A 288,358-nucleotide genomic window follows, 5' to 3' on the forward strand; every position below is an offset into this window, starting at 1 on the left:
AGATAGGACCTTTAGGAAATAAGGTTAAATGAAGCCATAAGGGTAGGGTCCCAATCCAATACGATGGGTGGCCTTATAAAAGAAGAGAGTTCTCTCTCTCTCTCTCTCTCTCTCTCTCTCTCTCTCCCCAAGCACACATACTAAAATTTCACCAGAACCCAACCATGCTAGAACCCTAATCTCTTCCAGGCACTAGAACTGTGAGAAAATTAAATTTCTCTTGTTTGAGCCACCCAATCTATGATATTTTATTATGGCAGCAAGAGTAGACAGAGACAAGTACTCCCATGCACTTGGGTGGCTTTTAAAAGTATGCTTTATTTAAACTATGTAGTTTGAGGCCTGTAGTGAGGGACATGTAAAGAAGTAGAGAGGGGACGCCCGGCCGGGCGTGGCTCAGCAGTTGAGCGTCGACCTAGGATCCAGGCGATCAGGGTTCGATTCCCGGTCAGGGCACATGCCCGGGTTGCGGGCTCCATCCCCAATGACTCTCTCATCATTGGTGTTTCTATCTCTCTCTCCCTCTGCTGCCCTCTCTCTGAAATCAATAAAGATATATAAAAAATTAAAAAAAAAAAAAAAGTAGAGAGGGGAAAGAAGGGAACAAGTTGGGAATCGAAACAGAAATCACTCTGCATAGAAGCTTTAAATAAGGGGAAAAGATAAAAGATCTTTGCTAGGGGCCTTGGAAGCACATCATGAATTAGGCATCTGCAGAGGCTAACCCGTAGTCCCACTTCCTTCATCATTCTGCTCCTGCTTGCAGAGGGGTTAGCTTCATGGCCTTGAGTTCACTGCCCAGACCCAATAGAATTCTGATTCACTTCCATCTTGACTGCAAAGCACAAAGAAACTGGAGAATTTAGGAATATTTCTCTTGGCCTTTGACTGATGGCCATAGTGTTCCAACAGCTGTTGCAAAATAGTAGTATAAAGAATAAAGAAAATACTGAAAACGAAAAAATAATTTTTTAAGTGGCTTTGTTAGGGTAATAAAAATACAACAGCTTAAAAATCCAATTTCTTGGAAAGAGGAATATGTATAGGTACATTAATGACAAATTTCATATAGCCAGATTAATTATGAAACATCATGAAAGACTGGGAAGGGAAAAAATGGATAAAGGAAGCACAATTAATAAACAAGAGCTCCTGTTGCTATTTTGATTAAAAAGCAAATAGTTATGAATATATCTTAATAATGATGAGATAACCACCAACAGGATTAAATACAGGAAATCTGCTTTCTAAAACTGTTGAGAAGATAAAAGTAAACAACATAGCCTGTGGAACAGAGGTCAAATGCAAACAACCAGAAAACAGACAACAAAATTATCTGTCAGACCACCAAAATTAATGAATATAGTTAAAATTCCCCTATTGTAAAAGAGAATAAAAACAGTCCTGTGATTTTAAGAGAGATCTAAATATTTTGAGATCTAAACAACAATGCAAATAATTACAGCAGAGGTGGCATACTCATACAAATGGAACCAAACAAAGCTGTCATATATTGAAAAAATCACACACAGTAAGAGGAAATGATACCTACAGCCAAACTGCTTAAAACACATAAAACAAAATTATTAAAAACCTAGGAAATTACAGTTTAAACACACAACTCTGTCTATGTATCCATCTATCTAATCACCTATTCTGGTAAACATCGAAATACTCTGATAGATGAATGGAGAGATATAACAAATATCTCTATTTTTATATCAATGTCTATATTGATCTGACAAAAACAATTCTAAGGAATTCGGTAGAATTGAGATATATATATATATATATATATATATATATATACACACACACACACACACAGGGTGGGGAAAAAGTAGGTTTACAGTTTGTATGGAAAAATAATACATAATTAATACATAATGATAAAAGGATACTGTGTCTCGCATACTCACAAATGTGTATATATATGTGTGTGTACATCTGTATATATACATTCATCCTCTACTCCCCTGATGTCTACTCCCCTGATGGAAGGTCATTCTCCATGGGTGTCTTGCATATCTGCACTTCGTACGAGCAGAAGAATTAAATTCCTCTGTTGCAGACCATCTTTCCAAGGATATATTTTATAGAAAACAACCTTGGAAGAGAGATAATCTCCATCAGAAGCAAAGAACTACCTTGCTTGGAGTCTTGGAAGATAGTGACAGTCTTCTTCTGGAACAAAGGACAGGCATGCTTGTTGCCTTAAAAAAAAAAAGTTTCCCAAGCTCAGGATTCCTCTCCTGTCAATATGCACTGTGATTATAGGCGTCACCCAGTCCTCTTCACCTCATCTTGTAGAAATTGCAGCCTGGGGAACTGATACGAAAATGATGATACTTTAGCCATTGCTATTGCTGTGAGTAATAAAATATTCTCTCTCTGACCCTTGAATTGCCTGTCTTCTCCCAACATTCACACAACAATGGAAGCTAACTTGTTAGGTATCAAGCAGAGCAAAATCCCATCTTTTCACAGTTATTGGCATTACTGGTAACTTTCTTTATGTAAAATATTCAAAAAACATAGAAAAAAAATTGATACCATACCCAAAGCAAAGTAAGTAATCTCAAGAAATTGAAAGCATTCACCATAATAACCTTTAACAATAGAACAAAAAATATAAATATTTCTGTTACTAAAAACAAAGGTTCATCCCCATAGATTTGAAAACACCTTTTTAAATAACTATTGAGCCAAAGAAGAAATTAAAAAGTAATATAGAAAAATGTTAAATCAAAACTTGTGTACAAAGGTGAATTCATAAGTATAAATATTTTTCTATGTATTATGAAGGATGCAAACAAACGTAAATTTACAATAAAGGAAGAATTAAGTAACAAAATTAAATAATAGAAAATTAAAAATAGAGAAATATATTCAAGTATTTTAAAAATAGAATAAAGCAAATGTCTAATAAAGTTATTAGCAAATATCAAATAAAATTATAAGTGATAAACATATCTCACAGTAAATATAATTTATAAAATCACAAATAAATCTTAGAAATAGAACTTGATGCCACATTTAAAAAATCATCACGTAGGATTTTTTCAGAAATGCAAAAAGTCAGTATTACATAATTTATTATAATACATTCAATTATTAGATCAATTAAGAAAATCATAATTACCATAATTTTTGAGCAAGGCATAGAAAAATTCAAGAATTACAATTACTGAAAACATGTTGAGCAAAGAATATGCCATAGACATGATTAAGAAATAGTCACTATCATGCTTTTCTAATGTTTAAACCCAAGGGAGACTGGGTTTAAATGTGGGGGTGTGGAGGAGGTGAACAATGATGTCTAACATCCTTATCAGAAGGCTTTGGGCAATGTTAGAAGACATGACGCAGAGCTAAGAGATATCAGTACAAGACATAAAGAACAGTGATTCACTTTTTAAAAATCCAAAATGGCATCCCATGGAAAATGTATACAATTATTTTACTATAAGAGAAAATACAAAAACAATAGCATGCTCTTATGTAGGAAAGAGCAAATGTGGAAATAAAAGTATATAAAGAAATTTTACTCATTGTTGCAACAAAAATATAAAATTCCAAGGTTCTATTTTAATAAACACACATTTAACATATGAAGAACATTACAATATTTTTGAGAGATATAAAGGACTTATATGGGAAGGCTAAGTATTTTACAGATTATTCATTATGATCAAATTAATTGTTGGTTAATGCTCTTCAAATAAAAATCAAATGTGATTTGGAATAATTTAACAAAATAATACTAAACTTTTCCTGGAAAAATAATCAGGTGATAATAACAAAGAATTTTTTTTTTTTAAACAGAACATTAAGAGGAAGAGGTAAGTCTTCTGATATAGTAAATGTATTACAAAGTTGTAACAATTAAAGTAGGGTGGATCTGCTGCAAACACAGAAAGACCCTGATTGATGACAAAAGAAAAGATATCCCAAATGAATCAGTAAATATCCTTAAGACATTAGGCTAGTAATTAATGGTGGGGTTGGAGGCAGAATTTAATCTTCGCACTCTTCATCACTAAAAATCTCTGGTAGACATGTAGCCTGTATGAGAATTAAACCTTTGCTAACTTAAGCCACTGAGTTTTAGGGAGTGTTTGTTAGCCCAGCATAATTTAACCTATCCAAACGAATAGTCATGCTCCAAGATATAAATTTTCCAGTAAAGTTTAATGTTGACTCATACTATAAGCATAAATATGAAATTACTTATTTTAGGTACCAAGGGGCTTCAGTGTCTTATGGAACTAGGGTGCAAAGTCCTATGCTGCCAGTAGGTGTCATGATCTACATAATGCAGTGAAGGCTAAAATGCCTGGGTTTAAGATTGAGTTGGGTGCCACAGATATAAAAGTAAGGTAAGTGTTCCTATTGGCCAGGAGGTAACTCCAAGTAATTATATATATATATATTTTTTTTAATTAGGTCTTTTTTTCATCAATTTTAAAATATGTACAATTTTAAAATTTTGTGCATTGGTTCCTTCAATGCAGAAATTTTAAAAAAATAATATTTAGTGTCAATGTTTGATTGTCACACTGAACTTGATAATTGATACAAGATTATTGAAGCCATTGTTAAATCAGTTAAGTAATTCATGCAAGGTATTTTAAAACTTTTGTACTTGTACAATACCCCCTTCACAATAGTTTCTATTACAAATACCAGCCAGAAATTCGTTACTCTCCTTCAAACAGTGCCTCAGAGGAAAACCTTGGAAACCTACCAAAGATTTCTGGTGGCCTTACTTGTCCTTTAGTCTTCTTTGTTCCATGTATGTTCATATTTGTGCCAAACACTTGTCAAGTAGCCAGTTTCAGTCTGCTACAACAAATAAAAAACAATAATGGTGGAAACAAAATGAATAGTTAACATTCTGAATGGTGTCCATAATAAACAGCTGTGAAACTGAATTATGAAAGTAGACTGTACCCTGGAGGCATATTCTGGATGCGAATATACCCTTCTATTTTACAAAATTAGATGCAGTCCTTGGGAAAACTTCCTAAAGACCACTGCTTTACACCAATTATCATCAGCTATCTCTCTCAGAAGGCACAGTAGCTGAGTTGTTCCTTCTCAAATACATGTTTTCCTTTTAACCCAATGTGTTTGTCTGCAGGCCTGTTGGTGTTATGTGGTGATAGATGCCACAGAAACATTTGTTTTTTGGACTAATTGGATGGCTTCAGTTTTCAGAGATGTCAGCTTGACAATTTTTACAAGTTTTAAGTTCAAGTGAAATAAAATTTCTGGAATTAAAGTTCTACACCAGAAAAACTAGACAATAATTAGCTTTAAAGTTTTGAAGAGTTGATACTAAATTATGAGCACAGCTTAGTGGCACCTCTTAAAAAGCAGGGCCACCCACACCACACCCCTTTCAGGATCAGACATTTAAATAAAGACAGAAAAAGTCAAAATGCGGATAACTCAGTATCTTTTTGTTCTTTTTTCCCCACCTACTTCCTCACTACTTTTTTTTCTTGATTGCTTGTCTTTAGGACACTGTAAACTGACTCAATAAATACAGGCTTTTTAGCATCAGTCACAGAGAGTTAACAAATTATATTACCTACGAGATTTGAATCAAAGTTGAAGAAATGTTTAGTGATGAAGACTGGTTAGAAGCAAATATTTTTAAACAAAAATAGAAGCTGGGAAAATGGTAACTGAAGGTACAAAATACTTTTATGTTCAAAATTTTGCATAAAGATTTAAGAATTTGATTTCTGGAAAAAAAATGTTCATTATGATATTGGTTGTTTAACATAAATGCACTGTTTTGGAAGATCACACTTGTTTTTTACTCTTTGAGAGTGAAGATTTATTTATTTATTTATTTATTTATTTATTTATTTATTTATTTATTTATTATTTAAATATGTCTTTAATGACTTCAGAGAGAGGAAGGGAGAAGGAGAGAGAGATATAAAAACATTAGTGATGAAAGAGTCATTGGTTGGCTGCCTCCTGCATGCCCCCAACTGGGGAGCGAGCCCACAATCCGGGCACATGCCAGGACTGGGAATCGAACCACGATCTTCTGGATCCTAGGTCGATGCTCAACCGCTGAGCCAGGCCCGGCCGGGCAAGAGTGAATATTTTTTTAAATGCAAAACCTTTTTAAAACAATAATTTTGAAAAACTAAAAATAGAAAACACATTTTTTACTTTAATTTTGATGATAATCTGATTTTGCTATATTGATTATAAGAGGTATTATCCATAACCTGACCTGCATGATTTGCAGAGGAAAGCAAAGGAATTTCTTAAAGGCATACAGCATGCAAACAACAGAATTGATTCTTAAAAACAAAAAATGAAGAAAAAGAGGTACCTCGTGGGTTGCTGATTATCCAGGGGAACGGCTAACACTGTGTGTGTGTGTGTGTGTGTGTGTGTGTGTGTGTGTGTGTGTGTGTTGGGGCGAGGGGGGGAGTTGATTTCTAGAGCTAGGATTTAAAACTAAATTTAATCAAAGTCATGTCTTTAAGATTTTAGCCAGTGTCTCGGGTTAACTTTTCTAGGCCCTGCTGAGCAAACTGAAGAAAGTCCTGCTTATTCAGATCCCAGGCACCTGCATTCCTTCAGGCAGGAACTACATGAACTCATCATCTATTCATTGCTAGCTTGTGCCAGGCTCACGGAGTACGAACGTCTCACTGGAGCCTTCAAGTGCCCGTGCTCCTGCTCACCATGGTTCTCCCTCCTGCCAGCCTTTCAGTTGTCCCATTCTTTCTTTTCCATAAACTCTCCAGCCTGTGCAGAGCTGCTCTCCAGTCTGCCTGTCCTCTGGAGAGCTAAGGGTAAAAGAACAAGATTTGCAGCATTGGTCTTGTACTTTGTTCTCACTCTCAAGTTCTCCAATTTGGACATAATCTTTTCAAAATTCACCACTTTTTTTTTTTAAGTATTTCCTTTATAATGAAAAAGAGGTGTTATCCTCCCATATGTTAATAAATTTGTTGTTGATTAAGTGGTAACCTACCTAATTGTACTGAAAGGTAAACTAGATATTCTAAGCAGGAATGGTACATTCCTGGAACTGATTATCTGGAAATAAAACTACTGGTGAAATGGTAAATGACTGTGTGCATCTGCTAAATGGGTGTTAATATCCCTTTCAACTACACGCTTGAAAATCTTCTTGTATAAAATCTTATAAATTCTTATAAGGTAAGGTGATGGCATATTGTTGGATAACAAGATGAAACCAAAGGTCCTTATGACTTTGATTAAATTTAGTTTTAAATCCTAGCTCTAGAGTATCACTCTGTCTATAGTATGTTCATATATACCACTCAGAGACCTAGCTGTTCCCCAGGATAATCAGCAGCCCCTGAAACAGCAGAAGACTCTAGTCTGAACCTGACTAATGGTCACACAGTTCAGATCTCTGACAGGCTGAAGATAACATCTTGACCTAAATTATGTTTCAGTTCCTGAGCCCTAAGTTGAAACAACGGCCCAGCTACTTTCCAATGAGATCCATACCAGTGGACACTGGAAAAGACCTCAGGACTGTCCTCGAAGCCTGAAGAAATGATTTATCACCCTTTCCTCACCTCTGACCAATCAGGTCTCAGCACAACCCAACCCCATAACCCATGATGCTTTGTGATTGTTGTCCTGTATAATCTGTAACCTACACTCCATGAAGGAGTAGAGTCTTCAGAGCATTATTAGCTCCCTGAATCTATATTGGCCAATTCAATATTAAACTATTTTTTTTTCTATACTGAAAAGTCCTGCTCCTGCATGTCTTTGGGCCAGTGCCTGTAGGCTGTGACCCAAAGAAAAACATTAGGGTTCCAGTAGCAATTTTTGGTGCCCAACATGGGGTGGTCTCTGCCTGTGGGTTTGCTAGCTGCTAGCCCAGGTGGGCTCTCTAGGCCCTCTCCTAGCAGCTGCTGGGACCCATCTGGTCTGGAGGTGGGAACTGAAACAAGCTTCTTGTGTGCAGTAGGAGAAACCCAAAAGTTCCTCTTTGGTTTTGTTTTGGAGATGTCTACCGGAGAGTAACCTTTTGGATGATGATCCCAAAGACACCCCCATATTACTTTTGTTGGGTGCTTGAGGTACTAATTTAACTTGGTTTAGGGCTCCCCCTATTGGTTGTATTAGGGAGGTTACAATTAGCAACTAAGATTGACTAGTAAAACTGTTATTTGTGGAGTCTCTGTTTAGTCTCCTGGGAAGGGGCGGGGGCCATTACAACTGCATTTCAGCAGACTTTGAAGGAAGTTTAACCGCACCTAAGTCAAGGCACCGGTCTGCCTCATCTCCACCATATTAAGTGGACCTGGTGTTCGCTCCCCCTCTCCCCTCGCCCCCAGGGGATACTACTCAAAGTCAGAGCCTAGTGGGAAGTTTGGGCCACCCAGCCCTCCCACTTCTTATCTGTAGTATCTGACTTGTCGAGTTGTCATGGACAGACTTTACAATATAAGGCTTGAGAAATACATTTTTTGAAAGAATCGAGGACAGTAGTTTTCTCTTAAATAGGTTGGTAGACTCTGAACGAATAGTTAGGCATGAAACTAAGAGAGACTAAGGAAGTGGTAGAAGGTCTGTGGAAAATCATTATGAGAAAAGGTATTGTCTTGGGGAACCTTATGTCTAACTTGACCCCACAATGCAGCCCCGCTGGGATGCAACTTGCAAAACTGGGCCAAGTTCAACTGTGAACCAATGAAAAGAAAGAGAATGCTCGTCCTTTGCCAGGTGGCATGGCCACAATGTAATTTAAGATCAGGTGAACACTGACCAGAAAATGGGTCCTTAAATTATACTACCATCATGCAAGATGAGTTATTTTGTAAAAGAGAGGAAAAATGGGATGAAATCCCCTATGCAGAAGCATTTACATTTTTATATCAGAATAAGTGTGTTCAAAGGAAATGTAAAATTATAAAAACAGGTAGGCTGGGCAGGTCAATTCTGCGCGAGATCCTGAGAATGAAGACTCATTCTTACTGCAGCTTAAGGACCTACAGTTGCCACTGCTCCACCGCATTATGGTGGGAATGCAGCCACAGCTCCTCTCAGAACCTCCGCAGTAAAGGGGGTTCTACTGGACCTGGGAATGGTCTCCCCCCCACACCCAAAGGTGAACTAAATTTGGTCAGGAGGTTCCTCTAATCCAGCCAGGGCAATTCCCATTGAGACAAGCACCAAGAAGAGGACTTGATGCCCTTGATCATAGGCAGGAATGATCTGGATGAACACTCCCTTTATGACTTGAGACCTTTTTACTTGGAGAATAATATGCCTGGATTCCTAGTGCTTACTTTCAGGATGGAACTTTTAAACTAAACTGAATGCCAAAATAACCTTTGTCCTTGACCATATGGACACTAAGGTGCCACCAGATAAAGTTTGTGCCTTGCAGGCAGCTTTACTGACCTCAGTCTAGGGAGAAATTCCAGGTAGGGATCCCTATCGAGATCCTAAAAGAAAAGTAACTCCAGAGGCCAGGGCATAGAGCAAAGACTGCCCCCCAATCTAAGGACAATTGTGGGCAGGGGCAACTGTCCCCCACCTAAAATTCTAAAAGAACAAGCTAAGAGGGGAATCCAAACATTGGTGGCAGCATTCTTAGAATCCCAGTTTATTCAGCCTTGTCATTTACTATATAACACACTCATCTTACTGGTGCAGAAATTAGGCATTAATGAATACCTGTTTGTCCAGGACTAGTGAAATTGAGGGTCCTTATGACTTTGATTAAATTTAGTTTTAACTCTTAGCTCTAGAAATCATATCACTTTCTCTATATTCACACCCTCAGAGACCTAGCCTTTCTGCGGATAACCAGCCACCCCTGAGGCAGCAGAAGACAGAAGCCTGGACCTGACTAATGGTGAAACGAAATAGACCACCGACGAGCTAAAGGTAACATTTCGACCTGTTACCTTTCAGTTCCTGAGCCCTAAGGTAGAACAAGCTCCTGGCTACTTTCCAATGAGACCAGACAGAAGGATGCCTGAAAAGTCCTGAAGACCTAAAGAAATGAGTTTTCACCCTTTCCTCACAAACAACCCATCAGCTCTCAGCAAGGCCCAGAACCCCCTAACCCACCATATTTTGTGAAGTTGCCCTATATAATCTGTAACCTATATGCAACTGGGGAGTCGTGTCTTTAGAACGTTAGCTCCCAGTCTCTGTATTGACCAATTCAATATTAAACTTTTTTCCCCCTATATTGCAAACTGCTGCTTATGCATTTCTTTGGGCCAGGAGGAGCAGGCAGGTGGACCCAGAAAAACAACACTGGAGTACTGATAATGAAGATGACAAAATTCAACCTCATAAGTCTTCAAATAAATAATAGAAGGCTCATACTAAGTGAAAGCGAAGAGCAATTAAATATTCAATCTCAACAGCAGGAGTGTTAGTCAGTAAGGTATTTATGACCTTCCCCACCAGGAACTTGTCATAATATTTAGAGCAAGTTTTAGACTTATTGATTCACATACATTTATAAGGTACACTCCTCCAATGAAAGACAGGGGTTTTTTTTTAGGACATTTTAGCACACACATACAGTATTTTAACCCACCCCAACATTGTTTTAACATTATTTCTGTGAATGACTTATAAATTCACATGTAGCTGTGGATAAACAGGATTGCTTAATGGATTCTAGGAACTAACCTCAAAGAAAGCATTTTGGCTCTGGAGACTTGCTTCCCTTTGACGGTAAAACAGGGATGACAGCAATCAGATGGTCATTTGACTGTCTTTGAGAAGGTGATCAGAGCAGACTATCCTGACTGGCACATAGCACCCTCATCAGAGAGCCCATAACTCCTTCCTTCCCTCTCTCCAGTTTCCTTTGTTATGCCTTTCCCTTCCTTGCTCATAAAAAAACCCTGCCTGCACTGAAATGTTAAGGTGGTCTTTGCAACGTTAGTCCATCATCTTCTCAGGCTTCCAGCTCTTGAGTAAACTGACTTTCCTCGTACCAGCTCTTGCCTCTGGATCATTGGCTTTTCAGTCGGCAGGGTTTGATATCAGAATAACATCATCATAAAAAAAACACAAAACGTTGAAGATAATTATATATATATATATATATATATATATAAATATATCTTTATTGATTTTAGAGAGAGGGAAGGAGAGGGAGAGAGAGAGCTAGAAACATCAAAGATGAGAGAGTCATTGATCGGCTGCAGCCCGCAACCCGGGCATGTGCCCTGACCGGGAATCGAACCCTGATCACCTGGATCCTAGGTCGACGCTCAACCGCTGAGCCACGCCCGGCTGGGCGAAGATAATTATATTAAATGTGTTAGTTACTGAGGTATTTCTACCTCATCTATGCCAAATTTCAGGTTTGGATTACCCATGTTGTAAATTGATATTTCATTATTGTCTATTGGAAATGAATCTATCCATATTATACCAATAAGTACTTCATCCTGGAACTGTTTTAGCTTGTGTGAATGCAAGTGAACACATTAAGGTGAATACCTGTTTGTCCAGGACTAGTGAAACTGAGGGTCCTTATGACTTTGATTAAACTTAGTTTTGGTTTGTTTCAATATAATGTGACTAAAGCCTTCAAAATGGGTTTAATAACTGCTATTATATTATGTTGAGAATAGAGCATTTAAAAAAATTTTTAAAAATAGCTAAAAACTATAGGGGTGAAGAATAAGATATGGGTCTAGGTAGTTTGGGAAGGGGATACTCTGTCTGATAGAAGGTGAATAATGGGTGGGTGTCCTCATTAGCTTCATGAAGGGCTGGGTTACAAAGGGAGCTCCAAGGTGCTGCTGCGAGCATAGTCCTCGGTTGAGACTGATGCGTATCTCATCCTTGGCAAGGGAAGGATGACCAACTCCGATGGAGATGAAGTAGCAGCAGTCAACAAAACAGAGGCAAAAACCGGAGTTCCAGAAAATGAGGAAAAAATAAAGAAGTCTACATATACCTTCTTCAGCTAAAGCTTAGACTCTGTCATTAACATACGGATAGTGCCTATTTTTTACTTACTATGAACTAGAAAGAGCCATTTTACATCATTTTCACCTTCACAAAAATAATTTAAGAGGGGAAATTTTGAAGTATAAATAGGTTTTTAATATTTGTTGAGGAAACAGTTTGACAGCTGAGAATAGCAGCACACATGCCCACCAGCAAGCATCTCAGAGTGAAGCTTTCTCACTGTCAATGACTTGCTCTTCTCACAAGATGTGTAACTATCTGGGAGAGGACAGACTGAGCTGCCCTCGATGGACCCTTACTTATCAGTTGCCCTGTTGTGTGGACCTTCCTATCTGTCCTGGATGCTGAAAGGCTGTCATCCCCACGCTCTCGTCCAAATTCCATGTCATGTTTGTTTATTTTTTTTCTGGCATGACTCACTCCTGATACTGAGCGAATATTTATTGAGCAATTGCTAGGATTATGACCTTGCCCATATTGCGTAGTTTGGCCATAGCACACTTTCTATCTACATCATGAGCCCCTTCTCTCTTTAGAGAGCACAAATCTCAGATGGGTTAGTCCTTCCCTTCTCTGATGTCTAGTGGTGTTCATTTGTCCCTACCTCTGCTTGTCCCTTCCCTTGTTGTCCTAATAACCAGATCCTTAAAGTTCTCTTTCCTCAATCGGAAACATCCTGTGTCCTAGTGAGCCTTAGAGAGCTTGAAATTTCATATGGCTTGGATAAATTAGTTTTAGAATGCAAATGCATGTTTATTATTGGCTGTCATAACAACTTTAGAAGTGAGATTATCATCTCCTCCAAACCTTTCTCAAGGATGACTCAAAATAATAGACTTCCTCAAAAGATAATGCTTATTTGTGATTATCACTCAGCTTTTTTGAGTTATGTAAAGAATGAATCACAGTGACATACATTATAAATTCTGTAATAAATGAGTCTAACCTTGATTTTTTTTTTACATTCACTGTCAAAAGGAAAACTAGAACTATATCATTCCAGATAGTACTGCAATGTAAGGACTCATCTATGAATTACATATGAATAAGTATGGTGCTTACAGTGATTATTTAACTGCATATAATTCTCTCAAATATCTATGCATAAACATGGAAAGATAAATGTGTTACTTTAAAATTTTGTGGATAGGCTTCGGCTGGGTAACTCAGCTGGTTAGAGCATTGTCCTGACGTGCCAAGGTTAAGAGTTCAATCCCTGATCAGGGCACATACAAGAAGCAACGATGAATGTATCAATAAGTGAAAAAACAAATCGATGTTTCTCTCTGTCTCTCTCCCTCTCTCTCTCTAGAATTGATAAAATATTTTTTAAAAGACTACTTGTCTCATTTATTTAAAAAATCTGTGGATAAGTGGAAAAAAAAGAGAAAAAGATTTAATAAGCACATAGTGGCTTTTTTGGTTGTGCCACATCATTAAAGTGTGACTTAACTTTGGGAGCCAAATAATTATTCCTCTTGTGATAGCTGAATCCATAGCCTTAAAGAATTCCATGTTTTTATCTAGAATTTCTCTCTAAAGAACTAAAGAGGCTTTACGGACATTATTTTCTTAGTCATCTTAGCATTTCTGTGAGGAAAGTGGAATTATTTCTGTTCTGTTGTGAGAAAACGTGTAAAGAAATTAAGCGGTGTGTTTAAGATTATTCAGCCAGCCATAGACCTGGGAAGAGAACACTGGTATCCTGAGCCTAAGAAATACTTTATCAACTGCCTTGATTTTCACTGGAGGGAAAGGCACAGACAGGCAGCATCAGTTCAGACACTAGTCATGTTTTACTATCCTCCAAATACTGACAGCTGTATTTCAGAACTATCCAGAAGGCAGATCTTTGCTTTTAAAAGGACATGAGGACAAAAGTTTGGCACAACCAAAGGTTAACAAAGTCTTCAGTATTTGTTTTATCTCCTGAAGAGGCATTTATCTTGAGAAATAGGCCTTCTGACTTTTAAGTAATCCCAAGTGATGCTCTTACCCCGTAAATACCCATTCCCCTGCTGCAGAAGGTAGGTTTCTTGAATATCATGAAAATCTTATTTTCTCTGATACAGCTGATCTTGGAGCAGGAGTCAGGAAATCACTATGAAAACTTGACTCTGGGAACCCATACTTAGAAGTGGTTTGAGAAATGGTTCACAAGAGAAAGATTCCAAGTAAAATGAGCGTTAGTCATGTCATGCTATTATTAATGTATGAGATAACTCCAAAAATGAATTAGCTTTCTTATATATGAACTCAGTACATTAAAACTGAATATCTTGTTTCCAATTAATACTTTCATATTCTCAGGTTTGTTTTTATGCATCTTATAAAGCCACCAGATTTTTATTACTTGTGTCAGTCTGTAGATTATTTACTCAGCCATTATTATCTACATTAGTTATGTTGTGTTGTTCTGCAAAATTTGAGCCTCCCAAGTAAAACTCTGATTAAAAGCTCTGAGTTTTTTATTTTGTGTGGGGGAGTGTTTTTTGTTTTGTTTTGTTTTGTTTTTTTAATTGCAGACAGAACTGGAAAGGGTGAGAGGAGCAGTTACTGAGATTCTTGAGTACTCTGCTCTAAATCCTCAATGGAAATTAGCATATTTAATACACATATAAATAAAGTGCTAAGTCCCTACTGTAGTCCACTATGTCTATCAGGCTTTCTTAAGAAATACTGGCATATTTTCCACATTTTGAAGACAAGAAAAAAGACCATTAGAATTGTTCAGAAACTCACCCTTGATTCACACTTAACCGTATGTACTTCAGGTTAATCACTTGGTTATATTTTCCATGAAAATGTTGAGTTTGATTTTTCAAACACTAAAAGAAAATGAAAGAAAACAGGTAAATAACATCTCCAAACAAGAGTAGATTTTAAAAAGAAGGCCAGGTTTTTCTTGTATTGGAACTGACCACGATTTCTCTGGTTGAGTACCAGTTGAATGCCTGGCTGTGTTTAACAGCCAGGTTGTACCAAAGATATGGATCTTGAAATGACCTTATCACACTAAATATGGCGAGATGATCACACTGAGAAAGGGACATAAGAACTGAGACCAGCAGAAAGAAAAGTTAGTTCTCCAATCTCACATGCGCAGTAGCCCTTATCTGCTGTTCCGCTTTCTGAAGTTTTAGTCACCCATGGTCAACCTTGGTCTGATAATATTAAACGGAAAATTCCAGAAATAAACGATTCACCAGTTTTAAATTGTGACCTGCTCTGAGTAGTGTAAAAAAATCTTAAGCTTCCCTGCTCTGTCCTGCCAGAGAAGTGACTCATGCACATATCCAGGCTGCATAGGCTCTCTGCCCATTAGTCAATTAGTAGCCAGATTGTTTATCAGACTGGTTATCAGAGAGATAGACAGAGACAGGCCACATTCCTAGAACTTTTATTATAATATACTGTTATAATTGTTCTCTTATTATTAGTGATTGTTAATCTCTTATTGTACCTAATTTATAAACTGAACTTTACCACAGGTATGTGTGTATAGGAAAAAATATAGCATATACAGGGTTTCAGACTAAGTTTTCAGGCATCTACTGAGGGTTTTGAAATGCTTCCCCAACAGATAAGGGAGGACAATGTACTTTGAAGAACAAAACATTTGAGAGAAATAGTGGACAGATCCTCAATATCATTAAATTTTCTTTTTCTTTCTCTTAAATCTCCCTCTTATTCCATATACATTTGACCCTTGAACAACTTGGGGTTCAAGGGCATGACTCCTGCACAGTCAAAAATCCACGTATAACTTTGGGTTCTACAGTTGGCCATTTGGATCCTCAGATTCAACCAACCACAGATCCAAACAGTATTTTCCATCCAGTAGGGGATCCACAGTTGGGAAAATGTGGTTTGGAATGCAAAAATATTGTTTCCAATCTTCCGTTGGTTGCATTCACAGATGTGAAAACCCGCATATAGGAAGGACCGACTGTATTTATTGAAAAAAGTTAATGTATAAGTACACCTCTGCAGTTTAAACTTGTGTTGTTCAAGAGTCAGCTGTAGTTGAATTATCTAAAGTTAAAAGGGACTCCCTAGATTCACATAAAGAGCTTAGGTAAAGAGCCTAGGTAGAGAGCCTGTGTCTTATTGAGGGCCCAACTTGCCAGCTAGTAGCCTTGTGTACCTCTTTAAGCTCAGTGTTCCTGTAAAATGATGGGGTTGCATGGGCCATCTTTAAGTTTCATTTAGAAAATTTCATAACTCTGTGAAAGGTATATTACCCAGGGACCCTCAGCTTTAATACACTAAAGCTAATTGGGGGCAAATCTTGCAATGTGAGGGATACTTCTCAAGGGAGAATGGACAATCTTAGCTTGTCCTGGAGCAGAAGAAGGTCTTCATTCAATATACGGGAAGGACACTTAGCTAAGTGTCAGAAATAAGGACAAGTGTGGTCCCTGTCTTGGAGCTGTGTGTTGGGGTCGTGGGGGGCATGGTTCTGCTGCGGATAGACTACTGCTGGTTGGCATTTGTTTCCAAAGTGAGGACCCTTTTATGCAAACACTCATATAATGTATTTGTACACTTAGAATCTCCTGTTTGAGAAAATTCACCAGAATAAAAAGTTAGTATGATCTTACTTTGAAATGAATGTGTAAAAATGAATCCTCATGGCATTATATACATATGAAAACTGGCTATATGTGCAGTAGATATCATTTATTCAGGCTGCCCACAATGCTTGGTGCACATATTTATTTGTAGTGAATCAGCAGCAGTCCATAGGTCAGAAATCAAGGGATTAGACTGACTTTCAGTGTATGAGTCCAGCCTTAGTTTTGATTTTTCTTGTCTTACCCCGCTCCCTCCACCACCTGGCTGTTTCAATCACTGCCAAGCCCCTTGAAGCCCTGGAGCTCTGAAGGCTGATGGAAAGTTAGTCTTCAGACTGGTGATGCTTTGAGCAGAGGTAGAAAATCCGAGTTTGCTCACCGTTTGCCCAGAGAAATGAATGGCCTCATTAGATTACCTTAAGTATGCTGCAATGGAGGTAAAGCTGTGTTGGGTGCCAAGGTCAACACCAAATCTACTTTATTAACATCAAATGAATGCACTATGTCTCCAGTAACATGATTTTAGACTAGGCTATTCCTTCTTCTGATAAAAGGCTGATTAGCAAACTTTGGTTGACCATGTGATCAGGATCAGGTTAAACTCAGGCAAGATTCCAAAGAAATTCACAACCATTGAAGAGTGAAAAGCATGCAATTGGACCAAAAAAAAAAAAAAAGCAAGTGCTTACTTATCTGTGTGTTAAAAAAAACTATTGGAATTAGAGAATTAGTTGACTAGTTGACTGACAGGCATTGCAAAGCAGATTTTGAAGTTATAAGAGTTTAATTTGCCCAGGCAGGTATAGGTCAGTGGTTGAGCATCCACCCATGAACCAAGAGGTCAGGGTTCCATTCCCTGTCAGGGGTCAGGGAACCTGCTGGGCTGTGGGCTCCATCCCCAGTAGGGGGCGTGCAGAAGGCAGCTGATCAGTGATTCTCATTATTGATGTTTCTATCTCTCCGTTTCCCTTCTTCTCTCTGAGATCAATTAAAAAATATTTGAAAAAAGAGTTTAAGTTATTATGGGCATGATGTTCAAAGTTTTAAGCCTAATGCTAACAAGTAATAGTTATTCATGCTGGAAGCTAGCTGTTCTACCTTTAAATTAATCAGAATGGCAATAAATATCAATGGCTACTGCTGGGAGTGGTGAGAATGTTAAGGCCTCAGGTCCAGGATCACAGCTGAACTCTTAGGCATGGAGATGGGATCTATAAATTCTATTTTGTAGTATAATAAACATTATCCCCATGTTGCAACTGGATGTTTTACTATTATGCATGACTCCTTGAAAATGGAACTTATAAATATCTTACTGCAAGGAGAACTTTTATGAAGATTAGTAATTGTGTGACAATAATATCTAGCAAAGAAGGGCGAAAAAGAGAAAGAACAAGCCAAGCCCTTGGTCTTTAAATTTAATTAACATAACCTTCCTTATTCTTCTGAGAAGAAAAGCCAGGGAAATTTTTTTGTGTTTCATTAAGAAATGGCCTATAATATTGTTTTAATTAAAATTGAATGTTTCCCCATGAATATTAAAATTTTAAAAGCCTACCCAGTAATAGTATATTATTAAAAGCTGCATCACCTACGTCAAAGAAATTAGTACTTGATTCTTAGAGACTCATCAAGTTCTTAAATGATCAGTATCCTGAAACTCAAATTCAAATAATAATATTTCGGTTATAGAAAGCCAAAGAGTCGTTTATAAACTGCAACGAATTTCGACGACCTCCAAAGTATTAAAACGCTTAGATAAAACCGGTATTTTTATTTACCTGTAAAACTTGGGGAAAAATTTATTATCTCTCAAAAAGCAATTGCTCTGTCACCCTCCCCTGCATTCCCCAAAAGTCTGTGACCTAAACTTGTAAAGTCTCTCACTTTTTGTGTTCCACTCCAAGTTCTCGCCTTAAAGGAAGAAGTAAAAATCCTTTACTTGGTGCGAACTCTGCATCAGTCGTCTTGTCTTTCAGATAATCCAATTTTCACGCCAAGCTCTGGCTTTTAGGTTCTTTCTTTCTTTTTCTTTTTTTCCCCCCCATTTGTTGTTGGGGTTGATGTAGGAAGGTCGTCAAAATCGCTGGAACTGTTTGCTAAAAAATACGAACTGTACCACTAAAGAGTAGAAATATAAAACGGGAGATTTCCAATAAAATAACACTCTCAAACTCTCAGGGGGAACAGAAGAAAAAACAAGAACACTAGAACTTTGTTCCCGCAAAGCCTCCAAGGTGGGAGAGGTGCGGGCCTCCGCCCTGTCCGCCGCAGGTGGCTCGTGGCAAGGGTCTCAGACAATGGCCAGAATGTGCTCTGCCTGCTTTGCTAGTTTGTGGTGTCTGCCCCGGCGCAGAAAAATAACCTCAGCCCCGGCCCAGAAAAATAATGTATCTCGAAAGAACGACAAAACAGAAAGCGAAGCGTGCGTTCGGCTGCCAAGGAGGCATCCGTCTCCGCTTCGTGCGCCCCCCTCTCTGCCTATTCTCTAACTGATTCCCCTTTGCGGCCCAAAGAGGAACCTGTCACCAATTAAGTTCCTGTGCAAGTTATTTCCCGAAACCCCTCCACCTGCTGGGGACGTGCTCCGCGCACCCCAGGCTTCCCTCCCGCGATCCCCCTTGGGCTGCAGCAAAAACGGGGCGCTCCGAGGGCGAGGGCGGGGGACAGCAGCGATCCGGAAGGCTACCGTCGCAGCTCGGTGGCCTCCGATTGGCCAGGCGGCGGGCGGGGAGGCCCGGCGGAGGAGGGAGGCGGGGGCGAGGGCGGGCGGCCGCGGCTGGGGGGGATCGGCGCGGGGAGCGCGCGGCGCAGCCGGGGAGCGCGTGCTGCGAGAGCCGGGAGAGCGGCGGCGGCGGCGGCAGGGGCTCCCTGGTCCCGTTCGCGGAGGCCGAGCGGAGTGCGCGGGCGGCGGCGGCACGGGGTGGGGCGGCGCGCGGTGAGCGGCGCGGGGCGAGGACTGGCCGGCGGGTGCAGGCGGCAGGTTCGGCCGCGGCGCAGCTTCGCGGGATCGAGCCGGGCGGCAGTGGCAACACCAGCCCCCGGCTTCACCTCCGCGCGGGGAACGAACAGTCTCCAACTCGCCGGGGGCCGGAAAGGGGAGCCGGGAAGCGGCTCTTGCCCCCACGCAGCGGAGGCGCGGGGCGGCGGGACTGCTGCCCTTTGTGGGCGCAGCGCGCAAGACGCGGATCGCCCTCCCTGCGGCGCTCTCCCCGGCGTCTTTGTCGTAGCGAGCGGCCCTGGAGAGGGAACCCGGAGGGGGGGAAAAAACACTCGAGCCTGAAACCTCGCGTTGCGGAGCTTCTGCTCCACTTCCACCTCCGCATCCTACAACGGCCGAGGTGCCCGCCGCTGCTGCCTGCATCCCTCCCGGCTTCCACTGCGCCTTGGGCCACAGCAGAACCGTCTGCGCTGCCACCGCAGCCGCCTACTCACACACACACGCACTCACACACACACACGCCCTCGCTCGCGCTCCCGCCTTCTCCTCCGCCCCCTCCCCAGCCCCTTGATCTCTTGGTCTGTTTTATTACTCCTGGTGCGAGTCCCGCGGACTCCGCGGCCCGCTATTTGTCATCTGCTCGCTCTCCATTGGCGGGGAGAGGAGAGCAGCGGAGAAGGGGGTGGGGTGGGGAGGAGAAGGGAAGGGGGTGGAAACTGCCTGGAGCCGTCTCTCCGCGCCGCTGTTGGTGCTGCCGCTGCCGCCGCCGCCTCCGGCTCCTTGCTCTGCCCCTCTCCGCCTCCATGTGCCGGATAGTGGGAGCGCCGCGGACCCTGCTGCCGCTGCTGGTGGCCCTGCTTCAGGTACGCGACGGTCCTGCGGGCGGGCCGCCGGTGGGGTGGGGCGGGCGGCACCGGGTCCCTTTGTTCCCCGCGCCGCTGCGGGGCCGGGCTGCGCACCCGGGAAGGGAGGTGCAGCACCGCGCGGCCGGGAGCTGCGCAGACCGGAGGCTCAGGCGGGGTGCAGGGTCAGGGCTGCTGGGGCCAGCTGGTCTCTCGCGCCTCTCCTGGCGGGTCCCGAAGAGGCGATCGCGGGCCCCCCTCTGGTTCTCCTTCGGGGTTGGGCGAGCTCGTGGGGGTCTGTCCCTAGGCAGCACAAGGGCGAGGTAAGATAACACTCCGTTTTTGCAGTTTTCTTGCCCCTCTAATTCCACTTTGTCCCGTTTTTTTGTTTGTTTATTTCTGCAGGGATGGGTCTCGAGTTTGCAGTAGCAATGCTCACTCTGGTGTCTTAGTTACCGGACTTGCCTCCACCCCACCGCACCCTGGCACCCGCGCCTTCGAGTGCCCGAGGGCTCCACTGTCCTATTGTCTTTACCCCAGCCCAGAGTTGCCTCCTATTCTTGTTCTCTTTCCCTCACAGTTTGCTGTGTTGGTCCCACCCGGGGGGGAAAAAAAAGCCTCGCCCTTTTGCCTGTGGGAGTCTACGCGGGTCAGCGCCTCCGAACCTAGCCCCTGGCCCGCACACCCCTTATCCCGCCTAGAGGGGAGAAGTTCCGTTACTCGGCTATTATCCCTCCGTCCGTCACGCTGCCTCATCCCTGCGTGCGCCCTGGGGGCGCTTTCGCCAGGAGCCTCGCACTTTTCACGCTTTCGGAAAAGTGCCAGCTAGCCTTTCTTGGAATCGGTACTAGGGGGGTTCTCCGCGGCAGGAAGCACCTGCTCTGGATTCCCAGCCCGGCCGATCGCCCAACTTTACCGCGGCGTCCTCCCGGAGGATGTCCCGAGGCCGCTCCCGGCTAGCCAGGCAGGTCCCGGGCGGAGACACCGCGCGCCTCCGCCGCGACCCCCGTGTTTGGTGGGGACCGGGCGGGGGTCCTGAGTCTGTCCCCGCATGCGGTGGGGTCCCGGATCGGCTGTAGGGGAGGGGCGTGTCGGCCTCACTGCGGGCTAGTGTCTCCGGGGAAATCCGCCGGAGGGCCTCTTGAGCACCGTCCGGCTGCTGGGGGTGGCCAGCCGGTGGCTGCTCCAAAAAGTGCAGGCAGGCGCGGCTCGGAAGTGTTGCTGCGCCGGGGGTGGCCAGCGCAGGGACAGATGGTGTGGATCACCTTCCCCCCCTTGGTTTTTACGCGTCAAGGCCTGGCACGCTCCGGCCTGGGGAAAGGGGGTTGCGGGCACCAGCGGCAGGACGGGGCCGACACCCGCGGTCTCTCGCGCTTTCTGCCTCCGCCCCTCGAGGGGTGTGGGCCGCGGAGAGGAGCCCTGTCCATGGTGCGCGTGCCGCGGCGCTCCGGGCCCTGCAGGGCCCCGGCGTTCCCTTCCCTCCAGTCTTTCTCTCCCACTTTCCGGCTCTTTTCCTCCCACTGTCTCTGGCCGCCTGGGTCCGGTCTTTCTTTTCTCCTCGGGTTTCTGCTTTTGTTCCTTGGTGTCCTGCTGGTCTTTCTCTTTCCCCTTCCCCCACTGGCCAGTCCGCCCCCCCAGCCTCTCTCTGGACTCTGGGGTTTCAGAACTGTTAGACTAGACATTTTTGGCCTCTGCCGTTTTGGGGAGTGGATGGAATTTCTTTTAACTTGGGGGAGGAGACCTGCCAATCACTTGCTAACAAAAGTACCTCCTGTTATAAAACCACCCTTTATTCTTGGAGCATACACTCTTCATTCTTTCACCTCCTGTCACTTCATTTATTGTTGTTTTTTTTTCTCTTTTAAAATGGGGGTTTATTAAAGAGGTTAGGTTGAAGGGGAAAGAGGGGAAAAGTGCTACTTCAAGTGTTTGAAGTTAAGGGGAAGGCAAGATAAACTTATGAATCCTGGGCACATCAGATATTTGCTCTCTCTTTAAACAGAGGAGATGTCATAGATTAAAAATAAATTCTTATTTCTAGAAGTATTATTTTTGAACATAATATATCCTCAGAGTGTGAGTCCAGCAGTAGATGGTATATGTTCACTAACTTTTTGATCTGAAAGTAAGTTTTAATTGAATACAGTACAGTGAAGTTAGGACTGGAGGAGGCATTTGATGGTCCTTAATACCATGAGACTTAGCCTGTTACCACTGGAGCAATTTCATTTCCTCTTTTAGTCATTTACCTTGAAGTCAGGTGTGAATTTTGGAGGTCATTTACCTTTTTCCATGAGTTTTTTTTTTTAAATGCCACTTATAAATGCCAAATATTATGCTTATCTTTTCCATTGTAAGATCTTTTCAGTTTCTTCTGGGCGATGCTATATTGACCTTTATAAACCTGCAGGAAAGGGGAAATTATAACTTTGTCATCAAGTTGTTTGGCGGTCCTATAATTCATGGGTGCAATTCAAGCAATAACATTGAATGATTTGCAAGGTCATTAGGAGTGGAAGCAGAACAGTTTATGCAACATGAGTTTTAGGGTTATGTGCACCATGTGGATTGTACAACTGAGATTAGAAATGACTTTGTGCTAATGGTCTGCTTTATACACCAGAATAACAAAGATCTATCTGCAAGGTGAAAATGGCCCCTCTGCAGTCATCTGCTATTAAAAGTCTAGTTTTTTTTCCCAGGCCAGACTAAGGAGCCAAGAGTTTTAGAAAAGTGAATGAGTAGGTCATTAGTGTAGATACAGAACAACCTTATTTTTTCAGAGCAGCTAAATAAGAATAATTGAATATTCAAAAGAACTTTATGTCTTTAATGGTTAACTGAAGTGTACCTTGTACTTTGAACACTGTTTTACTTTGAGAGAGTCTTTATTAATTTTGTTATTCTATTTCCCAGATTTACATATTAAAATTTTCTCTGTTCTTTCTTATTGTAACTTAAGGTACTAGTAATGTCCTTTACATTTAAAAAAAGTAGAATGTGAACATTAAACTTTACTTGCCAAAGGATATCATAAAGGTATGACAAGCTTTCCTTCCAAAGTGACTTTCAAATTCATGAGTAGATTTATCATCGGGGAAAAAAATCAATTTTACTTTTACTACCTACCAAGTAATTAATAGATTAGAAATCTGTTTTGTTTTTCTAGTTCACATTTTAGTTGCATATGTTGTTCTAATTTAAATAACTTGTATGTGTTACGATGCATCAAGGGCATCACCTTAATGCTCATAGATATTCTGGATTCATAATCTATCACGTAGGTCTGGCATTCAAGCCTGGATGAGGGCATATGAAAAGAGATGCATTAACCGTGTGTGATTTTCATCTACTTAGGTACAGACTTTGAAGAGATCAATATTCAACACATGAAATGTGTATAAAAAGAAGCCTTTTTTTTTTTTTTTTTTTTTTTTAGGATGTGGAAAATGTAGAATGCAGTAATCATTTTAAGTATAAAATATGTATGTCTTCATGTTTATTTGATTTTCACGTGTCTTTGTTACAAGTTCTTGTGAAAGTAAGGAGAATTAACATAGTTGGCGTTCACAGTTTATTCTACTTATTGGACATAGTCATGCATATCTTTGCCCTTTTCTTATCTTGTGGCATGTGGTCATTGCTAATAGACGGTGCATTGCAAACACACTAGGTATGATTTGAAAAATAATAATTTGTGTATCTTAAAATATTTTTATAAGCGTATTTTAAAAACATGGCATATAGTTATATATATAATTGTTTAGGCCTCAATTGCAAATTCAGATTTTATTTACAGAGTATACTTTTTGGCTTCCATTCCTTTATTAAAGTCTGCTTTGACCTTCTTAGAAATGTTTGGACTGAGACTTTAAGAAGAAATTCTTTTTAGATAGTTCATACTTTTTTGCATGTAGAGACTAAAGTCTTCTTAGAACAGATTACTTTGGTGACAGTGTAATGCACCAAACTGTCCTTAATATCCTTTTTCATTAAAAATCTTCAATTCTTAAATCTGTTGTGCCTCATTAAGCTTTAGGGTTATTAATAGAGAGATGTCAAGATTAAAGCAACAGTTAATCTTGCTTTAAAATGCCTTTAAAAAAATTCTAAGTAACTCGTATCCACATCCTGTTTTCCAAGGGATAGTATTAAGGTAGAAGAGTGATTTAAAAAAAAAAAAAAATCAGAGAGTTGTTATTTAAGAAATGTAGTGTCTGTGTGTAAACTCTCCTTTTGTCCAAGTTAACATTTTTCAAATTTGTTCTGTTGGCTCAAATACAAAAAGTAGCCAAGTTTAAGCACTGCACAGACTTTTGAATTTTATCAACCATTTAAAAAATGTAATAGGTTTGGATTTGTAATTCGAGTATTTCATATCTGCCATTAGTATACCTTCCAGAACCTAAATATTTTCATGTTGAGTTAAGAATTGTAATTGAAACATAATTTGTACCAACAAATCATTATGCCTCATATTTCTGGTTTTTCCTACTAAAACTTATTTTTGTCTTAATTTTTCAGCAAATTATGTCAGTTAATATGAGTAGATACTAGTCTTTGTGTGTTTAACTGTAGATAAATTTTAATTAAACAACCCTATTCATGTCTGGCAGATAAATGTTTTATTAAGAGCTATATCTTCTGCATATATAAAGTGATGGGTTTAAAGTAGGTGGAAGAAGGTGAATTTAGGAGCTAAGTGGGAATTTGGAAAGATTTGGATATAAAGATTACAATTTATGTTGTAATACGATTTTTAAAAGAAAATTTAGGTTACATGTAAGTACTACTCAGTTTTTATTTCTTGTTACTGTTTTCAATACTCAGTGCACTTTCTTGTCTGAGCTTCCAGCGGTACTTACTGCACCCAGCCCATTTTCTTGAGTTGCACATACATGCATACAACATACACCTTGAGGACTGCTATCTACACATGTGTCTCTTCCAACATTTATCTCAGTTTGTCATGAAGTGTCAGTTGATAGTTAATTGATAATTAATTTGTGTGTGTCATCCAAAGTGGTTTGGGCACCAAGAGTATAATAACTTTGTTCTGTGCAAATAATCTGCCCTTACATAGGGTCAAGGGCAAGAGCTAGTAGTGTCGAGGGCAAGAGCTAGTGTCACGGGCAGGAAGCCTGGGGTTCTAATCTAGTCCAGATGTGGTTTACTCTAAACTCTCATGACATCTTTTTCCTTAGTAGTAAAATCTTGGACCTGGTTGGATTAGTTGATCTCTAAGAGACTTTTCAGTTCTGTGACTCTTGCAGCTGCTTAAAAACATCCCCAAAATGCTTCCTTTTCAAAGACTTTGGAATGATTTTAATTTTTAACATGAAGTGCAAAGATTTTCATGTACTCACAGAGGTAGAATGTGATTTTAGGGTTATTAACAATAGTTTATTATATACGATAGGTTAGAAATCCTCTGTATTTTTTATATGCTTGTCTTTTCAACATACTTTTTTTCATTGGTTGTACTGCTTTTACCACTAAAGACAAACTTTTTGTTGAGAGGGGACAGTTAGGATTAAAGGAAGGGAAATGTAATATTAAGAATAAAAATTCTTCATTTTGTTATTTTTGTATTTTAATGTTTCTTTGAGTTGATAGCTTTCAGGAGGATCACCGAATTCAGTGATATGGGTCAGAATTAACAATATAGCCCTTTGACCTAGCAAGTCCTCTGCTAGCTATTTTTCTACAGATTTGTCTATATTCATGATGTACACCTATTGTGTACAGATATATAAGGATATGCACTGAAGCATTTATAAATAATTACAAAAAATTGGATTAGTTGATCTCTCAAAACCCATCACTAGGAACTGATTTAATAAATTATGGTAACATGCAGTTAGATTTTAGGACTCTTCCTGTGTGGAATAAAACATTTTAGTTCTAGTTCCAGGTCAAGAAAATGATTGTTAAACCACCCAATGTTTTTGGCATAGTCATGGACCTAGAGAAGCTACAAGGAACAACAGTCAAAATAACCAGTGGGATTTCAGGGCTTTGAATGAAGAGAAACTGCACGAAGACCACAGATAGCAGCTATAACTGAACTGACAAACAGAAAATGAAGCAGAGCAGAAATGAGATGGAGATGACCTAAACTAACCCTAGAACATTTTCAGGTTGGGTTGAGAACAGCCTATAGCAAGCTGAGCTATAAGTAGGTCCAAAGGAAGATTGGTTAAATTAATGGATAGTTAAATAATAGATAAGTTTCCATGTTGTATCATGGAATGACCACACTGTGCTGAGTTATCTGTTCCTGAGAGATTATACTAGTTGGTTAAACCATTGTGATACTTCTTACATTCTCTTGGGCTGATTGAATATTTAAATTTTTATCTGTTCTGATAGTGAGAGTGTAGTCTAAAGTCTTAGTATCTAGAACTTGAGATACAGAAGAACATTAGTATAGTATGTTCTGGTCTACTGCTGCCTAGATGAAAAGCTATCTAACTTTTTAAGTTGTTTTTTTCCCAGGAAGCATTGGGGGGATTAGTAGCGTAATGCTTTTAAAACAGCTTGAGCTACTTAAGTGGAGGTGCTATTATAAATACAGTACAGCATTCGTAATAGAGTAACTTGGAGAGGTGCTTGATCCATGATCAGTCCTTAGTTTTTCTTTTACACAGTATACCTACCTATAACAAAAATAAATAAATACTGGAGTATTAGTTTACTTATGTAGTTCTGTATATTGTAATTTTAACATTTGTTTTTAATGTTAATTTAAAAAATTTACTTGATCATAGTGTACTTGTATACAACTATATACTGTAGTTTTAATACTGGTTTCTGTGTTAATTTTTAAGTTGTTTCACTATCATAATTTAAAACATTTAAACTGAGATTCCCTGTCCTCAGTTCTGATATACTATTTAATGTTTTAGTGAATTAAGGAAGTAGTAATAAAAGTAGTTAACTAAAGGGGCATGATTTAGAATCTTTAGTATTCCACAAATTATTGGAACTAGAAATGTGAAATCACTTATTTTCTTCATTATTAAAATAAATTTTGAAGGTTGTTTTTTTTTTTTTTTTGACACATACGCAGTTCTAAGACATTTCACAATTGATTTTATTATTAGTAATTGTCATTAGTTCGTAACTCCAAAGTGCACATATGCCAGGGCAAACCATGGAAACTTTAGATATTTGCTGCTACATCTTCGAATCTTTTTTTTTTTTTTTTTAAACAAAAACAATGTCTGGTAGTATTAAACCTTAAGATGAAATATTTTTAATTTCAAGGAGGGAAACTAATATGGTATCTCAGTCAATTATTTCTGTAACTCTGGGAAATAGCTGGTTTTATATCCATTTTAGAAGTGATGAAACTGGAGTTCAGACCTTTTGAATATTAGGAGAGTCCGTAGGAAAAGCCTGTTTATCATGGTAGAGGTGAACCTTACAGCACAGCATATGGTTTGCTTCCTCTCCCAGGCTTGGACCCTATTAATATACTCAGGGAATGAACATCGCATAACTGAAATTACTCTCTACTGAACTGATAAAATTTTTTAAAGTAGTTAACTTTTGAGTTACATTCTCTACTTAATCTTGACCTTAACCTTTAAAAGACGGCATTTAAAAGACAGCATCGTACAAACTCCATATATTTTCCAGGATCAACTGTACAAATAATGGTTTCTTTCCTTTTGCCTGTAAAAAAGAACGTATATGCTTAGGTTTCTGAGTAAACATTTTTATTTATTTTGGAATCTGAAGCCAAAATTTAATGGTTGCTTAGGATTTTCACTTATTTTTTAAATATGTTCTCTTAGAGAAAGAAGAAGAAAATCTTAGGGAAATAACTCATAGTCAATTTTATAATGTTCTTTAAATTATCTTGATCATCAAATAATAGACTGATAAGTACTCAAAGAGTACTTTTTTTGTGTGAATCCTGGAACTTAAGGTACTTCCCAAGAACCTATAGAAACTCTCAAGGCTGTGCATGTTTTTCAAAAACCAGTTTTTTCCATGTTCTTTTGTATGAAAAGAAATTCAAAAGATTCTATCACTATGCTTTGAAATGTTTTAATGTTTAATGGCACCTTTTCCATTAATAGTTTGAACCCCTTTTCTCCCACAAAAGAAATTATATTTGGCATCTTTTAAAATTTATGTCCATACCTCAAAAGGACCTACTACATACAGGTTCCTGTGAATGTTTTGTGGAGTGACTCAGTACAGATTCTGATTTATTTGTTTGCTGTTGAGAAAACCTAGAACTATTTTGTTTGTAACTTGACCAGTTGTTGGTGGGTGGAAACACTTGGCCAGGCTATAATCTCCAGCAATATGTCTGTAGTTGATTGGGGAGCTATTCAGTGAATTCTGAAATAAATGACTAAAAACATTAATTTTATTAAGTTTAGAAGAGGTCTAATCCACTCCTTCTTGCTTAACATAAATCTTTAAGAAACTGGAGACTGTAACCACTTTAATTTTTTTTCTTTTGTTTTAATTGGTTAACACAATGATTCAGAGTTTGAAGTTCATTCTTTATGGCTTTCTGGTACAGTAAATAATGAAAAATGTGCTTTGTGCAGCCAAAATATTAGCCTTTTGTAGCTCCTTTGGCACCCACCCCCAACAGAACCTATCTGGTGCCAACATCTCCAAAATTGGGTTCTAATGTCCTGCTTCCTGTGTTATAGTTTAGGGAATTCAAAATTTAAATTTTATACACATGTCACTCACACACAGTTGATAGAGGTTTCAGTTGCATGCAGGAAAGTGCACATAGAGTGGATAGCCTGCTGAATGCTCCCAAATTGAACATACTATTGAATTAGCAGCCAATCAGTCACAGCATTACTAGCACTCAGGAGTTACCCTTTTCCAATTTTAATCATTCCCCAATGGTAATTATTTACTTGATTTCTAATAGCATAGATCCCTTGCTTATTTTTGGTATATACTTCATGAAGTCATACACTACACTCTATTCCCTTTTGTGTCTGGCAACTTCCACTCAATTTGTAAAATCGTTCATACAATGGTGTCATATTTTTTATTAGTCACAAAATTAGGAGAGACTCATTGACACTATAGAAATATCTGGGAAGTTAAGGAAGCTGACAATTTTTTTTTTAAAAAGAACAAAAAAAGAATAGACCGATTGTTTCATTGTAGCCGAAGGTCACTTGTATGTTTATGATGTAGAGCCACGAAATACCTTTTATGGGTTTTCCTACTCAGGTAGTTCTGGTAATTTGGGAATACTGCTCCAGTCAAAAGCCAAACATATTTGGAATTCAATAAATTATAGCCTCTCTTTATGAGAAGGAGGTTGGAGGCAAAGAACTAAATGTCTTTTTGACTTGAGGTCTTCAAGCAGAAGGTTTGATTTTTAATAGATTTTAATCTAAGTGATGCTTCTTAATATCTTCTCTGAGCTTAATAGTGACCCACTTCTTAATGAAGCCTTACCCAGATTTATTTTTAATTTAAAAAAGGTTAAATTGAGGGGTTATAATTCCATAAACTGCCAGTTTGCCTGGCTGTTCAGTGCATCTTTGGGTACATTTGACCTTCTTTTGTGTTTGTGTAGATTTTTTAAAGACCTGAGAGGTTGCCACGCATACTTGTCCCAAGATCTTTCTTTCTAGAGGCCTTTTCTCTCCATTTATAATGGTTGCTGAGTAGATCTAGATTCTAGGTGGAGGATTCTTTGCATAATGACAAAGACTAAGGAATCAAATTCCAGAAGTAATGGCCCACCAAGGATTTGTTTGCTGCAAGGCAGCTCTAATTTATTTATGTTCTTACACATGTGGACTTTGTTTTACATTATTTAAAAAGGTTGTACACATTGTGTGGCCTTAGCTTATTGATATATAATTTGTATTTACTTGTGTTTCATCCTTACATGTAGTTTTTCTATCATAAAAGTAATTTATATACAGTGTTTGGGTTTTCAGCATGAAATTTTATTTACAGTTCTGTCTTTTCTGTTTGACAGATTATTAAGAACATTTGGGGAGAATATCATAACCATTGATTTAATTTACAAATTACCTTAATTACAAGGTAATTAAGTACCTTGTAAATAAACCTGAGCTAGTCCATGATTTGGGTTATGGTCTTACCTTTATTTGAGGTAGTCTCAATGGAGCTATGTTTAAAAGGGGGATAGTGGTATATTTAAATGTGGTTAAAAATGGATTACCTGCAGATCACTTACAGCATTTTATGGCCTAAAATAAAAACATTTTGGAAAACAATGGGGTTACTTTTTTAGTATTTTGCATAAATAATGGATATTGTCAAGATTCTGAATCTTTATTTTCCTGAACGTTGGTTCTTCATAATTACGATAAACATATATGTGTGTGTATATATATACATGTGTGTATATATATATGTAAAATGTGTTTCTGGAATACTGTTCTTTGATAGGTGAGCCAAGATGTAAACTGAAACCATTTACCTCCAAACACAATCTTCTCAAACCTCATGCTATATCACATTGTATTTATCACATTATATATTTCACATTTAGATATTTTACTTTCTGAAATTTATTTTTGTATGTGGTATGGTATGATGTAATGGGTCTGCTTTATCTCCCTCCCTCCCAGATTTTATATACATAACACATATGCACAATAATACATGGGGGACTATCATTTCTCAAATAAAATTTCTATTTTTCTGAACTAAAATGCTTCTTTTATTAAGTATAACATTTCCGTAGATTTTTAGATTTTTTTCTCTCTCCAGTGTTACTGATTCAGCTGCTTAGAGAGGCAGTATAGCACAATAGTTAAGAATGGGGACTTGGAGGTAGGTGACCTGTATTTGTGTCCTGGTCTGATGGTTGTTGTGGAATTTGGACAAAATATTTGACGTTTCTGTCCCTCAGTGTGCCCATTTGTAAAGTGGGGGTAATAAATAGTATCAATCATAAAGTTGTTATGAAGAGTGAATGAGTTAATATGTATGTGTATATGTATACACACACAAACATATATGAATCACATAGAAAAGTGCTTTCATATAAATAAGCAAGAGTTAAGATCTTTAAAGATTTTGGAGCGTAGTCATTACCATTGTTTTACAAATTGATTGTACAAATACAATCAAGGATAATTTAGTTATTTAAATAAGTTTGAGCACTTGATATGAGCAAGGCTTTGCTCAGTGTCATGGCCGGATGACTGGTAGCTGCATATGAACTACCACCAATGTTCCTTAGACCACATTTGGAAGCCACAATTCAAGGGCACATGTTTTAACATTTTCCCTTAAAGTCTGACATTTAATTTGGGAATTACGGGTAATCAAACAGGAGCTATTCTGGTATCTTTTAGGTCTGTGTCTTTTCTATGATTTAATTTTAATGTCCTGGTCTGGAAGCAAGCGTGCGCACGTGTGTGTGTGTGTGTGTGTGTGTGTGTGTATGTGTGTGTGCGTGTTGTGTTTTGATACTGTCCAGGGACCACAGTAAGTTAGCTTGTTTCTGAATACTTTAAAAAAAAATAATTTTATTGATTTTAGACGGGGGAGCAGAGAGAGAGAAAAACATCAGTGATGAGAGAGTCATTGATCGGCTGCCTCCTGCATGCCCCTGTTGGGGATCGAGCTGGAAACCTGGGCATGTGCCCTCCAGGAATGGAACCTTGATCTCCGAGATTATAGGTCGGTGCTCAACCGCTGAGCCACACCGGCCGGGCTCTGAATACTTTTAATATGATGATGAGGACTCAAAAGAGGAGAGACTTGAGGGCAATGCTATCATATTGCTTGTTCCCAGCACAGAATATGCAAAAACAGTGAAGTTAGATTCATTGTTCTTGTAGGTACTAATGACTTAATGACAGATAGATGCAGTAAATGTTGCTTTTAACTTAGTTTCATCCTATTCTAATCATAGCACATCTTTTTTGAGTAATATATGTGCCAGGCATTGTTTTAAGTACTTTGCATGGATTAACTAATTTAATTTGCAAAAATATACATATATATATATATATATATTCATTTTACATATGAGGACACCAAAGCACAGATAGGTTAAACTAAGTTGCCCAAAGCAGCCTGATGTCAGAGTTTGTTTTCCTAGGTGTGACATTTATTTATTTATTTATTTATTTATTTATTTATTTATTTAAATGCAGGTAAAAAAAGAGGCAGGATTGCCCTCCAGTTCTGTCGTGCATATGTATAATGTTCAGCCTTTAAAAAAACTCTTTTTTTAAAAAATTTATCTTTATTGTGGAAAATATACAAAACTTTTTCTATTGTAAAATATTATACATATAGAGGAGTATATAAAGCATATGTTTTTACAGTTTAAGCCATAATTAAAATATACAAAATATGTCAGTATAAATACCAGCCTGGTTTAGAAATAGAATAGTTCCAGTGCCTTAGAAGTCTCCAGAGTACTGTTCCCATTCCCCTCCTTTTCCTAGAGGTGATCACTATTTTTGTTTTTCTAATAATTATTCTGTTTTTTTAATAGTTTTACCATCTAGATATATATTCCTTTTATATATATGTATATACAGTATATCATGCATATTTGTATAAATGTACAATGCATATGTGTGTATATAATGTATTTTTTTATTTGTTTCTGGTCACCGTTATGTCTATAAGATTCATTCAGTTGAATTGTACAGCTATAATGTGTTCATTTTCACTGCTCTAGGGCATCGCATGCTCTGACTATGGTACAACTTACTTATTGAATTTGTTGTTGATGGGCTTGTGTGTGTGGTCAGAATTTTGCTTCTGTGAACATTTCTGTATATGCCACCTGGGCATAAGTGCCAGGAATACTTTAGGACTGCATTTCCCAAACTTTAACTTGCATAAGACTCACCTGAAGCCTTGCTAAACAGATTCCTGGCCCCACCCCCACCCCCAAGCTTCTGATTCAGTAAATCTGTGGTGGATCCCAAGAATTTGTACGTGTAGCATGCTCCTAGGTGATGGAATGCTGGTCTGTTCTGAATTACACACCAAGGAGTAGAACTGTAGAATTGCTGGGTTGCAAGCTATGTGCATGGTCATTTTTACTAGGTAATAATGCGAGCAGGTTTTCCAAACTGTACATATTTTTGTTTTTGCATAATTTTAGTATACATGTTATAGTCAAACTTTAACATTTTTAACAGTCTGGTGGACTGCACTTTGCTATCTCTCTGTTTAGTTTCAATTTGCATTCTCCTGGTTACTGATGAGGTGGAGATTGTTTTTGGGTGTGTTTTGGCCCTTTCTTTTTCCTTGTGCTCTCTGTATGAACCCTAGCCTATCTGATGACGTTTGTAACTTCTCTGTGTCTTGGCCTGGCTGCTGGTTCTCAGTCCCTTTTTGTAACATTTTTCAGTCATGTCTTTTATGGTGTGTTTCCAAGGACTGTGAGACTTTTGGAAAATGACTCGTTTGATTAAATCTGATGTTTGCCCAGTGCTTACTACTTGTGAGGCCAAGCACTTTACATGCATTGTCTCACGTAATCCTCACATCAGCCCCTGAGATAGGTGTTTTATTATCATCTGGTGTAAACCAATCACCCAAAGGCACACCACCAGGAGGTGGCGAACTGTGTGGGAAGCAGTGGTAACAAGATAAGTCTGTCTATACAAGATTTTGAAGGATTGCAGTCTGGAGGAGGACTTGGACTTTAGAATGAGGATTTAAAGGACCTCAGTTTCAGGGAGCAAACTTTGGCCTCATGAGTGGGAAAATTTAATAGACTAAGCCAAAAGTAGGATAGGCTACCATGGAAGGAAGCAGTTTCTGTCATTGGCCACACTGCTCCTGGGTGGTGATTTTAGGAGAAGTGACTGATGAGTAGTTGATGGTTCTGTGCATTTTTTCCTGATCTCAACTTGGCCCAGAACTGTAGTCAGCCAGTAATCCAGAGATACATGTGACTTTCTGTTCCCAGCCCATCGACTCCCCGAGCAACTGAAGAATCTTGGTTGTTGCTCTCAGACCTTTAGTGTCCAGCCATCCTAGTGGCCTTGCGGCCCTGCTGGCAGTATAAGAATTCATTTCGCCTGGCTTCTTTTTGATCTTGTAGCTTCAGCCTTTAAGTACTCAATAATATTGAGTCCTTGTAAGGTAATTTTGGTGTCTTTGAAGGGATCTGATAAATAGTGCTTCTTATCCATCTAAGTTCTGAACAAATAAGACAAAAGAGTAAGCAGGTAGAGATCTCAAATACAATCTTTATTACTATTAAAGACAAGATTGGAGAATGTTACTTAAATGTATCAGGCCTTGGAATTAATTCCCCCCACCTAGCAATGCTGGATGAGGGCCGGCCTCCCACCTGGAGGTCCTGCCACTGCCAGTTCTCCTACAGCATAATGATATTTGCACTGCGTGGGCAGGCTGGCCCCCAACAGAAAAGAGGTGATCGAGGGACTAGACTCTGTAGGCCCAGGTATTTCATCCTAACTTCGGGGAGAGGTCGACAGAGGTCAGGAGTGGTATTGCTAGTGTAGCACCCTCTGCCTGGAAGGAGGGAAAATAAGGCTTCCACTGGACCTTCCCCAGATTTTAGATTAAACATTGAGTTTAACCGTCAAGAGTGTGTGCTCCTCCACAAGCACGGTGATCACCCTCAGGCGGGGAGATGGTCTTCTGTCAGGACAGTCTCGCTCTCAACCTCATGAAGTCTTAGAAGATCTACAGCTTTACTTTGTACAGACTGCTCAAACCTTATGGGGCATGCAAGATGAACACAGCAGTAGCCACACAACCTACAGCGTTAGAACACAAACCAATCCCAATCTGGGAAGAGTTATCCCAGGCAAAAGTATGACCCCAGAGCCTGTAATGTCCCAAAGACCGAAGTAGAGAACCAGTAATATCTGAGGGAGGGACTCACAGTGGGCAGAAAAGCCTTCCCTGGTTTAACCCTTCCCGAAAGCTAATCAGGCTAAGCCTCTTGTGCTAATCCATGACCTTTGAACTAAACACAATGTTCAAAGGGAAAATGATAACTTAAAGATATTGAATATGCTGGATGAGAAAGACAAGCACGTCAAAATAGATAGGGATTGCCACCATCGGACATTTCTGAACCTTGCACCTAAGTGGCAGTATCTCAAATGCCAGCTTTCTGAGAGAAAACCCAGAATGCTAGGGTGGCCCCCTCTTCCCCAGGTACGTGCAGAGGGCTAAGTTTAACCTCCCATTGACAGCCTCTCCCTGTTGAGTTTCGGTTTGTACCCAGCACATCCAAAGCTCCTACTTTACCGTTCCCTGTGAGTCCCTTGAGACTGACAGCCTGGTGGTGTCAACATGTGGGCTCTGGTGGGTGGGTGACTGGGGGACACTGTCATGGGAGCAGGTATTTTCAGTCTCTCGCCACATTGGCCCTTTCCATGCCACTTGCTCTGGGGACGCTTTGGCTAAAAAAGGCCATCAGCAAGGGAAGGTTTGTCCTTCATTTGTTAAGACTAGTCCAGACCACTTGGTGGAGGCCCACCCTTGAGCCTGTGGTCAAGCTCTGAGAATTCAACATGTGCCCCCTTCTCTTCTCTGAATACAGAGCAGAATTTGAGGCAGCCAGTCCGGTGCTGCTTTCATAGGCCTGTCATTAATGGTTTAAAGTGAGAACCCTGATAGGGGTCTTGAACTCACTGTCATTTAAAAATAGCAAATCCTCGGTTTTCCAACGTCTCGGTTGGTGAACATTTCGGGTTACGAATGCCATAACCCGGAAGGAAATGCTTCGGTTTCCGAACCCGCCTCGGAAGTCCAGCATGCCCCGCGGCTTCCACCGAGGGCAAGGTCCTGAGGCCCAGCTGTGGGCTGTGGATTCCTCGGTTTCCCAGCGTTTCGGAACTCCAGCGGCCTTCCGGAGCGGATCACATTAGAAAACCGAAGGACCACTGTATTCTGCTCACCGGTCTCCAGGCAGTAAGTGTTAAAATCATCCTCTTTTCCTGCGCCTCAGCTGTCTCTGCTTATTTGGGTCTGGGGCCCACCTCCAGAAGTGCTGGCTGCCTCGGACCTTTGCCAAGGCCAACCTGCAACAGCCCTCATCAAACTTTTGGCTAAGGTCACTGTGCATCCTGCCTCTTTCCTGAGATCCGTGGCCTATAGCCTTTCCTGGGGTCCATTGTCTTTGCTCTAGGCCCTGCCTCTGTAAACAGCCACTTTCCTCGAGAATAGCTACCATAAGTTGCGGTCACACCTAGAGAGCAAAATACCCTGTGGCTTAGGAATGAAAGCCTCTTGATGCTAAAAGCCACCTGCCAACTATAAAAACCAGCGACATTGAACATTCAAGACTGCAAACCGCCAAGTTACAGAACATTTAGGACTTAAGTAAAGGACCCTTTCTCCCCTGCCCAAAGCGCCAGTGCCTCCTTGAGTATTTTCTTCCTCATCGATGGACTCCTTTTTTATTTCTCATGGTCCCTAGAGAGTATACCAAAATGCTAACGTCTCTGAAGGGACCCAGTAAATAGCACCTCTCCTTCCTGCGCCAAGTTCTGAACCGAGTGAAATATAAGCCAGAAGAGTCAACAGTTAGAAAAGGAAAATATGCTCAAGGTTTGGATAAAGGCTGGGCTGGAGGGCCTGACTTTTATCTGTGGGCATGTCTACAGCTAATACGGAACCCCAGAATCCCACGGACATGCTCACTCCGTTGCAGACAGTGATGGACCACCCTCTCAAATGCTACAGGGGATCTGCGAACTCCCAGCATGGAGAATGAGATCACCACGCTTGTTTTCCAAGGGCCTGTGACTCGACTCCCAGGTGGGAGGAGTAGGGGACAGGGCTGGGCACCAGCTGCCCAGATTTTTCTTTGAAAGTCAGCCTTGAGATAAGTTCAGTCTGTGTCTCTTCTTTCTGGGGCTGCAATTCACAACTTTTTGGTGTAAGGACCTTTTTACACTCTTAAAAATTATTGAGTACCCCTATGAGCTTTTATAATGTGGGTAATATTTATCAGTGTTTAGCATGTTAGACATTAAGCTGAGAAAATTATATAATATTTATTTAATTCACTTAAAAATATTAAACCAATTATATATGTAACACAAATACCAGTGTTTATGAACAATAACTGTATTTTCCAAAACAGGAAAATGAAATTAGTGGGAAGAGTAGCATTGTGCTTTTATATTTTTGCAAATCTCCTTAATGTCTGGCTTAATAGAAGACAGTTGGCTCCCCAGATCTGCTGCTGTATTTACTGTGTTAAGGTATCGCACATCATATAGCCTCTGGAAAATGCCACTTTACACTTGTGAGAGAATGAGAGTGAAAAGGCAAGTAATATTATATTATGAAAATAGTTTTGCCTTTCAGATTCTCTTGAAGGATCAGACCGCACTTTGAGAACTGCCATTCAGGGTATGACTGATTGATTGATAGAGTGGAAAGAGGTAGGAATGTTGGAGTTAGCAGAGTTCCTTGCACTTGGAAGGAGCTTCAGAAGGGGAGAAGCATTCCCCCTCTACAGGTTGCACCGTGGAACTGTCCAAATGCCTGGCTTAAATCATGGGTGGGGGAAAAATGCGAGTTTTCACCCCTGAGTTGAAACTGGAACTGACAATATTAGCTCTCACCTCTGAGTTAGCATGCAGGGCCTGTGCGTCTGCTTCTTTGTTGCTTAACCTATTAGAACTCCACCGGACAGGGTGCTGCTTCCGGAACAAGCTCAGGAATGGCTTTGAACTGTGATGTTATTGACAGTGCTCTCTTTTCACTGTAGCACATTTCTGGAGGCTGTACTGTGAATGTTGTTTTATCACAAGAACAATAGTATAATTGGGTTGAGTTTATTTTATCAAGCTCTCAAAATTAGATGAATCATCACCGTGGCCAGCTATTTGAATTAAATCAGAGTTATGGGGACTATAAAGGTCTGTAACCATTTTTAAAAAGCGAAACCATGCTCTAGGTTTTATGAAACAGACCTAATTGTACATAAATACAAGGCAGTCTGGATGAGAGCAAATTAATGCAGCCTGTCACAGACTGTAATTGTTCCCTCATCAATATCACCTACTGAAAATTAATATACTCCATGTCTACTTTAGTTTGGGGATGGGGGCTTTAAAAACAAGATGTTCATGAAAGTTTAACTTGATGTATTTTTCTCTCAATTTTTTTCCATAGTGAACAGAAACATTGAAATTATTTCATTGACATATTTATTATATATCATATGTGAAAAGTATGTTTTAGAAAAAAATTCACAGTGGCAGTGGGTAAATTTGTCACTGGTCTTAATTTACATAAGACAGTTTCTAGCCTTTAGCCTGTTAGATATATGTTGGTGTATTTGGATGCTTCTAGATCGTTTTTATTGGTGACTGGGCAGTGGTGAAGGGTGGTCCCCAAAGACATTCAGTGCTGGTTTAAATATCATCCCTAAGTTGACTAGCTACAGCTACATGACCTAGGGCCATTGCATTTCCCTTTTCTTCCTTGCTGCAAAATAGCACTAATATTAATACCTCATTGGGCTGCTGTGAGGTTTGTTCAGATATAAAGCATGGAAAGCATTGTACCACACAGTTCCTGGCACATGGAAAGCACTCAGCAAATATTAGCAATCACTGATATTCAGGTATTTAGTTAAATGAATTCCCAAGTTGGTTATAAATACAGTCTGATGTTAAGTACTGTAAAATTTTATATTTTGAATGTTGCAATCTCTGGTGAGTGTAATGAGTTGATCGGACAAAATCAGTCTAAACCAGGATTGTCCATCTCTACTGGAATCGCCTTAGACACTTTCTGGAACTAATAGTGCAGTTTAATCACGTATCTGCCTGAGCCACTATCTCATGGTAGTGTTATACTTTTACAAGCCAAGTCAGTCTGTAGGTGTGGAGGTGCTCTTCATGACATCAAGCATCCAGGACACTTATAGGTAAACTGTCTGTGCTCTGGGACTTCACTCTAGGAGGTCTTGGTGTGTAGGAAGCTGAGGGTGTAGGGGATTGAATGGATCTCTGTGGATTCCATGTGATGTTTGTTTGTATGTGGTCCTAAGCATTGATAGGTTCAAATCCTGGAAGGTGATGCTCTAAACCGCATTTTGTATGTGTAACTCAGATTTTTGTCTATCAAGCTCTGTTATATTGTGGTGCTGTCTTCTAACTCAGAGTTCATTTCAGCAGAGTTGTCAGGTTCCTGGGCCAGTATTGATGCTATTATTTGACAATTCTCTTTGTCATTATTTGGTTAAAAGAAAAAAAAATAACTGTACTGATACTAGAAATAGTCAAGGGCCCACACGAATAATACAACTGAAGTGAAGATGGAAATCTCTAGGTGGGTTACAGGGGACAGACAGTGTGTGCCTTCATCAGGTATTCTTTGCACTTAAGCTGGTCTAGGTTGTATCATGAAGGCAAGAAAGCATTAAAGTACCTGTTTGAAATGCTGTGCTGTCCCTCTAGAACAGTATGTGACAAGAAATAAATAAATAAATAAATAATAATAAATAAATATCCAGGGTTAAACTTCTGCACATTTTAAGCATGTTTCCAAGGATATGAAATTCAAAGTGTCATCAATGGCATGACTGACACAGAGAATAATCTTTAAAGAGGGCGGCAGTAGCTCTTGAATAATCTCCTTAACATAGCCTCCAACATCATGGATAGAATCCTGTGAAATGTAGAGGATCTGGCAAATGTAACTGAATGGTTATAAATTGGATTAAAAAACAAAAATATTAGTCATGCAGAACTGGTCTTGAACAGTTTTATTATTTTATTACCATGTACCCCACTAACCGCTTTAAACATGTCTTCATTAATTGTTTATATACGCTTATATCTTTTGGAAGATGTAACCACATAGTAAAAGTATTACCATAGTTGTCCCCACTTCCTCTACCACCACTACCCACTCCTACCCCACAAATCTCATATGATGAAGGGAATTCCACTTGTTTTCCTTTGTACATGTTTGTGAATGAATTTTTATTGGTTTCTTTTCAGTATTTCCCCTTCACAAAATTCTTTTTAAAAAATTTATCAGGCCTGGTTGCTGTGGCTCAGGAGTTGAGTATTGACCCATGAACCAGGAGGTCGCAGTTCAATTCCCGGTTGTGGGCTTGATTTCCAGTAGGGGGAGGGCAGGAGGCAGCCCATCAATGATTCTCTCTTATCATTGATGTTTCTCTATCTCTCTCCCTCTCCCTTCCTCTCTCTGAAGCCAATAAAAATATTTTTAAAATATTTATCAGGTACTCATTTAGCAAAGAGATAAAAAGTCTCCACAACAAAAACAACAATATTGTAATAATAGCTAACCATTGCATTGTGGTGAATCAGGTGTTATTTTTAAGCCTTTCATATGCTTCACAGCAAGTCCTATAAGGCTGATACTCTATTAATTATTATTATTATTATTGAAGAAGAAGCTGAGGCACTGATAAGCTATAAGTTACATAGCTTATCAAGGTCACACAGGTAGTGGGGATTGTAGACAGGATTTAAACCTAATCAGGTTTGCTCCAGAGCCACTACAACACATTAGTACCTTTATATCCATAAAGAATGAGGGGAATAAACATAAGAAGATTTTCAGCTTTGTTGACTGTATTTGGTAACGTACTTCACAGTACTCTAATTTTTACTATATTCTGACCACAGAATACCTGGAAGGAAAAAAGGAAGAAATCAATACTTGGGGGAAAAACACCCAATTGATTAAATTAAAGAGTTTATGGTAACCAGCAGAGCCTAGGTTTTAGTTAGGCAATCTTCAGAGCCAGAAAGAAAAGATTATATTAGGTTTGGGCTGCTTTCAGATGTGCAATTTTTAGCCAATAGTCATAAATGATACTGATCAGGAAGAAGACAGAGAGATGCAGAGATTGAAGAGACCATTGAGGCTTCAATGGAATATTTAAGAGCTTGGATTTAGGAGTGACTTGGGGGAAATTGGAAAGCAGAGCCAGTGATCAAGGATGATTGTAAAAAAAGGATCATGATAATGGAAACCTAAAAAAGTAGTGGACTCGGGGCTCTAAAGCTCACAGTATTGAGACTATGGAAAAATTTTAATGAGAACCAAAAGCGATGTTGCTTTGAGTTCAGAACTGGAACAGATAGACTAATACTAACAGTCAAGCAGAACTCCTCAACTCCTATTACACTTCCGTCCTTCTTAGACAAGAAGGTCGATCTTAAGCCCGGGAAGAGTAGAGCAAATACTTGTAAGAGGAAATTGAAACTCAAGATAGGTGAGCTGATTGTGTGAGAGCGCGGAGCGGCACTAAATGAGTTCAGATCCTCTGGCCAGCATGAATTTCTTCCTGATGGGCCGAGAGCACTTGCTGGCTGCTTGTAATCTTTGCAGAATTGTGGAGAAGAGGAGAATTACTAAAGGACTGGGGATGAGATATGTTCCAATTAAAAACAAACAAAAAAATCAAAGAGGAGTGGTTTTCAAATAAAAAAATACCCCCATGCTGATGTGGGGCAAAATTCTCCTACTAGTAATTATGGAAGGATGGCTTGTGGTTTCAACTTTCAGGTGTACACAGTAACTAGGAGACAGCATGAACTCGTTGAGAGCAGAAAGAATAATTGCTTTGTTACTCCTTTTTGTTGTTGCTAAGTTATTAGGCCTGAAGACTAGGATGAAAGATAGATATGCCAAATTCAGAATTCAGAAAGCTTTCGGAGATGGAGATACAGGGTGGATGTGTGGCCACTTGATAAATATACTGATTTATTCGCATGCCTTGAGATTCTATTTTAGTGAACCTTGAGTTGGAATCTAGGAATCTGTATTTTAGACAAATATCCTAGATTTCTTGCTATACTGAGCAAGTTTGGAAGCTAAATGGGCTGTAGGACAGATGTACTACGAGTTAGATTCATGTTACAAAGAAATTAATACTACTATTGCTCATGGCTAATACATTGAATAAGCATGAGCCAGACACTATTCTAAGTGCTTTACACATGTGCTCTCATTTACTCCCCATACCTGCCCTATAGATAGTTGCTATCCTTATATATTTTGTGCAGATGGGGAAACTGTGACTTCTCTTGTGGTCTCACGGATAGTAAGTGATTGGGTGGGAGGCAAACTCATGTGGTCTCACATGTTGAAATTCTGTACTTCCACAGCTGTCCTTCCAGATCCTGGCTTTTGGTTCCAGAGTCCCTGTGGAGGGTGATGTCTGGGTATGTGTCATGCCCTGTCTTTAGTATCTTAGTAGCATCTTTATGAAGACATTGGGGTGCCTCATTAGACTTTCTTGATACAGAAAGTCAGGAGGAATGACTAAATCTAGATGGAATTATTAGTTTATTGAGATCAAACCTTGCAGGTTTGATGTAAATGTAAATTGTTCCCTGGGGCCCCAAATCAGCAGCAAAGATACTGGAAGCTATGACTTAGCAGTTGCCTGGAATAAAAGATCAGGGTTGTTTGGGTTGACTATAAGCTCAAGCTCAACCTAAATCAACAGGGCCTTTGTCCGTGCTGCACCTCTCGCCTGAAATGAATGCCCTTTTCTACTTCCTCTCCTTTCTCCTGGCAAATTTTTCATCATCTTTAAGGACAGAGCCCAAATGCCACTTCAGCTATGGAGTCTTTGGTTTCTGCAGGCAAATTTACCATCCCATTCTTTCTGCTTCTTTAGCATTTTGTTCCTGATGTAATAATTTTGCGATTATCTTTCTTATTTTGTGCCACCCATGTCCACAGTCACTCAGCTGGAAACGTGGGAGGGCATCATTTCCTCCCTCCCTCCTTCGGCTGTGAGTCCCTGTCCTCACTGAGCCCTATCATTTTTAACTGTCTGCATGTTGATACAATCTGCCCCTTTTTCATTCCTGTAGCCCCTGCCTGATTCAAGTGTCTGTGTCCTAACTTGTCTTCCAGCTGTCACTTGTCCCCCCTCAACCCCCCCCCCACGTTTCCCACCGAGCATCAGAGAATTCTCTATCAAACACAGTCTGCCTCTGCTTAAAATCTGTGCCTGCCCCCACCCCAAGCCAACAGGGTAACCCCGGGCCCCCAACCATCTATGATCTAAACGGGTCTAACTCTCCAGCCTCAACTTTTGACTTTCTGCCTTGCTGCTTGGACTCCAGTGACACTGAACTCATTGTAATTCCCCAGGCGGTATGCTGTTTCTCGCTGCCTTGTTCTAGCTCAGTCAGTGGCTGCCTGGGACGGCTTCTCGCCACCCCCCGCTGCCTGGCTATGCCTGGGCTTTGCTTGCGAGGCCCCCAGACCCCTGTCCTGGGCTCTCCTATGCCCTCTGCATATCTTTACTTCCCAGTCAACACTTTCCGTTGCAATCAGTAACTTCTTTATTTTGCTCCCACATTAAGCCTTGAACTTCTTAAGGGCAGGGCTGGTGTCTTCTGTTTCCAGTGGCAAATGGACACTCAGTAAATGTTTCTTGAAAGAACTGTAATTATTTGTTGTACTTGGAAAGACTGTAGGGTTAGAATCTTGCCTCCTCCTCCGGGATGTGAGGGCTTGGGTATTTATCACGAAGTGAGAACCTCTTTGCTCCCTTGTAAAACGGGGATAATTTCCCTGCTCAGGGGGCGATTGTGAGAACTAAGGGAGATAGCAGTATTTTATAAAACTTAACACACTCTTTCAGGGATCTGAACACTATAGCTCTGGTGCTTGTTTTTGTATGGCCAAGTGTTTTTCACATTTTTAAATGCTCTTAAAAATAATTGAGAGAAGAACAATGTGTTTTGACACTCAGAATTAGATGAAATTTAGATTTGGGTGTCCAAAAATAGAGTTTTATTAGAATGAACAGCGCCATGTTCATTTATTTCCAATTGTCTATGACTGCTTTTGACTACATCAGCAGAGTTGAATAGTTTCAACAGAAATCCGATGGCCTGCAAAACCTCAAATATTTACTGTTTGGCCCTTTTACAGAAAACATTTGCTGACCCCTGTGTTATTCAGATATCAAGAAAGTGCATGTGATTCACAACCTCAGGCTTACACGGCAGGGAGCTTGTTGAGGGGATGGTTCTCTCTCATTCTAATTTTCAGGGTCTTGTCTTAGGCCTGGCAGAGTTGTCAGTTAATGTTGGGGGAAGCCTCATGTGCTAGGTTTGGCTTTCTGAAAGGAGGGTGTTCTAATAAGAGTCTAGGGGGCTATTTGAAGAGGGAGTGAGCTTCCCACCACTGGAGGTGTCAAAGCGTAGGAGGACACCCCTTTTTCATGACCCTATTGACATTTGGGTCTTGATAATTCTCTCTGGTGGGCCATCTTGTGCAGTGTGTGATGGTTGGGAGCTTTCCTGACCTCTAGCCACTAGAAGCCAATAGCACCCCTCCCTCCCAGTCTTCAGCAACCAAAAATGTGTCCAAACATTGCCAGGTATCCCCTGAGGGGCATCTCCACATTGGGCTGAGAACCACTGTTGGAAAACATTCAAGCATTAGCTGTAGGTTAGACTAGAGAGATCTCAGTGTCCAAAAAGCTGCTGGCACCAGAGACTTTACAAATGGACTCAGTCTCCTTGGGCGGATCATGTCACTGGCTCTGTGGTCTCCCACAGCCTCAGGCCTAGTGCCTGCCGGGAGCATTAAGTGAGGTTCGATGCACCAGCACAATGCTAGGCACAAAGGGAGCCTGCAGTGTCTCCAGTTTTGAGATTGTATTCATTTCGGTCTTCTTTTTTTTCTTTTTTGAACATGTTAATTTTGTTATGTTTGGATTGAATGTTAAGAGGGAAAATTAATACTTAATAGGGAGAAGTATATGTTTTAATAATTTTATAGAGCCACTTTTTAAGGAAATCTATTTTAGATTAAGAACAGCATGTTATTCCTGTGGATCCATTTCGTTGTGGGGAAGAAGAATTTAGGAAAGGTTCCGCTGTTCAGAACAAATACAGAAATCTCATAAAGTGTAACACGAGACTCCCGTGGGTGTTTCTTGCTGGCGGAGGGCACGTGTTAGAGATGTGCTTTACACACGTGGTTTCAGGAATTCTCACAGCCACTGTATGCAGATAGGTGCCCATTCCTGGGGGAGGACAGTGAGCAGAGAGCTCGAGTAAAGAGTAGCATTAAATTTAAGGACAGAAGTTCCCTTTTCTGAAATAAGGGGGAGACAGATACTCAGAAGTGAACATTTACAGTATTGCTGATGGACTCGATGTGGCCTTGAAATCCTGTCCCTGTGGGTTTGGATGAGGAACTGCTTGTTCCCCTCCCTTAGGGCAGCTCCACTGGAAAACAAGATAGTAGCAGTGCATTTAAAGATCACTGTGTACTGTGACGATGTTAACTAGACCTCCTATGGTGATTATTTCCCAATATACACAAATATCAAATCATTAAATTGTACACCTGAAACTAATATAATGTTATATGGCAGTGATATCTCAACTTTTAAAAAGTGATGTATATAGCTCAATTTAATAAATTATTTTAAAATATGAGGAAAAAAGAGCCATGGCTGGTGGTATGGCTCCTTTGGCTGAGCGTGGTCCCATACACCGAAAGGTCGTGGGTTCGATTCACTGTCAGGGCACATACCCAGGTTGCAGGTTTGATCCCCGGTCTGCGTGCGTAAGGAAGGCAACTGATCGGTATTTCTCTCTCTCACATTGATGTTTCTTTCTCTCTCCCTATCCCTTCCTCTCTCTCTAAAATCAATAAAAACATATCCGCAGGTGAGGATTACAAAAGAAAAAAAAAAAGTAAAAATGAGGAAAGATTACAGTTTTCCTCTAGTCTTTGGACTTCATTGATCGCTGGGTGCTGATCTAACCCAAATGCCCAAGTTGGACTGTGACTCCTGCTTACTCTGTGTTTTCCATTGTTTGCCTTTGGCCTGTTGCCCCTGCCAAGCTTTGTTCCCATCTGCCCCCCTGGGTTGGAACCCTGCCACTGCTTCCCTCTGTAAAAGCCTGGACTGGAGGTGAAGAGGCAGACCCCTACCCATTAATGGACACAGAGTTACAACACATTGGTCCATTTTATAAGGAGAACTGGTGAGCTCCCTTTATCTGTTTCCATTTGCTAAGAGCAAAAGCTTTCACTGTCTGTGTGCTTGCTCTGTGCCAGGCCCAGGATAAGTGTCTAGATATTTAGGGCTGCTAAGTATCAAAATATCACCTAGTGCACCAAACTGAGAGGTGCTGGAAGCCCAACTTCTTCCTTCTCAGTCCCTAATATGTTATCTTATTATGAAATATGTACAACATACAGAATACATAGAGATTAATATAATTTGCACCCATGTGCTTACGTACATCTTTACATTTTACCCTGTTTGCTTTAGATTTTTTTTGAAAGAAATGAATTATTACAAATAAAATCAAAGTCACCTGTATGATCCTTCCCGGTGCCTTTCCTTTCTTGCCTCCTCTGGGGTGTCCACTATCTTAAATTTAGTGTTTGTCACTACCTTGTACATTTTTATATTCTTACTATATATGTGTCAATACATTATGTTATCTTTGTATTTAAACATTATATATAAAAATGGAGTCATCAGTCATGCTTCTTTTTGTTTTGGCAAGATTAATATGACAGTATGCTTTGTCTCCAGTTAGAATTTGGAATGTTGCATAAATAGATTTCTGAACTTACTAAAAGTAATAGTCATCCCAAGGTTGATTTATAATTAAATTTCTCTTTCAGTCTTCCATGGAAGTTAAAGAAACTGACTTTTTGTCTGTTTTGAGATATAACCTTGTGGATAAGTATAGTTCTGAGTCTTCCATTTTGGTGCTTTTGAGGAGCATTCCTTCTTTTGGCTATTTGAAAATTTATAAATTTGAGAATTTATTCCCCTCCTGCTGGGTGTTTTGGTAGTCTGGAACACCCATGGGAGAGTTCCCCTAGGAATATATCTACCATGTAGGTTATGTCCACATTCACCTTTACTAGAATTCCCCAAATCACACTCTAGTGTGACTGTACCAATTTCAACTAACACCAGTGTAAAGGGGTTGGTTGTTTTGTATCACTGACTTGCTCAAAATCCTTTCTTTCACGTAATAGATTTAAACCTTTCTGCTAATTTGGTGGGTCTGAACTGTTATCTTGCTGTTACTCCTAATGCTTTTTTGAGATTAAATACTGTGTGATATATTTAACAGAGTTCAGATGTACTTTTTTATTTTCTTATATCTGAAAAGAGCAGAATATTGAATGAGAATTCAGTTAGAATATTAGATTAGTCTGGATTTTTGCCACTTTAATATTTGCAAAAGTTCACATGCATAACCCAGGTAGTCCTTTAATTGTGAAGCTGCACTGTGTTACTTCACTGAGACAACGGCTTTGAGGTCTCTCTGTTTCTGGGCCTCCCTTTCTCCTTCCTCCCAGTGTCCAAGTCTCCCCAGTGCCGACGCTAGTGCTGGCCCGGCCGCTACTGCTACCGAGATCCCCCCTCCTGGGGCCTCTATCCGCTCTCCTCCTCCTGGATTCGGGGCCTCCTCAGTGCAGGGTAAAGGCCCCATCACTAGTGCAGATGCTGCACGACTTCTGAGGCCTGGTTGTCCTGTGATGACGTCTGGGGGGCAGGAAGAAGTGCTGAAACTAAGCTGTATTGCTAGGGGAAAGCACTTGGTATGATGGAGTTTAAGCACACCGGGTAGTTAACTGCGTGTGTGATAACAGAGAGGAAGATGGCAAGAGGAGGTCACTTTGTAGTTTTAAGTCTAAAAAAGAAACATACTTGTATTACTCTTTATTTATATTTTTAATGTATCCCAGCCCTTCAAACACACACACACAATTGGGATTTTTTTAATTTGGTATAAAATACTCTATATCCTGCAGTAAATATTTTGCAATTTTATTTTTTGATTATCACAGTAAATAGTGAAACAAACTTCATAGTCAGAGAATTAGATGAGAATATAGAAGTCTGTGTACTTGGATGTATACATTTTTCTTGAAAAGTTCAGTTAGTCATGCTGACTTTGGCTGTCCCCGCCCGCAGGTCCACTTGCTAGTTCTTTGGTCACAGTGACTGTTTTAATGGGAATAATTGAGTTCTTAAAAGAACCTGGAATGTGTATTATTTATATTTTACTGGACAAGATGAGCGGTATTTGTTTCTTCTACTCCAGTTATCAAAAAGATTAACCCTTTGCCCTCTGCATTTTAATTGTAACCATTCAGAAACAAAGGGGTTGTTTGTACATGAGGCGTTAGGCCACGTGGAATGTTGAAGGAGGTAGCAATCATTGGACACATTTTTTTCTTGTGTTGCAGGCATCTGTAGAGGCTTCTGGTGAGATCGAGTTATGCAAGACTGGATTTCCTGAAGATGTTTACAGTGCAGTCTTACCCCAGGATGTGCATGAAGGACAGCCTCTTCTCAATGGTACTGTCTCCAAATATATATTTGTACATATAGTGTCTATACTCTTGAAATAAATTAGCCACGAAAAAGTCTCTAAACCAACTCTATTGTATAACAAGTATGAATTTTTCACAATCACTATAATGAGACTGTAGGGACCTCATTTTAAGATTACAGAAGAGCTCATGAATCTTTCATGTACAGTATTGGAAGACTCCTGATCTCTTGAAAACTTCATGTTTCTTCAATTTTTAAATTATGGTGGAAACCATTACATCACTAAACTTTACTTTTGTGCATATATTTTACTTATTTCACAGAATAATATTTACCAAACATCTGATTCTAATGGTCTTAAAAATTATTTACAGCAAAAATCCGCTTAGTATTTTGAATTAAAGAAATTACTATAATATTATCTTTGGCAAAATGTGAAACTTTACTGTATTTAGCTAAATTATAATGAACAGATTTAGCAGGTAAAGTCTTGAGGCAGGAGCATGAAATGCGTATTTTTGTTATGACATTGTTTATAGAAGTTACTAGATAGCTAATTTGGTTGTAGCATATGTGAATTTCAAATATAGACTCATTTCCTATTTAAATATGGATCAAGTTCATTATAGTTATCATAGGAAAACTCTTGCAGTGAAGTCTAGATAAAACCTGAAATAAAACTTGAGTGTGAGAAGCAAAATTGAACCCCTCCCCCCCGGTTTATCTCTAATTGAAATCAAATAAAAGTTTGGTCAGTTGAATTTTCATGGACTTATTTATCATCATACAAAATGCCATTGAAATGTGAAAGCAAGAAGAATTGATTAGTAAGTTGTATTTAAATTCTAATTCCCCACAAATCATGCATATCTCTGAGGTTGTTTTAGAGAGCTGCTTTTAGAAAATCTGTGCAACCTCAACTAATTAATTTACACAGGGCTCTACCACACAACCTTAATTGAAGTGTCTCTGCAGCCCTGACAAACCTTAGTGGTACAGTACTTAAGAATACCATAGACAGAGGACTTTTAAATGCAAATGGCCTCTTAACTGCTGAGGTTCCTTGGTGCAAGTTATCATTTTATTTTCATTTCTATTCTAATCGTGATTTGCTCACACCTCTGTGATCTTTGTGAAGTTGATTTTTTTTTAAAGACATCTTCCTGTCCCTGCCTCATTACATGGTATTTTAATGAGTAAATATTAAATCAGTCTGTCTCAGTACTGAATTGCTATCTCATCTAGTGGGTAATGGTTGACAAGGTAGAGGCTTAATTCAAACCAGAGTGTATAGATTTAGTTTGGCTTAATGTGAGTCTGGAGTTCTTTTGCTCCTGTCATTTTCTTGAAATCTGTAAATTATTTTGTGGCATCCTGGGAACTGTGTGACCTGTAAATATTATTTGAATGCTGAAAAAAAAAAATATTGATTCGATGTTGTAGGGATAATTCAGGCGGATACAAAAATGTCAGTGGAATTTGTTGCATTTTTGCAATTTACTTTTTAGAGTCATGTTTAAATGGCTAATTCCTTCTAATCTCTTTTCCTAAGAGCTTGAATGTATTGGTTGCAAATAAACATATGGTCTGTCACTAGAAACCATTGATTTAAGATTAAATGCATTGGCATGTTAAACAGCTTCAGAAATGAAAGCCTGTTTTCTAATTATTAGATAATGCTGGTGACAGTAGAAATTGGGCATAGCTGCTTGCCAGCATCTTTTTAGTATAATCTGTACACTTGGAATTTTTCTTGAGTTCTAAATGTGAAAGATTGAAAATACTTTTGACTCTGTGCTCCAGCCATCACCGAGAGAAGTGTGTATGAGAGTCTCTGGTAGAATTTCTATGGTTTGGGTGTGCCCAGTGTTTACCACTTCTGTTTTTAAAGCCTTTTAAAAAAACGATTTCTCTCATGACACATTTATTACTCTTTTTCCTTTTTCACTCATAGAATATGTTAAAGGACACTAGTATCTTAAAGCTTAAAACATAAACTTCAAAATACTGACTCATAGAAAAAAAAGTTTTTTAGAAGAAAGAAAACCTTCCTTAGGCTTTTGCGACACATTGACATTCCTTTTTACGAGTGTTCTCACTGGTTAGATTTCTTTTGGAGAATCATTACTTAAAAAATTCTAGGTTTTTGACTTTTTTATCTTATGGTAGTTTTTAGTGGGAAGATAATCCGAAGGTGCATCTATACACTGTCGTAATTGTGTTCATGTATATTATGGGCAGCAGCAAGTCCATTTACCTTATATACTCTAAAGCTGAAAGGGATCTACTGCTCGGCCAGCCAGAGTGATCACTTTTGCCATGGTTTTGTGACTTATATTGCTTAAGGAAAGAGATAATTGCACCTAAGAAATATGCAACCGTTTCCAGGGCATTAGCCTCATGGTAAGTCCTCCCATTTTAAGGTTGACTTTAGAGTCAAGAGTTCTGTTGAAGTTATATTAACTCTTGATGCTTCCTTTAATTTCCCATTGGCGGTTGGGGAGTGGAGGACAGTGGTCCAACGATACTATGCTGTGGCTTCATAGGATACATCCCTGGTGCACTAGACCGTGTACGGAAGTTTAACATTTTGGTTTATAGATGCCACGAATGCTGATCGTTTTTCAGAAAATTCAGTAACGATCTTTGTGAAGGTGCTTGAAAAATATTCAGCATTAGATGGAGATTAAGGGGTATTAGTTGTGTTAGAAAAGGTGTGTAGAAGACATGTAAAAGCAGGACTGTAGTTCAGAAAACATTCCTTTCTCCCCACCCCCTTCTTATTTTTTTTGCCGTTGTAATGACTTTTATAGAAAGAATGGACCCAGGGAACCAGCTCTATCCTTCTACTTTCTCTTCTGGTTTTCATCAGTATGGTTTTTGTAAAATCCAGAGGACGGCAAGTGTATTTTGTGGTGAACCTTTACGTTTCTCGTTATATCATGTTGAATATTTCCACTCTTTTGAAAATCGTTCAGTATGTAAAAAATGGCTGTGGAGGCCTTCGTTCCATTTTGTTAGAAAAACCAGATTTTGCTTAACTGTGCCTCTATTTTTGTACTTACAGGTTGTTTCCAGTTTTTCTCTCTTACATATAATGCTGCTATGGAGATTATTTTATAGAAGACTTTGATTTTTCTTTAGGGATATTTTCTTCAGGGATTTGTGTTCAAAAGTAGGATTACTAGGCCAAAAGGAATGCAGAGTATGTCAGTATTTTTCTTCGCATTTTTGTGGGACTCTTCTTTACAGGGCTAAAGTGTGTTAGCTCTTTTCTACATCCTCACTACCATTTAATTTTATAATGTTTTCCATTTTCCTGTTTCCCCTCAGGTGAAAAACATGCCTTTTTTTATCCTGTGGTATTTTTCTGTGCTTACCTTTATAAGTTAGGATCAATTTTAAGCATTTATTGCCAACCCTTTGATTTTATACATAAGTAAATCGTAGCTCAGAGAGATTATAGGCTTTTCCCATGATTATACAGCTCTTTAGATTGTTAGCTACAGACCGGGAATTAGAACCCAGGTTTCCTGATTTCTAATTATTTCCGATGATGGTGGTGATAAAAACCCATTAATGGTATAAGGCTGGGGAGAGTGGGGGCTAATGGACGCTAGCCTGACAGGTGTCTTGTGACAAGTTTATCTTGGAGCTGGTCTTCCTTATTCCCCACTTTACACCATGACTTGTGTGTTACTAGACATATTTGAGAATTGGTGGCTATAAGGTACAGCCCCCCCAATGAAAAATAACTTTCAGTCATGGTCACCATTAGTATTTTGTGCATACCTGTTTACAAGCAGAAAAATTTAGGGCTGTGGAAAAGAATATTTAGCTCTTGATATTTAACTTAACACTCCACTGAACTAGAAAAATCTCTTGTGGTAGCACATTACTTGAAAATAAAATAACTGCAATCATAAATTTTCATTCTGTCACCAGCCATGTATCTGACACTATGAAACAACTGCCACACTGTGACAGTGCAGAGAGGATCTAGGCTGCTTTTAGTGCGGACGTCAAGAGTGATTTTCCCGTGTGTTTTGCCTTGGTGGTCTGCATGCTTAGACATCTTACCAACTAAACTCCTCCGATTCTGGTGCACGTAAATAGCAACCTGCAATTACCGCGAATATTTTCTGTAACTCATTCATACTTGCCAGCTCTGGGCAGCACATGATGATTATTTTCAACTAGATGGAATTTGATTTAGATTAGCTTACTTACTGAGTCTTGTCGGCATTAACATGCTCAGAGGAAGTTGTAGTATGGTATCTTTAGATAACAGTCCTGAAATATTTTTTATTAGTTCAGTAGGACTCTACAACTACACTGCCTTTTTTTCTTCTTTTTTTTTTAACACTGAATATTTTCATATGACATGGGTTACTGAATTGGGAAGCCATATATATCTTAGGCAGGTCTGCTATATTTGAGGCTGGTATTAATTTGTTATGAAACCTGGGGTTTTGTTTTAACTTATTCTTTATTTTGATCAATATTTTTTGATAATTGAATTTGTAAGTGTTTTAAAATGTTTGAAAGATAGGTTTATAAACATCTTGTTTATAATGTTAGCCCTTGCACTTGACTGATTTCCTATCAGGAAAAAGGCACTGAGTACTGAGATCATTCTCTTGGATGTTGTTGATCAGTTCTCAGGATTTACAAATGAAATGCAGCCCTGTGGATTCTCAGGGGAGAACTCTTTTAATACCTGTGGCAGTTTTGTTTTTTTAAAGAACAATTAAGTATATAATATGATCAATATAAGAACTAAGAAATTTCATTCCTGTTTTTACTGTAGTTATTTAGACTTTATTTAATACTTAGAATTTTTTAATGTATCTTTTGATATATTTAATGTCCAGATTTCTTAATGTAATGCTGCAAACTAAGATAAGCCAGTTTGGGTGGTCAATTTTTTTTTTTTTAATCTTTGGCAGTTATACATAGCCTTTAGTAATTTGAAGTAGCTGAGGTCTGTTCTATCACAAACTAGCTGCCAGATCTGTGTAAAAAAAAAAAGTCACAATTCACATATGAAAACATGTTAGCAAGCAGGTACCTGAATGGTTTAAAATCTGTCTTTCTAAGATCAGAGAGCTCCTTTCTCTCTTTCCTGATAAGTTGTCTATTAAGCATCTAATGAGGAGTAGATAATAAACACAATAAATAAGTAAAATTTACTGTATATTAGATGGTATAAATGCTATGGAGAAAAATAAAGCAGAGAAGGGAAATAAGGAGGTTATATGTTCTGCAGTTTATACGGGATGGTAAGGGAAGACATCATTGTGTAGGAGACATTTGAGTAAACTGATGTTGGAGGTGGTTCAAGAGCTGTCGATAACTGGGAGAGGAACATTTAAAATAGAGCAAACAACAAGAGCAAGGGCCCTGAGGCAGGAGTGTGTCTGGATTGTTGAAGGAGCAGCAAGGAGCCTGGTGTGACTGGAGTGGAGAGAGGAAGGGGCAGAGTTGTTGGGACTGAGGTTACATGAGGTTGCAGCAGTTCACAGGCCACATTGAATTGGCGCCTTGTAGGACTCTGGCATTGACTATAAAGAGGTAAAAAGCTATTGGAAGGCTTTCAGCAGAGGAAATACATGATTTGACTGATAAAATTATATCATCCTGGCTGTTGTGTTGAGGAAAAAACCAAAGGGGTTAGGAAGGGAAGAGGAGACCAGTTTGGGATAGTGATAATCTAGGTGAGAGAAGATAGTGTCTTGGACTAAGATGGTAGCAGTAGAGATAAGTGAAGGGGTTGGATTCTAAATATTAAAAAAAAACCTATTTATTGCAGTGCAATTCACATAACATAAAATTAACCATTTTAAAATGAACCATTAAATTGAATTTAGTACATAATAATATTTTGCAACCACCGTCTCTATCTAGTTTCAAATCATTTTCATCACTTCAGCGTAAAACCACTTATCCATTTAGCGTTTTCTCCCAAATCTTCCCCTTGCTCCCCCCAAACCCTTTTGTTTTTGAGTATTCCACCATATGTGTATAGCTTACAATTTGCAAACTACTTGATTACCCATTCACTAGTTGATGCGCATTTGGGGTGTTTTCACCTTTTGGCTGTTGTGAAGAGTATGGGTATGAGCATGTGTATACATGTACTTTTTGAGTACCTGTTTTCAGTTTTTTTGGGTAGATACCTGAGAGTAGAATTGAGGGGTCATAGAGTAATTCTAAGTTTAACTTTTTGAAGAACTCTCAACTGTTTACGACAGCATGTGAACCATTTTATATTCCAACTAGCAATATATAAGGGTTCTAGTTTTCTCCACATCCTCACTAAAACTTGTTAGTTTTCATTTATTTTGATTGTAAACATAGTGGTGTGAAGTGGCATGTCCTTGTGGTTTTGATTTGCATTTACCTATTGACTGATGACACTGAGTATCCTGTCGTATGTATCATTTGTACGTCTTCTTCGGAGAATTGTCTATTCAAGTCCTTTGCCCGTTTTTAAATATGCTTGTTTTTTGGTGTGTTTTTGAGTTGTAAGAGTTCTTTCTATATTCTAGATAGTAGACTCTTATCAGATATATGATTTGCAAATATTTTCTTCCATTCTCTAGATTCTTTTCACTTCCTTGATGCCCTTTTATGCACAGTTTTTAACTTTGATGAAATCTGATTTATCTATTTTTTCTCTTATTGCTTTTTCTTTTGGTGTTATATCTAAGAGTCCACGTGATATGAGCTAGAAGTCCAACTTTATTCTCTGTGTTTTGAAAATAGTGACAGCATTTGATGGACTGGATAGGTGGTGTGAAGAAAGAGGCGTTAGGGATGACTCCATGATATTTTGTCTGAACACTGGGAAGGCTGTTAGTCACTGTGATAGGGAATATTGGGAACTTGGTTTGAATCCGCAGAGCTGTATATCAGAGATGTCAAGGAGACATTTAAATATGGGTTTGGGGTTCGGTGGAGTGGCCTGGGCTGCACAGTGGGCAGTACTAGGTGTATAAATAGTACAGTCATGACGCAGGGTGAAATCACTAAGCAGCCAAGCTTGAGGAGAAAACCGAAGAAGAAAAATGATTTCATATCGAGACTTTGAGCACTGTAGTGTTAGGAAATCAGGATCAAGAGGCAGATCGAAGAATGACAGAGTGACTAGGGAGGTGGCAGAGAAATCAGTAGGGTGTGGTGTCTTCGAAGGCAAGCGGAAGAGTGTGTCAAAAGGAGGGAGTGGTCACCTATGCCAAATGCTACTGAAGGATCAGCTCACATGGGGACTGAGAATTCACCCTAGATTTTGCAACATGGAGGTTACTGGTGTCTTTGATTTGGGTGAATTCAGCAGTCAGATGGATACAGACTGAATTTTTCTTTAAAAGGAAGAAGAGAAGTTGGGTGGTAGGTGGCGAGGGAAGTGGGGTCACCTGAGAGTATTTTTTAAAGATGGAAGTAACATGTTTGCATGATGATGGCAAAGAATCCAGTAGGCAGGGAAAAAGTGATGGTGCAGAGGAGGACAGGTAATTGCTAAGACAATGGCATGGAGTGGACTAGAGAAATGAGTTCAAGTGGGACTCAGACATCTGTTTTTATGACAAGCTCTACAGATGTTTTTACATACCTGCATTTGGAAACCACTCTTTACACATTTTGTTGAGTCACTCCTAAAATGGTTTAAAATCCTTCATTTCAGCTCCGTGATTTTATGTCAGCAGAAGGTTTGTTGGGTAGAAATGGCAGCTAGGATAAAAATGAAAACCGGGTGGTGTTCGATGATGTAAACAGTGTTTTCATTGCTGTAGCATCCTTGACAGATGGTTATCCAGTCACTGCCACTCTCTCCCCCCAAATGAGGAGGATATCACTCCCTTACAAAGTCTGCTCCATCTTTGGAGAGCTCTAACTGTTAAAAAGTGGTTTCTTAAAAAGTTTAACTGAAGCATATGTTCTTAAAATTTTTACCCACTGGTGCCCATTTCATCATTTGGCACCACAGAGAGGAAGTATATTCTTTTATGTTCTGAGGTCATTTATTTTATCATTTTTCATTCAACAAGTCTTTCTGAGCATCTGTCATGTGCCAGGTGTTTTCAGGGAATGGGGCCAATGGTGGTCAACAAGACGAGCAAAATGCCTGTATTTGCAACTTATATTTAAGAGATCTCCAAATACCTAAACATAATCACTTCGGCTCCTTAAATCTTTTCTGCCGCAGGCTGTACGTCAAACAGTTTCTTTAGTGGTGTTTGAGCATCCTGGTTTAGTTTTGCCTTTCAAAGAGAGGAAACTGAGGTTTCCTCTACACTTGAGCCCTTGCTGCCCATGTCCTGTGTGTGTTTTGCCTTTGATGTGGATGCAGCACTTCTGGTGCAGCCCAGAGTGGATGGGAATGTGTACTTTGGCCTCATTGTGTTGGCTCCTGTTTAAGATTGTGGATAACTAAAACTCCTGGGTGTTTTTCAGATGAACTATTAACAGTCTTGCACTTGTAAAATTGATTTTTGCACTCATATGTTAGACCTGTAAGTTGTTTTCCCCCCCTCCAAAGGCCATAGCTTCAATACCACTAGGAGACCCCACTGGCAACCCCAACACATAGTAGCCCCAGGAATCAATGTCAGTACTTATTTTAAATTCTCATTTGAACAAAGGGGTATATGGTAACATCTAAAAGTTTGACATAGCTGTCAAATTGATGGAGTAAACTGTTACAGATATGTGAAGGTATAAATAACAGGGGATTTAGGTCATCCTCATCCTGGTTAATAGTTTCAGAATGCTGCTGAAAAATGAATTTCATTTCACAAAAAATAAAAATTATCTGTTTTCAAGAATGCACGTATCTTATTAAAGCACATCTATAGCTGTTTCAAAGTATCCATTTCATCTTGAGAACTTTTATGTCAATAGATGGTTGTCCCCTAAACTGACAGAACATAGGACAAAGAGGAATCCTTTATGGTATGCGGAGATCTGAGCACTGTTTTGATTTTTCTTGCCTTTCAGTAACTGTTTTGAACTGTGTCTCTGCAGGAGTCTAAAGTTTGCTTCTTTAATTGTTCCTTGCTGAATCTTGTATAGATCACTCTGGTTGGGATTTGCTCCTTTGTAAGGGGAAAGCGACTGACACCTTGATCTATTATTTTTCCTCTTCAATGCGGACTAAGTTCCTCTTATGGATGCTTTACTTTGCTGTTCTTTTGAAGAAAATGTCCTTTATGCTTTTTTTAATGGAATTGTCTTTGACGTTAATATTCATATTCTTGTGTTGTATCATGAATGTAATTGAGCATGCCAACCATTTTTGAAGTTGTGTGTCTTTATATGAGGACATGCCTCCTCTGTGCATCACTCCAGGAGCCTGTCATTCTGAGCATCATTTCTCCTAGTATGAGGAAGTATCCCTTTAATATATGAATTCATCAGGTTTTAATTGCAATACCTTTTAAATTGACTTACATATCCTACATTATTTATATGCTTATATTCTTTCCAATTTACATTTTGTTTGTAGTGTCTGGATTTAAAAGTACTGGAAATAACTGTTCTAAAGTTATCTAGTTTTAATTTTCTTTAAAAAAAAACCCCAGTATCATTGTTTTTCAGATTTTAGGGTGTTTGAGATGAGCTTGTTAAAATGCAGATTCCTGGAACCCACCCCAGATTTTAAGGGCTGGATCCTAAGAATGTGTATTTTTGCAAGTGAGCTTCAGGTGATTCTAATAAAGGTGGTCTCCCACCAGACTTACCTAGTTGGCCTTAGTATGTATTTTCATGACAGAAACAAAAGTCAAGTTCAGTTATGTTTCTTCTACGTTTAGATAGCAAAGTCTTATTAGTTCAGATGGATTTTTGAAAGTGCTATACTTTGGAGGTACTATATCACCTCTTCTTTCTTGTCTTTTTATGTGGAGGCCTACCTCTGTCTTCATTTGGATAGATATTACAGCATCCAACATAGGTATTAACGAGTATTATGTTAATGATTGATCAGAACATACACCTGTATACACTATTATGTTTATTTTGAAACATCTGACTATTTCACCAGATGCTCAAATAAGGAGACTAGTAAGTTCTCATATAAGTGCTGATAAATAGAGATTAAGATTCTTTACTTGCCTGGTAGAAAAAAAATTATAGCAGAGAAAACAGCTTATAAATTCCAGTTTCAGTTTATTCTGGGACCGGAAGCTCCTTCTTCCTGACCCCTTCCTTTCCTTGCTGATGGAGTGGCCGCCTCACCAAGGGCATTTCTGTCAGAGGGGAAGCACCTGATATACTGCATTTGATTTTCCTCTGACATCAGCTGGCCTTCCTGATGTTCTCCTTTCATATTGACACTTCACTTTAGTTAGCGGTTTCTTGAATTACATCTTTAAGCCCTACAAATAAGGGCCAGTTCATTATTACTTTGTCCTTCATTTCAGAAATTCACTTTAAGTATTCTCAGATTAGCAGGTATTCGGAATTTAAGAATGTGTGGATATGGAAATTCTCAGAGCCTGAGGAGTATTTGTATTCTGCACCTTCATTCAACAAATACTCATTTTCTGTTGTGTGTAAAGAAGTCACTATGCATTCGTTGCCTTGGAAAACGCCAGTGCCCAGCTGACACCGATTAGCTGTGGTAGTGGGGAAAGGGGTCATCATTCGTGGTAATCATTTAAATTATAAATATTTCTTTGTAGAATTTCTGTGTGGTTTTGAAGGTCACAAATAATGGGCCACCTTAATGAACTGATCAGAGGAAAGTCTCGACCGAGCTGAATATTTGTTCTCCTAATTCCCTTGTGAAATTAAAACTTGCAGATTTTTACATTATGCATATATGTAATTATTCCTTCAGTTCATCTTTTGTTGACTTGTTGTCTATTCTGTGGACGCAGAGACATTTATTAAAGCATCTTGTTGCATCTCTGTTGTAGAAAAATGGTCCTTTATGAGGTAATCTCATACTAACTGTTCAGATTGATAAAGCCACAGTGTGGTATTGCCACTCCACTAATGATTAACAAATTAGTAGATAGCATGAATTCTTCATCTGTATTAGTTCCTCATTCTCAGAGGGTTAGTAGTTTAACCCATCTCAAATAATAATGATAATTTCTTATTTTTCAGGCAGCCATTTAAATAAACTAGGCAATTAAGAACAGATTCATCCTTTGTTTTGCCGATTACTGATATGTCTGGTGCTCACATTGTGTGCATTTCAGCAATGCTACATGGGAATGGGTAAGAAATGTCTTCCCTTCAGCATTCAGGTCGGTTACTTATAGATGTATTATATTTGCATAGCATTTTATACTTCTTGAGCAGTTTCATATGTTTTATTTTAGCTGCTCCAAACTCTGTGAGTCAGGTAGAATGGTGGGGCCTTTCTGTTTTCACATTATGAAACTGAGTTCACAGAGGTAGAGTGACTCACTTTGAGTCAGAAGATTAATAAGTGGCTGAACATGGTCTGGATACTGTCTTCTGATTTCTATCCATTGTATGGAGTCCTTGCCCTCTAGCCCATGAGTCAATGCCTCATAAAGGCCACTTCTGATGGAGGATCTTGTGCACCTTTCACTTTCTCACCCACCCACCCTCTCTTGCCCACATAGTAGGACTCATTGTTTCTCTGGGATTTTAAAATCCATATTGCCAGTCAAGGTACATGGTTATTTTCCCATTTTACCCCTGAAGAATGATCATAAACTTTGCTCTGTTTCCTTGAGATGTTAGTGAGTACACCCAGAATCCTTCTCAGCTCTTTGGTCCTGTTGTTCTACCTTTTTGAACTATGATAGGTTCTCAAAAACTCAGTTCTGTTCTTGTTACGTCTTGGGGGACCAGGTACTTTGTATCATCACCATCTACCCAGCATACTTTAAGCCATGAATGTTTTCTACTTCAGAAATGTAAATTAATTTCTATAGAAGATGAAAGAAGACAAACGTAGCCCTCATGAAGCAGCATCTTGGTTTTCCCAGACACAGTGGCCAGCAGTTAATTGGGCACAGGTATAGATGGGTCCTCTTGTTTTCCCAGAATACTAGTTGATCAGGGAAGAACTAGCACATAAGAGCACCAGAGAGCAACAGGAGATGGCATACATATAAGAGATTTCATGGATCGATAATAATAGTAGATTTTTTAATTTATCAGTGACTTGTATGTGCCATGTTCTTAATAGAAATTATCTTTAATCTTTAAAATAGCCCAGCAAAGTGCTTATCCTGTGTTACAGAAAAGAAATTCAAATGTGAATAGTTTTCAAGTGATATTTTCAAACCATACAATTAACAAGTGGTGGCATGAGGAGTTGACCCAGGTCTGCGGGACTTCCCCTCCTATACTCTTCCTTATATACTGTGACGTCTCTATAAGATGTACCTGAATATTCAGGTAAATGAGGGAATAGACCCAGCAGTCATCAGTTATTGGAGAAGACACTTTGGAGAATGGCAGGTTGGATAGAAAAGGAGGAGCTGATAAACCCTATTAGTTGTATAAGGCAGTATAAGGCGAGTGTTCTGGTACATGCACTGAGTTGCATCCTAACTGGTGGTGGGTCTTACTGAAGGTCTCAGTGAGGATGGGAACACAGGCTTTATAACTTTGGGGGAATAAGAATCTGCTTTATGTGATTATGGCCAGAAAGGGGAAGTATCAAGGCAGAGAGATGAAAGGTGTTGCTTTGGTCAGGGGTCTGTGCTTTTCTGCTGTGGTCCCAAGGTGGTCATCAGCTCTCCAAGGTAGGGACTGTGCCATTTGTTTACCCAGTGCCCCCAGTGCCTAGCACAATGCCTGGAAGAACCTGACCTTAACACTAGTTGATAGATTAAGTGAATGAATGCTTATGAACAAAAGTTTGGAGAGTTACTGGGAAATGAGGTCAAGAAGAGTATCGTCTATTGCCGGGAATAGTATGGAAATTAAAAAAAAAAAAGTAGTAGTAATTGAGAAAGATGGAAATGGGATACTGGCTTATGAAATTGGTAGAAAATATTTGGGTAAAAAGAAAATTTAAGCTGTAGGGTCACACTATTTCAGGCCACAGAAAAACTGCTTTGGGAACAATTTCTTCTCTAGTTTGTCCTTAATTTTTTTCCTTCTCTTTAGGTGGATCGTTTTTTCCTAAATGCATTCCAGAATATTTTGATATTCTTACAAGATTATATTGTAAAATAGAGAGTAGAGGAATAAAAATTAAGGGCTTTTTCTAGGTCAGATCTTAATAGAAAATTGCCATGGCAGTGATTGATGTGCTGCGTGACGCTTCTATTAAAGTGTTCCTGCGACTTGCCTAGATGTGAAGCAAGGCGGTGTCGTTCACAGCCCACAGTGTGTTTGCATAGGGACTTCACTAGAAGGATCTTTACTTCTGTGGCCTCTTTTCTTGCAAAATAGGGATGCAAAAGTTATTCAGAGTGTTAGATTTCTAAAAATTGACAGAACATTTACTATCTGGGAAATTTTTTTTCTTTAGTGCTGTCTTAGTCCATTTGAGCTGCTATAGCAGAATATCATAGACTGGATTACATATAAACAACAAGAATGTATGTCTCACTGTTCTGGAGGTTGGGAAGTCCAAGATCAAGACCCTCGCTGATTTGGTGAGGGCCCCCTTCCTGGCTCATAGACAGTGGTCTCCCATTGTGTCCTCACAGGGTAGAAGGGGCAAGGGAGCTCACTTTCTGTTGTTGTTGTTTTAAAATCAGGATTCTGATTCCATTATCGCGGCTTCACTCTCATAATCATGTACCTCCTAAAGGTCTTACCTCCAAATACAATCATATGAGAGAATAGGTTTCAACATATGAATTTTGCTGAGCCACAAATATTGCCCATAGCAATTCCTAGCAGAAAACAAATTTTAGTATTTTTGGAAAAAGATTATGATATATATTATAATTTTAGATTTGTGAATAGGGCAAAAGAAAATGATCATTTTCAAATACTGTAGAACTTAGGATATCTTATTTGAGTTTTTGTGTGCAGATCATTCTATAACAAATTGTGTAGTATTTATTGATTCAAAGTGACATTTGCTTTCTCAGATTTTTGGAACTACATTTTTGGTTATATATCTGATTAGCTGAGGAAATGGTATAAAGAGCTGCTTTAAATAAATAAAGATTGCATTAAATGGATGAGTGTGTGTGCTCAGAAATGCGCCTGATTCTAAATTTTTAACTAACTCTTAAAGGGAGCTCATCAAAATTTGAGATCACAGAAATCTCAGCCTCCCATGGAAATTGAATTTGTTCACTGTTCTAGACCGCATTAAAAGAGGGATTACTGCTCTCACAGTCGACATCCACTTTGGAAAGTCTTGGCAGCACTACAGCTCTTTGCGCCCCAAAGGAGGTAACACAATTTTAGATTTCAGTCATTGCGGACAGAGCCCAAATCCACTCCTCCGGGGCTCCCTGGAAGAGGCCTGCTCAGATGCTCTGCTCACATCTTGACCCCCTCTGTTTTCTCATGGCTTGTGGCAATTAATTCTGCCTTGTAGACTCCAGGTAGCTTGTGTGATTACTGCACAGATGTCTTGTTTGGGATGGTGTATACCCATGTCTTTGAGAGCTGTAGTGTTCCAATTGTTAAGACTGGGGAACATTGTCAGAAATACATTTTACATCATGGTCCTCTATTCTCATATATATTTGTGATATACATATTTCACAAGACAATACACTTACTCTTGACAGTGATGTACTCCATTCTCCATTTTATTTTATACTAATAATCTGTTGTTATCTGCACTTTGAAAAGCAGTGCATTGTTTTCTGGGTAGAGTGAGTACTCAGCCCCAGTGTTTCCAGAAGTGTTTCTGTCTGTTCTCCAGTAGAAATGGACTCTGGTGACCGGCTATGACTTACCCACACCCATGGCCACTTTGATAGTGTTAATGCAATTAGAAAATGATCATATAGCTTCTAATATTTCTTTATTGACCATTCTGTACTAGATATGAAAGTAGCCTTTTTTTTTTCTCTCTCTCCGTGAATTAGCACTTGTATGCCTCACTGTCTCCTGTTAGGTGTGAGCACTCTGATTATATATCCAGTTTATAAATGAAAGAAGAGGTTCATTATTCTGCCAAGGAAGTAGCAGAGCAAGGACACTGCTTAATGCTGCATTATTCCAGAAATTCTGCTTTTCGACCTAATGACTCTTTTCTTTTTTTTCAATCTGCATCTGAAGATACATTTTCCATTAATTTAGAGAGAGTGGAAGGGAGAGAGGAGGGGGAGAGAGAGAGAAATATGGATGTGAGAGAGACACAGGGCCGGGAATTGAACCTGCAACCCTTAGGTTTGGTAGGCTGATGGCTCTGATCACTGAGCCATACTGGCCAGGGTGTAATAACTCTTTTCTTATGCAATTCTAGATGTCCTAAAAATGAGTAATAAGAAAGGTATATAAATTGTGATTACTGACATATAAAGTAGAGTCATAACTTACTTTTTATTAGTTAATAATTTGTATTTTTCAAGTTGTAGGCAGGACTAGGGGATAATAGAGATTCATTCATCTGTTTTGCAAGTCATAAGCAGGACTTTCATTAAGAAAAATAAAGTTTTGCCCGGCTGGGCGTGGCTCAGCGGTTGAGCATTGACCTAGGATCCAGGCGATCGGGGTTCGATTCCCAGTCAGGGCACATGCCCAGATTGCAGGCTCAATCAATGACTCTCTCACCATTGATGTTTCTCTCTCTCTCTCCCTCTCCTTTCTGCTCTCTGAAATCAATAAAGATATATTAAAAAAAAAAAAAAGGAGGAACAATTAAAAAAAAAAAAAAGAAAAAGAAAGTTTTGATATTTTATCTTTGGTTTATGTTAACCAAACACATCAAGGCTGACTTCTTTCAAACATTTATTGATAATTACCACAATTCAAACATACTTGCTTTAGTTGTAGATATATTTTTATATGAAGGTAGTTATGTTTTTTATAAGCTTATAGTTTTCATAGCTGTGATTTAAAAATATCAAACTAATGGAAGTAAATTAATTTTTTTCAGAGAAAAATAACTTAGCATTAGAAATATGTCAACTTTGGACTCAATGATGTTTTGAAAGGCAAATTATAATTTTCAGTGGAGTAGCTATTAACTAGATCACACAATGGCAATTCTGAGGGACAGATATCACATTATATATGGTGCCTAATTGTTTTGAGTGAATTAGGATACATCTGAAACCAATATATAAAGGTCTCATGTCATTAGAGATTGTGGGTGTCACCTGTCCATTGTTGGTTGCATCAGAAAGTAGTGTATGAATTTACCTTCAGATATAAGCAAAACAGTAATTTACGTAGGCTTTGGTTTCTACCACTGGTGGTTCTGCCAAAACCCAGTAAATAGTGTGTATTGAATGTTGCCAAGGCTCATTCGATTTATTATGCTTTTCATCCTTCTGTGGGAGTTAGCCTCATTAATAATGGGGTTAATGCTACACCCAGCACTTACTTAGCTACTTAATTCTTGAATGCCACTGAAGCATATTAAGGGAAAACTTTGAATATTACAGTTTAGCAGTCAAACGTCTTTGGAGCAAAGTCAAATATATGAGAAATAAATACACATACATCAGATATTTTAGGTACACACTTATAGTATGTTATTGTACGCAGAGAGTTCTTGATGTATGATCTGTGAAATCACATAGATGATAAGATTATGAAACTTCATTGTAATTTAAAAAGGTTTTCAGAACCTAATTACATATACTGGTATGGTCTAATAATTCGCTTTAATTTTACATTTGATCACAGAAAAAAATTAAAAACCAACAAATAATTTTATGACAGACTTTTTAAAGCATATCAAGAGTATGATAGTGGATTGCCATCAACTCCATTTACTTGTTAGTGGCATCGCTGAGCATCATTTTTCACTGTTTCCTTTAGTCATGTGTCCTGGGAATGTTGGAGGTACCTCAGGATAGCAGCCAACTGGCCATGGGTCATTTCTTTATCCTTTTATTCAATATCTGAAATCTTTGTCACTGAGCATTCTTTTAGGATTGGATGGTAATAGGTAATCATTTAACATTACAAAATATTTGACCACCCTCATCCTTGGCCAGCATCACCTATGCATTTTTTTTTTTTTTAAATATATCTTTATTGATTTCAGAGAGAGGAAAGGAGAGGGAGAAAGAGAGAAACATCAGTGATGAGAGAGTCATTGCTCGGCTGCCTCCTGCACACCCCAACTGGGGATCGGGCCCACAACCCGGGCATGTGCCCTGACTGGGAATCGAACCCCAATCGCCTGGATCCTAGGTCGATGCTCAACCGCTGAGCCACGCCGGCCGGGCTCACCTATGCACTTCAATACCGAAGCACAGAGAGCTTTGCAATATGTTAACCTTACAATTAGCTGAGCTCACATGTGTATATAAAATGAAAGAGGACCTGTCACACATTTTTTATCTTTTATGAAGGAATTTTCTAATTGTACTTGTACTGAAATAGCCTTAGGGCACCATTAGGACAACTCTACCTCCAACTAGAATAAACTCCACTTTTTTGTGACCTAATTGTGTGTATCAGGTTTTTTTTGGCATGGCTTAAATTGCTGTATTGTAATCAGCCTTTGGTACTCTGTGAATAAATTATTTTCCTTATTAAAAAGTGGAATGATTATTATTTTAACAATGCTAAATAAAATCTTAACTGTATTTGGAATAGGTAAATTGGTTTGACCATTGCTCACTATGAAGAAAGTATTTTCTCTGTGCCTCAGGGCCTTGTAATGATGGCTGCTTCCCAAATTTCCGATAGAACTAGAATAACCTGTCACTATGGCTACCAGGATTTAAATTTACTGTTATTAGGGGGAAGCTTATAAATTCCCAAGCCACTTGGAAGTTGAATCCATCAACTAAATCCATAACTGCTCCCGTAGGAGCTGGGGGAGAAGCCCTGTAGATTTTAGTATTATTTCTCCCACATCAGGTTAGTGGATTGGATAACTTGACAGTCATTTTTTTTCTCTTTAAAAAAGAAGATGATTTAATAAGTAAAGCAATACTGATCTTTTTTTTCTTTATAATACAATTTCTCTCTGAACTATTTTCTATACTGCTGCTGGGATTCTTTATATAAGGCAGATTTGTATCTTTTCTGCATAAGAACTCACCATAGGCATATATGGGCCTACAAGTGCCTTAAGGAGGAAGTCTAGCTCCTTAACCTAGCCTACGAGGTCTCAGATCTGGTCCTGGGTGTGCCTCTGCAGTTTCTTTGCCCCATAGCCCTGGTGGGCATCCTGGGCCCTCATCATATGGAGCTATTATTGATGGATGCTGGCTGCATTATGCTGATTTGTCTCTCCAGAACCTACTGATTCCCTCTGTCTACCTTTCAATTCTAGGAAGTTGTTTTTCTATACTAGTTGGGCAATTCTGCCAGGATGGCCTGTATCTGTCTCTTGTGTCAAGCACAGCACAATCAATAATGTTGAGATTTTTTTCTAAGGTAAATTTATTTGTAGATGAGAGTTAGAAACCTTTGACTGTATTTATATTTATATAAGTGTACCAGATTTGCTTGAGTTCCAGATACTAGGTTAGGAGCTGTAGATGTGTTAATTAGCTTAGTTATCATAACCAGTAGGAGATTTTATATATATTTTACAGGAATTGAGTAAACAGATTCAGAAATGTTAGGGAATTTGCACAAGCTCCCAGCTAGGAAATAGAAAATTCCATACTTTTTTACAGGCTATGTGCTATCTTTCTAAGATAGGATTATACACTGTACTATATTTTGAAGAAATGATTCGTTTGGATTTTTTAAAGGTTTTATTATATAGTCATATTACCTCCCCTAATTGTTCTGTTTAAGTGTTGTTTATGTTTAATAGAGGACAATTGAGCAATAATGGATATCTAAGTCCATTTTTCTCAGGATGATGTGTCTTTAAAATATTTGTACAGTTTTTATAGCATGCATCCATAAATTTCCTTAGACTAGCAATATGTGACCTTTTTATTAAATCTCATATTCATTAAATGTTTTCCTGCATTTCTTTAAATGTGAATCATTGCCCTCTCAGCCTGAGCAGTTCAGAGTGTTTGACAATGCTGTTGACCATAGGCTCTAGCTCTTTACCTGTAAAAATATTGTACTTCAGGTAAGTTTTCGTGTTTTTCAGTTCACAATTAAGGAAAATGATGAAGTCATCTTGCATTATTTTCTACATGCCCAAGTATTTCTTAAATGTAAATGTGTATATTTTGGAATCAGGAGCTGTGAGCTGTGGGTCATAAACCATACCCGAGATTTAACCCCTTCAGTTTCCTTCAGATTCTGAAGATAATAATCGCCCGTCTTACATGCTTTTAGGATGAGTAAATGAGTCACTATTTATAAAGTGCTTAGAATAAAACCCAGCACACAATAAATATTAAATAAATGCTTCTTACGATGATTTAGGATGTTTTTCTTTATGACTTTGTTTTCAACATGAAGTACTTTCAGAAATCAAGTTAATTTACATTTAATAAATTAATACATTAAGATAGATAAGACCATTTTTAGAAAACAAGTTCTAGGTGTAGCATCTAATTCCTCCTCCTCCCTAATATATTTTTACTTAATCTTGTCCCCCTTTATAAGCAGAAAAATTAATGAATAAAATATGTTCTTTGAGTTTTACTCTTTCCCACCCATCTTCCTTGGATTCACTGCTGGCAGATACTAGTTTTTGTATTCAGTGTATTAATTGAATGGTGGCAGCTCCTTTATTTTAGGTACTTTGTAAATATTGGATACATGAATCAATGGCTGTACAGTAATGTGCTGAGTTTTTTGCTGCTTTTGACCTTCAGAAGAAGAAACTTGAAGAGTCTTCCAGAACTTCATATACTGAAACATAAATATTAAAGTAGAAGTCTCTCTCTCCTCCCTCCCCAAATAAAAAGTCCTTAATATCTGTGTCATAGCTATGGCATTTGCCTGATAAAGTAGACATAAAGATACTAGAATTTAAATACCAGGCAATTTTTAAAATAATTCATATTTGTATATAATACTCCTTTCAAATAATTATCTTAAAATTTCAGAGCCAACGCAGTGAACAGGCGGTGTGTGCTCCATAATACTAACACTGAAAAGCATAGCAAGGTGCCTGAGACACTGCACTGCCCAACCCTTCAGTGGCCAAAGCAACACTTGGACAGCATTCAAGTATGAATTCAGAACCTGGGCTGGATTTCACCCGCCACCCCCAAACTACAACCAATTACTTTATATCTTTAAACAAGTCAGACTTTAATCATTATTAGTCAGTAGAGTTGAAAAGGCAAGAAATATTGGAGAGATTAATGCAGTGATTTAGTGCTGAATCATCGCCATCCTCTCTATTAATACTGAGATACTGCAGTAGTAACGGTAGAGTAATATTGAGTAAATATGCTAGTACATCAGAGGACTTAACCCTTTCTATTTGGAATAGAAGGTGGAAAGGCTTTTTGGAAGTACGCCCTTGGCTGATGTTTAGAAAAACACTAGTTTTTTCTTTCATTTGTTTTAAAATTGAGAACTCTGTAAGTATAAATATGGACATGAACAAAATTTGGTAATACAATCTCTTTCTGAGATTAAAGCCTGCTGTAAATTTTGGCAGCAGTATTTTATTGTAATAGGATCAGTTCACAGCATATTTAAGCTTATTTTGAATGAAAATTGAGTTTGACTAAAGAAAATCATGTCCTTCCAAATGAAAATGAGCAGATGTGCAAATGAACCTTAAAATTAACCTTGGGTTTACCCCTCCCTGCATGCATCATTTCACAGTGATATTTAAAGTGAAAAGGTGGGGGAGGGGCTGTTGTATATTCAGAGTTAAAAAAAATCACTACAGACATATTTTGGGGGTTTTAGGGGAATACCTATTAAGTAGATGAAATTGCTTTTCTGCTTAGAAATATGCAAAGAATATATTCCTCTTTTAAAAATTATTGTACCTTTAACATTACTACATCACTTTTAAAACTGTGAATTCTTTGCATTCAACACAAGGTTTATCTCGCAGCCTGTTCTCTAACTGAATACTGTCTATTATTTTAATCATGTTAATCTACTACTTAGTGTAAAACGCTGCTCTGTGGCTGCCAGAGAACAAAAGTGCTTTCTGTTCTTCGTTCTCTAGTGAACTGGCCTTCACATCATGCAAACAGTTAGGGGTTTAATCCAAGCTGATCAATACATTCAGAACCCTTTATTTACTGAAATCAATACAGTGTAATGAAGTCTGTGTTCCAATTCCCTTCCAAGCATCTCTGCCGGGCTAGGAAGGTGTCTGTTTTCTGTTCAAAAGCTCAATCAAAATTATGTTTGAGGTTTTTTCTTATTACTCAGGATGCAGCGATGCTTTTGAGCTCCATCCAGACAAGCTCCGCAAAACTCACTCCCTAGTACGTTCCTGAGATGTGGCCTCTGTAATAATGGAGTAAAGAGAAACCATGTGAGCTAAGAAAGAAAAATTGAACATCAGCAAAATACTGCTTCAGTTCATATCTTTACTTAATCGCGAGATGATTGATGCTAAATGGATTTGAATAAAATCCTTCGTTCTGTGAAAATATGTCCACAGGTTAGTAGCACGTTCGTGAAAAGTGTATAGGCCAGCACAGCATTGGAGAGGTGATCTCTCAACTGTCAGTTTTATAGATTCATTTATATGCAGCATGAATAAAACAATTTGGAATCTATTGTACTTTCCTTCTGAGTTATGCTTTGTTCAGGATTTGCTCTTAGTGACACTTAAAACTGTTTTCATCCTAACTTAAAAAATATTTATATATTTGGAGTAGTGTTTTAGCGTATTTGGGATATCAGTTTTCTAACACTTGCATCAAGATGGACAGACCTGAGGCCTGAAAATTGATCTATTATATAAAGTGCTAAAACTCAGTTTGTTACCATGTTGGCTACTATATTTTAATATATTTTTTACAGACTTTCATCATAACCTAACAATGTGTTAAGATTGTTTTTGCTGGAAAAGCCTATCTCAATAAAAGTTGTCCTGTTTACTAGAAATTACTTAGTTTTAATATATGACAGTTAATTAATTGAGGCCCATTGGAAAATTTCTGTTTTCTAGTTTATATTTTATTAAGCTTCGTAAGACAATGCTTATACTCTTAGGAAAGACTGAAAGAGTTGTACTGAGAAAGTTTGGAGAAGTCATATTATAAGGTGTTGATTTAAAACAGTTTATTTCTCAGTGTTGTATAATTAGAAATCTTAATACTAACAGTTTTTAAGTAACCATATTTTATAAGATCGATGGCTAGAATTTTAGACTTGGAAGGAGTTTTGCAGATGGCCTAGGTCCACATTCTTCCATGGAACCCATTAATTAAGAAAAAAAGCTTAGCTAGCTTAATTTATGTTGATTTTGTTAATAGAGTAAAATGAGATAGTTAAAATACTCTCAATAATAAGAGTCAGTGTAAAGATGAGTAGGAAATAAAAAACCTACTTAGAGAAAAGCCAGCACTTTTGAGCACCTGGTATGTACAAATATTGCAATGCAAATGTGAACTGAAATAGTTTTGCTTTCTGTCACTGTATCGTCAACTAAAGTTGTTGAGGGCAGATATAGATAGTGGAAGTATTAGGGGATCCTCGAAGGAGTGATTTTCTCTGTCTGTGGGGAGGTTCAAAAAGTCTTCTGGAAGACATGGCGTGAGCTTGGTGTTAAAACATAAGCAGGAAGTAGATGGAAGCAGCTGGGATTTTCTGCTGGGCATTTTTTGGGTATAGAATCCCAGGAATAGCAGGGAGACCAAGGTTTTCAATATGTAAGTGTAAGCAACTAGAAGATTGCTGGTGCCGTTAACTGAAATAAAGCACCACGACTGAATTTCCAGAGTGAGAGCGAAGACATCCTCCTTATCTAAAACCTTTAGTTCTTGCTTTGCCGAGTGAAGTAGGTACAGGTCCTGCACACCCTTAGCTGTACACCTTTGCATATGTCACTCTGACCCTTCCACCTCCTCCTTCCCAGCCTGCCAGGTATCGTCTCTGCTTGTGATTTTTCTGTTTTACAAAACCCGGTCAAGTATCATGGCTTTGTGCACAGCCACTGGGATGCGTGGCTTTATTTTGTGGCACTACAGTGACCTTGTTTCTCTTGGTCACTCTAATCCTGGCACACAGTTAGTACTCAGTAGATTTCTGTTGGATTAATGAAAGTGGCTAGAGAATGCCGACTGTTGTCAAGATAACTACGGGGAGGACATCCGCCAGCTGCGGCTCGGGCCTAGATTTGGGGAAAAGGTTTGGGAAACTCTAATGCATTAGAGTTGGTGCTTTGAAGCCAGAATCTAGAGAAGAGAAAAAACACTGAGGACCGAATTGTGGGATCCAAATGTGGAGCTGAAGGAGGTTAGGGGAGAAATCAGTACATTAGCTAAGGACAAAGAAAATCTCCAGAGTTCAGCAATGACCAAGGAGTTAAAATGCTGTATGGAGGCCAAGAAAAATGAGACATAATGAAAAGGTTGCATTCAGTGAGTGGGCAGTCTTTGAGGCCCTTGAGAGTAGTTTAAAATAAAGTGGTTAAGATGAAAACGTGTGTTTCTTTAAGAAAACATTCACATGTTTTCACATGTCATTTGTAATGATGTGCTGGACAATTTAGTTTATTTAGGTGTTTTCTATTGACCTTTCAACCCTTAGTAACCAGAAGGCTAAGGATTTCTTGTGGTCTTTTTTAGTTGATTTAAAGCTGGTTATTGGGTAAAACACATTCTAAGTACTGGATACTTACGGAAAACTGCACAGAATAACATTAGTGTTTCACCATGGTTTCATGGCTTTCTCTGTTTGTCCTTGACTCATAATGAGCCTAATAGCTGTAAGCTGTCACAGTGCCTGTGGGTACAGTCAGATTCCTTAAACAAAAGTTAACACCTGTGGCCAGAGGAGCTTTCTTTTGAGAAGAGCTGAAACCCTTCCCAAGCAATTTAATTTTCTAATCAGGAAATTGGTATCAAAGGAAATAAAAATGACGACACCTTTTTATTTTATTTTTCCATCACCATTTATCACCTCTCTGACCTCTTTCACCCCGCCCCCCAGTCGCTGCACTGTTGGACAAGGCAAATTCTTGATAGCCTGAGTGATAGCTTTCTAGGACGTCCTGCATATGTTGTGCCTGAGTATTTCTTCACTACTATTCTTTCATTCTTAGGCCTACAGTTTAGGATAGGATAGATGGGGTCGATGAAATGCCATAGGTTTTCTGTCTGAGTTGGGTATAAATCATGCCTTTTATATCTCTCTCCTTTATGTTACTGCTCATCTTTCTTATTTATTATGGTCATATTTGTTTTCTAAATACACACAGGCTGTCTAGCCATGTACTGTTGGGTGAAATATCAATTTTGGTCATAAACAGGCATATACTTGTTTTATATCTGTAACTATGGAACAGCAAAACTTTGGAGAAAACTGATCTATGCAATTTACGTATCACAATCTATATCTTTTCTGTTATTGAACGTCTGTAATTTCTTTGCTCGAGTTCTCAACTAGTCATATTTAAAGGATCCAGTCCAGACAAATGCATAAGGGAGAGAGAGTTTAAGAAATATGTTGGACTTAACCTCATGATATGCCATTGCAAAATGATTGGGACCTGTACACATGCATACTACAGACGTGTGCGTCTGTGTCTGTTGTTCTAATTGTGCATGTGAGAGAGTGGTGTAAGTTAGCCAGAGTACTTAGGGATAATGAAAAAGCTTGGTTTTTGTTCGCTTGGTCTATGAATTAGGTAATATCCAAATGTGGTGGCGTGAAGCAGGAACTAGAAATAACAAAATTTAAGAGAGAAGTTTATTACTCTTCAGAGGTAAGCCATTTAGAAGCCGGCATCCAGGGGAAGCAGGGTAGCTTTGCTCCATGAAGTCATTCAGAGGTTTAGGCTCCTTCTTGGTTATTGCTTTGCTTTCCTAGAAGGTTGTCTTCATTTGCAGTCTAAGATGGCTAACAGTCAAGTCCACAGTCTAAGCAGCTGAAAGGCAGAGAATGCACTTTCTTTTTAAAGGCATGGCCTCAAAGTTGCATCTATCACTGAACTGTGACATCCCCTTGGCCAGAGGTTTCTTATGAGGCACAACAACCTGAAGGAAAGCAAGGAAATGAATTCGTTATATTGAGCTGCACTGGGCCCACCTAAAAGTTCTGTTACTTTGGAAGAAGGTGAGAATGAATATTGGGTTATAGTTTCTGTCTTAGGGCACAGTAGGTGTATCTAAATAGCAGAAATGTCATTTTCTTATTTGCATTATTATAGATCATTTATTACTCAATATTATGGCATTATTGAATGCTTTATAAATCATGCATAAGATATCTCCTTCAATTGGCAAACTTGATGATTTCTAATTCCAGAACTTTAATCTCTGAGGAATTTGGTGTGTAGTAGATGGCAATTACTGATGGAAATCCATTTGTTTCTTAGCAGGTTAGGGGTGGTCAGTGTCTGATTACTTCTTCAATATTGTTCTATTTATTCATTTCAATTCTTTATTAAGCTTTCTTAAGTAGAGGTCCTGTTCCAGGCACTGCATGAAATATGAAGTGAATTGGACACAGACTGTAGCATTAGCATTTTTTACAGTTGTGTGTATATCCCTGTGAAAAGCTGGTCTTGATGATGAGTGGCTATACCTGGTTAATATCACCAGAGAAATTGCCCAAAAGTCTCTTCCTCTCATTTACTCAGAGTCTGCTTTGCATTGTGTCCCCTGGTTGCTAATGTGAGGAAATTTTTTGAAGGTTCCAATTCTTCATTTTTATTGGATTATGTTTTTGGTTTTGAATTTTCTAATGGGTTAGGAAGTTGCCCCCACTGTAGTCAATTGGTCATGTCAGGGAACAAGGAAAATAACTATGTCTATTTAATTCGTGATTTTTCAAGATCTGGAAAGCTATTTTTTGACATAAAATATACTTTTGGCTAGTAATTTAGCTAGGTAGTAACTTTTAACTAGTAATTGAAGAAATAATCCTCTCTTAAGAAATTCAGATTTAAAATTTTCCATTTAATCAGACTATAACTTCTAGAGTTTTTAGAATGGTCTTAAGAAATAAAAGGCCAATTTTAATACAAAGTAACGGAGTACATCAATAACCATTAAGGTATACAGGCTAAGCCTCCCTTAGGTGCACTGTTTGGGTTTTATTCTTAAAATCCCGGACACAGCAAAACGTGGTATGACCTTCATATTGCTCACAACCTGAAGTCAGCACGTGTGTGCTTATGTACACACACACACACACACACACACACACACACACACAACACTCATCAAACCTTAAAGAACACTGGCTCACCTAGTTTTTTCTTTGTTTTTGAATTCTCTTTAATGAGAGCTTTGGAACTTGTTCTTTTTTACAGTCTTCTTTTGAGATAGGCTGATTATTTTTTATTTGTTTACACTGAAAGAGTGAGGACCGATATTGATGTTACTAAATGTCAGATATAATAGAAGATGGAGCACTTTGCTTGGCTGTAAACATGCCTCAGTACATTTGTGGCACAATCAGCAATTGTTCCTAACTTGTTTTTTTCCTATTGTACATCTGGCCTTACATTTCTTACTCTTCTTTCAACCTCGGTTTGCTCTCTGTCCTTTACATAGAGACATGTGAATATTGATTATCATATATACACCTCTTGAAAGATTCCATTTTATGGCATAGACAGAATTGTATCATTGGGGGGGGACCTCAGTGCGGGGAAACTGAAAAGAAAGAAGTCTATGTTTCCCTACACTTGGCAGGAGGACAGATAAGATTTAAATAAAGATGGAGATATAACAGTATTCTTTGCTCGTTTTTTTTTTAACAAATTAAGTCAAAGCACTTAGGCTGGGATAGACGAAGGCTCCTAAAATTTTCCCCAGGATTGTGCTCATTATTTAGGTGACAGGCAGCCTAACCTACTAGGAAGAACAAGCGTCAGGAAAGTTGGGTTTCAGGGTCAGCTCATCTGCTAACTTCAGTGTAAGCTCACCGTGGCGTGTATTATCACTGAGTGACCGTTTGCCCCTTTGTAAAATGCAGGGCTTGCTCTATGTGATTTCTGAGATTTCTCTCAGGTCTGTGATTATCACTTTATGGGGAACTTTCACCTTAAAAATAGCACAAAATGCCAAGCCGGGCATGGCTCCGTGGGGGAGTGTCGACGTAGGATCCAGGAGATCATGGTTCGTTTCCTGGTCAGAGAACATACCTGATTGCGGGCTTGATCCCCAGTCGGGGGCGTGCAGGAGGCAGCTGATCAATGACGACTCTCTCATCATTGATGTTTCTGCTTCTCTCCCCCCCTCTTCCTTCCTCTCTCTCTGAAATCAATTAAGATATATTAAAAAAAAAAGTATTTTTTAAAGCCGTGTTCTGCAAAAGCAGGATTTGTGCACACATCTGTGTAATTCATCATACCTTAAGGCTTTCTTGATACGTACTTTTCTTGATAGTTTAAACTCTTAATGAATAAATTTTAGGATATAGTGATGTTAAGCTCTAGTCCTTGGGTTATGTAGCACGAAGTCTATTTCTTTTGTATTCTACGAGCGCTTGCATAAAGTTTCCTTGAACCAGCTCACAGATGAAGTTGTCGGTGTGAGCTTGGTGTGGGCAGCCCTGCAGGTTGTGTATTTTCTGCAGGTGAGGGGCTAGGTGGCCAGCCTGGGTGGGATATCTCTGACCTGCTGGTTGTGGACATTTGTCCCAGTTGTATATTTTTTTTCCTTAGCCATATTCTCCTTGGATCACATGTCTGGCAATATGAATTTAGTTTACTTAATTTGAGGTTGGTATTTCCAGTCTCACTTGATGACCTTATTTAGAACATTTTGGTCATTATAAGTAGGTGAATGGATTTCTCTCGGAGTGTTATTGCTTCTCTTTTGATAGTAGCCATCAATTTTAATTTGAAGGGGATATTAAATATCAGTATGACAAAAATGAGTAAGATATACAAGCCACTTTTCAAACTTTGAAAATTAGGAGATTTATTTCAAATACCTTGTAATTTGTAAGGTAGGGAGAGTACAAAAACTAGATGTGGGCACAGTTGTGGGAAATGAAGCTGCTTAATGAACCCTACCTTGCCTATCAAATTTGAGTAATCTAGTTTTTAAAAAGATGAAAAACTGATTCTTCCCTCTTCATTCCTAATACGGGTACTTATTACATAAAACAAGCAGCTTTTTCTTTAGACTATGTGGTATTAACTCTTTCCGGTAACTCAGTCACCTTTAGTAAGGTATGGTTCAGTTCATGAAGTCAGGAGATCATACTTTGAGGCATTCAGATGTTGAGTGCCTATTGTGTCACATTGATTCTGAGCTCAGGATCAAATACAAACAGGGAAATAGTGTAAAAACTATTAATAAATAGAAGGGTAGTTTGGAAAAGTGTGAAGCATATAATCTTTGTCATTGATTGTTTTTATATGAAAACCTTCAAGGTCAGTGACCTTTGGTATCATCTCCTTTAATCCTCTGGCCTGTTGGGAATTCTTTCTAAAATAGGCACATGCATGGTCATTCACTCTCCACTTAAAATCTTACAGTGATAAGGAAGTTACTTCCTACTGAAATAGGTATTTCCTTGAGAAACTTAACTTTGTACTAAGTTAAATTCACGGAGTGAGACCCAAAATGGTTCATAAAAGGGCATTCAAAATAACACAGAGTTTGATTAGAAAATAAGTCAAAGCAGTTAGTAACATTTAAAACATTATGCAAATATATCATTAATATCATCTTCATCCTTATAGATGCTCAGGCTTCACAGTTATCTAGTAAAAAATTTTTATTTTAAAATTTATCATTATTAATCAATGGTCACTTCCTAACAAATCATCCTTCTCAGCCCAGCAATTCTAGGTCATTTGGATTAAAAACAAAGTAAAATTTCAAAGAATTTGCTTAGTGAAGACTTTAGCTTGGATTCTCAACCTCGGAATTATTGACATTTGGACCAGATAATCTTTTGATATGTGTGGCTATCCTGGGCATTGAATGGTGTTTAGCAACATCCCTCTGCCCATTAGATGCCCAGTTGTGACAACCAGAAATCTCTCCAGTTGAGAACCACTGTATTAAAGAAACAATTATTATCACCATTTAACACCACAAGTGTAGGAACAAAGGACAAGCCTTCTCGAGGAAGGATATAGTGTGGAAAACAAGCTGACCTAACAAAAATTCAGTACTCACGTTTTATGAGATTGATTGAGTTTACTTGTTTTCTTGATATGTGTTTGACAAATCTAGACCGAATCATAGAAGGCTAACTGAAGTTCAGATATTCTGCTTGTTATGTCACTTAAAGTTGTGAAAATTCTAATTCACACTAAGCATGTTTGTGTAAATGCGAGTAATAATTTTAACATCAGTTATTTGACTTTGGAATATTCTGAGCAAACTGGAAAAGCTCACCAATAAATTGGTTGTGATGGTTCTGGTATAGTTCTAATGGAGCTTACAGGTTGATCATCAAGATTTTGTAGCCAGGGGCCCTGATATGAAATTTCCTGAGAAAGATACCAAGAGATCAATGGGATGCTTTGTCACCAGCCAGCAGGAAACCTTGGCCTGTGTTTGAGAATCCTGAGAGGTTGACTAATTTGATTTCGTCTTCCCCATCACTGATGGGTGCTAAAGCATAAGCCCCAGAAGAGCATGGCGATTCATGCTGGAGACATTCCTGCATCTGCTAGTTTGGAGGGTCTGAAGAATAGGGCGGGAGTGATGGCTTGTGCTCCCTTCCTACAGGCATTTCTTGTGGACATGATCATGGTGGCATCTGTGGGTGGGGGAACTTGATCAGGAATGTTGTTAATAAAATCTTTCAACCATAACTCTTAACATAACCCCAGTTCTTTCCAGGATATTATGTTGGTTTCCAAGGTTCAAGTAAAGACTGAAAACTCCTGGCACTCCAAGGGTATTGACTCAGTGAATTTTAATAGACAAGTTACATTCTCCAGTGTGAGAGTGTGGACGTGACACATCCCCTTTTGACATCACCATTTAGGGGCCTTATGATTTGTAGGGTTTGTCATATCCCTCAGGTAGGTTGGGCAGGAAAATAGATGAGAACCACTGGAGGCCTAAACATTTTTTAAAAAACAGAAACTAAACCATAATACTGTTCATTGTAAGATATTTTTCAAATATTTGTTTTCCATTATAAAAGAAGTCTGCAATATAGATGTGGAGTGTTACATTTATTTTTTTAGAAGATGGGCAAATTGAGCTAAAGATTGCAACGTGCCTAAGGTCACAGAATATTAATAACAGATTCAGGACCTCAAAATTTAGAGGCCCCATCACTAAAGCCTCTCATGACATAGTAACCTCAGTATTTTTCTGACACCAAATCTAGATAATGTCAGCGTTGAACTACAGCTTGATATGTGAGTCATTATTCAAAACCATGTTTGACAGCTACATGCCATTGAAGTTAAAGGAGAACACAGTTTAAATGAAACTAAAGCCTGTTTTATTGCTCATCACTTGTCAGTTAGATTGAGAAATAAATTCAAGTGAAAACTGAAGTAATCCAGATATGAATTATGTAATCAGTTATTGTTTTCTTATTAAGCATATGTTTCTGTACTAATTGTATGTTGGAGAATCAGTGGAAAAAATAATTAGTAGTGTGTGCATATAGGCCTGGAGTAAATTGGAAATATTTTAGGTTCCGGTTCCCTTGTTCTACCTAACATCTATATTGTTGGAACAGGGGATGACACTACTAAATACTATGAAATATGATTTCTTTCCAAATTACTGCTCTTATTTTACATAGTCTTTTTCCTTTTAAAGATGCTTCCTTTAGTTTTTTAAAAAGGAAAATGCATATCTTCATTATGCCTTCATGAGGATTGTATAAATTACTGTCTTTAGTGGGGGTAACTTTATGTATACTAGGAATCATTATTAAAAACTTGAAGGAATATATAGCAGTAGTATTTCATAGTCCCTGTCCCTTTTCAAAGCTAATTTTATAGTATTTTTAAAAATCATGCTGGAAGAGAAACAAGATGGCAGCGTAGGTAACAGCTGCACCCCCGCCTCCCGAAACCACATCAAAATTACAACTAAAATACAAAACCACCATCACTCAGAGCCTCCTGAAATCTGGCTGAACAGAAGCCCTACAACCAGGGAAATGAAGAAGCACCAAGAGTGATAGGAGGGGCAGAGACGCGGGCAGATCGGGGCTGAATCGCAGAGAGGCAACCGCACGCAGAGACGTGTCCATGGGCCCATACCTGGTGCCGCGGTTTAAACCCAGGAGGGAATCCTGGCAGTGGAGGTTTCCCGGAGGAGTGAGGGGTCCCAGTCCCACATCAGGCCCCCCAGCCTAGGGCTCCAGGGCCAGGAAGAGATGTCCCCACAACTCCGGGCTGTGAAACCAGCGGAGACTGTCCCTGAGGGTCCCTGAGGCTGTGGGAGTCCCAGGCTCTCCTCTTAAAGGGCCAGCGCACAGACTCACTCAGACGCGCTCCCTCTGAGCCTCAGCACTGGGCAGCAGCTTGAAAGGAACCTGGGACACTTGGGGGGAACTAACCTGCCTGAAATTGGGGCGAGTTGGAGGGGCAGCTTTCTCCCAGGCAGAAAGGGTGGCAGAGGCCATTGCTCCTTTGGTGAGTCCTCCCCACACACAGCCGGCAAGCAGGCACCATATTTGAATCGCCAGCACCTGACTCACACCTTTGGCCCCACCCCGTGATTCCCGGAGCCCACCCCCCCACTTGCAAGCTCATCCAGACCATTTCCAGTGACTTTTCTATGCAAGTGGCCTCTCAAGCCTTATGCTTAGGACTTTCCTAAAATCTCTCAAATAAGCAGCAGCATGCCCTGTATGGCTTGATAAGCGGCCCCAGGCCTGGCACTAGCAGCAGCCTGCATTGGTTCGTAGCTTGGCCTCTCCTGGACACCTCCAAGCCCAGCACAAGTAGCAGCCAACTATGGTTTGCTGTGTAGCTCATGCTGGGTGGTCCTGGGCAAGGAACTGGCAGAGGCTGACTTTGCACTTCCCGGGAGGCCCCACAGACAGTGCACCTGGTGGTGAGACTCAACCATGCTGGACTACAACCCTACCACATCCATGAGTGACACACTCAAAGGGCGCACTTGGTGAACACCAAAGCTCCACTGAAGTAAATCCTGCTCCATAAGGGTGTCCCCAGCACAGCAGCTCTTTGCAGCTGGTTCTCACATCCAATTGGCTTGGGGGTTAATTCCTTCCAGTGACGCCAACGGCAACCAAGGCTCAACTACAACAGGACAGAGCACACAGCCCATACAGGGGAGCACCTAGAAGACCCAGCTCAGGTGACTGGGGAGGCTGAGCCACTGGACCCTACAGGACACCTACTACACAAAGCCACTCTACAAATTCCAGGAGACATAGCAGGTTTACCTAAATACATAGAAACAAACATCTGGAAGCAGCCAAAATGTGGAGGCAAAGAAACATGTCACAAAGGAAAGAACAGAAGAAATCTCCAGAAAATGAATGAAATTAAATAGAACCAAGCAAGCTACTAGATACAGGGTTCAGAATTATGGTTATAAGGATGCTCAAGGATATTAGTAAGACTATTAAGAAAATAAGTGAGACCATTGATGACATCATAAAGTACCAATTTGAAATGAAGACTACACGAACTGAAATGAAGAATAATTTACAAGGAATCAAAAGTAGAGTAGAGGACGCTGAGAATCAAATCAGCAATTTGGAACATGAGGAAACAAAAAACACCCAACCAGAAGAGCAAAAATTAAAAAGAATCCAGAAATATGAAGATAGTATAAGGAGTCTCTAGGACAACTTCAAGCGGCCGAATATTCATATTATTGGCTAACTAGAAGGAGAAGAAAGAGCAAGAAATTGAAAACCTATTTGAAAAAATAATTGAAGAAAACTTTCCCTACCTCTGGAGACATAAATAGACTTACAAGTCCAGGAAGCACAGAGTCCCAAACAAGAGGAACCCAAAGAGGCCCGCACCAAGACACATCATAATTAAAATGCCAAAGGTTAAAGACAGAGAAAATCTTAAAAGCAGCAAGAGAAAAGCAGGTAGTTACCTACAAGGGAGCACCCATACGACTATCAGCTGACTTCTCAACAGAAACTTTGCAGGCCATAAGGGAGTGGCAAGAAATATTCAAAGTGATGAAAAACAAGAACCTACAACCAAGATTGCTCTACCCAGCAATCTGAAGGTCAGATAAAGAGCTTCACAGATAAGAAAAAGCTAAAGGAGTTCATCACCACCGGACCAGCACTACATGAAATGTTGAAGGGTCTTCTTTAAGAAGAAGCTAATGAACAAAAGAATCTGACAAACTAAATAGATCCAGAGACATTGATGCATGCAACAGACGATCATATTTCAGAGGAAAGAAGGAAGGGGGGGTGGATGGTGGGAAGAGATTAACCAAAGAAGTTATATGCATATATGCATAACTCATGGACACAGACAATAATGGGGTGAAGACCTTAGGAGGGGGTGGGAGCGAGTGGAGGGGGGTAGTGGGGGGGGGGCGGAATAGGACACCTGTAATACTTTCAACAATAAAGATAAATTTAAAAAAAATCATGCTCATTTTATTCAGCATTCTGAGTTAGAGTACTGTATAAATGCCTATAGAAGTGTTTCAGTCCCAATAGCTATGAGTTCTTTATAATGTCTAAATATAAATCATTCACGTTATTTATGCTTAATATCTCTGTTTCTCACCTTCCTATCTCAGGCAGCAGAGAATATTTGTGCCACATCTTTGGCAAACGTGCCTTTTAAATCTTTTCCCCCTTCTCTTGGCTTGTTACAGTATTTTGCATATATTTAAATGTTCTGTTCAGTATGGTAGCCAGTAGTCACATGTGGCTATCAAGCATTTGCAATGTGGCTGCTCTGGATTTTGAAGACTTGAGTACAAAAAAGAATGTAAAAAACTTCTTTTAAAATATTGATTACATATTAAGATGATAATATTTTGGATATGTTGGGTTACATAAATTTTACTATTAAAATTAATTACATCTGTTTCTCTTTTACCCCTTTTTTAAAAAAAACAAAAACCGACTACCAGAAACTTTAAAATTACACATGCAGCTCACATACTATTTCCTTTGGCAGCGCTGCTATATAATCTATATAGTTTATTTGCACCCTAGCACTTAGATTCTGTATTTTACTCACGGCGAGATAAATACAGATTGTGTTGAAATAATATTTACTGTCTTTATATTTTATGAATATTTCCCTGTTCTTTTATCCAACCCTCTAGTATTTTTAAATTTTAGCAGTTAATGATGAATGTATTTTTAAAAAAATGTTTTATTCTGCAGATTTGGCCTCCTTGATTTCCTTACCTGTTGTCTCTGTGCTTTGACTTTTCATCCTTAAGAGAGCATGTGGGCACTATCTTAATGGTTCTTCCTTGTTTGCTTGCCAGCCTGCTTTGATCTGCGTGTTTGAGTTCCTTTTTTTTGATCTGCTTATTTGATCTTGTAAATTGGCTACTTTTTGAACGTGTGCAGGGATCCTCAGGAAGTTTTTTCTCCGTTTAAAATAAATCTTGAGTTACCAATTAGAGGACATTGTAAGAGGTCACGTACTTTACGTTAGGGAAGTAAAGGTTACTGGATATTAAAAGACGACAAAACGAACACTACGATGTAATCTTAAGAAACTTATTTTTTTCCAAATCAACCTGTTACTTTCTTTTATGAGTATTTGAAGCTTCAGTGAAATTTTATGTGAACTTCACAGCCTTTTGCTGAATCCCTCACCTCTGTGCCTCCTTCAAAGGAATTTGAATCTGGCCTTTTCATTGGCCATTTGGTGTCCTCTCTGGGGAGGGCAGCATAGAAAGCCGTTCTGCTCATTAAGACCAGGGTGTGGAATTCTGCAGGCCCAGACATCACTAACCCATTTAAGGACAGTGAGTGCAGAAAGTCAGAAGGTTTTATTTTAGTTCGTTGAATGTGTCTGTGACTGGGGAGCTGAAATATGAAATAAACCAGCCCTGGAGACATAGCGTCTTGCATTCACAGTGGAAGAGATTAGACGAGTGGTCGGGTAGTGACACAGACATGATTCATGCTCTATCTACTGATGACGAAACTTTCCAAATACTTTCAGTGTACTGATAGTACATTTCTTAAATGCTAAATATATCTGACTCTTAAGAGCTAATTGTCAGGCTCATTGTCTGTTACCCTTAAATGCTAAGGTCAACCTGTCCTTCTAGGTTTGTAGATATAAAAATATGTATGTGTGGCAGAGGCTAGGAAATAAAAATATATAAAATGAAGTGTACACTTGTAAGACTTGGTGCTTAAGTTTTTAAAGTGACCGGTTAAAACCATTTAAGCTATTTACACTTTATTCTTGTTATTTACTTTTGGAAAAGAGTCATAGGAGTTTAGATCTGGAAAAAAACACAACTTTAGAGGTCATCTGTCTCCAGCTTTTTATCTTTCCATGTTGCAGATTAGTAAACTGAGTTTAAAGAAGGCCAACACCCTTTTTAAGTCTCCATGGTAATGGATAGAATAGGATTAGGAAGTTAAACCAAAATTTGAATCTCTGACATTTAAATTCGGTGTTCTGTCTGCCTGCGTTTGACGTTTCTCACTCAGAAAGTTTCAGGCAGATCAAGATATCTGAGAATTCGGTGCTTTTAACTTCAAAGATACACCACCTGCCTCTCTGACCTGACTTACTTCATTTATAAAATGATAGGTCTGCCGTACATGATTCCTGAGATTCTTTGGCTCACACAAATTATAGCACAGAGTTATTTCTTCTTTTAATGTGCATAGTGTTGTTCATTCAAATACATACTTTTCCAACCTTCTAAAAAGCCACTTCTATTTCAAGTTTACATTAAGTAACATTCAAAATCCAGATGAGACCAAGGAGAAAGGAAGGATTATGAGATTTCATTGCTGGGGTGGGGGTGAGGGACACACGCACACCTGCTGGTGCGACTCACCAGCCCTGATGTGTCTCCATCTAGGTCAGCAGGCGGACTCCAGGAGGGAGGGTGAGGCTGAGGCCAAGCTGAGAGGCTTTGAGATTTGATAATAGAAGTCCTGCTCTATTGTTTCCTTCCCTGGCAGTATTTGTCTTGCTTGTTTCCAAGGCCTGTAAGTAGGCCAGGGGAGCCACTGAAGGTCAGCCTTGGGAGTTGATAGGAAAGTTGATAAGAACTCTCTTCCCCTTACAGCAGTAAGCAAGAAGGTCTACCTTCCCTGACTGTGCAGTCAGATCAGCGCGTGCTTTCTTTACCATTCTCTTTCATTTCTCTGCCATAATAAACCAGTTCATCTTGATATGGAGGGCCAACTGTACGTGCTGTAGAGGAGCTAAAGGTAGACTGAGGTTGCCTTTCTGCTATCCAAAGAAGGACAGTGATGCGCATGACGTAAATGCATGGCATAAGTGCCAAAGTGAATCTGTTCTTTACTGCAGCAGAGTTCAAAGTGGAAGGAGGCCCATTCTTATGTAATGGACCATGGCGACTGGGTTGTTGAAGGGAAGACACAATTCAGAGAACAATGATTTGGGTTCTATGGCCAGTCTTGTCTGTGGATACTCTTGGCCAAGTCTGGCCACCTCTCTCTGGCCCTAGTTTCACCCGTTAGCTCCTCGAAAGCATGTACAGTTAGCTCTCTCTGTATCTGTGCGTTTCACATCCGTGGAATAAACTAACCACAGATGGAAAATATTTTTTTAAATGTTATCTTACCGCTGATGTGTGTGCTATGTATAGGCCTAGGACATTTGTCTGTACTGAACATGTGCAGCCTTTTTTCCTTGTCATTATTTCATAAATAATACAGTATAACAACTATTTCCATAACACTTTGTATTAGGTTTTATAAGTAACATAGATATTATTTAAAGTATGCAGGAAGATGGGAGTAGATTATGTGCAAATACTACACCATTTTATATAAAGGACTTGAGCATCCTTAATTTTGGTATCTACAGGGGTCTAGGAATCAATGCCCCGTGGATACCATGGGACGGCTGTATATTCCTTATTCTCCTTCTGATAACTCCTGCTTATTGCTTAGGTGGGTCAGCCCACTGACTTGCAGAGCAGATTCATTATTTTAGGACCAGGGAACAAAGGCAAAGGTTTATTTTCAAGAACTAATTGACATAGTGAAAGAATGTGGCTGATAGAGGGTCTCATATAGGGAAACACTGTTTGTTAAAACTAAAACAAAGTGGAATTAACCAGAGGACAGTGCTGCACAGTGAAGATAGAAGCAGATTTCCTTGTGTGTAATTAGCACAGTGTGAGCGTGTTTCTCATTTCATATGTTAACATGGGCAACTCCAAGTTCACAATCCAAAAAAGAAATAAACAACTAAGTATGTCAGGTTCATTGCCTTTCACCTCTTGTCTCAAGAAAGGACACCACTTGGCCTTATATTTGTGTACTCTTGCCATGACAATTCCTCCTGTCAAAAATGATTTTCTCCAGAAGTATGGTACGTAAATTCTTGGCCCATCATTCAAAAAGGAAGGAAATAGCATTTGTTAACCAGGATTTTTGAAGATGCTGTTTTGGCATATGAAAGAGGAATTAATTACCCCTGATAATAAGGATACATAATTTTATAAACCTTAGAAAAGCTTTCTTCCTGATCTGATTATCTTGACATGAAAGATTATTTTTCAGAGTTTGATATTCCAAAGTAGTGGGGAAAAGTGACAGAGATTTTGACACCAGTTATTCGTGAAATCACCTGGAAGTTGATTTGTTTGTCTTGGGTGATACCAGAATTTGCGATAAATCCTTTCCCAGTTTTTGAGAATAACAATCCAAAGTGTCTTATTTATGTGATCTTCCCATATGTTGCCCCTCATGTTGTTTTGTTTGTTATTACAATACTTAGAAGGAGACATGGCCAAAGAGTTCCACTTTGTTTTCATTATGCTCAGTGAAGCTTTCTCCTTAAATCCTTCGTGACCCCTGTAAGGAGGAAAGCATTGTTCTTCTAAATATGTAGGGATCTAGGATCTCCTCGCTTAAAATTAGATGGTGTTCCATTTATTTATTTGTCAGTTCTTTGTAAATTATTAAAACTTTTTTTCTATCCCCAACAGTGTTAAAAATTTTAAAAAAGGAAAAAGGCTATGAGCGTCACAGGACAATCTACGCAAAATGTATTTATTTGGTTGCATAGGAATCTTGTTTCTGTGTATAATTTTCTTAATTTGTATTGGCATTTCAAGAATGAACTTTCTCTTTTGCTTCCTTTTAGCTCCAAAAATAGGGGTTCGTAGATATAGTATTTATACCATTAACAGTCTAACTAATTCTCCCATTGCATTTGGCCATGGTTCAGATGCTGGTTTAATAAGATTAATCATACTTTTAGCGCCAGAGAAAGTGCTGTCATATTGTCAAAGTATTATTTAATGTTCAGCACAAACAAAGCCTGTTGAGATGTGACTGGATGTGGGTTGCATTATTTTGCATTTCTTGACTGGTCAGGTAAATGGAATTCTACAGGCACCAGAAAAAAGACGGAAACTTTTTTATTTGTTTAGACATTACTCCTGCTTCTAGTTAAAGTTAAGAATTTGGGAAAAGCTATTCTCTTCTCATCGTGACCTTGTTTTATTAGAAGTGCCTCTAATATTTTTGCAAAGCGGAGTTCACATCAATAGAAAATGGCTAGTAAAAAACCTGATAATTCATCCACCTAATGCAAAATATTATCATACAATAAACTAGAGTTTGTAATTTTGTAATTGAAGTTTGTATATACCCGGCATGCACACATGCATCATGAGGACTTAGAATGAACTTGATTTTCTAAAAGTCCTCATTGGATGGTGTTTGACTGTTAAAGGGACACAGTGTGTCTTTGAGCAGCTGCTTGATTAAAAGCGTACTCTGTCAGGGTGAGTTAGAATTGGCCAGGACTCAAGTGTATGTGATTGCATTTCATCTATTTGCTATCTCAGCAGGTGGATCTATTTCTTTGAATATTTGCAGTTTGTCCTTCAGTGACGACTAGATGTACCAAGGACTGTAGATTCCATTGACCAGAAAGAGTTAATGATGCTTTTAACGAGCTAGTTATATTTCCCATAGTAGTTTTAAAATTTATGGATCAAATAAGTAAGTGAGAATTTTCAGCACTTTTTCAGATTTTGGAAGTTGCCTCAAAACGCTGGTCCAAGGAAAATGAAGCCATTTATCTTCTCAGGGGTTTCCATGCCCTCTCAACACCTATGTGTTAATGGGATAAGTAAGAGTGGTTTTTAGTCTTGAAACCTGTAGGCTGTCAAACGGAGGGGGAAAGAAACAGGCAGGTTACTGCGCCTCTGTCTACCAGGTTTTATTATGGAAACTGTTCGCCAGATAATTGGGTTTAATTTGTAGCAGAGAGGAAGATGTGTACTGTAAACAAGAAAGTTCTTTGATGATAAATGGAGCAGTCTCTGCAGTTGCAAGGATGCTAGAGGAAGCCTTGTTTTTTTTTTATGGCCTGGAGTGGGATGGTGTTTTTTTCTTTTTTTTTTCTTGTCCCCCTTTTTCTTCCCTTTTGCTAGACTACAAAGTGTTAGTGAGGCTGGAAGGTGATAATTAGTAGTCGTCACCTGATCTTTTTTTTTTTTGCTGCTAGCTAATTAAGATGCATAAAAACTTTCATGTTTCCCCCCACAGAGAAGCATCCTTCTTTTGACAGCTGCCTTTCTGACCTTCTGTAGTCTTTCCTGTCTCTCTCTTTGTTTTATTGACTGCTTTATTCAGTTCTTCTAGTGTTTTGCAGTAGGTTTTCCCTTACCTAATGCTGTGTCATATTAAGTCCTTACATCTTAGTGTTCCTACAGTCTTCTGTGTTGCAGTATGCCACCGAGTCACTGGCTTCTGTGTTGATATGCATATCATCTCTCATTCCAGACTTTACTATCACACTGACCATCAACTAACTTTTCAACCTTTTAAACACAATATCGGTAGGTATTTCAACATGGGGTATTGCACTTTAGGTTCATTTTCTTAGGTGTCTTGCTCTACATAATATACTGTTATTGATGAACTTTGACTTTATAGTCTATAATGGTGCTAGATTTAATGAGGCATTACTACAATAAATGTATTAAGTAGTACATTATACTTTTGCCTGCTTTTAACTGTCAAATTGTGGGGGTTTCACTTTTACTGTTTTGAGGGTTTTTATGATCTAAGAAAATGTCTTGGGATTGGTGATGAATACTTAGGGGTGTGTGTGTGTGTGTGTGTGTGTGTGTGTGTGTGTGTGTGTTTTCTAATCAATGCTGTATTGGGTTGCCTCATTGTGCATAATTTTGATTTTTGTGCTTATATCCAAAGTAATTTTAACTAAACACTTGTGTAACTAGATATACTGTAAAAAATAATCTCATGTTACCCATGATGATTTAATTGATACAATAAGAGATGCTAAATCAAAATTATAAATTATTTTAAGGATTTGGATTTGATTTTTAAAAATATTGATATATCCAATACCATGAATATAGGGAAATAGTTTAAAAATAGCTTGATTAAGCAAGAAACAAGAATCTGTGAAATGGGACAGATGCTCTGAATCTCAGAAATATGAGTAGCGCATCTTATGGACTGCCTCACTATGAAGTAGTTATATGTATATGATTTTTTAAAAATCATATCTATAAATTTATACCTTTCTCAGATAAAAAATAAGTTAAAGCCACCTGTCTGGGAAGAAAGAAAACCTGGGAAGTTGATGCCCATAATATGCATATAATGCTTTCCTATCCACATATGCTATATCCACATATGCTAATGGTAACTGACTACTGGCAGGAAATAAGATTTTCAAGAATCTCACATGCAAAATCTCAGAACAGAGAATGTGTGACTAAGCCCTTGTAAAATAGTATGAGGATACTATTAAAAAATGTATTCTATTCATTTTTCATCTATTACAACTTCTAGTTAATGCTTTTACAATAAATCCTCAATGAACTAGTCCACATAGTGGAGTGTGTTGGGTTTTGTCTTTTTTTCTGCTTAATTAAGTCATTAAGGGTTAACTAGGAATCCATTTATATTCAAGCTTTATTTTTAAAAATCTTTATAAAAAGTATTAGGATTCTTTTGCTACTATAATACCATTAATGAATGCGATTATATTTTTAAGGACTGTACAAATACTTTTCTAAATTTGAATTTTTGTGGCCACGCCCCTGAAGTTAGAGGAGAGTAGAAAAAGTTTATTGAATAAGTGATATAAATTTCTTTTGTTGTCAGGTTGAACTTTTCTTCTAAGATTGGAGAAAAAAATAATTTTAAACTTTAAATATATCTAATTGATGGGTTCTGTTTAATTAAGACTTCACTGTATTTTTTCTTGTGAAAAGCCTATTTTGAAAGGGAGAGAAGGAATTTGAAAGTATTCCAGAACTCCCTAAAACTCACACTTAATAATTACTTCATTCAGATTTTTTTGATTGGCATGTGATCTCGATGCGGTGTTCTGAAATATCCAAAATCACAACATCTTGATAGAGTCTGCTCTATTTTTGAATTGTTTTAAATAGTAACTTTAAAATTTGCATTAATTGGAAAGTACCTTGTCATAACATTTGCTTTGTGTCATGAAAGGTTATCTATATTTGGAAGTAACATTTTGGTAAAAGGAAGATTATGGAATATTTATGAACTTTCTCTCACAGATTCGTAGGTTATTAGCACAGGATGGAACTTTAGAGCTTTTCAACCACAACCTTCTCAGTTTACAGTTGGAGGAAATGAGGTCCAGAGAGATTAAATGACTTGCCCAAGGACACACATCTGAAAAGCAGTATAGGAAGGATTGTAACTCTGGACTCCTGGCTCTAGATCAAGTATTTTTACTGAGGAAAATTCTCTCCAATAAATGTAATATAATTTTTCAAAAAAAGCATGGTGTGGAGCTGGAAGGGGCTGAACTTTATTTTAAGTATACTTCACTACGGTGAATTAATTTTTGCATGCATATTTGTTTAGGTAGTTAATTTTTTCCTATTAAAGTATGTTTAATTCAGTTTGTTAATTAAAAGAATGAGAATAATTTCGCTTGAATGAGGATAACTTTACTTATTTTCATGACCCAATTTTAGGACTATTGCTCCTTAATAATACCTCCATAAGATAGTGGGAAGGGATAGGAAAATACATTGTAAAACACTTAGCTTAAATTCTTGGATCACTTTATGTTTTTTTAAAAAAATATTTGAAGAAAGATGAAAATTAAATGTCTGTAAGTGATCCTTAATTTCAGGATGCCAACAGTTATAATCTCAACTTTCATGTAACCAAATTTTATGGTATAGAACAAACACCTGTGCATTTTTAACAAATTTTGTTTTAGTTAATTTCTTCACAAACAGATCTTTCGGGAACATTTTAATGAATATATATGGTAAATATTTTCATAGTTATAATATTTGGTACCAACAGGAACTGTTAATAACATTATGTATAGTTTCCATTATAAATCAGTTTAAGTAACCAAAATCAGTAATATCACCAGTTGAAACTGATTGTTTATTTGAGAAGCAAATAAGATAATGTCATAGCCACTTGGCATCAAGAAGGTGCTGCCAGAAGGCCATGCCACTGGCCACAGCTGGTAGAGTTTGCCAAAAAAACTGCTACTCCAAGTTCCCCTGGGCCATTGGTATTTACAGTGTGCAGCCTATTTTCATATTATAGAGCCAAAACTATATATTTTAAAACTTTCATTTTAAACTCCTATTTTTTGATTACATGTAAGGACATGATAATAAAAGTTTTATCAGTTCAGCTTAAGACTGTTACTTATATCATGTCATTTCTTAAATGGCTATCCACCTATTACAAGTACCTACTATTAAATAACTAGTGAAAGCAGAGTGTTCTTTTCTAGGCAAATAATGTTTTGTTTATTATCATCAGCTCTGCTGTACGTATTATATATTTCACCTGATTTCAAATTTACACTCTAAATTTTGTTATCATCTGAAAATCAGTTTCATTTGCAGTGTTAGGGATTCTTAGGCATTTAGTATTGCTCACTATATACTACTAACTGATTTTTATACTTTACATTTCTTCTAATTTCCATTTCAGTTTCTCATATAAGTAATTTTGGGCCGTTACCACCACCCCTGGCCACCTTGCCCACAAATAAGCCAAATGAATAAGGCCTCTAATGATTAATTCACTCTAAACTATAAGATAAGTTTGAAATTTTCTATATTTAATTTATATTAAGTGCCTAAACTCTTGACTTAAAAAGGTAAGGGAATAATTTGCATATTCATTGAAAAATAAATACTCTGCTCTGCAATTGCTCTTCCCCAAGGTACCATCTACTGTCATCATTATTGGGCATTCAGTGTGGAAATGGGCCTCTTGACCTGCAGAGGATCCACAGCCTTGACTGCAGGGCTGGACAGATAGAGCCAGGAAGCAGGAGTACTGGCCTATGGTACTGTAGTCTGTTGTTAGTTAGGACAAAGCAAAACAGAACATTTCAAGAAATGATTCTGCAGAGATGAGTCAGCATATCCAGACTGTGCTTGAAATTTTTCATTTCTTAATTCTTTAGGCATTTTGCAGTCAATTCCAAACACTTGGGATTTCATTCCTCCATTTAATAAAGTAAAACAGTAACATTTTATTCTACTAAAATTCACTCATGATTTCTTGGTTTATGGAAAATATAACAGTTTTTTCCCAAAGAGAGAGAGGGGAACCACTAGCTTTTGCTCTATTTTCTGGCTGGAAAACTAAGACACAGGCCAATTTCAGAGCGAAGGGGTTTCAGCTTCATGATAATGGTGAGTTGACTTATGGGCATTTCTTTACAGAGGGCCATGGGGAATGTGAACTTTCATCGCCAGTTCCCTCTTGAGCAGTCTGAGAAATAGAAAGACACATAGTTAGAAATGGAGAGGGCAGAGAGAAACTGAAACAGGTGCACAGGTGGCTAGTTTTGGCTTCAATGGGATATTCACGATGGCCAGAGTAGGAAGTCTTTGTAGGGCGAAGTCATTATTTTACTCTCATGTATTTGGAATCGTCCTTAAGCAATCAAGGAAATTAGAAACCCTTTCATATTTAGAGGGGATTTTTGTGTTCTATTGTATGCTTCAAGCTAATGCAATTTAGTTTCCTGGATTCCAGAAAAGTTTATTCTTGTAATTCAATCAATTCCTTCTCTTTTGAAAACTCTGAATCCCCAAGAGCTGCTGTTTCCGGCAAACATAATGTTTTACTCAAATTAAATTGCACATAGGTATTGAAATGCGTGAGATTAAAATCCCAAGTATGTTAGTGTGTATTTGTTTATAAGTCACAGGTGTGGTTACATTCATGTCTCCAGATGGCTTTTGGAGAAATATAAGTTAATAGGATTCTGTTAAAGAAATGCATACAGGTGCAGATGACTTTGAAAGGCAGGAACATTTACCACTCCCTTCGTATGGCTTGATGAAAATTAAGTTGTGTGTAGTCAGGAGGGTCACATAAATAACTGCAGGGGTCATATGACACTGTAGGGAGGTAGAGCTAATGTGTATAGTTTGAAATTCTGGAACATGGGAAGCTCTAGAATACCCCGGAACAAAAGTTTGGATATGAAATAAAAATCTTAAGTAGGAAGCGAACTACTAAGGCATTCTAGATACTATTTAACTGGAAAGCGATTCAAACCATTAACATTACATGGACAATGGTGTAGTAAGGGACTAGGGAGGGGGGTGGGATGGGGTGGAATGGATCATTGGGGAGAAAAAGGGACATCTGTAATATTTTAAACAAAACTAAACTAAACTAAACTAAACCATTAACACTAATTGTAGTCATAGCAATAGCTGTGTTAGAGGTAAAATATGTTTTACTTTCCCAGAATGTATGTGTTGAGATCAGATATGACATGCCATATGATGTAATATGATACTATACCTGTTAAATTTTTTTAAATTTCCTCTTTTTAAAGCATACATCTGAGTGAATTCCAGCTTATCCCTTTTCACAGTGTTTGTGTCTCATTCACCTCCTTTCAAACCTTCTTGCTCAGTGGGACAGACAGAAGTAAAGCTTTAGCTAGTGAGTTGGTATATGTCATTGCCATGAGGTGGCCTGTTGTGAGTTATCTTCTTAAATTGACTGTATTAACTGTAGATATTCTAATAATTGTAAATCTTTAAGTTTCAATGAAAAGTTTTTTGGTTTTATTTAAAACTTTTCCAGAACTTTGAGAATATATGCATGTGAGCCACATTGGATTGTCTCATGATTGAAAAATCTGCCAGGCTGGACTGACTACCACAGAGAATTTGTGCCATACACCAGGCTTGAAGAAATTCAGGCACAATCCCTCTGGCTTGCTCATATATACCATGGTAGATCTAGTATAGTGTATTAGTAAGGGTTCTCCAGAGGAACAGAAACAGTAGGATGGACACACACACGCGAGCGATTTATTTTAAGGAATCAGCTCATGTGATTACAGAGGCTGACAAGTCCAAAGATCTGCAGGGTGAGTTGGCAAGCTGGACACCTAGGAGATCTGAAGGTGTAGTTCTAGCCCCAAGGCCCTCAGGCTCAAGACCCAGGAAAACTGTATATTTCAGTTAAAATCTGAAGGCAGGAAAATGTTGATTTCCCAGTTTGAAGGCAGTCAGGCAGGAGGAATTTTCTTTTACTGGGGGAGGGTTAGCCTTTTTGTTCTATTCAGGCCTTCAACTGACTAGATGAGGCCCACCCATGTTAAGAAGAGCAACCTGCTTTGTTTAATTTGCCAATTTAAATGTCAAGCTCATCCAAAAACACCCTTACAGAAATACTCAGAATAGTGTTTGACCAAATACCCAGGCACCCCATGGCTCAGTAAAGTGGACACATAAAATGAACCATCACACATGGTGCCTGTACAGTACCCAGGAGAGTCCTTTACAAACATCAGTGCTCAGTAAATATTGATGGATGGATGGTTATTTGATATATGGATAAATGAATGAATGTTCATCACAGAATTTAAAGAATCGCCAAGTTTCCATTTTATAGATCTGGAAATACTTCTCTTTTTGCTTGTTAAACATCTGTAGTTTAACAGATGTTTGGTTGGAATATAGTATTCTTTGACCTTTGTGTTTAACATATGGGCCAAACTAAAGGTTATTCCCACCTTTGAATGTACTCAAAAATACTGAAAAGGATCTAAGCATTTTCTTCTCTGAAATTGAATATCTTTTCACTTGCTATTAGCTTTCTTTAATATCACACCTCTCAATTTTTCTTGTATTTCCATGGCTTCTTTTTCTTGTTAAGGTAGTATTTAATATTTATATTTAATTTTGTTTTTATTTATATTTAATATTTCTTTTTTCTTCACCCTAATTCATTTTGGTTTTGGTTTGGTTCTGATTTTAATAAACTTTATAGTGACGTCTTACCACTTGCCTTTATTTTTACTGTATAATAGTAAATTTTCAGATTTTAATGGATGTAAAAGTATTAGATGAAATACTACAACTGATAACAACTTTCTTAGTATGACTACAAATATTTTTAAAATGAGATACAAATAAGTATTTTGAAAATGAATCATATATTCTATAAATAACAAGTTTATTATCTCTTAATCTTATATTTTCACCATAGAATCATAAATTTTTCTTGATCTGCATTCCTTTTAGTTCTTACAGAATGGATACTGCAAATAAAGAGACATGGTTAATTTCAAATAACTCTAATATTACAAAATGTTTAACAGTCTAAGGTAGTTCTTAAAATGTGATGGATACACTATAATTTAAAGGATTTTGTTAGGAATAGTTCTCTTCCTCTAATCAAAAAGTTAGTATGTTCGCTGTAGAAAATTTGAATAATCGTTTATTTATGTGTGATTGATAAGCTTTGTTCAGACTTGCGCTATAGCGCTGTTGGCTGTGTGTTCAATGTTAATGAGTTAACTGTATATATTTAATAAGATGTCTTTAAACAGAAACGCACGTAAGGCAAGGTTATATATTGACCAGTTGATAAAAATGTTACGACCAGAGACTTGCAGGACCCTAACTCTGTTTCTCTCCTAGGAGCAAAAAGATAAGTATTTTTGCTAATCGGTGTTTGAAGTGACTTTATAGAACATAACTACTGTGAATCATGAGAATCAACTTTAATTTTTTCCCAAAAACTTAGTTCTATGTACATTTGTGCATTTCTTCTTAGTGGTATATTATGAATATTTTTCTGTCTTTAAATATTCCTCAATATCTTTTTAATTCTATGGAGAAGTATAGCTTACTAATGGGCTGTCAGTTTATTTAATACAAGTCCTTTTATCAAACACTTACTAGGCCCTACCCCTGTTTTTGCTATTATATGCAGTTATGGAATAAACATCTTTGTGGTTTAATCCTTATCACATCCTTGATTATTTCCTTAGGATAAGTCTTGTGCTAATGAAATTTTTGCAACACAGGATATGCAAATTGAAACTTAGTGTTTGCAAGATTCCTTCGTGATCTTTCTGTGTTCTTTTCTGGTTCAAAGGAAATTAACAAAAACTATCCATTTTCACAAAATTTTGAAAACCTTTATAGGAATATAAGAAAGTTATAAGTGATCTTTATCTCTTATTTTTGTGGCCACTTATAGTAATTTGTTTTAATGTGCTTAAGTTGCAGTGTAGTGTACTTTAGATATGGAGAGAATTGCAGATTAGATAAGAATACACTTGGAAAAGCTGTTAGGGTATTTTATTCCAACCTCTCTTTTTTATTGATAAAGTTGAAAAATGATTTGAATATGTTATTGTGAATTCATTTTTTTTTTTTTTAAAGAACAAAAAAAATGAATTCACAGAGCTTTTCCTTCTGAATATTAAATAAAACCCACTGGTACAGAAGAGATCCTAGACTGTTCACTTCCATTTCCAACCCCTCTTTGGTTTCTTTTTTCTAGCTTTGTTTCAGATAGCTAGATCCAGGAAACACCGGTCACACATCTATTCTCTATAGAGGCTGATGCAGAAGTGGGGGGGGGGAGGGGTACCATTCCCTTCCATCCAGCAAGTCAGAGCAGGGCTATTTAGACTCTCTGCTACAAAGAAGATCCTGATTAATGCCTCTGGAGAAATCTAAACAGAATGCATTGGAAATGCAGAGGTCGGAGCAAGTATTACTTTCTGCTGTGAGAATTGGCAGCTAAAAGAGGCAGCATGTGCGCTAGACATTGAAAGATGACTTATGTTCATGGGAAAAATTATCTAATGCTATGAATTTGCATACTTGCACTACACTGGCAAATTTTTAATTTTGCATATGATCTTTCTCGAGTAGGGAGTATGTCTAGCTTATTTATTTTAAATGTTGCTGCGACAAGAAGGCAAATGTCGATTTATACTATTTAATTCAAATTTACAAAGCCCATGTGGCATTTCATAGTTTGTACATTTCTAGATAGCAAATTTTTCAGTTTGTTTCTGTAGTGCCTTTGTGATCATACATGACTGAATATACAATATTAGATTGTGTCAATATATTTTAATTTGCTAACATTCTTGAATTTCGTTACACTTTTTGATTAATATGGATAATGCCAAATGAGCAACTTAATGCTTCTATCTTTTTTATGTCTTGTGGGGTATTTTTAGAGCATATATTCCTAGGATGGAATTACTTGGAACTGCTTTATTGCTTTTGTTGTGAATTTCATATTGCTTTCCAAAAGCAGCATTGTGTGTTATATGTACTAAAAACAATAAACAAGAATCCTGCTTTCTTATCAGCCATAAAATAGCATCTCAGGATTGCTTTAATTTATACATTTTTGATTACTAGCAAGGATTCACCTTTTTCTAGTAGTATTCACTATTGGAATTTTGTCTTGTGTAAAAATCATTGTTTACAATTTTTACCCAAATACTTGCCTAAGAGAGCCTTTTCTTGGCAACAGTTAAGGTCATTTCATACTGTATGGAGTTATTCCAAGTTAAATATGTATTTATGTATGTAAAATTTAAAACCTGTAACATGAACCTTTAAAGACCTAGTAGTATAGAGGGAATAGCACCTCACGTTAACAGTTCTTACTTGGATCCAAACACTTTAAGGAATAAAAACATGTCTGAACCACCCTCATAATGACCTGTGAAAGAAACGGGGCCAGGACAAAATGCATGATTCCCAATAGTTGATTTTCTCATGCTGGAATGCGCCCATTGATTCACAGCAATACCTCGTGTGTTTCGTATCAGTTCACTCATCTCCCTTCCGTTGTTATTGTACCTTGTATGGGTACTTCATCATCATGAACCTTAATCACAATACTTGCCTATGTTTCCGCTTCTCGACCCTTCCTCAGAGGGGGAACCCATAGTCAGAATGGTTTTTTAAATTCCTCATACCTAACACATAGCAGTGCAGTCACTCCTACATTTGTTTAATTCATTCAACAAGCATTTATTGGATGTCTGAGTGCTGTCCTAAGCTTTATTGGGCACGGAGCGTGTAATGATGAAAAAGCCCTGTTCCCTGAAGTCTGGCCAGAGCCTTTACTGGTGTGTGTGTGGGGGCAAGTCCTGGGTCCCTAGGTTATTGACAGAGTGCGAAGTCTGATTTTAGAGCATAGAATGGCCTTTAAGCTAAAATATATGAGCTGAGACACCTTGTTAAAGCAGTAATGATCAGGAATTATTGGAAAAAATATAGAATAACATGCTATAAACTTTTTAAAGGTTATTTTCCCAGACTTGATAGATTTTTAGTTAAACCAGCGTGGCCAGCTGTAAAGCCCCGCCCTCATTCGTTAAAAACTTTAAGACATACAAATGTATTTAGAGCTGGCAGAGACCTTAGAAATCATCTATTTAAAACTCCTTTTTACAGTTGAAGAAACTGAACTTCAAAGCATTTCTGACTCTCCCCAGGCTAGCTGAGGTTTTTCTTTGAAAAGAAAATATTTCAAAAATGTGGAAGGATATATTTCTTCATACATATGATGAAGAACTTTATGTACCTCTTTGCATAGTTGAGCCTAAGTGTTTTTAATCAGATGCAAGCATAATTTGGATTTGCTAATGTGAGGGCTATGAGAGTGTGTCCAGTTGGCCTTGGAGGCAGTCTGTGCGCACACATTGTCCTATGTCCCTTCATTCTCTGTGTAGCTCCAAAAATGCTTCATGGATCCGGGAACTGTGATATTTATATCTTTCTATGTTCTTTGCTTTTTCAAAAGAGAGAATGAAATTTACTTTTGGGGTTCAATTATGGTCCTTTTTGTGACAGAGACATGTATAAATTACTACTGGATTTTGAGTTTTAGTTTTTCAGTATAATATGTAATTGTAAAGGAAGGAAATAGACTATGTCAAGGAAATTGTATTAATTATGCAACTGGCTAGCAGTAGTAGTGTTTTTGACAATGTTTTATCTGACCTTTATGGCCAAGTGCTTTACTGGTTTTGAGAACACTGCAGTACTTTCTTTTCTTTTTTACTTTGCTTAGACTTTAAAAGATAAAGACGAATATATCTTAATCACACCAGACAAAGCTAACATAGTTGCCTCCATACAGGATTAGAATGGTGTAAAGAGGCAGAAAGAAACCTTTGAAACTCTCTTATCTAGTCATTGGATTCTAAAAACTTAGAACTCCCATCTTATTACTTTATTACATGGAAACTCTTTCAGTTAAGTGAGGACTCAGGGGCAAGAAACTCTACTTAGCCTCTTCTAACTGGGGCTTTGTTTTTTAATGAGTCAGAGGTTTTGAATTCTTTAGTACTTTTTACAAGACTGTTTGATTTCCCTGAAATGCCAAATTTTGCAAGTATATGTATTTTTTTCTCAAGAAGAGGGTTCAGAGCATCATCAGCTGTATTTTCAAAGGTGTTGTTGATCAAAAAGATGAGAACCAATGCTCCAAACTTGGAGGGAGTAGTACCTGCTAGATGGTGGTAACTTATAAGATGGCAAACAGCTCTATTGTCATGATCCTTTTGAACTAGTCTTTCAGAATGACAGAAGTGACAGACAGTTCAGTGTCACCTACACTTGTAAATTTGCTCAATAATATGAAAAATATTCAAATTCATTTGTTGTCTTTGGAAAGAGCATATAATTTAGATGTAAGGAGATGGCTTAAATATAAGGCCGAGGCTTGAATACTGACCGATTCCACTTAGTTGTCAAGAAAATTTCTTTTTAATGGTCCTCATTCTTTACTTTTAAGATTAGGGGGATAGATGTGAAGATTTACACGATTCTACCTTTTTCCTGTCATTTTGTTCATTCTGTTGAATTAGAAATAATTTTTTACATTAGTGTAATATGCATGTATTTAAAAAGATAGAGAATTCAAAATAGTTCTTTCATTATGCAGTATATTAGTCAGTCCGTGCTAAAATGTGATCTCATACTACCCCTGAATGTGGATTCTTTTCTTGCTGTGGTTTCTTCAAAGATAATGGTCTCTACCAAAATCATATTATATATTAAGATTTTCAACTGCTTAGTTTCTATAAGGCTTTTACAATTTTCATGCTTTTTTTTTGGTTGTTTTTTTCTCTTCTGATCAGTATCTTAAATAGGGCCTTGAAGGAATTTTGATAGTTGAATTGAGTGCAGTTTAATTACATTGGGCTTCCAAGTGGTGATGACCAATATTTATGTGTCTCAACTGTTCTTCTGACTTATGTTTTATTTTATAATATTTCAAATTTATACTCAGAAGTAGTCCTTAATTTAAAAAAAGCTAAGATTTAGACCACGACTAGCACTAAGTGTTGTTGGTTTGGCATTATGGTCAATAATGTCTCTGACTTTCCCACAGTCTTCTTTTCTTGACCTTGGAGATAAGAAACAATGTTGGCTGAGAAAATTAAACATTGTAGAGCTGCTTGGAAATGTAGTGTTAATTTTTGGTTAATGGGGACGTTGTGGGCTAAGTTTATTCCTTCAGACTCATATGTGGAAGTTCTAACCCCCAGTACCTCAAAAAATGACGGTATTTGGAGATAGGATCTTTATAGAGGTGATTAAATTAAAATGTGATCATCAGGGTGGGTCCTAATCCAATATGACCTGAGTAAGGCCAGAAGGACTCAGACATACCCTGAGGGAAGACCATGTGAGGAAACAGGGAGAAGTCATGGCCACCCCTACAAGCCCAGGAAGGAGGCCTCAGAAGGAACGAACCTTGCCAACACTTTGACCTCAGACTTCCAGTCTCCAAAATTGTCAGAAAATAGATGCCTGTAGTTTAAGTCATCCAGTCTTGGTCCTATGTCATGGCGGCCGTGAGCAAACTAATACAGGGGACTTGTTAAAGTGTGATTAAAATAGTTTAGTTAATGAAATGAAAAAATATAAATTTATCATTTTTCTTTGGAAACAAAGGTTTTATTAATGTCTCTTCCTCAAAATCCCTTTGAGGGTATCCTAAAACAATGATATTTTGTGTGTTAATTTTCCAATGGCAGCTCCTCCAAATAACAGATCAGTAGGTTTTCTTTAAAGTGTATTTTTCTGTGAAGCTTCAGAAAACCTATACTTCGAAAAATAATTTGAGTCAATCATTAGGATTAATTGCTTCATTCCCATCAAAATATTGTTTTACCTTTTTTTGATGGTAAGAGAAATTAATGAGGTTTCTTCCCACCACTTTGCAAAAACTTACTGAAAAAATTGTGAAATGTTTGCCAGGCAGATTGAAGGACCAAGTCTACTGGCTAACTGAACTAACGGGAGTTAAACCCAATTAGTTACAAAGTAGGTAAAAGGCATTTATGTGTCAGGAGGTGGTTTTCATTTTCTTTCTATTTCTCAAAGTAATTTAAGAACATTGGGGGGAAATGAGGGAAAGAAAAGGAAGTACAATTTTATCACCTTTGCTCTTACTTTGGTTTAAGATACCTAATGTGAATTTCTAGGAGGAAAAAAAGAAAACTCTTTGAAATCATATCGGTATTACAGAAACCAGCACTCTTAAGTTTATTTCTTCTTTTGGGCTTCATATCAGAGTATATCTAGATCCTTTCATTTTTACAGCTTTGTCCTGGAAAATATGAGAACATCAGCCTATACAATTAAATGTAAAATCAATGTAAACTGCCCAAAGGACTAACATATTGGGTATTAGCTTGTAGAGACAAATGCTTTTTCAGTCCCCTTGTGATTCTACCACTATTGAATATAGAAATTTAAGGCTTAATCTCTATTATCTCACTGGTGTAGATATCGGCAGAGTGAAAGGAATAAAAGGACTTTTTTTTTTTTCTTCCCCAAACCAGATAGATCCATGTTGCATTAGAAATATTATACAGACTTCTGGGTATTTTTAGGCCATGATAGATACAACATTCTACAGTACAATAAAAGAAAATTTGTCTTTTGCCCTAAAGTTATATTTTAGCTTTCATTAAGTTCTTATCTACCATAAGATTGGAAGGAGAAAAGCACTCATAGCATTTCCAAGATTTTGCTGGAATACAGTAGAAGATACTCTAAATAGTATGCACATGGTTTACTTTTGAGTTTTGTAGGTGAAGGAGAAATGTACTCTTTGTGGGGAAGGTTATGGGTAGCACCTAAGCAGATGTTTGTAGATGCTACTTGGGTGGATGCCAGTAGACTTCAGTGTTGTGAAGGCAACTATATTCTTAGCCAGTAGCATGACCTTGGGAAGATGATTTGGTCATTTCTGGCCTTTAGTTGGTCAGTGATGAATGGTGTGAAAGAGATGGTTTAGATTTTTGGTTCTTTCCTTTAAGGGGCCTAAGAATTATTGCCCAATACATAAATCCATAAGTTAGTTAACACCACACATTTGCCACTGTTCCTCAAATGAGTTTAGATATTGAGATTAGTGTAATATGCAAGTATTTAAAAGCATACTGAATTCAAAGTGGTTCTTTCAGTATGCAGTATATTAGCCCATGCTAAAACGAACAATTACTAATATGTGGGAGAGAGTCCGTAGAGTTCTGTTTCTGTGTAGCTGTTTTGTTTATAAATTAAAAATTAGTACTTATGTTTGAAAAGGAGAGAACAACGAGAGTAATTGATCTCCAAGACCCTTTCAGCTATGGCATTCAGTAATTGTTTGAAGCGTGCTAACTACACTTTAGTTTCTCATGCCTGAAACCTGAAAGATTTACTAAAATGATATAATCAGAGAGTTTATAAAAGCATGACTTACGGTGTGGGTATTGAAGACTTTCTCTCTGCCCAATGTGGATCTGAAGTGTGGAGAGCTCCATTAAGATGGGAATCAACTTTGTCTTGTTTCCAATTGTATTCTTGGCACCTTTTATATACCTTTAGGTCGTATGTGCCCACCATGTATCCCTTGGAATAAGTCCCGGTAAGAGCACTAATCATATTTTCAGCTAACCTTACTTCCTCCAGTCTTTTCTTTTAAAAAAGGTATAGATACAATATAACCAAATAGGAAATCCATAAATTAGATACAACCATTTGCTTTATAGAATATTATTGGACTTGATCAAAATTGCACTTGAAGATATTTTAAGTTATTTAAATAATTTGACATTCAGAGTATGATTCTATAGATTATCAGTCTGTATGCAACCTTTTGGGAAAAAGGGTGAAAAACTAAATACTCCTATAGAGAGAGAGACAAACAATAACCATTTAAAAATGTCCTTACATTTAGAAAATGCTGTTGACTATAGTAATAATTAAAATGTGAAGATTATACAATTGTAAAGAAATGCATGCATTTGGTTATACTTTCTAAGTTGTGACTAAATATTATTTTTTATTTTTCTGTGGTAGTTATTACCTGGAAGGAGTCTCATTGTGTTCTTTTATATTTGAGGCTAATATCTTTTTTCCAGAAAGTTATCAGTTCACAGTGTCCTCATCTGGCTCAGAGTCAAATAGGTTTGTTTCGCGTTTAGGCTTTTATGCAGTTTGTTTTGAGCTGTGTTTTTTTATAAAAGTCTTCTGAAGCGAGTTTTGAATGGCTATTGAAGGGAACATACTTTTCACCTGTTGCCGTGTTCCTTTTCTGTCCCAGGTATGTACAGTTATGAGAAAGAATAAGTGAATAAAACCAAGTCATAGGTGTGTAGTTTTTATTAGTTTACAAAGCTTTTTTGGAATGGTTATTTTGTAAATTATACATAAGTATTATAACCTGTGTATTAATATTTTTTAAGTTAGCTTTGGCTTCCTTTTGATTTTGCACTGTAGTCTTTACCTGACACCCAGCATAAAACTGGTGTTTTCTCTCAGGGTAAACAGTATCTGCTTCCACTCTATTTTCACTTACACTTCTCTGTGTCACTGTTATCTTTTGGGAAGTGCAGACAGCCCCCAGTTTAGAAACACTCAACTTGCTGAGAAGGTGGCTGCCACGGACCACTCCTCACCAATCCTGTAGGGAGCCTTTCCCCACCAGTGGGGGGCTATTGGTGCTGGAGACCTTGATTCCCCTGTCTGCCTACTTTGGGAGGGACCCAACTTACCAGACCCTGTAGGACAGAACCTTTCCTCCTACAGCCGGAACCTTTCCTCCCGCATCACTCTCAGTGTCTGTGTGCCTTTAAGTTCATGAGATGGAAGGCCGTGTTGTGAGGCTCCTTGTGCTATTAATGCACTATGCTCTAGGTTAGAAAGGATTTTCTGAACTGGCTAGGAGACGTTCCCACAATTTTCAGTTTTTAGTTTGGAAAGGATTGTGGTTCAGATGTCAAATTTATAAATTAACTTTCAGACGCATTTGCATGTTTGGGCTTCTTAGGTATGTCTGATTTCTGATAGTAGATTTGCAGTCACATTGTGTAAGGACAGTTGCTTAAAAAGTGCTTCAAGTGATTTTTATTTATATACTCAAAAATCTAGTTTGTTTTTTGGGTACCAGTCTATCCCCCCACCAAAAAAGAAAAAAAATTATACTTTAATCTGATGTGAAATAGTCCCTTATTTCTTTAACCCATTTTTGTCAATTTAGCATTATAAATTAGTTGCTTCTTACCCATTAAACCTAATTAACCAAGGTAGTATGTAATAGTCTTTGACTTACTGTCTGGTTTAATATTTTTGCCACAGAGTCATCTTGCATTTTGGCAGGTCAAGTATATCTACTGAAGAGCTGGTGTTTATAAATTTTCCGTTCTACCCTCTCTGGGGAAAGAACGAAGATGGGGGGAGAAACAATGAAATCTGATGATCTGCAGCCCAGACTTGCCTGCCCTTCTGTGTAACACAGCTATAATTTCCTTGTCCCACGGCTCCCATGATGAAAGTTTGGTCAGCATTATTTTTTGTTTTGTTTTCTTTTTGTTTTTAAGATTGGAGCAGAGGAGAGTATTTCAGCAGACGACAGTGGTTTTGCCACACTTTAAAAAAATAAAGCAATATTATATCAAAGGAATATGGATTTGGGTATTGAGGCATTTGAGGTGTAGAGAAAAGGGTTATTTTTTTTTCTTCTTAATTCAGTGTAATTAAAAGATTGGATGAAGAGAGTCCCAGGAGTAAAAATCCAGTGTTGAAACGGTGTCGCTGTCGGAGGGCAGGACGCCAGTGATGCTCAGACTCTGTGGTTTGTTGGTGTTGGCATGCCGGCATGTAGAGAGGGCATCTTAAAATACCCTGGCATGTGAGAAAGTGAGAAGATGCTTATAGAACCTTCACTGGTTGCTGCTGCTGGAACATGTGTCTCGGCTTTCTTCGTGCAGGCTCGTGGCCGTCCATCCGTCCCTCTGTCCCTCCCGCAGAGTGGGCCGAGCGCATTAGGCTTTACCACGCTTCTCTTCACGCAGATGCGCAGCCTTTGTGTGCTTTGCATCCGACTTCTCTTTCATCCTGTCTTTTGTATCTTTTGCAAGGAAATTGATCTCATAAAGAATGCTATCAAATTCATCAACTGGCAAAAGATATCATTTCAAAGTATAAGGAAGAGACATAAAAAGGATGCATTCGTAAGCTTGACTGTTTCAGCAGAGCCGCTTAGCAGGAAATATGAAATTTGCCTGCATGCCACTAAATCACTCTGGACATAACTAGCCAGAGAATTTCACAATGTGGATAACCTCCAGCCCTCTGACTGTATGCAAAGTAGGAGGCCTGAATAAGAGCATTGTGTTATAAAACCTTAAGCTGGAGGGAAACTAAAAAGCCCAAGCTCACTGGTTATTTTGGACATTCAAATGCTATCTAAGAGAAAAGAACTCATTATGACTCAGTTCCGTTAATTAGACGTAAATTACCAGCTTTTGTCTGATACAAATGAAGGTGAAGGGAACTCTGCAGGCCAGAGGATACAGAAATTCTAATGAGATGAGAGCATGGGCTGGGAAAGGGACTGAATACAAGGAGCCATTCAACTGGAGGCAAGCCTGAGTGTGGCTTGTGTATGAGCAAAAAGCAAAAACATACATTTGTGATTGTCCGAATTCATATGCTATTTAGAACTGTAGTCACTGTCCCCACAGAGCTCAGAGGGTCCTGATTTTGACAGGATGTGAGGCTGACCCAGGAAATTTGCTCTTTTCTGTTCCTGATTACACTCTGAAGATTTTTGTTGTGGACCAGCCTGTTCTCAGTGGGAGACTGAAGGACTCAAAGGTGGTTGAAAGATAACTAAATGGACCTTTCACTTAAAAACAATATAAGTTTAGTAAATAAAGGAAATTAGCAAAAGTTTGACCAAGAGACTTAAGGAATTAAACAGAAGTAGACGAGTTGTTTAAGCATAACAGTAACTGAAGGATTACAGAATTCTGATGTTGGAAAGGACTGTAGGGTAATTCTAGAACTGAAAAGGGACTTCATTAGGCTAAGAAAATTCCAACCTCATTAATCCCTTCTTTAGAAATGTATGAACACGTTTTCTTAATTGCATCAACTTCTCAGTTGCAAACCAGGTTGTTCCAGAGTAAATTTAGCCTTATTATAAAAGCTGAACTTCTCCCTGTGTTAGACAGACATTAACATGGTCTCAAAAGTACTATAGTCTGGTCACTAAAAGTCATTAGTTTCTAAACCAGGTTTATAATACAGTGGTGAACATACTTCCAGGTAGATAACATTTTACTCTCCTTTGAGAAGATGAGTGCGGTAGGAGTTTATAATCTGTGTCCTATGGCCTTTACTATCATACAGTGTTAGAAATAATCATTTTATTCATTCAGCACATTAAGCACATATTAAGTCCCAAACAGTGTTAAGAGCTAGGGATTCAAGGATTGCTTTGACCCCAGTGCTGGGAAAAGGGATAGAGTACAAGACCTGATTTAGAAGAAAGTCACCTCAGAAGTTTGACTTTGAGATGCTCAGGAGCATGACCAGTCAGTGCCAAGCAGATGATTGAACATGGGTTTTTGAAGAGGTGGTTACATCTGAGCTAATAGATCCAGACCTAGAAGCCACCAGCAGGATGTTGCTTGTTGATACCATGTGGTAGTGGATGACATCTACAAGGTGAGTAAGAAGAGCCATAATATGTGGATGATGTCCTTGGAATTAAGATTTAAGAGGCTGGTGGAAATTTAGGAGCATGAGATAGAAACTCAAGCCTGTTCAGCAAAGCATGGTAAGAAACTAGAATGCAGTGTTGTGGTTGCCAGGTAGGGAACTGTCTTTTCTCAGCATGTTTGAGTTGTCAGGTGAGTGTGTCTCAGTATGTGAGTTGTGTGTGGAGGGACAGGAGGGAAACTGCCAAGTAGAGCTGAGAAATATATTAAGATAAGACCTGGGGGTGGAGAATGGCCATTTTTGGAGTTTATGTCCTGTGTACAGGAAAGTGTGAAGAGAGAAATAGACAAAAGAAGGGGGTGGTCCACCTATGCCTCTAGGTGAAGTCAGGGTCAGAGACACAATTGTAATTGGAAGGCTAACCACAAACAGGAAGAGGAATTCCAACTGGAGTCCTGGAGTTAAGAATGGGTGTGGAGATTATTTATATATATATAAATAATATATTTGTATATACACACACACACACACGCACACACACACACAAACACACACACACACACACACACACCTATGCATACATATATACACACACATATAGATAAAGCAACTCCTGGAATGTTGGTGATTCTCTTACTGTTGCTATTTGGTATTCTTGAGTCTTCCAGTAAAAACAACAGCAACAAAGAAACAGTAACAAATAAAACCCCTTCCCTACTGTGTTTGAGCTCAGTAACTTTTTTGCAGAACCTGCCCTGTTGGTGTTTTTAGAATTCTGTGTAAGGGACTGACTTTTGTCTTCAGTATTGCTTGTTAGTTTTCAGGTAGACGTAAGGACAGTAGGCACTGTCTTTGAGTGATATTTGTGAGAGCTCAGAGGGAATTAGGTATACAGATAAATAAATAAATAAATAAATAAATAAATAAATAAATAAATAAATAGGATTTATTTATGTTGGTTGCTAGCGCTAAGTCACGTACCATTGATATTTGGTAATTTGAATTTGTCAGACAAAAATCTTCATGGTTGATTTGCTTACAGGCTATTCAGGACAGGCTTCAGATTAGGTGTGAACCGAGCTGGAGACAGCTCTCTAAGCTTTGCAAAGTTGCCCTCCGCTGAACTCTGCAAGGCAAATGGAGACCTAAGTAAACTGAAATATGTACCTTCCTACCCCCACGTAAAAATGTGAATGTGATGAGTTGATCACAGAGCCAACCTAGTGTATTCTCCAAATACTGACTTCACAATGATTGCCAACCCCGACTTTGTGATATCTATGCCTGTTTCCATTTGTCTCAAATAAAAACATAGTTTAATTCATGTGACTGTAGTGTGTGTGTAGGTATATTTTCAATTAGCTTTAAAATTTAATATACCTTTTAAGAATGAGACAACATGTTGAAATCAAGGTGTGGGGAGTTGGTGAGTGAAGCTTAGCCTGAAAATATGTATAATCTGGATTTTAGTTCTTATTTAGCAACTAACCAGCCTTTTTACCTTGTGCAAATCACATACCTCTGGGATCTTAGTTTCCTCAGCCATAAAATGATCTTCAAGGTAGTAATTCATGATCTTTTAACTTGTGTTTGAAGGATTTTTAAAAGTTTTCTTTCTTGCTATTTTCTACTTAGGTCAATGTGGCCCAGCTTTTTTTTTCTGGTATAACAGTATTTGTGCTCAAGCTGCAGATTATCCAGGTTTCTGTTGGAACAAAGCCCTTCCTTTGCAAATTATTAGTCTTCTCTGTACCCTGTGACTTTTGGCTGTTTGTCTATTCATTAGCACCCCAGCAGAGGTGGACAGGGATAATAAAATATGAAATTTAGGCAAGGTACTGCAGTCATCTTGGTCCTGATGCTGCAAATGAGTTTCTTGGGGGCTGTTATCCTTAGTTACTTAGTTATATACTATCTGTGTCTCCAGGAGCTAATTGAGGGAATGACTGTGCAAACAGATCAACAGCAACAAACATGTTTTACCAGGCCTGCTCCCCTAGGAAGTCCATAGGCAGGAAATTTAATATCAGCATTCTTTTCTGCTCTGCTGGCATAAATTGTTACTTGCTTTTAGGCTGCTCCCAAAGTATTTTTAGATGCCTTTAGTTTAGTTCCGCTGTGAAGAACAACAAACCCTACTCCTGTGGTCATATAGACCAAGATGGGGAAGAACCTTCCAGTTGGTGCAGTCCAGCCCTCCACCAGTGCCAAAATATTCTCCTTAAGACATGATGTTCACTCTTGTCTTTGTGTATTGATTGTATTTTGCCTTTTCTTTTTATTTGTGTCCTAAATAATTAAAAAAAAATTTTAAGTGTGTTTTCATTAGATTCAAGAAACTAAAGCTTAAGTACCAATTAAGAAAACAACCATTTAAGGAACAGCCGGATGGTCATAAAACAATATGTGTAAGGCACCATTTTATCATCTAATATAAAATAGGATTAATGAGATGTTAAGAATCACTTTGTGAATCTTTGAGAAATTTGTAGGGGAAAAATGCAAATTAATTTCTAGATGGGGATGCCTATTAAAATCTTTAGTGTGACTTAATAGGAATTTGATCCACTTTTGGCTAAGCCTACATCAGCTTACGTCCTGAAGTCTCCACAGGAGAAGGTAACCGTGCCTATGAGTATTGCTTGCTACTTAAAAAAGACTTCTAAAAAATCCTGAGGTGGCTGTGATCCTTTTAATAATAATAAGTGGAAAATCAGTCATTTGGTTTCAGTAAGCTTGTCAATAGTTCATAGCGAGATTTTAGTAGGCTTTAAGCTAATGTTGGACTTGATTAGGTTGTTTCAGAAGTTGATATGGAAAAGGGTGTTATTTAAGAGATGACAGTGAAAACAAATGTTACACTCTTGTCTTTTTTACCTGCTTGTGCTATGTATTTTGATCAAATGAAATACCTTGTAAAATGTTTCACCTTTAGCAAACATCATTCACGTATATTTCATTACCTAATGCAAACTTATATGGGAGGCCCAGCCACTGAGCTGACGTGTTAAGCATGCCCACACGCTAATGCATGTAGCATAGAAAATAATTAATCTTATAAATGCAATGGAATCATTATTCAGGGAAGTCTTAAGAACAGTTCTAGAGCCAGGTGGTATTTTCCCCATGAAGCATTGTTACCCATAATAGGTGAAATAATACAATTAATGGTGTATTTTACACATATGATGGAGAAAATTTACTTTTGTAGGATGATCTAAAAACTTAAAGATTTATAATATTGCAACCTTTAAAACAGATAAAATATTACAACTAGTGTGTAAAAAACTTTAAATGTAAGTGTGTAAAAAACTAAATTATAAGGAATCCCTTACAAATCCCTTTATGAGGGACTCCTTATAATTTTAAAATATTTTCTAAAAGTTAATTTTAATATCTAGGTATAAGTTATTTGCTTTTTTAAAAAAATAAATTATTTTAAATGGCTCTACTCGGGGCGTCAACAATAAATGAACCCATGACTATTTAGACTTGTACTTTACAAGGTGCTTCGGGGTATAAGATGGGAACCTGGCCTAAAGGGATAAAATATAGCTGGGGAGAATCACTAACCTAACAGAACCATTAGAAAGCAATTAAATGCAACGGTCATAGAGTTAAAGGAATCCAGAAGTGGAGAGATTATGCTGACCTAGACGGACAAATAGCATCTTGGGCTGGGTCTAGAATGATGAGGCTGCGTGTGAGTGACTCCTGTGGCACATGGGAAATCAGGCTATTTCCTTCATGTATGGTTAAGCCTCACGGCGGCCTTTTCTAAATGCGGAGGCCAAAGCTCGGAGCTTAATCATTTACCCTGGATCAGAGAGCTGCTCTGTGGGCAGCTTGTTTTGGGGATTGGAAATTTTTCAGTGTGAAAAGAATGCTTTAAAACAAGGCACCAACCTAGGCACAGCTGTACTTTGCAGCAGAGAGTAGGTGCTCAGTTTACAGGAAATCTGTGCATTCTTGGAAATCTGATGTAGGTATGACGCATGACCTTTTTGAGTATTGTTCGATATGCTTCTTTGTATTATTACAAGGTGTGGAATGTCCTAGGGTCTCAGTAATATTAGCTGATTGAGTGAAGGAACATTGCAGCCTTCCCAATTTACCATATAATATATTAAATTAGGTTAGTCATTGGGTTAAATTTTAGCATGAGCATGATTCATGAATAAACATATTATATGAACAAAATAAACTCTATCACAATTTTTTATTATTTGTTTCAGCATTTTTTGATAATCGAAGGTTTTAGATTTTTTAAAAGTATCATCTTTTTTCTCTGTTGTCTGTGCTTCCTTAATTATTGGAAGACATAATAATTAAATTTTTAGGATATCTTCTAACAAGTTTAAAATTGAGAAAATGAGACATCTTTATGGAAGAAACCAAACAATTAGAATTGTAAACTTGTGTTTAACATAACTTCTGGGGATTTTTAATTTCTTTTGGAGTGGGAATAGGGGCTATTTGAAGTGGATTTACTAAGTAAGAAATGAAAACCGAGATTTCTGTCTGCTGGTGTTATTTGTGGTTTTCAAAATATCCCTGAGAGGCCTCTGGGCTTGTGTTAGATTTCAGGGTAGTGACCTTCGCTATTCATTGCTAATTTCTCTTTGGCCTTAGAGCAAGGTTTATGCTTTGCCCTCAGGATCTTGTCTTTCCTTCACCTTCTGGTAAATTAATTACCAGAATATTCTTTCTCTTTTGTGAATATCAGCCTTGCATGCTCTTTCTAAGGAATCTGTCATTAGTCCCTGAGAGCTTCTCGGGATCCCTGGATTAGACTCTGGGTAACGTCATTCCACAGAATTTCAGTTTATGTGTTTAGATGTAGGAAGATATTTTTCTGACCTCGTGTTTCTTTTTGCTAAATTTTTTTTATTACTTATAAATTAATCAGTCAGTTTTTAAAACTCAGTTAAATCTCTATGATTATATGACACATTTTCTCTGAGGGAAAAATTTACTTTTTAAAAAGTCTACCCACTGTCTCTTTAGAATGAAAATTTCTGTCATAGGGCATTAATGCCAGGTTCTGGTTTCAGGACAGGGTCCTGTGTGACAGAGCTCTGTCCCTCTCAAGGACATATCATCTTACCTCTGACTCAATAGCAGGGCTGGAATTGGGAATCTTTACCACTTTAAATTATCGACCAAGACATCATTCTTTACTTACTTTCTTTCTTTTGTAAGTAAATTGATCCTACAAAGCAAAAAACACACACATTCATTTGGATTATGGAATTTAAAGTTATGATCTCTTAAAAAGCAGAATAGTACGTAGCTATGGAATCATAGATAATTGGAGAAACCCAAAGACAGCTGAAAATGTATTTTGATTGTATAAAGACAGGACTCAGAGCCACACAAGGTTGGAAATAATCTAAACCTTCCGCTGTGCCTCTTTGTAAAATATTATTTCCTTGATGTGTTGCCATATTTTAAGAATTAATGAAGAAATTAAAGAAGAAAGGATTAGAATTAATGATTAGAGAGCAAATTTGTTGTTTTTTTTTTAGTGTAGAGCACGGATAAAAAATACTCTTTGTCTCCATCTATGCATGAGGAGGAGGAGGAGAATTATTTTTTTACTACAGCTTAACTTTGATAAATTAAGCTAAGCATAGGAAGGAATCTTAGACAATTTAGATAGCTAAATGTTAGACGATTTAAATTATTTTTTAAAAAAATATTTGTTGAGCACTTAGTGAGTTGCCAGATGCAAAAATAAATAAAAAACAGTCCTGTCAGTTTAAGGAACTAAAATTCCATTAGTAAAATCAGGTAAGCAAATGATTACAGTTCAAGGTGGGTTCTCCTCTATGATTAATGTGCAGAGGAATGATATTAATGTCCAGAGGAAAAATCCCATTCAAAGTTATCAGAGATTTAATTGTTCATACCAGCGTGAAATAAGCATGCTCTTGAGAGAACAGTGAGCAGTGTGCTTTGGATACATAAAAGACAGGGATTAGACTTCCTAGGGGAAGGCCCTAGAAAGCTTTTGATGTGTGGAAATGTTTTCCTAGGGTCTTGAAAGATAAATAGGAGCTTTTCAGTTAGCGAAAGGTAGTTCAGGCAGAAAGATGCCTGGGTGCTTGAGAGAACACATGATTAGGAAAGAGCGTTTAGTGTGAGAGAGGAGGTTCAGGGGGGGAGGAAGGCAGGTGTAAAACTAGGAAGTGCTTTGTCCTGAAGTCCCAGATTGCATCATTCTCCTGCCTTATCCCAGTATCCCAGTTAGTCACCAACACTGGCCCCTACTGCCTAACCCTCTCTTTAGTTAGCTTCTTCCCCAAAACTCTACCTTCCCATTGTTGAAGTGCTGCTATCCCTCTTTTTTTCAAGACATCGATGAAACATACTTATTCATGAATCTCCATCTTCATTTATATGTGAACATCACGACTCTCCTTGTAGGAATTAAATCAGTGTAATGTTCGCCCAAGACCGGGAGCTTAACTGGCTGATCTGGAAAGTTCTTTTCCACTTTGGAGAATTCTTTTTAGTCAGTCTGGAGAGTTCTGGGGCACCGAATGGATCTCAGAAAATACATTTCAAGATTTCATGAAAACTCTGTTTTCATGTCAAATGGAAATGCAAAAAGAATGTAATATGTCCTATATGCAAAGACAGTTTTCAAGTAGTAAGAATATATGGTGTGGCATTGATGTCTCCTTGTATGCAAAGCTTAAGTTGAACTTTGGTGTTCTCTGAACACAGGCTAATCAGTCTTGAACTTGATAACCAAGTACTTTCTCCCTTGCAATGGCCACAGATTTGATTTAGTGTCTAGAATTTCGCAAAGCTTTAGCTTTACAGGGGAGAAAGAATGTTAGTGATAGTCACTGTTCCTTTTCTTTGGAACAGGATAAATGTTTGCAATTTCTTTAATTTTTTATTTTTTTGGTTTTTGGAGGAAGTTAAAAAATAATGACCTTTCCAAATTTTCCGATAGCATTGTAGAATGCTTTAGTCTTAACATAAGCAGGAATTTTTGGATGTTCTTATACTGGTAAGTTCCTTGATTAAAGGACTTCTTTAAATCTTGTTTTAATTTCTGATTTGATAACATTTTTGTTTATAAGTTTTCATTTTATTCAATTTGAAGATTCTGTAAATCTCTGATGTAATTCATTCGTTTACTACCTATGCCAAAGCTTATGACTTCTGCTGTTATAAACAAGCAAAATGGTATGCTGTTATTCACTTGTTTTTTTAACCAGTTTCACCGTACTTAAAACAGCAGTGGGGCCAATGTACAGAAAACAATAATATTCTAAAATAGGAAAGATAACATTTTCCCCAATAGGGCTGTTTGATGCAAATAGCACCTAGGTTTCATTCCTAGAGTGGAAAATGGCAAGAGAACGAGTTCTTCTCATGCAGTATCTCATTTAACTTTTATAATTCTTTGCTTTTTCATTTCTCAGAGATTGGCAGAGATGTTTAGGTATAATTTTGTGAGCGATCTGATGAACTAATCAATATATTCCCATAAAACAGTGTTTCTCAAGCTTGAGAAATTAAAAGGCTTCTTTCAGTGAATATTTAAAGTCTATCATGCTAGTTATAAATGTGCAAAATACGAAACAAGTTAAATCTTTCTTATATGTCTCATATAATTGTAAAATCAAAGAAACTTTGAACATATACCAAAAATCTAAAAAAAAACACATTAAAATTGGAATGAAGAATGTTATTTCAGTGTCATAGATGATGATGTTTTGTTGAAACTAACATTGTACAAATTATGGGAGTTTGTGTTTTGCTAGGGGGCCTGTGTTATCCTTATGTATTCATGTGTCATCTGACAGCCAGCTTTCCTCACTGCTTTCTTTATTTAAATAATTTTCAAAATGTCAAACTTCATGGTATGGCCTCATTAGACCTTTGCTTGACACAACAGTCTACTCTCCACAGTATTATACTAAGTCCACCTTTTCATGACTGCTTTGTACTTCTTTGTTCATGTGGACACAAATAAGCACCAAGTACTCGTATTAACGTCAAAGATTACCATGTGAATAAAACTAAAATTTAACTTTTTAAATTTGTAGAGAATTTGTAGTTCCCCAGTGTTTCTTGGCCGTATCTCCCTGCCTCCTCCCCCCCCAACATGCTAATGAAATTGATACAGTGGTTCCCTGTCTGGGTGACTCAGTCGATTGGAGCATCATCCCATACCAAAAGGTGGCAGGTTTGATTCCCGGTCGAGGCACATGCCTAGGTTGCAGATTCAGTCCCTGTTCATGGCGAGTATGGGAGGCAACCAATAGACATTTCTTTTCCAAATCAATCTCTCTCTCTCTCTCTCTCAAAAAAAGAAAAAATCAGTGGAAACATATCCTCCGGTGAGGATTATAAAATTAAAGCAGCAGCAATAATAAGATAATTTATGGGTAGGTGCAACACTGGGCTCTTTAGATGCACTATCTAATTGAATCCTATACCAGCCCCAGGACCTAGGTAGTCTTGTCCTTCCTCTTTTATAGATAAGGACACTGAACATTGGGCATATTAAGTAAATGACTCCCAAGGCCACATGATTAGTAGAAAATCAAACCAATTTTGAACCCAGGTGCTCTCACTCCAGAGCAAATAATACTCCTACCTGTAGCTTTATTTCTATAAAATAATTCTATAAGTATGAACAATGCACCTTCCAGTGCATCAGGTACCAGGCCAAGTGCCTCCCAAATATTATAATCTTTATTAAAATCTCAGCAGAGTGATGTCATCTGCTTTAGTCAGCTAAGAAGCCTCATTGCAAACGACAGTTTTTAAAACAGAATTTAAAATAGTGTCTTTCCTAGAGTTTCAGGAGCTTGATTTATATTTTCTCAGAGAAAAACAATCAATTAAGAGATTTTATATTTATAATGTTATTAGAAAACTAGCCTGTTAAGCTTTGCAAAAGACTGTTGTATGTGAACCTCGACAAAGGATATGAAATAAATGCCTTGTGAAATGAAGTCCTCGACATTAAAAACAGTTTTGGTCAGCAAAGTTTGTGACAAATTTATTGATGCAAATGTTTCATTTACTAATAGGGCTATTTGGGAGAAGATTTGTTTACACTAAAGGGAATGTAATCCAAATTACGGGCTTAATGATTCTCATTGATATTCTTGCTATGCCCTCTGGCTTATATGCATCTATAATATGACTATTTTTTGAAAAAACAATCTGTGTCACCATCTATATAATTTAAGTGAGATTATTGACAATTAGTATACAGATAGCTCAGACAGTAATAGACCTCTAGGTGAGTGTATATGTGAGCATATGTGCATGTGTATGTAGGTAGACACATACACACGTAAGCATATGTGTAATCCACAAATTCAACTAGGGTTCATACGCTGTTGAACATTGTTGATGGATTTTTAGTCATATGTTCAAATTTTACTTTGCACAGAGCAGAAATTCTTGCTTTGGGTATGAACAGTTATTTAAGATCTTCTTTTAATCTCTTAACTTTTGTTTGAAGGGTAATACATTATAATGGTAAATGCATCCTAAAGTTCACAGAGTGTCACTGTGTTACATGTTAAACTTTCATGGAAAAGTTTTGTTTTTCATCTCTCATTTGAATATGATCTTCTCATCAGTTTTACTACTCAGAACCCTTTATTGGTCACTTGCTAAGTCCTGGAGGAATATGATGGGTAACTAAAATGACAGAGTCCCTGACCTGGTGGAACTAGTGAGCCAAGTTCCAAGTAACAAGTAACAAGTACATGATCCCAAATTGTGGTGAGGACAGAGAGGACCTTGCCAGGTAGAACCCTCCAAGTTGAGCAGGCCTTTGTCAGGTCGGGAGGGGACATCAAAAAGGAGAGAGCCACATGAATGCAGATGTGGCAGAAGGTGGAAGGCATTGGGTATGGTGGTCACATAAAGCTAGTTTTGGGGACAGTTAGGTCATTAGCTTCGACAGGCTCTTCATATCATTTAAAGGAGAGTCAACCGGAGGCATACTACCCGCACTTAAGAGAGATGAAAGACAGAGACCAGTAAGGAAAAGGTACAAAAGTGGGAGAGGAACAGGTGAGCATGTTGACCGACAGAGCTAGATTATGGGGCGTGGGTTCAAGGCAGACAGGATACTGGATTCACAGTGTCAAATGCTGCTGTTTCTTTTAAGACAAGCACTCTACGGAGTCCTTGACTGTAGCAATTAAGCATTCATTGGTGGCCTTATCAGCAGCAATACCATGATCCCTAGTGTCTATTGAATTTCTAGGATCTTAGGAGAGGAATTATATGTTGAAAAGTCTCATAAACTGGTCATCTTTCTAATGGCAGTGGAATGACTGTAGATAGCATATTATTACCAACCTTAGGGTTAATAGTGTGATTCCTGCTGTGACAGGAGTCAAATTCTAGGCTGGAAGGAGGAAGAAAGCATTGAAGCTACTTTAAGGAAATGGCCAGTGGACATAGGCTCATCTGAAATATTTAAGTGACAAGATTTATCCTCAGTAGCTTACAGACAAAATTACTTGGGTCGGTTGCTGATTAAGAAAATGCATGCCAGATTGTCAGAATGCCAGAGGTTTGTTAATTATTTAGCAAATAAAGGTTTAATTCTTTCCCTGCTTTAGGGCTAATGGGAAGACTTAGGGGAGGAGAGGTGGGTCAGAGTCCTGCTGTTCTAAGAAAGCTTTCTTTTGTGAAGCATGATGGAGTGACAGTTATGGACAGATGTCCCTCCCATCTGAGCTTTCTACTCCTTGCACTCACTCACACTTGCCCTTCTTAGACTTCCTACTTCATTCTCCAAGGAGCAAACAATGACCTTTCAACTTCTGCACACCTGCATTTTTGCTCACTAGCACTTTAGTCTGTCCCTTTAGGAGTGGGAGATGCGTATTTCCCCACATTCTTTCTTACTTAAAGGAAGGAGAGTAAAAGAGAGAGGGAAGAGGGAGGGAGCAAAAATTGGCAGGAAACCCTGAAAGAAAATGAGTTTGACAGATTTGTTCAGTTCTGGATTTCTGTCTTCCTGTTTCCTAAATCTGTCAGAAAAGCTAAGGCCCTGCCCCCACGATGAAAAATTCCCTAAGGCCACTGTCTGAAAAAGGGGAAATACACATCATTTTCTCTCCAAATCATCAGAGGCAGATCCGTGCAGACAGAACTGAGACACAAATCATTATCTTCAAACTATTGGTGGGAAATCAAATTAATGCTTGAGGCTTTAAAATGGGTGGGCTAATGTGGAAGAGAAACAAATAATTGAGAAACAGAGTGTCTCATGAATAATAAATAAGTAAAATCTAGTTGTAATTTAATTCAAATCCTACCACTAATGGATTGCTCGTGATTAGCGGTGTGGTGTGCTTTTTACTATTTCCTAATGTTTCACCTCTCTACCTGTGCTGTCTCTCCTAACACATTTATCTTATGATGTTTAATTACTTGTGTACACTTGGTTTTGTTCATTCAGGCCATGAGCTCTGTGAGACCTGGGACCAGGCATACTGCATTCTCAGTGCTCGACCCATAGGTGTTCCAGAAGGCTCCTGTGTGCATCTGAAAAAGTCTAGCAGTTTTTATTTTGCAAAGACTGTTTGATCTAGTAAGGAGTACAACTTTGTAATGGTGTTGTCTTCTGGCTTGACACCCTGCTGCCTGCATCCTGTACCTGGCTCCTGTGGGTGCTGGCTGATGGAAGTCTCCTGCTGCATGGTGGAATGCCCACCGCGTCTGGAGTCCCTGAAATCCCTGTGCAGATCTCCGTTCCACTGCACTCTGGAAGGACCTTAGCAAGTTCCCTCGCTTTTCCCAGCCTTCGCAATTAAATACGATAATTATACCTACCTCACTGGGGTGTAATATGACTCAAGATAACTATGAGAGCACTTTATAAATTATAAATGTGGTAGTTGTAGTTGGGCTTGTAAGAAGGCAGAGAAATAGCTGCAAATACTATACTTCCTATGCAACTTTTACTCTTGGCAGGGTGTCTTTATATAGAGAAGGATGTGTGTGTGTGTGCGTGTGTGCGCGCACATACTTTTATATATATATAAATACATTTTCTTTGCCTGCAGAATTCCTTCCTGACTCAAAGCCATGTCCCTAAGCCACACCCAGATTTTCCTTCATCTCTAATTCTATGCAGACTGGGTTAGCTGTCTGATTAGTCATCTTATTTCTTTTATTATTATTATTTAATATTTACTAATGTATCAACATAGCTCCATACATTCCCTATCAGCATGGAGCTTAATTTAATTTTATTTTTATTCTCGCCTGAGGATATTTTTTTCATTGCTTTTTCAGAGAGAGTGGGAAGGGGAGAGAGAAACATTGATGTGAGATGAGACACATTGATAGGTTGCCTCCCACATGTATCCCGACCAGGGCCGGGGATCGAGCCTGCAACCAAGGTACATGTCCTTGGCAGGAGTTGAACCCGAGACCCTTCAGTCCAAGGGCCGATGCTCTAACCACTGAGCAAAACCGGTTAAGCTAGTTGCCTTGTTTCTTACTCACCTGTCCCATCCCTGCCTATTGGGCTTCTTGTGGCTGTCAGTAGCCTGGATACCTTTAAGGTAAACCTTCAATTTTTTGTATTCTCTTCTGGGGGGCTGCTTGTATCACAGTTTTATAGAATTCCCCCAAAAACAGGACCTTGAGGGTTGTTAAGTTGGGATGGAGAACTAGGCAAATATTTCCTGAGATATGTCCAGGTCATTTGGATAGTCAGCCCTGAATGTGCTCAGGCTTATGGTGGTGATTCCACCCCCACATAAAACCTGGTAGATGCCTGCGTTCCTCGCATTCTGGTGGGCAGACAGGTGATCCCTTCTCTGTATGCTAACATATATGTATCAAATAAGCTTGTGAGAGCCCAGGGACTGGTTACTGATAATCTTTGGGTGAGATATTAATCTTTTAGTCCAAGACCTCAGAGAGAAGTGCATAAAATAATCCACCTAAAAAAGGCTGAGGTTGAGGTTGCCCTGGAAAGGGGCATTAAAGTAAGGTGGTTGTCACTGAATATTTTGGTTCTGGACACTTGAATCTGGGGATGAAAAACAAACAAAAAAGGGAGGTGGGTGAGGTTACTATTACAGAAAGAGTATCAAATGAGGAGGAAGGTAGTTCTTTTGGAAAGAATGAAATTCAACATAGAGTAGGAGTAATATCAGAGGTTCAGAATAAAATGGATAATTTTCTCCACTTAAAGAATAATCACATAGAACTTTGCAGATTGTTGCCTCAAATATTGAAGAAGCATGTCAAATTCTAGATTAACAAGACCAGCAAGGTTGACATCACAGTGTTACCAAATTTCCAAAATTGAAAATACTATAATATAAGTATTTATTCATAAATTCTGAAATAATGTGCATCTTCCCAAATTAAAAAAATGTGTCAGGATTACTATAATTTCCAAGTGGTGGAACTGAATGAATTTTCATGGCGATTCTGCTGTGTATGGTAAATAGAAATATCCTCAATCATCTGCCAGTCCTACTCTCGGAATTATGGGTGTACCCAGGCATGTGCCCCTTGTGTAATATGTGACAATGCTGTGCCTTTTTATTCTCCAGAAATAGCAAGAGAAAGAAAGAATTAAGATGGTTTATTATATGACTTGTCCTTTGCTTATTTAATCCAAGTTTGTTACATAGATTTCAGATTGTATAGCTTTTCAATAGCAGAGCACCTATCAGGATTTGTCAAATTAGTTACCAGTTAATGGAATAGCATAGGATCTTGTTCACCATGATGAGTTAGTTCTTGGCCTCTGCAGCTGTTCTTTAGCTAGAGGGCATTTCTTGTCAGCCTTCTTAAGACCAAGTTTAGTCTTAAAGCTGCTAGTCCTGATGGATAGTAGCTAATGTTATTATCTTAATATATGAACATTAGGTGTCTTAACCTCACCAAAAGTTTAATGAAGCTATTTTGGTTATGCTGTTAGCACTTCCATTTTTAATACCGAGCGTCTGCATTATCTGCTGTATGAGCAAATTCAGTTTATTTTTAATTTGTTGATAAGTTTTGTACTGGTTAGAAGCATTTATCTGTGTGTTCCTTCTAAGAGTATTCAAAGTGGTCTTGATAGGGACATTATGAGTGTTTGTGTCTGTGTGTATTTGTTAATTTCATTTACTTAGATCTCCAGAAATGCATACTGACTACTTATCATTTGGATGCTCTGGAACATTCTTTGTATTTATAAATAAATATTTTGCATGCTAATGATGTTCAGAAATTATATCAAGCAATTCTGATATTTCCTCTTTTACTCTTAGCTTACAAAATTCAAAATACTGTTTGAAATGCTTGGAGACCAGGGATGTTCTTTTTTCCCCCTACAGATCTACTCTGTGCCCCAGGGGGGTGGCCCGTACAGACTCCACCACGAGGCTCCTTTGCCCTCTGCTCCTGGATGGATGTAGTCAATTAAATCCTTCGCTGAGATTGAAGTGAAGGAGGACAAATGAACCAGGACATTTATTACTCTATCTCCTTACGTGTGGAATGGCTTGAGACTAGTGTCACTAGACTATTTTTGGGGGTTCTACTCAGCTTTATTATTAGTTTTTTAATAATTCTTTCCACTGCATTTTGAGCATCAATATCTAAATTCTTAAAACTTGAAACTCCAAAAATAATTTTTATTTTACCATAACTAGATAACCTATCATTTCATAAATGAGAAAATTGAGGCCCTTATGAGGTGGTGGGCCTTGCTTAGGAATAGTAGTATCACTTAGTTCTCAGGGACATTTAGTACTTTTGACCATAATTTTGAAAAGAAAGTAAATTATTTTTCTTTGGAGAGAATATGCTTTATAGAGTTTGATAGGATGGATATCTTTGGTCAAGAAGGTAAAAACTAAGCATTGCTCTGATTCCAAAATCAGACAAAGACATTACACAAAAAAAAAGAAAATTATATCCCTGTATTCCTGATGAACATAGATGCAAAAGTCCTCAAGAGAATATTAGCAAATTGAGTCCAGCAATACATTAAAAAGGTCATACACCATGAACAAGTGGGATTTATTCCTGGGATGCAAAGTTGGTTCAATATATGCAAATCAATTAACATGATATACCGTATAAACAAAACGAAGGATAAATATTACATGATGATCTCAATAAATGTAGAAAAAGTATCTGACAAAATCCAACATACATTTATAATAAAAACTCTCAGCAAGGTGGGACGATAGGGAACATACCTCAACATAATGAAAGCCATATATGACAAACCCACAAGTAACATCATACTCAATGGGGAAAAGCTAAATCATTTTCCATAATGTAAAGAACAAGACAAGGATGTCTGCTTTCACCACTTTTATTCAACATAGCTTTGGAAGTCCTACTCACAGCAATTGGATAAGAAAAAGAAATAAATTGGAAAGAAAGAAGTAATACTGTCTTTGCTTGTAGATGACATGTTACTATGTATAGAGAATCCTAACGATTCCACCAAAACCTCTTAGAATTGATAAATTAATTCAGTAAATTTGCAGGATACAAAATTAATATTCAGAAATCAGTTACATTTTTATACACCAATAATGAACTATCAGAAAGGGAAACTAAAAAAAAATCTCATTTATAATTGCATTAAAAAAAACCACAAAAAAACCCCTAAGAATAAATTTAACCAAGGAGGTAAAAGACCTATACTCAGAAAACCTAAAGACATTGAGGAAAGAAACTGAAGAAGATACAAATAAATGGAAGCATATACCATGCTCATGGACAGGAAGAATTAACATCTTTAAAATGTACATACTATCCAAAGCAATCTATAGATTTAATATAATCTCTATCAAAATACCAATGACATTTTTCACAGAACTAGAATAAATAATTCTAAAATTTATATGGAACCACAAAAAGACCCTGAATAGCCACTATAATCTTGAGAAAGAAGAACAAAATTGTAAGTATCATGCTATCTGATATTAAACTGTACTACAAGGCTATACCAATCAAAATGGCATGGTGCTGGCATAAAAACGGATATATAGATTAATAGAACAAAATAGCCCAGAAATAAACCCACACCTGTATGGTCAGTTAATCTATGACAAAGGAGGCAAGATTATACAATGGGGTAAAGACAGTTTACTCAGTAAATGGTGTTGGGAAAACTGGACAGATACATGCAAAAAATGAGATTAGGCCATCTTTTTACACCATACACTAAACTAAAAATATTTAAAAGCTTAAATATAACCATAAAATTTTTAGAAAAAAAGAGAGGCGGTAATATTTTTTTCTGATATATCTTCTCTGGGAAGGGAAACAAGAGAAAAAATAAACAAATTGGGACTACATCTAACTGAAAAGTTTTTGCACAGCAAAGGAAACCATCACTAAAACAAAAAGACAACACACTGATTGGAAGAAGATATTTGCCAATGATACATCCCATAAGGGGTTAATATCCAAAATTTATAAAGAACTCATCTCTGTTATGTTTTCTTCTTGTCTGATTGCTGTGTCTAGGACTTCCAGTACTATATTGAATAACAGTAGTGAAGGGGACCACCCCTGTCTTGTTTCTGTTATTAGGGGAAATGTATTATGCTAAGTGAAATAAGCCCGTCAGAGAAAGACAAGTACCACATGATCTCACTTATATGTGGAATATAATAAACAAGATAAACTGATGAACAAAATGGATCCAGAGACATAGAAACATGGAACAGACTGAGGGATCTGAGAAGGAAGGTGGGGATTGGGGAGGAGGTGGGGAGAGATTAATCAAAGAACTTGTATGTTTATAACTCATGGACACAGACACTGGTCTGGGGAAGGCCTGGGGGTAGGATGGATGCAGGGTGTAGGGGATCAATGAGGGTAAAAAGGGGACATCTGTAATATTTTCAACAATAAAGATAAAGAAACTTAAAAGAAAAAACAACTCATCTCGTGTAACTTAACACTAAAATACCCCAAACAATTCAATTTAAAAATGGGCAGAGGACCTGAATAGACATTTCTTCAAAGAGGACATAGAGATGGTCAATAGACACGTGAAAAGATGCTCAACATCACCAGTCATCAAAGAAATGCAATGTCACCCCAGTAAATTTAATAAAAAGAAAAAGAAACCACAATGAGATATCACCTCACACCTGTCAGAATGGCTATTATCAACAAATAACAAACAAGTGTTGGCAAGGACATGGAGAAAAGGGAACCCTTGTGCACTGTTGGTGGGAATGCAAATTGGTGCAGCCATTATGGAAAACAGTATGGAGGTTCCTCAAAAATTAATAAAAAAATAAAAATAGAACTACCTTATGACCCAGCAATTCCACTTCTGGGTATTTATTTGAAGAAATCCAAAACACTAATTTGTAAAGATATATGCACCCCTATGTTCATTCCAGCATTATTTATAGCTAAGATATGGAAGCAACCTAAGTGCCTATCAACAGACAATTGGATAAAGAAGCTGTAGTACATGCCCTGGCTGCTGTGACTCAGTTGGTTGGAGTGTTGTCCTGTTCACCAAAAAGTGGTGAACTTGATTTCGGGTCAGGGCACATACCTAGGTTGTGGGTTCTATCCCCAGTCAGGGTGCATACTGGAGGCAACTGATCTATGTTTCTCTCACACATCGATACCCGCCCCCTCTTTTCTTTCCTTTGCTCTCTCTAAAAGTCAATAAAAAATGCATATCTTCAGGTGAGGAAAATGTTTAAATATTAAAAAAGAGCTGTCGGTACATACATACAATGGAATATAATTCAGCCATAAAAAAAGAATGAAATCTTACCATTTGTGACAACATGGATGGATCTAGAGGGTATTATACTAAGTTAAGTAAGTCAAAGAAAGACTAATACCACATGATTTCACTTATATGTGGAGTCTAAAGAACAAAATAAATGAACAAACAAAATAGACTCATAGATACAGAGAACAAACTGATGATTGCTAGATGGAGTTTGGGGGGCTGGGTAAAAAGGGTGAAGGGAATAAGAAATACAAAGTGGTAGTTAAAAAGTAGTCACAGGAATGTAAACAGCAAAGTAGGGAATGTAGTCAATAATGTAATGGCTATGTATGGTGCCAGGTGGGTGCTGGATTTATTGGCGTGGGGTCACTTTGTAAATTTTATGCTCCGTACCTGAAATTAATATAAAATAATATTGAATGTCAACTGTAATTGAAAAATTTTGAATAAATTTAAAAAATAAAACTAGGTAAGAATTACTATTTAAAAAAGTAGTCAATTGGAAGTAGCCCAAATGTCCATTAACTGATGAATGCATACATAAAATGTGGTATGTGCTTCTAAGACAATATTATTCTGCCATAAAAAGAAATGAAGTACTGATACATGCTATGTCATGGATGAACTTTGAAAACATTCTAAGTGAAAGAACCTAGTCATGAAAGAACCTAGTCACAAAGGGCTGCATACTATTTGATTCCATTTATATATGAAATGCCAAGCATAGATAAATCTATACAGACAGAAGTCAATTAATGGATGCCTAGGTTTGGGGGAAAGGGAGTTGGGATGGGGTTAGTAAAGGAGGTTGATGGCTTAAGAGATGTGGGGGTTTTGGAGAGTAAAAAACTGTTCTAAAATTGATTGTGGTAATGGATGTACAACTCTGTGAATACGCCAAAAGCGATTGAATTTGTATACTTTGAATGGGTGAGTTTGATATGTGACTTATATCTTAATAAAGGTATTAAAAATTAGTCAGTGTCACTAGAAATAAAAAAAAACCAAAACCAAAAAATGAACATATATATTGTGTAACCAATATGTGTATGCAATTATTTGCTTCCTGATTCTGTGACTTTTTAAAAATATTTTTTGTATTATCATAACCCGGAAGTATATAAATCCATGCAGTGTATTTATTAGTACATTTGTAGAGTTTGTTTTCCCCTACAGTTTTATAGGTTTGGTTTATGAAGAGAAAGGTTCAAGGAGGAAACTAAATTTCTATAATGCTCTTACTTTAGGACTTTTATTTCAAGTGTTATTTGAAATTTACTTTTGTTTTTTATATTTTATGGGATTTGCCAGTACTTTTATATTGGAGGAACAGATATATAAATGGTGCAAGAAATGAGCCGTCTTCGGAATGTTAAATAAGGCTCAAATTGTGGATTTTAGATTCTGACAATCAACATTTTTGTAATTTACAGATTAAATTCTTTTTCCATCTGATTCAGTGGTAAAACTTATCCTTTGTATAATTCAGATTCAACTTGACTATAATAGAAATCATTATTCAAACAGTAGAGTAGTACCAGCTTTTCAATGGCACCTAAAGTAAAAAGAGAATTAGTAAAACAGTTTTAATTACATGCTTGTCTGTTTGACAGTCAGTAAGAAGAGGAGAGTTTTTCCTTTGAAAAGTGAAAGGGGTCTATTTGGAGAAAGGGGTTGTCAATACAATTCCATGCATCGCTATCAAGAATTATTCTGAAAAATTTTGATGCATTAAACATAAGAGCTTTTGTTCGAACTTTTGTTCAAAAGGTGGCAACCTTAAAATCTAAAAATACTCTGATTAAAAACCCAAGTTTTACCTTAATAATGTAAAATCGGTGTTCTCTTTTTGAAATACTTGCATTTTTTGAAGTTCATTGGTAATTAGGTTTGAAGATAACATTATTTTATATTTAGTAAATGCGTGTGTTGGCTAAGTCTTTTCTTTTTTCTCTGCAGTTGAAATGTGCTGTCCAGTTCAATCCAATTGAGTTATAGTTCTTCAGATAAATATTTTGAATTTAAAAATAATTATTATAAAGGCAGTGATTAAGCATTTTCCAAAAGGTTGTTAACAGAGAGAGTTGTGGCATAAATTGACATGCAAATCCTGAAACAGCAAGCTCTCAAATATTTGAACAAATAGGGAGTGGGGGCGTGGGTGGCCGCAGCTTTATCACTCACCCCCACTTTAGCTGGAAAGCCACCGAATGCCTTCTTCCTCAGATTTGGTACATATCACAGCGAATAATCATTGGAGCCTAAGGAGACTGAAATTTAATTTTGTGATCTTCAAACCCCTACCATTTAAGTCTGGCATTGCCTACAAGAAATAAATGCTGGTTATCCTGCTTTTCTGAGTCGTTAATCACCTCATTGCCCAGGGGACTACTGAGGTGTTCCTAAGACACCCTTGCTTATGATCTTCTGTAGAATTTAATGTTACAGAGTTGGACAAGGTGATGATGATGACGATGATGAAGACCGTGATGATGACAGTGGACTATGGAGAAGAGGTTGATGTAATATTTCTTATAATGTCAGCACCCTGGGAAAACAAAGAACCAATTCTATAGCAAGTGACCATGGGTTTCCTTGGAGGTTGACAATGACTGAATTATCAATGTAGCCAGCATTCTTAGCACTTGAGCCAGTGTCTGAGAATGTAGCACAGTAATCTCTCTTCCATATTAGGAGATAGAAGCATTTATAGTTGAAAATAGCAGTCCTTTTGAAAGATCCCTCTGTTACATTTGCTCTGGAATAGATTTTTCTTAACATATAACCCAAGTGCCTTTTAGTAAGACATCTTCTGTAATTAAAGTGTTGTTTGGGTACACCTTAATCAGCCTGCATCCTGATGTGGGTGTTCTATTGTATAGATAGTTGTGAAGCACAACAGAGTTGGGATCCAGGCTTACATAGTGGCTTGATCTTGTCATCTCTGTGAACAATGAAGTGTCAACAGGAGATAAACCCCTTGCTGACTGAGTTTCTGGCTCAGCTCCCAAGAGCTTCCCTGCATAAGAGGAACTGAGGAGTATTGAAGTGCTACAACCTGGGGTGGTCACTGTAATTTATAGCTTTTAGTAGCCACTGAGCATAGCGTGTGAATTGTAGTACAGTGTCATTGGTGACTTTCTTGGGCAGATGTGAGAAAGAAGGGACCTGAAAATTCATGGTTCTTGGACCAGGCAAGCGGAGGGAGTAAGGAACAGGAGATGTAGGTTTCCCGTGAAGATAAGGGAGCTAAAAATTCATGGCTCCTCTCTTTCAGGTTCTGAGTGATAGATTTGTTGGGAGTTCCTTCAAGGTGCCCCAGGAGGAGAGGAGAAGCCAGGGTGTCATCTGGAAACATTTCTGGTAAATTGCCTGAAGAGATCTCGGAAGAAAGACACTGGAATCTCTCAAGGCTCTAGTGATTTTGATGATTTATTTTCTCCTTTTAAGCAAATTTTCACTTATTTTCTATTTTCTACAGTTGTTTAAAAGGGCTTTAGGTTTCTGAATACTTCCAGTTTGGCCACCCCGTTGATTTACTTTTTCCTTTCCTTCGAACCACCTCGGAACTGGGGGAGGTGGCCGGTCACATGGATCCCTGTCTCTCTCTGTTTTAGTCTAACCATTTTCTTACCTGTCTAATTTTGGCACCTTTTTATTTCCTTTTACATCACACTCTAGTATATCCCCATATTCTCTGACTGGTGCTTCATGGAAAAATGAATAGTTTAGGTAGGGAGCCAGTGAGAGACAAAGGTGGGGAAAACTGTCCTAATTTCCAGGGATCCCTTCCATGCAAATGCTGTATTTAGAGTTGGGGTTCCTTTTGAGAGAGGAGAGAGAAAAATCCCCTTCCCCTTGCCCCCACTCAGGAATTCTTAGCTTTAAGAGATTTCCAGATGTTTCTCATCTAGACGTGTCTGGAGAAACAAATGAAGAACAGCATATATTTCAACTTGTTTTGGCTGTTAACGCCTCTCAGGCAGGCAATAAATATTATATTACTTTTTCCTTTTGCCTAAGTCGATCTTAATGATAGAATAAATTGGGGCTGGTTACATGCAATATACCGTGCTGCTAGTGATTTTTGAAGATTGTAGACTATAGATGGTTACCAATAATAATATGAAGCTCCTTTAGGAAGAAAATGTAGAAAAACCTGTTAATACTTTTTGAAGCATGAAAGAGGATACTTGGTCCACAAATCCCAGAGATGTGTAGCTTAAATAGTGTGAAGTTTTACATATACACAGCTATGCTGTAAGATCTGCCCTAGCCAAGTGAATTTGTCTCAGTAGACACCCTGCTGAAGATCATTACTGGGTTCAAGCTTCACTTTATGGCTTCCTGAAGCTATAGGCCTCCTGCTGACATTTAGTTTTGCATGTAGATGAGAAAGGAGCCCCTGCGAAAAAATTTTATTAGGATGTGTTAATGATGCTTTAGTGCTCAAGACAATGGGTGAGAGATCTGCTGTACTTGCTGGTGTGTGCCACCATAAATAACTTGCTGGAATTCCTCATTTTTCTTTGCTCTGGATGAAAAAGACTGTTTCTCTTCACATCTCCTCAAACAACAGGATATTCTTCTGCCCCTTGTCAATGTGCTTCTTCCTCAGTTGTTTGTTGTTGACTGCATTACCTACCTTTAAAAAACACCAAATAGTGACTATGATAGAAATGACATATTTAATAAAATGGTTGAGAATTATAACACAAGAAAAGCAGTATGAACGTTGCTGTTGCCCTATAATAATTTGGGGGTGTGATTTTTAAAATACTTTTTAATAAAATAAATAGAATTTTACAAAGCTATATGCCTTTATTTTTTTAAATCACCTTAAAAAAAGAAAAAGCAGGCTATACACTGCTACTTAAATCTAACATTTAAGTAGCTGATTTTAAAATTACTGATTTTTTATTATATTATAGTTTTAACAATTTGGGAGCCTTTAAGGCTTTTATGAAACATGTATTTAACAATTTGTGATGTTTCATACCATTGTTTAAATGTTACACCATTAAAATTCAGGGAGTTTTTATATGTGCAGCTGCCTGATTTCATGTTAATGTGGTGAATATTTGCATTATTAGCTCAGTTGCGTGATGTGGAGTACTTGATTTACAGTCTAAGGAGCTATTTTAAAAATAGTCTTATAATTAAAAACAAGCATAAGAATTATAACAGTTTTCATCTATAGTAGCCTATAAAAATAACGAAGGCACACAAAACTGAGATTCTGTTGTTGACTCAAGTTGACTGTATTGGATTAGAAATTCTGGTCAATTAGTTAAGTTGTATATTTTCTATTAAAAAAGTTGATAGATCCTTTTATTTAGTAGACAAGTGCATGAACAGTTGCCAGTAATCTATCCTATTGAATTATATTCTTGTCATGTTGACATAATTTTTAGCCATTTTCTAAATTTTAAAGAAAATAAATAAACAGCTAGAAAAATATAAAATATCTCAGAAGTTTATCACAAAAAACAAGGCTGCCGTGGCTGGTGTGGCTCAGTTGGTTAGGCATTGTCCTGTGCACCTAAAGGTTGCCCGTTCAATTCCCGGTCAGGGCACATGCCCGGGTTGTGGGCTCAGTCCCCCCTAGGGGGCATGCAGAAGGCAGCCTATAGGTGTTTCCCTCTCACATCCATGTTTCTCTCTCTCTCTTTCCCCCTTCTTCTTTCTCTAAAAATCAATTGAAAATATCTTTAAAAAGCAACAACAGTAAGGCTGTTCCATTTCAAGTTGTAACATTTAAAGACAGGAACAAACCAAATGACTATGAGTTGGGGACTGGTTGAATAGATTATAGTAGATCCATCTAAAGAAGTACTATGCATGTGGCTGTAAAAAGGAATGAGGGTTGGCTATAAACGGCTGTGGAGAGAGCTCTCAGATAAAATGTTAAGTGAAAACAGCACGGCAGTGGAAAGTGTAGTTAAATAAGTGCTACTGTTTATTTAAGGGGGTGTTTTATGGATTTGACTCTAAAAACATGTCCACATTCTACATAAGTATAAAATAAAACTAGTAAAGCGAAGACAACCGTTAAAGATGAGATAAATAACACTCATTGTATATCTAGTTGTTGGTATAACGAGTCACACAGAGAAGAATAATTTCAAATGATACTAAGACAGAAATTTGACTGTACACCCTCAATGCAATATACTCTGAGATCTAAAAATAGTGGCAAAAGAAATTTGAAACTCTCTCACATTCTTATTTGGTAGTACTGTTAGTTTTGGAAATGATTGTGTATTTGTGTATAGTGGGGCAAAGCAAGTGAGTAACCGTGTTTTTGGGAGAAAGAAGGTAGAGTTGTAACAGTGTGATTGAGTAAAAATCTTGACTTCCTAAATTTTAGTGAGAAGTATCAAAATGAATTTATTTTAAAAATATTGATTTCTTATGCTTATCTTTTGAAATGCCTGAAAACAATAACATATCTAGTAGCATTGAGCACCCCTGGGGTCCATATTGAGGTTCACTCAGGGGAACTGGGGCTTTTTGAAGAAATGGCTCTGCCATGTCTCTGGATGTCATATTGCCCTGGCACACAGTAACATAACTATCAACAATCACTCGTCTTGTCAAAAGGTCTTCCCAAGCTGGGTCAGCTTAGGCATTAATAAGGTTAATAACTGCAGTGGGAAAAGTCAAACAAACTAACCCATTTGGTCATTGTTTTGAAAATTGTCGAATAAAAGATAGATAATAAAGTATTTATTTTTTTTATATATAATGACTCTATTTCATAATAACCCAATATATGAATAGATGATTAGAATAAGTTCCTTTCTATAGAAGTATTTCAGCTAATAAATGAAGAAGGAATAATAGAAATTGATTGCCACCATTTTCCATCTCTTATTGAAATAGTAGATCTAGCCTGGCTAGTGTGGCTTAGTGGTTGAGCTTTGACCCATGCACCAACAGGTCACTGGTTGGATTCTTGGTCAGGGCACATGTCTGGGTTTCGGCCTGATCCCCAGTATGGGCATGCAGGAGGCAGCAGATTAATGATGTTTCTCTCTCATCCATGTTTTTCTCTCTCTCCCCCTCTCCCTTCCTCTCTTTCTAAAATCAATCAAAACATATATACATATATATATATATATATATATATATATATATATATATGTTTAAAAGTGATTAAAAGAAAAAAAAATCTATGTCCTCTTGATAGGAATATACAGTATCATCTGTGTACTGGTTTGCCCCCTCCCCTCAAAGAGTAATAAGCCTGGGTGTTATCAAGCTTCTAGATCTGCCAACTTATAAGAAATACAGAGGACAGAGGGTCAAGTTACATGACCTTATAGAACTACAATCAGCAAAATCTGGATTGTTGGGAGTACTATAGCACCAATGATCTGGTTTTTTTCAACAGCAGCAAAAATTTGAAAGGAAAAAGGGGATGGAGGACCTCTAAATTAAAGGAGACCTTTCAACTAATCTTATTGGAATCTGATTTAAACAAATGTGTACGTGTGTGTACAGGTTTATAATATACATACACATACATATATAAAATTATGAGACACATGTACATGCATATGTGTATGTGTATATGCATATATATGTATACATGTGACAGAAATTTTATTACTGATTTAATACATAACATTAAAATATTAAGGTCATAACAACTTGCCTTATTATTAATGAAGTCAGTGACTAATTTTTAGAGTTTTCAGCATTATATAGTGTATTAGTTTGCTAGGGCTGTCATAACAAAATATCATAGAATGGGAGGCTTAAACAACAGAACTTAATTTTTCACAGTTCCGGTGGTTGGAAGTCTAAGATCATGGTGTTGGCAGGCTTGGTTTCTGCCGAGGCCTCTCTCAGATGGCCACCTTCTTGCTGTGTCCTCACATGGTCCCTTCTCTGTATAAGCACATGCCTGTGTCCAGATTTCCTCTACTTATAAAGACACTGGTCATCCTGGATTCGGACCTACTCCTATGACCTCGTTTTACCTTAATTACCTTTTAAGGGCCTTATCTCCAAATAAGTACAGTTATGTTCTAAGGTAACGCCGGTTAGAATTTCAACACATGAATCAGAGGGTGACAAAATTCAGCCCATACCACACGGAATATAATTTTTTATTGATCTAAATAAGAGATTAATTTTTTAAACTTCAAAAAACAAGTCAGCTAGTTTCAGTGAACTATTTCTTGATGTTGAGTGAGCGGAAGCACCCGGAGAAATCCGACCATTTTGTCCTGGCATATTTTTACTTTCAGTCCTCTGGCAGTGTCTGCTTTGGTTCCCATGCTGCTCTCGTTGTTTTGGGGTTTTTGGGTTTTTTTGCTTTGCTTTGCTTTTTCTTTTTTTGGATGCACTGGCAACACTGAAGTTAGAGCATTATTTAATAACTTTAAAATACTTCTCTACAGTCTTTAAATTTCTCTACCTTTCCAAAGAAGTATGAGGTAAGGCCTTGTAGAGAAGCAAGCCATTAAATGTGATGTTAGCTTTTTGTTTAAATTAACTTAAGAAAAGAGGTTTTTCAGAGTTCACTTCTGTATGCTTTGTAATGACAATGAACACTGAGAAGTTTAAATTTAATCTTTCATTTGCTATTGTTGTAGCCTAAATATAAACTGAAATTCAGATAATGATTTCTCTTCCTTCATCTGTTTAATTACATTTGATATACATACTGATACCATGTCTTCTCTTATTCTCTCTTATACAAATTACTTTCCATTTGTAATAAATTTAAAGTGGAAATTAAGACCTTGCTAATTACTTTTTTGTTTCTTCATTTTTCTTTTTTGGAAAAGCATTGTAGTGCTGAGAAATACAAGTAAATTTCCTTGTAAAATACATTATGTTGGAAAACAAATTTGCCTTAAACTTTATAGACTGGTTTTTTCATGATGCCAAACAATTATTATTAATTGTGTTAGGGCTATAACGGCATTGTGATTCTCTAAAAGTTCACATTTTTCCAAGCACATACCAATGGGATCAGGGGTTTTCTTGAAAATGCTTAAGCAGTGACAACGAAGGGGACAGATAAAACACATGTAGCAAATTCTGATAATTGACTTATCTGGATGATCAGTGTGAGTTTATTGTATTCTTTTTTGCACATTTTACAATTACTCCCAATAAAGATTAATGCCATGACATAATTACTGTTGTTATGTAGTGATGTTATAGGAAAATAACTAACAGTAAATATTTGCCACATTCTGGAGGTTGATTCATGTTTGTTTTTCTATAGACATAGAGGCATTTCTAACAGCCCTTGCAGAATGTGTGTTGGGAAACTTACGAAAGGGTCTTGTATCAAGAGCAGGACAATTCCGCAGTTAGTAGGAAGCATTTTTGAGTATGATTTTTTTGCAGCAAAGGATTAAATTATTTTGTTTTTATTGAGAATGTTTGGCATTAAATATCTTAATTTTTAAAAGTAAAGCACTCTTGGTAGTTATTAGAGTGATTCTGACAGAATCTGTTATCCTACAACTAAATCCCTTCTTTTACCTTATAAGTTGCATTTCTTAGGATGAGCAGACGTTTTTAGTTGCAAGCCTGATATTACTTGACTGTAGAAGTAACATCATCCTATTAATTATGCAGGGGTTATTTTTTAGTATATTTGGTATCTTCCCAAGGTCACTGTTACTCCTACTCATAATATACAGTTTTCCCACATCTTAAATTTTGAAAGATCTTTGCCCTCAGTTATCTGTACTTTAGTTTCCACTACTATGAAATAGAGGTAGCCTGACTACCCTGACGTATTAGGAAATCTGATAAAAGATTATATAAGCAACAGAAATATTGATAAAAATTTAACATAATGCTTAGAACGGCTTAATCGCTGCATCAGTATCTTTTAAAAGCTAGTTCAAGAAAAGCATTTATAGAAAAATGTTCATAGTTACCTATTTTTTTAATAACATCCTTAAGATTTAGAATTGGAAAAGGAAAATTGTTTGAGAGAAGTAAATGTTTTCAGTGCTAATTAGGAATACACCTGATTAGGGAGGTGCATTTAGAAAAACATTCCGATTTTTCCTTTCTATGGTCTTTATCAAGACTGACCTAACTTAATGATCACAGATGAAGAGAAATAAACTTTTTTAAAAGTATCCTCTTACAGCCATCCTTAAGATGGCTAAACCTTATGGCCATCTTAGCAATTTTCTAGGCTGTACTTCTCCTTTGTAAGAAGAGAGCTTTCAGGCCTCCCCAGAGGCCTCTCCTTGTCAAGTGGACCATCTGGGGGTGGGAATGGGAGAGCTATTCCAGTGCCAGATGAGTCCCTACAGAGCAACAAAAGTGAAAAAGACATTATATCTCCGCTATGGAGTCGGCTTGTTCCTTCTTTAACCATTTTTAAATAGGGGAAGAAAGTTACTGAAATATGGTAAGTATTAAGGAAGTACCTACTTGAAACCTAGGCTGCAGCCTGTTAGCTGTGGTCTGAGTTACTTAACCTCGGTGTGTCTTGATTTGCTTATCAGTAAAGGGGATAAAGTTACATTACTGGAAGTGTTTTAAGAATCAAATGAATAGAAAGCGACTGCTTTAGTGCCTGAGAAGCTGAGATGTAGTACTTAATAAATGGCAGCAGCTACTTATGTGGGTGTAGAAAGCTTGGAGGGAGTAAAATTAAGGTCCAATTTTACTATGGCTTATAACTGTACTGTATTCTGTCAGTAATAATGAAATCTGTATTTTTCTTTCACTTCATACCATTTATTTAATATGTGTAGTCTTTACCATGGCACTGTTTATGATCATATACTAATTATATCATTATTAATATTATCTCAGTTAGCTATTGCCAAAGTGATGCTGAAAACAAACCACTCCAAAACTCATTTTTCTTGCTCATGCATTTGTGGGCTGGGTGGGACTCAGCTGATCCAGGCTGGACTTGGATACAAACTGCAGACTGAGTTCAGATCTGTACCATATTTCCTTTGAGCCCTTTAACTCACATTCCTTTGCATGGTGATGGCATTCTCCAAGAAGGCAAGCACATTTGTTTGTGTTATGTCTACTAACATCCCAGTGGCCAAAGCAAGACACATTTCCAAGCCCAACATCAGGGAGGAAGCAGCTAGTGAATATTTGCTGCTTCAAATATTCAAATATTCAAATAATTCAAACTATTAAAATGATTACCATCGTAATTATTATTAATTGCATCCAAGTTAAATTATAGTGAACATTTCTAAAAGCAGTAACCAGGTCTGCAGGATGTGGCTGAGGAAGTTTTTTGTTGTGGTTGCTTGTTTGCTTTTTGACATTTAACATGCATGTAGCCTTATCATGGGTATTATTCAATGGTGAGTTAATCCAGTCACTCATTCCGATCTGTATGGTCCATACACCATGCCTGGCACAAATGCATATGAAAATTTGAAAGCACGTTGGTGCTTCTCTGGTATCGTTAATAATCTAGTCTAGCAGAGGATGTTTTCTACTGGTTTTATCAATCTGCTTTATTCGATCTCACTTTCCCTTCAGTACCACCACAGAGCGTATTTGTCTTGTCATTTCATCTCTGTGTGAAGAGCTTCTCTCTCACAGAAGGCAGAGTTTTAGGAGCGTGTTTAGCATTGTAACAGGTGCAAAGGAAATAGCTGTATAGCCCCCAGGGACTTCTGTTTTGGTGCAGGTACTACATTGCCCATGGCACGTTTTTTGTGTAGTCATCACAGAGGAGGCTTTTGAAAAGCAGTCACCTTGCTGGTTGGATTTTCCACTCATCACTTTTAAGTGCTTATTTTTTCAAACTTTTCCTTTTACCTCCACAGGACCCCAAACAAATCAATCAGAAGCCCTCTGGTTGAAAACTTTTCCAATGTGATGTGACACCAGCAGAATCTTTTAAAAAATTACTGTGTATTCCCTTGAATGTACAATAACTAGAAGTATCAGGTGGGTTCGTGGAATGGAATAGAGTCTAAAAAGGAGTTTGTGGCTGCTGGGGATTTCACGCTGGAGACCAGCGAGTACACTGACAAGGTCTGTCCTGCTTGCATGCAGATACTGTTCTTTTCTCTTTTTTTCATACAGAAGTGGGAGGAGAGGGCTGTTTCAGCTGCCATTGATGAAAACCAAACTCCCAGCCTTTGGTGGCAGGCTGCTATTTCACGCTCTGCCGTTTTTGTTTTAACAGAAATTTGGTTTGTTGTTTTGTTGGCAGTGTTTGCCTTTTCCGAAGTGGGGCTTCGGCATTCTTTGCTTACATTCAGATTCATGTCATGGTTCTGGTGCTTCAGATTTATTTAATAGAAACACCTTCATGTAGACTGGGAAACAGTCATGAATAACACTGTAGTCTTGAAGAAATGCCAGGAAACTGAATGTCGGTCTCTAGGTACCCACTTTGTATGCTTCGAGGGCATTTGGCCCACATTACAGATCAAATACAGTTATTCATTATAACCACCAGAATCATCATTTATCACTGTGCGAGGTACATTTTTGCAGTTGTTTCTATGTATACAGTTAACATCCTAATATCTCTGCCCATAATTCCAAGGGAAAAGCAAACAGGCGAAGCAAAAATGTGATAGGAAATTTTACTTCAGCTCCCCTCCCTTTTTATTTTTTCTAAGCATTAAACATTAATAAAGGTAAAAATATGTCACAATTCAAATTAACCAAGACCTTATTCTTCATAGAGAAATGGCCTGTTCATGTCAGTCAAATGTTTTATGATAAAAACATGAATAATCAGATGAAAACTTGTGTTTGTTTTTTGTGTTTCCCGATCCTGAACTAAAATCTAGCATGGTTTCAGAAGGCAAATGTTTCCCTTATTTTAAAAGGGTAGCCATAAATATACAACCTATTGACTGAGTTCTTGGCAGGCCGATCTTACCCTCTGGTCTGAAGACATCTTGAGATGTAAAATGAGTATTTTGATATGTTTTCTTGCTCAGCCATGCATATAAAGAACCAAGGCTTTCTATGATAAATTTTTAACTTTTATCAGCATTTCATTTCTTCTTGGCTTCTAGCAAGCTTCTAGGTATTTAAATCTCCTAGTGCTTTTGTGTAACTTAGTTCCTTCTCCTACAGCTAAGAATCCACTTCCGGTGAAAGTGATGGCAATTTGTTTGTGAACTGCCTGGAGCATGGCAGATCACAGGGCCATAGAAGATTTGAAGTGAAAAGGAATCCCTCTGGGAATCACAACAAAAGCAATCATTTGGTGTCTAGCACATCCCAGTAATGCATGATTCTTGATATTCATAGTTAGATTTTATACAGGTAATGTTGTGTACCTGCCTAAAGGCTGCTGTAAAAGGAGAGGGTTACTTAATCAGTCATGGCTCCTTACACTCTCATTCATTACTCCATTCAACAAAATAAATCTTAAATGCAAAATTGTGATTTTTGCTCTGAGTGAAGTTCATTGGAAAGCCTAAATAAGTTTTTTAAAAGCTTTATTAACATTAGAATGGGTAGCACATCTAAAAGTTTATCAAAATGTCCATTCATTTTCTTTAGGGTTTTTTTATTGACTAGGTTGAAAATTGATGGATAAATTACATCAATTTTATCTGGTCTGTGACAGTATTTCCTAGAAGATCTCTTATCTAGGATCCATTCTGTTAATTTACAGAGCATTTTCTCAGCACCAAGTCTTATATTACAGCCTAATTTGATTCAGTAATGTAAGATTTTCCTCTAAATTATGAGTTATGTTTATATACCTTCCAATCTGAATCACTTTATGTCAAAAAATTATTATTTTTTGGTTTCTGATCACATCTTTGCATATATTCTTAATGTTTTATTATGGCATGGCTATTAACATTTTTTAAAGAATGATTCTCTATTTTAATCAGCTATTAAACAGATTATCCCAGTGAATTTTTATCTTCTAGATTTCTTCTAAAAGTCCCATTCACCGTTAAGGGAATTATGTGCAAATTTATTAAAGTTTCCTAAATTTCCTAATAATGTAGGAGATGTTCTCAAATTACTAGACAATAGTAATACATTGTTGCTCAGTAATGCACTGTATTTAAATTAGACCATAAAGCATTTATAAGTTTTTCAAATTGTTTAATGAGCAATAGCCACCTTATAAAACAAATGCTTCACTGAACCCCTTTGGAACAGTGTGTCGGCTTTATCACATTCTTGATTACCTTAAATAGGGGGTATTCTGAATAACTATGATGGAGCACTTTCTTAATTAGTAGAAATCATTATGAACAATTATCATATTCTGTATTGTTGTGGGTCTCGTAAGACGCGGAATGTCTACAGACTTCAAAACATATGCTGAACTGTGCTTTTCATTTTTGAAATTCAAATTTAAATTCTCCCAACTGTCTCTGTTACCTTCTTTCATTCAGCTAGCATTTATCAAGAACTAGCTATGTGCCAGGCCTGAGCTGAGCACCAGAGTCCCTAAAGAAATAAGGCATAGCTATGCCCTTCAGTTTGGAAAAGTATGTACACAGCATCTTAAATACAAATATCAGTGCTAGAAGTGATAGACATTTTTAAGGGTTATAGTTGGAGAACGCTTGGGGGAAGGCTATACCTGCCAAGGTTTCATAAAGAAAGTGACCTTGAAAGATGCATGGTCACTTGCCAGGGTGCTGAATTTAGGGCGTTCCACTCAGATTCGCCAGCAAGAACAAGGCAAAGGAAGTCTGAAACAGTCTGATGTGTTGCAAAAATCTGTAAGTGGATATGAGTGGAGTGGAGTTCACTAACAATGCATCATGAGAGAATTGACTTTAGGCCATGGCCACATTATCAAGGACGTGTGTAACAACCCAAAGAGTACATCTTTATTCTCTAATCAGTAGAGAGTTATTCATAGATTTAAACTTGATCAGCTCTGAGCTTTAGAAAGTCTTAGCCATTAGCTGTTGGGAGGGTACATTGGGTGAGTATAACAAAGGCACTAAGAAGCTATTGCTGGACTCCTGCTGAGAGGTACAGAGGGTCTGTGTGCCAGGGAGAAACAAGAGGATGGGTCCCAGAGAAGTTAAGGAGGTAAAGTCTGCATGGCGGATAGACCGGTTGGGTGAAAAAAGTAGTCTAAGGTTATCATGCTTGTGGCTGGGTGGCTGGTGGATGGTGGTACCATTCTATAAGGCATAAGGATGTAGGACAAGCCAGGTTGGGAGGGATGCAGGTGTTAATTTTCCTTTTGGACAGATTGAATTTGTCCTTTAGGCACTTAAATCTGTGGCTCTGCATCTGAAGAAAGAGTTTTGGGTTAGAGATAGAGATTTAAGTCATAAAGAAATAAAAATGGGTCTCATTTATTGAAAACATTCTCTCTGCCAAGTAATTTTATATATATAGTCTCTTTAAATCTTTAATATAACTCTAGTAACAAGATATTATTATCTTCATTTTATTAAAGAGCAACTAAGGCTTAGAGAGGTAAGGAAACTTGTACAAGCTTCCATATCTCATAATTGGCAGCTCAAGCATTTGAAGCCAAACATATCATTAAAACAATGTTCACTGTCTTTTCCATTATCGTTTTCAGTAGTGATTTAGAGAGTGGGAAGCAAGGTATGGAAATGGGGACAGGCTATACGTGCGTACTGGCTCTGGGGTCTCATAAAGTGAATATTGGAATGTTGGTAGACTCGATTTTTATCTTATTGGCAGTAGGACACATTGAAAATTTTTTTGTTTGTTTTTTGTTAATCTTCATCCGAGGATATTCTTTTCTGTTGATTTTTTTTTTTTTTTTTTTTTTAGAGAGAATGGAAGTGGGGGGAGGGGGAGAGAGAAACATCGATGTGAGAGAGACACATTGATTGGTTGCTTCCCACACAAGCCCCGACCAGGGCCAAGGATCGAACCTGCAATCGAGGCACATGCCCTTGACTGGAAATCAGACCCTTGACCCTTTGGTGTATGGGCCGATGCTCTAACCACTGTGTCACACCGGCCAGTGTGACGCACTGAAAGTTTTAACAAGATGATTAGAGAAAAGGAAATGACTTCAAATGAAGCATACAAAATGGACCAGTGGGAGATGTGATTTAATGTTTTTTTGGATGCAAGTAACAGACATGAACTTCAGCAAAAGGAGTGGTTTATTAGAAGGATACCAGAAAAATCTCAAGAAACAAACAAAGAGGTGAACAACCAAGAAGTGGAGCAGTTGTGGAATTTCCCTTCCAGGGTACAGTTGAAAATTAACACTATCAGCAGATCCTTATATTTTTATATCTCTGTTCAGAATTCCAAGAGGCTGAGAAAGAGATGAGTGGTCCAGCCAAGGAGTGGGGATGGGGCAGGGGTGTTCTTCAGCACTGGTCCTGTCAGTTGAGATCATTCACTTGTAAATGCAGTACCTCAGTGGACCTCATTGAACCTCATTTGTACCTCACTTGTATCTCAATAAAGCTGAAAATTATATGTAAATCAAATCAAAGTAAAATTATTAAGATAATTGGAAACATTTAATGGAATGGCATACTTTTGGGTATTTATTTTTATAAAATAAATTTATATTTTTATTTCATTCATTCTTACTGTTATTGGGAACTCGATAAGTTGATTATGAATTATAAGCAACGATGTGAAGTATAGGACTGTGGTAAAGTGCCAGACAGGTAGCACCTAGCCCACAAGCTCTCAATTCTGGAACAGGTGGAAGAGTGATGTGGAGGCAGGCCCATGCCTTTGTAATGCTTGGTAATTCTGTTAAGAATGATTCATCTGTGAGATGAAAGGGAAAGAGGTAGATTGATCTCTAGGCTAATTCTAGTCTTAATTTCTTTGAGCCCGCTAACAGTGTTGCTTGGGCTGCTGTGGCATTTTTTTCCTGTTGTCATGGACACTTATCCATTGAAAACACACAAACTCCTGTTGACTGTCCATTTTTTCACATTGCCTGGTGAGTCTGGGTCTGATTCAGGCTTTGATTAAAGTAGAAAGTATTCAGTAGAAATCCATTGTTCTTATTTCATATGAAATTTGATGTACTATTCCAGTGAGAAATTAAATGAATTTTGATTTGTTTTTTAGAAACATAAAAAGTACTTATGAGTTCCTGGTGCCTAAGGATACTTTATTTTAAATAGAAGGGACAGATTTTTAACTTCAGAAAACCACTTTTATAAACATGTCGATTAAAAGAGATTATTTTATAAATGTATAATCTAGTGCAGTTCCTAAGGGAAAGATACTTTTATTCATAAAGATATTAATTTGTGGCGCATGTATTTTCTCTCGACTCATGCTCACTATGAACTTCTCTCCTATAACTGAAGCTTTGGAATCACACAGCCATGTTCAAATACTAGTTCTACCCTGTGACCTTGCATGAGTCTTTTTTTCCCCCATCTGAATAATAATATCTGCCTTTTAGAGTTGCTCTTAGGATTAAATGAGATGGTGTATGTTGTGTATCTGGCATAATGTCTGAATCAGTGGACCAAAGATCTTTTGATATGAGAACAGTGAACTAGAATCTTTGGCATTTATTGCCCTTTCTCTATCCTGTGAGCCTCTGTAGGTTGGAAGTGGTTGTCTATATTTAATGTAGTTACAGTGAGTAAGGCAATATTTACTGTAGTGAGGGTTTGCAGAAATCTGCATCAAAGCTCAGCTGCACTCTGTCGGTTCAGCTTCCACTTTATACTGTTTTCTCTGTTTTTTGCATCTGATATTTTTCAAGCCGTTGCCAGTTTTGCTACTTGTGGATAATTTTCTTCCTGACACTTCTGTTAACAGGGGGTGAAACTAAGAGCTTTTGTGTTGAATGTAAATTGTAGGAATATGGTTTTTATCAGCATGTTGGCCCAAGAAAATTAACATGATCTGTTCATCACAGAATTCTAGCTACTTGGGTGTGAGTTAATTATTTTGCTGATGTGGTGGACCCTGCCTCACCGGCATTACAGTGTTTGGAGTCCTGCCGTATCAGAAGTCATAATTTGCCCTTCGCTTATGTGAAGGCAGTTTTGTAACTGGTAATGTGCTACAGAGCTATCAGATGGTGGTCCTGTTGTTACCTTGATCAGACAGTAACGCTGAGATAGTTCCTCTGCTAAAGAGCAGTATCTCAGCTATAAAACTAAGCAACTGGAAAGGATCACAGCATGCTGCACACTTGCTTAGATACTTAACTCTAAGGCCCTGGTGCACAAATACTCAGTCAACTTTCAATAAGCATCATTGGCTCCAACTAAGAAAACAGTTATTCCTCAGTAGCACCGTTTTCAGATATTATCGTAATGAAAATGATTTTACTTTTATTTGGGTTCAGTTAGTCACAAAGAGATTCCCTTCTGTAGTTTGCATTGTCCATCAGCTGTTGCCAGTGTTAAAGCACTAGATATGGTTTGGGAGACATTGATTCGTTGTTGGGTGTCTGATCCTCTCCTTTTCTTGAACCATAAATGCTGACCGACCTTAACTCTGCTTTCTTTGTGTTTATAGTTTCACTATAAAATCTGTTTCATAGTCACACAAGGCTAAATTTTGTGCAATTGCTTATCCCTACAATGAGTAGAATTGGAGAAAAATTATCCTTACAAATTCGTAGTGAGTAGAACTTGACAAAAAAAAAAACCCCACACATGGTACATACTGTGAAACCTGACTTGGCACTGGTAGAGCAGAAAATTGGTAATTGTAACACGCCATAAACTAAACGTGAGCTAGACACCTATCATTATTTGTAGTTCATTTGGTCCCTAATAATGGCAGTTTTTTGTCTTTGACAGTTGTGGGACCTAGGGCAGTTTGCTTAATCTCCCTGAGCCATAATTAATGCATTTATAAAATGGAAATATGAGTCGCTGCCTACTCAGGCTGGAGTGAGTTGTAAGAATCAAATGTGATCATGTCTGTGAAGTCACTGAAATATCTACACCAGTCTCCTAAATCTCAGGGCAGATTGGAAGGAGCACTGGGAGAATGCAGCCAGGCAAAGAGAGCCAATGTGCCAGTGTGTCCTGGCCTTAAACACATGGCATCCCCTGCAACATGGGTCAGAAATGTGGACTTATGCAAGAGGCCAGGTAGTACAGTTTGTGTGCTACGAGGGACAATTCTCAGTGGCTGTGGTAAGGACAAAAATGAAGGGACCCTTATAAGGGCCAGGTAGTACAGTTTATGTGCTACGAGGGACAATTCTCAGTGGCTGTGGTAAGGACAAAAATGAAGGGACCCTTATAAAGACATTGCACCCAAGGCATAAATCTGGTAGAACATCAAGGGGATGGAAACCCTGAAGGGTGACTCATAGAAGCCACTGCCCTGTGTATTATACCAAATATGGAATATTCACTGTTCAATTATCATTAATACTTCCAAAGATTTTTAAGCTCACAAGAAATCCCCAAATCTGCATAGGAGTTACAAAAGCTGAAAAGTATTTTGTATTCGGTAGGTACTCAAATGTTGCTTTCTTGGCAATAATTTGCACCAGCATTTGAACTTGAGGATTTTTGTTTTGTAACTTTTACATTTGAAAGAGGCACTGGTAAGTTAGAACACGGTGCACAGGAAAAGAAAAACAAATTTCCAAAGGTCCACAAGTAAATAAACTAATAAATTCAATAAACAAGAAAATAAGACCAGGGCTGACATCAGTAAATTTTCCCTCCCTTTTGGGAGAGATGTCTGTGTACAAGATGACTATCAGATGTTTTCTATCCATAAGACAACTAAACAAGATAACCTCAGCAGGAAAATTTTAGATTAGAGATGGCTTTCTCCCTGAAAGATTTCACCTCATTCCTATACCTTCAATTAGGCAAATGATTTGTGTGTCTGCCTCTGTAATCAGACTAGGAGATCCAGGTAGGGTCTGTCTGGTAATTTATGAATCTTCTGCACCTAGCCCAATGTCAGGCAGCCAGGAGATGCACAATGCGTATATTTTTGTAATGCTGAGTTAAATCAGCAGTTCTCAAAAAGTAGTCTTGTCATGAAACAATCTCCTCCTTCAGACTGAGCCCATTTCCATTCATCATTCTTCCAGTCAATCAGACTCAGAGCATGGGAATCCTTTTTAACCCCTTGCTTTCCTTTCATAGCCATTCCTCATCCTCACATCTGATTCCTTATCAGTTTCTCTCCTTTCTTTCTTCACCACCTTGTTGGCTATATATTTCTTCTTTTCAGATCCCCGTTGTCATTCCCTTGGCTCAGATTTTTTACTTTGGGCTCAAACAGTGCCATCTTCAGTGCTTTGCCAGTCTTTGGGGCTTGAGGTATAATTCAGCCTGTACGTTTGTTAGGTCACTTGTCCCGAAACACGACCTCCACTTTCCCTGCCCCCAAACCTTCAGCATCTGCCTCTCAAGTTTTTGCAAATCCCCTACAGTGTGTCCATACTAAATGTATAGGTGTATTTTCCACGATATTTCATATAAACTCCATCTTGTAAGCAATGGCTGGCTTGTGCCTTTTTTGAGGGTCATGTCACCTGCCTTCTTCTGCTCTGTTATTGCTCCTGGTTCTGGAACTCTCACTTTCTTCCTATTTTCACCTCAGGATCCTGTACAAGGTTCAGCATTGTCCTAGAGTATTTCTGTGACTGGTTCCCACAGTGTCCTTAGGCTGTGATAAACTTTTTAGCATGTGGTGTGAGCTGGAAAGTTAATTGTTGAAAAGGGGATGTTCAAGAACAAGACAACATATCAGGCAAGCCATTGTTAAAAGCAGTTCTACCTTCATCTAGAAAACCAATCTGAAACTTCATAAAGTTTCTTGGTGTGTTTAACATCTTTAAAAATCTGAGAGAAAAAGCATTCTTTAAGAATCTTGTTATCTACCCATTAGCAAAATTATTTTCAGGCATATTTTTCACTTAGCATCTCTCATTTTACAAAAAGTGCATTCCTTTAATAATGAAATTTTGTATTTTAACAAGTATTCCCAGACACATTCCTTTCGAGATTTAATCTCGGATTCATGCCCAATTTAGGGTATAAAACCAACGACTCCTTACCAATCTTAATGATCTTCTAAGCACTTTGAGCGCTGCTGGGTACACACGCACATTTTTATTGACTTTTCGTCCAAGTTACTTCTTTAGAGAAAGCTAAAAGAGCTACTGGTGTTTTACCTTAACAGATTGCTAAATAACAGATGATGGATGATGGATGGTTATTAGCTGAAAAAACAAGACTGGCCATGCATCTTACAATATCCAAAAAGGAGATATTAGTTCAAAAAGAAATGCTGTTTTACCCCCTACAAGTTTATACTCATGTTGAATTTTGTTTTTCTAACAGACAAAAGGACCAGCAGAGCTCAGGAAGGTTTTGTGTTGCTCCGAGGTTAGGGGCAAGAATTTGAAAGGGATCAGTGAGTCAGATGTAATATGGGCTCTGTTTGAGCCACCCAATCTCTGTTTTGCTGACGGTCAGTATTCCAGTTATAAAAAGCTGCATAGGCATTTCCATCAGCCTGAAAGAACTTTATCCCTGTTTTCATTCTGACATACCTATTATGACTTTGTTCACTAAGCAGAAGGAATTATGGGAAATGGAAACTTGATGGCATGTTTTTATTAAAGAGCTATGTGTGTATCTTTACTGAGAAATCAAAGAACCAAGCAGAATTATATGTTTTCCTTTCAGGTAACAGAAATTGCCTATTCATTCTCTCTGACAGTGATTTAGTTAAATTGGAAAACAAAGTAGCATAAAATGAGAGGGCTTATGTACAAAGCATATTTTTATATTTTAAACAGAATCCAGTGATTCTACGAATTTCTATTATTCTGAAGTCAGACTAAAACATAATCACGAAACTGTACAAAGATGTTCTATGGGTGGTAGTTTCAGGAAGGAATGTTTTAAAGCTGCATTCCTTCTTTGCCTTCTTTAGAAGTGCAGCTTTAGAGAATTGCACATTTGTATTTCAAAGCAAGGTACACGTTTTCAAATCCAGCTGGCCATACTTTGCAACAAGTTGCATTTGGCCCTTTCTCTCTATGGTAGACATTTTCCCTACAAACTGAAGGTAAAATAAAATTTTACAAAGAAAGTGTTTTTTTGTAGCAAATTTTATACTTTTTAGGAATACTCAATTTAATTATGTTCTTAAATGTCAACTTCAGCTTTTTAATTTCTTGGCCTAATTTCTCTGATCCCCACTATGTAGATCTTTACCCGTATTCACATAATTTGCAAGAGAAATTTAGATGAGACTTTGTCTTCCTTGATGGTGGAATACTTGCCCAATTCTTTTTTATATTTCCAGTTCTTCTTACGTTCTTATCTTGTACTAAGCCATATACATTCAAGCATAGAAAAGAGAAAAAGGCAGAATATCATACAACTCTGAAAAGGAAACTTTTAAACTAAAAAACATTATTAATGTCTCTAAATTTTAGTTTAGATGCCTGTAATTTAAAAATCTAATTTATTTTAAGCATGGTTGATGTGCATTTAGTTGCCCTAATGTGTTGATTAAGAAAGTGTCCCATATTTTTTATTTTAGGATCTACCTTGAACTTAGTAGACATTCCCAAAAGTGAAGTCAAACTTAAAAGTCCTTGACTATGAGTCATCTTTAATTAAGAGGTCTATGTTAACAAAAAGTAACTCTACAAGTTACTTTAAAATGAAGGTTAACCTCATTAATTTTGCAAAAATTTGCCAAACATCAAGGGATTTGAAACTGCCTAGAAAAACAGTAAGGTATTCCACAAAGTTGCTTGTTTTAAAGTCAGAACTGTAATCCATGAAATAATTATCAAAAGGTAGTGTGTGCATATAAAATAGGCTGTTCAGAAAAGTGAACAGAGAAAAAGAATGCTATGGTATTAAAAACCAAAACTTGCTGTAGAATGCTTATGTATGACTATTATGATAAGAACTGAATAGAGAATTTCTGTTTGATAACAGATACTGAGTTTAGTTTATTAGAAACTTTAAAAATAAAATATGTCATGTAAAAATTAACTTAAACCCGTCATAACTTAAACCCAAGGTAGAGTCATATTGGTTTTCTTGTCATGTACCTTCCAAGGGATTTTGTAGGTCTTCAGTTTATCTTTCCTGAGGAGCATTTATGCCATCAAAATTGTAAATTAAGAGAAATCAAGGATTGTATCTTTAGTTGTCTTACATGCATTTCCCCCCTCCCCAAGTTACGTCTGTTTTGTATTCCTTACTAAGTAGTTCTAAAGAACTGTTCTAAAGAATTTTGAGTTTTACCTTTTCTCCTTGACATTCATTATTTTCAAAGGGGACAATGCACAGAATTTGAAACTTGAAGTACTGGTAGTATTGTTTGATCTTGAAGGATTTATACTCATTGTGACACTGTAGTGATGAAATGACTGAAATCTGTTTCATGCAAAGAAGGTGACTGGTCTATTCTAGGAAGAGTGATGTTTCAAACAGAATAACTTGAGCTGCTTTTGCTTTTTGTGATGACGTACACATTTTAGCAAAAGAAAGGCACCTAGGTTATACATTACAGTTTATTAATGCCAATGTAATTTGTTAATCTGTTGAAAAGAAGAGTGACCATTGAATAATCACAGTGATTTTTCTCACTGTAACTATTGCTGCCCTCTCATATATAATTCCTTGGAATGTGATGTTTGGATTTTATCTTGGCTTTGGGATTTATTGCTTTTAAAAACTGGAGAAAAATCCATTGAAAACAGTTTTATTCCTATAGGAGTTCTCCTTTGCTTTATGTTCCAGAGAAGCCATTGTATTTTACTTACAACCTACTCAACAAGAAAAACAAAAACAAAGCAAAAATGCTTGAGTACAGTGTCAGTGGTGATACTCACTCGGGGACTTGTTATAATATTAGATTTTAGACTATGGTATGCACATTTTTAGTGCTGCTAAAGTTGTTAGCAGTCATCTGGTGAGAGTCCCTCGCACTCCAGCCGAAGATAGAAAGATCCAAAGCTGTTTAGAGAATGATTCCTTCCATGCAGTGGAACCACAGCAGAACTGTGTTTACTGACTATAGTCCACTGCTTTTTATTTTATATTTATTTTATTTTATTTTGTTTTGTTTTGTTTTGTTTTGTTTTATATTATTTTATTACTAAACAAGAAAAAAATGATAAAAATCTCATTATCAATGTCATTTATTCCTGTTCAAAGAAAAGAATGGTGTTGAGTATGGTTCAATAGTGTATAAAATTATAGTATTTTATTGAAGATTACTTATAAAATACATGAGATTAGAGTTGGCCTTTATACAAAGCAGGGTTTTTATTTAGCATCTTTTAGCTTTATTAATAATTCATCTCATTAGATGGTGAAGTTACTCCTGTACTGTACTCCAAATTAAAGTGCATATTTAGTGTCCCTGTTGGTTGGACTCTAATTTATGCAAGGCGTGCTTGTTATATAATGAATCTGATTTTTCTGTGTAATTTGTGGAATCAATCCTGTTTCTTTATAATCACATCTTGCATATTATATTGTGTATTGTTGAATAATTCCTGTGTTTAAAAAGTGCCACTAGTGGTCTTTCTCATATTAATAGGCTTAACCCATGGGCTGAGGGAAGGGGGAAATGCTAAGCCTTTTTATAAAAACTGCAATGGCATTTACATTTTAACACTTAATCCCACTCTCAGATATGTGTGTCACACATACACACTGCCCTTAAATTCTGAGAGCCAATTCATGTGCATCAGTAATTAGATCTTTAGTTTGTGCCTAGGTTGGCATTTCTTCTGTCAGCCTCCTGGATTTCAGTCTACCCGAAGACTGCTTTTCTCAGTAAGAGACTTTAGTCCATAAAAATTCCTCCCCCACAAAGATAATATGTCCTAAAAACACCTAGCCAAACAAATTTGCCCTAGGAAAAAATCTTTCACAAATACTCATCCTTAACAAAGGCATTGAGTGGGAACAATTGTGCTGATCCAGGCACTGCTCTTTACATAAACACCGCTGCCTCTCTGACTGCAAGGTCACCGCCAGGCTCCCTGCTCTTATGGCTGAAGACCCCGCTTCCAGCTCTCCCCACGCAGCCTATTGGCGTCCTGCTTATCCTTCTTTGCTCAGATCAAAAGCCAGCTGCCATTTCCATTACATTTTCATTGATTCCTTTCCTCCCTTCACACATAAATGTCAAGAGCTTGGTTTTGCTCATATTGTTATATATTGTTTTAGTTTACTGTTAGTTATTGAAGGCCTTTCCTCCTAAATTTAAACTCCTAGAGATCAGGGACCTTGCCATATCCATCTCTGTGTTCACCTTAAATGGTAGACTAGGAATCATTTGGTTAATTTTCCTTTTGACCAGAAATGGAAATTTCTCTTGGTCCCAAAATGTAGTGGGTGCTCCTCGAGATGACCCCCAAGAACTGCACCACAGTGGTGCCAGTGCCACCACTCTCAGTGTGACAAGGTAATTTATACTGTGTGATCTTTAGTTTCCCTTTGTGTAAAGGTGGGAAACTACTGTATGAACAACAAAAAAGTACATGAAAATATTTGGATCACTTTAGGTGATATCCCTGTGAGGTATTATATCACAAACATTCCGAGAGCCTGACTTAAAAACAGCAGTAATGAGAGTAAAATTTGACTACTTATTCTGCTCAGAACATAGTACTAAGCACTAAACTTTTATGCATTGATAGATATATGGATTCACACAACACATAGAAAACAACTTAGTGATGTTATTTACTTGTGCTCTTGGATCTGAAAAAGTGGGTACAATATCCACCTTTGTCTTTTGTTTCCTTATATTAAGAGTCATCTTATACACATTCTCCCTGAAGCAGGCTAATAATTGGTGGTTGAGATGCTGAGCTCACAAGTTTCTTTGTTAATTCTTACTAGACCCCAGTTTTGAAGGGACTTAATGTGTACATGAATGAACACTGGCTTAACACTATACTGTTGCTGTTGGCTTTGCCCATTACAGCTGAGGATCTAGTTGGAATTTGTTCATTCCTCCTGCAAGTGTTCAGATTCCAGTGATGTTTGAGAGGCTATGTGGTGCAGTAGAGCGTGGACTATGGTTATTCAGTGGTACCCCAGCCATGGCTACACATTATTGTCATTACACCAATTACTAGATTGCAAACATAAAAACACCTTTGTTTGCTGCTTCTCTATTTGCTTAGCTCTTATTAAGATGCACAGTGTGCTACACCCCTCCCCTAGGTATTTTATGATTCATATCACTCATCTCTACTAAAACCAGCTAATAAGTAAAAAGAGATCTCAACGTTCATTTTGTTCATTACCTGGTTCGGTTGAAAAAAGTCAACTGCATTCATCCATTGAATACCAGTGACCAGTAAAGAAAAGGAAGTTGGAAAAATTAAGGAAAGATAACCTTGACTAGCCATAAAGCCTATAAAAGTCCAAAATGAACTAACAGTCTTTTACCTGGACAGTTCATTGAATCTCTTGCCTGTTTTTCCAAGTTTTTTTGCTTCCTCTGCTCTTACTTTTTTCCTCTCCTCTGTCTTACATTGTATAATATTTCAAATATACAGAAATGGACCTGGGGCACAAATTATTTTGACTTGTTGGAGGGATCACAAGACAGCCAGCCTATGTGGCTGCAGCAGCCCCGTGGGCTAGGAGAGAATGCAAGGAGCAGAGGTTGCAGGGCCAGGGGCTTTTGTACAGATTTGTTCTCTGTTAAAGATTTTGTTTAGCAGGATCTAATTTATGTTTTTAAAAGGCCACTATAGGTGTCCTGAAGAATGGAAATGATAGGCCACTTAGAGGCTCTAGACATGATTTAGTACAGATAATGGCTAGTGATTAGATGCTAGTGGTAGAGGTGATGAGAAACAGCCCTATTGGGGACATATTTTGAAAGTAGAGCTGACAAGCCTTTCTAATTGATTGTATTTGGAATAAGATAGGAGTCAAGATCAACTCGTAGACTTGTAGTCTGAGCAGTTGGGCTGAAACTGTTTACCATGGAGTTTGTTGCCTGGGAGCAGGAGTGAATCAAGCTTTGGCTTTGACACCTCTTCAGTGCGAGTTGCCTGTGGAGGTAGCCAGTAGGCAGTGGGATGTAGAAATCTAGATCTCAGGGGAACAGTCAAGATTTTTACATACGTATTCAACGTTCGTCTTTATACCTGTAGTTTTTAAAACCTTTGGGTTCGTTGAATTCATCTTGAGTTAGAATGTAGAGAAGTGAAGGCCCTGGTCTGAACTTGAAGCATTTTACAGAGATGGGGGTGGCCAATGAGATAGGGAGACCCAGAAGAATGTTCCATGAAATTAATTTCATTTGGAGTGTATTAGGTTCTGATTGTTGATTTTGTCAGCTGTTGTCAGTATTCAGTTTCTTGATGTGTGATGATTTGGGGATTTCAGGCTCCTTGAGAGTGGGATTTTAGCTTTCATCTCTCATCTGACCCTTGCACATACCCAATCCCAGCCCCAGCTCCATTCCATAGTATCAGGTGGCAACCTAGATGCTGTACCCTACTTCCTCTCACCTTTAGGCCCCTTTACTTTGCAAATTGAACTTCTGCTTGTCCCTGCTTACTTCCTATCCAAGTAGCAACTTACATTCTGGATATTTATCTTATTTTTGAGCCTGCCTAGATTTTGTCTTGTTTTGTTTTAACTATTATTATTGATGTGTATTTGGAGCAAGGTGGTACATCAAAAACATGGACCCATTGTGCCATGCCATGCTCTCTGGAAGTCTCCTTCATACCTGCATTTCTATCTGTTTTTGGCTTTTATATCCCTCTTTTGATATTTAATTTTTTTTTTTTAATCCTTACCCTATATATGTTTAGAGAAAGGGAGGGAGAGAGAGGGAAGAAAGGAGGGAGGGAGGGAGGGAGGGAGGGAGGGAGGGAGGGAGGGAGGGAGGGAGGGAGGGAGGGAGAGGGAGGGAGAGAGAAAGAGAGATCGTCCAGGTTGTCTTCCATATGTGCCCTGACTGGGAATTGAACTGCAACCCTTTGGCCCACAGGATGACGCTCAACCAACTGAGCCACTCTGGCTGGGCTATATCCCTTTTTAAAAAATAAAAATAAAAAATGGTTTTTTTTAGGTGAAAAATTCACATTTAATAGGTCTTTTATCTTCCCTATTTAGATGTGTGTTTTTTCTGTCATTGTTCCAATTATTTACATCCATTGTTTTATTTCATTTTTATGCCGCTGGGAAGTCAAGTGTCCACTCTCAGTTAATTTTTAAAAAATAGGGTTTTTACTGTGTTATTCTAAAACAGTAGTATTTGTGAAGGCTTTTAAGCAAAAAGGTATACTACTCATCTAGTTATCAGGACAAAGTAAGTAAGGATGTTGTTTTAGTCTAACTTGATTATTATACATTGGGAAAAGCTAACTTGAAAGCAAATAATATGAGCACAGGATACTTGCTTTAACATTATCTTGGTTAATGTAATAAAAATCCTTTAATACAGCCTGGTGTATTTAATGGGGTAAATTAAATGTGCAAAAGCTTTGTCTCTGTAAAATTTAAAGATACCTTGACCCTTCCTAAGTATACCTAGGAGCTGGACTCTGAGTGTTATAGTTGCCATCGGGGAGTGAAGAGATGAGATTAATGCTCCCGGGCAGAACACTCATGCACCTAAGATATTTCCAGCTAAATCACACAGTGAGGATCATACATGAGATGGCCAAATGTTACAATTAATCCCATTCACTCTGATATAATTAATGAGAATGGTGAAATAGAAGTGTAATCATTTCTCCAAGAGGAAATGTCAACCCATTAAATGGGATAAGGCTTATTACTGTCCATTGAAGCAGCAGGCTTTTGCCCAGCTATTTAAATTGCTGAGTTGGTGTGTTCACAGAGGTAGATGTTGGTGGTGGGCTGTGATAGAGGGAGGGGATACTTTTGAAGAGGATTTTGTGTGTATGTGTGTTTTCTGGTTTGTTTTACACCAATGACAGCATTTTGAAATGACTGCAGTTCTAGACATTATAATAATTTAGTAAGCATAAAATATAATTTCTAAATATAAGTGGCATTAAAAAGAGCATTATTCAACTTAAGTACTTATACATTTGTGTAAAATCAAGTGCCGTAATCTTGAAGTAGCTTTTTATTGCTGTTATGTTAGTGCATTAAAAATCATAACCCATTTTAAAATTACATGTCATAGTTAATTGCCCTTGTTTTCCTTGACACTGCATATGGTAGATCAGAGTGAGTAGAACTGGATCTAAGACCTACTATCTATTTAGCTTGCTGGGAGAATATGTTCATGATACTTGAGCAGCTTTGTAGGATTTATACAGTAATTCTTTAAAAAGTTGGAAAATGGTGTACTGAAACAATAATAAAAAGATGGACCGGGAGACCGTGTATTTTTCCAGGTTACATGGTGATATTTCCCAAGTAATAATGCATTAATTGAAGTTATATTAGGATTTGTTAATTGCTTTTTACTACTTGGATTTCATAGGTAACTTAGGGAATTTGTGTAATTGCTTTGAATAACTTCACTGGCTTTATGAAATAAATGGTAACATTGATGAAATTTTTATGGAATCTTGCGTATATTAAATACTTAATACACATCATGTTGTTAATGTTCAGAAAGCATAGACAGCCTTTAGAAATAATGCACATAATATTGTGGGGTTTGGTATTGCTTTTGCTTAATTTTCATAGTTTGCTTTCTGTAGAAAGTCCAACTTTGCTATTTACGAAGTGCTTTCCAATGGCTAGTGAACTGATATATCTTTTGGGGGAATAGGCAGTAATAATTTGGAATTCAACTTTTAAACTATGTCATATATTATTATGGCAAACTTTCAAGAGTTCTTTTATATATATTATTTCTTTGTATATAACTGTGATCTTTTTCTCCTAATAACAGGCAAAAGGATAAATATTTCTTAAATTGTTTTAAGTGTTTAGGATAAAATCTTACAATGTTTGTTTTATAACTTTACAATTAGCAGATGGTTGTGGATGTAATAGTTTAATAGTTCAATGGACTTTAATTTCAGTTAATGAGATATCATGTCATATCAGTAGGGCTAATTTGCTTAATGAGCATTATATTCTATGTACCTCTTTAATTCATAAAACACAGAACATCTTTTTTTACCCTGGTGTCCCCGTGTCTCAGTAAGTTGAGAATTCTGGGGAGATATTTATTCTTTCTGGTCTCTGTGGCACATTTTGAGGCCACGTTGTTGAGTTGATTTAGATACAAGAGTAGTTTAGTTATTTTTTTTCTTTTCTAGTGGTGTTTTTGAAAATTCGTTAGTAAGAATTTGTTTTCAGTAAAGTTTATTACAAAAACTCTTTTCTAACTTTAAAAATTAACATACATCTCACAAAAATTGTGAATTAGGATTCTTTTTTATTGAAATAAGTAGTCTGAAGTATAAGGCTCACTAAATCCCATCAGCTTTCAGAGACTAACAACCTGTTGGGGAAAAGAGTTTCTACACAACCTGTGCTCTCTCAGAATAATTTAATTAGAGGTAGTGGTATTTCACTGTAATTTGTTAATGAGCACATTCTGCAAAAAAACAGAGAGAGAGAATGATTCTTCCTGAGCACTGATAATTTTGTGTATTTTTAGCTGGATTCTGTCAGAAGAAACAGTTTTTATTGACTTTCATGGCATAGAGATGCCTGGAGAAAGAATATCAATGAAGTGAGCAGCAACTTAAAATTTTCTGAGTTAGTAAAATGAATACAAGGAAGAATGCAATGATCTTACTGCTTTTTCAATAGTGTAGATATAAAAAATAGCATGCACAATATTATTGGACTATTGAAAATCAAAACTTTATATTTTGATGACTTAGTTCTCTTATATCATCTCTACTGCTTGTTTTTATATTTTTCAATTTCATATCAAAGACAAATATCATAGATCTTTATTCCTTTCTTTGATTTGTGGCAACTTGTATACAGATGTTAGTTAAATATTACATGACTTTCCCTGGAAAGGAAATGAAATAACAGATTCTCTAGTAGATTTCATAACATTTTAGAGATTATAATAAAACCTTTTTTTTGTTAGGGAAAGACCAAAGTTTTTAAGAATAAGAAATATTTTTGTTTTACGAATTTAATCTTACTGTGGTAAGTTTGATTCCGATTTATTTCATTTCATAGATAGTTTATGCTAATTTTACTGAGTTGAAAGGGGTTTAGGCCACTCTCATTGAAGCCCTATCAGACATGAGAGGCTAGGATGACTTATCCAGGCATTTGCATCTTGTATCACCTCCATTTAACATGTTCTTTCATAATTGCCACTGCAGAGAAAGAGGGTATCAACTTTTAAATGCTTCTGCTGGGAAGTGGTATGTGGCACTTCAGTCCCCAGATTTTAATGACCAAAGCAAACCACATGGTCATGCCCAAGATGAAGGGAGACAAGAAGCATCATCTTTCTGAATGTCGGGGAAGGGGAGAAAAACTGAAATATTGGTGACTATTAGTAATACCTTCCTAAACCTTAATATTCTAGCAGTATGGCAAAATAAGTCAGTGTTTCCCAAGCAGAACTCCAAGAATGGGGTGCAGGTGTGCTACAGCTACGTGTGGTTGAACTTTTTATAGTTCTAAAAATGTGAAGGCATTTTTATAATGAAGCAATTTAACAATTAACTGACAACACTTAAAATTATATTTGAATGCTCTTTTGTGTCTTTCTCTAAAAACTTCTAAAAGCTTTTATTATTTTCTATTTTGCTGAGTAAGACTTGCATAGACCCAAGTCTCTCCATAGCATCTCCCCAGAACCCCTTGACTAAGAGCTCACCCTTGGAACAAATACCAAAATGTTCCCTTACCTATTGAGTTTCCCCAGTTACCTGACCATTACTTTTGTATCAATGTGTTGATCCGAAGTAAAGATTTTATACAAGCATTTGTTTTATCATTCTTTTAATATAATTTGCTTGTATTTTTTACTCATAGTTTTCACTCTTTAATTCTAAAATAGAAGATATGTATAAATTGTTTAATGTTTTGTCAGGTACTAAAGAATCATTACATTTTTAAATTTTTTCAGTTGTTTATTTTTTTTCCTCCATCATGTCCTTTTTCTATTTTATTTTTCCTTCCTTTATTGGCTTTTAATGTCGACAGTCTTATTCTTGATGGAAGTCAATAATTAATTTTGTGTGTTTTTTAGAATTAGTGTCTATATTATATTAAATTTTATATAGGTTTTTAAAAATAAATTCCTTAGAATGAAATTGGTTGATTGTTCTGGACATAAAATTTACTAAATATATGTAAGTTGTAGATACTGCTGACCCTTTGCAAAATTTTTCTGATTATAGAAATGATTATATTTTGTACCTATTTTAGACTTTTAATTATTAAATTAAATGAACATGGATATTCAGTATTCTAATTTAGATTTCTGGCTTTAATTTTAAGTTTTTTATATGCTTTAAAGCATTTTAAAGATGCAAATGACTTTAAATACATATCTATATGTACATATTATATTTGTATAGTTATTTATATATCTTATATAGTTACAAATACTATATATTGTATTATTATTTATATATTACATATATATGATCTGAAAATAGGTTATCTGAAGCTATACATTCCTGCAGACCATTTTGTCTTTAGATTTCATCTTTACTTTTGTTTACTTTCCCAACACAGTGAATAATTTGGATGAAAGTTGGAAAGACTTCAGAGTCACAAGAACCTCCTCTTTAAGATACTAATTAAGTAATAGAATAATGACTCCCTCAAATTGGAATTCTTGTGTCCTTATTACTATTCTCACACTTGGTTTAAATGTTTTATTTAATACAAGTGTGATCAAATGAAGCTACATGCAGGATAGATTTTGTGGGAACTATACCCAAAACAGCTGTCTTAGGCAGAAGAAATTTTGGACTCTCTTAAGCAGACAGTGAGAAAATTCCTCTATGAGATTGAGTATAGCACTACATGATCAAGCTCTAAAAGCCACTTGTATGATTTCACATTTAATCCTTTAAGCCAAAATGCCTCATGCCAATGCAGAATTCCTTATTTTACCAGCATATATATACCTCGTTAACGGTATACAGGGAACCAATGAAGTGGAAGAAATAGAAAAGAAGCCACTTTGGAATGAGACGCTCAGAAGACTGAATGATGGCACATCACACATGATAGTGATGGCACAAATCAAAAAGATTATTAAATCAAACACCTTACTATTTCATGTCGATGACATTAAGGATTTAATAAATATGTTAATATCACTGGTTAAAATGCTTGAAGAGCATTTTTTTGTTCTGTGAGAAAAAAACCCCCACAAAATTAACTTCTGTAATTTATGTATACAAAGAGACGAGTACCTTAAAATAGGATGTTTAGCAAACATTGCATAAAGCTATTTGCTCTGGCTCTAATGGCCTGCAGGTATAAAGGCTACAAATGGTATAAAAGATAAAAACATCAAGAGTTTAATCTGAGAGCCCAGATTCTGTGTGAGGATTATTCAGGTAGAAGCTCTTGTCTTTGAAAGTTTGATCATAAAATGTAATTCCACCTATGAGAGTAAATGGCTGCAGCTTCATGCAATGAGGAGGGATTAGAATGCCATGTTTGCTGGTATGTACCAAAATGCACAAACCGTCCAAAGGACGCTTTTATTTCAAGAGGTTATTAGCTAATAGAAAAATGGATTGTGTGCTCAAATGTTGTTCACTGTAGATTTGTTGAAGGAGAGTTATTAGCTTGGAAAAATAGCTTACTTAACTGACATTTTGGAGCACCTAAATGAACTTAATTGAGAACTGCTAAGACCATGTAAAAAATACCACACATACACAATCTGTGGATTTGGAGCAAAAATCCAACTTTGGAAAAAAGATAAAAATGATTCACTTGTGATAAAGAGAAATTGTGACTGTTAAAGCAATACCTGGGTATGCTTGAAGTAAAGTTTATTATTTAAAATAGTTAATTTGGTAAAATGTAAAGCATTTGCATTTCGACAAGGAATTCTAACAATATTTGTCAGTGTAAGAAAAGTGTCATGAAATTTAATAAATGTATGCCTCATGGTCCCCGACAATAAAGAACTTTCTGTCGATTGGAGGAAAAGTGATGAATTCTGTGCTACCATTTTAACCACCAACTTTTGTGAATTGAAGTTTTCATTGGGGTAATTATCAAGAATTTGATATCTCAGTCAGAAAACATAAAAAAGTTATTTCATGAAAACAAGCTCTATAACTTTATATTCATTTTTCTTCTATTTAACTGGTATATAATTGACATATAACATTATATTAGTTTCAGGTATACAGTGTAAAGATTCAATATTTGTATATACAGTTGACTCTTGAACAAAGTGGGGGTTAGGAGTGTTGGCACCTTCTCACCATGCAGTCAAAAATCGATGTATAGCTTTTGATTCCCCCAGAACTTAACTACTCTCTCCTCTGTATGTGTGGGAGATTGGTTCCAGGACCTCTCTCAGATGCCAAAGGCCCCGATGCTCAAGGCCCTTACATGAAATGGCGTAGAACAATGCATGCAGTCAGCCCTCCATATTCGCAGTTGGCTGAACCTGTGGATGTGAAACCAGGGAATAGGGAGGGCTGACTGTATATTTATTGAAAACAACTCACATATTATAAGTGGACCTGCACAATTCAAACCCACTCTGTTTAGTGGTCAACTGTATTGTGAAATGATCGCAGTAAGTATAGTTAGGATCCTTCTCACATAATTAACTTTTTTCTTGTGATGAGAACTTTTAAAATCTACTCTTTTATCAACTTTCACATGGGCAATACAGTATCATTAATAAGTCACAGCATTGTACATTACATCCCTGTGACTTAATTATTTTACACCTGGAAATGTGTACCTTTTGACTCCCTTTACCCATTTCAACCACTCCTCAACCGCACCTCTGGCAACCACCAATCTGTTCTCTGTATCTCTGAACTCAGGGTTTGTTTGTTTTTAGCCAACATATAAGTGAGATCATATGATACTTGTCTTTCTCTGACTTATTTCACTAGAATAATGCCCTCAAGGTTCATTCATGTTGTCACAGATGGCAAGATTTCATTCTTTTTTATGGCTGAATAATGTTTCATTTTCTTTATGCATTTATCCATGGGTGGGGACTTAGGCTATTTCTGTGTCTTGGCTATTGTAAGTAATGCTGCAATGAACAGCATTTTTATCTATATTTAATAGTCAATATGTTTCCTAACACTTTGTATTTCATTTTTTATCACAGTTATATACTATAAAGAAAATGTGATGATTTTTTTCATCAATGTCCGTATGTACATTTCCAAACTACCCCTAGTGTATCACACTCTGCATTTGTGAAATAGGTTGATAGACTGTGGAATGCCTACCAAGTTTTTCTAGGAAAAACTGTTCCTCAAATTGAAATTCAGAATGGGCTGGGCTCACAAAAGAACATCTAAGCATATTTTTCAGATTTATGAGCAAACTTGGCACTTAATAACCACGCTTTGTTGTAATCTCTAAGTAAAAACACTTTGAAATACTTACTGAGATGCCTTCTTCCTGTCTTCCCCCCTCCCATTTCTTCATTAATAAATATCTAACTCATTAATAAATAGGAAGACTTCTGTTAATACTGTAAAAGTATTTCTGTTTTTCCAATATGCTTTATAAACAACAATTCATGTGGGAAAACAATTTAAAAGGTGAAAGTCATATTTAGGCACAAAAATATTTTACAGTGTTTCTTGTAATTGTTTCTAAATGTGATGAGATGTTTTACTTGAGCAAACATTATAAACCATATGCTGGTATTTGCACCTTTTTATCCCTATGGTTTATGCAGCCTGCTAACACATTTATATGTAAGACTCGTGGTTTCCTGTTAATGTTTTATAAGGATATTATGGTTTTACGGTTAACATTAGTTTGAGATATTGCTTTAACAGTGAAAAGTACTTTTAAATAATTATTTGCCTGATGTTTAATTTTGTATTAATCATATTAACACAGTAACTACATATTATGTAAACTGTGCAATAGCTACAATAATAAATTTCCTGTTTAACATTATGATGTTTTTAGCCAAAAACATTTAATTGTATATAGAGTAGTTTTAATAATAATTAAATAATAATCCAGTGGATCAAGACTGGTTTTTTAGTTGTCTTAGGAAATTTATTTCCTTTTCTCTTATGTAATGAAATCAAGAGTTTCTACTTCGAGTTATCTGAGCACTTAAGCAAAGTTAATTTTTTAATGTAAGGAAAATTGTTCTGTCCTAAGAATCTTTCAAGTTAAGTTTCTTGATCATAAAGGCAAGTGGAGTAACCCAAACTTTCAAAAAGTGGGGGCACCTGTATGCACATCTGCGTTGGTGTGGCACGTCTGGTTACAACTAATGTGGACACATTTCTAACTGAATCCAGAGTTTACACTGGGATTCACTCTTTGGGTTGTGCAATTCCATGAGTTTCGACAAATGCATAATGCATATGTCCACTGACTCTCGTACAAAATAGTTTCACTGCTAAGGGTGTATTTTAATTAGTTTTAAATATATCATCACCTTTTCTTTAAAAAAATATATTAAAAATGATAAATCTACTGTATGTTTTGGAACAGAAATTGAAAGTCTTATTCATTGTGTTATTGGAGTTCTTTACCTACTGTCCATTAAGAAAATGTTTTATTTACAAGGACAGTTTGGGTCCACTGAATTAGATCTTTTTTCATAAGAATCGCATGTCTATGATGTTTACCTTATTTCCCTCATCTTCAAAGTTAAATTTTAAACTAATTTTAGTCACTTAAATAATTAAACCATGTCTCTTGTATATCTTTTTCTCTCTTCCAGGGGGTTTCTGCCCTCCCTTTTTTATTTATAACCAAATTTTTCTTGTACACAAATTTTGTCACAGCCTTGTAAAACCTTTTTCAAAGCCTATAGATGATAAATATAATTTATAAGTCATGAATACATATTAGCACCTCAACTAGGATTCTGTAACATAGCAGTTTTCTATTTTTTCCCATGAACTTCTAAGTTTCTGTAAAAAAAAAAAAATTCTTCTTGAGTATATTTCAGCGCTTGGTCCAAGGGTGCAGGTGAATCCTAGCAAATTTGAGAAAGTATTCCTAGCTGTATCTTAGTCACAAGCGAACAAAATGACGGGCAGTAAGCATTGACCGATGGTTAAAAAATGGAATTCATGTGTTATCCATTGTATTAGTTTGTTAAGGCTGCCATAACAAAATACTATGGGTTGCTTAAACAACAGAGACTTATTTTATCACGTTTTGAGGCTGGTGTGGATTCTCTGAAGACCTTTCTCCTTGGCTTGCAGAGGGTCATCTTCTTGCTGTGTTGTCACATGGTCTTTCCTCCATGTGCATGCGTGTCTATGTCCAAATTTCCTCTTCTTATAAGGACACCAGTCATTTTGGATGAGGCCCCACACATATGAACTCATTTCATCTTAATTACCACTTTAAAGACATATCTCAATTACAGTCATATTCTAAGGTACTAGGAGTTAATGCATCAACATATGGATTTGGGGGAACACAGTTCAGTCTGTAACACCCATTGAAATTAGTAAGCATTTTATTTGTGTGACTTGACAGCAGTAAAATTTGGTTATCATTGATTAAGCATGTCACTGTGAGCCAGGCACTGTGCCTGCATTAATTCACAATCACAAGATGAAGTTAGATTTCACCAAGGAAAACTTTGTCAGTTGGCAGTGGACTTATTTTCATTTATGGTGTTGATTCCACTGATTGGTGTACGAAGGGAATTACATAGTACAAAACATTTCTGTAAACCTGAATAATGCCAAAAATGTTGCTTATTTTATTTTAATATTAGAGCAAATGAGAATTAGCATTTGTTTTAAAAACTCAGAACAATTTAATAGCATATGTATTAAACCAATTCATAGTGGTTATAAGTTAGGTCACACGGGATGATAGAAAAACTAATTGACTTTAAATAACTGATCTTTATGCAGTTTCCTCCAAAGTAATCTCCAGTGTTGAACTCTTTGAGGTCAACCACTTCTCATTCATAGGATGTGCAATGACCCTTTGTAGGAAAAGAGATTTTTTTTCTTCTTTCTGATGCATTTTTCCCCAAAGGCCTCCTTCTTTTTCTCCCTGCATCACTCTGACACCTGAATCCAAGTAGGTAGCTGGTAGCAAATTAAGAGAATAGTCCGTTGCAGTTAAGAGCGGGCAAATACACCAGCCTTAAGGGGCTCCAGCTACTTGCCTCTGTGGGATGTTGAAGGTATCTCCAATTTAAGAATTCCTTTTGAAGATGCTGTTTATTTTTGGTATTTACAAAGATCTAATGTGGCTTTATTCTCTTCACAAACGTTTGTCAAGCCCCTTTGTCATTTCTGTACCTTTATTGTTTATTAAAGGTTTGAGTCTCAATAACTTAAGAGCCATGAGCTTAGAATCCTTTAAATTTTGAAAGGGGAAAGAAGACCAGGAGTCAGACAGCCATGGGCACAGACGGTGCGCTGAGCTCTTTCCCTGTTCTGTAGAATAGAAATAACAATACTGCATTCAGGAGGTAATTGTTGAGGTTCAAGTACATAACCTAATTCTAAGAATCTTGTTCAATGCCTGGCTTTCAGCAAATACTCGTTCATTTTCTTTTACTACGAGCAACCTAATACAAAGCCAGAATATTTGAAGTATTTGAAGTCCCTTGGGTGTTGCTGCTGTTGTGGTTGTTGAATGTGCTATAGCAGGCTAGGCATACTTCTAAGTTTCCCATCTGTTTTCTAGTTTTTTGAAAAGATGTAAGATATTAATCTATACAATTGGCGCCTAGATATTTAATGAACATTTATACCATACCTTTCACCGCTAGGTATCATAGGAAACAAAAGAACCAAGACTCTTGCAAAACCCATGGACATGGACAATAGTGTGGTGAAGACCTGGGGGGTGGGCCACGGGAGTGGGGTGGAGGGGGTGAATTATGGGAAAAGGGGGGACATCTATAATACTTTTAACAATAAAGATAAATTTTAAAAGAACCAAGATTCGCTGTCAGGAAACCAAAATGAGTATACAGTCAGCTTAGAGAGAGAAGATCTAGTCATGTGAAGCCATTAATAAGTAGACATTATTTATTATAGTTATTATTATAATAAAAATCAAGTGCTGATGTGTTTCTGTGGACAAAAAATGTAAAAACAAATGAAAATGAAAATGAAAAATGTACCGTCTTTTTGGACGAGAACATAGACTGCTATCTTCTGAAGAACATCCCAGTTGACTTCCCTTGCGCAGTGGCATGGACGATGGGGCCATGGGGGGCCTTCCAGAAGAAGCGATGCATGTGGGTGTGGATCACAGTGAAGTGGGAGATGCCTAAGAAATCTGTCTCACTGGGCAGAATATGTTTTAGAATATGATGTAAGTTAAACCGAAGAGACCAAGTAACCAAGTGAAAAAGAATTAAGAGAGCATTGTATACTAGGTAAAAGAATTAACTTATAATAATACAGATTTTAAGCAGGCAGGGGAAAATTGCAACGGAGTTTTCATCTAGGAGTGGGTGGACAGTGACCTGGAGCAGGGAGAAGACCGCCTGGGCAGCAGCCCCAGGATTCCGGTGTGGATTGAGGAGGGTTAGTGCTAGAGCAGTGAAAGCGAGTATGAAGTGCAGGAGAGCATGTAATATTTCTGAGCCAGATTATATGTTCTTCTTTTTTTCTTAATGTGTTTGTTTCTTTTTTAAAAATTTATCTTTATTGTTGAAAGTATTACAGATGTCCCCTTTCACCCCGCACCCTCTCCCTGCCCCAGGACTTCACCACACTATTGTCTGTGTCCATGGATTATGCATATATGCTTATAAATTCTTTGGTTAATCTCTCCCCACCCACCCCCACCTTCCCTCTGAGGTTCATCAGTCTGTTCCATGCTTCTATGTCACTGAATCTATTTTGTTCATCAGTTTATTATGTTCTTTAGATTCCACATATGAGTGAGATCATGTGATATTTATCTTTCTCTGCCTGGCTTATTTTTCATAGCATAATATTCTCCAGGTCCATCTATACTGTCCCAAAGGGTATGAGATCCTTCTTCTTTACAGCTGCGTAGTATTCCATGGTGTAAATGTCCCACAGCTTTTTTATCCACTCATCTACTGATGGGCACTTTGGCTGTTTCCAGATTTGGGCTATTGTAAATAGCAGTGCTATAAATATAGGGATGCATATATTCTTTCTGATTAGTGTTTCAGGATTCTTAGGATATATTTCTAGATGTGGGATCACTGGGTCAAAAGGCAGTTCCGTTTTTAAATTTTGAGGAACCTCCATACTGTTTTTTCATGATGGCTGCACCCTGCAGTGTACCAGGGTTCCCCTTTTTCCACACCCTCGCCAGCATATGTCATTTCTTGACTTATTGATGGTAGCCATTCTGACAGGTGTGAAGTGATACCTCATTGTGGTTTTAATTTGCATCTCTCTGATGATTAGCGACGTTGGACATTTTTTCATATGTCTCTTAGCCATCTGTATGTCCTCTTTGGAGAAGTGTCTATTCAGGTCCTCTGCCCACTTTTTAATTGAATTGTTTATCTTTCTCTTGTTGAGTTGTATTGGTACAACAGCAGACATATAGATCAATGGAACAGAACAAAGACCCCAGAAATAGACCCACGCCATTATGGCCAATTAATATTTGACAAAGGAGGAAAGAACATACAGTGGAGTAAAGAGTCTGTTCAATAAATGGTGCTGGGAAAATTGGACAAGTACATGCTAAAAAATGAAACTAGACCACCATCTTACTCTATACACAAGAATAAATTCAAAATGGAAGAAAGACTTAAATATAAGTCGTGGAACCATACAAATCCTGGAAGAAAACATAGGCAATAAAGTCACAGACATCTCGTGTAGTGGAATTTTCACTGATACATCTCCTGTGGCAATGGAAACAAAGGAAAAAATAAATAGGACTACATCAAACTAAAAATTTCTGCACAGCAAAAGAAATCAACCTCAGCATACAAAGGAATCCCATGGTATGGGAGAAAATATTTGCCAAGGATGCATCTGATAAGGGGCTAATTTCCAAGGTGTACAGATGATATGTTCTTAAGTATCATGAATACCTTTTGTGATATAAAAGGTACTTCCTATACAAAAATATGAATAAAAGTTTTTCATTTTGATTTCTCAGCAGTGTTTCCCCAAACAGTATTTTGTTTCATTTTGTTGTCTATAATAAAATATAAGCAGTAGATGGCATTGTTCTATAGAAAGGATTCCCATTTTTTACTTTTAAATCACATGTTATATAAGATGGGATAATTAAGTATCTTATGGGATACTTCTATTCCAAAATCAAATATGTTGGTTTAACATAATTTAATATGAGATATAATAACTTAGTATGAGATACAGCTTTTATTTTTACTTTGAAATGTTTGAAAGATGAAGGATGATATATGTGGGATTATGTGGAAAATAATATATCCAGTAAAGTATTTTATTACTGTTATCAAGGATTTTATGGTTACTGAGGGAAACAAGGGTGCTTGTTATTTGTCTGTAGTCTTGTGCACATCTCAGTGAATTTATATTAATGAAAACAAAAGAACTGTCATCAATTCATATGAGGGGTGGGAATATTAATAAATTTACTTAGATCCTTGAAAAAGGCAAAAGGTGTATATGTGATTACATTATGTAATGTGTACCTATTAATGCACTCCAAAATGTATCCTATAAAATTGTGATCAAGACATAAAATCACATGTTTACAGAACTGAAAAAATTGCTCTTTCTTTCATCCCTTTATGTTATTCCTGCAGATTTTTTTTTCAAAAGTAATGATTAAGGATTTCAAAAGAGTAATCTTTCTTAAAGAATAGTTTTATTATTTTATTATTTTATTTTGGCTTAAATATGTCTATTTCTACATTTATATGTATGTGGTTTAACTTTTGTTTTGTTACTGATAAGACATAAACTGGTGGAGATTGTTTTTAAGAAAAGATTTTTCAACTTTAAATCATTACATGTAAGACAGAGATAATTAAAATACCAAAAGCTTTTGGACTTTTCTACTCTTAGAGAGAGATTTTTAGTTAAAATTTATTTTGAAATACACCTTTATTTTCATTTTTTTCAAAAATGTGTAAAATTGTTACTGCTTCATAGAACCATTTTAAGCACTGTGAGAACTAGAAATTGCACTTTATTGACCTTTTAATTACCATAGGTTTTGTAATTCTCTAGCATAGTGGACATTCAACATTCTGCTTTCTTCCTTTAAACATTCACACAAAAATTATGTATCAATACTGTGTTCCAGGAAATATGCAAGGTATACAAGATAGCTTAGAAAATTTACTCAGAAGTACCTCTCACAGCGAGTGTCAGGCACGGCTATAAATGGATGGTAGTAGGGTTCGGATTGCTACTTGAAGACTGAGAGCAAGGGATTTGTTCTAACCTCAGTGACTTTGGAGCTGGGATCCGAAGGATGAGTAGGAGTTTGTTGGGGGTGGCGGGCAACTTCAGGGAGAGGCATAGGGGGCTGGCTGCGCAGATGTGCCTGAGGCCCAGTGTCCAGAGGAAGAGGAAGGAAGCGGGAAGGCTTTGGAACAGGGCGGTGCTGGGAAACAACTCAGAACCACAGTCTGATATTCTTTATTATGAAAATTCTTTTAATGATGTAAAAATACCATTTCTGTCTTTCATGTTACTGTATTTTGTCTTTAACCTAAGCAGGATATAGATTTAGATATTAGTTGTTTCTGCTTTTGGAGTATAATTGGACTCCTATATTTATTATTTTTTACAGTGAAGTTTAGCAACTGCAATGGAAAAAGAAAAGTACAGTATGAAAGCAGCGAACCAGCGGATTTCAAGGTGGATGAGGACGGCATGGTGTACGCCGTGAGAAGCTTTCCCCTCTCCGCCGAGCACGCCAAGTTCCTCATATACGCCCGAGACAAAGAGACTCAGGAAAAGTGGCAAGTCGCAGTAAAACTGAGCCTCAAGCCCACCTTACCTGAGGATTCATTGAAGGTAGAGTGTCTGCATGTTTGAAAGTCAGATTTACACCATTTGAACTAAATACTATATACACTTTGTTTCACATCATGTTAATGGATGCCCAATATTTGAATTTTTTATCAATTTCAGTCACATCAGTAGTATTTTGTTGTGTTTTTAATCTTATAAGATACTTAGACCAAATGTATTTTAAGCAATCCAAACCTATATTTGAAAAGTTTGTTTACAGTTTGAGATTTATAACTTAAATTAGAAGTGGTTGTTTATTTTAAATTTATTAGAAGCTTTACAAGCTGTTAAATATAACCACAGAATAAACAGTCCTTTGCAAGATTTCACCAGCCAAATTTGTTAGATGAGAAGTTCAGATTTACAGCAGTAACAGGAAAGCACTTCTGGCAAGGAGTTTTTGTCTTGTCCCTTAATAATCAAATTGGAAGTATGAATTATTTATACTACCAACATGACCTTTAGGAATAATATAATCCCTCTGGTGGAAGCTGCTATAAGCCACGATAAAATAAATAAGATACATTTCCAACAGAGTACAGTTCGATTCAATTCAACAAAAATTTATTGACCACTTATTTTGGATAAGTCACCATATTAAGAATTTTAAATAAGATTCAATAACTTCTCCCGTAAAGTTATGATAACATTACTCGTTTGAATATTCTACTTCTTTGAGTTAATTTGAAACCAATATGAGGGGACACCATACTCATATATTCTGAAGTTTATGATCGTATGAACTGTGACTATTACATTTTGTATATTTATTGTATACCGCAAGATAGGAATACACACATTTATTTCTGGTATTTAATTGTAAATGTGGTGTACACACCAATAAAATTGAATAAATATATCAGAGGAAAATATGTATCATTTTTCTTTTATGCTACTGTCAGACTTTCATTATGTGAAATGTAATTTGTTAAACTATTAACTGTTTAGGGGAATCATGTCACTTGGGTAATATAAAGTGAGAAACTGGTAACTAATCGAGTGAAAAGTTGCATTTATTGTTGATGATTCGATGTGTTCCAGCAAACTAGCTTGGATATTTTCACTGAAGCAGCAAGGGCTAATGGCTAGAATGTCTACAGATATAAGGAGAAACAGAAGAAAATGTTGACATCCAGACAAGATTAATACCCCATGTGCAAAGTGGGCCATCTTCAGCATCCATCACGGCTGACATAGGTTTAGAATAATTACAGCATTAATTCTGTGCGATTTAATAGGGTCATAAATACTTGAGACATTCCTTAGCAGTATGTATTAAACTTCTCTTGGAATTCAAATTATATTTTAGCACATCAAGATCTAAATTTAATGTACAGTAGCACATTACCTGAACTGAGGTTTAGACTAATGAGAAATATATAAAAGGGTCTTATTAAATTTTGCTCCATATTAACTACTATCTAAGATGGTTTATAGAAACTGCAAATAGTTTACACAGCTGTGCCACATAATAAATTGTTTGGAATTCAGTTTTTTCAATGAACAGTTTAACCCAAAAACTTTATGATATCTTCTGTTATTTTAATAGGGGGACAAGGAAAGGGCCTCCGGACTTATATTCTTGTTCATAATAAACTGTGATTCCTACACTTTCAGGTATCCATTGATATTGATGTAGTTTCAGAAATTGTTTCTCCTAGTACTCAGGAATGTCTTCTTTTATTTTAATGCAAAGGAATCACAACAAGTTGAAGAAATAGTATTCCCAAGACAATTGACTAAGCACAATGGCCACCTACAAAGGCAGAAGAGAGACTGGGTTATCCCTCCAATCAACTTGCCAGAAAACTCCAGAGGACCTTTTCCTTTAGACCTTGTCAGGGTGGGTGGCACAATTTTCATTGTCTTTTAGGCATGTGTCAAGTGTATGTTAGAAATGCTTTTATCTATGTTTTCACAAGGTAGAGCTTATGACATATATGTACTAAAAATATTTTTCTATAGATGAAATGTCTTGTGTTGTAAAGAACTTCTCATTTTTTTATTATCTCAGGTTTTTATAGGTTGAGCTCTCTGTAGCTCCTATACAGATAAAGCTTATTCAGTTTGAAGACAGGAGCCCTAACTCCAACATACATTCACACCCATACCATAGCCTTTGCCATAAAATGCACACGACTTAGCTTCCCTGTCTGAAAGCTGTACTCTCCACGATGGTCTTTGCCCTCTACAGATAGCTTTGGGGCCAAAGAAAAAGTAAAGGAGAAATCATCGTTAAAAATGCCAGCACTAAGTGCATTTGAGGGTTTTTTAAAAGAAAAAAAAATAACCTCTGATACCATTAACAGAATCCCTGGGGCTGTCCAAAAATATAGGCTTTCAAATCTGAAAAGTCAGTTTTTTTAGTTACTCTAAATGCATACTATCAGATGCAGAGAAAAAAATTACAGGTATTTCTATGTGTTTAGCAAAATTAGCAACCTATTATTTATTACTGAAGGAAAATAAGACAAAGTCATTGATTCCCATTTATTAGAAAATAAATGTTTCTGTGGTTGATTAATTTAGCATTACAGTACACACTTACTGAAAGCTGTATTTTAAATAAGCCATTTTTTGTGGTGTTTATGATATTCTATGGCACATTATAATTCAATTTAACAGCAAATGACTTTACCCAAAAAAAGGTGTTTCTTATCTTTCTACTTTAATGGAGAATGAGAAAAAATAATTTTGACTTAACTTGAAAAATAATAAACTAGATTCTGTTACTGGATTAAGTGTATTTACTTAATACACAAATATCTCTTGTTATCACCTCCAACAGTATTGCTCAACTGGCCCTTTTTTCTGTACTGTCCTTCTGCCTCCCTTTCTGTAGCCCAATCCTATGATTGTTCATCTATAAACATAAGAATTATGGTATTTGAAGGAGAAGGAAGTGAGCCCATGAGCATAATTTTTGAGAGCATAGAAATATATTTTAAAATCACTTCTCGTATGATTTGTGATTTATTGATAAGAAATTTGGGGTAGTAAGTGCCACTTGAAAGTGATATGGAAAGTTTTGGTTGCAATGAATAATGTCAATACATTGCAAGTGCAAAAATTTGATTTCCAGGCTCAACCATAATCTCAGAGTTCCCAAGTGAGGCTCTTTCACACGATAGTTAAATAATTATTTCTTATCCTAACTGATAAGAAATGTTTCTCATTAAATCGGACACCTGTTGTTTGGTTAATATTCTAACCTGCAAATTCCCAGGATGGAGTTTTTAATACTGCTTAAAAACTGACACTCCTTCCTTTTGACTTTTTGCAGTGCTTCTAGTGAGCGTCTTTTAGATGTTAACATTGCCTTAGTCTCTCTGGTGATAGGTGACATCTCTTTTTGAAGCCTGTCACCAAGAAACAAGGCCCAGGAACAGGACCGGGAGCATTTCAGTGGTTTTCTGGGAGGAGGTGGTGTAACTTTGTCACTGGAAAAGGGCACGAGGTGTGGCATACTGTGTCTCAGATAATGAACTCATTTAGTCTCTCATTTAATGTGATTGTCTTCTTGACCCTCAGATCAGGTCCGACAGAGATAAAAACCTTTCACTGCGGTACAGCGTAACTGGGCCAGGAGCTGACCAGCCTCCCACTAGTATCTTCATTATCAACCCCATCACAGGTCAGCTGTCAGTGACCAAGCCTCTGGATCGGGAGCAGATAGCCCGGTTTCATGTAAGATTTCAACTGCTGATATCCTATGTCTTAACACTTTTCTAAATGTGTGCAGAGCTTAACATTTGCCTCTCCTATCAGTCTTAAAGCTTTGCTTCTGAGAGTTTTAACACATGACATGCACTTGTAGCCTTTTCAATTTATTTTAATAATTGTTTTTATAGAATTGATGAATGCTCATGGTAAAAAATAAACGGTACTGAAGAAGAAAATGAAATTGCCTAAAATTGCATTACTCTTTACTTGTTGATACTTGCTTTCACATAGGTGGCTAAGAATTTATAAGAACAAATTTACACGTAGGGGGTCAAAACTGTTGCTTGTAAATTATGTAGAGATCACAACATTTTTAATAGCTGTATAGTATTCCATTGAATGTACAGGCTATAACTTTAAAAGAGTTTCTTATAATAGACATCTGTGTTTGCCATTTGCCATTTTATCTGTTCCTGCTGGTATTATTACTGCCATTAAATAGAGACCTAGGAAATGGATAGCACATTTTTGTTTTGTCGTTTGTTGGCAGTATTCTTTCCAGAAAGATTGTCATTTTGATATTCCTACCAGAAACTGAGATTTCCCTGATCCGTATAACCCTGCTAAAACTTGGTTTCATCAGCACCAATATGAGCAATCTTTTCTTAGATATATTAACTAGTTATATTTCTTATGTTAATTTTTGTTCTTTATTTTTCTATTTTTTAAATTTTCTTATTGAGTTATAACCACCTTTTATATATAGTTATATGTTCATAATTTTAAATATATACTGGATGGGGCAAAAGTAGGTTTACAGTTGTTTGCATGGAAAATAATTAATAAATAAGAATATAAGAATAAATTGTTTCAAGTACTCACAACAGCAAACCTACTTTTGCCCCATCTTATATATATATTTCAAACTGATTTTTCCGACTTAAAAATAATGTTGTGTTGAATATTTTAAAATGCAAGAATTACCTAATATTAAAATGTCAATTCGAGGAAGCTTGTCTCTGTTTTCATTTTTTTCTAGTCCTACTTGTACATTTTCCTAGAACACAATTTCAACAATTTTTTTCATAAGTTTAATATAGAAACCTAAATTGATCTTTACCACTTCTTTAATTTCAACATGAATAACTAAAACTTTTGATGAAATTATTTTCTTCCAGAAGAATATGTGCACATTGTAAAAACTTCTCAAATAATATAGAAATAAACCTTTTCATAATACAATATTAATAAGAAAGTAAAAAGGATTTGTAATCCTAGTACACAAAACTAACTTTTTTCTTTTTTTTGTTTTTTAACACTTTGGCAATATGCTATAAAATATTTCACTGTGGATAAATTCATAAATGTTTTCTTTTGAAATGAGACCCATTCTCTGAAGCCAGCTTTTGCCACTTAGCAATCATAAGATTTAACATCTTTTCATGTCAGTAAAAATTATTTATTTAAATCTTTTTTTAAAAAAATATATATCTTTATTGATTTCAGAGAGAGGAAGGAGAGGGAGAGAGAGAGATAGAAACATCAATGATGAGAGAGTCATTGATCAAGCCCACAACCCGGGCATGTGCCCTGACTGGGAATCGAACCCAGATCGCCTGGATCCTAGGTCGATGCTCAACCGCTGAGCCACGCCTGACCAGGCTATTTAAATCTTAATTTTTGATTGCTCCAAATTATTTTGTTGAATGAATGTAACATAATTTTAACTACCTATTAGTGGATATTTGGGTAATTAAGTTTTTTAAAATTTATTTTGCAAGTATGTATAACAATGAACATCTCTCTGTACATGTCTCTGTTAAATCCTTGGAATAAATTCTTTAAATTGGAATTATTTTGAGGTATATAGTGAAATTGTTCTTAGAATGGTTGTGTTGTGTTTTACTACCTGCCCACTATATAAGAAATACATTTACTCCATTATCAATTCCAGGCATTATTTATTTCCAATATAATTTGTAAAAATTTATTGATATTTTAAGTTGCATAAATTGACTATCCAATCAAAGTGAATTCCCTATTCCTATGTTAAATTTTATGGGGATTATTTATAATTTTATCTTACTAAGAACCTTTTATCTATTAGGGACATTAATGCATGATTTTCATATGGTCTCCCCCCTTTGTTGTTTGTTTTGAATCTTTCTTAATAATTTCTTTGCTACTATAACTTGTTTTTATGTTGTAAAGTTAATTTTTTTAAATGTTATTATGCATTCTGGTTTTAGAGATGGTGATAAAATCCTTCCCAACTCCAAGATGCTAATCTCCCCAATTTAATGTAGAGGTTTATTTGCATCCAAATTTTTAACTTCTATGGAGTGTTTTGTAGTAAAAGGGAAGTAGGGTATAGATTCACTTAGTTTTCCCTTTGTGGCTAGCCATCTGTCCCAGGTACTGAATTAGTATTCCCATTGATTCATTATCTACAGTTAGTAATTCAGATTTTTTATTCTAGGTTTGTATGCATTTGCTTTTAGATTCTAATTTTGCCCATTAACATATCTGTTAAATTTTTGCACTTGTAGAAACTTTTTAAAATATTGATATATGGTAGAGCAAGACTCCCCAGGAAAATGTAATTCTAACGCTTTTTTTTTTCTGAAACATAAAGAAAGAAGTAAAACTTTTAAACCTTTCACAAAAACAGCATCACATTAGTAGAGATACTTGGTAAAGATAGCACACAATAGACCAGTCTCTAATTAGACTAGTCTCTAATTTATGAATATAAATAAGATCAATACAAAAAGTTTTAAATTTCCCTTCCTGTATGAATTCACTATCTGATGGTGTGGTTAAGACTCAAGGAATAATTTTCAGTCAATTTTGGGGTAAATTCTTCCCCTCCAGATTCTCACCCTTGCACATGAAAGAGCGGTATTCATAACAAAATAGAATTAATTATTATAGAATTGCAAGAATGGTTCAGTATTAAAAATCTATTTATAATCTATTAAATAAATCAAGGGAGAGAAAGGGATTATTTCTATAGGCGTTGAAAAGGCAGTAAAAAAATTTACATTGTTTTGTGTATTAAATCACCTCTAAATAAGGATATGAAAGATATGTTGGTGCTTCTTTAACTTAATAAAGCATATCCAACAGAAACCAGCTGCCAACATCATTCTTAACAGGAAAATCATAGAAGCATTCCCTTTAAAAAGAAACAATTCAATAGAACACGACACAGCTATTGAAAAGAATGAAATGGACCTCTATGTGCCGTATGAAAAGATTTTGAAGATATGCTTCCAAGAGTAGCTGAGTGATTATATTTGTTTAAAAAGAAAAAAGATAAAATTTCTAGAATACCTACAAAACTGAGAACTCAAGCTTGGGAGAGAAACAGCTGTTTTATATATTCATGTACTTTTAAAGTTTATGAGTGCCTTTTACAATTAAAAAAAAACCCAAAAACACACCTCGTGTCAAAATTCCCTATACACATTTAATTTCTTTCTAAATTCTCTTCCGTTCCTTTGATCTATATGACTGCTCTGTTCCAGTAGCACATTTTTAATTACCCTGAATCATAGGTACTGATTTAGCAAAATAATTTGTGAATGGAATAGAACTGGCTTCAAATATGGGCTCTGTCAATAGACAGAGCAAAGTTACTCAGACTTTATGAAGCTCAATTTTTCTCACTTTCAAATGCTGGCCATTTCTGCCTCGATCTTTTGTATTTGAATTAAATGAGTTAACACCCATAAAACTCCAAGCACGGGGCCTAGCAGATAGTCATGGTGGGCTTTTTGCTACTGTATCTACTCTGATTCTATGGAGTTCAGCTAACTTAACTTTTGATGTGAAGAGTAGCTTTTATTTTTCTGCTTCTCAGCCCATCTCTGCTGTTTTGGTAGCATGGTGATTGTGTATTTTATCTTCTCACTGGAGATGTAAATCTGTTAAATAGTTTTCTTTTCTAATTCCTTTTTCAGTTGAGGGCACATGCAGTGGATATTAATGGAAATCAAGTGGAGAACCCCATTGACATTGTCATCAATGTCATTGATATGAACGACAACAGACCCGAGTTCTTGCACCAGGTTTGGAATGGGACGGTTCCTGAGGGATCAAAGCCTGGTAAGTTTGAAGATGATAACTGGGAGATTGCTCAGGAACTGCGGCAGAATCCAGCACCGCTATATGATCAAGAAAAGGAGATATCATGTGAGCCTTTTAGTGTGATTTTCTTTCATTCCAGTGCTTTTAGGGAGAAAGGAAGGTAACATAGGGAAAAACTGGTTGAAGAGAGAAAATAGAAAAATATCATTCTACTTCCCACTATGATTTTCGCCACCTTTGAAAAAATATACTGGAGTATCTGATTCTGTACTATAGAATCTATAGGAGGATCCTTTCATTCTGGTAGAGCCAGGGCAGCTAGAAAGGGAGCACCGGAAGACCAGGGCCGTCTGCTCATGAAGTACAGATGGCACCATATTAGTCATAGCAGCAACTAAAATGCAGTTGGAGAGTCTAAAAGATATTTGGTGTTCCTGGGACCAGCCAGTGAGGTGAAGCCAAAAGCGGAGAAGGGGCTTGGTGACAGCTGTGATTGCTGCTCCCCGGCGATGCTAAATAATGTACTTTCAGGATGACTCTAAAGTCTTCTGCACCCCTTGCTTTTAAACTGGTGCCCTGTAATGACCCAGCCTAGAAACAGCAGTTGCCAAAAGCCTCCCACCATTGAGAAGTGATGTTTGATTAAGATTTTAGATTCTTGTACTGAAAACACTGGACTTCAGTCTCAGTAGAATAGCCAGCCCAGAAAGCCCGATTTAATGTGAAAGATGAGTGAACAAGAAAATCCATCAGAATCGAGTTGGTAAAAGGAAGTGTTATGCCAACCTTCCTGAGATAATTTGGTGTTTGGAGAGCTTTAATTAGCTATATTACTGGATGTGGGTTTTTTTTTTCTAATTTAAAAAAACCTCAACATTTAAAATTGTGCTGATACCTTTGTCATCTATACCAGTTTATGCAGCTCTCTTATGCATAAGCCAGTTTATAGATATAACCAAATATGCCTTAAACTGGTGTTTTTTCCTTGGTCCAAATACACTTGTCTGTATCCTCAGAAAAGAAGTGGAGGTGGGGTTGGGGCAGCTGGGGTGGGAGGAGGGGCTGTGCAGGAAGTTCAACCATCTGAGGCTCCTTCTGAGTCACATTTTCAGACTGATCTTCTTTATTTTAAAATACTGTGAAACCAAGGCATGTTGAACATGTCCTTACTAAAACACAAGTCTTATATTCTAAAGAGAATAAACATTGGGTTTTTTGCATAGGGACGTTTTTTGCTTTTTAAAAAGTATTTTATTTTCCCCTCTATTATTTCAAACTTTATTAAAAGTACTGTTTCACAAAAATTGTCAAAAATAAACCATTAGAGATGTATTTATTACGCACTTTACCGTGAATTGTCACAACACTGACCACAAGCGAAAGACTTTCATGATCACGAGAAGTAGAGACATTTCATGAGTGTATTTCCTGCGGTGGTTTTGTAAGTTTGAAAACATCCTTCTAGACAAGGTTTCACAATATCATGATTCTTGAGTTAAATTGTATTGCAACCAATATTTTGGTTCAAGATTCTGAGACATATTATTTTGCTTTAACAATTTGTTCAACAAATGTTTATAGGGAATGTGTTGTGTGCTAGACGCTGCCTTGGCACCGTGGGTGCAGCAGGACAAGCTAGCTCCTGCCCTGCTGGAGCTAAATTCTAGGAGGGAAGCAAAATAGAAGGCAAATAAGCGCAAATACACAAAGTTTTTGGGGGGAGATTTATAGCGATGACATATAATCCAAAAGGATGTCTTGTTTAGAGGGTCAAGCTCTGGAAAGTGATTTTAGTAATGTGACCTTAGTTAATTCTGGGGTAAAAAATGTACCGTGTAGAAGGAACAGCACCTGTAAAGGCTCTACAGTAGAACCGAGCTGAGAGTACTCATGAAGGAGGTAAGCCAGAGATGGAAAATTTTATAATCCAGCTTTTATAAATGTCCTATAGAACAAACCAAGTCAAATAGTAATTACTTTTCGCTCTACCAGTAAATTAAAGTTTGTCTAGCTAATATGAACGTATTTGATCCTAGTGCTTTGTAGATTTCCTTTCAAAATATCTAGTAAATGGAAGTCCCTTGAGTTTGTTACAGTGTTTTTTTAATCTCCTAGGAAATAATGGACCACAATGCCAAACCCCTATGCAATGTACCAAAACAGTAACGCATGGAATGATTCCTTATGACCTGAGTAAATGGAGTGTTCATCATTTATGCACATAGCTTACTTTCCGAAAGTGACTTAGGCACTGGGGAGAATCACTCTCAGCATGTCATTTCCGATGTTATTGCATAACAGACGAAAATATGGCAGAGGGAAGGAGTCACTGGCCATAATATATGTTGCTAATGGCATCTGGATTGCTTATTATTTGTATTCTCTATAAATGAAGGCCTGAAGTGATCCTTTCTTTGAATCGTGTAGCGAATTTTTCTTCAAAGTTATGGAAAAATTAAGTCTTTATAAATGTATAAGTGTTTTATAATTTTCCTTTCAAGTAACTATGCCATGTTTTATATTTTTTAAAGTGAGTACTGTTCTTATCAATAGTGTTTTTAATCAAGTCTAAGTGATTAAATGTTTCTTTTGAAAAAGTGGAATTGAGATTGAACAAAGAGGTAAATATACCTTCTATTTAGGAGACCCTGGAATAAAAGGCGACCATTCATTTTTCATGTATACTGTGTCTAGGAACATATGTGATGACGGTCACTGCTATTGATGCTGATGATCCAAATACCCAGAATGGGATGTTGAGGTACAGAATCGTGTCCCAGGCTCCAAGCACCCCTTCGCCCAACATGTTTACCATCAACAATGAGACTGGTGATATTATCACAGTGGCAGCTGGACTTGATAGAGAAGTAAGCCAACCAAAAACTGTCTTTGAATGTGTTTTTAATATTGAAGGTGCACGGTTATCACACAATTTATCTCCATGTAATAATATACCCACAATATTACTTATTGTTAATTTCCACTAACAAAGCTATTGTACCATTTTCTACACAACTTCAAATTGGTTAAATGATATATGTAATACAAGATAAATTATTGTTAGTCTGACATTGTTAGTCTACGTAATATTTAGTATGTTAATTGACTAAGTTAATTAGATACCTCTGGTACCTAATTTTTAAAATTGTTGGCATTTTCTCAGTTTGGTCTTATAGTCAGTTTTTATGAGGAATTAAACTAAAAACCATGCCCAAATAATATGTGTATAAAGTTAAGTAATTATTAACTCGTATTTCAAGAGGCAACAAATAATGCGTACGTGATTAGATTTTCTTGTAGCCTCTGTGGAAAGCCTGGTTTAGTACAACAGAGATTGTGTCCTCTCTTAGCACTTGCCCCTTAATTCTAAGATTAATTTATTTAACAGGCTTGAACACTAATAACTGCATTAATTCCACTGACCAGCCTTTCAGATTATAAATGGAGAGAAACACTCTTCTGCACAGTATTTTGTTAAAAAGGCATAAAATTGAATGGTATTGAAATATTATATAGTATCACAATCTGAGAGGGAATGGGTATTTCTGCTAATTCCAGATGGCCGTCTCACTGTAACAGACCCCAACGCAGCAGGCTCTACACATCCCCCTGGTTTAGGTCATGTGATTCCTTCCACCAAGAACATCTTGCATCTTTTTGAGCTATTTCTTTAAGTTCCAATTTAAGCCCTACTCACATTCTTTTCTGAACTCTCCAACCCTGATGAATCTTTGACACTTTTTCTCTGTTCTGTTCCTGCCGTTTTCTTAAGAAATTCTCAAGGTCATTATTGACCATCAGTAGTCATTGCAGGAGTGAGTGAATTATCAAAGTCCCAATTTATAAGGATTCATGTTTTGTAGATTTCTGGCCGAGCCAGCTCTTATAGTAATGAGACCTTAAAGTATGTACATCAGAAGGAAACATAATACCTACCATAATAAGTGTCATTGACAAGGATTTTAGGAGTTAGCTTTTATGACACTTTATTTGCTTTGGTAGCATTCACTTGAACTGGATTGAAGAAAACATGACTATTGCAATTAACCGTGTATGTAAGATAGTGCTAGAAGCACTTTAATAAAGTAATATAAGCCAATTATGATTACTTTATTCAAAACTGAGCTCAGAGCCTTACTTAAGAGTTAAGTGTATGGTTTTATTTCTCTGTACCTATTAACTTCCAGGTGTCGATGATTCTTTTCTTTTTTTAGGGATGTTTTGTGTCAGAGACTGTTGAAATTTACTTTTTTGCAATAGTACTTTTAGTTTAGTGATATTCAGAACATGGATGTCTTTTCCCTTTTTTTCATTACTATATGAAACACTATTCTTAAACGCCAATGAACTGAGCATGACTGCCATATTTTATATGAGAATATGGTATATTTTTTAAAATTCTCTCTTGAGAGCCAGATTGCTCACGTACTAAGTATGTGTAACTCATCTCCTAATCTTAGTATTTTTCTTTTATTCACACTTCCATTGTGAGGTACAGAAATGGAGCTTCATCTTGTTCCCATACAGTAATTCCTATCACATTTAGCCTGGCTATTTTATGACAAGAAAGAGGCATAGAGAATTAAAATTAGTTTTACTAAAGCAGACCTACCATATTTAAAAATCAGAGACACTGTTTGTAGTTTAGAGAATGAAAATCAGACCAGATCGTAATAGTGGGTAAGTGTACCTTGCGGCGGACAGAAGCAGCTATGTTCACCACCCCCAACGAAATGAATGTGGGAACGGATTTGAAGCTGTAGCATCATGGATCACACCGTACGAGAAATAACTTCTTGGCAGTAAAATTATTAAACACAACAATGAGTTAGTAGGGAAAGTAATGGAAAACCTTCATTTTCCAAAAGCCATTTAACAAAGAAAAAATGTATCTATCTCAGATGGTTTATGGTAATTCTGCCTGAAGCTGGGAATAAATTACTGCTCTTCAGGCCTCGTGCAGGCTGAGAGTCTTTTATTTCCATTAGAATTCAGTTTTCGTTTTGTTAAAAGTAATTTCAGTTATCATTTTCCCAGGATATATGACACCTTTAAGTGATTGAACTTCTAATCATCGAAATACTAAAGATTCAGCTTTTTATTTTCTTTTAATCTCCAGATTTTTTTTTTCAGTTTCCTCTTTTGAAATTTATTTTTATTGTTGAGGGTATTACAGATGTCCCTCATTTTCTGCCTCCTTTGCCCCCCTCTGCCTGGCTCCCGCCCCACCCCAGGCCTTCACCACACTATTGTCTGTGTCCATGGACTAAAGGAATTAACTCTTCAGGTTTTTCCAGACCACCACATATCCCAGTGTTCAATTTTTTTTTTTTTTTAATCTCCACCTGACTTCTTGTGGCATTACTTGCTGCTGCCTACTTCTGGCATTTTCTTCTTTTCTCTACCCTTTTGTCTTTATTTTTATCTCCTGGCTACTGATTAATCCCCCTGTGCCTCACTGGGCTTGAATTCTGCCTCTGCCTGTTATAGGCTACTTGACCTTGGATGTATTAACCTGAAACCTCAGCTCCCACATCTGTAAGTGGGGATAGTAATCTGACCTACCTCATGGGATAGTTGTCAGGATTATGCAACACAAAGCAGAGAGCACTCAGTGCAGTGCCCCATAAGCATTGTTCTCCCCACTGCCATCTTAAATCCGGCCTCAGCATCTACTGGGTGTGAGCACTGTTACTCCACATCATAATGTTTCTCATGGCCAAGAAAGAATTATACTTCCTCTTTTCCACTCCTAATAATCCTTTTACATGTGCCCTCGACACTGTGTTCTATCCTGAAGGAATGTTCTGTTTTCTGTTGGCTCAGTCTTCCCTTGCCTACAGGCTCCTCCCTACAAACCCCACAGTTTCCTTTATAATCTACAGACACGCTGAATCTCCCTTATGATAAAATGACACTCCACACCCCGTAGGATGAAGTCAGGAATGCCACTCTTTTTTTTTTTTTTAATATGTTTTTGTTGATTTTTAGGGAGAGAGGAAGGGTGAGGGATAGAAAGAGAGAAACATGGATGAGAAACATCGATCAGCTGCCTCTTGCACACCCCCTACTTGGGATCGAGCCCTCAACTCAGGCATCTGCCCTAACTGAGAATTGAATCGGTGGCCTCTCGGTCCATGGGTTGACGCTCAACCTCTGAGCCACACCAGCTGGGCTTGTAATGCCACTCTTTATTGTGACCTTGGTCCCGAAGCTTCAGCCTACCTACCCTCTTAGAATTTCTTGCCTCTTGCATATGAGAAAATTATTGATGCCCAACCACTCATACAACCACATGCAATTCCTTCTACAGAACTAAAGATTTATGTTCTGTTCCCATTGTTCCCTCTGCCTGTAGATTCCTTTCCTCTCTCTCTAGCAAGCTAGTCCTTGCTCCCTCTTCTGGGCACCCACAGTAGTATGTTCATACCTCTAGAAATACAATGACTCTGTGACATAGACATTACATCTGCATTCTTCCTCTCAATATTCAAGGTAGCCAATGTGTTCCTCATTTTGTCACCCTGAACAGGAGCCCTGAAGAAATGTTCATGTTGTGAGATTTTCTTTTTTTCAACACCAGACTCCTCAAAGGACAGCTCATGCTCACTGCTCAACTCCTACTCCTTCCTCATCTCCTTGAAATCTGGCTTTCCACCTACTTACCCCCTCCAAGATGCACACATACCACACATCTCTTACGACTTTCTTGGAAGGCACTGACAGAGTAGGGTGATTAATGGTACAGACTCTGGACTCAGAGAGACCTGGATTCAGATGTTGTCTCTGCTACTTTTGTCCAGGCATCAGTGGGCAAGTCTTCTTGCCTCCCCAAGCCTTGGTTTTCTTATCTGTAAAATGCAGATTTAAAATTTCACCTGCCTTATAGATTATAGTGAAGACTAAATTAGATAATATATAGTGCTTAGCTCTGTGCCTGGCAAATAGTTAGTGCTCAATCTCAAATGCTAATTATTTTTTTATTATTATTATTAAGGCCCTTAGAACAATATGGACATATAGTTAGCGTTCAAAAACACTTTAGACTGTGAACTTGGAAAGGTAGGTAGTACTATCAGCTCCATTTCACAAATGAGGGAACTGGGGCCTTAGCATTTAAGAATTTGAACAAGTTTACAAATCCTGTACTTCTCTTGTAAGTTCTCATAACATTATTACTTAAATGTTTATCCCCTAATCCGGTGCATTCAAAAGCAAAACTATTATCTCCCTAAATCTGTGATTCCTGATGAATTTCCGGTTTCACATGAACAATGCCACCTTCTCTTCTGCCTCCAAGATAATGGTCTATTTGCCTTTAGCATACACTGCCATCAATCTACTTCGATATTTAGTCATCAAGTTCTTCTCACTTTACCCCCAATATGTCCCTGGCATGCATTCCTCCATCAGGCTTTGAGGACTGGCTCAGATGCCCCATTAAAGTTTCTTGAATCACTTCTTCCTACTCTCACTACAGTTGCATTGTATATTTGGTTCCATCACTAATGACAGCAAGGCCACATTTGGTTTTGTTCATTAATTTATTCAAATAAATATTGCATTGCCTGACATCGTGTAGGCATTTATTAAGTGTTTGTCAAATGAATGACTGAATATTCCCACCTCTTCATTCACTCATATCACTGTAGTTCAGTGTTTCAAAAGTGTGGTACACGAGTATAGTCATTTTCAGTGATACACACAGGGAAGCCTCTAGAGAAAGCCAGAGACCATAAGTCTTTTAGATGCTACTCCATCAAGTAGAGACTGCCAGGGTACAAGGATTGTATTGTGTTTCTTTTTATAGTTATATATTTGGCAAGTGATGCTAGTTTTCCATTTATGATACTTTTACAATAAATTAAGTTTTTTTTAAAAAGAGAGTAACATCAAGATGAGTATTAAGTGAGTCATGACATAGAAATATGAGGAGTGGCAGAAATGGGAAGATGGTATATGAATCACTGTGGCTTGGGAAACAGTGAACTAGTTTATGCCCACAGTATATGTTTTAATGAATAAATGATAGCCATGTAAATAAAAAGATGGTTTTTCCCAGATTTGAAGTGATTTTTATAATGTAATACAAGGCCCAAGGTTTCTCATCTATTCATCCATCCAACCACAAATTCAAAAGCAAAAGATCAACAAATTACAAGTGTTGGTAAGGATATGAAGAAAAGGGAAACCTTTTGCACTTTTGGTGGAAATGGAAACTGGTACAGCCACTATAAAAACCAATACGTAATAGAACTACCATATGACCTGGAAATCCCACTTCTGGGTATTTATCTGAGGAAATTCAAAACACTAATTTGAAAAGATATATGAATCTCTGTGTTCATTATAGCATTATTTACAATAGCCAAGATATGGAAGCAACCTAAGTTTCCATCAATAGATGAATGGATAAAGAAGACGTGTTATATACAGGTTTATGTTTGTGAGTATGAGAGAAACAGAGTTTATTGAACTGTTATTTATTATTGTATTATTTTCCATATGAACAACTGTAACCCTACTTTTGCCCCATCCTGTATATATATAATGAAATAGTACTCAATCATAAAAAAGAATTAAACCTTGCCATTTGTGATCAAATCAATGGACCTCAAGGCTATTATGCTAAGTAAAATAAGTCAGACAGAGAAAGACAAATACTGTATGATTTCACTTATATGTGAACCCTAAACCAAACAAAAACAGAACAAATGAACAAATAAAACAAAAGAGAAACAGACTCATAGATACAGAGAACAAAGTGATGGTTGCCAGAGGGGAAGTGGCTAGGGAGATGGGCAAAAAATGTGAAAAGGATTAAGAAATATAAACTTCCAGCTATAAAATAAATAAATCTCAGGGATGTAATGTACAGCATAGGTAATACAGTCAATAATATTGTAGTAACTTTGTATGGTGACACATGCTCACTAAACTTACTGTGGTGAGCACTTTGTAAAGTATATAAATGTCAAATCACTATGTCGTACACCTGATATAATATTGTATATCAACTGTACTTTAATTTGAAAAAATAATTTAAAAAAGTTTTGTCACTGGGCTTGCTCTATGGGGCATTATGTGTATGCCAATGACATAAACATTGACAAAACAAGCGCCCTGGGAAGGAGTGTGTGTATGTGTGTATGTAGCAGGAGACAACAGACATATGGACTGCTAAGAGCCATATAAACTAAAAATAATGATAAGAGGTGTGTCCTGAGTAGGCAAATAGCTCTGCCTCAAGGACTTTCAGACATCATCTCTGAGGTGACTTCTAAGCTTCGTGTTTGTCAAGCTCAGAACGAAAGAAAGGGTATTCTAGGCCCAGGTTTCTTATCCTTGGCACTGTTGACACTTGGATCAGATGAATCTTTGTTAGGGCCTGTCCTGTGCACCATAGGATGTTTAGCAGCATCTCTAGCCTTTCTACTCATTAGATGTCAGTAGCACCTTTTAGTTTTGACAAGCAAAAATGTCCCAGGATGTCCCCTGGGTGGGGCGTGTGGGGGACAAAATCACCCTGGTTGAGACCACCCGTTTAGGCAAGAGAAATGACAAATGCAATGGAGTAGAATCATGATAAGCATTTGAAAATAAATACAGAAAGCTCAAGGTGTGGGGTAATTGGATGAAAGGTGATAGCCTTGGTCAGGTAGGTAAAGAGAAGGAAGGATTGTCAGCAAGCTGATGAGTTTATCCCTCCTAGGACAGGAAGTGAGGAAATGTTTTTAAGCAAAGTCCCCTTGATCAGATGTGGGATGATGAGTGTGGGAAGTCAAATCCTATGGAATCTAAATGCCAGTCATATAGAACCAGATGCCCAGTGACTAAATTAGGCAAGAAGCTCTAAGCAGCTTGGTTGTCTAAAACATGCACTGTGGTGTCTTCCTTACTGAGCATTTCACCAACCAGGCATTTGAAAATGGAGATTAATTGTTTCCCAAGTCATTTCTTTATTTGAAGAGACACTGTATTTTAGAAATAACAGTGTTCTTTTGTAACTTAAAGATTTCGAGACTAGCTTGAAGCAATAGGAAATTTCAGGTCTTAGCTACTGATCCCAATATATCAGCTACATGGGTAATCGCATATAATACACTTACATAATTTTAAAGATCTTTGTAGAGTAGACATTAACAAAGAACTGTGCCTCCATATAGTATCTGTGTGGGGTTTTAATCTTTTTTGAGTAAGTAAAAGCTCCATTAAAAAAAAAAATTAAGACTGTTCATCTGTTTCTGCAAACAGCAGCTAACAGAATTTCAATAAAAAATTTGTATTTTCATTATTTTCAGTTGGGAGGCTGAACTGAGTGTCCTACAAAATTCTCTCACTAACCACGAGAGTATTACGCTGAAATGACACTCTTGATTGGGAAAGGAAATTATTGAGAAATATCGTAGCTTATATAAGCATTATGGTGAGGTGTTATGGGTTAAGAAAACTTAAAATGGCTCGACCAGCACTATTCCTTTGTTTCTTTTTTTTCCTCCAATTTTAAAAAGTGTGATATTTTCTTTTTTAAGAAGACAAAAAAGGAAAACTGAAATAAATAACTGCTGGAGATTGACATTTAGGTAGACAGAGACTTAGGGTCGAATGTGTGAGGTTTGGCTTTCCCTCCCACTCTTTTCTTTTTCCTTGCCCTTCCCACTAACAACTGAATCAGAAGCTGCAATTTGTGTCTGTTCTGTCCAAACCCCAGAAATCCCCTAAGTGTGGCCATTCATAATGTTAGTTATATTTAGAAGCAGGGAAAACTGCACTTTGCAGTGACAGTTTAGTTTTGTTTGAAGAAGTGAGTTTTGTTGTTCAGAATGTTTTAACATTTATGAAAACAGTCTTTATTTTCTATGTGCTCCAATTTCCACAGAGATTTCCAATGATTTTAGATACTCGTTTTGGTTAGGTTTTCCTAATATGAATTTGTCAGCTGGTGCTATAGACCTCTCAGACAATCTCAACATTTTCTCTTAGGGAGAATACAGACTAATTCGTCTCTCTTCTAAAAAATTCCATTTGGAATTTGAAAGCATCCATGCCTATTTAATCATAATTGTCTGCATGTATATCCCTTGTAGGTCTCTGGACACAATGAGTGGTATGCCCAAAGAGTAATATGTTGAGTATACAAATATTAAATACTACTATGTTCCAGGACTAATAACATGAACATAAACCCTTTAATTAGGTTTTGGCTTATTTAAGAATGTATTTCTTCCATATAATTGTGAATAATATGTACAAATTGGAATCAGGAGAAAATACTTCATCAACTGTGTTATAATAGAAAGAACATATATAAGAATATATGCCAACAAACATATGTAAACATATGTAATGACTGTGAATTTACATTGAATCAATTTGCTAACTAAAATGAGATACCACTTTTGACTCTTCAGACTGGCAAAAATTAAAGATGGATAATACCCTATTTTGGCAAGGGGGCTGAGGAGTAGGCTTTCAACACAGTTGGTGAGGGTAATTTTTTAGAGGGCAGTTTGTAAGTATATGTCAGATTTGTTGATGTGCCTGCTTTTTGACTCAGCAATCCTACCTAAAAAAAAACACACACGAAAGAATATATAAAAGGAAAACATACATACTTTGTGAATTATATATGCTTTCTTCTCCCTCTCCAGAGTCTTTATTGTCTTTAGTCCCCTAAACTGGGTAGAAATTAACATGTGATAAAATAAATGAAATCAGTGGACCTTAATGCTTGATCACATGCACTTGGGTGTTGAGAAATTCAGAAAAGGGAAGGTAGAAACCAGCTGGAAGTTTCCGCTTAGCTGTGAATTTCACACATCTGCCCTGCGTTTCTTGCCACGAGTAGAGGTGAAAATATATAGTGAAAGCTCTCCAGACAAAGACCAGGCCTGCGCTTTGCAAGTTAAAGTCAGCTCCCCTCGGGAAATTTCAAGTGGTGTTAATCAGAATGAAAGATGCTGTGCTCTTTGTGTGTAATAAAGAGCCATTTACAGAACAACTGTTATGTCTTCTTGAGGAATTAGTTTTATTTATGTTATCTTTGTGTCTTTTTAGAAAGTGCAACAGTATACTTTAATCATTCAAGCTACAGACACGGAAGGCAGCCCCACATACGGCCTCTCGAACACGGCCACGGCTGTCATCACGGTGACAGATGTCAATGACAATCCTCCGGAGTTTACTGCCATGACAGTAAGTACAGACTGTCACTCATAGAACGTTAGGTCCGTGGTCCATTCCTGGGAAGTTTTGTCATGAATGATAACTGTGTTAAATTGAGGTGGAACTTGCTTAACCTAATTGTAGAATGGCTACTGACTCAGACGCTTTCTGTCACTTGAACCAGGGTTTCAAATGAGGCACCAAAGTAACTTTTTTTCTCTTAGTCACCACGTCTGCTGATAAAGCTGTTAAAATATGCTGCTTGGAAGAAATGCTCCCCCAAAACTTTGTGCTGTTATAACAAAATACTTACAAATATTTTTAGGTACATGAATTACATGACTGATTTTTACTACTTCATCAGCATATGATTATCTCTTGTGGAAAATTGTTTCCCTCAGACAGATTCTTTCCCTCCCACCTCCCATTAATCACCCCAATACTCAAAATGGATGCTCATTTTCATATTAATGAAACTGTGACATAATTTGGCAAAAAATTGACTGCCAGGAAATGTTACACTATTTTTAAAGTCGAACATAAATGCTGTGATTACCTGCGTTATGATCTCCATGTTTAGTGGGGAGAATAAAGATTTAATGGGCCAGTAAATTCAGGGTGGTGTGGTCATCGAGACACACTGTCCTTGGTCCATGTCCCTCCTCTGACCGAGCTTTTTTCTTTTTTGTAGTTCTACGGTGAAGTCCCTGAAAACAGGGTGGATGTCATAGTGGCCAATCTAACTGTGACCGATAAGGACCAGCCCCACACGCCTTCCTGGAATGCAGTGTACAGGATCAGCGGTGGGGACCCTACGGGGCGCTTTGCCATTCAGACCGACCCGAACAGCAACGATGGCTTAGTCACCGTGGTGAAGGTAAGTGCAACTTGTGCCATCGATCTGACGGCCACTCTGCGGCGACCAGTATGTGCTCCCTACCCCCTTGGTTTATTATTCAGTCTTAAGACTTTTCTCTTTCAGACATCTCTAAATCTGAAGCTAATGTATTTCGAGGAGTCACATTTGTTACCTTGTAGTTTATGTCGAGGGCAACATAGATATTCTCACATGATCCCTGGAATTTTTATTGTTTTACAATTAGTTTGGATGGCGTTCACAATCTGAGGACAGGGCAGCCCTCCACTGTGTCACCCGTCAGTGTAGGTGTGTGGGTGATACGTCACATCCTGAAGTTTGGATCATCAGTGGGTTGCTATGAGGAATGCTGCCCCACACCTACTATTTTTATGTCTACAGGTTGCTATTAGATACTGGCTCAGGGAACAAACCTGAAAATATCACAAAAGTAAAATGGCATGAGTAGGCAAGAAGAGGTCTCATGCTTTTGAAAGGCTTTGAATTTACATTGCTGTTTTTAAATACTATTTTCAAGGCTTTAAGAAATTGGTTCTTCTGATCTTTAATTAAAAAAAAAAAAAATTCCAAGTGCTGAAAGTAAAGGGGATGTTAACATCAAGTGTAATAACTACACAGCGCTAATGCAAAAGCTCTTTAAAGTGAACATCTCTTCTGTCTGTCTGCCCAGTGAAGAGATTTGCTTTCTTCCTCCTATCCCAAAACTCCTGATTTGTAAGAAAACCCAGATGTTGGCTGTACATAGAAAGGTACACTAACGTGTCAGTTGCCAAGAATTTTATGTGTGTGAGTAGAATGGTTGTTGCCCCCATAGTGATCATAAGCATGGGCCCCAGAACCTAACCCTCTGTGTTCTAACCCCAGCTCTGCCCTTGGTATGTTGACCTTGGCCAGCCTTCACCCCAGTAAGCCTCAGATTCCTCACGCAGAAAGTGAGGATGGGAACAGCACCTGCGCCACAGGGCTATTCTGAGGGTGAGGAAGCTTGATGCATGTGAAAGCTCTTACCATTTAGCTGTGCCTACTATTGAGCATCAATAAATGTTAACGTCGGGGATGTTTCATGTGGCTAACAAGATCACTCAAAAGAATTCTGTCTTACTTTCTGGCTTCTCTACTGTCTTGTTTAAAATAATTGAGAAAGGGAAGCTGAAGTGGGAATTTTAGAGAAAACTATGTGTTTGAGGATTTGGAGGTGGTCTAGGGTAAGAAACTGGTGCGGTTTGGGCTAATAAGGTGGCTTTCTTGTCAGCATCAGCTCTTGATCATTCTAAGATAAGCATGACTGCTCTCCAAGCTCATTTTTCATGTTACTCCTGCACAGTACTGCTTATCTGCACCTCCACTGGAACGGGGTCAGTGGAAGTTAAGAATGAAAGTCCACTCTGGTCCCTTTGAACTCCTGGTAACTTTTCTGTTGATAGTAGAATTCTGTGGAACTTTGGAAGTTAATATTTACATTAGTGCAGTTTGTGCATTGCATCTATCTAGATGTTGTTCTTAGATTTGGGGTTTTTACAGACTACTAAAATGCCCAAAATTATTTTGGAAAGCAGAGTTTTTGTTTTCTAAGTAAGAAAAAAACAGCAAAAAACTCTTCTACTTACAAACACCATTATTTTTTTAAGTATGTATGTGTATATACTTTAAAATGTACATATCAAATTATGAATAAACTTTTAAATTGAATGAGTTTAGCTTTATGAAAAATTGCATTTCCTAGCTTTTATTTCTTTCACTTTATCAAAACAAACTGGCAAAAGGTTTCCTACATAGGAGTAGTCTGTGCACCAGAGTTAATGAGTACAATCCAGACATCATGTTCTCACTTGATCTGTTTATTTAGTACTTTTGATCAACGACACTGTTTTTAAAAATAATCAAGTTTTTGGATGTAGCTAAATAAACTCAGTCATTACAATAATATGTGTTGTTCTGTGACCATAAATCAAGATTTATAAATATTTTACATAAATTGTGATAAATATTTCGATCACTGACCATGCTAATACATGTTTTCCAGAAATTTGAGAAGAAGCTATGGCATAGTGAATGAAAAATTAATGTTTTGGAAAAGGAGTTGATAGAAGAATAAACTGCAAAATGAAATTATCATTTCCTACAAATACGGTTTCCCTTTTTTTTCTAGCCAATCGACTTTGAAACAAATAGGATGTTTGTCCTTACTGTTGCTGCAGAAAATCAAGTGCCATTAGCCAAGGGTATTCAGCATCCACCTCAGTCAACAGCAACTGTATCTGTTACAGTTATTGATGTGAATGAAAATCCTAATTTTGTCCCAAATCCCAAGATCATTCGCCAAGAAGAAGGCCTTCATGCCGGTACCATGTTAACAACGTTTACTGCTCAGGACCCAGATCGATATATGCAGCAAAATATTAGGTATCAGATGCCATTTGTGCTGTTTTTATAATTTACATTATGGTCCGCCTTGTGCATAAAATTTATCATTTGAGTAATAATTTCCATTTGAACCAAAACTACTTATTACAAGGTTATTTTTGATTCTTTGATGAAGTTTCCTCGGTAAATCAATGAATATAGTACATTAGAAATATAAGAATGGATCTACTCTGGGCTTATTTAAAGAAGAAAAGGTTTTCTGCCTCTTTTTTTTCTGCCTCATTTCCTTTTTTAAATATTTAATAATAATTTAGCGTGTGCTTTTATACCATAATCACAAAAAGCTTCTAATGTAAGTAAACAGGAGATATTCAGAAGCTTATGACATTTATCTCTTCTTCACACATCAAGAAGAAAATTCATGTCAAAACCAAAATATAAGAGCTAATTATTTTCATCTCCTACCTGTACAGTAGTTATAGGACTTACAAAATATACCTGTAAAGATTTCCAACTTCAGCAAAATCAAATTTATCCTTCCTGATGAGGGGAGTAGATGGTTGACAGAGCACACCCCACACAACCATTCATTGCTGGTGATGATAATTTTTAAAATTAGCTCATGTTTTATTTAACTTCTTTTAGAACTGCTGCTAACAGATAACTGTATATCTTCTCTATTTCTCTATACAGTAAAATCAACATAGATAAATAGCTACTTCATCGGTGTATTGAATCCTACAACTTTTTACCTCTCAAAACACAGGACATTTTTTGCAATCTGTGTATTGGTTATCTAAGCTTAAAAAGCCCCCTGCCCCAGATAAAGAAGGAGTTTAAAATGATAATCTGCTTCGTACAGATTCAGACTCTGGGACTTCCTTTGAAGGGTGTAGTTCTGAGGCTTGCCCCATTGTGGAAGATCCTACTAGGGATGGGATTATGGGGGTCTCCCCACTATGACCTCATCTCCACCACGATAAGGTGGTAAGCATTTTAGGAGTATTCTCTGAAAGAAAATTCACCTTATCGTTTCTCTTAAGTCCCATACATTAGGGCTATTGCTGATTTAGAAGGCATATTTGAGCTACTACATCTGCACCATTGCTACCCATTGAACTAGACAGTAGGTTAAAAACAAGGTCTGTCAAACCCACCAGAGCCCACGGTAGAGAGACTAAGCTCCTAGTCTTCCTCTCAAACACCCATCTGGTGTTTCCTGCCTGCCCATACACAACCTTTATGCATCTCCCCAAATTGCTGTCACAGAAATACTTCCCACATTAAAGATGTATTTACAACCATCACCTACAAAATGCAAGGTAATGAGCTGCTTGCATTTGGAAGTAAACCAGTAAAGTATGCTTTATTTTTTAACTTTCATGTAAAAAAATTAATTAAACTTATTGCGCTTTCGTTTTGTAGATACACAAAATTATCCGATCCTGCCAATTGGCTAAGAATAGATCCTGTGAATGGGCAAATAACTACAATTGCTGTTTTGGACAGAGAATCACCCAATGTGAAAAACAATATATATAATGCTACTTTCCTTGCTTCTGACAATGGTACGTAATTAAATACAGTCATTGTGTTATCCTGTGCGTTGTTAAAGAGAGGAGAGCCTCATCCTGAATGCATCATCAGGAAATGAAGTTTTCTACGAAACCCAATTGTCTAGAAAAAGGACCTTTATTACTCTTAAGCCCCAGCTTCTATTTTCCATTTCCACTGGGGTATCTATGACATATTCTGTGTGTTTTATAATGTCTATACATCCTCCATGGGGGCCTAGTGTTGTGGTGATAAACCTTTGTGGTTTTCTGCCGTTACACATTGATGCCTCGTTATTGCAGGTTGAATCTGTCCTCAGTGGCCCAGGCACTATGTTTTTTGAGGTGGTCTTTTTTATATTTCTGCTGCCATCAGTTTATCTGTCTCTGGCATTTTTCCTCTTTCTAATTCTCTGTCCCTAGTCTGCCATGAGCTAGGAAACTCTTAATTTCATGCATAAGTTGAGATAATTGAGTACATGAGCTTTAGTGTGTTGGTTTTGGAACGTAGCTTAGCACTTTTTTTTCCTGGGTCTTTGCTAGATTCTAAATAGTTGAGATTAATAAACGGTACATTTTTAAATGTATAAGATCAAAGCAGTTTGTGTGAACCTGGTGTTGGACTTATTTTGCCTTATTAGCTTTTAGTAATATATGTGCTTAACGAGTGTAAGCTCTGACCCCCAGGGTCCAGACTCCAGCTCTACCATTTTCTAACTATGGGATTGGCAACAAAATTTCAAATCTGTCCCTCTCCCTTTTCTGTTAAATAGGGATAGTGGTAGCAGCACCTCACTCATAGTGTATTGGGGAAGATAAAATGGCTCGTACACATAAAGTTTTTAAAACAGTACCTGGCACAAACTAAACACTGAAATATTTCCATTGGGTGTTAATAGTTTCAAAACTGAATCACAACCGTGTTTTAAACCCCTTTCACTGTTCAACTCTGCATGTTAGCATCTGATAAAAATAGCAGGCTTCAATTTGGTGGTCAAGATGTGCAGCTTATAAAACGCTGCCCATCAAACACTTTTGATAAGAACAGTTTCAATGAACCTTTCCGAATCCTGTATAATAAGATTCAATGAGATCGTTATCTGTCATAAGTCTATGTGGTGACAGAGCCAAAGCAATATTTTTCATATCCTTTCTAATATGAGAGCTAATGTTCAAATATTTAGAATTGAAACTTGGGAGAAACAGCTCCTGCCATCGCACATCAGAGCACAGCATTAGTGTCTGTCTTATGCTCCCTCGCCGTGTGTGAGCGGTAGCTTCCCTTCTTGGTAGACTTTAAAGTAATATACCTTGCACCCTTATGTTGCAGTTTAAAAAGCTATAAAATTATATATGTGTATGTTGGTTGTGAGTCGCAAACAAATTTCTCATTCACCAGGGTGAATTATTTTCTAATTGAAAGGGTGTCTGATGCAGGCGGTTAAATCTGTGTCGCTGGGATGCTTTGCAAATGCACTTGACCTCAAACCACAAGGCTGGATTTGGAGCCCCAGTTCTGCTCTTTCTTGACTGGGCAAGCTCTCATACTTGCTGTGCCTTAGTTTTATTATTAATACATTGTTTTTGCTGCTTGCTTATTCTATAGAGTCGTTATGAGAGTCAAATAATATTAAATGCGATAGTACATTTGAACGTTTATCAAATGTATTGGAGTATTATAGCGGTCATGGTGGTATTAGAAACTTGCCTCCATCTGGCCACTCTGCCTCCACCTTAATTCTTTCTGCTTTCAGAACCATTTGTATTCCTCAGAGAGGTCCATGCAGACTGCTTCTTGTCCCCTTCTCAGGAATGTATATGTGCTCCTTCCTAGTTGTATGTCCTTGGGCAGGTCACTTAAACCTCTGGGTTCTGTATGCAGCCTTATTCAAAAGATGGCTATATTACTATTACGGTATATTTATATAATATATAAGCTATATAATTAAATAACCTAATTACATATTTATGTATAATATAGTATTTATGCTACATTACAGCAGTTTCCTAAATAATGTCACTTTGTTCAGCACCTTCTCATTATAACATGAATGAGCTGTCATAAGAACTTACCTTTTGTTCATGTCACTTAGCCTATGGTAAAACTGGTTTTGTTATACGTTGTTTCTCTTAAAGTCACCTATTGATGATGTTAAGCGAAGACTTACTGTATATACTTATATAAATATTTCTAATGTAACGCAGGCCAAATCACTAGACTAAATTATCACAAGAAGTAATAGAGACAGCATTATATGGTGGAGGGAGAGTAGATTTGGGGTCAGTGAGATCAAGCTTTAGTAACAACCCTACCACTTATGAGTGTGCAGCTCATTGAGACTCGGGTTCCTCATCTTTCTGAACCTACTTCATGGGTTTACAATGGAGTAAGGTAATACAGCAACCTCATACTTTCTCAAGGAGGTGGTTGGTTGATCAATAAATATCATTTATCTTCTCCATGGTGTTTCTTCCCAAGATGAGCTTTGTGGGTCTGTAGACTGTTTCAGTATTTCATACCAGTGTTTGAGCTTTAAAAGCATTTTTATGTTCTTTCATGCACATGCCTTGGTTTCCCATCAAAGGTAGGGTCCACAAGATCACAAGCCTGGTGCTATGTTCTGCTTCTCTTACATTCCCCACATGGTGGGCACAGGGCACAGAGCAATGGACAGGAGGGCAAGGCAGGCCGGGAAATGCCCTCAGCAGGGGCACACATTGTCACTGCACTCAGCTCCTACACACCAGCGGTGGCAGCTCAGGCTTATCCTAGAGAGAAAACAAGAAGTGGCCTTGCTCTGAAAACAGTCTGCTCAGGTGCTATGGCAACTAGATCCTTCCAGGATTATGCAAGGATAAGAGCAGGAAGGCTGGATGTTTTGGAAATTCCACAGCTGTTGAGGCTCATGGGAGAGAATTGTTCAGCATCAGTTTGTAATTTTTCTTTCTTTTAAGGAATTCCTCCAATGAGTGGAACGGGAACACTGCAGATCTATTTACTTGATATTAATGACAATGCCCCTCAAGTGTTACCTCAGGAGGCAGAGACTTGTGAAACTCCAGCCCCCAATTCAATTAACATCACAGCACTTGATTATGACATTGATCCAAATGCTGGACCATTTGCTTTTGATCTTCCTTTGTCTCCAGTGAACATTAAGAGAAATTGGACCATCACTCGGCTTAATGGTAAGAACAGGTTAATTATTTGAATATATGTGCAGTTGAGAGATTTTGAAGCTTGGTATGAAAAGTTAATTTTAGGTGCTTTATAATCTTCTCATTAAATATATTTTTAAAAACTACTTAAAGTTTAAATAAGATATTAAAGCCCTTAAAGCCAAAAAAATGCCTTCACAAAGCAGCATGGTTGTAATCTGCTTTACATATACTATTACATACATTCTAGAAAATGTTACATGGTTTTCATCATAATATGTATTAACTCTCAAACTGTATTTTTTTTTTATGTAGGTGATTTTGCTCAGCTTAATTTAAAGATAAAATTTCTTGAGGCTGGGATATATGAAGTTCCAATCATAATCACAGATTCGGGTAATCCTCCCAAATCAAATAGCTCCATCCTTCGTGTGAAGGTGTGCCAGTGTGATTCCAACGGGGACTGCACAGATGTAGATAGAATTGTGGGTGCCGGGCTTGGCACTGGAGCCATCATTGCCATCCTGCTTTGCATCATCATACTGCTCAGTAAGTACTTTCTTTGGCTCTTAGATTTTAATTCTTTTCACTTCTAGGATGTTTTACCAAAGGAACCTGTTGATGTTGCCTTTCAAAGTAATTTAACACTTTTCTTCGACCTCTAAGTGCTTTCTTGCCAATCTTACCGGGTGTCCCAAAATAATGTATGCACACACTTTGAATAATTATAAAGGAAGTGTTTATTAAAATACGTTTCATTTTCATTTAACAGCTATCCGCTGTTAAAGTGTGTGTATGTTTTTTTGGGACACCCTTTATATGAGACAGTCAATTCCACTTTGAAATGAGGAGAAGAACCCTGGGCCCTTACATGCTTGCAGCAGACACAGCCAGCCTGCGTCTTCCATGCCCCGTTGCCATTTTCTGATGCCAGTGGCTTCAGAGCTGTAACAACCTCTTTCTTTAGAAAATTTAGACAGTCCTTAGTTTGAGCATTTATCTTATGATTTGAGTATGAATTTATGGCATGTAGTTGATGATTTAAGAAAATAAGTATATCGCTTTCCTTTTGTTCCTATAAAGCACGGTCAGCAACCTGGGCCAGTCATGCAGGGATTAAGGTATTTGTTTCTGAAGGAGACAGTGTAAAATAGTGAGAAATTATAGTTCGTATAGCACATTTGATAATAGAAATGATTACACAGCTCAATAATTCTCTGTCTTTAGAGCAAGTCTAGATTAAGGAATAACTCCTTTGTAAGATACTTTGCAATCTTTGGTTCAGTGGAATGCAAGAAATTAACCACTGGAAAGTACTTTAGGAACCACTTCTAAGCATGCAGGTTAAAAGGATAAATTGCCCAGGCCCCGTATTTTATTGTTGAATAGCAGCAGGACTTAGTTTATTGTGCGATCATGCTATGCACCGATCACTTACTTGAAAATGTTGGCCATTTACAAGTGTTCTGGTAATTTAGAATTCTGTCCCTTTATTCTAAGCAATTACTATAGAAGCCTGAGCATTTTTTACTTCCTGTGTGGAGACTATTTTGACTATAATTTGAAACCTACTTGCTATCCTAATAATCCACTTGCTAGATTTAGCCCTTGGAACAATGGCAAATGAGATCATGTATCTGGCTTTAAAGGGAGGATGTTTACCTTTATGGCCAATAATAAAAATGTGCTCAAATAGGAGTCATTAAATCTTTTGCTTCGGGATGTAAACCAATATCTCCGGATTTTAGAGAGAAAGCGTTCCTAGATGTGCACTTAGGGATATGTTTCAATTTCAACTAAAATGTGGCATGTATGCCAACCTTATCAAGAAAGACTTAGAAGTGATGGATTATGGCGTGAAGAAGTGACTATAGCATTTGAAGGAAAATGAATTGGTGCTGATTTTAACATCAGCCCTCTGGAAAATTGATGATTCTAAACCTGGCACAAAAGTGTAAAGCATGAAAGCCTAATGTTATTTCAGTGCACAGGCTAATCCCCCAGCCTTCCTTCCTGAAACCTGCAGTTTAGTACGAAAGGGAAAGCACAATAGTGCAGTAGAAAAACACCCATCTTTGGAACTTAAAAATCCTCGCCCTTGCCAGTTTGACTCAATGGTTAGACCATCAGTCATCCTGCGGACTGAAGGGTCCCGAGATGGATTCTGGCCAAGGGCACAGGCTCGATCCCTGGCCCCAGTCAGGCATGTGCAGGAAGCAACAAATCCATGTGTCTCATCTCACGTAGATGTCTCTCTCTCTCTCCCCCTCCCTACTCTTTCTGAAAAGCAAGGGAAAAATATCCTCAAGTGAGGATTAAAAAAAAAATCCTCAAAGTGCCACTGCTGATCCAGTTCCAGCTTCCCACCCAAGTCAACTTGGCATCTCACCCGTCTTACTCTCCCTGAGAAGTACAGTTCTCCCTGACCTGGGAGTATAGTAATGACTGACCACCTTAAATGAAACAGCCCTTCACTAACAAGTAACAGTTTAACTTGCTGTTTGTTGTTTTAGAATTTACACACCATTTTATTCAGAGCAATATCCTCTAGCAAGCCAAAGTAAAAGATAGAAATAGTTACTGTCCCCATTGTAGATGACGGAACTGAGGAAAGGCGTTCGCACAATGAGATCACAGGGCACTGGGTCCTGGGATCCAGATCTTCACACTCTAAACCCACCCAGAGGTAGGGTCCTGCTTTGTCTTGTGTCTCTTAATGTGAGGTCAGAAGTAGATAATAGAGGAAAAGAAGTATTACAAGCTTTCAACCCACAGAAGTATAAATTATTAGTGTTGCCGACTATGGTTCCACAGATCAAGTTTTAAAAATTACAGTATTATGCTTTTTTTACTCTTTTTCCTACACCAGTCCTCGTTCTGATGTTTGTGGTATGGATGAAGCGCCGGGATAAAGAACGCCAGGCCAAGCAACTTTTAATTGATCCCGAAGATGATGTAAGAGATAATATTTTAAAATATGATGAAGAAGGAGGAGGAGAAGAAGACCAGGTAAGCTGTATTTTAGATCTTTGAAATAAAATGTTATGATCATGTCATTTAAGTGATGGGACAAATGTGAATACATGCAGTAAGATCATGGTGTCAAATTTCGTTTTTGTTATCACATTATTAAACACCTGGTGTTTAAACTTTTTTCAACATGTGCTGCACAGTTCTTGAATTTTTTTTTCGGAGTCTCAAGCATCATATTTATTTTGTAAGAAAATCATTAACATTGTTTAAAGCAGCCTAGGATGTAACTCAATTCTATTTGTACTAATAAAAATAATTTTCTTTACGGTTTTTCTTCCTTGGATGTCCAAAACATAAGTAAAAGCAGTTTCCTATGTTGGGCTTTAGATATTTATATGTCTAGAAGAAAAAACACTGGACTATTCATTTCACAAACATTTGCCATTCCAGGTACTATTCAACATTCCAGGTACTACTATAATTATTGGGGATACAGAGGTGGGCAGAGTTCACAGATATCTGCCCTCACAAGTCTTGGGTTCTTGAGAAATATTTGAAGTCAGAGACAATGTCTCGTTCATCTTTGTATCCATAGTGTCTCTCATGGTACCGAGCTTATCGTTGCTCAATAAACGTTGAAGTTCCCATCTGGCTATAAAATAACATGAGTTTCTAGAGCACTGTGTACACAAGGGATGGCATTCTTGTTGAAGGTGGAAAACAAAGAACTTCATCTGCTTGGAAGTAACATTTCAGATATCAAAATAGCTAACATTTATGAGGTCTGGGCTATATACTATATACTACATACATTAAATTCTGTTATCTCTTAAATCTTGTGATATTTTAAAACTGTGATATTATACCATTAAATATCCCCATTTCTGAGATAGAAAACAGAGCCTAACTGTGGTTGAATTCTATGAACTCATACAACTAGAAAGTGATAGATGCAGGATTTGATTCCAGGTCTGTCGTATGTTACAGCCTTAACTAACTACTCTGATAGAGTTCTAAAAATTACCTGGATGATATTAATGTACTCCATGAAAAATCACCATGATACATTTGATAGTTATGTCATTTTCACTTACTAATGCAAATAGTCAGAAAAAGAATTCAAAATTATTGTGTCCTGGATTATTGTCAGTAAATCCAGATGTATTCTGTTTTAGGTACATATGTAGATAGGACTGTAAACTTGAATAAAATCAAATTTCCATAAACATATTTTCTCCTTCCCCTTTCTTTACTTTTTTGAGGAAATAACATATTACTTTTTGTTTTGCAAGGCACATTCACATCCATTGTTGTGTTTAATCTTTGTGGGAACCTGTTAGAGTTTTCCATTTTACCTTTGTAGCAAGTTGCACGATTTAGTCTCAGAGTTTGGACTGGCAAAGCCAGAACTCAAGCTTGGCTTTCAGCTTCCATGCTCCGTTTACCGTATTCCGCAACTTTCTCATTTAGAAGAGTATTTAAAGTCTGTTGAAAACTTGACTTTTGTGTAAAGCTGTTTTGAATACTGACTAATTAAAGTGGCTCTATAAATATACCCCAGAGTTTCTTGCTTATAACTGCCTTTGGGTATTAAAATTCATGTTTGGCTTACTCTGTAATCTATCTGTCCTTTCACTTTCCTGAGCCTTGTTCAAGATTAGCAAAAATATGTTGATCACATTATTTCATAAATCTTCTCCTGGTATTTTATGTTTCATGTCATTGTGCATAAACTTAAACCCAACTCAATGAAACTTCAGTAAAAATAGTAATCAGTGGAAGGATACCAGTCATAACTAGATGCTGCATAGAACTGTAGGTTTAGAGGTCAGAACCAAGATATTTCTCAGCATCCAAGGATCTGGACAAGGGCACTAGGTGCCACCTGATCTGGTTCTTTCTCTATCCCACCCCATCCCTTTAGGAAACTGTTTAATGAAGTTGTATTGTTGTAATTATTTTAGGAAAGACTTACTTCCTTTATTGACTTTATCCACTTAGATTGATGCTTGAGATCAAATGGTAAAACGTATCTATTGCAAAGGTTTATTAAAATTATCATCATAAGTCTTCAGCCTTTTCTTTTTCTGACCCTCTGAATTTTTTTCTTTGCCACCAGATAAACTCTTGGGCATGAATATGTTGCTTCTTACCCACTTCCCTGATAGTTTGAAGATTTTTCTGGAACTTTCTTTATATTGTTTGCTGTGGCTAATTTCTGTACTTAGTACTGGTCTTCTTGTGGTGTCCTTTGGTAGCTTCTTGGTTCTTTGATGGCCTTTTAGCCTAGATTAAGAGCCTCTGCCTATCTCTGATCCTTTGCTATGATTTACATTTGCAGTTTTCATTATAGAAAATGGTGACAAAATTATATAATGGGTTTTTTTATGCATTCTAATTTTGCCTGATAATAGCAGAATGAAATATACAGTGTAGGAATGCTACACCAACGTTTCTGCCTCCTTTACTTCTAAAGTCGCTCATGAAATCCATTCACTTATCTCCATCACCAGGGCCACTACCTTAACTTAGGTCAGAATCATCACCATCCTGCAACAGCATCCTCATGAGTGTCCTGCTTCTGGTTTCACACCCCCATCCACTCTGGGGAAATTATCAAATCCAGACTTCCTCCTTTGCAGGACAGATCTTTGGCCCTGCATCCAAACTTTGGTGTGCCCTGTGGTGCACCAGGTAAAGGCCTGTGGGAAACAGTTCGTGGTGGGAGCAAACTCCCTCAGGGTGTGACTCCATCAAGCCTATCCACCGGGGCCACTAAGGTTTCTTTCAAAGTCAGGGTAGGGTGATTTGTCCTTTTACGATTTAATGACAGATTCCTTTCTTCTTCCTCTCACCGCTCTTCCAGGGGTAGAAGCAGCTATGGGTCTTCTTTCTCCTGGGAAAGGCTTGTCAGTTTCTTTATTTTTGTTCTGTTAAACCTCATTTTGTTCTCAGCTATCTTACAGTTTCCAAAGTCTATGATTTAGTAACTTATTTGTCTTGTTCTTGGCATAAGAGTGCAAATTATATTCTCATGATTTTCTGTATTCCCACCAGAAGCAGAAGGCTTCCCACAGGTTTAACTCATATCAACAAAGAATATGCCCAGCATCCCAGAAGCTTCCCTTGAACCCCTTGCCAGGTAGTGTGCTGTCTGCCAAAAATAACCAGGTTTTTTTTTTTCTGTCACCACAGATTAGCATTACCTGCTTTTGGATTTTATTATGAAAATGGATGTCATATAGTAGGTACTTTTCCTGTTTGGCATCCTTTACTCAACATTGTATCGGCGAGATTCCTCCATACCATATTTAGACGTAGTTCATTTTTATTGCTACGGAATAGCATTCCATTATAAGAATTAACCACATTTCATTTATCCATTCTACCACACTTGGGCATTTGAATTGATCCCGTTATCATGTGTGAAACTGCTATGAGCATTCTTTTGTGTGTGTGTATTTAGGTGTATTTCTGGTGTTAGATGCACAGAGATTGAACTTCTGGGCAGGCACAGGAATGTGCATATGTGCAGCTTTAGTACGATCCTTTCTGCCGGTTTTCCAAAGTGACTATATCAGTTCACACCTCCCCTTGCCACAGTCGTGTGTGAATTCCAGTTGTCCTGCATCCTCACTGGCGCTTGGTGTTTTCAGTCTTTTAAACTTTTAGCCACTCTGATAGTGTGTCTTATTATGATTTAATTAGGATGTTCTTACTGACTTGCCATTTTGATATCTTCTCTGTGAACTTTTTGTTCATCTCACGTGTCTAGTTTTCTTTTGGGTTGTCTGTCTTTTTCTTACTGATTTGTAGGACATCTTTATATATTATGAATATCAGTTCTTTGCCAGATAAATGTATTATAACTATCTCCTCCCATTCTGCAGCTTACTTTTTTATTCTCCTAATGGTATCTTATGATGAACAGAAGTTTTTATTTCAGTGAAGTCCAGTTTATCAATTTTTTTCATTATGGTTTGTGACTTTATATCCTATTTAAGAAAACTTTGTCTACTCCAAGGTTGAATCACCTCCTCCAAAAATCTTTATATTGTCTCCTTGAAGCTCTATTTTACCTGTTATATCTGTGATCCGTCTGTAATGGATTATTCATTTGGTACAAGATATCGATCAGAGTTCCTTTTGTTTTCTTCCTCTGTGGATATCCAGCACGGTTTACTAAAAAGATAACTCTTTTCCACTGTATTGCAGCAATTCATTGCACAAAAAGCAAGTGGTTGTATGTGTGTGAGTCTGAGGATGGGCTTCCTGACTCTCTGTGCTCTACTGCTTGTTCTGTTTGTCTGCTCTTGGGCCAGTTCCATGCTGTTTTCAGTACTAGAGCTTTCTGTTATATCTATTAGGATAAATTCTCCAACTGAATTAGTCAAGGTTTTTTCAAAGTTTTATGATTTATTATTTATCTTTTTTCTGAAGGAAAGAAATACATATTTATTTAATACTCCCACTTTCTAAGTGAATTTATTCCAAATGCTTCTCCATTTTCTAAATACATATCATTGCTCTAAATATTAAAATCATGGTCCATTCCTGAGAAGTTCAGTTTTGTGAAATACACTGCATTCTATTTTCCATAAATAGAATAGCTCCCTGTAAGAAATTCCATTTCTATGTAGTAGTGTGCATTAAGCCTTTTTAGCAACAGAATATGATTCATTACTTTTTATTAGGTTTGTGTGGGGTTTTAAGATATTATCTCTTTACAACAGTGGGCCTCAGAAATGGATGGGTGCCATGTTGCATTTCAGACAAGCTTTAGCCGATTTTTATTACACATGGCTCCTATTTTATGGAGCATGTGTGTCACCTCAAGATGTGGTTGGAGACTGTGCCATTGGAGGCAGACATAGCTTGTTATAATCAGGCCAGGTTTAAAGGATGCGTAGATCTCAGAGGTCGGTTTAGGTAGTTGGTGGATGTCCGTGGTTAGAGGCGCAGGCAGGGCTGCAGGAGCTGTCTAGGGAAGGCTGTAACGCCCAGCCTGAAGCTGGATTAGCCAAGATGCCCGTCTTCCTACCAAGAGAAAGCACCCTTCTTAAGGAGCTAACTGATTAGAAAGAAAGCAAAGCAAAATATCTTGACCAGGGTGGCCCTCCCTGTCCTCCCTACTCTTGGTTAGCATCTCTGTTTAAGTTTTGTGCCAATTTCTTCACCAAAATAGCTAACAGGGCTTAAGAAAAGAAAACCAAACAAACAACACCTCTGTGTTTTCTTTCTTGCCTTGTGCGTGGTAGACCTTTCTCAGTGCCTGTGGACAATCTGCTTGGCATGGACTCTCAGGACATGAGGTTGGGCCACACTGGAAACGACATCAGATGTGTTCTGAACAGGAGCATTATTTCCTCACAGTGCTGTTGGCAGTTGTGCAGACGCTTTTAGTATAAAATGTCCAGCCTCTTTTGAGAGGGTGAGGTTCCCTCTTTATCTACTTGGTTTCACTGCCCTAATCAGCAGGCCTTTTGGTGGTTATCAAGTCATGTTTAATCACCCTCATTAGTAAATGTCCTTTAGTGCCCTTTTGGCCGGTGGGGTTGGTTGCAGTTACGGAATCCCATTTTTTTGTTGTTGTTAACCCTCACCTGAGAATATTTTCCCCATAGCTTTTCAGAGAGAGTGGAAGGGAGGGAGTGTCTGGGGGGGTGGGGGCGGGAAGAGAAGAAACATTGATGTGAGAGAGACACATTGACTGGTTGCTCCCCTTCCAGGGGGCAGGGAGTGAACCCAAACTCCAGGTGCGTTCCCTTGACAAGGAATCGAACCCTCAACCCTTCAGTACATGGGCCCACGCCTTAGCCACTGAGCCACAACAGCCAAGGCATTACTGTATCCCTTTTAATGATCTTTGCATCTGTTTCCTTGCATATCAGCTTCCCTAATGAAATCAGGCTGAATGTACAATATAGCCAACAGCTTACTGTTCCTGGAACCACCCTCTTTGCCCCAGGATAAAAAACAAAAACTGTTAGCTTCCTCCTTTTAAAAGCTTAAGACTTAAATTAAGATTGTTCTTATATTAAAGAAATATTTATTGAGTATATATTATGTTTACAACACGAGTGTTCACTTTATACAACCTCTACCTAAATCCCTTGACATTATGCACCGTCATTCTCCATCATAATAGCAAAAGCTACCATTTGAAGGTACCCTATGCATTAGGCACTGTACTAAGTGCTTTATATGCATTATTTCATTTGACCCTCCCCTAAGTACAGCTCGGTAGCACAGCCCATTAGAAAGTTGCATAGTGGGGATTAAATCCTAGTCCACCCGAGTCCAAAGTGGTTACTGGACCGCACTTGGCAAAGCTTATTAGTCTCAGCCAGGCAGTTAAAACAGTGTCTTTCAGAATGTCACTGGAATTTCTTAAAGAAGGCTGTCTTTTCTTTGAAGCAGGCTCTGGGACATCCAGCAGCTTCCTCCTCTCTTCAAATTTGACTTGGGAAATGCTCCATCCCCAGGGTCGGGGGCTGTTGCGGGTCCTCGGGAGCTATGAAAGGAGGCTCTGCTGTCCATGTCAGGAGGTTTCACAAGTGACAGTCAGTGGGCACTGGAATCCTTCGCACCGCGGCCGGGGGTTCAAGGGAGCAATGGCATCACTAAGAGAGCAGGGCTTGTCGCCTCGACAGGCTGTCAACTCATTAGAGATGAAAGCTGACGCTTGTTAGAGCTGGTTGTGACAGAAAGTGTGAGTGGCTGCTTAAAGATTCTGTATCAGTTTTCTCTTGCTCACTCTTGGATTCTTGGTTCTTATTACCCACTGCACACAAGGTCTGTCTTCCCATACTGCTGTGGCTGAGTGAAACATCATAATTGCCTAATGTTTTTTTCTCTGTCTCTTCAGACAAGGTCCTGCACCTCTGGGGCTCAGTAGGTTTCATGTTCCAGGACTGTGAGGACTCACTGGCTTCCCAAATTTGGTTTGTTAAGTTTTAGAGACTTGAGCTTGGCTAGTTTCTTATGCCGGCCCTGATGGTTTGGGGGACGTGTCTGAAAACTGGATTTTGTGTCACTTTAAAGTCACAGCTCATATACTGCAGGTCTCTTTATACAAAGCCATTGGCTGTGTTTTATGTAGCTTGTGGGGTGTGAAAATTGAAAAAATTCACATACATTTTGGATCTCCCAATTCTTTCAAAAAATGGGAAGATCTAACAATATGGCCTGTGTTCTGACATGACAACAATTGTTGGAAATTAAATAGAGACTTCCTCTTTCAGCAGGGCAAGCGTATTTCAGTAATTCTTTTTTCTTGTTTCTGATACCAGGCCACCTTTATTGATTTATGTTATCAACCTATCCTTTATAGATACCTGATCTTGCAAACTTTGATTCAGTTACATAGCAATAACTAGGCTTTGGATTAGCAAAATAGATTTCTACGAGGAGGAGGTATTGTAGTGCTCTGAAACCATGGAATAATCTTCTGTAGTACTGGTTTAAAAAAGAAAGTGGATCAGCCACAAATATATTTAGCCAGATATACTAGTTAAAATAGGCTAGCTACTGTAACAAACTTTAAAATTTCAATGACCTAAGCCAAGTTGAAATGTATTTCTTACTTACTTCGCAGTCATTGGGTTTCGGGTCATGGGAATTTGGGGTGGGAAGGGGAGGTTGGTTCTACTACACATAGTCATTCAGGGACCAGAGTGCCACTGACTCCGTCTTTCCCATGAGGCTTCCAAGGTCACTCTGAGATACATACATGCAACCCCTTGATGGCAAAAACACAGGGGAGAATCATTTGTTGGAGATTTTTTATTGGCCAAGCCTAGAGGTGGCACACATCACTTCCATGCCTGCCTAGGGTGCAGTGACCAACTGGAAGTCTCTACCCTGCTCTGGTTAGGGACTCCAGCTTAGAGAATCTTCTCTGAGGTTCTATGAGAACAATTTTTATGTCATCCACAGTAGGTGGCTAGATCCCATACATCGTTCTGACCCATCCAGCTTAGCCAGAGGAAGTGGTTCCCTGGACATAGAGGAGACACGGGAGGTATGGCAGCTCATGAAAATGGGACACTGTATGAGCATGAGAAACAGTATATAAGACTCACCAAAAACCAGGGAGGGCATCTTTCCCTTACCTAAGAACATGCAAGAACTCCCTGGGCTGCAAAAGTCTTCTTGAGCAAGACCCAGCACTTCCACATGTAAGGAATCCCCATGTTAATTTCAGGACAAAGGGAGTCATCAAGGAGCAACTTTCAGTGACCCAGGGTTCCAAACCCAAAAGGTCCAGATATAATTGCTCAGTGTCAGTTGGCTCTTTTTATTTTATTTTGTGTGTGTGTGCTTATTTTTGTTTAAAATATTACAGATATCCCTTTTTCTCCCCAATGACCCATTCCACCCCTTCCCACCCCCCTCCCCAGTCCCTCTCCACACCATTGTCCATGTCCTTGGGTTGTGCATGTATGCGTATGAATTCTTTGGTGAATCTCTCCCCTCCACCAACCCTCTATCCTTTGTGAGATTCGTCAGTCTGATCCATGCTTCCGTGTCACTGAATCTATTCTGTTCATCAGTTTATTAAGTTCTTTAGATTCCACATACAAGTGAGATTATGTGATGTTTGTCTTTCTCTGCCTGGCTTATTTCGCTTAGCATAATATTCTCCAGCTCCATCCATGCTGTGTCAAAGGGTACGAGGTCTTTCTTCTTTATAGCTGTGTAGTATTCCATGGTGTGTATGTTCCACAGCTTTTTTATCCACTTTACTCTTTTTAAATGAAACACATTTCTTCTGTGATTTGTGGAAATTAGTCTAAGTATTTTAGTAGCTAGATCCCCAGAATCTTCATGACACAGGAAGCACATTCAGCAGTGTGCATGTGCCAGAGATAGGGTAAGAACCCCTAGGTCCTATGACCCAGGGTTTGACTTTGAGGAATGGGGACTCTGAGAGTTGATGATTTAACTTCGCCTCCCTTTGCCCCTCCACTTTGCATTTAAAAACTACAGTATGATTGAGCTGCCTGGGCATCTTACCTGTGCCATGTCACTTCACATTTTGTGCCTATTTAGCCACCAAAATTCATCTAAAGACATCTTCTCTTGCGGTCCCAGGCTAATTCAGGTGTCTGTTCTCTGTGCTCCCACAGGAACCCGTGCCTACCTGTGTTTTCAGTTTTGTGTCTAGCCTGGTCCTGACCTTAAAGCCTTTGAGAGCAGGGCTTGTCACACTCACTTTGTATTCTAGTATGTAGGACAGCTCACACCTGGCAACACTCACAGCATGTTTGTGCATCGAGCACTCTTCCTGAATCTCTTAGTTTGCAAGTCTACCGAGAAGATTAGTTGAACCAGTACACCCCTGACAACTTCACTTTGATTCTTTAAAATTTCTCATGTCTTCAGGAAGTGATGATAGCATTCATCAATGCTAACATCCATTACATACTTGCTCTGTGTCAAGCACTGTGCCACACTCTTAGTTTGCATGTCTCTTATAATTTTCCCAGCAACCCCAGGAGCAGATACTGCTATTAGTTGTTTTCAAAACCAGTTTCCTGTGACTTGAGAGGCCAAGCTCTGATGCACTGTGCTGGAGGTCATATGATAGATGTTTTATTTAGTCTTGTTGGTCTATCGCAGGCAGGCATTACTGAGTAGGACCAGTGAGACAGGGCACTTAGCCACAGCTTGTTAGATGGCCACTAATAACCTGGCTTGAGAACAAGTAAAGGGTAAGACACATTTAATTGGTAAACACAGTTTGCAAAATTGAGCACATTTTGACATTAATAAAATTAAAATCTGGAGAAGCAATCTGAGCAGCCAAGATATATTTTTTTTAAGTCAGAAATACTCTCTGAGCAGCTGGAACTAAAATCTAAAATCCAGGCTGGATGCCTAGACAGAGGGATGGGGTGCAGATACCAGAAAGCCCCCTGAGACCAAACTAACCACCTCCGTAAGTCAAGGTCACTCTAAGCCTGGGGTCACTATGGGCTTCCTGCCCCAATGTGAGTAACCAAGCCCCACTGTTTCTGTCTCAGCAGAGAATGAAACAGTGTAATTTAACCACGGTATATTTGATTCTTTGAAATAATTGTTTTACATAATCATTCTGCTGTATAAGCAAACTAACAGATGGCTGAATCTGGATGTAACTGTGGAGACCACTTTCAACATTTTTATTGTTGGCTAAAGCACACTCTGTTAATTATGTTCCCAAGTTATCCACACATTCATACCCACCTGCAAACGCTGGTTCATATTAGTTATCGAAAGAGTGACACTGACTTCAAAAGAGGACAGTGCGACCAAGGATTGGGTTAGCACATTGTCATCTCCTTTGCATGCTGCTCTCAGAACACTGTGGCCAGGTGACAGCACATTGGTGGGCTACAGACAACAGAGATTTCGAACTATCCCATTTCCTACTAGGCGTTAAATACACTTAATGTGCACATGACTCTTTATTGCCCATTCCTGTCACTTCATGTGAATGAACACAATATTTTTATGTAATTCATTTTAATATTTATTCTTCCCAACTAATCATATGTTTACTACATTTTAGTTTTAGACGAATAAAAGGTAATCAATATTCCAGTAATCAAGTGATAAAGATTTGAATGCCAAGTGTGTGTTAGCAATAAGCTAAGATACTACATGCCAAAGTTCTGCCAATTGGTCAGATCCACCAACTGCTTTGACTTTATAAACACAGTTGTAATCGACACAGCCGTGAGCCATGCCCACTGTTTACATATTGTTTATGGCTGCTTTTCCTTACAACAGCAACAGAGTAGAGACACTGTGACAGAGACTGTATGGTCTCCAAAGCCTGAAATATTTACTATTTGGTCCTTACAGAAAAAGGTTGTTGACCCTTGCTATCGACTTATTCCGTTCATGGAGTCATTAGCTTTTTTGTCCAAAGGTTGCATCGTCTGGAGGTTAGCACAGGAAATTTAAGTAATCTGCCCAAGGCCACCCAGTGAAGTGTGGTGGAGCTGGGATTTGAATTAAAGCACTCTGATTTTACATTGACCTTTTTACATCACAAGACTATGCTTTCTTTGCTGTATTAATTTATGTGAGAATTTATCTTAAAACACACAAAAAAATTATCTCTCTTTAGGGAATTCCAAAAAAGATATGACATAACATAATGAAGGATTTTGATGCTCCGTCACCATGTTCCCAACCAAATGTTGCCATTTCTTTTATTAGTTATTTTTAGGTGTCCTTCAAGATAGAATAATAGGTCATGCTAAGATAGAATGACTTTGATCTTGTCTGCGTGGTGACGTTTTAATTTTTGTTAAAAAGAGAACTTGGGACTTGGGGTGAGAATGTGGAATTGAAGATGCATTTAGAAGGCTTCACTCTTTGTCTCCTTGGAGGGGTTAAGAAATGTGCTCATCTTTCTAGTTCTATAACTGAATTGCATGAAAAGAAGGGGAAATGACAAACTTTGGATAAAAACTAAATTTCAAATTTCAAGAGAAACATTCTTTGGAAGCCCTGTTACTCTGCTCGATGGTGAAGGCTCTGTGCAGCCCTGTCCTCACTTCTTCCAATGGCACCTTTCAGGGCTACCTACCCCTTCACATCCCATATCTTTTGTAATAGTTTATCAGTTATATTGTTTTCATCATTTAAAATATGTCCTTTAAAAAGACAGTATTCTGAAAGCTCTTTAAGGTCAGTAGCCACATCTGTGACCCAAGAGACTCTTCCGAAAGTATTTGTTGAATGAAATTTAATTGAACTGTATTTGCTGCATTTTTCCAAAAGAACATGTCATAATTTGACCATGGGAAATTAGTTGTGATAAAATTTCAACCATGCCAGTTTCTGAAGCAGAACCATAATTTTGCACCAAAGAATGAGCCCTCAGCTCATTCATGATTCTGAGAACAGAATTTTAAAAGATGCTGTGACAGGGCAGCGTTAATAACAGTGAACCATGGGAGCAGAAACAGTGAACGCATTTAATGGGGACTCAGCTTCTGTCCTTGTGGGAAGTGGGAAACTGGCTCTCCAATGAGATTAAAATGTAGTGTGTGAAAACGGCCTGGGACTTTCATCTGTATATTAAGTCCCCAAGTTATTTCATCTCTAGTAGCTTTATTATTCAAACCAGAAATATTTTTAGCAAACCTTTTGTTTTCGGGGGTTTTAATAATCCATAGAATCTAGTTATTTTCACATCATTTCACCTGGGTAGATAGTCACCATCATAACTGTGTTTCTCTGGGGAAGAAAATCAGGTCGTAATGTAATTTACATAAAGCTTGCAAGGGTATTTGAATTACTTGTCAGCAGTCCTATGATAATGTATTGACACCTTATCACTATTTTATTCAATTATTTTAATGCCAGGAGCGATAGAGGGTGAGATAATAATGTTCTTTCCCACCTTCCATTCCTTTCTGTGTCTGTCTGAAGAGTTTCTTGCTTGTGCCAAAGTCAGCTTTTTTCCAGATAACTTTTTTCCTTCAGAATTTTGTCCATTTACTTTCATATTAGTATTTTTTTCTCTCAGTCTCGAGACACAAAAAATGTTTGCCTTATCTAAATGAGCTTTTTAAAGTTACCTGCCTTTGCTGCTAGCAAAGAAAAAATGTCACTTGGACCAGCCGTTGCCTAGGAGATAGCAAAAGTGGCCTTTGGGTTTCAGCCCTGGCTTTCGCCCGTGGGGCCCACCAGGACCAGGAGCTTGGAGCGCCCCCCCCCCCCCGCCCTGGTTGCATCTTCCCCACCAAAAATCAGTGAGGTTTGTTTGAATCAACAACCAGCTGTGCGCAGACCGGAGCGCTCGTCCCGGCGCCCAGCAAGGGAACCACCTTGAACTCCCCTGCAAGCACTTACAGCCCCTCGCATTTCCTCCCTCCACAGAGGGTTTGGTGCATTTCTCAGTAGCAACGACATGCAGCTTTTTTGTTTATTCACTTTGCTTCCATACCGCTTCACTGAGTCGTGACCTTGGGCAAATCATTAGCCTCTCTGAACTGCTGTAATCGATGAAACGGAACAACACCCACTTGGAAGGATTTTTACTTGGAGTACAGTTGACCCTTGAACAATTCAGGGGGTGGCGGTGGGAGATGGTAAGGGATGCTCGCTAATCCCCACGCACAGTCAAAAATCTGTGATAACTTTTTACTCTCCCCAAACTTAACCCCTAATAGTCTACTGTTGACTGGAAGCCTTAAGGATAACATAAAAGATCAAGTAACACAAATTTTGTATGTTATATGTACTATATACTGTGTTCTTACAATAAAGTAGGCTAGAAAAAAGAAAATGTTACTAAGAAAATTATAAGGAATATAAAGTACATTTACAGTGTTCATTGGAAACATTCACATCTAAGTGGACCTGCGCAGTTCAAACCCATGCTGTTCGAGGGTCAGCTGTATAAGAAATAGTGGATAAGAAAGCACCTAATGTAGCTCCTGATGTGTGACAAGCACCACGTAAAGCTTGGTTTCCTCCTTTCACACTCTCAGAGCGAAAAATGGCATCTAGCACACTAAGCACTCCTGAAATACTTGTGCAACAGTAAATGAATGTTTTCATCGCTCTCTAAAACACACTTAGTTGCATAATTCTGTAGATTTTACCAGCAATGCAGCTTCTGAAATTTTTGCCTGGAATTCCAGAACTTCAGTTTATACCAGTGCAACATTTTATTTTATTTTATTTTATTTTATTTTATTTTATTATTTTATTTTATTTTATTTTATTTTATTATTTTATTTTATTTTATTTTATTATTTTATTTTATTTTATTTAACATAACCAAATGCCTTAAGGTAGATTTGTGGTCTCATTTTCTGAACTAATTATAAACCATTGCAAGTCAGTGGAACTTAACAAGAGAAACCAGAACCAGAGTTTTAGCTGCTAACTTTTTAATAACTCTTCCAGAATTGTATCATCTTTAAGACATTTTCAATCAGAGATGGGGAAAAAAGTGTTTTTGTCTACTTGCAATGCTAATGTTTTAAAAACCTTAATTCCATGCCTACTTCTACTGGTCATTACCAAATAACACATGTTTCAAACATGAGTTAAAACAAGCTTTTCTTTGGCCTTCATTTGAAAATTAAATTTCTTTAGGAAGCTAACATTGTAAAGGTTGACAATCATAAGAGAATTTTCAGATCCACTTTTTCTCTAGAGAGTTTTAGGAACCAAATAAAGATTTCTTGTTGGATTGTTTCTTTATAATCTTCAGAATTAAGGCCATGAACCCAATGACCTTGAGAATGTTTTTAAGTCTCTGTAATTCTCTTTATAATTCTTATCCTACATGTTATAATTTGTGTAAGGAAAGCATTACAGGATTGTAAAGATGTATAATTTAGAAGGCTTGCATAGAGTGACCCCTTATCAAAAGGCTTAAAATTGGACCCTCAGGTCAGGACCTCTGCCATGTAACACACAGATGTGGACAGAAAAGTGCATTTCTGAAAGCTGAGCACACTCTCACCCGCTTCCTACCACATCGGATTTTTATATCCTGTATTTGCAATAGCCAGGGAGAAACCATCACAGAGAAACTTTAAGCCATGTGTTTTAACCCAGTTTCTAGCTTCCTGTAAATCAGTGATGTTCTGCTGTTTCTTTAGATACCATTGTAACTGCAGAACATGACACATTTCCATCATTATGGTGGACTCCCCATGGCAGTGAGTCTCAGTAAAGGGACCAAGGGTCTTTCCTGCCCTCCCCACTGTGAGTTGTGGTGTAGAATGTGACCCAAGGCACATTTCTTTAATTAGGCTGCTCTTTTGAACATTTGGCATGAAAACCATCTCTTACACTTTATTCAACACATTTTTAAGTGAACACTTTCTGTGACATATTGGTGGTGGAAAAGACTGAGCATGACTACAGACATTTTTGACTATTTCTGATCTCTGGTTGTTAAGGTAGTAGGAAAGGGCTATCAAAAGAAAGATAAAAAACCTGTAAATGAATATGCTTCTCTGTGTACACCCTAATAAGCGAGGCCGGCCAGGTAGAGATGCTGTCCTTGTCCAAAGGAGACAGTTGCTATCAGCTGTAACACATTATGTCAAAATTTAAGCTCTAGTTTGCCAGATCTTTCTATTTTCAGGTGAAATGTTGGCAACTAGAAAAATTTTAAAACACTGCTAACCAATCAAAATGCATTTGTGTTTTATAACCTTTGGATACAGTGAGAGCTATATAAGAAATCAAGGTAGACAGGCTCTTTCCAGGTAAGAAATAGCTTAAGCGAACATGCCTCTTTTGTCTCTAGTCATGCCAAAGAAATTTCTCTGTGTTCTTACACTGAATTACCAGATAATATACTGAAGACTCTCAAAGAGTCCATCACAGGTAAAAGACAGTATTTAAACATAAGATTCAATTACTTAATGCCATGTAATTCAGACTCCTAATAAGGCATTTTACATCCTCAGCATAAAAATACTTACTAACTTTCATTATTATACTCACAGTCTGTTTTCCCCTTTTTACAAAAAGCTTTGATAGTTATCGGAACACACACCTATTCACAGTTTCCCCTCCTCTGTCATGCTTGGTGGTTATGCAATTAAACAGCACCTGAAAAAACATGCTTCTTAATGTCTAAGCAGTCACAATTCCCTAAATAAATCTCTTTTTATTTTGAATAATTTTTAACATATCAAAGGCTTTCCCATCTATGTCATTGTATGTCTTTATTTTCACATGTTCTATAAATAGCTCATAAATTCTACAGAAGTTTAAATGGAGCACATTTGTGTATGATCAAGATGTTTTCACTCAAGGTCTGTACAGATCATGTAAAATACTCTGTCCTGACAAGAGAAAACAGCATTCCCATGCCTTCACTCATGCTGCTGATTCTCCTCTCTCCCCAGCCCATATATTGTTCAGGGTTCAAAACTAAAGTCAGTTTTCCCACTCTGAGCATGTTCTTTGCCATATACCAAGTTTGCATGCCAGGCTGGTTTGTCCTACTCCGTGCCCCTGCCTCACCTGCCGCATCACCTGTATACCCCATCAAGGAGGGGCCTTTCCTCCATGCCTTCACAGCCAAGTGAGCTGAATCTCTTGGCAAGGAGCTGTTTAGGGGAAGTGGTGTCGGGAGCGCAGAGTTAAGTTTTAGATCAGGGTTTTGAAGTCAGACACATCTGGTTTTGATTCCCATCCTGATCACAAACTCCCAGTGTGACCTCGGGCAAGTTACTCAACCCCTCCAAGTCTGCTGCTTCATCTAAAAGGATGAGAAAACCTTCTTTACAGACGCGTTAGAAAGTATTTCTACAAGTGAGAAGACACTTATCGAGGGGCTGGTCTAGTGCCTGGTACGTGGAGGGTATGAATGTCCCTGGCCTTTCTCCTCTCTGTTCTCTTTGTTATTTTAGTCATTCCTCACATTCCTGTCCCTCCACACTCATCTGTCTAGTCTGTTACTATCTAAACCCAACCTTGTAGCTCAGACTTGACCCACTCTCGCAAATGACTGGGCGAAGAGCTAGGCTTTGAAGCCTAATACAGTTGGAGTCGGTCTGTCTCTGTGTCTTAGTAGTTCTGGGACCATGGACTAGCTACTTGAGTTATTTGAGACTCGGCGTCCTTGAGACTTAAATGGAGATAATAAAACTTAATTGTTAGAGCATTAAATGAGCAAACACATGTAAAGCACCTAGAAGATTCCTAGAACGTGGTAAATATTCAAGCACTGAATAAACCAAAGCCACTAGAGAGATATTGCAAACGGATTTCACCTGGTTTTAGACAGAGGTGAAACCTGAATGACAAAGGGTACTAGAAACTGTACATTCTGTAAACATCAACATTAAATTGAAGAATTTTCATTAAGCTAGAGATGCGGCTTTTTATACCACTATAATTTAGGGGTTTTAAAGCTACAAAGTATTTGCCCAAACTTGAAATTTTGATGCATTTTTACATTATCGTCAGTTTCTCTATACATTCCTGCCTTGATGGCTGATGTCACAGCTGAAAGTAGTGCTTGAGGTGCCCAGTCTCTGCTCAGAGCTTTCTTCACAAGTTCTCTCTGCCTGTCCCAAAGGGCACAGGCTGGTTTCTGAGACACTCCCACAGGGACCAGAGGTTGGCAGACTTTTTCTGTGAAGATCTGTACAGTAAGGTTTGTGGGCCACATACAGTCCCTTAGGCACATTCTTCTTTGTTGTTATTGTTGTTTTAAATGACACTTTAAAAATGTAAGAGCCAATCTTTTAGAAAAATAGGAAATGGATCAGACTGGGCCCACAAACCATAGCTTGTGGACTCTTTAGACCACAAAGGGACAGAGAAATAGAATGGCTTTGAAACCATGACGCCCTAATACCTTCCTTTAATGAAAAAGAAAACATACCTGCATCATTTTAAAAAATTAAAGCATTGTAAGAGAGGAAAAGTTTTCCTCCGCCCTCTTATGGTAATTGGCTGGGTCTGAAATTTAAACTAACAAAGATTAACAGAAGAAAAGCATACACGTTCTTAAAATTTTTTACATGTACGTGAGAGCCTACACAAGAGAGGGAAGACCCAAAGAAGAGCAGGAAGCTTTGAGACAAGACAAAGGGGTTTGGGCTCTCTGAAGATAAGTGTTAATGGACAAAGTTAGTTTGTACAAATCTCTGGGCCCTAAATTCCCCCTGGTGATAAGAATGTCTTCCTTCCTCCTAGTACAAGGAGGGGACCCTCCATATGGGAGTTTTAGGGAAACTCCTGTTTCAGGGAAATTGGGTGGAGCAGGAGAAGGTCATTGTGACCTATGTGTTTCTGCAATTTTTTAAAATTCCTTCAACTTAGTATAGTTAATGTGCTAAGGTGACCTACTTTAAGGTAGTATGTCCTGAACCCTGTCAACATTTAGCTATTGCCTTTGCTGCTTTAGAACAACTATATTTTCTAGACAGTTTATAGTGGGACCTTGTGTCACTGCTGTTTTCCATTGGAAACTGATAAGGAACATAGTAAAGCAGATGGAGCACAGACTGTAGAAATGAAAAACACAGAAGAAGAACTGTGTGAAAGAAATATTTAATCATAACATGGAAATCTCACAGTGGAAACTTTTCCATTATGTTAAATTTCACTCATTTCTATGCATTCTGGGTATGTGTTTAAACACAAATGTTACAATTTTTCATCTTTATGCCCACCTACCGTGGGTTTTTGATTTTGTCTTTTGCAGGACTATGACCTGAGCCAGCTCCAGCAGCCTGATACTGTGGAACCTGATGCCATCAAACCTGTAGGAATCCGACGACTGGATGAGAGACCCATTCACGCGGAGCCCCAGTACCCTGTCCGATCTGCAGCCCCGCACCCTGGGGACATCGGGGATTTCATTAACGAGGTACAAAGAGAGACTCACTTTCTCTAAAAGGGTGTTAATTTTAAGCTAATGTTTAGCTCTATGTAGACCACAAATTGCTAGGAAAGCAGCTATATAGCTCATGAAAAACACTTTTTTTCCCTTAAGTTTATCTTTATGGGTAAGCAAATGTGGCTTCAGTAACAGGAAATAGATTTAATTACTTTGATCAGCCAAAAAGAGACCTATCAATTAATATTCTGCATTTGTAAATGATATTCATATATATTATCAGTATTGGTCACACTGTCTCTAAAAGGATTTTTCTCTAGATTACTAGCAATGAATAGACTAACAGTATTAGCTAGTGTGCTCTAATTTCATTTATTAACACTGATGAATGTAATAACAGTTCACTTTCATTTTCCTCACTTTGTACGCTTTAAATCCACAAATGGTGAGAATTCAGTGCCTACCAATGACTGGAGAGTTCCATCAAATGAGATTAGTAGGAAGAGCAGCTAAATTAAATATTATGTAAGTGATTTAAATACTTGTCTAGTTGAGGAGTTTTAAGAGCTTCTGTAAGAGGCAGCTAATTTTCTGTTGAATATAACAGATACCATTTTCACTGTCAAAATTATTATGGCATTCTTTTAGTTCATTACTGACCAAGAGTCCTGCTACATTTAATACTTAAGTTTTGAATTAAGATGATTTATGCTGCTTCATTTGATCACGTCTATAGTTTTGCTGCAATTCTCCTTTTGAATTTTTATTGCAAATGTAAGAAGATCAGTACATATCGATATTGACTGTGAATATACGGCAGGACTCGTGTTCTCTTGCCGTATCCTCCCACTCAGTATCTCCAAGGTGAGAACTGGTCTCAGTGCATTACCAGGTGGAGTCCATTTCCTTCAGTCATTCACTGATAGACTCATTTACCGGGCTTCCTTGAAATAGTCATGTATCACGTATATATAATCAATCCACCTTAGGTTTTTAGATGTACTTACTATTTGTAAAAAAGTTTTGAAACAAAGTTAGAATATCTGTCTTTGCAAGTACTCCTTACTGTCTATTTCTAAAAACATGCTGCTTTCTGAACATATGGCTTCACGTCTGCAAAGAGGTAATAGGTTCATTTGTCATGGACATGATTGAAAAGTAGATCAACGCCAAAAAACGAGTGCCAGCAACTCTTTTATCAATGAAAATGTGCCCTGACTTTTCCAGTTTGGTAATATACAGGCCTGGTTAGGGGACTTGGCAGGAGTTTTTATATATGACTAGGTCTTTTTGAACATGTAGGAGTGCCTGATGATCTTACTTCTAATTTAGCTCTGTCGCCATGAGGAATTACTTGGTGATTCCTGTGGTTGTCAGCTTTCAAGATACAGTGAATCTTTTGCATGTAGGTGCAGGAACTGAACTTTTTCAAAGCAGGAATTCTAGCTTCAGTGCAATTCAACAGTTAATTAATGAATGCTTCTGCCTGACCCTGAAGTGTAAATATTCTGTGGGATTCCATCCCGTCCATGACACGCTTCTCTCTCAGTGATGAAGTTCTAGCACAAAGAGTCACTTGTCACTTATCGGGCTGCATGGAATCTGACTCCTTCCCTCTTCCCCCACCACATCCCCTTCCTGTGCTGCAGGCCCACTGAACTATTTACAGTTCCTCAAAAGCATCACAGCTTTGACTTTAATGTAACTTTTTCAAAGCCCTTACCTTGCTGACCATGAGTGAGACATCCACTCGGTCTTCAGACTCAGCTCAAACATGCCCCTCTCTGTGGGCCCTCCGTGATACCGGTGGGAAGGCTCAGCAGGATGCTTCCTCTGTCACCGACCTCACCACTGGGATGGGACTGTCAGTATTTCTCTTTCCCACAGGAGCACTGTGTTCTCTCTAAGATGGGGACTGTTTCTTGTTCATCTCTGTGTAACCTAAGAACCTAGTCTGCTGCTTAGCTCAGATTTTATTGTTTTAAGAAATCCAAGTACTGTGGCAGGTGTATAGGGCATGAGGCTAGAAGCACCATCCAATTTGCAGTCCATTGGGATTGACTGGGGCCCAAATCTGGAGCTATTCACTCTGCCAGTGCTGATTCCATTCAGAAAACAAGTATGTTGGTTGTTTCAAGTTGTGTTTTAGCGTGTGCTTTGTGTGTGCATTCATTCATTTTTTTTTACGGGGACTGGGTTTTCTTCACAGGTAGCAAAGCAGATCTAGATAAATAAGGTTCAGTTTCCCAACCCTTCTAATGCCACAGTGGAAGGAGTTGCAGTAGGAAATTCCATTTGGATTGTCCTTTCCCTAAGACATGTCCAAGTACAGAGCCTAAAATGTGGCTAGAGACCATCACGAGGTTGTGTAAACACTTATATGGAAGACTTTTTGCCAAACAACTGACTTGCAGATTAACTGCTAGAACGCAGTCGATTCATAATTTAAAGGTCATCTGCGTTTGTTCAGAATGGCTCATTTTGAAATCATCTTGAGCTTGGTTTAGGATCACTCATTCAGCAAATAATTATTGAATGTCTACTGTGTGTACATTACTGTGCCGATGATATGTAGGTAAGAAGATAAATTTGACCTATGTGTTTTGTGTGTGTGTGCTGTCTACTTTGCTGCTCGAATGGTCTTTGTACCCAGCAAGCATTCTGATACCTGAAGCCTCACTTTGCCAGGCAAAGGGGCACATTGGGTCTGGTTTTTACTTGGCATTACACTTTCACCTAAGGCACCTCCCCAAGTTGCATCTTACAAGCCAGCAACAGAGACCTCTACTTGCAGTTGCCTGGCTCAGCTTGTAATTCCACACCAGTGTCCATCCCAGCCTGTTCTTTCTGTGATGAATGCCCTTCTGCCTTTTTCTAGATGTTAGTTTCTTTGTTTTTATCAAGCCAAGAAAAGTTAGGCACACACAGTGTGGGTTAAGTGCCATCCAGTGGCCTCCATTCTACCCAGGACTCACCTCCCTTCTCCTTTTTGAACTCCTGCATCCCCTCTGAGCCCTCTCATGGTCCAGGGGAAGAGGTGATGTCCCTGGGGAGCAGAGTGGGGCACTGGGTTTGCTGAGTCCTTGAATGGTTGAAAGGATCACATTTGGGAATCACTCCCCAAATGACTACTGAATCTAAGATATTCACTGTGATTATAAGATAGAAAATGTGCAAGAGAAGGGGGACCCAAAAATCTATATGCAGAAAAGCCCTACGCTTGACCCAAGAAGAAAGTCTAAGGAGGTTAAGGTGTCACAGAAAACAACTAAAAAGAGGGCCCAGGGATGTGAGTGATTGTCAGCTCTGTGGGAAGATAAGGGGATGAAACTGTCAAAAGGCCTAAGTCAAAATAACATTCAAACGTACCACGTAGATTCTTCCATCTGAGACACTCATTAAGACTTGTTCAGTATCTTTCTATAACTGAGCAGATAAAGATAAATACATGTAAAAGTTTTAGATAGTTGAAGGTATGTAGAAAGGACTTGAGCACATTTTATAAATACATTTAAAATGCCAGCAGATTTCTTTATCTCCAGTCTTATTTGATTTAGCATAGTACCCAATGTTCCAAAGAAGAATACAGTGGTGATTATAATTGACGTGTTTTTATAGATGTAAGGAATAGGTAAGGTAAGCTTATGAGAACATTTTCTTGTTTGTTTATTTAAATGATGAATGAATGTTGCCTCGATTCTCAAAAATGATAACATTTCCAGTCTGGCAGGTAGAATAAAACAGTTCACAGGATTTTTCATTTCAGCTACAGAATTTCATTCTATTTGAGGTTTTTAAACATGACCTTCAGAGGGTGATAAGTTGAAACAAATTTATTTAATCTCAGCCCAACAGTAGGTATTAGCATACCTTTAGTAATTTCACTAATCCTGTGTATTTTTTATCTCAGAAGTATAAAAACCAGGGACATGCTTCTGTTCAAAGACCGACTTTTGATTAATATCATTTAAAAACTTATAGAAAGCATTTTTAGAATAACTTAAAAACTATTAAAGTTTAAAACTTTTGCCTTTTTTCTCCTATTGGATAATTTTGTTCTCTTTAGAATATCTCTGTCTAGACCCCGTGGCCGGTAGGCTCATCCTGCACATAAAATGCGGCAGGTTCCATCCCCAGTCAGGGGACATTCCTAGGTTGCTGGGTGGATCCCAGTCGGGGAGTGTACTGGAGGCAGCCAGTCAGTGTTTCTATCTTTCTCACACACATTGATGTTTCTCTCTCTCTCTCTCTCTCTCTCTCCCCCCCCCCAAATTAATAAACATATCTGGGTGAGTATATATATATACCACTCTTACAGGAGTTGGGTGTTTGGGTTCAAATCCAGTTGCCTTACCTAACAGCTCAGTTATCTTGTACAAGGTCAGGATCCTTGGTTTAACCTGTTAGATTTCCAGTCTTCTTACATATAAAGTGAGGATAATAATAACTTCCTTTTAAGATTGCAGGGAAGACTAAATGACATAATCCATGTAAAAGTGCTTGGTATATAGTACCTGTCACACAGTAAAATCTTTTAATTATTACCAGTGTTATATCATTATTAGTACAAGATACTTGAGGAGTAAAAGTTTTCTACTGTCTTCTAATTGTACATAAAACAAATAAAAACTTCTTTTTTAAAAAAAAAAAAAAATGCTTTAAGTAAAATGAAGTTCCTAGAAAAGGAATAAGTCGCAGAATTCCACTGTAATGTAAACGTAGTATACTTGTATGTCCACATACATATTTAAACCTAGATCCTAGCTTTTTCTGAAAGGAGCGAGCATAAAAATGTACAAGATGCTGAGATAAAACACTAAGTAAGCCCAGGACAGCAGCACAAACTTACGTTCTAGAATGCCCGCTGGATGCCAGGCACTGTGTTGGACAGCAGGGTAGGGAATGAATACAAACAACCTCTGCAGAAAAGGGCTGTCACAATCTGGTATAACCAAATCATAGCAAGAAAAGTAAAGGGGACAAAAGCAACCACAGGAATTACTCCCAGTCATAGCTGGGGGTAGAAATCCATACAAAAGTGACCTTTTTCACAGGCTTTAAAGGATGGATGGATGGGTTGGTGGATGGATGGACACTGATCAGATGAAAAAATATGAGAAGGGTATATTTCAAACAAATAGAATCACATTTCAGCTAACAGGAAATGAACGTACCCGTAATATGTAGGTACATAAGCACATGATGTTTTTAGGTATGAAGGGATTTTGGTGAATAAGTCAGTTGTGGTTGCTGGAGTTGAGAATCGAGGAGACATAAACAGAGGGTGAACAGTCTAGGGTCACTGAATGTTCGTCTAAAGACTTTGACTTTACCCTGTAGGTCACCCAAACATCAGGCATTTGAGTAATGACTTCCAGTTTTTTCCATGTCTGCAAACTTTTGTCTATTATTTACTTAGACTTTTAATTAATTTTGACATAATTTTTTTAATAAAAGGAATTGTTTTAAAGTACTCATGCACCACTTAAAAATCATCTTGCATGCCCCCAGGAGAACCCCTCCTTTCTTTGGGAAAACCTACTCTAGGTGATAGAAAGCAATCAGAGAGTTTTTACCTGGGGGAGTGACATCAAATAATACCTGAGGGAGAAACCAGTAGTGGTTTGCAGGAAAGAAGCAGGAAAGTATCCGGACAAGACACCAGTTAGAGAGGCTCTTGCTGTGGTCCAGGGTGGATATAATGAGGACCTGAACAAAGTCAATGGCATTGAGACAGTGGAAGACAGAATGTAAGGGAACCAATAGGACCTCTCTCCTCTTACATCCCTCATGAGTTCCTTCACTGAAGAACGTGGGTTTTTATAGTCCCTATGAAAACCTGTCTGCACCCATAAAGCATAAGATCAGAAGTCTATAAATAAGCTCAGCAAGAATGCAGCCAGAGCCATAGTTCTTTTGTTTTCCAGAGGCACCTCGGACTAAAAAATGGTTCAGATTCATTCAGAGTTCAAGATCCAGGAAAGGTAAAACAAACACACACTCTTCTAGATCTAGGCAAACTCTGGTGGGGAGAGAGAATACATGCACTTAGCTGGTAAATTTGTCAACAGTATGTTACATGTCATGTGAAAAGCTGTCCACGCCTAAGAATAAAGGAATCCATAAGGGTGGACCAGAAGGCTCTGTGGCCCACCCAATTTTTTTCTGCACACTCATTCACTTGAGATGCATGCCTGTCACTGTTAGCTTCTCAGGACCTGACTATGATCTTTTTAGAATTACCAAAATAGTACCCAGAATGTATATAATACCTCATCCAAAAGAGCTCTATTTTATTGTTGGATAAAAATTAGTGCTGTTCAAGTGGAAGCAACTTAAAGCACTCACCTTCAGTGTGGAAAGACAGCTTGCCTAAGAATTCTTGAAAAGTTCAGTGGTTTCTGCCCCTTTGTAATTATTAAAACTGAAGGCAGTGTGTTATGCTCCAGCATAGCACAGTGGTCTCTAATGGATGTCATGGCTATAACCTTAAAATGAAAGAAAGAAACATAGATTCAATAATGATCAGGATGATCAAAAAGCCAAGGCAGGAGTTAAAGAAAATTTTAAAGAAACAAATATTTTTCAGAATCTCAGCAGTGAACATGGAACTAGATTATCATAGGTCTTCTATTTATTTGAAAGAATTAAGTAACTTAAACACTTGATAAAAAGTCTCTGGCCCTTTAACACACCAGTGATGACCAGGCAGCTTCTAGTATTTCTACTCAAGTCCCAGTAAACACGGGCCATCACTTGCCTCTACATTGATTCCAAACACACCGGACACCCTGCCATTGACTGTTTAGAGCTAATTTTAGTCTCAACCTTTCCATTTTTCCAGTCTGCTGCTGACACCTTAAGGGCTGAGCAGGGTTCTGCATATATTTCCACTTAAAATTTGAATTGTGATAAAGCACATGACCTAAACACAGTGATGTTGGCTTTTGACTCTGTTGTCTGTATTATAAATCAGTCATAATTTCATAATTTCATAATGACTTAAAGTTATGATGAAAACTTAATATTTGTCTTCAGAGGCCCATTCTTCTGATCAGGAATTTCCTTGATTTGTCTTGATTTTCCTTTAGATCTTTCATGGGTCCTGTTCTTGTGTGGACCCGAGGTAGACAGTGCTGAATTAAAGGAATCACCTATTACTTAAATTTGCAGCAGCTAGAATTTGCAGGGAAAAGGAAAGAAAGGCTCATGCTGGCATGTGAATATAAACTCCAGGAAAGCACACATTGGATGTAGCTTATGAGCTGTGTCCCCACACTAAGCAGAATATATTACAATATAGATACTCAAAAAATATGTCTTGAATTGAATAAATAAGTGCCAAAAATGAATGAAAGAGCATTCTTTGGCTATTGCTAGCTAAAGCTACAATAACTAACAACTTCAAAGTATTGTTGACTTACAATAACAAAGGCTTACTCCTTTCTCAAATTATATGTTAACTATCACCTTGCAGTGGCTCGGTCCCTGGTGTCTTATACATTTCAGGATCTAGGCAGAAGCAAAACTCCCATCTGAGGCAGGCCATTCTCCTGGCTGACGAGAAAGGAGAGGAGTCTAGTAGAAACACCTTAGCTGAAACCCTAAGAGTCTCCTCTTCACTGCTGCTTACATTTCATTGGCCAACACTAGACCCATAGCGAAGCCTGACTGTGGGTTGGGGAAGTAGACTGGCTCCAGAGAGGCATTTGTGGTCCTGTGAGCATGTGATCCATCTATGGGAAAGGATCTCATGAATCATCAAGGGCAATAGCACAATCTACCACAGAAGGAAATTCCAAAATTTGAGAAATTGTACTTTGTGGTTCTCAGTCTTAACAGAATTTCCATGTAGTTTATTCTATAAATATGATAAAGAAAATTCTATCTAAAATTTTTTTTGTATATTGAAGTAGTTTGCTGAAGATGTGCTTTATATTATTTTACACAGGCAGTTGTGGGTTACAAATAGTGTAACCTGACATGAGGAAAGTTGGTGTTTAATTAAATGGTTAGGACAGACTTGGGGATGGGAAAACTGGCCCTGTGTACTTTTCTCTCTTGTTCTTGATTGAAGTCAAGCAACTGCCATTTTGTTTCTCAATTTATGTCTTCGCTTTTTTTTCCCCAAATTTCAAAGCAGGAAATTTTTCTCTAAACTTAAAAGATTTTTTTTAAACTAATATTTATTTTAATATGGTGAGCTTTTGGGTCCCTTTATTCCATTTGGTCTTCTAAGTGATCTTATTGTTATTACAGTTGCAGATGGGGAAAAGAAGTCGATAGAACTTAGCCAAGGCCCTACAGTTAATACGGTGTTAAGCTGAGGTGTCAACCCAGAGTCTCATCTCTTAACCATTTCACATGTCTGTAACCTTGATTCTCACGCTTTTCCCCTCTTTCTTTCTCTGTAAACTTTAAAGAACAAATAGATGAACACGTAAAAAACACATATATGTACTCATAAAATACACCTGTATTGGAAGGGCTGATCTAAAGTAGGACAGTCCGCCCTGACTGGTGTGGCTTAGTTGGTTGAGTATGTCCTGTGCACCAAAAGGTCACTGATTCATGTCTTGGTTGGCGCACATGCCAGGGTTTCAGGTTAGATCCCAGTCGGGGTGTGGCAACCGATCGATGTTTCTCTCACCTGGATGTTTCTCTCCCTCCCCCTCTCCCTTTCTCTCTTTCTAAATAAATAAATATAAATAAAGTAGGGCAGTCCATGATGATGTCTTGGATAAGTGGGACCACCATAAGCCCACCAGCATTTAAAGAGCAAAGTTGTGGGAAAAGAATCATTGCTTGGAGACTAATGTTGGTATATTTTGGAGTTCTAGAATGGAACTGGAGAAAAATTTAGAGAAAACACCAAAAGGACTTAGTATTAAATTCACAAAAGTCTCAAAGTGCATCATTATGAATAAACTGAAGATATATGAATTATATATTAAAAATATTTTTGTAAGAGATAAGTTTATAGATAATAATTTTGTTGGTTTTTATTTTTTAAATTCTTTACAGGAGCAGAATTTTACATCAGCAGAATTCCCTCCCCCACCTAATATTTATATGATGTATAGATATTGGAGCATGACTTCTAGGGCCTATGGGAGCTAGAAGTCACTGTATTCTTAACAAATAATACCCGATCACAGTTTATCAGTTAATTTCACACTTTATGTTTTGTTAAGATCATAAATGATTTAATAAGTTTCCTTATATTGTGATCACTTCTATCCTTCATTCTTCCTTTGATTTTCTTCCAAATTTAGGTCAAATACAATACCAGTTCTTCCTTAAACTCCTAGTTCTCAGTGCTAGTCTCAGCTGTTTGGTTTTGGGTTTTTTTCTTCTTGTTTTTTTCAGTATCTCTATGACTTTTGCCTGGACTTTCTCCAGTTAACCAAATCCCATTGTATGTCTTGGCCTCACTGAGTTAGACTCCTTAGGGGCGATCTTTCTTTACAGAGGAAAGACATAAGTTAGTTTTTGCCTAATTTTGAAACATGGTGATAACCCCAGTTTCCATGGGTTGAAAATGTTGTGGTCTGCAGGCTAGAAACTTACAAATATTTGGCCCCGTGGGACCACTAGGACCTGCTTGTGGATTTGCCAGTTGTAACCTTCTCTTCATTCCTTCTTTGTCTTTCTAAATTGTAGGGCCTTAAAGCTGCTGACAACGATCCCACAGCTCCACCATATGACTCCCTTTTAGTCTTTGACTATGAAGGCAGCGGCTCCACGGCTGGGTCCCTGAGCTCCCTTAATTCCTCAAGTAGTGGCGGTGAGCAGGACTATGACTACCTGAACGACTGGGGGCCGCGCTTCAAGAAGCTCGCTGACATGTATGGTGGAGGTGATGACTGAACTTCAGGGTGAACTTGGTATTTGGACAAGTACAAACAATTTCAACTGATATTCCCAAAAAGCATTCAGAAGCTAGGCTTTAACTTTGTAGTCTACTAGCACAGTGCTTGCTGGAGGCTTGGGCATAGGCTGCAAACCAATTTGGGCTCAGCGGGAATATCAGTGATCCAATACTGTTTGGAACAACACTGAGCTCAGTTACACTTGAATTTTACAGTACAGAAGCACTGGGATTTTATGTGCCTTTTTGTACCTTTTTCAGATTGGAATTAGTTTTATGTTTAAGGCTTTAATGGTACTGATTTCTGAAATGATAAGTAAAAGACAAAATATTTTATGGTGGGAGCAGTAAGTTAAACCATGATACGCTTCAACATGCTTTTGTTACACTGCATTTGCTTTTATTAAAATACCGAATTAAACAAACAAACAAAAACTCATGGAGCGATTTCATTATCTTGGGGGGTGAGATCATGAGAATGGAAAATGTACATTACTTCTAGTTTTAGACTTTAGATTTTTTTTTTTTCACTAAAATCTTAAAACTTACGCAGCTGGTTGCAAATAAAGGGAGTTTTCATATTACCAATTTGTAGCAAAATTTGAATTTTTTCATAAACTAGAATGTTAGACACATTTTGGTCTTAATCCATGTACACTTTTTTTATTTACTGTATTTTTTTCACTTCACTGTAAAAATGGTATGTGTACATAATGTTTTATTGGCATAGTCTATGGAGAAGTGCAGAAACTTCAGAACATGTGTATGTATTATTTGGACAATGGATTCAGGTTTTTTGCATGTTTATATCTTTCGTTATGGTAAAGTATTTACAAACAGTGACATTTGATTCAATTGTTGAGCTGTAGTTAGAATACTCAATTTTTAATTTTTTAATTTTTTTTTAAATTTTTTTCTGTTTTTGTTTTTGTTTGGGGAGGGAGAAAAGTTCTTAGCACAAATGTTTTACATAATTTGTACCAAAAAAAAAAAAAAAAAGAAGAAAGAAAGGAAAGGGGTGGCCTGACACTGGTGGCACTACTAAGTGTGTGTTTTTAAGAAAAAAATGAAAAAAAAAAAGCTTTTAAACTGGAGAGACTTCTGACAACAGCTTTGCCTCTGTATTGTGTACCAGAATATAAATGAACACCCCAGCGTTCTGAATAAAATGCTAATTTTGGATCTGGTGACTGGTTTGAACTTTTTTTTCTACTTAAGCTGCTTTGAATGTTGCAAAGCTTCTGAGTCCTGGAGTTTCGTTGAGAACAATAGTACAGAAATTTGTATTTGTCCTTGCACTGTTCACCGTTGAAGCCTTAGCATGGCAGCCGAGCCCAGTGAGCAACGGCGAGAATCGGATCCTGGGGCATCTCCTCCTGCTGTGGAAGACAGGCATCGGTGCCGCGGGACTAGACTGTTCTGGTGGTGGGACGCAAATCGCATCCTTAACTTCAGTGACCTCTGTGGGATTCTTAATATCACCCGTACTTTAATTCCCTTCTGCTCAAGCTTATGGTTACGCTGACTCTAACGGGCCTTTCTCCTTAGCACAGCAGCAAAGGGAAGAGCTCAGTCAGGAGTTAGCGGACGGGCCTGGAAACGGCGGTGGACACCTGGAATTCTCAGGCAGCTCACTGAAGCCATTGTTTTATGTACTTAGTGAAGGACACTTTGGTGTGACTGACTTCTGTTCATCGACTTGACCATTTTTTTCCAGCTTTATTGAGGTATAATTGATAAATAAAATTGTATTGATTTAAGGTGTGCAATGTCATGATTTGAAGTATGTATACATTATGAAATAATTTCCACAATCGAGACATCCATCACCTCACATAGTTACCTTTGTGTGTTCGTGTGTGTGTTTGTGTGTGTGTATGGTGACAACACTTAACATCTACCTGTTAAGCAAATTTCAAGTGTTCAGTATAGTATTAGCCTGATATAGTCACAAAGGACAAAAATGGAAAACAGCCTTACTAAATTTTGTTCAATTGCTTATGTGTCTTAACTATGATTCATAAGTGAATTTTAAGAGATGAAGGAATTCTCACTGTATTTTTCTATTTGCTTCATGATCATTATTTACCATATATTCTTATACTGTACAGTTTGAAAAACATTTATGCAATATACCTCCTCTAATTAACTTCAGTACTCTCGTGTTACTTTTCTAATAATTAAATGCCAGAGCTCGCCTCTGGGAGTTTCCATAATGAAACTTACTAAATTTGCTAATCGAAATAGTCTTTTCTAAAATGTATTCTTAGACTGTGCTTCTGTGTTGCTATACATCCAAATGAAAACTGAACTATATATTTTTTTTTTATTTGTGGACACTGTTACAGATTTTTAAATCAAATTTTGCAATATTTAAAATTTTCATCACTTAGGTAAACAAACACTCTTCCAATTATTTCTTTTCTTTTTTTTATGCTTTTATTGACTTCAGAGAAAGGAAGGGAGAGGTGGAAGCATCAATGATGAGAGAGTCATTGACTGGCTGCCTCCTGCACACCCCACACTGGGGATCGAGCCCGCAACCCGGGCATGTGCCGACCAGCAATCAAACCAGCGGTCAGCGCTCAACCACTGCGCCATGCCGGCTGGGCCAGTTATTTCATATATTTGATGTACAGTCACAGACTGTATGTAATATAGAGTATTCGAAAAAATGTATATACACTTTAACAGCTGATAGCTGTTAAATGAAAATGAAACCTATTTTAATAAAGTCTGCCTTTATAATTATTCAGAGTCTGTCTACATTTTGGGGGGACACCCTATATTTACGTAAACTTTAAGCATTAATAAGAATAAGCATTCTATATATACTCAGTAAATGTAAACATTAATATTTTTCAAAACTTACCTTTTTTTGCAGAAGTAATACATGTTTCTATTTCCCTTGTGAAAACATTTTTTCAAAAAAACAAACAGGAAACCAATAAAAACTGGAAGCCCCCTGCCCTGCTATTGGAGGAATTTTTGTTAGCTGTTTGATATGTAATTTCTAATACTTTTAATAAGCATTTTTACACACACATTTCTATAAAGATTATATTTTGTTTTCATGAAAATGGGATTGAATGTGATACATTTGCTGTAACTTGCCTTTTTCACTAAGCATATGTTTTGAATATTTTTTCATATTAGTGTGTGTGTGTATCTATATACATATATATATATCATTCTTTTTAATTGCTATATAGTATTCTTTAATATGAACATAGTTAAATTAATTCAACCATTTCTTAAGTATTTTCACAATTTTTTTCACTACTTGGAACAATGCTACAGTTAACATCCATTTCTCTGCGTGGGGGTATTTCTCTAAATGAGATGGTTGGAGGTGGGACTGCTAGATTAAAGAATGTGGAGAGAAGTAAATTAAATACGGCTGAAATTGTGTTTTCACGTTACCTCTCAGAGTGCCATTTAGCCAGAAGAAGATGAGCTTTCTAAAAGCCCACAACTTCCTCTTTTGGCAAAAGGACTGACTTTATGCAGCTCAAAATAGCAACCACAAAATGTAAGACAATCTAGCCAATGCCCTAGTCTTTCTTCTTTGGAAGTTAGCCTTTGAGTCAGGCCACAGTACTAGTTTCAAGTACTCTGTGAAATGAATGTAATTATGTGATAAAATAAAACCTTGAAAACTCTCAGTGTGTTTTACGAATCCCATCCAGAAACGACGTTTTCCCAGGTCGTTCCTAGTGATTTGGATCTTTTCTGCAGCATTGCCAATAAAAAACATGCATGCAGAGTGCTAGAATCACTGTGAAATGGGTGATTTTTCATGATAAATGTATATGCATTTTAAATTTTAATGAAACATGTCCAAAATGTCCTAATTAAAGACTGAACCAATTGACGCTCCTGACAACACTACACAAAAATCTATGGACCCTCATCCTCAACAGTCTTGGACATTACATGTTTAAACGTTTTGCCAATATGATGGGCAACAAAAAATACCTCCTGCTAATTATGGCTTCCTGATTGCTAATGAAATGGGTTGGTGATTTTTTTCTTGTTTGTTAGCCATTTGTGTTACTTTAAATTGTCTATTTGAATTTCTCTATTGAATCACTTGGGTTTTCCAATTAATTAGTAAGAACCCATTATATGCATTTTTTTCCCGGTCCTTTGTTGATCTTGTAAATTAGCAAATCTTGTCTATGGTGTTTTTGTCTTACTGAATTTTTTTTTGAAGTGGTTTACTCTGGTCAGTGTTTTCAACTCTAGATTTTTGAGGTGTTCCCACCTCCAAATTATAAAATTATTATCGTTTATTGTTTTCTGTTCTTTTATTGGTTTACATGTATGTAGCTCTTCAATTCACCTGGAAATTATTTCGTATGAGGTAGGAATCAAACTTTCATGAAAATTTCTAGATACATGGTGTACTTACCAATCACTACTTGTTAAAAAGTCCAGATTTAACCCAATCATGTGAAATGCAACAGTAATCATATACATGATTCCCATATAAATCTATATTTGTTTCTGGATAATTTATTCTGTTCCATTGATTTTTTAATTTAATTCCTGCACAATACTAGGTTGTTTTACTAGAATATCAGTTCTGACAAGCCATTCCACACACTGTTCTTCTAATGAAAATTTTCTATATTCTTTTTCAAATTTTTATTTTGTGCATAAATTTTAGAAACATTTTGTCAAGTTCCATTTCAAATTTTATTGGAAATTTTATTGAGTTGTGAAAAGTTAATAGTTTCACCTATCATCTCATCCAATACTATAATATCTTAACTTTTCAGAACATATATACACTTTCATCGAGTTTTATTGAATATCTCATTTTATTACACTGCTTAATAATTTTCATTGCTAGTATGAGTGGGACCTACTTTTCACAGCGTTTTTAATGTTTGGGTTTTTTTACTGCTGTACTGAAAATGTACCCACATTTATATATTTATTTTGTTTCTAATTGTCTTATTTTGCTCTTGTATTAGTTCTAATAGCTCTTTGGTGAGTCTCTTGTATTTCCCTGACAGATAATCATGACTGCAAATGATGACAGATTTCTTTTTCTGCTTTCCAAAACTAATAATTTATTTCTTGTATATTTAGTAATAATGTGGATCATAAGAATTTTATTGTTTCTGCCTATCTTAGAAAGATTTTGTATATTTCATCATTATATATAACATTTACTGTAGGTCTAGATATATTTCATGGTATTTCTAGCTTACTTTGAGATCTGATGAATATACATGTTGCATTTTATAAAATGCATTTCCTTCATCTACAGAGATGATCACATACTAACCCATTAATATAGTGAATTATGCCATTAGATTTGCTAATATTGAATTAAACTTTTTGTAATAAACCATCCTTGGTCATTATGTTATTTTAATGGGCAACTAGTGTATTTGATTTGCTGTTTTACTCAGGAATTTAAAATTCTATGTAATTTTCATGCCCTTTTCTGATTTTTCACTATTCTTGCTCAGTTGTAGTCTGAGATTTATGCTGGTCTCAAATAAAGAATTAAGAAGACTGACGTTCCTTGTGTGCTCTGGAATCGTTTATATAAAATAGGATTGATTATTCATAAAAATTTGTTAGAATTCCATAATTCTACTATTGTGGGGATATGATTTTCCCTGGTAGGAATTAGTATATTAAGCCACTGTGCTGCTTTTGACCAACTTTCACATTTTACGTCTTCTTGGAAGAAAGTGTTTATTTGCTGTAGCTTTTAAAAAATGTATCCATAGAAAGTAGCATACAGTATTTTAAAAACCGGTCACACCTTAAGTTGTTTCCTTTTTTCCTTTTTTCTTCAGCAGAGTAGTTTAAGGTGTCTATTTATTGTTCTAGTAAAACAACTAGGTTTTCAATTTATTGATCTAGCACAGTGATTTCCAACCAGCGCGCTGCAAGAATTTTTTAAACCTACAATACCTGAGTTGTCAGGGACACTGACCTCTTTTCCCTTAGGTTGTCAAATAAAAAAGTGACAACAGCCAACACAGTAGTACACATCCAGTGTGAATGAATGAACAGTATGCCCTTTTTTTTTGTCAGATCAACAAAAACTAGAACATTTTTGGGTGTGCCACAGAATTTTAGTAATTAGTTTGTGTGTGCCATGAGATGAGAAAGTTTGAAAACCGCTGATCTAGCATATTTATTCACTTGATTATAGGGTTCACATTTTTCTAAACCTGTTACCTTTGTTTTTAAAATACCTAGTGTTCTATTTGTTTTTAATTGATCAGTTTCTGAGAGGTTTACTAACGTTTCCCAGTAGCTTTTGGGTTTGTGGATTTCCAGGCCTCGGTGATACGCGCTTAAACCTGTACCGTCCTCTAGTTTGGATTGTAGCTTTTGTCAATGGGAAATGTATTGCTTGGCAACTATCAGTGCTTTGGGCTCTAAAGTCCATTTTGTCTGATATTACTATTTATATAATACTTGTCTTATTATTTGGGGGGAGCATTTGCCTGATAAATCTTGGTCCATCTCTTTATTGTTAAGGATTTTCAATGTAATTTTGCTTTTTACATCTTTGTAAACAACATATAAATTTAAAATTTTTATTTCACTGGCATTTTCAAACAGGCAGTTTAACACAGGATTGGCCAAAACATCAGTCTTGATAGTGATTTGATGTTTGCAGATCTCTGTCCTTGCAACCAGTAGCCTCCGATCGATCATGTATATTTAGAGGTGACCTCAGTGTGCTGGGGATGTGTGGAGACACTCTCACTGATTGTTCACTTGCTCTTCAGGGTATTTCCAGGCCACCAGCATGCGACTTGACCTGAATAGCAGAAAAAGTATTTATTAGTCAGGCCTCTGTTTTCTCTCATTTTTACCTCGTAGCTTTACGCTTATTTATTTAAAATCCACTATAGCTTTTCCTCATTGGGTGACTAAAAGTATCATTTCATATTCAAAGGAAAAACTGGGAGACCTAAAAGGTTCCTACTATCCTGAACTGTCACTTTTTTTTTTTTACTTATACAAAATGATAGATAATACAAATATAAAATCCCTAATGGTTATATTACTACCATGTGCTCAACAAGAATGAAGGAACAAAAAACTGTCCTCCCTGGAAAAATACCAGTTGACTGATTCCCTTTGAGAAGGCATTTTGAAAGGGGGAAGCAGCAAAACCATTTCTTTCTCTCCTGATGCAGCAAATTCAGTCTTACTATGGATATGATGTACTTTTTGATTGATCATTAGAGCTCTGTAAAGTTGGTAATAAAAGCTCACATGCCATTATTTTTTTTTCTGTTTGTTAACCAGTCTGGCAAGAGTTCAGTGGATAGAAAAAGGGATGATGCTGCAGCAGCTAAAATGAGTTTGGGGGAGATTATTTGTAGATTTAAACAAATTCAGATTTCCTTCATTTTTCCTACAACAAATGATTGTGCTGACTGTAGGCACAACTTAAAGTTTGAGAATATATTTACTCCTTGTAAGTTTTTTAACAAAACATAAGTCCACATAAGAATGATGATACTGATTATTTTCAGTTTCTACTCTCAAGTGTAGGGTGAGGAGGGGTGGAGCAGATCTCTTGAAACACTTCTGTGAATCAGAGACACGATGGTGGACAGATACTTTGGGGCCATTCTCTTACTCTAATATGTATTAAATATGTTGGGTTCATTTGTTCAGTTTTTAAGCTTGAACATGTCGACCTCAAGAATAATTTTTAGAAGTACTTCTATGTTCGGGAAGGCACGGTGAATTTAATTACTAAGTGGATGCCAGTCGGCCCCTACAGTAATGTTTCTTGGTCTCTCTCCGCAGCTAACATACTTTGAATAAGTGACCTCACATTTAAGAATGTCGGGCCTTTATCTTGTATGTTAATACATAAACATTTATCAGTAATAGTCTAGTTTTTCAGTTTCTATTTTGTGGGAAAGTTGTTTTTTTTTAATTCCCACCCGAGGATGTTTTTTTCATTGATTTTTCGGAAAGAGTGAGAGAGAGAGGCGAGGGAGAGCGAGAGAAACGATGTGAGAGAGACACGCTGATTGGTTGCCTCCTGCACTCGGCCCGACTGGGACCAGGGGTCAGACCTGCAGCCAAGGCACCGCCCTTGCCCTTGACTGCGAATTCAGCCCACGACCCTTTAGTTCGACGGCCATCGCTCTAACCACTGAGAAAACCAGCCAGGGGAAAGATTTTTTGCATTGTACAATTTTAGAGTTTGCTGTCCTTTTTCTAACAGGGTTTTTGATTGTATATGGTTAAGACATTTATTGTACTAACATTTGGGGTCAAAGGAGAAATACAACAATATTGGATGAGAGCATTTTCTAATTTAGTTTGTTTTCATCTTAATGGTTTCTATATTTTGGCGGGCTACTTGAGACTGTATTTAATAATGTTTTTCTTGTTTCATTAGATAATTTTTTATCTTCCTGTTTTAACTGCATCTTGATCTGTAAGTATCAATAAAGGCATCAACAATCACAGACTGAAAGAAAATTCTTTCCTTTGCCACAGGGTTTTTTCCACCTTCTGTACTTACTTCATATCATTGCACTAGGATCTCTGCATTTTGGGAGTAATACACACTGATTCAATGCCTTATCTTCCCAGGCCCCAAATAAACATTATAAGTTGAAGTTGACTTCATTTGTGTTTGGAGAAAACACAACCATATAGATTATATTGAACTCAAACTGTTGCTAGGTTCAAGTAAACCCGTATACACACACACATCCAACAACATGTATAGATTTTAACAATGAGTTCTTTTTGTGTGTAGGCACTACTGTTCACTTGGCATACTCTCTCAATCCATACAGTTAATTACCCTATTTCATCATTTTTCATCACTTCTAATAGACATCATTCCCTCCCCCTACAATTTAACAATTCTAAGATCAGCAAGCATCATACAATCATTGAGTGAGTTCCAGCCTGATGGCTGGGTGCCGCTGTTGTGTGGAAATTTCACCTTGACCCTTTTTGGTAGCAATAAAGCACTAACATCAGAGTGTCCTTGAGCCTATGAAATATGTATTAAGGCATATGAAGTCACTTTTCTTTTCCCCAGTTACTTTAGACGGAGAAGCCACAGCAGCAGTTATGTGGCTTGTCCACTAACACTCAGCTACTAAGCAGCAGAGCCAAGATTTAAGCCCAGCTATCTGGCTCCTGAGCTCACACTTATCTCTATCACTCAGCTGTAGCAGACACTGAGTGAAAAACCACAGAGCTGAGTGAACGAAGGAAAAAGCTGCTCCATTGCACACTTTCATTGATGTTAGGTTGTACCATATAGGATTGCCAGTTTTGCACGTCAAGACAGTCAAATAATTCACATACCTAACTTAAAATTTTAAGTTATTTCAACCTAAATTTAAAGAATAAATCATACATTTTGCAAGGAAACGTACATACCCTAATACACATTGAGCACATTAGGATGCATGTGAGAGGGAAGGAAATCAGAGACTCCAGGATGAGAGGGAAACATTTTTTTTAATTTAATAACTTCTTATATTCACTAAGTACTTCTCTCACACTGCCCGCACCAGGACTGGTACATTCCTAGCATTCCTATTGGTCAGTCTCTCCCTGGTCCCCGGCAGACGGCAGACAGCTCTGGGTTCTGTTGGCCCAGGGCCTAGAAAGCTGCCCAGAGCACCCACTGTCAGCCACTGTCAACCGTGGCGCTCACGCAGGGACACCGAGATCCGCCTGCCATCTCTGGCCCAAACGTTTCATTTTCCAGTTGTAAGCTGAACAGTTTCAGAAAACAAAGTAACATTTCTAAGCTCTGGGGAGACATTTAGTCTGCTAGCAGAAACTCATATTCTCCACTGAGAAAGGTGAATCTTTTCTTTTGTTACTTTATCCAACATAGTTGGTTTGTTTTTCCAACATCCTGACTTCTGGCCCCACAGAGCATTACAACCACCTCAGCTGCCTGGAGGAGAAACTCAGGCAGACTGGGAAGGCGCAGACTGGCATGGTTCTCCCCCGATTCATATCCCGCGCCTGCTCCCTAATGAATGCATAACCTTCAAAAATGCCCTTGGTCGTTTGGTGTCCTTGTCTGTAGAACGGGTATGTCGCCTGGCTTTTGTGAGGGCAGCGCCTGGGACTGGAACACAGTAAGCACGCCTTAAATGTTAGCTCTTGTTATCAAGACAGTCATAGTTACCCCCATACCCGTGTCCTTTTATGCAGGCATATCTCGGCGAGGTTGCAGGCTTGGTTCCAGACCACTGTTGATAAAGCAACTGTCACAGTAAAGCCAGTCACAATCTTTCTGCCAGTGGACAGTTTTGCCTCCAAGTTGTATAAAAAGCAGGACCATGGAGCGCAATAAAGTGACACGCAACAGAATGAGGTATTCCTGTAAATTAAAAAAGAAAAAATGTTTTATTCTCAAAATACTTTTTCATTTTAACTTTCAATGTAATCTCTTGTTTTTTCAAAGACAATTGACAAGGTTCAGTTGGAACGTTCATAAGAACTTTACGATTCTGTAATACATGTTCTTTTTGCCCTTTCGATATATGCACTTACCTTGATTAGAGACTTTATTTTACCTCTTTAAGTTGAAGAAAATCTTAGTGTTAATTTTCTGCATTCTGTGTTTTAAACTCTTACTATGATTAAAAGGAGTATTAAATATGTTTTATATAATGTATTGAGCCCTAATTGTCAAGTTTATTGAAGTAAAATAGTTCAAGATTCTAGGCCCCAATGGCCAGAATGCTTGCTTACCTGTCAACGTTGCTCCCATAAGTCTCCAGCTCTGGGAGAACATCCAAGTAAGTAAATCCAGGAAAGTCAGAACTACAGAAATTCTAAAAATTGACTAAATTGCCTGGAAATGATAGATCCTAAGGAGATCAAACTTTATTACTGTGGAGATTTTCCCTGTGGATTTGGGCATGAAAAAAATGCAGACTTACTAACTCAGCTATGTGAGCACAGTCATCTATTTTAGGTTGGCTCACCTAATTCTAAATCCACTTTCTAATATTTCCCTTCTTAATAGTACCATTCTTCTTAAACTCTTTGAATGCATGCAAGGAAATCTTTCCAAAATTAGGTCATCATGCAACATTAAACTTTAATAGCAGGATGTACAGGGCGTAGAAGCAAATATATCAAATTGCTTTTTGTTAATCATGATTACATTTTTTTACAAGAACTTAATGCCAGTATCACTCAGTTTATTAAATCACTCAGTATACTGAAGAATGTTAAATGAGATAATTGATGTGAAGATTTTTTATAAACTGTAAAGGGCTGTATAAATGTTAGGTTCCAAATATTAAATTAATAACTTGGAAACCTGAATGGCATATCAGTCATCAAAAAGATACTACTTAGCCCGATTGGGCGTGGCTTAGTGGTTGAGCATCAACCTAGGATCCAGGAGATCGCGGTTCGATTCCCAGTCAGGGCACATGCCCGGGTTGCAGGCTCAACCCCCAGTCAGGGGCTTGCAGGAGGCAGCCGATCAATGATGACTCTCTCATCACTGATGTTTCTATCTGTCTCTCTTCCTCTCTCTGAAACCAATAAAAATATATTAAAAAAAAAAAAAGACACTACTTAGATTGAAGCCTCAAATATGTCTCTCTTGGTACCGAAAGCTAGTACTAGCTGTCCAGAACTAACTGATGACCTAACCTGGAGAAACAAGACAAAGATAGAGCTATTAGTCTGTACTCCTATTTGTTTGCTTGATGATTCTTATTTTCTCAAATAATTTGTTATAACTATGACTTCTTAATGGTAGAGTAAAATGAGTAAATGATGTGACGAAACAATTTCTTGTCCTTTGACGGGTACTTACTGTCTTTTATTGTCTCTACACGTTGTTGATTCTTCTATTGTCAAACCATAATTCTAGCATGACTACACTAGTTGTCTAGGGAAAAATGCAATATAAAAATAAATCATGGAGATCCTGAAAAACGGAAGAGCCATAATCTCAGCCAAGGAGACTGAAGTCAGTCTCAGGGTGGAAAAGAGCATGGCTACTCAGATAAGCATTAAATACAACAATTCCCCAAATCAAATACAACAATATCAAAGAGATAGCAAGTGTTCTTTTAATAAGGAAATACAGCCAAGGAGGTAGAGAGACTTGATGAAGGGTGGTGGAGTCATTGGTGAGTGTTTTCCAAACTTACACATTAGAATCCCTGGGGATCTTTAAAAATACTGATGCTTGGTTCCCACCCCAAAATACCTAAGAACACAGCCTGAGCACATGAACTTGCGATGCAGAATTGCCCAAGCAAAGGCCAGTCTGAGTTTGCTTGAAAACATCGTTGGGATCCCATCTGACAGAGGAAGTTGGTGATCGTATGGAGGAACACTATGAAATGTCCCAGGACGGTTCCAAAGGAAGCAGATAATAAGATGATTGGCGTGCAGAAAGTTTACAGGGAGGGCTTTGGAAATCTGTGCTTATGGGGAAAAGATTAATAACAGGAACATTTAAAAACCAATTTCAGTTTATTTGCACTGTTGTATATAAACCATCCCCTCCATTTCCACGATAAAAAAACACGTAGGAAGGTTTGGGGATTTTGTTTTGTTTTTTGTCATAGTGTATGTTCCTGATGTTTTGTGGAAATAGTAAAGATTCAGTAGAAATGTTGGTGCAGTGCGGGGGAGGGTGTAGCAGATTGAAACAGAAGTAATGGAGCTCTTAAGGACATGAAAACCCAGGAGACATCTGCAATTGCAGTTATTTTTATTACTCCGTGCATTTGCCACAGCAATTAGCTCATATGTGAAAGGGTCTGTGTGCTTGTTCTACAGTGGAAGAAAATGTAGAAAAACTCAGTAGGTCCTAATGTACAGCCAAACTGAGAGGAGAGAAAGTCCAAGAAATAAAGGGCTTGAGAAATGCAGGATGCGTTCCAGGAAATGCAAGGAAAGAGGGAAAAGTCATCTGATCCAGGAGGTCCACAAACATTCTCCTGACAAATAGTAGTTCTTTGTGTAATAATTTATAATTTAAAGGAAATGCTTCTAATTATATTGTGTTATAAAGAAAATATCCAGAAAGTAATAAAGTATAATTGGTTAAAGTAAAGAAGTATTGCGGAGAATTCATTTCTACTTATTAGAACTAAGTAGCATCTTCTAAAAATTTTTTAAATTTACTTTAATCTTAGAGCTTTGAGAAAAGGTTTTCAACTGGAAGAAGATAACCTAAAGATTCTACTTTTTATCACCTGAAGAATGTTGGTGTCAGATATAAGAATTACTAATTATAAAATTCATTAGGATACATTAGAACAAATATGGTCTACAACTATTGACTGTATAGTCAAATTACATAGCCAATGTATAAATACTATGTGTACTTTACAAAATGTATGCTTATAGTTTTGAAAAGGTGAAAAAGCAATTTACTAATGTTTTCAAAATTAAATGCAAGCTATAACTCTCCATTCACAGCAGTTGATTTTTTTACTTGACTACCTGGGTTATATATTTTCTTGACTAGTTGAAATACTGGGCTATTCAGTTTATGTCAAGAAAGCTTAAAATGTAATCCCAAATTTTGACTTCCTACTAGTATTACCATCATCTTGTGCACACTATAGATCTTTTCAATAAATAGTGGACAGAATTTTGAGAGAAAATTAGATCAGATGGCTAAGTGTATAGATTATTTTCATGTTACCCAGTGATACATATCAGTGATTACTGGTAAAAACACTAAAAAGGTATATTAAAAGTAAAAATAGGATAAATTAACCTAGTGTCATAATAGTGCTAAAAACCTTTACTTTACACATATCTTACACTTATTGATGTGCTTTAAGTAAGTTATATTACTTGATCCAAACATCAATCCATCTTTTAGTTGAGTACACTAATGTTAAAAAAAGTTGCCTAAAATCACATTGTGGATTACAGAGTTTGGAGGAAATCTCAGCATGTCAAATTATAAAATCCCATATTTTTAATTACTATATATTCTTTTAATTAAATTTTCATTTTATTTATAATAAATATTTATAAAAACTAGTTTTATCTCCAAAAAAGCAAGCTTTCAGACTTCTCATAAATTTTACATGTCTGGTAAGATGTCAACGTTTTAATAAAGTATTCAAAAGTTGACCTTATAATGAAAATGCTGTTAATGTTCCCAGCAAAGAGAAATAAAATGTAGGATTTCAGGATGTTAGCTATCTTAACATAAGATTATTCTTTATTTTGAATTTGAATAAATGCAACTATTCATCTTGCATTTTTTTCCTTTGAATTAGCACATGAAATTGGCATTAACAAAGGTTTTCTTTTGAATTAGAAAATTGTTAATATTGAGATTGTTTTATTACTTTGAGTAAAGTTAATATCAGCCCCCTCTTTCAAGTTTTTTTCCAGGCCAGAGAGAATAAAAAGATAGAGGAGATAAGAAAGAAAAATATATAATTTATGCAAAACTGAGTGAGGAATAGTTTGTTCTGCTTGTTAGAAGGAGCTGGGAGGTAGCCAGATTCAAGGAATCAGGAATGCTGTATAGTGTAGTGAAGAGAAGGCTTGGGGAGCTGGAGGTCCTGAATTAGTATCCCAGAATTAATTGCCAGTTACTAATGACGTGACCACATATGAACCAACAGTGTAGGCGCTGGCATCCTCATGAGCACCACAGGCATAATAATGACTGCCGTGTACTTAACTTAAAGGACTATTATGACAGGCAAAAAGAAAAGGTATATGAAAGATTTTTGTGTAATGTAAATGTATATAAATTTTAATTTTGATCTTTTAACTTTGCCTAGTGATTATCACAGCAGTTGTTCATTATGAATAAGCCTGTGAACTGAGTCTATAACTCCAGCTCAGCTTTCCATGGTCAAGAAAAGGTGAAATTAAAACCATAAAACTAAAAATATCTGACCTTCCCTGGATGATCTATTTTCTGCCAATGTTATAGTTGTGTTTATAGCACAGGAGGGTAATATAGTCATTCATATAAATCTAGTGAAGGATCGTTAAAAGAGTTTTGTTAAATTTAATACTTTAAATGGGATTTTTAAAAATGGTTTTTAATCTTTAAGAGACAAATCTTGCAGTGCAAGAAACTTACACCATGTTATATGTCAATTATATCTCAATAAACCTAGAAATAAAGTAAATTACATTAAAATAAAATAAAATGGTTCTCATAAAGTCCTGTGGTCAGTAGCCAAAGAAAGCACATTTGTGTGGCTATTTTATTACATTTTAGTGTTAATAGATAGTTCGGCACTTAATGTGATTATGTTTTATCTAATAACTGTTATGAAAATTGTTATATGGCCCTTTAAGGGAGATGTCGGTTTAGAAAATAACTGATCTTTAGGGTAGGAAAGTGATAACATGCTAAAATTGAAAAGGGTGTCTGAAAGAAAATCCAACAGTATCAAACTGACAATAGACCACTCTGACTCCTAGTAGGAAAAGAAATCTATTCCTTCTAGTTGCAGTAATGGAACCTTCACTTGCTTGAAAGGAAATCTGTACATCAAAGCACAAATGGCTCTCAGATTGCTCTCAGAATCATGTCAGAAAGCGATGGGAACTGACACAACCCACTGGCTCGCCTGATGGACATAGACGTAGACAGCGAGCGGCATAAACCAGCCCTGAAATGGGAGCAGGCAGAACCAGGAAAAGACACAGGCTTTACAATATGCGTGTGCTTGTGTTTTTTAACATACCCGATGTACATTACATAAAATGGTATTTATAGAGGAATCACACTATTTGGGGGTATATTTTATCCTACTATGTGTTTATTAAAATGAAAAGAACATATGCAAGTCAGTCATCATCTCACCCTTTCATAATCATGTGAGAAATAGTTTGTGTATATTAGTTGACAATATCTTCTTTTTCTTTAATTTACGTTATCTCAGTAAAACTATTCACGTGGATACGAAGGAAGTCAAGCTCTTCAGTCAAAGCTACCTAAATTATCGGCACTTGCTAATACATTGTGGCAATAAAGTGAATAAGTTCTAATAATTCTTACCTGGATTTTGAAAACGTTAGTTAAGAATAACTTTAAATTTCTAAGAAAATATGTACTGATGCACAAAGCCATGTTGTTTAAATCCCAGAAACTTCCAGGTGCTTTTCCTGAAGTACCTTTTGACTCACCAGTCAGATTCAAAACTCAATGACTTTGGGCATCCAAAATTGACTTGAGTTCTCAAAGTAAAAGCCACTATGTTAGGCCCAAGACATACCTTTTTCTTCTAAGGTAATAAATATTTATTTCTTCCTCTCTCCCTCTCTTTTTCTCCAGCCTAAGAACTGAAATGAAGAAAATTCAATTAGACAACTAGTGATTGTATCAAATGTTCAGGAAATGCTATAGATTTCAGGAATAACATATATTATGATTTATTTGAGTCATGGTGATGATTAAACAATTTTTAGTTCATAATGTGTTTGCATGTTTTTTAGATTAATAGTTGAAAGTTAGAGGATCTATTTCCATAAAGGCCAGAGTATATGAATATGCTGGATTCACTACTGATGAAGATATAGTTTTGATTAAACAGAAATTTCCTTTATATAAAATTGATACAGAAGGTCATGCATTTTAGTGTAAGAAGTTTCTTTAACATTATCACCAGTTTCCTTCATATGTAATGGTATTGTTAATGAGAAGAATAGATGAGGTTTGAGATGCAGGCTTTTGATTTTCTCTCTACAAAAATCCTGGCCCAAACAGAGCTTACACCTTTGACCTTGGCTTCATCCACACGCACCATGATCTCAACAATTCATTTTTCATCCTTGCTTTTTGACCAACTGGTATGAGCTACATTACATCAGAGAAGAGTGCCAGGGTCAACAACTAATATTATAGAGTTACAACTACACTTACAACAATTATACTGTCTAGTACTATTTATTCCTAAAATAAAAAAGAAGCAAATATGTGATTTGGTAGCAAATATGATTCCAAATGGGGAAATAGTATTAATATCTCTGGACAATAACTAGTAGGATTCAAAAGCCAATTAGGGCTTTTAGGGTTGCAAACAAAAGCCAATTCTAGGTTTCCTTTAAATAAAGCTCTAGGTTTATTTGAATGATATCTGATCGACAATTGATAAATACTAAAAATCAATGAATAGAACTGATTGCCCTAATGTTTTATTATCTATCCCCTCCGTAATTCAAAACTTCATGTAAGTAATTTGAGAATTCAAATCAAGGCATCTTTCGTTGCCTTCGAACACCTCCCACCATTTAAGTGTTTTATAACAGGAGCAACTATGTTTGTACAACACAGTTCAGTCTTCAGACCAGAATGGATGGGGCTAATACCAGTTTGCCTCTGAAAACATGTCATTTAAATAAGACTTCAGGACTACCTTGCTCATCTCAAAATAAGGACAATACAAACATGAAATACTAACCACTTTCTATCATATAAATTGAAAACAAAGGGAACGGTCTACACTAGGCACTAACCCAGCAACTGCACAGAAACAGAAATAAGAGGAGACAGCAGAGCTCCTTGGGGCAGGAGTCCAGTGCCTCCTTCCAAACATTCTTTAGCACCACCCTCATTTCTACTTGTAGTCCCCAAAATGACCCCTGAACCCTTGCACTAAGTTTGACTCTATTTAAAATTATTTTCTTTAACCTAAAACCCAAAACATCCTAAGAAATATAACTGGTAACCAGGAAATTCAAAGAGAAAACAAGGAAGGTTAATTGGTTCATAATCCCCAAAGAGTTTGACCTAAGAATTTCTAAAAGGAAAAGTAAATTTCACTTAAATGATTACTTTATGTACATAATATTGATCAACTATCATAAAGAGATAGTAAAAAATTTTCTATTAAACTTAGTTTCTCTTATACAAGAAACTTCCCAAATAAATATGCTCTTTGAAGAGGGTAAAGCGATATATTATGTTAACAGTTCACCCAAACAAAGACATATCACTCTCTGTGTGGGGCAGTTGGCATTAATTTTTTAGAATAAGCAGATTAAAATAAAATGTAAATTTCATTCTGGTTCTTTGGGGGGAAAAAGCTAGTGCCTAGTTTGAGACAGAGGCACCATATGGAGATAAGCATGGGCAATGAGAAAAAGAGACTAGAAGAAGGCACATTGCTACATATCATTACTTTTAATCTGTTTACCAGTTGCATCATAGATAACTCTAAAGGCCTTTACTTTTTACCTTTGAGTTTTCAGGCTCCAGTAAGAGTATGAATATATATATAAAGAGGGATTAATGATTCAACGAAGAATTACTCTGTTAGCTAAGAAAGCCAGAGACAATTTCATATTTGCATTTTTATCATCACCTCTTAAAATAAAATTATTCAATTCTAAATTATCCAGTTATTTTCCAAAAAAAATTTGGCATTACATTTTAAATTAAAATTTATATTTGAAATAATTAAAATCATTCCTCTGGGGAAAAGTTACTCTCTTTCACCTACGAATTTGGTGGAAGCTTTAATTTCTGTTTTTGTTATATTTTTGAAAGACTATAGACCATGCAATAAATATTTTGATTTCTAAAATCAAGGATGGTGGTTTGTTCATGTCTTTATTTAAAACAAAGAAAGTGATGCAATGAGACAAGGTAAATGAACTTGTTCATACACCTAGCACAAATGGCTGAAACCTCATTAACCAGAAAATTCAAAGAAATGGAATGTCTCTCTCCTTAAATTATACTGAACAATTGAGGTGCACTTATATTTTAATATCTTCACATATTTATTAAATGCTATTTATTAAATATAGGGTGTCCCCCAAAAATGTATACACACTTTAACAGCTGATAGCTCAATTTTGAAAATGAAATTTATTTTAATAAACACTGCCTTCATAATTATTTAAAGTGTGTGTATACATTTTGGGGGGATGCCCTGTATATGTGTTATTTTCAATCATTGCTAATTTCATTACTTGATAGGGCAACATGGTTTAGAAATCATCATGTAGAAATCATAACCTTTTGAACTGGAGTTTGAAAATGATACAGAGAGAGTTAAAAAGATGCTGTCAAGTCTTAGATTTTTGCCTCAGGAAATTACATTTCAACTGCTCACTTACTGCTATTTTTATAAACAAAAAGATATGGTTATTGCTGGTGTAATTATGGGATGCACTTCAGAGACTGATATTATTACACAGTGAAAAGGCACTACATAAATCAGAACTTTAGAAACAGGCAAATTTGACATGTTTCAAGAGCACTTATGGGTATAGTGCCTTCTCAATGTGAATGACTAACTTCCATTATTGTTAATAATATTTTCTTACATAGACATCTCAGAGAAGGAAGCCATTTTCCTTTTATTGGCTGCCATTTCCATGTTTCTGAGTGAGTGCCAGCACTTTGAAGATTGAACTAAAAATACTGATTTAAAGTATGCTACATCTCTCCATAACTTAAGACTATTAATTACTGAGGCTTCGGGTCAGGATGGTGGGGTAGGTAAATGTGAGACTCACATCCTCCCACAACCACATCAAAATTACAACTAAACTACAGAACAATCATCATTCAGAACCACCTGAAATCTAGCTGAACAGAAATCCGACAACTAAGGTTACATAGAAGAAGTCACATCGAGACTGGTGAAGGGGCAAAGACACAGAACTGGCTGGTCCCACACCCACATCGAGCGGATAAAAATCAGGAGGTGTATCTCAGCTGCAGACGTCCCCCCTGAGGAAAGAGGATCCCAGTCTTACACCAGGACCCTCCCAGCCCAGGGGTTCCAATGCCAAGAAGAGAAGTCCCTATAACTTTGGGCTGTAAACATCAATAAGGATTGAGGCTGAGGGAAATAAAGTACTCCTAGAGTCCCAGGCATTCTTTTTCATGAAAAAGAGAGAGCTTTTGTTATTTTATTTTATTTTTGGAAATTAGTTTTCAAGTGATGCATCCCTTATCCATATATCAGAAGTAGAATAACATACTGTATAACTCTTCCCAAATGGTATACAAGTCAGTATTTAAACTCATAAAATACCTTTCCTTTCTTACTTCTTTTAACTAGCAGGTCAAGCAAAAGTCACATCAAAGTCATAATTAAATGTCTGTCTTTGTGTCTCTACAAGTAATGGATCATAGTGTTTCACTCCACTCACATTCCTCAATGCTTTCTTTAGAGGCCTACTGAAAAGCAACGCATTTAACTTTGTAAGAGGCAAAGGACTTTCTTGGGATAATAGCATCCTTTTATCACGCCTTAAAATGATCTGAACTTTATTTTTAATCTTTTGAATTCTTTTTCAAATAAGTAATTTTGAGAAAAATAATAAATGAGGCAGTAACAGTATGAAGATAAATAAGACATGACACCTAGCAAAAGGAGTTTATAGTATATTGGGAGAAACAGGAGCATGCAAGTAGCTAAAACTCAGATTAGGTATTGATAAGCGATGAGAGAGAAATAGAAATAAAATAATTTGGGAGCCTAGAGTTGGAGCTGTTAATTTCCATTGGTCATGGCAGCGCAAGGTTTCACAAAGAAAATGTCATTTTATGAATATGAACGGGAGACAGCTTGAAATCTAGATCTGGAGTTCAGGGGAGTGATAAGGTCTGAAGGTAAAGATCTGAGAAGGCATTGATAAAGGAAATAATAAAGGTTATGAGTACAGTTGAAATTATCCATCGTAAGGGAGAGCTTATAAAACAGAGAAGAAATCTATACTTAATCTCTAATGCCTGGTATAAATTGACTGTTGAATCTTTGTTTTATTTTATGTAGAGAAACAGAGTGTAGAAATAATTAAGGTTGATAGTGGCAGATTCTACATTTGATAATTGCAGCCATTTATATAAGACTGACTCTCCCATATAAAGTAATTATAACTTTAGGTAACTATTAGAAAGCACTGGAGAGAAATCAAAAGCAGGCAGAAACTGAAGGGAAGTTGGTTCTTGAAAAAGGAGAAGAGTGCAGGGCAAGATTTGGTTCCTGTGGCATTTTGCCAGAGGACATATCCAGTCCCCATGGCATGGAGATGAAATTTAAGCAAAAGCTTTGGTCTTGCTAACTCAAGAAGTCAGAAGTTAAGAGTTCAGGACTGCCAGGATGGCGGGAAACTGAGAACAGTAGCCCCAGATCTGAGGGCTATGTCTAAAGGGTGCCAACCAATGAAATCCCCAATTTGGGGTGTGGTGAAGAAGGAAACCTTGTTTAGTGATACAACATGGCTATGGAGCAATTCAATCATGTTACAGCTCAATTATGAAGCAGCACAAGACAGTTGTGAGGCAGCCCCGAGGAGAGGTGGTCTTGGGGCCAGATCCCTCTCTGACTAGACGGCTCTGCTCCATTTTGCTGCTCTGGTCTGGCCTGCTCTGTCCTGCCCTGTCCCAGACTACTGTGCTCCCCTCCCGGGCTGGCCTACTCCTCTCTGCTCTGGTGAGCGGCCTTTCTGTTCTATTTAGTCCTTCAGCCTATTGGATGAGGCCACACTGACATTACGAAGTGCCATCTGCTTTACTCAAAGTCCATTAATTTTAGTGCTAACCTCATGCAAAATATCCTTACAGAAACACTCTGAATAATGCTTGACCAAATACCTGGGTACCTTGTGACCCAGCTAAGTTGACACATAAAATTAATTATAAGAGTGATATTATTACAGATTTTACAGACATAAAAGGATGATAAGAGAATACTAGGATACATTTTATGAAAAATACTTGATAATTTTGATGAAAGAGGTAAGGTATTTGAAAACATTACTTATACAAACTGACACAAGATGAAAGAGAAAATAATACCCCTTTATTAATTAAGGAAATTGAATTCATAATTTAAAACATTCCTTCATAGAATATATCATATCTAGATGCCTTTACCTGTGAATTCTATTAAACAAGCACTTTAAAAAGATTTTTTCACAAAAATAAGAGTAAATACTTCAAAAATAATTTTATAGAACCAGCATAATCCTGATGCCAAAATTATGCAATGATATTATTAGAGAACTACAGATTGACATCACTAATAAAAATAACCATAAAAACTTCTAAGAAAATGGTAAATCAAGCCTCACAATACACTAAAAAAATTATATTCTATGAAAAATTATAATTTATCCCAGGAATTCCAGGTTAGTTTAATGTTTGAAAATCAATTAATGTAATTCACTACATTATTAGAATGAAAGGGAAAAATATATAGTCACTCAATAGATGCAGGAAAAGAATTGAACAAAATTCTAAAATTAAACACTCATTCATGTTTTTTTAATCCTCACCTGAGGATATTTTTTCCATTGCTTTTTCAGAGAGAGTGGAAGGGAGAGAGAGAGGGAGAGAGAGAAAGAGAAATATCAGTGTGAGAGAGACACATTGATTGGTCGCCTCCCACATGAGCCCCAAACTGGGGCAGAGCCTGCAACTGAGGTACGTGCCCTTGGCTGAAATTGAACCCAGGAACCTTCAGTCTACAGGCCAATGCTCTAACCGCTGAACCAAATGAGCGAGGGCCACTCATTCATGTTTTTAAAAACTCTTAGAAAGCTAGGAAAAATCCTCATGTAAACGAAAGGCATCTATGAAAAAAATCCATGGTTAAAATTTTCTTAATGGTAAAACATTAAACATTTCCTCCTTAAATTCTAGAAACATGCAAGGATATTTTCTCTCACTTATTCTATTTACCATTATATTGGAGTTCCCAGCCACAATAATTAGGAAGGAAAATAAATAAAAGATATAAAATTCAAAAATGAAGGAACATTGTCACTATTTTCAGATGACATGATTGTCTACATAGACTATCCCAAGGAATATGGAAAACTTATTAAATTAAACAAATAAATTTAGCAAGATCATATAATACAATATTAATGTATAAAATTCATTGAATTTTTACATATTAGCAGCAAACAATTGAAAATAAAAATAAATTATGATTATATTTATAGTAATGACAACATAAAATATATAGATACAAATTTAACAAGTGATATTCATGGCCTCTATACTTTGAAATACAAAACACAGTGAAAGTAAGGACCTCTATACATAGATAAATTATGTTCACAGATTGTAAGACTAAATGTTGTTAAGATGCCAGTTCTTACCCAGTTTACCAATAATTATACCAGCAGACTTTGGAGGTCTTATACTGACATTAAGACTTACTATAAACATAAGATAATCAAGCCAGTGTAGTGTTGTTACAGGGTAGACCAACCAGATCAATGGAACAAAATAGACATACAACAGTCAATTGATTTTCAACAAATTTGCAATGCAATTCAATGTGGAAAAAAAATCTTTTAACAAATGGTGCTAGAACTGGATATCCATATGCAAAGATGTGAACCTTGACTCCCACCTCACAGCATACACAAAAGTTAACTTGAAATGAATCATAGGTCTAAATGCAAAACAGAGAACTATAAAGATTCTAAAGGAAAAAAGAATACAGTATCTTTACAATAGGCAGGCGTAGACTTCTTAGGCACAGAAAACAATAACCACAAAAGAAAATAATGATAAATTTGGCTTCATCAAAACTAAAATCTTCTGTCCATAAAAGGACACTAGAAAGAAAATGAATAGGTAAATTTCAGCCTTGAAGAAATTATTTTCAAAATATATAGGCAAAGAATTTTCAGAAAGAATATTTAACTCTTAGAACTCCATAATTAAATAGTAATAAGCACCAAATACTTGCAAGAAGACCCTGTATATCAAAATCAAAAAAGAAATCATTCTGAGACAAGGTAATTCTTTACATTATTGGGCAGTTATAATAGACAGTTATCTCCTTTTATTCATTTGTATATCAACTGAATAAAAATTAAGTTAGGCTCTGGGAATACAAAAAAAGGAACAACATGGATTGCTTCCTAGTGAAGGGAGTAAATGGAGTGAGTGAAAAATGGGTCAGACCATAAACAGACAATGACAAAACACTCTCATAAACACCGATGTAAAGGGAAGTAGAGAATACTGCAGGAGAAAATAGGAGGACAAGAACCCTCTGGGCATCAGCAAAAGATTATCCCAAGGAAGAAACTTCAAAGCTAAGGCCTGCAGGACAACTGAAGTTGGTAAGAGGAAGGAGACATGTGGGGTGGATAGAGGAGGAGACATGGAGCAACAAGGAGACTTCAGATGGATGAAACAAAATGAACAGGGATGGGAAAACTGGTGGCACACTGAGCAAACTAAAATAGTTCAACACGGGAATTCACACGGAGTCTGTCAGCACGCTTGGCCCTAGCGACACCTAGGTTATTGGACTATGTCAAGGTAGAGACTATGGTTGCCCTGTTTGGCAGAAGGAATAAAAGAAGTTCATGCTTTGGAAAGATTCTATACAGTAGTTTCACTAGTATCTAACTGAGGCAAAGCCTATTCCCTCTAATTTCACCAGGTGGTCATCCTTAAAAACCTACTTCAAAATTTATTTCTATGCTTCTCTTCTCATAGCATTTTATAGCTCTCTTTATAGGGCTAATACAACACATGTTATATTGTAATTATCTGTTTCCTAATCAAATGAAGGGTGCTAAAGGCAGGAACGACAGTTCACTAATCTATGCTATCAGCTCATAGTAGGGATCCTGGAACACAGTAGGTATTCAATAATCAAAACCAGCCTTCTCCTCCTTCCGTACACAGTATATAAGTGTATATACAGCAACCATGTTCCTCTGACCATTAAGAACAGCCTGACTTTCCAATTCTCTGTCTTGTTCTCTCTCAATAAACAATCAAAATATCCTAGAAACTCCAAATGACATTTTCACAATGCCTTTTGCAATTTCAGTGAACATAGCAACTCTTTGTTTGACCATGGGTACCAAGTTTTTCATTCAGAGAATGAGTTCACCAAAGTATATGCCATGTTGCCTGCAAGCATCAGAGCTTAAGAGGCAGAAATTAATTGTGAGAACGTTCTGTTCAATTGATAGCGTGCTGTGGTTGCTCAATACTTATTTAAAATATCAACAAAACTTGTTTCTTTGCTTTGACATTTGAACCAGCTATATAATGTTGGGCAAGTATTTTGATTCCCATACATCTACATGCCAAAGTTGAAAAATAAGGGACCTATTTTTCCTTCAGAAATGTTTCATGCCTGTATCAAAATACCAAGTTACCATGGTGATAGCTACTCTTGTAAATAGGGCAACTCTACCCCCCTATAGAAGCAAATGTAACACAAAAGGGAGGCAAAATAAGCTCTGAAACAGGACAAAAGAGCCTGGGGAAAATCCCCACAGTGAAAGAGATAAAGGCTGTTCCAGATAAAAGTCTTGGAAGGTGACAGGCATTCCTCTTCCCTCCTCCTCACAGGCCTAGGTGCCAGCCAAAAGGGGGAGGACCTTGAATATATATAGTGAGGGGATTGCACAGTGACTGCATAGGGAAGCTGTGTGTGCTGAGCACAGTGAAATTAAAGCTTTAATAATGATAATAACCAACATTCAGTGAGAGCCTATTCTGGGCCAACTACCGGGCTACACGCTTTCGTGCATAAACTCATTCAATCCTCTTAACTCTTCTGTGAGGTAGGTCACAGGCTATTCGGGAGTTAGGCTGGGATTCAAATTTGTGCACTTAACCTCTTTACTGTGCAGCCTGAAAAGTAATGAGGAAGGAATAGGAAATGCCGAAGGAGAGGAACTGGCCTTACCTTTATCATAGGACAGGGTGAGGAGGAGAGGGGTAAAAGCCACAAGTCAGGGGATGGCTGGTTAGATCTCTCCGTTTCCCTAAGCATGATGGGGCCCGGGGACGGACAGCCAGCAGCTCAGGGAGAAAGCAGGGCCAGGAAAGTGAGCAGCAAGTTAGGGAGAAAGCTGCAGGCAGGGGAGGAAAGGAAAAGCTTCTGCCAACTGATTCTTTAGAGAAACTGAGGTCTATGGGCATACAATAGCTTCTTTGTGTGAAAATATTTCTTGCTTGCTCCCCATGTCTCTCAGCTGTGGCTTCTTTAGTGAATTTGTTTTCCATTTCATCAAATTTTGATAAATTGGTAAGCTTGGAGAGATTGGTGGCTCTCACTGTCATTTACTCCAGCTCTTTGAAACAGTCTTGATTTCTGGCTTCCTTTTAGCTGCAGGCCCTGTGAAGAGAAAAAAGGGAAGCTTCAATGTTCTCTGCTCCACCCAGTCTAGAAGAGATGGGACCTGGGCGCAGTGCTCCATGATGATAGTGACTGGTACGGAGGAGTCCTAGCCGAGCAGAACCGAATGGCTTGGCAGAGAAGCCTGCAGCTCTCCTCCAGCATGTGGGACAACACGCCCTAACCAGTCCCCAGTGTTGCACTGGGAGGAAATATAAAGTGTTGTTTAAAGGTCAATACCATAAAACTAATGCAGAAAAATGAATATTGTTCTGCAAAATACGTTCTTTGGAAGTTTATATGTTCATTTAAAGGAAGGTGCCATTTGTGGGAAATCCTTTAGAAATGTCTTTTAGAGCATTTGCAATCGTGTAATTATGCCTCGTTTTTAGCCCAGAATTCTATTAACCAGATTCATTACCCATTTTATTCACTATTCTGAACTCCATATAACTTTCTTTTCACAAATTGAATCCATTGTCCAAGGATTAAGATTCTCCACTGAAGATTTTCCTGAAGTGTTTTAAACTGAGAGTGATTCCGAAAGAGGAACTCCAGAAGTGTTTTGGTCAAGGGTCAGCATCAATGGTCACTTCGATCTTGAAAGTGATTATGTCGATGTGGTGTGTATTCACACAGACATGTAAAATTTGACAGACTTGAAAAAAATAGCTACTGTTCTTTTTTTATAAAATATATCTTTATTGATTTCAAAAAGGAAAGGAGAGGGAGAGAGAGACAGAAACATTAATGATGAGAGAGTCACTGATCAAGCCCGCAACCCGGGCATGTGCCCTGACCGGGAATCGAACCCTGATCACCTGGATCCTAGGTCCGCGCTCAACCACTGAGCCACACCCGGGGGGGCACTACTGTTCTTATTAGACACACGTAGTAGATTATGGCTAACAACGTGGAATAGTGACCTAAACAATGAAGACAATGGCAAGCAAATGTATTACTGTCTATGCCTTTCTTGTGGAGGAGTATTGTTTTGCGTTCTCATTATTGCAAAGTTTTTCATGCAGATTTTTGCTTTTGGAAACTACATCCTTAAAGAAAAAAAATCTTACTAAAGAAATTCAGACTTGCATTCATTCAAACACACTTGTGGAATGAAATACATATTTTCCTACAAAAAGGAGTGATTTCAATCAGTGATGAAAGTATAACCAATTACTCTGATCAATAAAATCACTAACAGATATTTTTAAAGGATCTCCACAGCCCACATGCCATTGTAGTTCTCATGGCACATTTAATGCATTTAGCTCTGTGCAAATTACCTGTATTGTGTACATCTTATTCAAGCAAAATTGTTAGCTCCATGAGGGTAGCGCATTAACTACGCTAGTGTTAAATATCAGAAGTCTGATATTTTAAATGTAATTCATTTTAATAAGAAAAACTACAAGTCAATAACCAATGCAAGTAATAACAATAAAATAAAATGTTTTCCCCTATTATTACTGCTCTACTCATTTAGAATACATATGTATAACATTTTTGGCTTTCCTACAGCTCCTTGTTATTTGATATAAAGAAATTTGACTGATAATAAGATTTCCCCTGGCAAATTTAACTGGATCAATATTTGCATGATTTAATTTTATCTTAATTGGGTATCCTGAGACTCACTGCAGGGTTTTTTTCCTCAATATGTGCCAATAAGTACTCTCTTCCATTTGCTCTTCTTAAAATTATATCCGAAGGCACAGATTCCAACTGTTCCCCTTTCTCCATTGATACCACACTCAGAACTAAACTGCATTATTACCAAGATTTTACTATCCTCAAATGCAAGCCAACTCACATTAGGAACCTACAGATGGAGGAGTAAGCAAACCTAACACTTTAAATTGTAATTTCAAAAGGCCTTCTTAAAGAGTATTCTGATTGAATGCAATGCAACATCAAATTGCTATAAAAAGCCTGTTTCTAATGTAAACTACATTTCTGCTAGAATTTCACATATTTGTATTTATTAAATATATTGCATTAGTTCCAAAAACTGTATTTTGGTCCTAACCTTTGGGAAGTAATTAGGTTTAGATGAGGTCAGGAAGGTGAGGCCCCCATGATGAGATTAGTGCCCTATAAGAGACACAGAGAGCTTCCTTTCTCTCTCTGCCATGTGAGCACACAACAAGAAGGTAGTAAGCTGCAAGTCAGGAAGAAGGCTCCCTCAGGGAACTGAATCTGCTGGTACCTTGATTTTGGACTTCCCAGCCTCCAGAACTGTGAGATATAATCTCTGTTGTTTAAGTCACCCAGTCTATGGTACTTTGTTATAGCAGTCTGATCTGCTATATGTCTGAAATATGTCCAGAACCTTCTCCATAAGAAAGGCTTATGATTCAGAGGAGAAGATTCTTATCCCTGTTGGAAAAAACTCATTTTCCAACTCCAGCCTCCTCTAGCCTTCCTTCTTACTGAGAGGGAAAAACATAGCCAACAGGCATCAGGGTTTTCTGTGACTGGAAAAGGCAATAGGATATAGCAAAGGAAAGGTATGGAACTGAAGAAATACTTGTGAAGGTCACAGTACCAAAATAAAGGCTCACTAAAAGACTGAGATTTAATCATAAGATTCTCGAATGTTTTTCCTCCTTCACTCCAGCATAATAATAAGAGTGAATGACAACCAGAAAGAGCTGCAAGACACAGACTCCTTCTGAGGAAGAGTACTTAGGGAAGCCCAAAGTTAAGAGATTGAGACAGAAACAAGGGCACAACATGAATTTGAAGCCTCTGGAACTTAAAATTACAGCAAACATTATACATAGTCTATATCATAGTCAGGTTACCGTAAGTCTTCATAATAAAGGCTTACTTATCTCCAGCTTATTTTACCCAATACAACATGCCCTGCTTTCAACAAAAAATGATAAGGCATGCCAGAAGGCAAAAAGAAAAAAAGAGTCTGAAGAGACACAGCAACCAGAATCAGACTGAAATATAACACATATGTTGTAATTACTAGATAGGAAATTTAAAATAACTGATATCAACATACTAAAGTCTGTAATGGAAGAAGACAGTATGAAATGGGTAATGGAAGAGATGAAAACTTTAAGGAAGAATAAAAAGGGAATTCTAGAAATCGATAATGTAGTAACAGAAATGAAAAATGGCTTCCATGGGCTTATCAGTAAAATTGATACAGCCAAGGAAAGAACCAATGAGCTTGAAGGGAGGTCAATAGAAACTTTTTAAACTGAAATGCAAAGAGGGGGGAAAAAACAAAACAAAAAAAGCAAAACCAGAGTGGAATATGCAAGACTGAGCAATTGCAAAAAGAATACCCTTGGCATAATTGAAATATCAGAGGGAGAGGATGGAGCGGAAGAAATACTTGAAGTAATAGTGGCCAATAACTTTTCAATATTAATGGCAGGCAGGAAACCACAAATCCAGGAGCCTCGGAGAACATCAAGCAAGATAAATACCAAATAAAAAACACCTAGGCAGATTATATTCAAACTGCAGAAAGCCAAAGACAAAAGAAAATATTGTGGTGATGATCCCACAACTCTATTAATTTACTGGACATCATTGAATTGTCCAATGATAATGGGTGAATTTTATGATATATAAATCATACCTCAATAAAACTGTTAAAAAACAAAGTCAGTGACTCAGAGCAGCATTAAAATCAAGTGTTGATGTCAAGGCAGAAAACCAACATTTATCTATATCAGGGAATCACTTTATGTTTTCCCTATACCAGGTAGGGAACATCTTGCCTGCAGGCCATATAATTTGGTATTACCCTGCCAAGGCAATTCACAGGTGGAACTCAAAATTCAATAAATCTAGGAGCTTTTTTTCATAGCTAATTTTTAAGTTGATAATTTTGTATGGCCCTCGGATAATGTTATAAATATCCAAATGGCCCTTGGCAGAAAAAAGGTTCCCCGCACCTGCCACAGTCAAGACTCAGGAGGTGAATTAAGGAGAGGCCCAGCTCAGGTGCTGCTCTGCCATAGGTGGATTACTGAGCAGAAATCTTTGTCATTGCTATTCTCTCTACTTGGTAACCTCTTTGACTTGGGTGAGGCAATGTAAAATAAATCAGTGTTTTATCTGCTGCTTTTTGGACAGCCTAACTTTGAATCTGAGTGCTTCCACCAAGCCTTTGCCCTCATTTCAAATTTTCTTATGCTTTAACATTTACTTTTCTACCTGATTGATGTATGCTTTTTGGTCCCAATTTTTAAAATAAGATAAGAGCAAGCTACCATGGCACAGGGTTAGATGTCAAGTAAGCCCCAAATTCCAAGGCATAAGAATCAACTGGACCTTCAGTGGGACTCCTCTTTCTTTTAAAAATACATGAGAATTTTCTGTTTCTATCTGTGTTTTCCCCTCTCTTCAAGAGGGAAAAAAAAAAAAAGCTTCCAGAGTGAAATAGCTTCACTGACATTTTCCCTCAGATGAAATGCTTATCTGCTTCCCTCTGAAGGTTTCTCATTGGGTTTATCTGTCTTACGCTTTTAACAGTTTCTGATCTGATTATTGTTATTTGTACAGCTCTGAAGCCTTTTAATCTCTATGGTGGAGATCTATTATAAAGGCTTATTGCTAGGGAAGAACATGATTTTCAAAAAGACTTTTGTCCTTCAATGATAATCAGCACACAAATGCATCTTGCATCTTCCCCCTTTAACCTTTGTTGCCATTAGGGATGTTTTCATACCATCTTTGGTTTTCTAATCCAGTAATTAGCTAAAGCAATTTTATTAGGGGTGGGGACAGGGCAGTGAAAGAGGGCAGAATACTGGTTAGGGAATGAGGAAATCCATTCCAGCGCTAACCTCTGCCCCTTTGTAACCCTGGCTGGGCAAATCATTTCAGGCAGTTTGGTTTGACAGCATAAGCACCTCTGAAGACTATAGCAGTTGACCTGATAAAATTCACATCCATGCAACAAAGCAAGTTATGCAGGAAAGATGAACTGAAATCATTTCATTGAAATTGATTTACCCCAGCCAGATAAAAGGGGCAAAGGGCAAAGACATTTCTATGAAATTGGTTTGGTAAATTCTTCCTTAAGGGGCAGTGAACCATTATCCAAATGGCTGGTCCGTAGGCCCACTTGCCTTTCGTTTAATAACCTGTTCCAAATAGGCCCAACTTCACTGCCGTAATCTCAGAGGACCATGAATAGATTTTTTTTTATTCCTTGCTTTAATGGGGTAGGAAGAAGAAATGGGATGAACAGAGTACTGGGTTCAATCAAGGAAATACACTTATCTAGAGAGTAGTTCCTACAAGGAGGAAGGGAAGAACTATAAACATCCTCAAGGGAGGGACTCAGCAGCACTGATGTGTGAATAAATAAGCTATGTCTCCAGGCTGTGAGCAGTTTGATGTCATTCAGCTTTATCTCCCTCTTTAGAGCCTCTCTATCCTCTCTTACCATTGGTGCAGAACTTAAAACCTAAGATTAAAGACCCTGGAAATGTCCCTGGACCTATAAATGTGACCTCAAAATATTGGACTTTCTCCCAGATGTATACTTCTATTGCATTTTTGTTAATCAAATTGATTCATGACATGTTGCTTAGAATTGCTTTCATAGGTTTTGGAGTCAAAACTGTAATGTAGGTAAATACCTTGAAGTAGAATAGATGCCAAACAAAACAAAAGACAACAAAACCCAAAACGAAACAGCGCCTACCTCACTTACAATCTCTAACAGAGTAATTTAATTTAGGATGTGGTTTTTAATAATTTCAAAGTGCAATTTCTAATTGTATTACTTGGGAAAGTTATAGAGTGATTTTGAGGACTGTTTCTTCACTCTGAAAGTGGGTATAATAATTGGTTGTTGTAGTAAACTATAAAATATATGTAAGTGTCAAGCATGGTGGCTGATATATAAGTTACAGTCTTCGCTTCTATTTTTTGTATCTCCATTTATTATATCGCCTCAGGTGCTTTTGCTGCTCCGGAGGATCTTTTAGACACCTCTTGAACTCCATGAAAAACAACTGTTAAGAGCTTTTGTTCTTTAATTAGTCAGAGATGTTCCAGGCAATCAAAAATTACTCAGTATTCATAGAATGATGTTGCACATATGTGCCATAAACTAAGAATATAAATCTGAGTTACAGACCTTATTACATTCAGTTAGTGCTTTCTAGGAAAATAATCCGTGGGTTATATTTAAGATTATTTTTGTCTTTTTTTGTTTTTTCAATAGAAAGTTCTAGTTTTTTAAAGCATAAAGTTGCTAATGATTCCTTATAAAACACTGCTATTTGTTGTTTTTTTCCAACAAATGATTTCAAATCATGAACTTTCTCATTAAGTTTATCAGTCTACCTAGTGATAACCAACTTTAAGTATTATTTGGTACAATAAGTGATCTCTGGCAGTAGAGAAGTCAAAATCCTTATACACCCACTCTATAACTCAGGTCGTGTGAAATGAATTAATAATTAGAAAAAATTTGCTTGCTAAATTTATTCCAAACTCCCCTAAATGGTACTGAGCAATTAATAGTCCAGACATCTGCGTGAATGTAGCAGAAGCTAAGGAGAAAATTAATCACATGCTCTCCCAAACAAATTGCTAATGCATATTTGTTTCACAAAAACCAAAGAATCAAGTTCTATTAAAGGAAGTGTAAAATAAACAAAGATAAGAGGATTGGAGATTGTCCTCTAGATTAGCTAATCTTTTCTCTGTTTGCTTTAGCTCTCATTAATCTGTGAGATTCTGTTTGTGTCCCCAGTGCCTAATAGAGCCCACCTCACAGGAGAGGCATCGTGAAAGACTGTTAAGTGAATGAGGGACAGTCTTTAATCTTAAAAGAATATAATGCTGGGGTTTTTATTGTAATTTTTTATACTCGCATGTCTATCTTTAGCTATCAAGTGGGTGTGTTGATGTACATATGAATGAAGACTTTAAACGTAGCAGTGCCTTTAGTTCAAAATATCTATAGACTATCTATGCTAAATGTGTGAGATACAGAAATAAAAATGATAAAATGGGATCAAAAAATTTAATTGAAATTTGGTTGTATAGCATGTATTCATCTTTTAAATAATTCTACTTTGACTAAAAAAAAGAAAAGGAACATGCATTAATGAAATTCTTTCCCTTTTTTATCCTAAACTGTCATTATTATACTTATCAAACCTGGATACTTTGATCATTTCCATTAAACATACACACAGACACACACACACACACACGCCAAAAGGAACCGGTCTATTATATTTCAGAGTTGCCTGTCACATTTTGAAAGTGATTTCCAAAATATGAGTATGTTAATACAAATTTAGTACTTTTTAAATATATCTTTATTGATTTCAGAGAGAGGAAAGGAGGGGGAGAGAGAGAGAGAGAAACATCAATGATGAGAGAGTCATTGATCAGCTGCCTAGCCCGCAACCCGGGCATGTGTCCTGACCTGGAATCGAACCCCGATTGCCTGGATCCTAGGTCGATGCTCAACCGCTGAGCCACGCCTGGCCGAGCAAATTTAGTATTCTTGAGCCAAAAAAAATGCAACTTGAACGCTCTGTCTTTTCAAACAATAAGAAAATTATATGAGTGTTAATAGTGTGGAGGGAAATTTTTAGTCAATGCAAATGGACTTCAGGTAATCGGCTTGTGTGTTTCACCTAATACTTAGTAGTATTCATTTAATTCTCTCTAAATCCTAGATATAAACATCAGCTTTTTTTCAATTTTAAATGGCTGCTTTATGTTGCAGTCTTGTGTTAAATTTTTATTGGCAAAACATTTATCATTAAAAGAATTGAACACTAAATCATACATTAAAAAAAGAAAAGAAATAAATATGATAGAATGTTCAACCTTCAAGGAGTGGGCTCATGATTTCTTTCTTTTCATGGCCAGAAAGATGGCAAAAGGAAATTTCATGTTTGAAAATTTTAAAAGTGTCACTAACCATCTAATTTAGGATTACCAGTTAAAATACAAAATGCTTAGTTAAATTTGAAACTCAGTTAACAACAAATCATTTTTTAGGATAAGTATGTCCTAAGCAGTATTTGGTGCATATCCACCCCAAATATGGTATTCATTGTTTAACTGAAATTCAAATTCAACTAAGCATCCTGTATTTGTGTGTGTTGTGTGTCTGTGTGTGTGTGTGCATGCACGTGCGAGGAAGTGAGTGCAAGTAAGTGAGTGCCCGTGTGTGCTAAATTGGGCAGTCATACTTTTCAGACCATATTTTGTATAGCAGAATTATCCAAGTTGGTTTTCCTCTTTTACATCTTGCACACTGTGAGGATGGTACCAGTTGTAAAATCCTTTAGCAGTGGAGAAAAGTGAGGCACAGAGGAGCCCAGGGAGGAGAGAAAGGTCCTTAGATAACAATTAACCACAGAAAAATTACATGTTAAAATGTAGCTGACAGCGGGGACAGGCATGTTTATTCATTTATTTGTTGGTGGAAGCATGACATTGTGTTTTAGAACCTGAGCTTTGAAGTGAGACAGGCCATTTCTACAACCTAGCAGTGCTATGAACTTGGACAAAGAACTCAGGCTCTCCACGACAGAGTTTCTTCACGTAACAAATGAAGACGAGTAGAGTGTTACTTTATGGAGTTGTTTGGACTGGAATGGAGTAATTAGCAGAGTTCATCACATGATAAGTGCTCTCTCTATATTAGATTTACTCTTATAACTATTACTGTTTAGGTGGAACAAATCACCACTTCTAACCAGTTTGACTGCACAGAGAGACAGAAAAGCATTCATTCCATCTAGGAGCTAGTATGCTGGCACTCACAGCTAAGTCTTCTCCTGCTGTGTATAAACAATTTCATAGAATAATAAGATCAGATTAAGCCCCTCTGATCATGGTGGACCAGGACAAAAATAATTATTCCATAATCATATGTGAATACAGAAAAAACAAGAATAGTAACCACACATCAAAAACGACGTAACACCATCCTACCTTGGTTAATATGAATGACTAGCTAATATGAAAGCTGTAAAATGTTCCTTATTTACAACTTTGGCTTTGGTTTAGATTTTCCTCTTTCTAGAGAAGATGTATCAAGTTGTCTGATTGTGAAATTAGTGCGACTTCTTGATAGTGTCCAATTCAGAACAAAGGCCTGAGTCTTTGAAACCTCCCCCAACTCACAAAACACGAGTTTTAACCCTCCCTAATGTGTCTTTATGAAATGTCCTTTGCCACTCCCCCTCCTCCATGGTGTGCCTTTTCTTTGTAGGGATGAGCCATTCAACTTGTTCAACTATAGGTTTATTTCTGGTGGTCTTTGACCGGGGGTATTTCCATCATTACCTCCTCTATTCTAACTTTTTTTACCTTCAGGGTTCCATTTTCTTCTTGGGCCTTTTCCATTTCTTGTCACAAAGATAGGGTTTGAAAGATATTGGTGTCATAAAAATTTTAGTGAAAGAGTCATCATCATGAATTTATAAAGCTAAACAAAATCAAATGCCTGATTATGGGAACTCAGTGAGTACCTCTGGGCTTCAGAGAGCCATTTCAGTCCTAGCTATTTCCAAGGTCCTTTTCTATTTTAGGACATGGTTTTTCAAGGACACTGGAATATTTCTATAGTTGTTCACATTTTCCTTGTTTCCGGTAGAAAAGAATCCAATGATAAACAGTAGTCCCCCCACCCCCTTTATCCACGGTTTCTCCTTCCTTGGTTTCAGATACCTGTGGTCAACTGCTATCTGAAAGTATAAAATGGAAAACTCCAGAAATAAACAATTCATAAGTTTTAAATTGTGTGTCATACAAAATAGTGTAATGAAATCTTTCTTTGTCCCACTCTGTCCTGAATGGGGTGTGAATCATCCCTTTGTTCAGAGTATCCACAATGTATGTACCTGTACATTATAAGCTATTTTGAAAGAGAGAGACCATGTTCACATAACTTTTATTATAGTATATTGTTATAATTGTTCTATTTTATTATCAGTTATTGTTGTAATCTCTTCCTGTATCTAATTTATAAATCAAACTTTATCATAGGTATGTATGTTTAAGAAAAAAACCCAGTACATATAGGGTGTGATACTATCTACAATTTCAGGTATCTACCGTGGGTCTTGGAATGTTTCCCCACGGATAAGGGGGGACTACTGTAATACTATAAAAAAACTTATGGATAATAACATTTATTGTACTAATTTTTCTTGGGTGTAGATTCAGAGAGCAGTAATGATTGATATATATGAGAAGTGAATGATACTTTCCACCCTTGAAAGCATTATCTATTTCTAGACTAATTTTCGGAGTGTGGATTCTTCCATGGACAGTAACTCTTCTTAGCTGCAAGGATGCAAGCAATCCTGACTTTGTCTATCCTACATGCCTCTAATTTTCTCAACGATAATGGGAAACAAAAAAGTTTCCTTTTCTTGCTATTTTTGCTGAGTGAAAAACCCCATGTTATTTCAGCTCCAAGTTGGCAGCATAAAACCTAGCCCAGCAATCTCTGTAATTTGTGATATTGGAAGGTGCTGTGCATCAAAAATATCAGATCGATTTTTTTTTTTTTTAAATTACACATACCTGGGGTGGAGAAAGTTAGAAAATTGGAATGGAAGGTTGAATCAGGAGTATTTATGTGCTTCAAAAACTCTCCGGATAATTCTTATTTGACCCAATTCCCAATTCCCCAATAACCACTCTGTAGACGCAATACTGTTTCTAGATCAAAATGAAATAAAAGTACTTTAAAGATATCAAACTTAGGATCAACTTATGATCTACTATTTAATATTATTTGTTGCCGAAAACCTTAACAAATTAAGAACAGCATCCACCTGAGCTTATCTAATTGCTTGTTCTTTGTCCAAATTTCCGTGGTACGAGATGTACTAAGGCCAAGCCCTGAATAGGAGTAGCACATCTCACTGAAAATCTAATTTAAGAGACAGGAGTGCTGATGCTCCAGTTAAGATTGCTGAGGTTATGGTGCGCTAATCTCTATTTTTCATTCTCTAATAATTTTTTTTCAGAGAAACACCTTTGGGTATATAATTTATCTTGCTTAGTTTGGGCTCAAAAGTGAATTTGAGAGAAGAAGGCTCTAGTGAAATCCAGTATGTTTTAAGATTATGCTGTGATCAGCTGAATACCCTTTGCTTCAAGAACCTACCAGCAGAATTTGCTTCAGAATATACTACTAGGTGTATATGGTTTGATTTCAACTGCAGATGGTTTATTTTGAATGTCAAACTTATGTGGACATTCTAATGTGGACAATGATGAATGATTAATGAAATGGTAACCAAGTATTTCTTGTCTACACAATTGCTCAAAACATGACATAGATATCACTTAATTCTTTCCTTCTGTGCTGAAAAATACATAATAGTGAATGTTCCCTTCATGATGTTGTCAATACAAAAGCCAAACATAATTTATTGAATAATACCACATAATTATTATAAAGCCCCATAGTTCCACCTGAAAATTTTGCAAATGAAAAAAAAAGGCAGACTTTTAAAATATGTTTTTGTCACTGAATCACAACTTGGGTTTAAGTGTTGGATAATTTGTGAGCTACTCAGAGGAAAAATGTAAGTTTTTGTGCTCAAGTACCTGTAACACTGTCAGATACTAGAAAAAACCATATATTCAAATAAAAATCAATCAAACAAACAAGAGCAAAGAATAAGGTAGAAACTTGGCTTAACATAATCAAATTTGTTTCATAAAGGAATGTCTAAATATACTTTGCTGTTCTTAATTTTGTGCCAAGGTTAAAATTTGGAGGAAAATATCTGGAGTCTCACCAATTAACAAAGCTTCAAATGTTTTATTTTCATTAAGTGGTAAATAAAAAGCACCTTTCCAAAATCCTAGTACTTAGAGCTAATTACATTTCTTATCGTTGTCTAATTTTTTAAAAAGCTGTAGAAAGTAGGAGGTAACATTCTAATGTTTCTGTTCGTTACTAATTTTCAAATGTTTATAAATTTTGTGGGTGCCGGGGTGGTGGAAAATGGGAGCAGGCAGAGGAAAATAATCTGCAACAACTTCTTTAAAGCAAAAAGCGATTTTCTGTAACAAAGAATAAATGTGAGGTATTTCTTCATATTTCCATCTCCCGATTTGCCTTGTTGCTCTCTCACCCCCCAATCACTCCAGTCTCCCCCTGAATGCTCCCTCATCCTGGGTCTCCACCTCCCTTCCCTTTAAACTCTTCAATACCAGGGAAGATTCTGGCTCCATAATAACCTATATAAAGGATTTTATTAGATGACATTAGAATTAGATTAGATAATATTTGGGCTTTTTGTGTTTGAATATTTTGGTTTCTAACTTCACTTTATGAAACTCTTGAAGATTAAATCTACTTATAGTACAACTTATACATTTATTTCTCAGTGGCAAAGGATAGGATGAGGGTATCTGGAGTAGAGTCAGCTCAGGGATGGATATCTCTGTGGAATTCCTGGAGAAATTTGCTGTTATCTAGAGTCCTTTAGAGGTTAGCTTAGAATAAGGGACGTGGGAGGCACTGGCAGCTTGTTATTACGCTCAGTTGATAAACTTAAATGGAAATTGGCTTCTTTGAGAACGGGCCATAACAGGAAAGAAGAGACTCAAGCACAAGACGAGGGGAATGTGGGACTGCAGGGAGGAATCTGGTGAAGGAGCATATTTGCCACCATTCATGCCTGGAATCATTTTCATAGCGACAAATTCCAGAGAGTGTAATCCTGATGCATGCATTTCTGAAAAAAATCGTATGATTAAGAAGTGCCTTTTTAAAAAAATGCTTGCTATGTATCTTTATCGTTTGATCCTCTAAATACTTGACTGTTTTCACTTTTGCTGCTTTTCACATTAGAACAGGTCTTAACAATCCTGAACAAAAGATTTTATACATCGTGGCATTAAATAGAGTGCAATTGATTATCAGCACAAATTATTTTGGAGGGAAAAAATTTAATGCAGACCAACTACACCAACTTGCTTCCTAAACAAAATAAGCAAGTATTTGTGAAATAACATGCTTCTTTCCTACACAGATCTTTGCTGCAGATACAACCTCAATTACAAACATAATGACTCCTATAATCCTAGAACTAGCAGTGAATAAAAATTAGAGTAAGTAATAAACAATGAATAGTTTTCTATTATTAAATAGTCATCTTTTTACTACATCTTTTAAGATTTGGTGACATGCTCAGGTATCATCCAGGGGGGAAAACCACACTAAACTCATCCACTGCAGCCTTTTTTATAAGGAATTTTAATACCTGACTATTGTTCCTTTTCTCATGATTTAAAAAACCTCACTTTTAGCCAGTCTTGATTCTGGCAGTTAAAAATCAGGACCGGCCAATATTCCATTTCTAAGTTGTGTTTTGTAGGATATCTGGGATGCTCAATCCTCGACTCAGCCAACAGTTTAGCTGTTGGAGTGTTCGTTCCTTAGGTTCCCAGGGAATACATGCAGAAAATACGTATTAGACAGATGCATAATCCTTACACTCTCCTGTTTTAGCCCCTGTTCTTGGCTGGGCCCCTACCTTTCTGACCTGCATTATCCCATGGGTGTTGTACCATGATCCATTTTGTTAAGAGCAGACAGAGGAAGCCTAGCACTTGCCTTCATTTTTTGTATGGTTCCTTGGTCCCAATTTGCTTTCCAAAAGCAGAAGGGCTCCTACTATATTGGTCACAGAGAAGAGAAGAAAGAGAAGAGAAAATTGTAAAGAAACCAGTTTTTAAGGGGTTGTTCCGGTTCTGTACTACTTATCATTCATGTCCCCTCTAGAATCCGCAGCCCTTAGTACAGTGGCCTGATTATATGTCCTTGGCACACACTCTTCCCTTGGAGGGCTCTTACTTGATTTATCCTGAGAGATGAAAAGAGTGTGACCAACTCAAACCTACTTAGAACCCGTGTCAGAGCTGGGACTTTTGAGGTGGTCAGACCAGTGATTCCTAGCCAAGACTTTGCCCTGATGCCCTGGAAGAAAGCAACACACTCCATCAGTTACATCGAGTGTGGTGACTAGTGAAGGGATCCTTCAGAGGAGAGCACAGAGGGGTCTTATAGGACTTGGCAAGGTAATAGGGACTTGTATAATGTAAAATGACTGCCCTGCCACCAGTGCCATGCAGGATATTCTGATACACTGCTTGGCACAGAGCTAGTTGGGGGTGAGGGGGCGTTAGGGGATGGTTGTTGTAAACAATCTTCTTATTTAGAGAGAAGAAAACTGAAGCTCCAAAAGGTTGAGATTTGTTCTCATCACACAGCTAGTTAGTGACTGACTCAGATTAAAAACCGTAAATCTCACCTCCTCAAATGATTTGCCTGAACTCTACTGCATCGTCATTAAGTCTGGGTTTTATATAGCATTTTCTGTGCCTAGTTAAAAAGAAACAAAGGAAGGAAGGAAGGAAGGAAGGAAGGAAGGAAGGAAGGAAGGAAGGAAGGAAGGAAGGAAGGAAGGAAGGAAGGAAACAATAAAATGCAAAGGAACAAACACCAAAGGCATGGCTCAGAGAAGCCCGGTAGCAGAAACCAAATTGAATAATGTATGTGAGTGCTGTTATACAGTGATTGGACTATGAAAATGAGGAATGGAGGGGCTGGTAGATCAAAAACTCGGAATTACTTGGGAGGATCTTCATCTCGTACTGGTATTGTGGGCAAGAAGAGTGGCTTGTATTAGAACAGGGTCTTAATTGTGTCAATGTGTTTTTTCCCCTAGGGATTCCCCAGTCTCCCAGATGGGGACCACTCGCTTCACCTGTCAAATCCTGTCCATTCAGGAGAACTGTTGGAATCTAAGGTCAGGTTTTCCTTAAGGTTCTTATTTTTGTTAAAATACGAAGTCCAGATGAAGCACCCACAAGCACCCATAAGGACTGGATGATGAGAGCAGGAAAATACTGATTAACTTTGTGGGTGAATTATTAGTTGCCTCTGAAAATGGAGAGATTCTAGAAGAATTTTGTGCAGCTTGTGCACTGAAGATCAAAACAACATTGAATACATTTCTGTCTAACTTTGACCTAGCTCAGAAGGAAGTCCTTGCCTCTCATTTCTAATTAAGGTTGAAGAAAATGATTGTGTGTTTTTTCAAGAATCATAACATAAATTGAAAAAAATTAAGGTGGAAGTATTTAAAAGACTATTGGAGGGGAGGGCAAAAAAGAGACATAGTTTCTAGATTAAATGTATTCTTGAGTTTATTTGGTTTATTCTAAGTCCATGAATAATGCAGAATATGTCCAAATATATCATTAGGATTAATGTTTATTAATATTAATGGTGTTCTTGTCACTGTGCAGGCAGTTTACTTATATTTTTTCCTTTTTTAGTTGGGGAGTAGAGTCCATCCAACATCTCCTTTCCCCTTCTAGAGAAAGTGTTCCCCTTGCAATGGGAGAACCACTCTGCATTCTTCCAGGTGATCTAGTGGGGCTGCCACATTGATATCCTGCAAACATATCATTGTCCCTCTGCTCCTTTCCTCATTTCCTGTCTCACCCCTCACCCACTAAGCTTACACAGGGCTATACTCACATCCCAAGCAAGGGCTGATGAATACTCTACCAATAATATGAATTTTAAACAGGGATACACAAGGGCATGAGGAGACTGAAGCTAAATATTCTCATGCCAGGAGTCTGGGGTTCTTCCAGTGGGGATGGTCCAAGCTACTCCAGCACCCTGCTTTCTGAGGCTGGACTGTTCCCTCTTCTCTTGATTCTTTGAGCCCCTGTAAGTGACAATACCCACCTCCTTTTTTTGGCCTAAATTAGTCAGATTTTACTCTTTTAAACAGAAGAACTATTTTGCATACACACTTGTGGAAATAGAAGGGTTAAAAAAAGTCATACAACCACTAAGATTTGTATGGAAAATCTACATTTTTAAGAGACTGTTCCATTATTTATTGATATGTCAGATTATTAGTCTTTTTTTTAATGTGGTCATCTTATTTTTATTTCTTTAGTTAAACCAACTCTAGTGCCAGAAATAAAAAGATTGCCTTTGGCCACCTTGAGAAAACACTCTAATATTCATTTTAAGAGTATAAATCAAAACCGGGTATATAAAATTCTGATTACACTTTCTAGTGAACTCTGAGGTAGCAAGTACATGTCTAAAATGTGATTGAAAGGATTTCCTCTGCTTTTTTGGTGTCCTCAAAACACCATTTTTTTTTTTTTTTTTTTTTTTTTTACTACTCTGCATTAAAAAGTCAAGGCTACTCTATTCATTTCCCCAAGTTTTTCTGAAAAGCATACTAGGTTTGAAATCGTCCCTTAGAGAATAGGACAATGGTTGGATATAGATTTTGAAGAGCATTGGTTAATTCTTCCATTTTTATTTTTGTGAATTAACAAATTCATTTCTGATTATGAACCTTAAATCAAAAGTGAATGTTAGAGAAATTAAACATCATTAATACTTCAGTAAGTAGAATGCATAATTTTATCCCTTGTAGGATAATATGCTGACATTGCTGCGTTCAATAAGACTCATTTAAATAGGCATGATTACAGAGAGTCTGCATCTAAAGGCTTGTTCATACTTCTGTTTACCTTCAGAAAAGATACACTGGATTTTTTATTCTCTCCTAACAAAAAATGATATTTTTGATAATGGAAATAACAAAGATACTGGTAAAGATATAACTTTAATATATAACTTTGGAGCCATTATCTCTCATTGCATACTTCTTATTTTATTCTTAGACTGCTAAAAACTTGGAACAATATATGTACTTCAGTGACAGTGACTTCAGTACAATGTACATACTTCAGTGACAAATTATGCCAAGCATAGTTGACAAGAAATTCATAATAAATTTGCTGAGTAACCATCCTAATTCCCCTCATTTGTGTAGAGAATATTTGGTAAAGGGAATTGTGTATTTAACTGAATAAACAAAACATGATTGCTCATTGCCTCCTGCCCAATTTTTCTTTCACTACATATGCAAATATTTTCATTCATTTCCCAAAGCCTCTACTATTAAAGAGATGAGTAAACTTCAGATCAAAGCTTGTTAAAGGTGTCTAAGCACAAAGCAAAGGAATGATTTCACATTTCTGAGAACTATTGTATTGCCTCTAGAGTGAGTTTCACTTTATCATAAATATCATTTCAACTCAATAGAAATTATATAAAAGCAAATGACATCATTGTGTATAGAAATCTAGAGGCAAATAAAGCATCTGAATATATACATAGATGTACTTCCCTTCATTTTGATATTCTTAGTAGTAGCTTTATAACAGCTCAGAAATATTTTTTCCTTTTGTTCCTCTATACCATAAAATGGAATAAAGGGAATCCAAGATACTTTTAAAAGGAAATTTTCTTATAAAATAAAATTTATAATATTTGGAAAGTTTACATTATCCATATGGTTTAAATTGGTCATGGATTTTATCATTAAATGATTTTAAAAATAAAATTATAAATATATATTTTTTCAATAGATACAACAATTTGAAACCTAAAGAATTTAGTTATTTCATAAAAGCTTTTCTGCAATCTAATATATGGAATTATTTGGAAACCTTTTTAGTAACCAATTTATTATTCTGTGAGTGAATCTTGGATCAGCTGTTTTTCTTTACAGGGTTATTTGCTGGACTTTCAGAAATTGTGTGCATAGCCTAAGAAATACCCTACAAAGCTTAAGGACTTAGCCTTTAGCCTAAGAACTCACAACAAACAATATGTTTATAGAGTCATCATTTCCTTACCTAAGTAAAAGGGACATATTTCTTTGGCTAGTCATTTTAAATGACAATAATACAGTTTTGGTTTAATAAATATTCAAATTCACTTCTTTGGACTAAACAGAAGACATGTGAGTGTTACATGGGACTACAATAAATTCTTACTACCCTGAATGTGGTTAACAATGGTTACAGCTCTTGGTTTTCCAGTACCACAGTGTGCCAAGGACCTCTGTGGTGCTCACCTCACTTAACCTCATTTATTCCTTTTAACAACCTTATGAAGAATAAGGATTTATGAGCAATATAAAATGTAAAGGAGGTAATAAAGTGACTTGGATTAAATGTGGCAGGGCTGTATTTTTATCTGACTCTAGAACCTGTTCTCTTAACGGCTCTGCTATAGACTAGATAGATTTGTGTTTAGCAGTCTTTGCTTCATTTTGCCCGGTTCATTCTCCACCCTTGATAATTGTATTACACTCTTCCTTTCACAGATCCAGAACATAATGGATAGTTTATAATAGTATCAGCTAATATTTAATGAGTCTTTATTGTGCTCCCTGAATTGTTCTAAATGCTTTATTATCCCCATTTTAAAGACAGAGTGTTCATATACTATGGCTATGGAGGAATACTAAGAAGGAAGCTGTTAGGTGCTGACCTGTAGCCCCTCAAAATCCATATGTTGAAGTCCTAAGCCCCAGTGCCTCAGAATGTGATTGTATTTGAAGTAAGCCTTTAAAGAGGTAATTAAAGTAGGCCTTAATCCAACATGACTGATGTCCTTATAAGAAGAGGAAATTTAGACATAGACAAATATGGAGAGAAGACCATGTGAGGACACAGGAAAAAGATGATAATTTATAAGCCAAGGAGCAAGACTTCAGAGAAATTAACCCTGCCAATAGCTTGATTTGAAACTTCAGCCCCCAGAACTGTGAGAAAATAAATTTCTGTTGTTTAAGACACCCAGTCTGAAGTACTTTATTATGGCAGCCCAAGCAGACTAACACAGAAACCTATAAAAAGATATTTGCTAGAATAAGGGTTTAGAGTAACGAGTAGAATGAATTTATTCCATAATCCCTATGACTAGTATTGATTGGAGATTATATCTAAATAGGTTGAATTGTTATTATCTAGCTATATTAAGTCTGCTCCATTCCACGCTCTTGAAACTTAGGCAGGAGGAACATGCAAACAATAAAATCTAGGACATTCCTTATTTCTGTTGACCAGTAAAGACTACCAAGTGTTTTTAGTGCTTAGACAAATAAGAAAATGACTATAAAATAAAAATTCATGGATCTATAACAATTGATTACCAAATTAAAAGGCAGAAAAAAACTATAAGCCCTGAATAATCAATGAGAATCAAATGCCAAAAACGGGGAATTTAATGAATGAGAAATGCTAATGAGAAGACATGAGATAAAAGCTATTTTTGTTATCATTTGTTTCAAGAAAGGTCATTGCTTTTATAGATTAAATTGAACCCTGAGAAAGTCCTCTCCCTTTCTGTCCTATGAGGATTCATTATTACAATGCAGGACCACTAGCATTCATCACGGCTAGATTTTCAAGGGTACTTTCCAGAGTTACTAGAAAACTTTGTTTTGTGGTTCTTTATTTCTTTGGTAGGAAGTAAGATCATTTTTATCTGCCTTTTACTTGTTGAGTCTTTAAAAGAGAAAAGAGTATTTCACCTGTGACATTTTCCATTTAGCTGTCATCAGCTCAGAGTAGCGAATTGCATACTGTTTCGCAAAACTCTATTTCCATAGGCTGTTAAATAGAAATTGTATCTACTTATTTAGAACTCGCTTTTGAGAAATGTGTGTTGTATAAATAACTTGCACTATACCAAGGAAGGTTTTCTTTTCCCCCTAACATTCAAAATTACAGAATCAAAAATTTTAGTGACTTCATAAAATTATTTTAAAATTATTTTTTAATCTATACTAAGATGAAAAGTTACCTAACTGGACAAATCTGACTAGTAAATGAATTAATTATAAGGTTCCAAGGATCTGAGCTTACAGATTTAACATGTGGCCAGAAATTAATAAGGATGATGGTGATGACAATGATGAAGGTGATGAGTACTTGAGCACCTGTTGAATATTTACTAGGTTTCAGGCCATTGAATTTAGTATTTCTTAGAGACTTTATGCTAATGTCTATTGTGAAGCTTCAGTAGAAGAATGTATTGCTTAAAATTATCTCACCACAGATATCCCTCTTTTTATGAACCTCTAGTAGGACTCATGCTTAGAAGGGTACCTTAAGCTCACATTTGCCCTTAGAATTAACATCAGCTTTAAATTGACTAATTACTAATTTATTATTATAGAATTAGTTCTTTCTGGGGACTGGGGAAAATACTATGTAAGCCTCTTCTAGCTTCTTAACCAACATTTACAAATACTCGTAACAAGCTATGTTTGCATAAGGACCCCACCCAACTTCGGTGGCTTATAATAGCAACAACCATTTATTTAGATCCTGAGTCTGCAGGTTAACGACTTAGACTGGGCTCAACTGGGTGGTTTTCCTTTTTTTTGCTGGGCTCATTCACATGGCTGCAGGCAGATGTAGCTGTGTAGGAAGATGGGCTCTCTCATGTGTCTCGAGCCCCAGTTAGGGCAACTGAGCTCTTCTTCCTGTGGTCACTCATCCTCCAGGAGGCTAAGGCAGGGTTGCTCACAGGGTGATTGCAGAATTCCAAGTGACAGCATGGAAACAGGCAAGGACTCTTGAGGTTTAGGAAGTGCAGCCCAGCTGACCTAGTAGTAGTTTTAGGCTGGTCTTTTAATGTTGTTTATAGTAAATTTGTGTTATACATAAATATGAGGACAAAAAGGGGCCACATACTAAACCTGGCAAGCTCAGAGAAGGCCTGTGTGGTGTCCATACAAACTCAGAGACATAAAGTAACCACATAGGATAGTCTGCAATGAAAACTTTTTAACTAAAAGCAGTTTATGGCAGGTAGTCAGGTCCTAGGTTAGAATCTTCCCTGACAAAAGTCCATCTTTACCTTAATTGAGCCTGTCTTTTTTCATCTATAATAACATAGCTTTGGAACGTCAAAGTAATTTTTATTTTCTTCTCCCACTTCAGACCCCTCAAAGCACAGCCAATGTACCAGAGCTGAGACCATAAATCCCCTCATTGTTATTGTTAGGTTATTATGGCACTTCCCAGAGCGATTTTGATTGTAATGTATAAATAAGGGCAAAACTGCCATTTTTCTGGAGCATTTTCTCAATCTGTGGAGATTTTGCTTCCTGGCAATTGTAATCAGTTTTATTCAAATAAACTCACAAAAATTCTCTACAGGTTTGAATTTCTTACATTGACAAATATTTATAGTAAAATTTATCAATTATTAATTTATGGATTCTGAGTTTAGTGTTAGAGTTGTTTACTTGATGATTTTCCCTTAAAATTAAAGAAATTAATTAAAATATAAAATGTCTACATATAAATCCTTGAAGAAAATATGGAGATTTAAAAACTGACCTCATTATGGGAGAAGGCTCTTAAACTGCAAAGTAATGGAAGAAGTCATCGAAAAAAGTCTCAACTTTTCAGTTGAAGTGTCACTCTCAACTGATGTAATTGCCTTCTATCAAACTAAGATAACAGGAGTCAATCAGAAGGAAATGTCCAAGTTTCCACCACTATTACCTACTAATCTACCAGCATCTATATTCATATCTTCTACCTCCGCTCATTTCACTACGAATAAACCATCCATACGCCTTATCTAAAGCCTAGCTCCCCATTAATCTGATGGATCCCAGGGTCTCTTTCCAACTCACTACATTGCTCCATTAAGTCGTCTCTATTATGAATCTTTTCCTTCTCTCTAGATTTTTCCCATCAACACACGAACAAGCCATATTGCTCATATTTAAAACAAAGCCCTCTCTTGTCCAGCCTCCCCTCTAGCTACCTGTGTCTTCCTTCACAGCAAAACTAAGCCCACATGTCTTTGCCTGCTGTCTCCAACTCCTTTCCTGCTATTTTTCTCTCAACCCCTTTCTAAGAGGCTCTCACCCAAACTCTTTCTGTCAAGGTAGTTGACCACTTCCATGTTCTCATATCCATGGCGCATCTGAATCTCAGTCACCATTTACCCACCGATCGCCACCATGTGACCCTGTTGATTACCCTCCCCTCTCCTGTCTCTTTTCCTATATCTCAGGGGTCTTTAAGCTTTCCTCCTCCCCACTGGCCACTTCAGGCTCTTCTGCTGGCCTTCCCCAGAGTTCAGACTTCATTCCTCTTTACTTTTCTACCTCCAGTCTTTCTTAGTGATCTTACCTCATCCATAGCTTCACATATAACATATATGCAGAGGATTCCCAAAGCAGTATCTCTAACTCTGACTTCTCTCTTAAAGTTACTTTTCCCAACTGATTAGCAGTCATCTTCATGACCATTCCATTCTTCTAATGCTCAGGCCAAAAATCTGACAGTCACTGTTAACTCTTTTTTACCTTCTAAAATGTTGCCTTGAGTGAATATTGTCAACTCTTTCTCAATGTATAACTAGATTCTGACCATTCTGTATTACTATCACCATATTCTATCTTTTGTTTGGATTATTGCAATCGTCTTCTAACCAGGGTACCTGCTTAAACCTGAAGAGGGGCAGAGTTTGCCATTCCAAGATATGCCTCTTTGGGGTATTGATTAATTTAGCTGGTTATTTTTAATGCCCAGAGGGCTTAGGGAGAAGTTTTGAATTTCCTCCAAAACGTCTAAAAGAATTTAAGATAGAAGGTCTGTTCCAGGAAGGAGTTATAACCATAGATAACTGTAGTTTAATCTGATCTAGGTGTGGCAGACAGGGAGGAACCTTACAAAGCCCATTTGATCAAAGTCTTCCTTGCTGTGTCCCATTGTCTCTAAATGTCTCAGCAAATATTTGTTTACTGAACCTTAACTCTTTTCATTTCCCAGTGAATTGCCTTACTATCCTTTGAAGTCCCAGACTCTTACCTCTTTCTCCTTCGACCAGAATGACATGTATACCTCATTTTGCCTTATCGCCTTTGGAATTTTTCATGCTTATGTGAATTCCCCATGTATACATATTGAATTTGATTTTCTCCTGTTAATCTGCCTTATGTCATTTAATTCTTCAATTAGCCATGAGAACCGTGAGGGAAAGGGGGAAGTTTTCCACTTCCCTTGACAACTTTTCCCAATATGGTACCCAGAATGAGTCTTTAAGTCATATTATAGCACTTATGTATGTAAAATTCCCCAGTAATCCATTTCTCACTCAAAGTGAATGCCAAATATAACAACGGTGCACTAGGCTCTTCATGATCTGGGTCCCCATAACCTCTCTGAAAGCATCCAACCTTGATTGATTCCAGCCACACTAGTATCTATTTTTATTTTTATTTTTTTTACTGTTTTTTAAACATAACTAGCATATCTCACCTGTTGACTTTGCACTTGCTATTTCTTCTGCCTGGCTAGCCCCACACTTCCTTCAAGTTTTTGCTCATATGTCACTACCCCTGATCAACCTACTGAAAGTTGCAACCCTCATCACTAGCATCTTTTTCTCCTCTGTATCACTTTTATCCATAACATTATCACTTTCTAACATAATATCAATTTATTTTTTAATCTATTTCTTGTCTTTCTACTTCAACTAGAACAAATTTCATAAAGGCTAAGATCTTTGACTATTTTGTTTGAACTTCACTAAGGCCAGATTTTTTAATGTTTTGTTCATTTTTATATCATAGGACTCAGTAGAGTGTGTAGCCCATAGCAAGCTTTCAGTAAGTATTTCATGAACAAAATTAAAATATAAATAAAAGTTGAAGAAATATTTGAAAAGTTATTACTTAATATATTTGATACCTAGTGTGTTTATAGATCAATAAGAAAAACAATGTCTCTATTAAAAAATAAGCAATAATGTGAGAGAATATAATTCATAAAAATAAAGTTTATATTCAAAACCATGCAACCTCATTATATAATTAAAGTGCATATTACAATAATAAAATTTTATATTTTTTCATGAATTTGGCAGAGGTATAAAATTTTTAACATTAAACTATATTAAATTTGTGGAGAAATGGGTACTTTGATATATTTTTGATGAATAGCTAATGTCCTTTAAAAAATTATAATACACATTAAAAAGCCTTCATGGTATTTAAACATTTAGACACCTAGTTATGTATAAGAGAAAAACAAACAAATGAACAAATGTGAAAACCATCTAAATATATACAGTGGGGAATGGTTTTAAACACTAATACTATAACTACATAAATATTATATAGCTATTATAAACATGTTTCATAAATTTATTTACTACAATAAGATAACATTTCTATATGTTACCTTGACCTTGAATCTATCCATAAACACAATACTAAATTTAACCCTTACCCACAAACTGAATATATAACATAATCATAATCACAATTTTGTAAAAGGAATTTAAATGTATATATGCATACATAAAAAGGAAATACTATAGCATTTAACAGTGGTTTGTAGCACTATTGTAGCTCTAAGATTCAATCTAATTTATTTCCTATACTTTTCTTAATTCTCAAATATGAAAATGAACACATTTTTTGGTAGTCAGTCAAAACCAACACAACTTAAATAATATAAATAAAAATAATTACAAGTCTTTGTTTTCCAAGTCAGCTTTAGATGGTCTTCTCTCTCCCTGTAGAGTATCTGCTTACACACATTTCTGTGTGTTGATGTTCTGATTGGACTAAGTGGAATTTGAATTCCCCTCAGTGAGTAGAACAGGCATCTTGTGAAAGCAAAGCTGCCAGTATCTACATCTAATTTTTAATTAAGTACAGTAATTCCTAGCCAGTACCAGCTGTTATCATGTTTCTTCAATTCTGTGCCTTGATAAATAGCTCAAGGAATGTTATAGAAAAAAACATAATCATGCAAACCTCTTCTCACTTTTAAAATATGCTTTAAAAATAAAATCCCTTTGAATTCCCAATTTCTTGAATAGCTGTGATTGGGTGCTTGTTGAGAATAACATACACACATACACCCCACACACATATCACACATTTTTTAATCACACCTTTTAAATGTCAGATCAAAGCACTATTCAAATATTATGGAAAATCCATGAAGGAAGCCAATTATTATTATCTCATTCTACAGGTGAAAAACCATCTCTTAGTAGAGCTGCTCAATCTTAGACTTTTAGATCTTTGATCTAATTTGTGACTGATTTATTGGCTGGGACTCCTGACACTATTTGTTTCTAATCTGAAGTTTCCAGTATCTTCCCTGGCATTTCAAGGTATCATGAGTATTCTGAACACAATACAGTGACTCAGAAGTGAGGATCTTCAACTGAGATGTTCTGACGTCTGCTGTATGCTTCTCATAACATAAGTAACCTGAGCAGAGTTCAGAGATCTCCATCCTCCAGTAGGGTTGCATGCTGCTATCCTTTCTGATGAACTGAGGATTAAAAAATCTCAGACGGAAAGGGGGTGGGGTGGGTTTGAAGGGATTAACCAAACAATTTATGTGCATATATGTATAACCCATGGACACAGACAATGGTGTGGTGAAGGCCTGGGGAGGGGGGCAGGTGTGGGGTGGAGGGGCTCAATGTGGGGAAAAGGGGAAACATTTGTAATACTTTCAACAATGAAGATAAATTTAAATATATCTTGAAGATAAATTTTAAAAAGTGATAGTAAAATTTTATTTTAAAGTTGCTATGAAACTAGATAGATGATAGATAATTCAGTGCATTCAACAGGCACTTATTGAGCATTTACAGAAAGTTTTTAGATGTTGCATCATGGAAACAAAGGTTATCAGTCTATTTGTTAAACCTGAAAAGATTTATGTTAGAAACATATAAACAAAGAATGAGTTTTATGTGTGAAATTTTGGGTTGTAAGAGAATAAATTTTAGAAGACCTTTTCAATGCTATATGGGTGTAGGAGAGCTGTGTGAGACAGTGACCTCCTTGAGGGCAGGGATTGTGTTTATTTCATCCATGTGCCCTAGCCAAACAGTGTCTGGAACAAACAGGGTGTCCAAAGAGTGCTTAGAATTTAATAAGCAAAAGGGCTCTTTCTGGTGTTTAGACCACTTCCCTCAAATATTTAAAATATAATGAACTTTTACATTTTACCCCTGCCCACATTTGGTGTGCTAGTCAGATATTTAGAGATAGTTCTCTTGCTCACTAAAGTTTTTTTTTGAGGGTCGTTCGTGTTTTAAGGAATTCATGTTGTCAGTACCAATATCCACCATTTAAAGTAACATCAGGGCAATCCCTAACATCTATGTCAGGTAAATAACAAGAACATAATTTTGGCTTTTTTGGGTGGGGGGATGTCTGGAAATGTAAAATTACAGAGAGAACATATAATCTCTTCTTGGCTTTCATTTACTGAGTGTCCACTTTATGAGCAGAACTCTGCCGAACGCTGAGGAGATAACAATGAGAAAAGCTAAGGTGGTCTCTGTTTTCCTGAAGCTTACAAAAATAGTGAAAAGAAATACATGATCATATAATCTGGTGATGAGCAGGATGAAAAAGTTGAGGGTGCTGATAGTGAGTGCAGGGGTGGATCTGACCCAGGCCGGAGGGTCAGGAAAGGCTTCCTTGAAATGAGATCTGAACGGTGAGTAGAGTTCACTCAGTGGGGGACAGCAGGAGCCTGAACAGTCAGGCAATGTAGGAGTAGCAAGAGCAAAACCTGTGATGCTGGGTGGGCTGGCAGAGAGAGAGGGAAACGTCATGAGCACTGGAGAAAGCGAAAGAAGGTCAGTGTGAACAAAGCACCAAGAACAGTGAAAGGATGGTATGAGATGGAGCTGGAGGGGCAGGGGTGGGGGTGAGACCAGACAAGGATTGGGGTGTTTTAAGAGGCATGCTGAGGGGGAGGGTAGAGAATAAAGGCTGTGGCTATGGCGATACAACCCAAACTGTGTTTTGAAAATACCACTCTGGCTCCAAAGTGAGGACATATTTATTTATTTATTTATTTACTTAATTTTTTTAAAAAATACATCTTTATTGATTTCAGAGAGAGGAAAGGAGAGGGAGAGGGGGAGAGAGAGATAGAAACATCAATGATGTGAGAGTCATTGATAGAGCCCGCAACCCGGGCATGTGCCCTGACCGGGAATCGAACCCTGATCGCCTGGATCCCAGGTCGACGCTCAACCGCTGAGCCACACCCGGCTGGGAGAGGACATATTTTAATGGGAAGTAGTTTATAGGAGATGATCAGTTCAGAGGCTGTTTGAGACTCAGAGTGAGATTTATGATGGTGGCTGGAATTGGGTGGTGGTAAGGATAAAATGAATCCTTTGAGGGTCACTGATAATTTTTAAAAAAATTAGACCTTCAAAATAAAAATTTAGAAATTTGTATAAGTGGTGAAATTCTGGGAGAGAGAATGTCATGTTGAGGTAACCAACTACAGTGGTTTACTTATGCAGTGAAGTCATTCCTGTCATCCTTGGGAGAGATTGATTATTAGGAAAGAAACTCAACTCTGTATAAAATGTGACAAAATCAATAAGACAATGGAGCCAGATGGGCTTTCAGCTTAATTTTGACAAAGTTATGCCTAACATGCATAGTTTTTTCTTTCTTATAGTTTTTAATGATATTCTGAAATCTGGGAAGTTGCCAGAGTCAATAAGAAAGGCCATAGTGAAGCTCCCCAAGAAGCTCGGTGAAATTGAGTTTTAAATCATGCAGACTGCCTGAGTTATTTTATTTCAATTTAACTACCAAGGACAGCATTATAACATGAAATTATTACTGAAAATATGGGTACTAGGAGGGAGGCAGTTTTCCTTAAATAACAGAATTCCTCATTATATCTGCTGTTTTGGCTGCATTATTAAATTTTGGTGATAACAGGAAGATTTTGACTAAATCTTGTTGTTGAAGGTTAGACTGTGGCTTTGTGAGAGAAGATTATTAGTATCATGAATTTTAAAACACTAAGTAACACTGTAATAAATGTAAAAGAAAAAATACCATGATCACTTTTCCTTAATACCCAAACTGCTTTCATTTATCTGTTTTATTTAATAATTTTGTACTGATGTAATCATAATAAAGACATAATTTGTTATGTAATATTATATAATAAATATATTTCCACATTGTTATGTCGACGAATTATTTTAACAACATTATAGTCTATAAAGTTGGTGGTCTGTGGTGAATTTATTCTCTTATTGGACATACAGGTTATTATTTTTTCAATTTAATGTTAATATAATGACTTGCACTGAATATCTTGATGCACATTGGTATTATCTTTTTTTGTAACTGTCTGAAATGATGCATTCTAACTACCTAAAAATCTGAACAAAATAATAAAAACAATGCATATATGCACAACTCAAGGACACGAACAATGGTGGGGAGAGGGACTGGGGAGGGGGATGGGACAGGGTGGAACGGGTCATTGGGGAGAAAAAGGGACATCTGTAATATTTTAAACAAAAATAAAATTTAAAAATAAATAAATTAAAAAAATAATAAAAAAACATTGTCAAAAATGTTTAGATATACTGTCTGTTCTCTAACAGTTATTTTAATTTAAACTGCTACTAGCAATGCATGAGCACGTAACAGGGTTACAAGGTTGGATATGACTATTTTGAAGTTTTAATAATTTAATAGATAGAGATACATTTTAGTTTTCATATCTTTGATAAAATGAAGTTACTTTTTAAAAATTTTGCCTAGACTCTATATCACCCCTTATGGGACGACCATACTCATATCATTTTTCAATGTATCTGCTGATAATGTTACTCATTTGTATGGAATCAGCTGGTAGGATAAATAAGGAGAAAAAGAAAGGACGTAATAAATCTTTTTTTTTCTTTAATATGTTTCCCTCCAAAACTTCTTCCATAATCCTCTCAATTTAAGATGAACTGGCAGAAATTTCTTCATTTCCCTTCCAGCTAAGTACCATCCTTTGATCAATATTATATTCTTTCATATATATCTTCCAACTAACTTTTCTCAGGGTCACATAATAATCTAAAGTAGAATAAACAAGCATTATCACTACAAAATGAGGAAGGAATCGTTTTGTGCAAGTTTGGAAGCAAAAGAGCATGAAGTATGTATGGAATACACAGAGAGCTTGGGAAACACCTGGTGCTTTGCTCTCAGGAAAGAAAGGGTGATAGCATACGGGGAACTGAGATTCAACCCGCAAGCAGAGTTCCTCAAAGCCATCTGCTCTCTGCAGGTGCAGCTGGAAGACTTTTCTACTGCCAAGATTATGTTAAGAGCATCACAAAATAGAATTAAGACTAAAAAAAAGTTGTCACACTCACCATATTAAAAATAATAGCATAATTCCTAAAGATTTTTCTTGATAGAGAAAATAATAAAGTGATCATTTGGAAATTAATGCTGAATTTTTGTTTGAGTTCATAGAGATTGGCAGGACTATATGTCTTTAAGAACGCCCAATTGCTGATTTTTCTAAAGACCGTACACATGCACTTTATTGTACAGCTGTAATTTTGAGACATCCCATCAATGGTATGTTTTCATTGTAATTATATGTGAATATAAAAACCTTGTAAAATTTAAGGGTTCTCATCACATTAAATAATCAGTTTATGACAAATGCAAGATCATAGATTGTATTTACATTTTTGAGTTTTTATGCCCCCAAATTAGAATCCTCCTTTGAGCATTTCCTACTGAAGATCACAGACTTCTATCTATCACAGAATTATATCTATATCATGAATGTGGTAAAAGACTGATTATTTTGTATGTTCAAAAGGTTTATAATTCATTTTTCTAAACACTTTTGTGTATGTATATTATACTCAAGTTCTAAAATGTAAATTAACAAGCCCTGGGTTTCCTATAAAATAACAATAGGGTTGGATGACTATTCATGTCTTTTTAAGTTGAAAATTCAATGTTTCTGTAATGTATTTATTAAATTATAAAATAATATGAATGCTTAATAAACAAAAGTAACAATCAGGTAGAATTCTTTTAAACCATAATTATGTTTTCAATTTTTGAAGAATATCTGTGAAATCATCTATCTGGAATTTTAGGTGAGTTAAATAAATAATAGATTTACCTGTATTCAGAGATAATTTCATAAATAGCTATGTAGTACTATATCACTTACTTTCTTTTCATTTTTAACCCATGGATCTTCAGCATTCATAGGCCTTAACACTAAGTGTGAATCCATACTCTTAAAGAAGACTCTACATGTGGTATTCACATAGTTATAAATCCTATCTCAGGAGGGAACACAATACAATGATCTCCTTTCCTATACTGCAGTTTTCTTCACCACCACAGGATTTACCTATTAATCTGTTGGGCTCCACTCCAAAATTGCAATACTTGTAGTTTTAAAAAATACTCCCTAGTTTTTCTTGAACTCAAATTGTTTCTTTCTTGGATACTTTTAAGGTATGACTCAGTAATAGCCATCTTCAGACCAGGCGTCACTAAAAGGAATTTTCTTTAAAAGGGAGCAGAATCTATCCATTAGGTGTGTGTGGAGAGGGGCACTGAGGCCTTATGAATATAGAGAGTTCATGTTAAGAACGAGTGTAGAGCTTGTGGCTGTAATGAAATGTCTTCGTACTTCATTTTTCATTCAAAAATAAAACAAATACCCAGTTTTTGCTGGGTCACTGTAACTTTTCTATCAGATTGAGTAAAAGCTATTTCTCAACATTAAATAAATGTGAACATTCAAAATGCTCATAGGTTATGTACATCTTTTCCCTACCTAGAGAGTCTTTGCAATAAACTCTGAACAGAATAAAGATATGTTGACGATTTGAGTTTTTGGCTCAGCCTATATAAAGATGCCTTATTTTTTCTTTGAGGGACATGGGTATGCTACCAAATTCCATTTAAAGATAAATCATTTTAATAACATCATAAAACTCTTTTAACATAACATGCTACCACTTCTAGGACAGAGACATTTTTGTTATGAAGGGAAATGACCCAAAGGTCAATTGTAAATTAATTCTAACAGCTCCTCCTCATCAGTGCCTCTGTCCACCTAAGACAGCACCTCCTACCCTCCCCATCTGACCATATCAACTATTGAGAACGCTGGGAATGTATACATATATATTAGATATATAATGCTTCGCACACACTCAGTGTAAAGCATGAAAGTTACAAAAGCTCCTATTGCACTCAGGCCGAGTCAAGCAATTAGTTGTGCAATATAAAGCTTAGCATTACCATCACACAGAGTCAGACCATCTACTTTACAAGCCTGCTCTAGAGTTTCTGGAGTTCAAGAAAAAAAATGCCCACAAAACAAAACATTTAGGAAAGTGATTCAAGGCTAGTAAAAAAAATAAAATAAAATAAAAAGCCTCTGGTCTTTCAGAGTAACAGCAGCAGGCTCTGAGCTCAGCACAGGGTTACAGGATACTTAATAGCTGTTCCTGCATCACCCAAGGGTGCAGCCAATAGACTGGAGAGTGAAGTTGCTGGTGATTTTATAGTATACCCCTAAGAAGAGCAGCAAAGAGCAAAGGTATTACCTGGATAATTTCATGTACATGCAAATAATACAATTTGGTTGTACCCACCTCTCATTTTTGCCTTCAAAAAACAATTGTGAGGAGAAAAACAAGAAGGCGGCGTAGGTAACAGCTGCACCCGCTGCCTCCCACAACCACACCAAAATGACAACTAAAATACAGAACCACCGTCACTCAGAGCCTCCTGAAATCTCTCTGAACAGAAATCCTATAACCAGGGAACTAAAGAAGCACCAAGACCGGTAGGAGGAACAGAGACAGGGGCGGATCGGGGCTAAATAGGAGACACGGCCCTGGGCCCACACCCAGTGCTGCAGTTGAAACCTGGGAGGGAATCTCGGTGGCGGAGGTTTCCCAGAGGAGTGAGGGGTCCCAGCCCCACAGCAGGCCCCCAGCCCAGGGCTCCAGGGCTGGGAAGAGATGTCCCCACAACTCCAGGCTGTGAAACCAGTGGGGACTGTCGCTGAGGGTCGCAGAGGCTGAGGGAGCCCCAGGCTTTCCTCCTAAAGGGCCGGAGCACAGACTCACTCAGATGCGCTCCCTCTGAGCCCCAGGGCTGGGCAGCAGCTTGAAGGGAACCTGGGACATTTGGGGAGGAACTAACCTGCCTGAAATCTGGACGGGAGCTGGAGGGGCAGCTTCCTCCCAGGCAGAAGAGCTGGCAGAGGCCATTGCTCCTGTGGCGAGTCCTCCCCACACACAGCCGGCAGGCAGGCGCCATGTTTGACCCTCCAGCACCTGACTCACGCCTTTGGCCCCGCCCCATGATTCCAGGAGGCCCCGCCCCTCCCCACTCGCAGGCTCATCCAGGCCATTTCCAGTGACTTTTCTATGCCAGTGGCCTCTCAAGCCTTATGCTTAGGACTTTCCTAAAATCTCTCAAACAAGCAGCAGCGGGCCCCATACAGCTTGATAAGTGTGGCTCCAGGCCTGGCACTAGTGGCAGCTGCATTGGCTCATAGCTTACCCTCTCCTGGGCACCTCCAAGCCCAGCACAAGTAGCAGCCAACTACGGTTTGCTGTGTGGCTCATGCTGGGTGGCTCTGGTCAAGGCACAGGCAGAGGCTGACTTTGCACCTCTAGGGAGGCCCCAGAGACAGTGCACCTGGTGGTCAGACTCAACCACACTGGATTACAACCCTACCACATCCACAAGTGACACAATCAAGGGGCACACTCGGTGAACACCAAAGCTCCACTGAAGTAAATCCTGCTCCATAGGGGTGTCTCCAGCACAGCAGCTCTCTGGCTGTAGTTGCAGCTGGTCCTCGCAGCCAATTGGCCTGGGGGTCAATTCCTCCCAGGGACGCAAACAGCAACCAAGGCTCAACTACAACAGATCAGAGCACACAGCCCACATAGGGGAGCACCTAGAAGGCCCAGCTCAGGTGACTGGGGAGGCTGAGCCACTGGACCCTACAGGACACCTACTACACAAAGCCACTCTACAAATTCCAGGAGACATAGCAGCTCTACCTAATACATAGAAACAAACACCTGGAAGCAGCCAAAATGTAGAGGCAAGGAAACATGTCACAAAAGAAAGAACAAAAGAAATAGAATCAAGCAAGCTATGAGGTTCAGAATTATGGTTATAAGGATGCTCAAGGATCTTAGTAAGACTATTAAGAAAACAAGTGAGACCATCAATGACCTAATAAAGTACCAATCAGAAATGACGGCTATACGAACTGAAATGAAGAATAATTTACAGGGAATCAACTGTAGAGTATAGGATGCTGAGAACCCGGCAAGAAGAGCAAAAAGAAAAAAAAATACAGAAATATGAATATAGTATAAGGAGTCTCTGGGACAACTTCAAGAGGCCCAACATTCGTATTTTTGGGATGCCAGAAGGAGGAGAAAGAGAGCAAGAAATTGAAAACCTATTTGAAAAAATAATTACAGAAAACTTCCCTTACCTGGGGAAAGAAACAGACTTACAAGTCCAGGAAGCACAGAGGGTCCCAAACAAGAGGAACCCAAAGAGGCTCACAGCAAGACAATTATAATTAAAATGCCAAAGGTTAAAGACAAAGAGAGAATCTTAAAAGCAGCAAGAGAAAAGCAATTAGTTACCTACAAGGGAGCACCCATATGACTGTCAGCTAATTTCTCAACAGAAACCTTGCAGGCCAGAAGGGAGTGGCAAGAAATATTCAAAGTGATGAAAAACAAGAACCTACAACCAAGATTGCTTTACTCAGCAAAGCTATCATTTAGAACTGAAGGTCAGATAAAGAACTTCTCAGACAAGGAAGAGCTAAAGGAATTCATCACCACCAGACCAGTGCTACAGGAAATGTTGAAGGGTCTTCTTTAAGAAGCAGCTAATGAACAAAAGAATCTGACAAGCTAAGTAGATCCAGAGACATTGAAGCATGCAACAGATGATCATATTTCAGAGGGAAGGGGGGTGGAGAGTGGGAAGAAATTAATCAGAAAAGTTATATGCATATATGCATAATCCATGGACACAGACAAAAATGGGGTGAAGGCCTGGGGAGGGGGTGGGAGTGTGGTAGAGGGAGTCAGTTGGGGGGAAAAAATGGGAGACCTGTAATACTTTTAACAATAAAGATAAATTTAAAAAAACAACCAACCAAACAAACAAACAAAAAAAACAATTGCAAATTTTTTCTGAATTATTAAGAGAAAATCCATACAATTTTATACCTGAGTGGGAACTTATAGATTTTTATGTAATGAATTGAATTGCCTCCCCACCAAATTTTATATGTTGAAGTCCTAATTCACAGTACTTCAGGATGTGACCTTATTTGAAAATAGGGTCATCACTGCACAGCTGTAATTAGTTAAAGTAAGGCCATCAGGATGGGCCTTAATCTAATATGACTGGTGTCCCTATAGAAAGAAGAAATTTGGACACACACACAGACATAGAAAAGATGATGTGAAGAGACAGGGAGAAGACAGTCTGGGATCGGCCTGGAGCAGAGCCCTCCTCACAGCCCTCCAAAGGAACCAGGCTTGCAGACATCTTGACTTCAGACTTCTAGCTTCCAGACTGTAAGACAATATATTTGTGCTAAGCTACCCAGTTTGTGGTACTTAGTTATAGCAGCCCTAGCAAATGAAAATTAATAGTTAAAGTAGTTATTACAGAAGTTGAGGAACTTGCAGAAAGTGACAGTATAGCTGTGAGGAGAGCCAGTAGTAGAGTTTAAATCTAGAACTTTAGAGGAGGCCCATTTCACCTTACTCACAAACAACCTCCTTCATTTGCTACTCAAGCCCTGTCCAAACTTGTTTCTAACAATAATCCTTATCAGAGATAGTAACAAAAAGTGTTTACTCTTATGCACTGGATTTCTGAGGCTTATATTAGGACAACTGATGTCCAGTTGTACCTTTTTATCTCTCTCCTTATCAGGTGCTCCTCATAGACTATTGTTTACTCAGTTTTTTCTAAGGCCTTATGAAGACATTCCTTTCTCTGGCTGAGCAACAAAGAATTGTGTTCATTATGTACTTAAATATAGAACAAAGATTAAATTTGAATTTAGAGAAAGTATAATCATTTGCACTTGTTATCTGTATGAGGGAAGCAAACTGTACTCCACTCCTGTGGAGATAAGAATATCTATTCCTTTTGTCTAGGGGTCACAACCCTTAGAACTAGAACCTGAGGTAGAAGCAGCAATTGAAAGAACAGAGGCAGACTGGCAGCAATGGAAACTCACTGCTGTCCCTGACCCACTCAGATATTTCACCTTAGTGCATTTTGGTGTTTATAGAAAGCCCAGAGGCTGTTCATTTTAAAGCTCTTGATGAAAACCAAGCTCAGCAAAATGATAACACTGATGAGCACAAATGTCCTTTCAGTGGAAACCTTCCTGATATAGATTAACCTCCTCTCATAGTAGAAATATCAAGAAAAATGGTTCACGGAAGAAGAGTAATGCATCATTGGTATCCAGGAAAGTCTCAATGAGCCTTGGAAGCCTTATAATTACTCAGTTAGGATTTACCTGGGTGAAGCTATAATTTTATAATT

At 37.3% G+C, this 288,358-nt stretch overlaps 1 protein-coding gene across 1 annotated transcript; it reads left to right on the plus strand.

Annotated features, from left to right (window-relative positions):
• Positions 1-19,481: 19,481 nt before the first annotated feature.
• On the plus strand, positions 19,482-228,111 carry CDH2 (cadherin 2). Its single transcript, XM_081150215.1, has 16 exons — positions 19,482-20,360; positions 48,552-48,663; positions 167,658-167,884; positions 169,578-169,724; positions 171,413-171,568; positions 175,510-175,654; positions 178,331-178,503; positions 187,694-187,831; positions 188,493-188,678; positions 190,828-191,081; positions 192,468-192,610; positions 195,551-195,784; positions 196,070-196,303; positions 198,624-198,763; positions 216,924-217,088; positions 226,722-228,111. The coding sequence occupies exons 1-16, from the start codon at positions 20,301-20,303 to the stop codon at positions 226,926-226,928; spliced, it is 2,721 nt and encodes a 906-aa protein (XP_081006341.1). The 5' UTR covers positions 19,482-20,300; the 3' UTR covers positions 226,929-228,111.
• The last annotated feature ends 60,247 nt before the right edge of the window (positions 228,112-288,358 follow it).

Source organism: Miniopterus schreibersii (assembly GCF_964146895.1).
Source record: "Miniopterus schreibersii genome assembly, chromosome: 10".
NCBI classification, from domain to species: Eukaryota; Metazoa; Chordata; class Mammalia; order Chiroptera; family Miniopteridae; genus Miniopterus; species Miniopterus schreibersii.

Bases quoted from the DNA above. Each gene is read 5' to 3' on its own strand.
- CDH2 (XM_081150215.1), top strand. From the start codon at position 20,301: ATGTGCCGGATAGTGGGAGCGCCGCGGACCCTGCTGCCGCTGCTGGTG. The intron at 167,885-169,577 runs GTAGAGTGTCTG...TTTAATGCAAAG, and splicing joins TACCTGAGGATTCATTGAAG to GAATCACAACAAGTTGAAGA. The intron at 169,725-171,412 runs GTGGGTGGCACA...CTTGACCCTCAG, and splicing joins TTCCTTTAGACCTTGTCAGG to ATCAGGTCCGACAGAGATAA.